At 39.8% G+C, this 288,358-nt stretch overlaps 1 protein-coding gene across 1 annotated transcript; it reads left to right on the top strand.

The window, feature by feature from the left end:
* The first annotated feature begins 58,515 nt into the window (after positions 1–58,515).
* On the top strand, positions 58,516–206,154 carry CDH8 (cadherin 8). The gene is made up of 13 exons (XM_079316086.1): positions 58,516–58,936; positions 73,267–73,357; positions 73,451–73,713; positions 112,863–113,157; positions 129,819–129,938; positions 142,326–142,493; positions 146,499–146,686; positions 149,314–149,567; positions 155,679–155,815; positions 173,117–173,238; positions 179,610–179,727; positions 202,245–202,496; positions 204,139–206,154. The coding sequence occupies exons 2-13, from the start codon at positions 73,276–73,278 to the stop codon at positions 204,630–204,632; spliced, it is 2,493 nt and encodes an 830-aa protein (XP_079172212.1). The 5' UTR covers positions 58,516–58,936; positions 73,267–73,275; the 3' UTR covers positions 204,633–206,154.
* Positions 206,155–288,358: the final 82,204 nt, after the last annotated feature.

Genomic DNA, 288,358 nt, shown 5'->3' with positions numbered 1-288,358 from the left:
CAGGAGCACTGCTCCAGCTGAACCACATCTGCCCCTGCAGGAGGATGCAGCCACCATTGAATGGGACTGCTGCCAGCACCCTGACTGACTGACGGGTGTCAGCTTGGATTCTGACTCTGGCAGGGTTTGGGATTGTTCTTTGTAATACTGTATTTCTATTTTATTTTTTTCATAGAAAAGAACTGTTATTCCTAATTCCCATATCTTTGCCTGAGAGTCGCTTGATTTCAAAATTACAATAATTTGGAGGGAGGGGGTTTACATTCTCCATTTCAAAGAGAAGTTTCTGCCTTTATTGGCAGACACCTGTCCTCCAACCAGGACAGATTTGTATAGTTATGTTATTGTATCCCATAATACTTTTTCCCCTTCCCCTTGTATAGCTTTGGTTTTTGGGGAGGGCTGGCTTGTTACTAGTAGGTGTGACACAATGACTCCTGACCTCCAATCAAGATATAAGAAAGTAATATTCACCAAGCAGAGAAAGACTTTGGGAGGGCCTAGAGGTATAAAAATCAGAGAATCCATTCTGTAGGTGAGCCACATGCTAGTCTAGTCCTGTGTTCCCAGTGCTGCTCCTTCTCCTTATTCAGTCTTTTGTTGTATTTTTGTTAAGATTTAATAGACCTTTGAAATTCTGAAAGTGAGGGTCGTTTCTCACATCCTGAAGAAATCACCATTTTACTTCTCTTCTCACACCATGTAACACTGCAGTGGCTGTTGCTAAAGCCAAATTCTTGCTGCTAAACTGCAACTCCTGACCCTGAAGTATCCAAATGTCTGTTCTGTAAGCTATGGGCTCCACCTGCAATCACCTGGAGTGCCCTGGCCAGCTGCTTCTGAAAACCTGGGACTGTGCAGCAGTGATAAATCCATGGAATGGGAAAGCAGTGGGAACCAGGAGTGCACTGCTGAAGGAGTTGAGGGTGCAGGGACAGGATGCCTTGCCCAGGGCACCAGGCAGGACGAGCAGTTGTGATGATTGCACTTTGTATGGACATGTGGTGCTTAGAAAAAAACAAACAAAAAACTCAACCCAATGTGTTGTTAAATGAAATTCAGCTTAAAATAACTTCTCAAAAGTTTAGGTTGCTAAGTGTAAGGTGGTTTTGTCCCATGTCCTGCTCCCAAAATAAAATACAGCTTTAACTGCAGAATAAGCAAGGTTAAGGAGATTTGTCTGATGATACAATGGCAGAGAAGTTAGGATGATATCTACTCTTGAGGATGTGAATTTAGTTTTAATTTTCCTGCTGGGTGAATGATTAACCATTTTGACAGTCCTAGCATTATTACAATTAGTATTTGTCCATGGAAGAGATTCATGGTGCTTTTAGGCAGGTGGTCTAAATCACCTGATCTAAGATCTTTAGAAGTGGCCATATCTGCCTGGATTTTCAGCTTTATGGGTTTGCAAATCAGCAGTCTGCATGTGAAGGGAGAGAGTGGTTTTCTTTTTTGAGCCTGATTTAATTCAGCTTTCCCAAGAGGATTCTGCTAATGATGATCTAATTCAAACCAGGATGCCTGGCTCTAAGGCAGGCTGTTTTTTCTGTTCAAAAACCAACAGGAGGGAATGCTCTAAGGCAGAGAGAAGTTGAAAGCAGAATAGATCAAACTAAAAGGAGAAAACTTCTAGAAGGAAACCTTTCTTCCTGAGATCACTGAAAAATTATATTTAATCACAGAGTCATTTGGGTTGAAGAGACCTCCCAGGCCATGCAGTCCCAGCTGTGCCCCATGCCCACCCTGTCCCAGCCCAGAGCTCTCAGTGCCACCTCCAGGTGCCACCTGCAGGGCTGGGCACTGCAAACCTCCCTGGGCAGCCCCTGCCCAGCCCTGAGCCCCTTTCCATGGGGAAATTTTTCTCGGAAAAAACAAAAATCTGAAACATGTAACCAACTGCCTCCTTTTTTTTTTTTTTTTTTTTTTTTCCCAAATGATGTTTATAAAGCCCAACAGCCTGACTAGTTCATGCTGCCTGGTCTGTGAGAACTCAAAATGTTGTATTGTGAGATCTGCTTCCATCTGGTTTTTATGGCTTTTGATTTCACTAGTTGAGAGGCATCACACCTTTCCAATTTCCTTGATTAGCTGCAGTTAAAAGGTTCTGAATGTGTGTCTATTTGTAATCGTCTGTGATTGACTTCAGGCAAAATGTTTATTTTTAGTGTGTGAGTAACTGAGATCAAAATTATTCTTATTGTTTGCACTTATCCAGGTGCTTTCTTTCATTTAAAATAATGAAGTGGTTAAAAAAAGAACTCCAACCCTTTGTGTGTGAACATTTTCTGTATTTCTGATTTCCTACTTTAGAAATATCCAGAAACCATCCTCACATTTAAAGGCTTTGAAACCTGTGTTGAAATTTTGCAGCTAAGATTTACCTCAGTGGTTTTGAGTATGTTCCCAGGTATTAAACTTTGCAAATTTGCTATTTCTAAAATTCACAAAGTTATTTTAAATTTTTTCTTTTTAAATTTATAAATAGTTATAAATTTATTGCTGAAGAAAAACAGTAAGTACAATGGTACATGTAAGGGGAATTGAGAAAGCAGCAGTCATGAAAGCATTTCAGACCCAGCTTCAGTTATTTCAGTAGTAGAAATTTAATAAAAGTTTGTGTAAGTTTCCTAGGCAACTTTGCAATGAAGAGTTGTAATTTAAATGCTCTGGATCTGCTTGGTATAAACTCTGTCTATGAATCAAAACTCAGAACTTTATATGCAAAGTAAGGAAATCACTGAGGGGCAATAGAAAACTTAGTACTTAATGTTACTCAGTGAAAAGTGGTATCAATTTTGAGTGATATTGGGAAGCAGATAAAAAATGTTTGGGGAGAAAATAAAATTACAAATAAAGGAAATTGTAGTGTACTTGAAAAACGGTGGAGCACCTTCTCCAGGTGGATAAATGCCTTTTGGAAGGGGTGGCTGGAGAAGAGTGGGGAGTGCAGCCCCTGAGCTCTCGTGCAGAGCCTGGTTTGCAGTGCAGGGAGCAGAATCAGCTCTGCACAATGGGATGAATGCTGACAACACCACATCCAGGGAAAAGTATGATCTTTAAATGCTTTCAATGCTTTTAATTAGAGTGCAGGAATTAATTTGTCAGTAGAGGGGCCTGTGGAATTTTGCTGTGGTCACTGTGCAAGAAATGACTGCTGGGGGAGTCTCCAATTTAGGAAAGCAGAGCAATGTTGTATCTACTCTGAAAAATGAAGTGTCTGTGTTTCCTTTTGCCCTATTTTTGTGGATATTATGTTTTGATAGAACTTGTATCTTAATAACTGATTAATAAACCATGATAACTGTTCAACAGAAAAGTGAAAAGCATCAGCTTTTAAATCTGGATGATCTGGTCTAAGACTAAGTCATTAAAATCACGGTTGGTAAAAGTCCTTTATTCTGTAATGAATTCTGTAATCAATAACAATAAGGAATTTTGTGAAGTCATTATTTTCCTGAGTAACACATGTTTAAATCCACTTTTAAAAATTATTATTTAAGATCTATTTATTGCTATTCATGTTCTTTATCCTTGCACAAAGTCCCTACTTCATGCAAGTTCACAAACATGAATCTAGCCCTCAGTTAAGTGGCAGAATTAGTAGTCAGGGAAATAAAACTTGAGGCTCCAGAATCCTTTCCTGTAGTAATTTACTCATAATTCTGAACAATTTATTAAAACCAAAACAACAACAAAAAAACCCCAAATCATGGTACCATTTTTATTGTAATTCATTTGCCTGTTAAGAAGCAAAACTGTATGAATTGTATTTTCAAGATGAAATGATTACTTACTCAAATAATTAGGCATATTACTCTCTATTTAAAATAAGTATGTACTCTAAGCCTGAAATGCAACAGGCTCTGGTTCCAGAGAATATGGAACAGAGCCAGGAATTTCCTGAAGACTGTGCTGAAACATAATTGGGTAATGATGATCAGTATTGATCAAAAGCCCAAAACACCTTTATATATTTTTTTCAATGTCATGAAGATGATTTGGATACTGATGAGAAGGAAGAATTGAAGCTGTCCAGGTGATATGGTGTTTTCTCAGTAAATTAGCAGATAGCTCTGAGTTTTCTATTAGCAGAGTTGTAGATGTGAAGATAAAAATTCAGCAAAGTCTGTTTGTGTGTTTGTGCCACAAGGGCTTTGGCTTCATGTGAAATGAGAGCTGCAGGTTGTGCACAAAGCTGCAGGTCATGGACAGAGCTGCATGCTCACCTAAGATACTTATCCTGCTATGCTTGATATTTGTCTGCCAGCATCAAGTGCAAAAAATATTTGGTGTAGACTTCAAACTAAACTGAGCTGATTTTGTGTTTGCTTGGTATAGGTCAGGGGCAGAGACAGCTGGGGTGGTGAGAAGCAGCTCATCCAAGTTCCTGGAGCACTTTTCATGGCAGTGTTATCTGGCACTTCTTGAATTGCATGTTCCACAGGTCTTGGCATTTTCAAGTCATTGCTTTGATGGCCTAACAAAAAGAAATAGAGAAAAATGGGTTGGTTTTTTTGGGTTTTTTGTGGTAAACTTCTGATAGCAGCTTGTGTGCTGCAATGGTGAAAGAGGTGATGAGAAATAGAGAACCAAAAAGAAACCATTGCTGACCCATTCATTTTGTGTAGAGTTCACAGACTCACAGAATGGTTTGAGTTTGGGGGACCTTTAAACCCACCCAGTGCCACCCCAGCCATGCAGGGACCCCTCCCAGTGTCCCAGGCTGCTCCAGCCCCAGTGTCCAGCCTGGCCTTGGGCACTGCCAGGGATCCAGGGGCAGCCACAGCTGCTCTGGGCACCCTGTGCCAGCCCTGCCCACCCTGCCAGGGAACAATTCCTAATTCCCAATATCCCATCCAGCCCTGCCCTCTGCCACTGGAGCCATTCCCTGGCTCCTGTCCCTCCAGCCCTTGTCCCCAGTCCCTCTCCAGCTCTCCTGGAGTCCCTTCAGGCACTGGAAGCAACTCTAAGGTCTCCAGGAGCCTTCTCTTGTCCAGACTGTCTTCTCCAGTTGTAAATTTGGAGTAATGAATGAAATTCTCATAAACTTTCTTAGTTGACAAGCAGGAATTTATTTCTTATCTCTCATTTATTTAACCACTTTCCAAGATACCCCCTTTTACTATGTGTGTTTTTTCAGTGCAATAATTCCTAAATCCTGATATTTTCTTGCACAGTGACCAAGTCACAGGATCTACTGGGAATTCAACTTCTCTCAGGTTAGTACTACAAAGCAGAGTCTGTCTTATGCTTTAAAGCAACAGAACCTGGAAATTGATTCTTTGTGTTGTTTCAAATTTTCTTTGCTCCGTTAAAGAAAAGAAATGTTTGTCACAATACTGTAATGTCTTGGTAGCCTTCATATTTTCTCTTGTCTCTTGAAATCTCACATGCTCAGCTCTTCCTAGGAAAATGTAATAATACTGCAATGTTCCCCAGCTGTCAAACCCAGACATTTTTTTATGATTCAGATTGTGTGCTTGTGTGGATATTGAAAATATGATCTATTCATTCAGCACTCTTTTTTTATGCTGGTCTTGTCTTGAAACATATGTTAAGTCTTGTTGTTTTAATCCTGAATTCCCCTTTCCCAATGGATTTAGATAAAACATGAAAGACAAAATGGTCATGAGGAGAAGTGACAAAAAGCCTGAATTTCTACTGATTTCTATATTTGTGATATTTTCTGTGGCAAATTTCAGGTTAAGGCATGTTGTCCCAGCGTTTCATCCCTCTGAGTGTTAAAAGGAAGATCACCATTATGTGCTGTCATAAAACCTTTTCTTAAAGGCAAATCTTTCAACATATTTGAGAGAGGGGAAGAGGATACAACAGTACAAAAAACTCTCCAAGTTGTAAATGAACCTACCTGCCAAAACAAAGCTGATGACAAAATTGAAGCATTTGAAAAGGCAAGGAACACTGAAAACAACATATAGTTCTTCAGAAGCTGGAGATATTTTTAGTTTGTGGTGGTGGGGTAGAGCCTTTGGTTTCTGATATGATTGATCTGAAAAGTTTCCAATCAGTGGAAAATATTCTACTGAGTTTTGTGCATATTAAACAGCTGCTTACAGAAAGTGGACAACACGAGCATGTGCTTTTCTTTTCTGCTTGTGGATATTTTCAAGCTTTGTTGGGATTTTTGGGTTTTATGATCACTTGGGAATGATTGAGTTCATGGTTTGATTTCCACCCTCTGCCAGCAGACTAGTTTGTACAGGTTTTGAATCTCCAAACAACTTTCTGTAGCTACTCCATGGGGCTCAGAGTAATTTACCTCATGGCTCAGTCTTGACATGAAAATGCTCATGTGATTTGCTGACCTTTCTGTTATGCCTCAATGCCAGACCCTTTTTTTCCCCTTATCTTGCTTCATGTCTCTGTGGAGTGAATATTTTTTGGCAAGGTGTATAAGACTCTGCAGTGCTAAAACACACCAAGATTGCAGTGTGATGTATTTTTCCAATAATGATTTCTCTTTGTATCTATTTGTATTTTCATATGAAAAAGGCATATAGAGAAAGTATCTTTTGTTTCTTGCATTAAAGGATGAGCAAAGTAAACAAGTGGAAAAGAAACTGAGATATAGCCAAGTATTATGTTACTCCTTCCTCTTGTTAACTGAATTGATGTTTGCTCTGAGAGATGTTTCCCTGCAGAGTCCAGTGCCTTTCTCCAAGTTTGAATTGTTTGAGGAAAACGAGTGGGTTTTTTGCTTTTGCTTCTTACACAAAGACAATAACCAATTCAGTTAATCAATGTGTGCTGTCTTTTGAGAAGGGCTTGGAGATGAAATTCTTAGATGCATTTTTGATGTAAAGACTTGCACAATTCTTTGGGTTTTAAAATTTTAATAGTAAAATAAGTGTAGGTGAGGTTAAGCAGACTTCAGGAGTGCATGGTGAGGCCAGAGGTGTTCCATGTAGAGGTCAGGTTTTGGAGATACTCTGTTCAAAATCAGCATTTACATACTTGAAACCTTTAATCATGAGCATTTAGTAGTGATCCCATTACTTTAGAATGATGTTCACAAGGTGTTTATATATAAACTCCAGTTTGAAGGGTTACCTGGCAATGTGATATAAACATAGAATATCTCAGTTTTGTGCTCTGAAACACAGAAGATATTTTAAGTGATTTTTGCATAATGATAGCTGTTGACTTACAGGAACAATAGAACTACAGTCAGCTGTAGAATTAAATATAAATTCCTGCATCTTTGTAATGCTGTAACTTGTACACTAAGGAGTTATTGCCTCTGTAGTTTTTAGCTGCTCATTTGTTTGAATGGTCTCTCGCTGGTCTGTAACCAATTTCTTCATCTCTTAATGCAGAATGGAAGCAGTAACAGTAATGTTCATGTGATACTTGGGGATAAATTGAAAGAGTAGTGCCAGCAGGAGCTACTCTCTAATCCACTGGTACTCTTTCAGACCCAGACAATTTCTTTGTCCTAGATTGCATTTCCAGCAGGAGAGAATGAATACTCCAACTCTGGCAGTTTCCTCTCTCTGAAGAATGCATGTCCTACCCTGTTTGTGTCTGGGAGGGGATGTGATTTATGCAACCAGCAGCTGGTTTCAGCACCACAGAACAACTCTTTTAGGGTGAGTTAGATTATTTACGTGTTGTGGTAGCATTGCTTATATCTCTGCCTGGTGACTTCTGCTTCAATTTATGTCACTGCAGAAAGCATCTGGTTGTTCTTTCTGTTCCCTGACAGTTCAGGTTTGGGTTTCACACTCTGCTTGCACTGCTTTCACATTTCTGCCTTCTCTGGCTGACTGTTGTTATAAATCAACGTTTGCTCAATTTGTCTCCCACTCTGTCTCAAGGCTCCCCTAGATGCATGTTGACAACCCAAAATAGTTTCTTCAGGCTGACCCAAATGGTTGCTGCCTGCATGTAAAACAAATTAACTTCTGCCTCCCCAGGATGAGAAAGGATTCAATGGACAAATTAAACCGAGGCTATATTTATCAAATAAGTGCTACAGGAATTTCCTGCATTCTCTGCAGTGCTTTAGTACCTCCCTGCACTTCACTGAACCCCAAAGTCCCTGGTGGTTGTCACAGAGGAGAGTGTCACCACAATTTTCATTTAGAAGTTTTGGGTCAGGAAACAGAGTCAGCACACTGCAGAACGAATAAGGTACAAATGTCAGAAAGACCATTTCTTAGAGAATAACAGGTTGTGCAACTCCAGCACTACATGGGGATTTGAGACTCCCCTGTGGAGCCAGGCTGGGAGAGCTGGGGCTGCTCAGCTGGAGAGGAGAAGGTTGTGTGGAGACCCCACAGCTTCTTCCAGGGGCTGCAGAATACCCAGAGAGGGACAATTCATCATCAGCTGGAGTCCCAAGAGTCAGGGGATGGTTCCCAGTGGCAGAGGGCAGGGCTGGATGGGATATTGGGAATTAGGAATTGTTCCCTGGCAGGGTGGGCAGGGCTGGCACAGGGTGCCCAGAGCAGCTGTGGCTGCCCCTGGATGCCTGGCAGTGCCCAAGGCCAGGCTGGACACTGGGGCTGGAGCAGCCTGGGACACTGGGAGGGGTCCCTGCCAGGGCAGGGGTGACGGTGGATGATCTCTCAGGTCCATTCCAACCCAAACCATTCCATGATTCTATGACACACCTGGATGCAGTGCAGATTTCTAATAATGGTTTGTGGGTGACATTGTTCTTCAAAGAAGAAAGGTGCAGATACACCTTTGAGCCCTACAACCTCTCATGAAGTGAACAAAGCCTGTGAATGCAGTTTGCACACGGGTGAATTCCCTGCTTTGCCAAAAGATGAGCTCTAAGCAAAGCACTGTGTATTTACTCTCAAGTAAAACCAATGTTTTCATCTGGAATGTTGAGCCTCTTTTAGTTGCTCTGGCTGTACAAACTCTGTAAGCTGTTTTTAAGTCTGCATAGGGAAAAGGTAGGAAGAATTCACCACAGTTTTGATGAAATCAAATTAAAAATCTGTGGAAGTAAAGCACTCTTCTGCCTGATCCAGTAAGAGACAAGTTTGGGAAATAAAAAACATTAGGAGATGCAGAAGCCTCTGGTGCGTTATTTTATTTAATTTTAAATGTAACTTGTCTATTTTGTGATGATATTATCACTTGCCTCTTGAATACAGTAATTCTCAGAGGAATAATCTTCCCTCCTACACTGCTGATGTAGGAATGTGCTGTATTTGATGATCAACAAGAGTATATTCCATAAAGGGCTTTAAGCCAGTAGTGCTTGGAGGAAAGAGAGCTTGTATCAGTAGTGAATCAATACTTTCTTTTTATATTTGTGGAACATACACATTTGTGCTAGATAAATACATCACTGCCTAGCTCTGTTTAGTTTGCTTACCTGCACAAATTCCAGAGACCACATCTGCATTTTTGTCCTCATCATCTCACAAGTCTATTCACAACAGACAGCTGCAATACTAAGGTAGAGATTCTTAACATTCACTTTTGTATGTTGGAAGAAGGCATGGCCTGGAAAAGAATTGAGAACTAATTGTAAACCTTTGTTAAATTAGCTGTTGCAGTTAGAATTAGCAAGGAGAGTTACATATCCCTCACAGGAAGAATTTAGCTTTTTCAGTGGGATGCCTCATGGATGTCTGCTTTAAGCCAGAACAAGGCAGCAGCACTATGAGACTAATTTGCAGCACAGGAACTCAATTAAAATGAGAAAAAATACAACAGTATGAAAATGGAATGGTATGATGAACAAGTGCAAATTGTATCTCCAGTTTCATGCATTTTGATAATTACAGTTTCTTGACAAAGTCTCTGTACTTCCAGCAGTGCATCAGGCAATTTACAGCAGGAGAGAAGGTCAAGTTCACTGAAAGTCCAAGCGTGGTCTCACATCATTCCAGCAGAAGTAAATCAAGTTCCCAAGAAGTTTGAGGCTGCCCAAACACATACTGAAGTTTGCAAATGAGAATACACATTAGATGGGAATATTTTGGGAACTGGGCACCTTGGTATGAGATTTGCAAACAGCAGATGCCCTGAGCAGGGAGCTGGAGGGGCAGGAATGTGAGCAGGAGTGCTGGGCTGGGAGGTCAGCAGAGCATGGCTCAATCCCAGCTCCTGGGCTGCAGGGAGAGAGCAGAGGCTTTGGTCACACAGCACAGGGGCTCTGGTCTGGTCTGTCCATCTTAGCAGGGCCAACATGTTCATAAAGCACACCTAGGATCTGGGACTCCTCTCTTGGAGTGCCTGTCTAAGCAACAGCAGACTTCCACACTTGATTAAAATAGTAACCAAAAAGCCATCAGTGGGGAGAGGGGATGCATTACTGCTGCCACTGCAGAAGGGCACAGAAGGAGGGTGCTGTGGCCTTCTGTGAGTGCAGATTTTTTCAGTTGCCTGAGTTCTATGTCCCACTTTAAATATTAATGATCTCCAGGCAAACGCTTGATGTGGCTGTAATTCCTGGGATGTAAATGGTAGCCTAAAGGAGTAGATTTTATAAAGTACTGGGAAATTGCTCTGCATTATGTTCAGAGGAGCATTATGTAATGGAAGCAGTATTTAAAAATTGTGCTTTTCTCTCAAGATGGAGAAAAGTTGGGCAACCGTTGTCTAAAGTGTTTAGTGCCTGAGAATTCCACAGAAGATCCATTCTGGATCTTGTAATAAATATTGTCCTAGTCTGCCAGAGGAATGTGGCAACTTCAGCTATAGAAAATGAAGAGCATTGTCTGAGTGCTGTAAGTGGATTGGGTTTAAAATGGTTAGATTGTGGCTTTGTCAGGGAGAGAAAAAGGACAGCTTCTCACTGAGATAGCTGTCGAACTGAATAGTCCTTTGGAGATAAGGCATCAATAACTTTCTCCTAATCTTAGTTGAGCTTAATCAAACACCTCACTTATCAGACTTAGCTGCTCTCAGGTAAAAGCCTCCTTATCTGGCATTCACAGGGTTTTATAGGAAGTTAGTTAACATCAAAAAGTGCAGATTTTGAGCATGACAAAGTCACCTCTACTCCCCAGAATACAAGCAATCACACTGCTCCCAACCAGGAAAAGCAGCTCAATCTGAAATCTTAAAAGGTTCCAGTCACAATTGGGAAATTTTTCTTTATTAATAATGATAATGGCTGGGAGTTTTGTTCTTTGGAGCTGTTGTGCTCCTGAACAGAATAGCACCAGGTTATATGAACAGAGGCAGGAGCCTCCTTGCTTGGGAAAATAAAAAATCTACAGGACAGGGGAAAAAGACATCTATTTACATTGTTGAAGGATTATTTTTATAATAATTTAGTACACCAGTGGGTGATACTAGTTAGGTTCTATATAGCAAACCAACTGTTCATTTTATTTGTTTGATGTATTTCTATCTCTGAGTTTTCACTTATTGCACATGCCAGCCCATGAAGCAGAGGAGGGCTACCTTTGTTCTGATTCTGCTAGTTTTGGTTAGAAGTGTCCTTTTTTGTGAGTAAATACCCTGAGAAGATCCAGAGACAGGATGTTGTGTGCTAAATGGCAAAAGAGATATGAGAGGAAAGATGAAATCCAGAAAGGGAATTGACTTGGCACTGATGAAAAGTAATAGGGGTGATATGAAAGTCTAAGGGAAATGTTTCATTTCAAAAGATAAAAAGCATTATGGAGATTTCAAAGACCTAGATTGCTACTGAACTGTATCTGGTGAAAGAAGAGTGTGAAATATTAAGCATTTGAAATGTTTTGTTCATATGGGAATTCATTTGAAATTGTTGTTGATTTTATTATGCAGTTCATGTTAATGGATATTTGACTGTAAGGTTGATTATTAATGAAGGACAAATGAAATCTATGCTTAATGTTATGCCACAGTATGTCACCTTGAAACTTTAATTGTAAAAATTCAGTAGGGCCAGACTTGATCAGTATTTCAATTGAGAGCCACGAGACAGATGAAGTAGTGCTGTGACAGGGCCCTGAACATTGCAATTCCTGCCACCCTTAGAGACAGGGACAGAATGGCTGCAGCCTTTCATGAGGGTGTATTATTTTTAGATGGAGAAAAAGTAACCAGACTGACCCACAAACCACTTTGGAAGGCTTTGGTGGGCCACCAATCAAAAAAATTTGTGTAACACTTTTTATAATAAACAGGTTTTTTTCAGTCTTGCTGGCCACAATATTTATTTCAAACTATTCCGAGAATGCTGAATGGTTGTTTTGTTTCATTCCATGATCTACAAATACAAATTCTTCAGAATTCTAAGGCTCCTTCAGAAAATATTTTGCAGTGGTACAGAAATGCTCATTGGAGTGGGCCAGGACTTTGTGAATGTCCATGGGGCTGTTGAGGGTGGAGCTCTTTGATAATCTGGGTTTTTTTCTGATAGAAAATATTGGTTTGTCAGATGCATTTCACTGAATATAAAATGTTATATTCACTCTAGAGTGGGGTTATTTTAAGAACTAAGGAAAAGCAGCCTTATTTATTCCCTTGCCACAATCCCAAAGCACAGCTGCTGTCAGTCACCCAGCACTGGGATTGTCCCCTTGATCCCACAGGCATTCCTGCAAAATTCCTGCTCCTCCAGGGGCTCTGGAGTGGTCCATGGCTGGAGTGATGGGCAATGAGGGAGCAGAGCTGCTCTGGAGGGGGGCCATGGCTGGAGTGATGGACAATGAGGGAGCAGAGCTGCTCTGGAGGGGGGCCATGGTTGGAGGTGATGGGCAATGAGGGAGCAGAGCTGCTCTGGAGTGGTCCATGGTTGGAGTGATGGGCAATGAGTGAGCAGAGCTGCTCTGGAGGGGGGCCATGGCTGGAGTGATGGACAATGAGGGAGCAGAGCTGCTCTGGAGGGGGGCCATGGCTGGAGTGATGGACAATGAGGGAGCAGAGCTGCTCTGGGGCTCTGTGACCCAGCACAGTGCTGCTGCAGGGCTGTGTCTGAGCCTGGCTCCAGAGAAATCAGCCCAGCTTTGCAGCTGGAATGTCACAGTGCCACGCTGTGGTGGCTTGCAAGATGGATCACAGGCAGGGAACTCCTCTGAGGACCCCCAAAAACCTCACCTAAAATCACAGGACAGTGTCTGTGCCGTGCTGATTGCTAGTGAGGCTGCTCTACACAAGTTTGATTCTTGTTTTCTTTTTTTTTTTTCTAAAGAAAAAATAAAATTCCTTATCCAGTTGCTTTAGTCAGACTTCAGATGTAACCTGTATATCTAATAAAATCTAATATTAATTAAACAATTCTTCAGGTTGATTGTTAAAAAAATGTATCTGTCATTAGGGCATCAGATGGATTCTCCTAGGTGATCCCTGTGGAGCTGTTCATCCTCACAAATCCCTTTCTGATCTCATCTGTCTCTCCACTCAGTGTGCTTATGAAATTAAAACCCTGCACAAAATCAAAGAAATGAGCAGTGAGGGAAGGACAAACCACCCCCTTAAAACTTCTGCTTTCCTTGTCTATGGCCCAGGCCAGGGAGGATCAGCCTGTGCCCTGAAACAGCACAGGGGTCACCCTGGAAACAGCAGGAAAAGTCACATTAAAACAATTATCAATCTGTTTAAACTTCTGTATCTCCAGTCTGATTTCTTCAGCAAGTGGAGAGCAGTGGAAAGCAAGTGCAGCCATTTGCATTGTTATGTTGTTTGTGCAATCCTTGGATTGCTGGGCACACAAATTTCAGATCTTTTGAATTAGGGCAGTTTGCAGAGTTCTGAAATATAGAAAGTTAAAGAAACATAGTCAGGAGTATACAGTGGCCAAAGCACAGCTAGAAAGAGAATTAGGAGTTCACTCTTCCACTTCTACACGTGAGATTTTTTTAATACGTCAAGCCTCAGTGTTTTTCTAGGAGTTGAGAAGAAAAATTTAAATTCATTGAAATTTTAGATAAGTTTTTTAATGAACAAATTGATGTTCCTTTGTGACATGGGATACTACTTCAACTTTTAGAATAGAGATATATGGCCTTACCACAGGTTAGGCAAACTGCTTATAATTAAGGTTATAGAAGCCTTCTTAATTTATAATTACAGTGCAGTGTTTCAGGTACTGTTGTCTTTTTGCTTTCCCTGCTACCAGCAGCACATGGTTGGGTTGCAACTGTGAGGTCTCATTTCTCACTCTTCTTTTATTTTTTTTTCTCCCTCCTTTGGTATATCTTTAATTCTGGAGAGTTTGTTAAATCTGAGTGCAGCAGGTATAATTTTCTCATTAAATCAAAGGACAAGGTCATTATATGTTAAAAGGAGGAAATAACTAGTTCACACATGTTATCTTCACAAAAATATGAGCTGAGCAATTCTGTACTGACCTTTCAGTATCATTCAAAATTAAATTCCATATGCACTCTGCTACTGTCTTCTGTTCTAGAATGACTAGAATGGTTTTAGAAAAAAATATAAATGGTAACTGTGTCTTTATTCCATTGGAGTCACTTGGCCCTGATTTTTATTTGTTTGTCCATATTTAACATTTTAATGCAACACACACATGGTATCACTTATTGATCATGGCAACATCAGGTAGTTTCTAGCTGCAATAAAAACCACTGTGATCTTTTTGCATGCACTACTGTCTCCAGAAATACAGGCCTTGATATGCTTAAGAGTAACAGTGGAAGGACTTGCATCATTAAATACTGCAGAAAAGACATTAATATAGATTTGTAGTCATAAAATGAATTGGTCTGTCTCGGTGGCAGGAAGCAATTTCTGCAGGGTGTAATTCCAAACACAAAAGAACATTGCTACAAAGGTGCTGTGAAGACACAGAGCAGTAACAGATAAGCCCCCAGAGTACACATTTATTAGAGGAATATTAGAGTGATTTGAGAATGAAGAAATGGAGTAGAAACACTCAGGGCTGCAGTGCTCACATCTGTGAATATACTTAATTGTTTTATTGCATTGCTTTAAATATGGTGCCTGACAAACAGGACTCTGCAAGATGCCTCCCTATCCTGAGGCCTGAGGATGGAGGTGTTTCTGTTTGCTAGCAGGGGTGTCCTGTGTGAGCCAATAATTTATGGAAAGGCTTGGAAACTGTGCTGAGGGAGGCAGGTACTTTGTGAGGAAAGCTTTGTCTGGCTCTGCTTTCAGATCCCAGCAGAGCTGGCTTGTAATAGTTCCTGTGGTCCTGGAAAACAGCAGAACATTGATAAATATTTGGGGTTTGGGTAGGGATAATGATGACTATAAACTTTCTGTGCCTAAAAAAATGAAGCCAAAGAGTGTGTTGGATAGATGGGTAATATTTTATTAAAGCCTCTTAACCAAGTTTTGCTCTGATGGTAATGAAATTAGAGATGGGTAAGAAAGTGTCTCATCTTAATGTAGGTTGGCTTTGGAAACTCCAAACAAAAGGTTTGTACAGGAAGAGAACAAACTTTGCCAAGGTTGAGGGCAAAATATTAAACAGCAACAGGAGTGCCATGTTCAGCTGGCTCTGCTCTGTTCCAGATTAATGTCCTGACCTTTGTATTTTATTAGTCTGGGATATCTCCATATCTTTCTTGGTTTGCCCAGAGACCTTTTCCAGCACAGTGCTGTAGCTGGTCTGTTCTCAGCCTTTTGTCTATTGTTGCTAAAAATAGTTGAGCTAGTCAGGAATTTGACTGCTTCAAACACAGACAGAGAGGGTGACTTGCCAAATTGGAGGGAGCACAATGAAATGGTTTCAGTTTGAAGTTGAGTTCATCCCTTTGCTTTAAGATAAGAAATTCCTAAACTGAGAAGGCAGATACAACTTCCACTTTAAGAAAGGACACAAGGGAAGGTCAAAACAATTTAGAAGAGATTTGTCTCTTCAAACAAGGCAAGTAGTTATATTGTTTTAAAAAAGGAAATGAAATCTTCATTGTGGAGGACTTATTCATGTAAAACAGATTAAAATATGCATTCATAATATGTAAATATAGAGTCAATTAATATGAAGCTCTTTTACAGTGTAAGTGATTGCAACCTGCCCGTGTCCTCTGGGACGACTTTGAAACTGAAATGCTTCTTCTCTATAGTCCTAGTTAACAAAAATCAATAAACAGTAAACATAAAGCAGTCTGTTGCCAAGTGAGCAGTGTCTGAATAGGACAGTTTAAATTTCAACAGATGAGCAGAATTCACCAGGAGCAGATAGGCTCAGGAGCCCAGTATGCATTCCAGGACTGATTCCAGTAGGCAACAGAAAGAGTAAATTTCAGAAAGAGGAATAAAATCTGTGGGTTTGTGTTGACTCCTGTCTAGTTTAGCACAGATTTCATCACTTACACCCCTGTGAAGTCAAGATGAAGAAGGCATAAAAACACTGAAGCATTTATTTCCCACTTCCAATATGATCTTCTCTTTGATCCTTGAAAGATTCTGTCAAAGCAGGACAGCTGGAATCTGTCAGGAGGCCTCTTGGTGAAGGAGGTCGTGGTGTGTCTATTTAGCAAAGCTGACATCTCTCCCCTGCAAAAGGTGGTTCTGCTCACAGCCTGGGGAAGAGGTGCCAAGGGAAGAGGCCAAACTCATTGCTGTTCTCACTGTTGGCACAATTGCCCACAAGCCTGGTGCTGTCAGGAATGCTCACTCATACTGTGCTTAGGACACTACTGGGAGCCAAGCAAGCAGCCCGTTCTCAGGCTTCACAAGGACAAGAAGTTATAGCAATGATTATGCCCCTGCAGGGTGTATGAGAGCCCTGTGAGTGTCTTGTGATATTTTACAGAAAGCATGTTTTCAAAGAGGTGTTGCCTTCTTGGACCAATGAGCCTTTTCTATTCTGTTTTTCATGAACTACCCTATACAAGTATAGTGTTTCTTTAGATAAAGCTCTCTTTTTGCTTCTCCATTACATGGGGAACTATGTTGCATTACCCTTTCCACCACTCCTACAGCCAAAATGCAACACATAATAAAGAGAAAATTATTTATACCTCAAATTATACAAGGGGATGTCAGAATATATTCCCCTTGAAGAGATGGAGTAGTTACTTGAAAATTAAATGATGTCAGGTGACACAGTGTTTTAAGTGGAGCTCTGGCAGCCTCGGGGAAGTGCCCATTCCTGGGGAGCCTGGGCAGTGCCAGCACCCTCTGGGGAAGCAGAATCTTTCCCCAAAATCCAGCATAACCCTGGCCTGGCCCAGCTCCAGCTGTTCCCTCTGGTCCTGGTTTCCAGTGACAGGACCCAGGGGAGCAGCACAAAGCTGTGTCTCCTCTATGAAGTCTCCTTTTGGGAACACAGGTGAGAAGGTATTTGGCCATTTTTACCAGTGATCTGCTTGTGTACAGTTCTGTTAATTTCTCTGGTTTTCACTTGGCACGTGATCCTGGGGGAATTCATCACTGCATCTTTAATTGCATTAATCCAAGTTGCAAACAGCTGCATGTTTCTGGTGGTGCAGCGTTTGGCTCGACTAAGTACAAAACTCTTAATTTTAAGTAGATTGTGGAGGGTTTTGCATATTTGGTATGTTTAGCTTTTGAAAGCAGTTTCTGCTGAAAGTCTGTCTACTTAAAATTCAAGTACTCTGCAACTAAGGAACTCCAAAAAGAGGTAATGAACCATAAATTATTGCTGTTAGATATTTAATACTCAATCAGTGTGTGCTCTCTCATGCATATCCCACTGGCATTGCATTTATTCTGACAGTGTGGTACTGGTTCAATTACTTTGCTCATTTACAATAAAAGATTAATGAAAAGAGGTATATTTTAGTTCACAGAGATTAATTGCATCCCTTACTTTCCCTAGTCTAGAAATATTCAGCCCATAATCCTGATAGCTTTTTCGTCAACAAGTACATGGAAAATTAATAGACTTCCTTCTGCTGGAATCCTCAGTAGGCTTGCAGATACAAACATCCAGGGAAAAGCTGACTGAAAGTTGGCTTTCTGGTATGGAGGAATTAATTTACCTCCTCTCCCTCATTCTTTCTCTTTTCTTCGCTCTTCAATCCATTCTGATGACACTTTGAATTAGCCAGAGAAAAACAGGTTTGTGCAGTAAGTGTTGAAGCTAGCATGTTTTTTGTCTTATGTCATCCAACCAAAATTTGTGGTGTCTTCCACTTCTGATGTGTAGCCAGAGACCATTGTGAGGGTGGATGGACATTTTAAGAGTTTACTAGGGTGTTAATGCCTTATAAAATTTAATAGCCTTTATATTTGCAGAGTACCTGCCAAGGCTACTAGTACAACTTATTTTTAATCTTGCTATTAATGTAGTTGGTACTTGTTTTAAAAAAAAGGTGTGCTGTTGACATATAGGAAGAGAAAAATATTTTGCTTGATTTAGAGGACTTCTGTTAACATTAAGAAGAAAGTGAATCTAAGAAAAGGCAATAACTACAATATCACAAGAAAACACACCATTGGCTATAATTTATAACAATAAAACTTTACATGCAAACTGCAGGACCTTAAGGCAGATCTTTAGCACTAAAATTATAGCATGGCAGATTTTAGAAGGGATTGCTTTGAGTTCACCTTAGATAAATATCCAGAAGTTCAGAGTTTATCACAGATTTCTAAACCTGTTTACCTCACAAAATTAAAAGGGAAATCTGATTAAAGGAATCATTCTTGCAATGTTATGGCAGTTGTGGATCTGCCCATTACTGGAAACTATTAGTGGGGGAAAAGGGATAAAATATTTAAATATTTTAAAACTTAGACATTGGTATAAAAATAGATGTACACTTTGAATATGTATCTAGCACATGCACATGTTTGTCTCTCCATGGTCATACAGAAAAGGCTCCTGGAACTAATTTTGAAAATGCTTCCTGGAAATCCTTCTCTAAAGCTTCAGCAAAATATGTAACAGCCAGCTAAAAGTCTACATCCAGCTCAACCTCAAAATGCAGTTTTATGCATTATGATCCTTTTTAATCTGTGCTATTCTCCCTCTTATTAAAGCTCAGCATTAATTCAGAGTGAGCCCTGCAGACTCAGGGAGCTGAACTGGTTTTTGGTGGGGTAGCACAAATTATGGGGCAGTTTGGGCTGAGGTGAATGAAGAATCACAACTTCAGGGAGCCCATGTCCTCTGTGGTCTGCACAGCCAGGTTTGCCTCTTCCAAGGGCTGATCATGGGTAAAATATTCAGCTTTGGATTGTTCATGTCTTGCTAATGAGGACTTCAGAGGTCTGTGGAATCCATCTGGAGCAATGCCTGTGCCTCCATCCTGTCTCACTACCACTGGTCAGGATAAGGAATTCTGAGTCCTGAGCTTGAAAAGGAGGGTTAAATCACACACCTGTGCAAGTTCTGAAGAGCTGAGCAGAGACAATACATTGTACTCTCATTTTATGATGCTGTTGCTCATTTTCTTCTTCTAGCTAGGCATGGGGATCTTTCTGAAAATGGTTTCACTGGGGAATAAATGTTCTTTGGCTGCTCTTCAGGATAGGCTGGATTTATTTCTTCGTTTGCTTTAATGAGAGCTGAATAGTTTGCTGGTAGCTACATCCGATTTAGAAAACTGCAGCAAAACACTGCTACTGCATATAATTCTTCCTGTGTGAAAACTGTGTTTTAAATCTGAATAATTTAGCTTATTTCATGTCTCTCTATGCCTACTTTTTCTTTGAATGCTGGATGATTCTATATTTAATTTCTGATCTTTCTACTAGCAGATTTTTTAATTTAATAATACAATAATATGCTTTAGAGCTGCCTGTAATTACTTGGAAGATATGACTTCTCTTTGTGTAAGTTATATGTCTGTAATTAAAAGAAGATCTGGCACATATATCTCCAGTTAATAATACTCATGATAATAGAAAACTTGTGTCAATTTTAATAGGAAACAACTTTTTAATTTGCTTTTATTGAATCCTCTGTAAATTGACACAAAACTATTTCCCTCCCATTGCACAGTATGTGTTAAGGAGAAAATTTGATTAAAAAAAGACAGTTTCAAGTTCTGCATAGTCCTACTTTAAGCACCTTTGCAGAATGTCCCAGGGAGCTGTGCCCAGCCATTAGGTTTCTTCAGGAAGGTAATGCAGCATCTGAAATCAGAAGCTGGTTTAGTGCTTTTTGCTCAAGTCAAAGCTTGTAATGCTGAAGAATCACTTGTTGCTTAACCTTGTAGACACCAGAGCTGCACACACAGCTCAAATTTTGACCTCCAACCTTTTACACAGAGGTGGAATTTTAGATGTTTGTTATCAGTGTGTCACTCTCCACAGCCTGAGGATGAGCCAGGAGCCCGAGGGTGAGGCCAGAGCTGGTGGATTTAAATCCCCTGAGGCAGAGAACAGACCTGAGATAAGGACAGAGTTCTGAGTAGTGTGTGACAGTGGAAACTGCAAGGGGCAAAGGAGCTTGTAGAGGCTTTTCTTACAGCATCACTCATTTTCCTGACAAATGTAAAATCATAGAATGGCCTGGCTTGGAAAGGACTGTATAAAGCAACTTCCACCCCAGCCATGCAGGGACCCCTCCCAGTGTCCCAGGCTGCTCCAGCCCCAGTGTCCAGCCTGGCCTTGGGCACTGCCAGGGATCCAGGGGCAGCCACAGCTGCTCTGGGCACCCTGTGCCAGCCCTGCCCACCCTGCCAGAGAACAATTCCTAATTCCCAATATCCCATCCAGCCCTGCCCTCTGCCACTGGAGCCATTCCCTGGCTCCTGTCCCTCCAGCCCTTGCCAATTGTCTCTCTCCATCTTTCCTGCAGCTCCTTCAGGCCCTGCAGGGCCCCCTGAGCTCAGCCCAAAGCTTCTCCTCTCCAGGTGAGCAATGCCAGCTGTGCCAGCCTTTCCTCCAGCAGAGCTGCTCCATCCTCTGCTCCTCCTGTGCCTCCTCTGGGCTCTCTGCAGCAGCTCCAGCTCCTGGCTGGGCTGGCCCAGGGCTGGGGCAGCTCTGCAGGTGCTCAGGGTCTCACCTGGGGGCAGAGGGGCAGAATCCCCCTGCCCTGCTGCCCACGCTGGCCCAGCCCAGGGCAGGGGGGTTTGGGGTCCCAGCTCTGCCCCACAGATCCCCAGAGCCTCTCCCAGGGCTGCTCCAGCTGCTCAGCCCCAGCAGGGAGGGATCCCAGGCCATGGAGGGATCCAGGCCATGGAGGGATCCCAGGCCATGGATGGATCCCAGGCCATGGAGGGATCCCAGGGCATGGAGGGATCCCAGGGCATGGAGGGATGGATCCCTGCTCTGGCCCAGCTTCAGCCCCAGCCTTGTTAATCCTCAGGAGGATCCCAGGGGCCACTTGTGGAGCTTGTCCAGGTCCCTCAGGAGTGTCCCTGCCCCTCAGCTCTGTCACCTGCACCCTAGAGGGTGCAACTCCATCCCCTCATGTTTTCCTTCCTTCGAGCCTGCAGGACCACATGAGGAGAATATTTTGATAAAATCCTGTTTGTGGCTTGTGCAGTAGCAGCTGGTGAGGAGTTGCCCACAGCAGTGTCTCCCAGTGAAACTCCAGTTCATGTGGCTCTAGTTGTCCTTTGCACCCTGCTGGAAAGTGCAATGACAGCACCTTGGGTAAGTCTAACACTGCACTTTTCTTCTGCTGCCTCAGTCTCTTCCCCACCTGGCTGTTAACATTCCATGTGAATATTTATATTTCTGTGCCTCTGTTTCATACCAGAGAAAGACCTGATAGTCTCTAATTTGAAAATGTAATTATTCTTCAAGCAGTGCTCTTGCAGAGACACCCCTTAAAAAAAAAAAAATCACAATTTATCAAGTCTTACAACCTTGTACAGTGGCACCTCAAGTCCTGAACCAATTAATTCAGTTGGTATTAAAAGATAAGAGCAAAGGATATATGAGGGGGCAAGACATATTTTTAACTGGATTTGGTGATCTTGTCTCACTTTTTCTCTACTCTGTTTTCTGACTTCTATCAGACACCACATCTTAAATTGTAATATTTTAAATCTCCTTGAAACTCTTCCAAAAAATCTGCTGCAAAACTGTGTATTTTTCTTCATCTGAAATCTTAACTAAGTCTTTATCTAAAATTTTGGACATATAATTTTCCACAGTCCTCATTGAATAAATCAAAGCATCTGTTTCTTTAGCATTTGATTTTCTTTCTGTTGCAGTCAGGGATGGACCATCCAAGGGAGAATAGAAGAGCATTGATCTCTTTTCTTCCAGTTGGCTGAGTAAGATCTCTGGTGATGTTTGTTTCTAGGACATAATTCAAAAGTTCAGGAAAATCAAAAGTCTTCCCATTTGCTTCAGAAAGCTTTGAATATGGCTTATAGAGGATAATTACACACTTATGTTTTGTGCATGTATATAAATATTAAAGACAGGAAAATATCTGTGTAGAACCACATTGCTTAATTAAAAATTGGCTTATGCAGATATTGATTTTTTAGCTCAGCAAAAGCAAAAACAAGGCAAAGAGTGAAATGATGACATGTCTTGGGGGGAAATATTCTAGCAGAGCACTTATATCAAACAAGTAAAAAGTAATAGGGAATAAGAAACAGGGCCTGATATGCTGAGCTTTTAATGAACTAAAATGCTGACTCAGATTCTACAGAATCTTAATTATTTTTTTAGAGGGGGAGGAAGGTCAGCTTAGTACTAAAAAGTGTAATCATATGTAGTTCTGCTCTACCTTTAAGAAAGTAAGATAAGATAAATTTTAGTCATTTTACTTAAAATTAAATCCCATTGAAACTTAGTGTATTACCTTTATTAGTGCAATATTTTGTCAGAGCAAATCTCTGAATGACTTTGTGAGGCAGAATAAGCAGAAATCAATCACTGATAATAGTTGTATATAAGAGTGGTTCTTGGTGTCTTCTCAGAACTGTTTCCTTTAACAATGTCTTTTCTCCCCTGGAGTGAATAGGGAAGGATTTGTTTGAATACATCTTCATCAAATATATTTTAACATTTTCCTAAATCTGCTGGGTCCTCATGCTGCTCCCTCCATAGCCTGGTGCTGCCCACCTCCATGGCAATAAATGAACTGGGGAAGGTTTAGAAGGGTTTTAGGATGGAGGCTGTTGGAGCCTCAGGAAACTCTGATTCTGCATGCTGGGAAGACCAGACACAGTCTGAGCTGTAAAGCTTAAAATTACTTATGCATTATAAATCATAGAGGGGTGAGGAAAAAGTCTAAAGGCTTAGGAGGTAATGTAGGTCAAGCTTAGGTATCTTGTTCCAAAATCAGGCTGCAGTGCTTCCATGAACAGCCTTTCCATGGATGAGATCCTGGAGTGCTCAAAACTGGCCTCATTTGGATTTTATTCAATTTCCTAACTTTTTACTATTGTTCTTTATCCTCCAAAAGTAATAGCTAAGGATGGTAAAATTGATTACCATTGGGGAAATTCACAGATGTTTCATGAAATGGATTCTCTTTTACACATGAACAATGCATCTGAATCTCCATATCTTCAGAGAGTTTCTTGTGTTCAGTTTCAACTGCTTGTGAGGAAAAGATGGAGTTTCATTGCCTGAATCTTCTGTATAAAAATGTTACTGGAAAAGCAGCATATGCTGATACTGGCTATTCCACTACATGTTGTGTATTGCTTTTTATAACCAAAACTGTTGGAAACCATGATTTTAAAAAGCCTACATGAGACAAAACCCCAAAAATATCCCCAAAACAAGCAAAAAAACCTGAGAACTTTTGGTAGTGTTTATTAGCTGAAGAGTAGACACTGTTAACGAAATATCAAGCAAGTTGTTATTGGTCACTGTCTTTACAAAAATATAACCAGATGAGAAAGATGATCAGGGATCAATGTCTTTTGCCTTTTATCACAAATTATTTACTATTTAATTCTATTTGATTATGTGAAAAGAAGTCTAATATCTTTTATTAGCTGAACATTCTGGAAAGAAAGTCAAACCAAACAATACTGTTTGGATAACTTGTTCTACACAGCAGCAATTCTTTGTGCATAAATTTAATTATATCTAAAGAGCTGTCATTAACTAGGTGATGATTTCAAGGAAAAGTACATAACCATCCTCACAAGGGGGAATTATATCTGCTTGTTTTTCTTGCAGCAGTAAGAAGTACCAAAATATATTAAATTAAACTCCAAAAGCAGTTCTTTGTGGTGTGCTTTACCCAGCCATTGTTCTTAAGCTCTGGCATGTCTGAGAGCCCAAACCCTGACTCAGATGCTCACTTTGGGAACATTTTCCTCATGGATGTGATCAGCAGTTCAGCTGGACTCCCTAGTTTGTTCAAATTAACAAAAGGCCACAGCAGTGTGTGTTTGAGAGGGACTTTTTATAAACAGTGTTTTGTGTGTATCCCATTGCAGCTAGGGCCAATGCTGCTGCTACAAAGCTGACTTGAATGGAGCTTAGTTTGAAAGTAATAAGGACTAAAATCAATTCAGTGTAAACCCAGGACATTTGGTAAAAGTGCTGGTTGTGTTGGGTGAACAGGAGAAAAGCAAAATCCTTGGAGCCCCTTTTTTTGTTTGGCCTTTGTCAGAATATAATTTTACTCAATATCTGTTAAATGGCCATTAAATAGGCTATTAAATAGCCATCAGGTTTTGCACTTAGCTGCTCAGGTGTTCTACCCAGTCTCTGTCCCCACTGACTCTTGATTTTCTCACATTGTGTCTTCCTCTAAAGGAGCTCTGCACTGTAATTTATAGTCATTAGGATTACACTTAAAAGGTAAAAACCCCTAAAGTTCCTGAAGTAACACTCACATTAATTTGTGGCTCTGAGGAGGACTCAAAGACTCAAGATAGTCCTGCATTGAAGGACAAGGATAAAAGCAGCCAGGAGGTGTAGAGGCTTTCTCCTAAAAAATAAAGAAAAAAGGGGCTGGGGAGTTAAGCAAGAGGGGTCTGGAGAGAGGAGAGTCAGGTCATTACAAATGGGGGATGTGCAGAGTGGTCATGGAGACCTGGAGAGAGGCAAAACAATTCTGTGAGAGCTAATGACACTATTGACAGTTTCCAAATGTATTTCAGCATAAGGCTTGATGTGAATACAGCTGAAATGACCAGCTGGTGCATTTATAATCCCTGAACCTTTTGGGTTTATCCTCTTCCAAACTCTAGTGATTTCCTTATCTGAATTGTTTTTTTCTTTGCAATCTCTCTCTCACTCTAGGGTTCTCTATTCAAAGCTAGAAATGAAAGAGTGGAAAAAATGAAACTGAACCATTTCACAAGAAATTTATTGCAGATAGCAATTTAGCAGACTCATTATCCCAGTGTGTGGAAAATACAGTAGAATCCTAAGAAAACCAACACAATAGAAATGCAGTGAATATACCCAGGGACTGAATAGACAATTTCATAATTTCTCAGTTCAGGTTAATAAAGATCGTAATTCATTTTGCTCTAACAGAATGCATTAAGTAAATGTTAAGTGCTAATTAGTATCCTGCTATTGAAAAAGCAAGAACTATATCACAAGAGATAAGTTAAAAACTGGTAGAAATTGTTAAGTTTCTGGGTAATTGGGAATGGTGTAATGAAGCTTTTGGCAGAAGCCTCAGCATCAAAAAGGTTAAAAATGCTTGCAAGAATTTTCCAAGCAAGTCTAGTTACAAAAATAAAATATATCCAGTGCTGAAAGATGGAGAAAGGATGGTTTTAAGTTTTCAATATATATTTTAACCCTGCAGCAAACCAACAAGAAAAGCAGTTTCAGCACTGCCAGTGCTATTAACACAGCTTTCTTGACTGCAGCAGTGTAATGTATGCTGTTTCCTGATGGGTCCCTCCCTATAGCCCCACTAAACACTTGTTTTGAAATGCAAGGACACTCTTGTAAGTGAGGCCAACAGAGCTGGTCAAAACCAGTGAAAAGAGAGTCATTTTGCTGGACATGTTCTGAGGCTGTGAAAATCAATACCACTTCAGACAGTGCATTTAGATATATGCTCACCTCTGTGGTGTATCTCAGCTTTTGGCTCAATGGGAGGGATTTCTGCCATGGATGTGCAGGTCATACAGGAAACTCTGGTGTACTGAAGTGAATTGTGTTTGTCAGGCAGTTTGACAGCCTAACCGGTGCTCTCCCAAATCTGTGCTCTCCTCCCACTGCAGAAGTGGTAATTGTAATTTAGCAGGTGAAGTTATCAGTAGTGCATCAATTTAATCTTAAAGGACACATTTCATAGAATCATGGAATGGTTTGGTTTGAAAGGGATTTTAAAATAAGCCTATTTCCCCACCCCAGCCATGCAGGGACCCCTCCCAGTGTCCCAGGCTGCTCCAGCCCCAGTGTCCAGCCTGGCCTTGGGCACTGCCAGGGATCCAGGGGCAGCCACAGCTGCTCTGGGCACCCTGTGCCAGCCCTGCCCACCCTGCCAGGGAACAATTCCTAATTCCCAATATCCCATCCAGCCCTGCCCTCTGCCACTGGAGCCATTCCCTGGCTCCTGTCCCTCCAGCCCTTGCCAATTTTCTCTCTCCATCTTTCCTGCAGCTCCTCCAGGCCCTGCAGGGCCCCCTGAGCTCAGCCCAAAGCTTCTCTTCTCCAGGTGAGCAATGCCAGCTGTGCCAGCCTTTCCTCCAGCAGAGCTGCTCTATCCTCTGGTCACCATTTCAGGTTGTTATCCATTCTATAACAATTATGAGCTGATGTGTGTTTTTAAATTTACCTTTTACTTTGGGAGTTTCTATTCCGCAAAGTAAAATATCTTAATTTCCAACTTCCCAGCTCCTCTGCCACTGTTCCCTGTTCATATGATCACTACCCCCTTCTTGTCACTTTTTCTCATATATAGCCCAAAATCTTGGGCATTTGCTACTTCCTGAGGGGCACCACCTGCCAATCTAGTTTCAGGCTTCTGGTGAACAAGAGACTGCTCCTGTTCGTTCAAGGATTTCACTTTACTGCTCAACAGGCCAGATCCATGCAATTGTTTACTTAAACTCTGGGTTTGACTGACCTTTTTCATCTGTGGATGGTCTGGAGAGTGTTGAAGAGATAACTTAGTGACATAGAAAGCAAACTGTAGGAATGCAGTGTGGCATCTCATAAAACTGACAAAGTAGGCAAAAAGTGGATGCTCTTCCTCAGCTCATTATAAAAAAAGAGAGAAAAAGATGACCTTAAACCTTCCTCTGTCTAGAAGAAAAATGTGTTCTTATAATTAGTTATGTTAACTACTTGCCAGAGTCACTTTGTACCATCCAAAGACCTTGTAAACCTTTCCTAAACTGAGCTGTTGAAATACACTTTGAGATGGCCTTCCTGTAATGGATTTGTATTTGTAGTGCTGATGCATTCAAGAGAAGCTATTGAGCCCTTCTGTGCCTTTTTACCCATTCATTCAAACGATGCCACAGAAAAGGTTTAACAGGGCTAATGCTGTATTTTCTGTGAATATATTTTTATAAACTCATTAAAATTACTTTTTATGTGAGTGCTCCTCTTTGGGGATGAGATTTTAAAAAGTCTTCTGCTTGAGAAGAGCAGGGAGAAAAATAAAGAGCATTTAACAGTGCACCAGATTTGGCTCTTTTCTGTACAGTAAAGCACTACAGAAATGAGGAAAACTTGTACCAAACCAGGTGCTTCAGCATGTGAGATGAAGTTCTGTATGTGACACAAATGTGGGGAAACTTACTGTTGCTGTGCTGCTGCAGAATTAAGGATCTAATTTTAATTGAGTTTCCATGTAATGATGACTTCAACAGTAATTTACTAACTTTAATTAAAATACTTTCCAGCTAATCTTTGGACATTATCCCTTTAATTATAAAAGGCATCTGTTATATTAATAGCCTTGGAGAGTGCCTTATTTGCTTTAAAATGTAGGTGCATGTACAATTAAACTTTTGCCATGTTTCACTGTGTTCTGGGCAGTATCAGTGACCATTATGCATTACAAGGTTTACAGAGCTGTGATAATGAAGCAAATTTGTGCTGAAAACCTGTACTTCAAGGGAGTATTAAAGCTCATTAATTTCATTAGCTGAATGTATCTTTTTCAACATAATTTTAAAGAAATCTTGCAATCCATGTGAGAATACTCTGGCACAGCAGAATGGACCAATTTGTTTAATAGCTGTGACTTCATGGCAAATAAACATTTTCACATGATTAGTCTAATAGTGTGCTAAGACAGGATTTTCTTTCAAAGTTTGGCATTTTCTCTTTTGCATATTTCTTAACTGCATTCAGCAGTGACATGTTATATTCCACATCATTAGGAACCAGTAGAATCTCAAGAAATGATATTGCTTGGTACAGAACAAATGAAGCTCAGAGTTGCACAGAGCAGGCTGGAGCAAAACTGTAATCTAGGATGGGAGGACAAATCAAATTGATGTCTGACTAGCCTGGAGTTGGCTGCTTTCAGCTCAGCTCCTGTGCTACTCTTGCAACTCTTTCAAGCTTCAGTTGCTGTGTTAACCATGGATAGTCTTGGTTTGAAAGACAGATGTCTGCTAAGGAAGACAAGAGGCTCCCTTGAAATGTCAGATGTAAACCTCCTCCCTCTGAATTATTATTGTAATTTTGAAATTAAGGGCTTCTCAGGCAAGATATGGGAATAGGAATAACAGTTCTTTACTAGTATGTGTAAATAGGAAAAATACCAAAACAAACAAACTACAACTTAATAGAAAAAAATTAAAATAAAATGCAGTAGTACAAAACCAAAACCCTGCCAGAGTCAGAATCCAAGCTGACACCCGTCAGTCAGTCAGGGTGCTGGCAGCAGTCCCATTCAATGGTGGCTGCATCCTCCTGCAGTGGCAGATGTGGTTCAGCTGGAGCAGTGCTCCTGGAGAAGGTGCAGTTTTCCTCTGAAGCTCCAGGGATGATGTGGAAAGGTCTGGCTCTCCTCAGGAACCCAGTGGAAAAGGCTGCTCTGGTGTTCCAAGTCTCAGTTTATATCCAGGTAGGAATGCTTGGCTGCTCCCCATTGTCCCACCTGGTTTTAACAGAGTACATAGAATAGATAAACATACATGCATACATATAGAATACATACTTTTGTTTACATTGCAAGCCAAGACAGATATGAATTGGAAAACTCCAGTCTTGTGGAGCTGCTGTTCTAGTTGAATGTCATTCTTCTGAGCTCTTGTGCTTCCTGAAGTAAGAGAAGACCACAGCTCTTCACAAGTTTGTTTTTGTTTTTTGGTTTTTTTTCTTTTTTTTTTTTTCTTTTTTTTTTTCTTTTTTTTTTTTTTTCTTTCCCAGTAGCTGAGAAGGATACACAGCATGGAGAAAGGAAAGCAGAGCTGCCTCTTTTGCAGAGAGAGTTGGTTGAAGAGAGCTTGAAGGTGCACAGTTGTAGGTCAGGGGACATTGAGGGTGTCAGGAATTTGTGATCAGGGAAGGGAATTTCAGGAGTGGACTGATCCTTGTGGTATCTCTGCCTCAGTTCAGTGTGAGGTGATGCAAACAGGACCCAGAGTCCTTGGAGGGAACAGGATCCTCCCTTGCACTGTTGGGGTGGGCAGGGTCACTCATTCCTGTTTGGGTCAGCCCTAAGAACCTTCCTGAGCATTATTTTGGGTGATCTAGGCACCCACTCAAAAGATAAATTTCCCTTTTTCTAATGAACCCGTTTCCACACTGGTTCAATGGAAATCCTAGAATGTTAGGTTAGGAGGGACTTCAAGGATCATCTGGTCCAACCTTTCCTGGCAGAAGCAAAATTTGATTTGTGTTTTTGAGGGTGCTGTCTTCTGTGCTATGGGATGCCTCTGGGGGATATCAGAGCTGACTCCTCTTGCAGGTTCTCTCCAGGTTTAGGTGGGTGTCTGTTAGGCTTTGGTTTATCAAGAGTTTTGTGTCAACAATGAAATGTGGTTCTCTAAAGGATGAGGTTGTGGCATCTGCTCTGGAAGGAGCAGCCCAGGCTCCAGCACTGGGCTCAGCATTCCACTGAAGGAGGAGTTATTGTCAGGAAGCTGATAAAAGATATCAGAATTTAACCTGAGCCAGTCTCCCATAGATTGTACAGCCTCAGCCACTTAAGCAGTTCTGTTGCTTTGCTGTTATTCTAAGAAATACGTGTTTTACTGAAATAGCATTCTATTGGTGATATTAAGTGCTGCAATTAAGGAATGAAAGTGTCTAAATATCCTTTCTTTGACAATGCACTATTACATAAATATTTCCCCCACTTTTTCTCTTTAATGTAAGATCTAAGTGTCTTTTACTCTAAATTTAAAAAATCTCCATAATCCAGCTGTGTAGCTGAAAGTACTTATTAGAAATTGTTGCCTTCATATCTTCCACATCTTAATTGCTTATTTACATTAAGAGGCAGAAACAAAGAAACCCCACCTGTTAAAGTCATGATAGATTAGTCTGAAAGAGATGAATCTTGCAGTGATAACATAGTCCAAATAAGCAGTGCATTGCTGTGAGCTGAAGAACTCTAGCCACTTAGTTACTAAAAATGTACTCCCCACAAATAAACATAACTCTTCACTTTTAGAGAAGTCCCATATTTGTTTCTGCATTTAAGGAAGTAATTTAAATAATGATTTGATCATTATAATGATCCTAATTCACCCTAAGATTGGTTTAGCTAATATTAACTCTAAGCCTCCTTCCGTATTTGTTATTTATTTGGAGTAAGACCCTTCTGTGCTGTCTGAATTCTGGTTTAGTTTTTGACAGAACATTCTCCCTGCTGGCTCTGGATTGCCAGAGATGTCCCTTTCTCTTTTTTGCATAGTCATTATTCTTTTTCAATAGGCAGAAGATACAATAAAGAATTCAGGAAAGCCTAAAAGTTTCAACTGTTTCTAAAACAAGGTAAAAGTTTGGTTTGCAATTATGAAAAAAATCCCATATTTAATCCTATTGAATTATGGCAGTACATGTTCTCATAAAAGTTATAGAACTGTTATTATTTTATCTCAAGAGGGCAGCTGAAGGAATTAAGATAGGGAAACTGCAGTCCATGTTCTTTCCCTTAGTGTTGATTATTTCCAAGCTCTCTGGATTCATTCCACACACAGCAGAGCACCAGTTCCAGAAAGGACAAACATCTTGCCACAGGGTGTAAGGAGCAGCCCAAACTGAGATGAGTGAGGAAAGCCTTCATCCAGAGCTACACTGGCAACTCCTGGTGCTCACCCAGAAGACTACTCTGAATTTTTGCTTCATTTCTTAATCAGTATCTTGTGACCCCAAGGGTTTTGTGTAAATCTTGTATCCTGGCTGAGAAGGGTTTGCATTCCAGTACCTTTTCCCTGAACTGCATTGTTTGCCAGTTTTTGTTGGAATGTAGGTGTGATTGGGTTTTTTCCCCTTCTTTTCCAGATTTGACTGCTGTAAGCTACAGCACAGCATTTCCTGATTTACACAGCCAGGAGTCTTTTCTCAACCAGAAAGCAATTGTTGTTAATTAGTATCACACTGCCTTAAAGAAGAGTTGTTGAGTCTTTTAATTTTGCATAGTTGATTTTATTTTAATGTCCCCACAGACTGCTTTCTCCATGAAGTTTAATGATATTAATGATAGCAAAGTCATTTGCAATTACTGTGATACAACTTTGGTTAAGACAAGCTAAAAGGAGAATTGAGCTAGAAACTGGTGATCCTCTCCTTATTCAGTAGTTGCTTTTATGAACTAATTTAGTTGCAGGGTATTAATGAATGACTTGGAGTAGTTAGTTTGGCTGTTTACCTAAAATTAAGCAATCACCTGAACTTTCTGACACAGACAGTATTTCATGGTGCTAAAACTGTAGGTCAGGCTCTCTGCTTCACTTAACTTGATTTGACCTCTCTGGAGTCTATTAGTTCTGCTGCTTCAAAGTGACTTCAAATCCCATTATCTTCCATGGAAATATTCATCTGCATCCTGATCTGTTTTGAATAGAAACCCACTTGGCAGAAGAGAAATCATGTGCCACCCTCTCCTCATGTTATCTTAATTTTGAAGATATTAACACTGCTTCTCTTGCAGTATTCCAAAATTTTTGTTATGAATAGTCTATATTTTGAGGGGAGGCAAAAAGGTGAAAATACAAGGCAGCATATGTTATATTTGCATTTTTTTAATGTTCAAACATTTTCTGGCAAAAAAATGAAATGACTGGATTTCAGCACACTGAGGATATTTGTAGAAGTAATGCTGTCTACACTTACTGTGATAGAGAACCAGAGAGAAACAGCTCTCTGGAGTTGTTGAAGACAAAAATAGAAGTTTTTTTTCAACTTAACTGCAAGGTCTTGCTAATGTCCCTACCCATGATTATACCATTTCTTCAACAATGCTGATATTAAACTTGGAGTTGTGTGGTACCTCGCTAACTTCTAATTGCTGTGTCTCTAATGGAGTGTTACTTATTAGGTCTTGCTCTTGATCTTTTCAAAATTATCTGTTTAAACCATCTCAAATGCAGTTCTTTTTGAGACTGAAATAGAAGAGGACAGATTTATCCTATTAATGCTTAACTCTTGCACACTACCTGCAGTAGGTGACACAGCTGATTAAACATCATGCATTATCTAGTGGGAATGACTCCTCACTCTCTCTGAATGTCTTGTTCTCTCTGTCACCACCTCCAACTTGCTGATACTCAGCATTGTGAGGCTGCTTTTTGTCTGCTTTTTTTTTTTTTTTTTTTTTTTCGCCATGGTCTAACCTGAGGTGACAGATGAAGCATTGTTATTTGTATAAAAGGGCTCTTGCCTTTAAGAATTAAGAAATTCTGACTGTTTCTGATATATGACTCTGGTCTGGGATAGTCATCTTGCCTTTAGGATTTCCAGAGCTTCTGGTTTTATAAAAAAATCAATCATGTGGTAGACATTTTTACATCAGACTTAGCTGAATAGTCATTAGTTGCTTCAAAAATCATAGAATCATGGAATCATAGAAAGATTTGGGTTGGAAGGATCAATCATCAAGTTTTGTTCCCCTACCATAGGCAGGGACACCTTCCACTATCCCAGGCTGCTCCAGCTTGGCTTTGGGCACTTCCAGGGATGGAGCCATTCCTGTGAATTTGGTGTCATCTGGCCTGGAGCAAGGGGCTCATAAAAAGGCCTGTTCATTCAACAGCTGTCTGAACAAAGTATGGAATTTATATTTACTTTTTTTTAGCCTGCATATATCTTCATTTGAAAATCTTTCTGGTTTTTGCAGCCTTGGCAAGGTTAAAGGCACTGCTTTATGTCTCTTTAAAAAACAAAAATGGGACATTTGCTTTTGATTTCCAGTGTTACAGAGTTTTGAATATTTTGCATTGATCTCTTCCTAATTTAGAAATATTTTATACCACATATTTTTTAATTACTCTGGGTTTTGATTAACAATCCTGCAGTGGCTTTTAATTAAAAAAAAAAAAAATAACAGAGCTGTTCTTTTGTCACTGGGGCCACTTTGATAATCCACATCCATCAGATGGGGTCAGCTGGACAGCACAGCATTATGTGCTGTGTTCTGCTGCAGGTATTTGTGGGATGGAGGCCTAAAGCACAAAAAACAAATGCTGGATACTCAAGGAACAGGTCATGGGAAGTGAGAAGGGGGCACTGGACACTTAAATTAGAAAAAATAAACCCAGAAGCTGAAGACCCTTGATTTAAAACAAGCAGTGTGAAGAGATTTCAAGATTATCCCAAGACAAATATCTCTTGAATATCCTGTGACAATCCTATATTATGCTTTTCCTTTGAATTAGCTACCAGATCCAATCACTTTTTTCTTCCAAATGTCCAGCAAGGCATCTAAAATCATTTGCACTCAACTATTCTGAGTTATATAAATATTTGATGGCATGAACTCCTGTGGGCACTGCAATAATTATACAAATTGTAATGCTAATCCGTGGTATCAATAATGCCTTTGGAGAAAATAGCATTATATACTTCAGTCCCAGAGAATAATAACAATATTAACGCAGCACTGACACTTGGCAGAACTGCCTCCCCAGCCTGTGTTCACTTGGCAATTGGAATTGCAAAGAAGCAGGGAAAGCAGACATTTCTGGCTGCAGTTCTGCTTCCAGAGTGGCAGAAAGAATTTGGCATTTAATGATATGCAAAGTGTTGTTCCTGTTTTATTGTAGTATACTATACATGCCTTGGAGCATGACTTGGAGTAATTTAACAACTGGAATAATAGGCTTTTGGGAAGGAACTAATTTCATAGGAAGGCAGATCACAGACACAAGGCTTGTTCATAAAAATGTTGCCTTGTCATGCTTTGTGAGGTTGCACCTCAAGCTAGCAAGAGGATGTGGGGGCAGCATCCCTCAGTTCAGACTGGATGATCCACTTGAGAAAACACCATCATTAGTAAATGTAAACATGGTCCCTAAACTTTACAGAGCCACACCAAAGATCAAAAGGTTTCATTTTTTCTTAGTTTTTCTCTGGCTGTCAGTTTGGACTCTTGCACAGGTTTCCCTGTGGCTGCCCCATCCCTGGAGTGTCTGAGCCAGGCTGGATGGGCTCTGGGTAACCTGGGGTAGTGGGAGCTGCCCCTGCACATGGGAGGGGTGGAATGGGGTGGCTTTAAGGAGGTTCCTTCCAACCCAAACCCATCTGTGAGATTCCGGGGTGGGTGAGGCTGGAGGGGCCCAGGGGCTGCTGTGGTGGCAGCTCCCTGCTCCAGCAGGGCCATCCCAGAGCACAGGGCACAGCACAGTGTCCATGTGGCTCCGGAATATCCCCAGGAGGAGACTGCACAGCCTCTCTGCACACTCTGCTCAGGGCTGGGCACTGCCCAGGGCACAAGCTGTGCCCCTCCCTGCAGGATGGATGCTGTCAGGTGAATCCCACCACACTTGTGGGTGTCTAACTAGCAGAGCAGGTCATTAACCATTGCCTCCTGCAACAGGACCGTTTTTAGGGTCCCTTCCAGCCCAGGGTGGTCTGTGATTCTATGGGGGCTTCACTCAGCCATCAGCTTCCAGCTCTGGGATCTGGGTATTCTGAGCTTTGGATTACAGAGTGAGGCAAAACAGGCATGAAGTAGCTCAGCCTTTCCTTCCTCCCATGACACTGGGTCAAAGGATGGAGGCTCTCCTTAGCCTTCCTTTTGTTGCCAATGCCTTTATACAAACCTTTGCTCATTGTCTTTACCTTCAGTGAACAAATGAAGTTCCAGTTTGGCTTTGGCCCTTTCAGTTTTCTCCCTCCATAACCTCTCAACATTATTTTAATCCCTCCAATGTACTTGCCTCTCCTCCAAAGATGACAGACCCTCTTGTTTTTCCTCTGAGTTCCAGCCTGAGTTCTTTATCTAAGGAATTTCCAGGCCTACAATTACAGGCAGTCTTTTTACTTGGAAAAAACTATATTATGGAGCTCTAAATGACTATATAAAATGCCTTTCTGTGAGATACTTATGTATCTTAATGAATAGGATAACCATATAAAAATAGGTGGAAAAGAATTTGAAAAAATCAATATAACCAGCCTTCAATCATTTGACTTTATAATGTCTTGATATGTATATCTTGCTTTAAAAATCCCCCCCTATTTCCTACATCAAGTAAGAAATCAAGACTGAAAGTGGCATATTCTTGCCATTTCTGTGTTACTATGAAGACTTTAGGGTTTCTGACGGTGTAATAGAAAAGATGCAGTAGGAGATGGGTGTTATCTTCTATCCTGAATTTTGCTACAGTTGCCATTTTTGGTGAATATTAATTCAGTTTTATGTGACACCTCTCCTGAAACATTAGAATTCAATGATATAATGAAATTCAGAGTAGAACATGCCAATGCTCATTTGAGTCCTATTTATCATATTCCTGTCAGCTGAATAAAAAAGATCTCTCAGGAAATGTTTTAGGTGAAATCATAGATTAGTTTTCTATGTGTTCATTTCTGTCACTGCTTCCCACAGGGTTCCTGCTTTCCCCTGCTATGAGTCCCACCCTGTATATCCAACCATCCAATGTCCTGTGAGCTCCAAGGGACCAAGCTTGGATCCTGTGTGCTACTTGCCTGCAGCTGGTGTTTGCACACCTGGATTATGGACAAATAATCTGGCCAAAGCAGTTATGAGGATGGTGCTCACCTTCCCCCTCCTCTTTCTCATTATTCAGTCCTCTGTTTTCCTGGGGGTTTGAGCTGCCATCACCAATGGTCCCAGGAGGAACTGACTGAGCTGCTGAAATCATGGCAGGGCACGTCTCTCTCCCAAAATCTCCTCTCAAAATCTCTCTCCAGAGCCATGGCAGTGAGGTGTAAATCCTGGGCTCTTCCCCATTTGTGAGAAACGACCCTCACTTTTAGAATTTCAAAGGTTTGTTAAACCTTAACACAAATACAACAAAAGACTGAATAAGGACAGAGAGCAGCACTGGGAGCACAGGACTAAACTGGCATGTGCTCACCTACAGAATGGATGCTCTGACTTTTATACCCATGTTGATTAACCCCTTCTCTGCCATCCACTGCTGGAGACTGCTTCCTTACACCTTGGCTGGGGGTCAGGTGCAGCACCAAGCCAGCCCTCCCCAAATGCCTGACTACCCCAGCAGAGGAGGAGGATAAATTACAATAACATATACACCCACAAAACTTAACACACACACATTGTTCACCCTTTAATTGTGAAGCCAGCCATCACAGTACTCACCTATAACAAAGGGGAAGGCTCTGGGATCCTCAGGAGTGGTGGTGTCCTATCAATGAGGAAATTAAGTGTTTGTCAGGACAAAGCCTGGCTAAATCATAGATTCATGGAACCTCAGAATGGTTTGGTTGGAAGGGAGATTAAAGACCATCCAGTGCCACCCCAGCCATGCAGGGACCCCTCCCAGTGTCCCAGGCTGCTCCAGCCCCAGTGTCCAGCCTGGCCTTGGGCACTGCCAGGGATCCAGGGGCAGCCACAGCTGCTCTGGGCACCCTGTGCCACCCCTGCCCACCCTGCCAGGGAACAATTCCTAATTCCCAATATCCCATCCAGCCCTGCTTTTTGGCAGTGGGAAGCCATTCCCCATTGTCCTGCCACTCCATCCCTTGCAAACAGCCTTTCTCCATCTTTCCTGTCACTTCTTCAGGTAAATCCTAGGGTCAGTTGTTTGTTGTGTATGTGCTGCCTTCACTGTTAGAATCTCCAACAGATTTCCAGAGTTTTCAGTCAGCTCTGCTTTCTCAGGTTTTTCAATGAAAATCCCCTAAAATCCTGTGTTTGCTGCCAAACTTGTTGTATTGTGATTATTTCTCGTGTGTTTTGCCATGACACTGCATCTCTGACAACACACTTGATCAACAAGTTACCTTGCATGGAAAAGATTGTCTATTTCACAGGCCAGGTGAGATCTCAAGGTTTGAAGAACCCTCTGATCTCCTCTCCTTTTTGACAAAGTTCAGGTGTGGTCCCTGCACTGATTCCTTTGACTTTTCTGCTCTTTTTAACTCTTTCCTTGCTTGCTTCCCACTGGAAACAATCTAGCATGTCCTCTGTTCCTGTTATTAGCCACTGCTGGTCCTTTCAGATTGTCATAAATAACACATTATCCTGAGTTGGAAGGCACTCACAAGGATTATTGAGTACAACTCCTGGCCCTGCACAGGACATCTCATTATTGTTTCTTTCTCACTTAATCTACAGTATTCCCCCATTTTTCCCCCTTCCCCCCCCTCCCCCCTCCTGCTAGAGATTATTCCTAGTGTTGTGGTTATTGGGATTTTAATTTACTCTATATTTTCCAATTTTAACTTTTGGATGCTTTTTTCCCCCTCTCCCTGCTCTCCTGCCATAGTGACAAAAGCATAGGGAAGAGTGAGCTGCACCCCTGGGGGTTTGCACAGCTTTGGTGTTTCCTGTGTGCAGCTGGTGGGACAGCTGTGTTGTCTCCACTTTTAGTAATATTCCATTCAGATTCAAACCAAATTATGACAGGCCATCACTTCACATTCATGGAAGAATAAAGAATAAAGGAGATAGTAACCATGTCTGGGTAGAGGATCTGCTGCCAAACCTTTCTGAGAAGGTTTTGTGGCCACCTGCCATCAGCTCCTGTGAAGCACAGGGGTCCCACACTGTGTTTCTGAACACAAGAATGTGGGGTGGCCCAGGTGTACCAGGTCCAGATTTCTAGGAGGTCTATGGTTCCCCATAATTATCCAAGGTCATGGCATGGAATGCTGCATAAAGTAACTACATGGCTTTTCCCTTCCTGTTGCTACTGTCCTGGGAAGTGATGCTCAACTCCTCATTGATCTGTGTGGGAGCTCAGCTGGACTAGCTCCAAAATGCTTTTGAAAGTCCTACTGGTTCTCCCCACACTTTGATTTATCCAGCCGATTCTGGCAGTTTCTAAAGGGCAATTTCAATCCCTAATGGAAGCCATCGGTATTTTCAAATGAGGCACCTTTTAAAATGTGGAAATAGCTTGGAGAATAATTCTGGTAAAGCAAATGTTGAGTGTTAGCTTTTTGTTGTTGCTGTGCAGAAAAATACAGTTTTGCTTGGGGTCGATAAGAGATTGAAAAGTGTGGGTAATAATAAAAGCTGAAGTGGGAGTTACTTTAATAATGGGATGTCATGTGTAAGTCTATAAAATAAACAGTAATTATCACATTTGAGAAACGACTCTGTTAGAATTCACATTGCTCTTGACAGCTTCATCTGTACATCAAGCCTTTCTGAAATATGCACTTTCTTGTTCCTAATGAGCAAACAAATGAAACAGGAATTCTTACCCTGATAGAAGGTGTTGATTTCAACAAAACCTAAACAAAAAAACTAGATAAAAGAGAGCCAGAGCAGCAGGCTGCAGGATTAGTTCTTGCTAACACATTTTGCATTTACAGAGCAAGATAAAAAACCAGAGCTGTAGTTTTATTATTTATGGTTTTCCTCCATCTTTTATATGGCACATGTTGAAGGAAGTGGGCTTTATGTATTGCAGCAGAAAATGAGAAGTTTAAGGAGCAGTCGTGGATTCAGAATAAACTTTGTAGGTTTTGCAAAGACACGGTAACAACTCATGATTGTGAATCATAAACTTGGGTGTGATAGACAGGTAAAAGAATTATAAAATAAAATTATAAAATATGAAATCAGGCCTCTCTCTGCTGAATTGCCAAAGCTGGTCTTCTTCTAAGTGCAGGTACAAGTTCCCATGTGAGGCTGTGTTGAGAGTGAGAGTTCATTAACACAACAATCTACTCTGAGGGTGAAAATTAAATGCACCTGCAATAACAAGGGATTTGTCCCACCAGAACCAGTAGAAAAAAAATATGTAAACTAATTTAAAATGCAGAAGTTTGATAGATATGCAAAATACTGTGTACACACCAATAAACTAGGTGGAAATGCATTGCCAGCCAATCAAATATGGCTCATGCCTCCTGATAACCCCATAAAATATCACCTATACTATAAAGATTTGGCTTTCTGTATGTAGGAAATGGAGTCTTGGCTGATTTTTTTCCAATACTTGGGTATATCAGATTTGGAGGAAATAGTGGGCATTTTGTTATGTTATCATTCTTTTATTCTCTATATCCTCACACACTCAACATTTAATGTAAATGCCATCAATACTTGTCCTCTGGGGAATATCTTTGTGGGGTTTTTTTTTTTTTGTTTCTTTGTTTAGGTTGGTTTTTTTTTGTTGTTGCTGTTGGTTTTTTTTTTTTGTAATTTAAATAATGTTAAATTACAGATTTTTCCCCAAATGTAAATATATCCCAGAAAATATTATACAGCTGTTTGCTATATCTGTTTTATAACTTTTATTTAACAGGTTTTACTTTTTGTTCACTATTTCCAGTGGAATTTAGGTGGGTTTTGCATTATTGAGAGAGATTGAAAGTGTAACACTAATTCCAGTAATGCAGAAATCCCTTTGTCTTATCAAAATGAGCTTCATCAATGCCTAATTTATAATGGTAGTATATTTAATTTGGCAGTCAATAACATATACTTGGTTCTAAGAAAATTAACTTCAATAGATACTAAAAGATGTTTCAAAGTATGTAATATATAATAAGACATTATTTCTGAATTTAGACATCTGAGGCTTAGAGAGTTGGAGTCTGAATTTTGTCAAGAAATAGGAAGAGTTAAATCAAGGGAAGTATGGAGCACCAAATAAGTAGCTGGAATCTCATTGGAGTCCCTTGGAAAGAGTTTAGCCATGTTATTAATTTTCTTCCTTTATGTGGGGCAAGTCTATGGACTTGAGGTGCTGTGTGAGAAGAGCAGGTAGGGCACACACCACATGGCGGGATTCACTACACCAGGTGGTTTTTCTTAATTTTTTTTGTTTGTTGAGGAAAGATATCTTCAGTAAAAGTGAATTCAGTGCAATGACTTCACTCACAGGGATGTTAATGGCAAAGCCATAGGTCTGGACATCAGCAGGGCTACAGGCTCCTCTCCAGTCTGTCTGAATTCAGCCAGTGCCCGTGGGCATGCCCTGGTGCCAAGGGAAATGAGATGTGCTGTCCCACAGCACAAGAAGGGGCTCAGTGTTCACAGAGCACACCAGGGAGGAGCAGCAAGGGGCAGGGGCAGCCCTGGCTGAGCCCTGGGCAGGGCAGTCCCTGGGCACACCCCAGTGCCACCCATGGCTGGGCTGATTCCATGTCCTGCCTGCCCACAGTGCCTGGGGAAGTGGCAGCAGCACACCTGGATTCCCAAACCTGCTTGTCACCCTGCTCAGCACAAACAGATGTTACATGAGTCTCAGTGACAGCCTGGCAGTGGCAGGCTGGGCTGTCACTGATGTCACCCCAGGGCAGGGGTCTCAGAGTCTCCAGCCAGCCCCAGGGAACGGCACTATTGCAAAGACTACACAATTCCCTGGCAATCACACTACAGAGCAAAGCCCTGCTGCAGCAGAGATCCTTTTTGGATAAGGATAATGTTTGAGCTGAAAGTCTCATGTGGAGCTGCAGCACGAGAGGTGTTGCACTAGAGCAGCAGGGCACAGGTGACAGCAGCAGGGCACAGGTGACAGCAGGGCACAGGTACCAGCAGCAGGGCACAGGTACCAGCAGCAGGGCACAGGTGCCAGCAGGGCACAGGTACCAGCAGCAGGGCACAGGTGACAGCAGCAGGGCACAGGTGACAGCAGGACACAGGCACCAGCAGCAGGACACAGGCACAAGCAGCAGGGCACAGGTGACATCAGCAGGGCACAGGTGACAGCAGCAAGACACAGGCACCAGCAGCAGGGCACAGGTGACAGCAGCAGGGCACAGGTGCCAGCAGGACAGAGGTGCCATCAGGTCTAGGGAGGGAAGGGCCATATCAGAAATCTGAGGAATCTGGGGAGTTTGTCTTCATCTGTGCTGGGCTACTCAGCGAGCAGTCAGGGAATGTGCAGCTGGAGCACTGCAGCAGGTTTGGGTTTCCTGCTGGTCCTGACACAGCTCCCAGGCACTGGAACATGGTCTGCAACTCCCTGGCTGTATTTCCCCCAGTGAACTGTTTTAACCTATTTGGTGGTGCCTTCACACACCATTATTTTTGTGATGGAGGTTTCTTTTGCATTCTTTGTGATGATGATGCAAGAGAAAACCACCTTAAAGCCAGGGCAGGTTGCACACAGGGAATACTTGGCTGTAGGAGATTGATGTGCTGTGGAAGCCTGGAAGGAACAATCACACAGGACTAAAGCACTCTCCTGAATATACTGAGCTCATGGACTGATATATTTTTTGTGGTTTGTGTCAATCCTCATCCCTACTCCAAGCTTTTTAATGTTCCAGAGAGCCAAATACAAAGGCAGAAAGGAGAAGAAAATCAAGGGGACAAATTAGCTGAAAGGATGACATGAGGAAACAGAATGAATGCTAGCCCACTATTCCTAGTATGATATACCAGGAATCTTGTGTCCAATTCTTGTGTTCAATTTCAACTCTCTTAGCCTAAAAAAATATCATAAATTCAGAAATCTCACCTGAATGTTGGCTGGGAGGAGCCTGTAATTTGTGTTCAGTTTGTGCTGGTTCATTGTTGCACATAGCTATTTGCACTTTAGCCATGGATTGAAATCTCTTCAAAAGTAATTGTGATTAATCAGTGGCAGAAGACAGGACAGCACTAAACCCTAAGGATTGAGAATATCTTGGCTGTTCCACACTGAGTCAGGCAGTCAAGCCTGGGCTCTGGTTGTGCATTCTTTTCATGGGTTGGCTTCCTGTGAAAGATCTAGATCCAGTCTAGAGCCAACTGGATCACAAAATTGGGAAATTCTGGTGTTTTCTATAGCAAATATCAAGGGCACATCTACAGTTGGGGTGGAGGAGTGATTGAGAGCAGCCTGGGGGAGAAGAGAAAGGGCTGGATGGGATATTGGGAATTAGGAATTGTTCCCTGGCAGGGTGGGCAGGGCTGGCACAGGGTGCCCAGAGCAGCTGTGGCTGCCCCTGGATCCCTGGCAGTGCCCAAGGCCAGGCTGGACACTGGGGCTGGAGCAGCCTGGGACACTGGGAGGGGTCCCTGCATGGCTGGGGTGGGATGGGATGAGCTTTGAGGTCTCTTCCAAACCATTCTGAGATTCTGTGATTCGAATTCCAGTGGAATACATTTATTTTCCAAATGTCTTCTTTTCAGCTGCCCACAGACAATGAAAGGAACTGTCTCTGGTGTTTGCATTTCTTTTCAGTCAATGTAATACCTATTCTTTGCTTCCCCCTTTTTAAAAGCAAGGATCATCCCATATGTAGAGATACTACAGCTCTGCAGTAAATCTTACCTGAATTCACAAACCCATAGTTTGCATTTGAAGGCGAGGTGCTAGTTTTTCCTGTTAAAAATTAACATTCAGAGATGTAAGTCTTATTTACCAATGTCCTGCTGTGTTGAGAATAACATTAATATATGACATAGCTTCAACTAAGCTAAGATTTCTATCTGGTAATTATTTTTTTTTACCTGAATTTTTCTGTCCTTCACAGAGAAAATGCTTTGTATTATACAATGGAGTTTAAAAAGCCACAAACTGATCTGGATTTGTGGTGCATAATTTCTAGTCATTTTTATGTATATTAATGTTAAATCATGTTCTTGATTTCCATAAATGACCCACATAACATGCCAAATTTCTTCCACGCTTTAAACAGCCCTGGGTTTTGATGAACAAAAATTGATAGGTATGAGATGAACAAAAGAATACTGATGACACATAATATAAGCCTTGATCTAAAGTTGTGAACTTGTCAGATGATCTGCCAAAAATGGATTATTTTCTAAAAGTTTGAAATATGGCTGAGAAGCCTGCTGACCATTATTCAAAGCCTTTAATTTATTACATTGATGCTGTTAGACAAGTGATAATCATAGGCTTTAATTTCCTGCAGAATTGGGTATAGGTGTAGAATGTTTTATATAACTTAATATGCAAAAAGCCCCTCAGATCAGAGAATGGAATTTCTATCTGTTTCACTACAGGTTGTCTAATCTGACACATATTGGTATTAATACACTGCATGAAACTGGAATTTTCCTAGACCTCTGGTATTTCTCTGTATTCTCAATGTTCACACTTTCGAAAAATGTCTCTGTGCAAGTTCATGCCCATCTTCAGTATTTTACAAACTGTAGCATTTTGCTTTATTGAATTTACTCTGCATTCAAAATGTTCTTTATTTGAGCTGGATTGTTGAGATCTGTGGTGGGTTGCACCAGTCATAAACTTGTTGATTCTCTTGTCTTTTTCTACAGTTAATAGTAACCCACAGCCCTGTTCCCAACGTGACCGTCATCCAGCACAGATAATTGTTTTTTGTTATGGGTTTTTAGATTCTATTTGTGTAGTTTTGTCTTCTTTTGCAAGAGATAAAAAGACACTTGTTCCCCAGGGCGTGGCTCCCCTGGCCCTGAGCAGCTGAATGGAACTGATAATCTTTGGCATTTACCAATAGGTTCATTTTACTCAGCTACATATGGAGTCCCAAGAACAATAGGTTTCCAAAGATTTTAATTTTTATTGAAGGCTTTTGTGAAAAATATTTTGTGCAAAATGTTTTAAGCTTAGTATCTTACTTCAAAGCAGATTTTCCCTCTGCAGATTTACAGAAAACATTCAATTTCCTTCCTGTGTGGTTTTCTTTGTTAATTTTTTTTTCATTGAATGTTCTTCACAACATGGAGAGCATGCTAAAAATATTTAAGGAAAGGTTTCAATGTCAGGTTGGATATTGGGAAGGAATTCCTCCCTGTGAGGGAGGGGAGGGGTTTCATGATTGCAATAATTTCATGGTCTTTAATTTAAATTACTCTAGAATCCAACACAGTATCCTAGCAAGTGAAGCAATTTTTTATTTAATGTGTTTTTCGGTGGACTAAGAGTATAAAAGGATCTGACTTCACACTGTAGAATAGAACAGGCTATGTCTGTTTGTAAGTAAAAGCTAATGTTTTACATTTTAACAGGGAAGGAAATGAACAGTGGCACTAAAACCACATCTGCCAGAGCAGAGCCTAGTGGCAAAAGTTACCTCTTGTTACAGGGATGACAGTATCCAGATGTCACACAGTTAGGGGCATTTGCTAAAATCTTTTTGAAGTAGGAACACCTGTGGCCGTCAAAAGTGATAAATATTAGATAATAAAATGCATTCCTGGTAGGGGCACAGTGTAACCAGCACAGTCAGGCATAGAACAATCACATTCCCTCCACCTCCCTTCAAAACACTTGCCTCTGTTCCTGTTTATACAGTGCTGGATCTTTGAGGGCCTCCTACTTTGCTTTCTTGCAGCTATTTTCTATTACATGGTTTAATAGCTATTACTATTATTATTATATGGTTTCCCATGTGCTTTCCTGGGGTGTTTTGGGGGGAGTTTTGCACGTGGGGTTTCTTCTCATTGTCTGGTTGCTGTTTTTAACTGATGTTCTGCAGGAACAAAGTTCAAATGTCTGCAGTTTCAGATCTGGGTAACCACTGGGAGCTGAGGATATGTTTTTCTGTGCAGCTGCACATTTGTTTGGGGCCTGATGGGTGTTGCCCCATTAAAAGTAATGAAATTGGATGCACCCATTGTCATGAGCTACATTTAAGCACACACATTAAAAATGCCATTCTGTGGGCTTTGCTCTCCTCACTTGCAGTGAATCTGAAGCAGAATTTTAGGCTATTGTGGAAACAGAGCCTACAGCATGCCTGAGTTCTTTATTAATTTCAAGATGACCTCATCTGAAGCAAAAAAATCCCAAAACAACTCCACAAATCTCTTTGTTTTGCCATGGACCATAAAAGTTTGCCCACTTGCAATCCCTCCTTCTTAACTGGAGCCATTCCTAGCTCAGATATGCTTTGCTCCCTCCTTACAGCTCTGAAGCTGCTGCTAAGTTCCTGTGTTCTCCAAAACAACAAAGAGGGCAGTAAAACACCATCCTCTTACCCAGGAGGAGAATGTTGTCCTCTGTAACTGCACTGCTTTCAAATATGTATGTTCAATTCCAAGAGAATATTTAAGGTATCCTCTGAGTATTTGTTTTTAAATGGAAATGGATGCAATTCTGCATTTCGGGGGAAAAAAAATGTGATTACACTTTTAGTTTTTGAATAAAAATGGAATTACTGAAGTCCTTGCAGCATCAAAACCGGCTGTTTCTGTTTGACACATCAATAGTGACCTCTGGGGTTGCTGTTCTGCTTCTCAAGGGGATTTTGTCTCTGCTCTTTTGGCTGGCCTCCAGGTTTGCACGACTATTTCAAGGTTGCAGTTTGTTTATTTTTTTATCCAGAGACAGGGAGATCAATCCTAATCTATAGAGACAGAATCTCAAATGCCAGAGTGCCAGAGGCTCGACCCCAGGAGTGCTGAGCGCTGGGCTCTGCTGTGGCACTCAGGGGTCACACCTGCCCTGCCACCCTCTGCTGGGCCCTGGCAACTGGATCATCTCTCACTTTGCTTTCAGAGCAGAGGGATTTCTTCCAGTGGGCTCAGTTGAGTTCTGTCTTTCCAGGTAAAGTGGATAGTAGCATTCACGAGTTTCTCTTCATTTTAGAGGTAATGTTTGAGACTTACCCGTTGTTTTCCTTTTATTCTTGGACTGCTTTCCACTAGTCTGTTCTGCTTTTTCATGCTGTGAGCCTTTGTTTTCTATGTTAGCTCTGAAATACAGGAAAACCAGGCTACTGGTTCAGGCAGCAGCTCCTTTTTTAGGAACTAACCTTTGGTCTTTGGTGGACTTGAGGCAGTGTTGAAGAACAGAGGGCACCACTGTTCTGGGTGTTGTCAGCACCAGTAAAGAGAAACACAGGCAAACTGATTTATTTCTTTCTAGTTCAGATTCATCCTGAAAACATTTTCCTGTGGTCACCAAGTGGAGATCTCCCTCCACCTCCCTGGTGCTCCGTGACCTTTAGCAGTCCCAAAAGGAGGCTGGGTGCTGGTGACAGCTGGGAGATGTCAGCAGAACCTGAGTGAAAATATCCCAGCACAGCACTTCTCCAGGATGACTGAAATCCTATTTTGGGAGACGGTAACATCGTAACCTTTTAATTTCCCTTTCTATTTTTTCCTGGGTGGCAGATTGACAAGCCTAGAGGATGTCTGTTCCTAGAGCAGGCTGGGCGTGGGCAGCAGCCCCATTGCTCCCCACGCTGCCCTGCTGGTGTCAGCCCTGACCTCAGGGGCTGCTCCTGAGCCCAGCCCTGCAGCCAGCACACAGAGCCCTTCTGCTGAGCTGCCCAGGTGACTGATGCTCAGTGCCAGAGCAGGAGTGGCTCTGCAGAGCAAACAGCAGCTCCCAGACATTGCATTGATCACTCACCAGCAGAGCTGCTCCGAGCTTGCACTTCCAAACAACCATCTGATTTCCTGCCCCAGCCAATCTTTTCCATTCTGTCTCCAGTCTTTCATGCTCTTAACCAGTGCTCACTTCAGATGGTGTAATTAAAAGTCTAGGAACAGAATGTGGGTCTTCTCTCATGCAGAATTATTTTAAGTATAACTAGTATAGTCAAAGAAATAAGAAAATGTCATTAAGTTGCTCTTTATTTAATGTTTCTTTAATATAGACAGCAGGTTATAGCATAGGTTAAGAAAAAGATGTGCCATAAATTAATCTTTGCAGTTTATTTTTCTCTTTGATGAGTAGCTCCTCTTCTCTAGTCCTTATTTTCAGTGCTGATGTTAGCACCATCTCCATTTGTTGTATGTGAAAGACAACGCTTCCTGATAATGAAGATATTAGTCAGACAATTACCAGAATTGCTGCTTCTGAGTGTTTTATTACAGAAGTGGTGGGGGGGAGGCCTTGCAGCAAGGGGCTGTGCACAAGGAGAGTGATTCTGCTCTCCCTGCTTCTGGGGATTCTCATCCACTGCCTCTGAGAATGAACAGCAATAAAGAATATCCAGAACCAAGATAGGATAATATCTAATAATTTCCTGAATGGACAAAGAAAGTTTTAGGGTGAATTTAGAAGGGTATTACTATCTCAGCTTTAATGATACGATACTTTATATTAATTTAAAATTCCTCAACTTCAAAATATTCTTGTGGCCTCCACTCTCAGCCCACACAGAGCTGCTAAGACAAGATATCCTTCCAGGCTAGAAAGAGCCATCAGTCAGCAGCACACAATGGATATCAAAGACATCCCACTTCTAAAGATATCATTAATACCAGTGCAGAACAAAGTGCACTGCAGCTTTTCATACCTCATCTGAAAGAAAACCACAGTGAATCCCACCTTGCCTAGCTGAAGAGGAAGGCATGCATGCACTCTAAGGTTTCTCAAGCATGAGCACAAATTATGTCTGTTTAGGCAGTGTTACTTGGCTTTCTATTTGCTTATGGATCACTCCAGCTATTCCTTTAGGAGATAAAGCATTATGCTGTCAGTCTTCAAAAATGTGTGTTGTTAACATTAGCTTTACTTTACATTAACCATTTAAATTATATATGAGACAGCTCAGGGTAGGGGTGTGCAGTGAGCTGTGTGTGGAGACTGCAAGTCTGTGTGAAGGCCCCACACCTGGCCAAGCATGTCTGGGCTCAGCTAAAGGAAAGGATAAAGCTTGTCCTAGTCCCAGTGACAGCAGCCACCGACTTTCCAGAAGGAAGGTTTGCAAACCTCACGCTGAGCCCTCTGTGCACGTGGGTATGGCTTGGGAGGACAGAGCCTGGGAATGGTGCTGGGAGTCACCAGTCCCCCTGAAGTGAAAAGGAAAGGCAGAATTGCCCTGGGAAAGCTTCCTCAGCTGGGTGGTTCCAGCCCTCCTGTCTCTGCTGGCAGCAGATTCACATTTTCCCTGTCAGTCCAAACACACAGAGGATGAGGCAGGACCCCTCCAGAACGTGTTCAAGTAGATCTCTGAAGTACACCCAGGTGAAATCTTGGTGGGAGCACAGCTGGAAGTGGTTACCACAGAATTTTCCACACTCCCTTCCCCTTGCTGGGCTGTTCTGTGCCCAAACAAACTGCTTCACTCCACATTTCAGTGTGAGCCAGTTAGACCCGGGGTATGTATTTCATTCCTCATTTGCTCTGCAGATTAAGCTTTTTATTTGTGAGCACAGTGTCACTTTTCACTATTCTGTACCTTGCCAGGCAGAAACAGGTGCCTTATTTGTGGAAACTTTAAAGCACAGTAGAACATAACACTAGTGGAAGCTCTCATGTTATTTCTACAGCCTCTTGAGCCTTAGTTAAGTGAAGTGATAGGATATGACACTGCTTTTTGTTGTTTCTGGTAACTTTTCCAAATAAGCAATCTCCTGGAAATAAGGTATGACATTATTAGGCAGGTACTGAAGTGAAAGCTCAGTGCTTGTTTGCTTTGTAGCATTGTTTTACTTGTGCAGTGAAAAGAAAAGAATATTGTGGCAATGTGAGTGGCAGCTACACATAATGGAATATGTGTTTATCCCTGTTTATGTTTGCAGCATCAGGAATGTTAATTAGAAGACTCTATCTCCTGTGCAGCCCTAGCTGCCATATGTAAATAAATGTTACCTAGTTTGAGCTGAGTTATCCCAGGTGTAAACAAGCAAACCAGACTTAGTTCAAACTTTTTGATAATTCACAAGATTATTCTTTCACTAAGATTTATTGATTTATATGATTCTTTAATATTCTGCACAGAATTTGGGCTGCATAATGTCAGTGCTCCTGCCAGCAACCCTATGCATCTGTCTATCAAAAAATAACATTTCTGTAATTACAGGATGGGTGATGATGGATACAAGGGAGGGAAATGCTGAGGGACAGCAGGAAGACAATCATAGCAACAAAACACACAATCTACAGAAGTCAGAAGAATATTACAAAGATAAACAGAAACTTGTGGGAATTAGATCAGAGTAAGTATTTCTGTGGTAAACAGAAAGAATGCTTTAGCTGCAAAAAGCACAGGAACTGAACAGAGAGGGCCTCTGAATTTTGTGTGCTTGCAAATGAAGAGAATTTCCACTAAAGCATCATTAAACTGTAGCCTCTGCTAAATCTGAAATGCTGATGAGTTAGATTTGATTTGTCACTGTTTGCCATTTGATTTTAATCAGTGTTTCTGCGAGTGCATGCAGAACCTGGTTTTTCAGGGGAAAGCTGAGACAGGCAGAGACTCCCTGGCTGTGGGGTTTGTGTGCACAGCCAAGGCAGAAAGGGTGACTGGAGCACACTGAACAAACAGAAATGCTGCTTTGGAGTGACATAACTAGAGGGGAACATTAAAAGTTTTGGAGGTTTCCTATTTTTTTTACGGAAAAATAAACTTCTTTCTAGTAGGAGTACATCTGGTAGGAGGCCGAATTTGGCTTGATTCAAAAGCTTTAACTCTTCTGCTGTTTGTAGAATAATTAGAAAAATCCAGAGAGATGAGGTGGGCTGAATTAATCTTGAGAAAAGAATCTGTGCCATCTCCAGAGGGATGATGGGGGGATTGTACCCCTTGCAAAGCTTGTACCCCCTAATCCTCTGCTATCAAATTGACCCTTTCTGTTTGCAGAGTGTGGATTTCCTGAGGGTTCCCTGGGAGTTCCCAAGTGCTGCTTTCACCCCTGTGTCCTGTCAGGGGTGGGTTGGATGCTCAAAGGAACATGGACAAAGTTTATTTGTGCTGGATTAACTCAAGTTCATCAGCACAGAGAGAGTCAAGCTAGACCTAAAAAAGAAGAGAGTAATTGAAGAAAAATGCTTAGCTAAGACACAGCTCCTCACCAGCCCATCCTAGCAGGGAGCTGAGGCTTGGGGAAGCACAGACTGTTCTCTCCTGAGAGCTGACCTTGAGTTGAAGAGGTAACATGGCTCCTTTCTCACTTTCTCTGTATTTGCATGGCTATTAAAAAATAAAAAAAAGTCCTTTTTTTCCCCTTCTATCTTAAAGGCATTTTACTAATGTAATAGATAAAAAAGAAATATGTTAAATAAAAACATTTATTAGAGGACATAATTTTAAATATTTAATGATATAATTAAGTCTTATTAATGTAATGGTCTTTATTCTTCAGTTTAAAAATTCACAAGGTTAATTTCCCTTTCATCTTTATTATGCAATGTTTGCCACAATTATTTGTTATATATTCTTATAAATATTTGATGAATGTTAGAGATTTTAATTTAAATAAAAATATAGGTCATGTTTTACCATAGTGTTACTCTGGTGTTAAGCTGGAATTAGTGAAATTAGCAGAGCAGTGAGTCAGGCCCTGCTATTGCTCCAGTTATTCCAGAATCGGATTCTTTGACTTGAGTGATCCATGGAAAACACACCTTTTACTACTCTCCCTTCTCTTTTAAGGGCTTGCAAAGAAGCTGAGGGTCACCAAGCTGTGGATCAGTCACATCATTTCCATATTATCTCCTCTGGGGGACATAATTTCCATCATCTCAGTCTCAGATACTTATTCACTTGATTTTACTGCATTTGACAACAAAAATCACCTATCAGCATTGGCAAATTAATTTAAAATATATTTCAGGAGGTATTTACTTGATTCATTAAATTACTGGCATTAAAACCAGTTGTTCTGAGTAACATGATCTTTTCTCTATGTGCTCTGCCTGGTCAGCTCCTTATGAAGAAGGAAAGTCCTTCACATGGAATCTTGTGCATTTAAATCAGTATTTCTTACATATGTACCAGAAACATTTTAAGAGGAAATGGATGCTTTATTTTACCACTGCATTATGATTTTTTTTTAAGATCAGTCTGCCAAACTACAATGTCAGCAGCTACTGAAAAAAATAGGTTGACTTACCTTCTTAATTAAATAAAGAAATAAAGCAGAACTCTCTGGAGAAAAGTACTCTGAAATAAGCATATACTCCTAATCTGTCACTGCAGAATGGAAAAACAAATACCATTTGAGCTAGCAGCTAAATTTCAGCTTGTGCTGCTATTAGATTTGGGTTATGAGGTGTGCAGAAGTACCTTTGGTGAATTTCTTCAGGTGGCCCATGCTGGAACCTGGGCTTGTGCTTCTTTCCCTTCTGTTGGTACCCACAGCTCCCTCTGGATTGCTTGCCTGCTGTAACCTCACACAGCCCTAAGGTCTGCTACTTCTCCCCCAGACAAGGAAGGCACTTCATGAAGAGCTGGGCTAAACTTAAGGGGTTTATTATCTGCAGGACAGAGGTGGCAGAATGCCATTTTTGAGGTGTCCACTTCACAGCAAGGAGCTGCCCTTGCTCCTGACTGGCTCTTCCCTTCCCTGCTGCTCTCCTGATGCCCAGAGCAGGTGCATTTGCTGCTGGGAGAGCTGCTCACTCTATCCCTGCAGTGATGAGGGCTGAACACACCTGGGGAAGTTCACTCAAATCTGGTGGAAATGAAGGCACTTTATTTGCCCAGATCACTGCCAAGACCTAACCTTTGTTGCATTTTAGCTCTAAATTATGAGAGCATCTATTCCAGCAGTGTTTCTGGAATAACCCTTGTTGTGTTACTGGCAGCATGGTGCCTGGGTGGTGTGGCTGTTAAAATAGAGCATTATGTGTTAGAAAACCATGTCTTGGCAAAGGGTGGTGCTTTGCTCTGTCCTGTTTGCCTCCCATGGATGCTGAACTGCACCAGAACTGTGTGTTCTCTGCAGAGTGCACGCAGAACAGTCAAGGTACAAGCATTAAACCTTCAGCCAAGCCAAGCTGGCAAACGGGAAACAATCCTGTGGGCTTCTCTCAGCACCTCACTTGGAAACCACAGCTCTGCCACCACAGCCCAGCTCAGAGGCAGGGATGATGACTCTTTCCACTTATAGGCAGTCCTACTGATTTCACAACTCATAAAAGATTCAATTCTCTCACCTTGTGCAGCATATCCCTATTATAGGCAACCATTTCATCCCTCCTGGGATCCACCCATCCCTCTTACCTCAGCTTTCACAAGTCCATTAAAAACCTGTTTGGAGTATGCTTAGGCTTGCTATTATCTTGGAATCTTATGGTAAATCCTGCCTGAAAGTGAATACTTGGCTTTGAGGTCAGGCCACAGTGAAATGAGGAGTGGAGAAAAACTTCAATGGTTCCCCCCAAAATGAACTCATTTGTGCAGTGGAGAAAGTTATGTGGGGAACTCAAGTGTTTTAAATGCAAGGGAGTCCTTAGAAATAAGATTAAATAAATTAAACTTCTTTAAAGTTATTTTTTTTAACCCATAAATAAGTTAAACCCTCTCTTGCAGATGCACCTCCTCATGGTTTTTCATTCTTTGTTCTTGGGGCTGCAGCTGGTCATTTTACCTCCCCACACTTATACCTCCCAAGATCTTCTCACACTTCTCTTCCTCTTGCTGTTCTCTGCTGCACAGAGCCTGCTCTCACTGACAGACACCAGTGGATTTGTCCAGCCAAGTGATGTCAGAATTCTGAGGGAGAACATTGGCATTACAGGACAGATGAGAACACACAGAACTCACTACATGTGTGCCCCAGTCATTATTTTATTTACATTCATTTTCCATACTGTCTATTTTTTAAACTGTAGACAAAGAGTACTTTTAAAAGACCCTAGAAGCTGGTTGTTAATCTTGCTCTAGAGTCATGTTTTGTTGATGAATATGGTCATTTCCTTCTGCAGAGAGAAAAACTGTTGTTTTGGTTCTGATAACACCAAAACTGTTTGTACTTTGACATTTGCACAATGCCCTAAAGAATTATTGGGCTTTATTTAACTTATACCTCTGAGAATAAAAATCTGACAGCAGCAGGGGTGATTTGATTTTGCATGGAGGAGATAATTCATTTACAGCCACACAATTAATGCAGTGAACATTGAATTCCTCTTTCCTCTCGAAGAAAAGCAGTGTTACATATTACTTTGGGATTTGGGAGAGTAGCTGTTAGGAAAAAAAAAAGGAGAAAAAAATTATTTTAACCTGCTTAATTACTGCACACTAGAGGGCACTTGAGGTAGAGCAAACAATATTTGCACAGCTCCTGTGACTGATCCAGCTCCTGACGCTCACAAGGCAGAGTGAAAACCCATAGAGAAAAATTACCTTCCCAAATTGCATCCTGTACAACTTGTATCCTCCTGTACATTAATGTCCCCAAAAACCCCCAAAAAACCACTTTGAATGCCTTGCTGGATGTAATTTTCTTTTGTCTTTCTCCTAGTGTTTGATGTACAAAAGGAATAATTATTTTTCTAACAGCCAACCTGACAGCAACTAGTCAAAATTGCAAACAGTGCCTGAGGAATAATAAAACCTGGTAATGCATTGTTGTTTTTATGCACTCCCTAATATCACTGGTGCAAAAAGTACACAAATTAGTAGTTGGGGGTTTATATTTTATAATCTCTGGAGAGTGGAAGTGGCTCAGTGCTGGTTGTGTTTTATAGTGTTAAATGAAGTGTTTGGGGATGGCAAAGGATGTGCTAAAGGGCCCACAAGCCCAGGGCTGCTGCTGGGTTAAACTTTTGGTTGTGTCTGACAGAACAGACTTGTCCTTGGGCTGGAGGAGGAATTTGAATGGTTACAGGTACGTTTGTCCAGTCAAAGCAAAAGTAACTTCAAAGTCAATGCACCTGTTTCTCCTCATATCTCGAGTAACAAGGGGATGGAGTTGCATTAGATGCTGCTCTCAGAAGGCCCAGACTCAAAAGCAAGGATTTTTGGGTGGTTGAGAATCACTTCTGTCACTTATGGCTGCTGCTGCTCTTTCTTCAGTGGGGCTTTCCAAGCTTTCTGTTCCACTGTTGGATATTGAATTTTAACCATGTGTGATCTCTGAAGGAATCTGGCATTCCTTTGCAAATCCCTCACTTAAGTCTCTCAGGGTTTCTAGCCTTGCTTGTTAAAATGTAAACATGAATTTCTTTCAGAGGGGAAAAAAAAAATTGAAAGTAAACCTACCCCAACCCTGTACCTTTATCTCACAGGCTGCTTGTATCATTGCCCTTGTTTTAATCTATAGGATCACTTGTAAGCATTATATAATGGATTTTTTTTTCAAGTTACAGATGTCTTCAGTGACTTCCCAAACACAGGAGATCATTATTTTTCCTGATAACCAACTTGTGATAACTGTATGCAAGCAGGTTTTAAAGGTTGCAAGACAGTGATAAGAACCTATGTTCTAAAGGTAATTATGTCTGTGTGCTGCCACAGGGAGCTGATAAAAGAGCATATTTTATTCAGAAATGTCCTGGACTTAAGATAAACCTTCTTGTTTCTTCTCATTTTATGGAATGTCAATTCTAGCATACAAGACAAATTAAGTTAAATTAAGGAGCAATCCCTCAAATAATTTGAGCAAAATATGCCAATGATGTAGATGCCAATGATGGGTAAGATGCCTAAGAAAACAGCATTTAATATGTTTAAAGCTTTAATGCAACAATGGCAGGTGATGCCACTAGTCCATAAACTTGCTTTAATAACTTTCAAATCAGTTATTAATTTCTTATTACTTTGAAGTGGCATTTTAGTGGCAATCCCTGTAAGCAAAAGTAGCTTGCAGTAAAGTCATTTATCTTGATCAAGCAATTCACTCTGGACTCATTAATTGCATGCAATTTTGGATCATGCCCCCATTTAGGTATTAAAACCAGAAATCTGATGCTTTGAGGGAAATACCTCACTGGTAGGTGATCTGATGGAATGAAATGTGAATATGAAGACAGTAGTTTCTTTTCCCCTCTCAAGCCCTGGCTTTGGCATTGTTATTTAAATGAGCCCAAACATTGACTCCAGCAGCAACCCTGGCAAGGCTGTGCTGAGACTGAGCTGCCCCTGAAGAGCTCATTTCAAGCCACTTCTACTGAATATTTTTAAGCAATAAGGTCTAAACTCTCTGTCTTCAGGAAACAATTGATTGCATTGCTGAGGAACAAAGAATTAAATTATAATCAACAATTGTTTTCACAAAAACATGGAAGTGGGAAAAGGTGGTGGAATTCCATTATATTTTAGGTGACAGATACTTCCTGTCTGTATATGCATGGGAAGTCACATTGGGGTTTTAATCCTTCTTACTCATAAAAGCAAAGCAATAAAAAAGAAAATCTCATGGTTCTCTTCCAAGCTGAGGTTAATTTTTCCCCACTTTTCTACCACAATCAGTCAAAAAAACCAAACAAAAACAACTCCAAAAACCCAAAACCCACCTAAAAGAAAAAACAAACACACAACCCCCCCCCACCAAAACCTCAACCAAGAAAAAAAAAAAAGTAACCAAAAAGTAACATACACAAAAAAGTGAAAAATTACCCCAAAATAACAATACCACCATTCCATAAGCCAATGCATTTTGTAATTATTCTGCTTTTTTTTCCCTGATCCCAAGATTTAATATGAAAAATTGCATTCCAGTTTGATCCAGGATGGGATTCAATCCTATGCATTTTACAGATGACTTCTTTCTTCAGTACTGTCATTAAATTAAAAATTTTCATCCCATTGCAACTGAAGTAAGAGCTGCTTTTTGCTTAAAAAATGAAATGGCCATTTAGAAGATAGAGGAATAATCTTCCTTATAATATTTATTTAAGAGGAAACAATTTTTAGCCAGCATATTCATCAGTGTTATGCAGTAGTGTGTATATATATATAGCTCAGTATGATAAATACCATTAAATCATTTCATCTGGATAGGATGCAGAAAGTTGCAAATGTTCCTTTGCTATTCCAAGCTTATTTTGACATTAATTTTAATCTATACACTTCTTCCTGTCAAGATTTACTCCATCATCTGAAAGGCTTTCCAGCAGGGGAGTCCATGGATGGCATAATCCATTTTAACAAGACACTTACCATCCTCTCCTACAACCTGAAGATGAAAGAGCACAGCTTTTGCCCTGGTAATTTCCAATTGCAAGAAAGGTCACGTAGAACAAATGGCACAAGTCAAAGGTTGGAATCAAAACAAAAAACTAAACTTTTAAGCTGCACTTGGAGGTACAACCTCTACCATTAGCTTTCTTCCCACACAGGACTGTGCTGCCTATTTAAAGCAAGGACACGAGAGTTCTTATTAGGAAGAACTTTTATTCTTGGTTGCTTCCATCAGGTGTTTTTAATAGAAATTAAAGCCAGGTGTGCAGCCCCTCTTACTGAAACCTTAAAAGAGTTTGAAAGCTGGCATTAATTCCTAAGAGTAAAGTCAGGCTGAGCATCCTCATGCTTGCCTTCTCACAAGATCTGTATTTTCACTGTGTGGTTCAGTTGGTGGAAGGATGGGGGAGAAAAAAACTCGTTGCCTCAGCAGACCCCCAGGTAAAAGAAAACCACATTTCTGATCTTATCTATTGCACTGCCAAGTGTTTTGTATTTCCCTCAAGGCTCTGCCTGCTTCAAGTATTGTGTGTTTTTATATCCATGCTCCTCCAAGGAATCCTCCCAGGCTCACAGCACAGAATGTAAGCTCTTGGGCTGGGAGAAACAAAGCCATAGTTAGCTGTTTCTTCATTGACCTTGAAAAATGGCACATTTTGGGTGCATTTTGCTACATTCCCATGAGCCTGAGACTTTTCAGGAGGATCTGTGCAAGCAGAAATGCACCTGTTATCTGCAATAGCTTGCATGTAGTTAAGATAAAGTTGAGCAGAGCTACACGTGGAGGGTCTCATGCACTCTCTTACACATGTGCCCTCATGGGATCAGCATGGAAAATAAGATTAACAATCATGGAACTAAATTATATGGTATTCTTACTATATAGAAGAATATTGGGGTCCACTCCCTAGGTAGATCTTCAACAGAGTAGTCATCTTTTGCTTAAGGTGGAGAGGTTTTCAGGCACTCTAAAGGAGGTTCAGATGACCAGCCCTTTAAAAAAAAAGTTGAGCAAGGAACCTGCTTCATTCATGTAGAACCACACAGCACGTTCATTTCAACAATATCCTCCTGGTCCGGGAGAGTTGGAGAAGGATGGAATTGAGTGAATTAAACTTCCCCAACAGCACTAGCTCAGTGTGGAACCAGCTCTCCATTTTAGAGTACCTGACCACGTCTACATCTGTACTCTTACCCCTTCCCTTTCAGCAAAGCAGCAAACTTGGGGAGGATTCACAGATGATTAAAATAATACATTTAATCTGCTAACAGATTAACGTGCCCCATGAAAACGGGAAAAGCCCGGTGGATGAGGGAGGTGGGCAGGGGATGGATAGCAGTGGCCTGTCCCTGCCGTGCTGTTTGTCTGCCTCGGATGGGACGAGCTCCCTCCAGCTCTGGGAAGCCAAGGGCAGGTGACGATGGCCCGCGCTGCGCTCCCGGAGCCCGCATCCAGCGCTCCGGCAGCGGGGGGTGTGCGGGACCCTGGGGGTGTGCGGGACCCTGGGGGTGTGCGGGACCCTGGGGGTGTGCGGGATCGCGGGGTTGTGCGGGACCCTGGGGGTGTGCGGGATCGCGGGGTTGTGCGGGACCCTGGGGGTGTGAGGGATCGCGGGGTTGTGCGGGACCCTGGGGGTGTGCGGGATCGCGGGGTTGTGCGGGACCCTGGGGGTGTGAGGGATCGCGGGGTTGTGCGGGACCCTGGGGGTGTGCGGGATCGCGGGGTTGTGCGGGATCCAGGGGCCGTGCGGGATCCCTGCGCTGTGCGGGATCCCGGGGATGTGAGGGATCCCCGGGCCGTGCGGGATCCCTGCGCTGTGCGGGATCCCGGGGTTGTGCGGGATTCAGGGGCCGTACGGGATCCCTGCGCTGTGCGGAATGCCTGCGCTGTGCGGGATCCCCGGGCCGTGCGGGATCCGGGGGCTGTGCGGGATCCAGGGGCCGTGCAGGATCTCGTCTGTGTCGGTCACAGAGAGGATTTGGGGCCGGGGCGAGGTCAGACTTACTGCGCGGCGCTGGCTCCATCCCCTGCCGCTGCTGCCCTGGGGCCGCTCCGCGCAGCGCCCGCGGCCGCCGAGAGCCGAGAGCCGCCTGCCGCTCCCGGGCGCGTTGGCAAAAGCCTTTCTAAAGGATGCCCTCCCTGTCCCCGGGCGCTGTCGCTGGGAGACCAGCGGCTGCCCGCGGCCCCTGGGGGTGCTGCCGCATCCCCCCGCATCCCTCTCCCGGCGGGCATCACCCCAAAGGACGGGGATGGGGACAGAGGGGGGCTCCTCCTCGCCGACGCTCCGGGCACGTCCCAGCCCCGGCGGGCTCGGCCCCCCCGCCCTCCATCCCTCCTTCCATCCCTCCCTCCCTCCATCCCTCCCTCCGAGGCTCCCGGGCGGCCGCAGGAGATGCCCCGGCCCGGGCTCCCGGCAGCACCGCGGGGAGCGAGCGGCGCCGCCGCCCCTGGAAAAGTTGTGTGCCTGCCGGGGGGAAGGCGGGCAGGGGAGGGAGGGGGAAAACCACCACCCCAAAGTGCTTACACGAATTTCCCAGCGCTAGACCTGCCTCCGAGATCAGCCCAATAAGAGCTGTCAGGGGAGGCTCCCGGCTCACTTTTCCACATCGCTTCACAGTTCCGTTTGGCAGGCAGGCAGGCACGGTGGCGCGCTCAGCCCCGGAATTAGCGGATTTATTTGGAATATCCCTGCTTTCCTGGAGACGTGCGGCTGCCGCTGGCTTGTGCGAAGGGAGAATTGAATAACTGCGCTCCAGCATGCAGGCACAGAGAGCCGGGAAGCCCAGCAAGCAGCGGCTCCGCCAGCATCCGCAGCCTCGGGAAGCATGAGGAGAAAATCTGGAGCGCCCTGCCTGTTCCCAGGGACCGGCTGATGTTTTTTTACCTCACCCTTTCAATCCGTGCGTGAAGTGGTTGTGGGCAAGCGACTCCTTGCTCCTTGAAAGAGTGAGTATTCATTTTATACAGACAATTTGTGCTGGCTGGCAGAGGGCTCTCGCTCTGTGGGTTTCTGGCTGACTTGGGCTCCGTGTGCGTGCGAGGTGCGCTGGGCGAGCGCCTTCCTCGTCCGTAGGTGCGGTATTAGACTGAACTGGGGTGCCTCATTAAGTCGGATGTTTTCAAATTGCCTACAGTGAAAATGTCATTGGATGCTTGCTAGTTTTTATTAATATTATTATTATCATTATTATTCTCTCGGGAGAAGAAGTGGTGGTAATTGTATTTGTCTTCCCGCTTGTTGGTGGGGTTTTTGGGGAGGTTTATTTTTCCTTCGTTTCTACAACCCTCCTTTAAAGAATCAGGAGGACTTTGGATCACAGATGGTTGCTTCTAAGGCTGGTAAACCCATTTCTTCTCTTTATTTTCTTATTTAGTACAATAAGTCTCTGGGCTATTTCACTGTGTTGAATAGATGCAGGGCTGCATTCATGCATTGAAATAGATTGCAGTTTTCGTGCTGAGAATAAAAATCACCCACCAGCCAGATATGTAAATGAGGGAGGAGGAGGCTGGAAGAACCTGGGGGGGGGGGCAAACCCCCCCGATTTATTATCATCTTCCCTCCCCCCAAAGCTTTGCACCCCCTGAGTAAATAAATAGGAATGGCTACACAGCTTCCTTTCCTACTTTGAGAGAGGACAGAAATGCTGCTCTTGAAAGCTGCGATGGGAATGAATCTGTAGCCATAACTAGCCAGGAGTCATCCCTGTCCCACAAGTTGTTTTCCTTCCCATCCTTTGGCTGACTAAACAGAGGATGCACCCAGCTGAAACTTGGGAGAGGCAGAAAAGCCCCTTAGCCCCAGCCGCTCATTCGCTGCCAAGGCTCCCAGAGCACAAACGCAGGAGCCTGTGGCCCCCTGAAGCTGCTGTGCCACGGAACGCTTCATCTTCTCTTTGAGGAAGGCAGGGAGGAACACATCCTTCTCTTGTGCTGGGCAGCAGCATCCCAGCCGGAGCCCCGAGCCGCCAGCCAGCATCCCCGCTCGGCAGGGCTCGGCTGGCAGCGCCGCAAGGCTCCAGCCCGCAGCCTGTGGCAGCTTCTGGCTGGCTAATAGAAACGAGATTAATTCAAATCCTTCTTTAGGCTGCCTACCGCCATGAAGGTGACACTACTTAACACAGGCAGGAATTCCTCTGCGCTCCGTTGCCGTTGAGTGGTGTCTCGAATTTGTCTCCATTCGCACGGTTTGCCTTGGGTAGCAGGCTCCACAGGGTGGAAGCGATCCAAGCTGGCATTTACCGGCGCTCCACAAACCCGCTCGCCTTGCCAACAGGTATCAAACCGTACCCTCGCTCTCCTCCCCTGCGCACAGGCACAAACGCACTCTCTGTTTCATGCAAACGAGCCTGTCTCTCTCCTCTGAAAGGAGGAGAGACACTCATCCAACTTTTATAAAGGTTGACACCTCTGAACAGCCAACTTGAGCACAAGGGCTCGCCCGCCGTGGCGCTGGCTGTCGCGGACAGGTGTTTTTTGGGAGGTGCTGAATGGCAAGAACTCAAATAGCGACAACTGTTTATTGTCTCAAATATAACGTGTTAGCGCTTAATGGGAGGGAAGTTAACAGCTGCTCACTTCAGTTTCAATTAAAGAATAGAGCTGATAACTACCAAAGCTATAGATAAAGAATCCTCTTAACTTCACTCATCCTCTTTTGGAAATTCTTCGAGAGTTTCTCTGTAATAAGGATAAGGAGAAATATGCAGTTCTCTTGTATGAGTGATATTTCCCCCTCTATGTTCAATACTAGACTGCTGCGAACAAGTAGAGACTTCACAATAGGCTTCTCACTATATATAAGTCAATAATAAATAAATTCAGAAGAGTGGGAAATTACTCTCATGTACATTTTACCTGTCTTAAGCAAGATGATGAATCTTCTGGAAGAAGTTAGTATTTGGCATACCCGGTAAATTAGCAAATTTCACACCCATAAAATCTGATAACATCAGAACCCAAAAGCTCTCTGTGGTGTTACCTCCCAGCCTAATACTGTGGTTGGTTGTGACAGAAGAACCCTGGGAAGGGAAGTGATTATTATATTATATTTTCATCCTTTAAGCCTTATAATTCCACCTCCTGCTTTCAAAACGATCACAGCTTTCTGGTAGCTTCCTCCTAAGCTATTTATTAACTCCCTTCTTCTTCCAAACTTGCATCCTGGCTGTGGAGGACTTTGATTTCCATGCTTAGTTGTAAACTGAGGGCCTTCAGTGTCCTTGGAGATTCAAGCATTTCATGTAAGTTGGCTCTTAAATTATCCAGGTGAACAATTTGTTAACTGGGCAGGCTGCAAGCCAAGAAACTAACTTTGGACATTTTCTTCAATATTAAAAAATCAATAACTCTCCATGCGCCTGCTTAACAAATGCACCTGGTTTTAGTAAGAAGTACGGCTGTAAATGACAGCTACTCCTTTTATACCTTTCCTTAAAAATAAAACAGGACTTTTACTCTCTGTGAAGTGAGGTAGAATCCTCCTTAGATGAAGTCTCTCAGTGGTTTTTAAAACGTTATTTAGTCATTCCCATCAGCTTCTCTTACTGAGGTCCAAAAGATTTGTAAAGGGGGAAGTAGTCCCACAATCAGATTTAAATTCACTTCTTTTGTGAAATATGTCTTTTAAATTTTTATCATTTGTGATCTTCAGGATTTTTCCAGCAATACTGCACCTTTACTAGATCAATTTAATCGATCCCTGAGCACTTTATTTCCACCACTGTTAACATATGATTCATTGTCTTCTCTTAAAAAAATATCCTTCTCCCTTCTTCAGCATGTAGAACCATTTCAAGTGAGAACTCACAGTCAGCCATGAACATAAATTTAGCTTTGTTAGCCCTGAAGCTCTTCTTGAATTTTGTTTCTATTTCCTCTCATATAGTTGCAGATTTCATCTTTTTAAATCTTTGCTTAGGAAGACCATTCCCACAGATTTTAGCTGGGAATTTTTCAGACCTGGAACCCACCCACTTGACTCTTGATATGTACAGATCATTTGATTTCCAAAACCTGAGGGATATTAAAGGGAGAGAAATACTGATCTCTGAGATTATGGACAAGAAGGGATGTGAACATGTCCTAAAATTTCTTGGAGCTGTGTATTTCTAAGTGATGATTGTGCATGTTTTATTACAGAAAGTGACTGCTCATGCAGGTATTTTTATAAATGCCCCATACCTATCAGATACCCCATATCTCATCAATATTCCTTTTCCATTTTAATATTTTTAAAGCCTGACCTACTATTAATACAATTGTATGCTTGTAGTATACACTAAAGTGGTATCATAAGAGTCTTTCATCTATGAGTATAAAATAATAAAACCTAGATTCTTTCAGTGGAAGGCAAATGCTATGGCAATTTGAGCTTGGAACATTTTAAGCATCATTGCTACCATAAGATCACATCAATAGAATTAAATTAGATCATGGAAACTCAACATTTTTCTTAGTGTTGTTGCCATAGAAAAGGTGGCTCACTTCAGAGCTTTTTGAACATAACTATTTGAGCAGTAGACAGACAGAGAACAAAATAAAGTCCAATTTGAGATTACAAATGTGTGTCTATATATATATACACACATTTATTTTCCTCTCCTTTGTTCTAAAATCTGTTCAGCATGTTTCTCATTTTATCAACCACGTAAATAACATCAACTCAGTGGCATTTCAACTGCATTAATAAAATTCTGTTCCCAAAATACATTGGGTACTGATGGCACCTGGAGTAGTAAGTGCAAGCTGAAAAGAAAAAATATTATCTGAGAACCAGTTGAGTTACCAACAGATAGTCTTTTACTGGGAGTCAGATGCTATAAAATCTCATTTCCACCTGCCTTAGCCATGAGAGCAGCCTTTATCCATGGGTTGGTTGCAGTGATAGCACTCACAGAATTGATTTGCCAAGCTGTTGATCATGATGTGTCTTGTGGAAATCATTTGAAATTGAGAATGATGAGCACCCTGGCTCAGATTGGAGATTAGCAATGTCTCCCAGTCCCAGATCTGAGAAGGGAAAGCTCTCCTGGGAAGTGTCTCCTCTACCCTGTGATGCCCAAGCCTTAGGCAAGCTCACAGAGGGGTTTTCAGTGTGTCTTGGTCAGGTCTCTGCAACAGATATGGAAGTTCAAAACATTAGGAAAACAGTCTTGGCAGTCCCTTGGTCACAGTTTCAGCTTTTCACCCAAAGTGGCTTTTCCCAGGGAAGCAATGTTCAGCCTCATTTGAGAGCTCTCATTTACACCCATTTCCTTTGCAGTCACTGATGGTCAGAATCATATGCACCTGTTTTTTTCTTTGTATTTATGTTTTATAAAAAAATAAAACTTACATATTTTTTTTACATATATATTATTTCAAAGCCCTAAGCACTACAGCAAGTGGAGTGCATGCACTCAAGAGGGAGTTCAGTTCTCTAATTGAATATCACAACACTTCAGATGTGAACCTCTCTTATGGATTAAATGTATCAGCCATGATTGCCCTTTAAGTAACAGAGCATCAAAACTTAATGTCACTGAAGTTTAGATTGAGTCCTGTGTTCTGGTCTCTGACCTTTATTTTTTGTGTGCTTCCAAAAGTTAGATGAAAACAAATGAATAGGGGGGAAAAATCCTGTGGAATCTCAGCTGTGGAATCTGGCATCTCCAGAAGAAATAAGTTTACATTGGAGAGTCCTAATTCTTTCCAAACAACTCCTCTAAATTGGTGGAAAAACTGCCATAAAATTCAATGTGGAAAATTAGAAACCTTCATTTCTAATTTCACATATCTCAGCAGAGGATTGAGGTTTCCTGCAGTCCTGCTGTATACAGTTAGAAAAGTCCAGGTATGTTCAGAATTTTCCTCTTTAAATATTTTTTATTGCAGACACACGCTCATGCATATGGCTGGAGGGTTTATGTAGCTTTCACTAAGTCATGATGTCCAGTCATAATTTTATAATCTTAGTTTAATCAGAATACATATCAGGAAAACATGGGTTTTTCTTAAAGCATTGTATTTTGTTTAATTCTGTAGAGAATACCCAATATTCATTAAACAAGAATATGAAAGTTCTGTTGTACATATTTATATATTTTATAAAGAAGGCTGATAAAGAATCCCAGAAAGCAAGATATTTATGCCCTCCATTAATATTTAAAGGATTTTTTTTCCAGGAAGTACAGGATAAGCACATCCCAGCTGCTGCAAGTCTCCTGACAAACAATGCCCCAGGCAGAGCATGGCCAACGCCTCATTCTCAGTCGCAGGTCAATCTGTTTGTCTTTTTCTGAGCTCATTCTTGTCGAGCATAAGTTGCCTTTTCTCCCTTCTCAGGTTGAGTGCTGCACCTTCTGGGGAGGGAGCAAGGCTGTGCCAGCTGAGGTGTGCAGCCTGTGCAATGCAGCTCTGCTCCAGCCAGAGGAAAATCGCTTTAATCAGTGGACTGGAGAGAATCAAAATTACCTCAGATCATTTCTTCCTCTTGCTATAGGATGAAAACAGTGCTGATGCAACTTTTCCCCTTCTGTTTAAGTTTTTGGACCACTCTGGAAGTCTTGCCTGTCTCTCCTCTCTGTTTTGAACTGGCATCATGAGATGATGTTCTGACACACATCAGTGGAGTGTCTGACTCCCAGAAACCCAAACCTTTGTTTTGCCTAAGTAAAAGAAATTGAAAGGGAAGGTTGCAATTTCCTTTTGTTCCTCTGTAGAGCTGAAATAGCTGTATTGTCATTTTAATACCTATGGCTTTAGTATCAGCTGTCATGGGAAAAAAAAAAATCCACGCTAAAAAAATCCCCAATCCAATGAAAAAAAACCATCACCCAACCAACCAAAACCAAAATAACCTTAAAGTATTTTCAATACTGATTTCATTAGGGAGGAAATTTCACCTCCAGCTGCAAACTTTGTAGCACATGCTGTCTCTTTGTCCTGTACCTGAGCATGTGTAGCAACTGCAAGTCCAAGGAATAATAAAGAATAAAAATAGTTTGAAGGGTCTGACGACACCCTTGGTTTCTTTAAAAGCATTCTGGTTCCATAAAGTAGTGGCTGCTTCTGGAAAGACTGACAGCTTTATATACAAAAAGTCTGAGCCTTGACAGCTTTAAAGTTGTCCCATATTGGTTTTACTATCAAAGAGTAACAAAAATAAGAAATTCTATTGATATTGTAGAATAAGCATGATATCACTGGGTCAAGATACTCTTCTGTGGTTTGGTTCTTTTTAAGAAAGGATTGCCTGATAGTAAATATTTGTCAAAAATTATATAAAAATATTTATCTAGTCACATAAAACAGATTTTGTAGATACAATAAAGTATCATGTAAAACAGTCACACAATAACAGTTTATTATAATAATAATGGAGATATATTTTAGTGTGATGGATGTTGTCATTTTCTCTCTACCCCAAAGCCTCAGTGAAGTTGTGACAGACCTATATCCTAAAACAGCCTCATCTCCACTCCAGAACAGCAGGTTCTCTGATGTTTCTCTGTTAAAGCACCAAAGCAAGGGAAAGAAGGAAAAGGAATTTATCTTAGAAAGGCTTTTCTAAACCTTCCTTTCATCTGTCTCTGAAACAGACCCCAAAAACTGAAGTAACCTGCTCTTGGTAATAAAAATAGACAGATTAATAAATCCTTCAGTAATTATTAGAGCTCTAGATGTTGAAGAAACTGTTGCATTTCGGTAGCTGTGTGTATCCCTACATGTTTTTCCAGTGCATGGATTCCCTCAGCTACATCTGATGCAGAGGCTAACAGCGTGCCTAAACCAGTCCTTTAGCATTTGACACAAGCTCAGGAGCTCACTTAATAACCTAAAGAACTGTGCAGAAGTCTTTAAAGAGTAGCAGAGCATGACTAAGCTTAAAAAGATAAAGTGACATATCTTTGCTCTCTGAATTACTCTGTGTGTGGGTAGGGCAGAACACCTAAGACAAAAGCAGGAGGAAGGTGCTGCCTGTTGCCATTGCTGCTGAAATAAATAATGCTGCAGGAATGTGTTTTGATTTCCCAGGCAGCCATAAGCAAATTGCCACAAGTAGCACATCAGAATAAACTCGGGCAATTGATTTGCACTGGGGCTGGCAGGGAGCTCTGCCAGCACAAAGGATTGCTCGCCCTGCAGAGCTCGTGTGACATTTCCCATCTCATTTCCCAGCCCGTGCAGTCTCAGGTGCATGGCTGAGGGAAAGGATGTGTGGCTAATGCTTTAATGCTTTTCTGTGTTACAGCTAACTCCAGGTGATGTAGCAGTCCCTTAAAATCACTGTTAGTGAAATGCACTGCAGCTCCACGGGGCAATGAAGGTTTGCAGTGGTGGCTGGCCCCAGTGTGGCTGCTGGTCAGGGGTGTGCTGGGACACAGGAATTCCCTCCTGATGGAGCCTGGTCTCAGAGCAGCACACCTGGGGGAGAGGATTCTGTCCCTAAAACCTGCCAGCATCAAAACACGGCAGGGTTACCATGGCTGGACAATATGAGCCCATCAGACATTTATTTAAACAGTTTGCTGTCTCTAATTGCTTGTTTCTTCTCTTTTCCAGAAGTTTTTCTCCACTCAGTTTTGTTGATTCAACTATTTCTCTGCTGTCTGAAGTGTATAGTGAAACTTCATACGCTTTTTGTCAGCACAGTCGTTCCCAAAACTTCCTGTTGTTGTTTTATAGTTGATGGGTTCTTTACTTCTGCAATGATCTGGGTTAGAATCTTGAAGAAAAGACTTTTTGGAATGGGATTTTGTTGCAAATTGTGTTTGTTAACCCACATTTCACTGGCCTGTCTTACAATGCTGACTGCAAATAGCACAACTGCAGGGACAGTAAACTGCAGTGGAGAAGGAATAGGAATGGAGACCAATTATTTGGAATGTGTAGCTTGCATGTTGTGGGGACTGAGGGGGGGTAAGGGCCTCTTAAATGAAAATTGCTCTTGGTGGAATTACAGCATGAGCAATGGCCTAACCCAGCTCTGTCAAAATGATTTGGTTTTAAAAACACCTTACTATTAAAGGCGTTTAAGTTAACAAGATCATTTTGACAGAACTGGGTTAGGGAGTGACTGCACACAGTTCTGCTGGCAGAGGAGAGGCAGAGAGCCTGGGCAGGACATGCAAGTGGCACTGTGCAGTGGGCACTGGGAGCCACTGCCATGGCAGCGTGGCTGATGACAGCCTCACCCCCTCTTCATCTCGTCTTAGTGCCTCTTAATTGGGCTATTTTGTGAGTAACTGAGTAATCTTTACACAAAAGAATAATCCACTGAGGAATAAATGTTATTATTTTTGGCAAGAAGTATTCATTACTTTGCAGAGGAAAACATGAGCATGCTGCCTTATCCAAGGTGATTTAAATCAAGTTCAGGTACAATTTAATAGATAAGTACTGGAAACAGGAGTTGTATGGAGCTGAGTTATGCAGGTGAGGATGATGTGTTTATTTGTTGGCTATGGTGTCTTGATAGTTCTTTTCTGGTGGAATTTAGGTTTGTTCTGCTTTAATGGCAAATTAAAAACTTTTTTTTAGGAGGGGACTGGAGGAGCTTTGAGGTCCTTCCACTGTGGGATTCTATAAAGAAGAGTAAGAATTCCTACAAGTGGGACTGGAGCATTTTTATTTCTCTCACTGAAAATGTGAGGCTCTGTTGTGCTGCCAAACAGGGATGAGTGAAGCAGAGATAATCACTCTTCTCACTGTGGGAAGGCTTTTTGCATAATTTTGCTGCTTTTGGTGGGAAAGGACTTTCTCTGAATCCTTGAGATAGGGGATGAGGAAGCAAAAGTTGTAGTGGAACCAATACCTAGAGAGGTAAGAACAATCCTAAAAAGTTTAAGAAACAAGAAGAATGTGAAGAAGAAAAATTATAAAATCAACAGATATATCCACACCTGTGGGGACAAAAAAAAACCCCAACCAACAAACAACATAGTAAGAAATGGCACTGGCTGGCACTGTCTAGGTGGTCATTAAATTAAGGCCTCTCATCAATTATTTGAGCTTGCTTGTATTGTAATGAGGATTTGCTTTTATTAAATTAGAATCTAAGGTAGAAATTATGTGTTTCATGTACAAAATGTAGTGGAACCTGAAAATTCTACAAAAAAAAACCAAAACCTTTTGGGTAAAAATCATCAGGTTTTTTTATTTATTTTTTTTTTTTTTTGTCTCTCTGGTGTAACTCATTTGAAGAAAGCAGTACCCAAGGGTTTTTTTTTACCTTAATAACAGTTGTTTAGTAACTCATAAAATCTATCACAATGAAATAGAGAGGTCAGAGGGCTGAGATGCTGCATATCATCATTGCAAATGAAATAAAGAAAAAGCTTTTGCTGCAGTTCTTAAGACAGCCCTCCCTGTCTCTTGTCTGGAGAAACACTAGAGTGGTTCTAAAATCTTTTAAACTGAGGTCATGGTGTAAATCAAAGTACTGGCATTGTAATAAAGTGGTTTATTTGACCAGATGAATACTCTGTGCTTTGAACATAAAAAAAAAAAAAAAAAAAAAAAAAAAAAAAGAGAGATTCTTGTTAAAGCTTTTTATGATCTTACTTTGCATCTTTTTTCAATGGGAAGTTTATACTTTCAACTACTTTTATTAATTTATTAATATTTTTTAACAAATTACTGGATTCCAGTGGTCACCTTTTAAAGCTACAAGATGATTTTAAAATGGCTATAGTGAAATGAACTCTATCAGAAGTGCTTTCCTCCACCCATACACAACATGATCTTTATATCTCTGTAGATGTCCACTGCCATGCCTGGCTCTAACTCTGTGAACTCCCAGCTGAAACCTGCACAGATTTGAGTTCCAGAGGAGGTCCCAGTGTGTATGACATTGTTTTCTGAAGCTGTGTGCTGGGTGTGTCCTCCTGCTAGGCTATAAACCTCATGGGAATCACTTTGTGTTGCACTTGTACAAGACTTGCACACTCCATGGCTGAGTTTTATGGGCAGTGTTCCAAGATGCAAGTTCCTGTGAACAGAATCATATTTTTTTTTAACTCTATCAGCACACAAAGTGGAAAACAAACCACTCAGTTTTATCTGTACATCTCTATAGGCTGTGCATACTGAACAAAATTTATGAAAGCAGTCTTAAGTTTTTGAAAATATAAAGCTGTTGTTTGAATCTCTGCTCCATGACATAGTGGAGCATTTCCTTTCATCTATTTGTTACATTAAAGACATTATTTATATTTTAAATATCACTTTCCCCTCTCAGGCATGAATGGAGAACTAAAACAGTTTTGTAAACAGCTTAGGTGGATTGGAGTTGATCTGGAGTTATATATCAGTGTACAGGGAAACCACTCAGAAGATCACTGAAGTTTTGTTTAAGACAGCCCAAGGCCAAGGAACATGTGGAGATTAAAAGCAAAAATTATACTTTTAACAACACCAGCAAAATCTTGATGAAGGTGGAGCATTGCCTCCAGCCCTGGGCCAGCCCAGCCAGGAGCTGGAGCTGCTGCAGAGAGCCCAGAGGAGGCACAGGATGAGCAGAGGATGGAGCAGCTCTGCTGGAGGAAAGGCTGGCACAGCTGGCATTGCTCACCTGGAGAGGAGAAGCTTTGGGCTGAGCTCAGGGGGCCCTGCAGGGCCTGGAGGAGCTGCAGGAAAGATGGAGAGAGACAATTGGCAAGGGCTGGAGGGACAGGAGCCAGGGAATGGCTCCAGTGGCAGAGGGCAGGGCTGGATGGGATATTGGGAATTGGGAATTGTTCCCTGGCAGGGTGGGCAGGGCTGGCACAGGGTGCCCAGAGCAGCTGTGGCTGCCCCTGGATCCCTGGCAGTGCCCAAGGCCAGGCTGGACACTGGGGCTGGAGCAGCCTGGGACACTGGGAGGGGTCCCTGCATGGCTGGGGTGGGGTGGGATGAGCTTTAGGATCCCTCCCAATCCAAACCATGCTGTGAAATACACTCTTGAAGGGCCATATGCTTCTTTTTTTGTTGCTTAGGAAAATGTTGTTCTGGCTTCACTGGAATAATTTTGTTGCCATTCCATACTCTCCACTGCTTTAGACCATGGTGTAACACAGGAAGTGAAAGTGCTACTGTGCCTCACCTTCTGGTCTTCCCTTGATTTTCAAGTCTGCCTTTACATATGGCCTTTAATATGTAACCATAACCTGGTTCAGTAGCCCTATCATCCACTCCTACCCATCTAATCCAGAGAATTACAATTTAACAGCTAGGCACTTCTCAATTTTCCTATTAGCCAATATGTAAATTGCTGAGCCACATATTTAAAATGCCTTCCATCAGCTCCCAGCCACGTACATGGTGCTCTGCTTGCAGGAATGGGGCAGAAAAGTAATTTCCAAATTTGGTGAGGAAATCTGGGGGCAATCCCACCTCCCTGCATTGCATAAAGTGTATGCCCTGATTCACTGATAGAGCCTGAATGAGAGTCTGTTTCCCAAATTACTCTTAGAAGATTGAGCTGTAGAGAACTTTATCCAGCTCAAGAGCTCCACACTGATCACATTCCTCTGCAGAGCAGGGATGTGCCAAAGTCCCATTGAGTTTTTTCCTTTGCCCTGCACTGCCCAGCTTTGCTGTCAGGGCTCAGAATGTGCCAGCCCTGTGTGCCCTGAGCTTGTGTAACTGTGCTCCTCAACTGAGGGGGGGTTCATGGCATGGGGTGTGCACTGCTGATATTTCTGATGTGGTTTGGACTTGTTTGCCTTAAGGTATTGCTGAACACACAGCTACTGTGAGCACAGCCCAGTCACAGTGAATCTTCTCTATTAGTACATGTGGATAGGACCTAAATTTGATTGGAGTAAGTGAAGAGTAACAAGCATAAAGTCTGGGGGAGGAACTGAGGAGGGATGCACTGAAATGAACTTAATGCTTTCTAAGGATTGAGGGTGGCAGTGTGAAATCCAAATATCCTGTTCTTTCTCCAACCAAAAATGTTTCTGGGACCGTTGTATTGTTTTATCTCATTTGTTTCATTTCTTTTAGAAGGTAGGCTGTGGAGATTAATTAGGAATTGTTTTCAAAAAGCTTCTTGAATGTGAAAGGAAGTGCTTTATTATTATTTGGTCCTGTACCAACTCGTGCTGAAAGTGTAAGTAATTCATGTTCACTTGAGTCCTTTTCTCTGAGGAGTTTTTAGGGTATATATACAAAGTGATTTTTCACCCAGAAACAGAGTCACACTAGAAAGAGAAGAGTTTGTTACATCTAGCTCTATTCAAACCCTGAAAAGGACCTTTAAATTGTGTTTTCAATTTCTGGCCCCCATTTTAAATATAATCCTGGATGTTGTTGAAGATGCTGTCTCTTGCTCTATTTTACAGTGGTTCTATTTCTCCTCTGTTTTGATTCTTGCTCCATTGAAGAAATCAGAAAAATCTATGTCCTGGCAGGCACAGGCACTCACTCATCCAGTCAGATATAAAAAGGATTCCCATCTGAGCAAAACCAATCACTTTGACTGAAACTTTGACTGTTTCTCTCTTTTCATACCTTCTACCACCAAACATGTCCCTGGAAATCTGTTTAACACGTGCCAGAAAGCAGCAGCAGTAAACTCCATTTAATTCCCTGATCTGAAGAGGCTTTCCAGAGGGTGACTGATGCATCCCATTACCAGACTGCTCCTCTTCCTTTTCTGGGATTGAGAGAATGTCAAGACATTTAAATCCTCTGCTGCTTCTCTCACATTTTCCCCAAAACTTCCTCACGAGAGCTTGCTGTATTCTCTGATTCCTTTATTTCCAGCCCAGTTGGCAATGAGGCCTGTAAAGCTGCAGGTTTTTCTGTAATGGATATTCCCCTCATTCTGGATGCATTGTCAAAGCACTGCACTATTAGCTCACCATTCTTCCATGCTGCTTGAGAGATTGAGTTTCACTTTGGTAACAGCTCCCCTTCCCTTCTAACAAGACAAGTTTCTCACAGTTTCAGGTTTTCATGCAACAGATTTCACAGTTGCTTTGGCAATTACTGAAGTTTTAAAAAAATACTTTCTTTTGTTTGCTTTTAAAAGAACAGCTGGCTTTTACTGGTCATGTAAAAAGTGTTCTGCATGCTTATTCCAAGTGTGTGCAAGCCACCCCTGCCTCCCAAAAAAACCCCAACTAAGCTCTCAGGATTTTCATAAATGTGCAACACTAGGAATTAATCTTAAAGTAGAAGAAAACCAGCCTAAAACACGGTGTAAGCTTAAAAATAGGCATTCCTACTCTCTTGTATATAGTGGTTTCTCCTGAGATTGTTTGGATATGAATCAAAAAAAATGTAACCAGGCTCTTTCACACAACTCCATGGCTCTGTAATGCAGCCCTTCTCTCTGACCACATCCCATCCAGTTTTCCATGTGATCCATGGCTGCATTTCTGGGCTTACCCATCCCTCTGGCATCAGCCCTGCTATGTTAACTTGCCTTTCCATTTCAAGGAATATTTACCCTGAGATGAAACATGCTGTGACCTTTTAGTACATCAAAGGGTAGGCAAGGAAAGAAAGACAAAATGCTCCCAAGTGTCCATCTAGGAAAATGTCTTTGAAATGAAACATGGCTGTGTGTTTTCTCTGAAAGTGAAGGAGTGATAGTGAGACCTGCAGTGCAGATGTGCATAAATAAGTTTCCTTAGGTCCTGCTAGTGGTCTGGTTTGGGAATCCAGGGTTTCACAGAGGATTTGGCAGTGCTGTTCCTCTGCTGGGCTGTGAAGGGTTTGCTGTCAGTAGTGCTGCTGCAGAGCTGATGGCTGAACAGACAATGGGCTGCTGGACCCTTGTACACTCAGGAGAAGTTTGGTTTTTCTTCTTGTGGAGGAAAGGAGCATGAGAAAGCAAGAACACTATTTTGATTTGCTTGTATGACAGAATATGTGTTTGTTCATGTAATTGATCATATGAACAGTGCAGGGTAGTGAGAAGGTTGGGAGCTTCTTCAGACCATAAGATGAACTGCAAAATCCCAGAATGGGATTGGGATGGGTCTGGGTTGGGAGGGACCTTCAGGGTCCTCCATTCCCACCTCTCTGCCACAGGTAGGGACACCTTCCACTAGATCAGGTTGCTGCAAGCCCCTAAATATTTTACTAAGTGTGTGTAATCATTCATCTGAGCCTTCTCTTAGTGTTTCAGGCAATGAAAGAATACACAGAATCAATTTAACTATGCAATAGTATTATAAAGTACAAATTTAAAACCTAACATGGCTTACTTATTATGTAAAAGTAAATAAGATGTTTCAGAAGGCTTTTCTAAGCTCTTTAGTCACTGATTTGAACTTTCTTTTTTTTCTTTCCCCCACCAGGAATCTTTAATGACTGGAAAACTCAATGGATCATGTTTTTATCATCTAAGCTATTTTTACATTGACTGTGCTGTAAACACATGGAGGAGCTGTAAGTAAATGTTCTGTACTGCGTGATGAATTGGATTGCTACAGTCTGGAGGAAAGCAAAATAATAATTTCATTTCTGTGGTGATTTGCGTAGCCTGTGGTACAATGCCAGAAAGACTAACGGAAATGCTCATGGATACATGGACTCCATTAATAATATTATGGATTACTGTCCTTCCTTCCATTTATATGGCTCCAATGAATCAATCTCAAGTACTACCAAGTGGATCCAGTACAGGACTAAAAAGGCTGAATGAAGAACAAAGAGTTTTGCACCGTTCCAAGAGAGGCTGGGTTTGGAATCAAATGTTTGTATTGGAAGAATTTTCTGGACCTGAACCAATCCTGGTTGGCCGGGTAAGGCAAGATTTGGGTTTCTTTCTCTGAATGCATAAATGCAGGGCATGAGAAGGTCCTCAGTCATTAGCACTCTTCTAAGGAACTTCAGATTGAGGTGCTCTGTGATTCCAAAATAGCTCTCTAATATCCATAGATTTGTGCTTTCAGTGTTCCTGACTGTAAGGACATGGTTTCCTAGTTAGCTAACCTGCTATTTCCAACAAAAATATGCACATTCCATTTGTCAAAAAACCCCATAAGCATGTTCTCATCCTTTCTTTTGTATCATTAGTCACCGCTCCTCACCTCTGTCAGCTGAAGATTTTTACCAAAGCAGCTCTTTGCAATATGTTCCTGTTCATTCCTAAAGGTTGTTACACCTACAGGTCATGTTCTATCTCCAGTCTGATGAATCAAGTTGTTTATGCTCTGAGCATTTTTAAAAAACAAGAACCAAAAAGGAAAGTGTGGACCCTACAGCAGATTATGAGGTCTTAGTTTATATGAAAGTCTATGCACACATATGGAATAACATTATTGTCACAGATTTAGTAATTTATTTCAAAGTTAGTAAGATAACACAGAGCAAATTATAATATTTTTCAGTGTCCCAGCTTTTCTGCTGCCCTAAAGCTTTGCTTGTTGCCATGCATTAGTTTATTCTGTAGCTCAGTGTGTTACCTCCAGTCAGTGAATCAGCCTTGCACTTCTATGAGCCATCTGTATCCATCAGGGATGAATTATCCTTAGAATTATTCTTAGAAAAGAATGATCTGTTCATAAATGCAAGTTTGGCAGTGAGGAGGTACAAATACCTTAATTGTTTATCACTAAAGTTCAGTTCCCTTTGAACAACCATGTGCATTATGGTCTCATTACTACTGAGGTTAAGCTACTGAGGTTGAGCAAAAAAAAAAAAAAAAAAAAAAAAATTATAGATAACAGTTAATTTCATGGTGATCTTGGAATTTCTATGGAAAAAGGAATAGCATACAGTATAATATAGGCACTGTCAGTAGCTATCTATTATTGAAGAGAACACAGATCAAGTGCATTCCCAAATCTTCCCTAGTGCCACTTTCCAGGCAAGACTCAGGGTCAGAAGGTGTAATGAGCTTTCTATCCAGTGACTTTTGGTGCTGTGTCAATTTACATTTATATCAGGTATTTGCTATCTGTTCTCATTTGTTTCTCTGGGGTTAGTAACATATCTCAGTTTCACAGAGAAGGCAATGTGCATATTTCACATCTTAAAATGTTTTATTCAACCCATTCTTTCTGGAGTATTTTAGTCGAGCCTTTAAAATTATTTTGAGAAGCTGGGGAGAATCCTGGGTTCATACTTTGTGGTATTTTGATTCTCAGGGTATATCCAGGTCTAAATATTTCTACTATTCTAAGGGGTTTTTTTTGGTGATTATTATATCCTGGATTGTTTGAGTCATTGGTGAATAGAAGTGGGTAGGTTAAACTAAGCCAAAGCAAGGAAGACATTATCCACTCTTCTGCTGGCATTTTAAATAGAATTAGCTAAAATGCTGTGACAGTCTATTTGTTGAGACTGCTGCATAATTAAAACACTGCACGTTATAGACGGAAATGAGCAAGAAGCAAAGTTTGTTCCCATAGGGAGGAATTTTTGGTTTATTCATTAAAATGACTTAGAATATTTTTGGAATTCTTCTCTCTATTTTTTCTCCCTCTCCAGAAACATCATCCATATTTCTGACTTATTTTTCTTTCCTAAGGCTCGTGAGTACTGGGTGCTTTCAGGCTGGTGTGCAGTCAGTGGGAGCAGAGATATTCCACAGCTTTCAGAGCTGCTCTTCATCCTTCCTGCCTGGAAAGCAGAGATTCCCTCAATTACACTTCTTGGCAATCCTCCCCAAAACTTTAGGGTGTGCAGAATGTCACAAGCACAATGCTTTCCTTCTCTGTGAAGTTGGGCTGTGGTTTGTCCCCTGTCACCTTGTTGGTTTCTGATCCACTGCAATTTAAAAATAATCTCCTTTTCAGAACTCGTAGTAGATTTGCACTTACCTGGTTCCTCCTCCTGAACACTCTTGCTCCAGCCTTTTGAGTTTTTCCCCTGCTAAAGGATTTGCACACCTGGGGTATCTCTTTTGTTCTGGAACTTTATTGATTATTTTTTCTGCACTATGACTTACCTCGAGTTTCTTATTTCTTTTTCTGCCAGACTTTGAATGAGGGACAGTCAGTAAAACAGGATATAGTGAATTAGTGCAGAGAGTTTAACACCGTGGAGAGAGTGATATAAAATGTCTGCCCCATTTTTTGCTGCATCTTCTGGATGTAAATGTTCTTTTGTCCTGTTACAAAATCAGTCTTGCTTGCCATGTGCATTTTACATGTTCAAAATTCTAGTATAATCTTCAAACAAATATTTTATTTGGTAGTTAATTGCTTCAAAGAAAACATTCTAGAAGCAAATCTAATTATGTAGATCTTTGTTACAATTTTGGTCCCTACACTGTTGTAGAGTGTACCCGGCACTTTTCATAGTCATGCATGTTTTGTGCAAACATTCAATTAAGTGCTTTGGAGAATAAATACAAAAATAAATCTTGCACAAACAGAAACAATATACACACAAGCAGAATTTGTTGCATATTCTCAAATGTACCTTTGAAACCCACTGAAAATTCAGCTCTTAAGAACTGCTCAGAACAGGACTGATACTTAAATAATGGGTTTCATGTTAGTGGGTGGAAAGGCACTGAGTAAAAGCATTTGATCCCAATAGAATTGATGGAATATATCAGCAAAATAGAACTGAAAACTGAGATTAATTTTATAGGATACAAACAGAACACAAATCACTTTGCAAATAAAAGCCTGAATGCAGAGTCTGTGAGTTCCCCACTGGTTAAAATGGTCTCATACCAAAGTTTGTGAAGTGCAGAGAAATTTAGCAAGACAGGATTAGAGAGGTCTGTAGTATCTTATATTAAACTGCTCAGTTTTTCCAGGGGAAACATCTTCCAGACACGAAGGATCTTCTCCAGAGTTTTAAGTTTTGCAGTGCAACTGCACACACTTCAAAGGTGCTTGTTCATTGCTGCTCTGCATGGATATAGAGAAATAAATGCATTCCTAGTGTATTTGGTCTAATAAATGAAGTAATCTGGGGTGAGACTAATAGGAGGAATTAATGTGAACACCTTTTAAAGTGTGCTGTCTTTCTTCAATGACTTGAGAAAAGGACCGGAGCAAATCTTTTGCTTTCATTCTTGAACCTCTTAGAATGAATTTGAGGAATATGCTCTTTTAATGCCAAATTTTGTCATTATGTTTGGTAAGATCAAGCTCAAAATGAGCAAGTCTACTTGAGTTCACATGTCTGTAAAGAAGCACTTTCTGAATTTACACGATTTCTCTATAAAATGCCACAAATATTCTAGTTTCCTTTTACTTTTTTGGGCTATGTTCATATTGCATTTATTTTGCCATGTGATATTTTTCATAGAATCATGGAATAGAATATCCTGTGTTGGAAGGGATCCCCAAAGATTATCCAGTCCAGCCCCTGTCCCTGCAGACCCCCCAGCAATCCCCCTGTGCATCCCTGGAGTGCTGTCCAAGCTCTCCTGGAGCTCTCAGGGCTGGGATCATTCCTGGGGAGCCTGGGCAGTGCCAGCACCTCTGGGGGAGCAGAACCTTTCCCTAAAATCCAACATAATCCTGCCCTGGCCCAGCTTCATGCTCGTGTCCCTCCTTTGGACATTCCCTAGTAGCTTCATATAATTCTTATTTTAGTAAGTTCCATATTATTTTGATCTGTACATGTTAGAACATGCATTTTGAGAATCCTGCAAAATAACCTTTTTTTTTTTTGTGTTCGTTCAGCACACATCAAATGAGTTTGGGTTTATTCCTAGCAGCAGAATACTGAGCCACAGATTTGCAAACACCCTTCTGTACTTCATTTCATTCCCCCCCCCTTCACCCACAGAAGCAGGTACTCACTTCACAAAGCTTCTGCGCCTCCTTTAGAAGCCTCCCCATCCTGCACAGTGCTGTCAGCAGTTTGCAGCCTCCCCGTGGCTGACAACCTCATTCAAGTGTAGAGTGATATGTCTGGTGACACTGCATGCTGTCCCTGTGGACTTGATTAGTTGGGTACAACTTCTACTCGCTCTACACTGCTGCATTTCCTCTGTCTCCTCTGCATGCACTTACAGCACCATGGCAGATGTGCTGTGAAATCTGGGCTGTAGGAAATGCCACTGTTCTTTCACAGGAGACAGCCCCTGAATTCACAATGGCATAGGTAATAAAGTGAAAAGGCATTAGCAAGCTGCATCTGGGGTCTTGCAGCTCCTGTTTTATGGAACATGAGGTGTTTGGGATGCTTTGGACCTGGTTTAATAGATTTTTAAAGCAAAAATCTGGGCTAGTTAATGTAATAACAGTTGTTTGTAATTGGAAGCATAGAATGTCCTCAGGTGGAAGGGATCCATGAGGATCATCCATCCAAGTGCATCTTCTGCCCCTGGGCTGGGACCATTCCTGGGGAGCCTGAGCCCCTTCCTGTGTCTCTCCCCAGCTTCTCATTCCAGCCTGTCCATACAACCAGGGTGCTCCATCCACGTGCAGAATCCAGCCCTTGTCTGTATTTGTTAAACCTCAGAAAGCATGGAGAGAATGAAAAAGGGAATGAAGGACACAAAAGTTGTTTGTTTGTGTTCTCTGACTTGCCCATAAATGAATCCAAATTTAGGTCCAGACACAAAAATCCACCAGAAGTCACTCAGGTTGCTGCTGGCAATACTTCCCAGGCTGTCCCAGAACCCCAAGACTTTTTAGATTTCCCTGTTTCCAGTCCCAAAATAACACATTGCCTGTTTTGTCAGTGAGGAGGGATTTGGGAAGCGAGTGTGGCAGGGAAGAGCAGCCCCTGTGGCACATCTGGTCCAGGGCTCTGGAGAAAAAATCCTGGCAGGGAGGAAACCAGTGAGGCTCAGAAGCAGCATGGCCAGGTCAGCTCCTTTTGTGGTGAGCTCAGGGAGTTTTTCCTCCTGTGACACCTGAATTACATGGTTTGTGACTCTTCACTCTGTTAAGTGCAGATTTTCTTCTATGAGAAAATTTATGGAATGTATGAGAAATATTATGGAATGGAGAAGCTGGACAACTTTTGCTATTTGGATTAACGGAGATTTTTCCCTTGGTGTTTGAGGCTTGGGCTCAGGTCTGTAGAGGAGGAACAGTTTTCCTGCAGGAGGAGCAGTGGAGAGGCATCCTGTTTGCAAAGTGCTTCAGGCTGAGCTACTGTAAAACCCGAACCTGGAAATGCAGAGAGCACTTATAAATAGCTGTGAGCTGGATGTTCTGCATTATCCATGCTCTGTGCAATCCTTGATTTCTTCACCAACATGCATTTTCTATTTTCCCCAGGAAATGGGAAAATGTTACCTGTTTAAAATCATGACTAGTTCTGTTGAAGTGCAAGTGATGCAAACAGGCAAAAGAAATAATTGTTTTAGTTAAACAATTCCTTCCTCATGTTTTGCTTTTCATTCCTGCCCTGAGCTTGTGATTATGATGGCTGCCTGAAAATAATGTTGTACTCAAGTGATGCAAACCAGAAATGTATATAAATAAGGCTAGCAGTGTTTTGAGGGATGAATTACAGCTTCCCTCAGTGAAAAAAATCTTTGTGACATATAGGAGTAGCAAAGTTCTAGCATAAATTTCATAGAATACAGCATAGTCCTACATTAATGATTTGTTAAAGTTTTCACAGAACAGCAATCACAACACCATATTAAATAGATTCTAACCTTTTTTCCCTAATACACACTTGTATTGTTTTCTATGATTTAAATGCATGCCATAAAATATTCAATATCTGAAATGCTGCAAAGCCAACATTGCCTTCTGAGCCTTAGATTTTTGTTGCTGTTTTGCAACCATAATTATATACTAATTTTCCTGCTTAAGTTTAATAAATTCCCAGAAGCTGAAATGTATCAATTATTTTGCTACTGTATTCTTTATGAAAAATACTAATTCCTACCTTTTGTGTGCTGGAAAGGGAAGAGGTGATTGTACTGCAGAGAATGCTCCAGTTTCCATACTCTCAATCAGTTTAGTAAGCAGGAGTATAACTAGCTAAAAAACCCTCTCTGTAATTAAATGCTACTGCAAAGACAGTAACTATAGCAGACAACATTTTACAGAAGTCAGATAAAAGTACTGGATTTAAAAAAAATATATTCCTGAGCCTGCACAACTTTCATTTGTTTCTTTTTTAACTGAGAGCAAGTTCTGAGAAGAATTGTAAATATAAAACATAAATTTAAGCAAGAACAATTTGACTGACCCGAAAGTGTCCACATTTTCTACTACAATGTAAAACATATTTTACTGATTTTTCTAAGATTTAAGAAACAAGGCATATCTCCAGACACTGAAAATCTCATTTCTGTATATTTCTGGGACTATTACTGAATAAAGCTGAACACTTTCATGCTCCTTCATCTCCAGCCTGGGGCATGGTATAACCACAATTTAAGCAGAGACACAACTTAAACCCCTTGAACATCAGCTATAGAACAGGACTGGTAATAACTTCAAAGAGGCATTTTATCAGTAACTTATGAATCCAGCATCTTAAAGGGTCAAACTGCAAAACACCAGGCACCTCCTCAGCTACTTGTATTTTCTTTCATGGAATAGGAAAATGTTTGTGATGTGAAGAATAACTTAAAAGCTGGGCAGGGCTTTTGCAGATTTTCTTTTTTTTTTTTTTTTTTGTCTTGTTTGGTTGTTGTTTTGTTTGGGATTGGTGCCTTTTTTATTTCCTTTTAAAAAAATTAATGGTTTAAGTTACTTTAGCCTTATTCACTTAAATTTCTTTGTCATGTTTTTCTAGAGTCGCAAACATTTCTGACATTCTGAAAAAAGAGCAGCTAGTAATGAGCATTTTGTTTGTAAAGAATTAGAAGCTTGTGTGCTTTTCAATATATTGATCTGAAAACTTTATCTTTCTCTCAGTGAAAAGCTGTCCAAGTATGCATGCAAAATGCTGAAGTGACACTATGAAGATTGAGTTGAGCCTTCCCCATGATATTCTGAGATGCCCTATGATTGTTTAGTCTTTCCAACATTGCTCCAGTAAATGGTTTTCAATTTCTACCTGGAGGGCCCACCCCTCGTGCTGTCAGGATGCTTCAGTTCCAGTTGTCAATTTAACTCCCAATTAGTGCCAATTGTGAGGGGAGTTTTTTGCTAAAAGTTTGTCCTTGCTGAACTTGACAAGCATATTTCCCATTCATCCATCAGCTCTCAGGTAGATGTGATTTCCCAGAAGTGCCAGGATGTGTTTTTCAACCAGTAAAGAGAAAGGGAAGTTTTATTGGTCCAGATAGGATATTCCTCAATTTGCCATGGATTTGTGCAACAAAAACCTTAATTTTGTATTGAAATGAGAAATGCTTTGGAACCAATTCCTTTGTGGAGCTGAAATGGGTGATACCTCATGAACTGGGTCACACCTGAGAAAGGCTTTAGAGCTGCTGGGCAGGACTGTATTTTTAGGATGTAATAAATATACAATCACAGGAATCACAAGAAAAATAAGTTTTCAAGTGAAAATAATGATAATGAGTTTGCATAAATTCTGTTTCTTGAAAGTTCTGTTATAAAAGTTGGGTTTTCTTCCTATTCTGGTAAAGTCGAAGAAGGAAAAGAGAGCTATATACAGACCAAGGAATGCTCAGCTGAGGGTTTTTTGTTTGGTGATTGGCTTTTGGTTTGGGGTTTTTTGACAAAGCCAGGGATGTTGATGTTCGGCAATTTACGGTGTCAGTTCCATTACAGAAATTGCTGCAATAAATATTTTAGGTGGTGTTTAAAGGTAGCTATTATTTGCATGCAATGTTAAGTTATAACATAATGATATAATGCTAATGTGTGAGGCATGTGGAATTGTAAAATAAATGCAGATAATTTCCCTAAAGATATTTAGGCAAATATTAATATGTTTGAATAGCCTCTCGGTGATCCCCGAGGAGCACCTGCAGTGACACAGAGCACTTTATAACTTTCCTTTTTCCTGAGGACTCCCTCTTAGTGTAAAAATTCCCCTGCAAGGATTTCTTTTAAAGCCTTTATTTTACAACAGTCATGCCAGCAGCTAAGCAAAAGTAAGTGTAGCTCTCCCAGGAGACTGTCAGTGGCATTCCTGAATTAACCACAGGAATCATTAGGAGCCACAGAAGACATCCCTTTCCTTGCTGCGGGCTCTGAGCTCAGGAACTGCTTCCCACCCAGCCCCTGGTGAGCAGAGGCAAAGCTGAGCTTGGTTGCAGCCTGGGAATGTGCTGGAATCAAAGGCTGGCTGGCAGAGCAGCACTGGGGGCGAGCAGCAGCGCTGCGAGCGCAGCCAGCAGAAGGGATTTCAGAGCAGGTCAGAGGGCCCCAGTCTGCTGCTGGTTTCAATCCAGGAGCCACATTAGCTAATCCTGCTTTTCCTGGCCGAGGGAACTGTGGGTGTGCAATAGGGGTGCTGCTGCCAGGGAGGAAAGGAGCATTTCCAAAGGGCAGGACTGGTGCTGCATCCAGCTGTGCAGCACGGGGAGCACAGAGCAGCTGAACCAAAGCACTGCTCTCCCATCCTCTGGTTTCCTGGGGTCATCATGGCACGAGCACCATCAGGATCTATGACATCTGTACACCCAACCGGAGCAGTCAGGATTTTAAAGCAAATGGACAAAACCACTGTGCTTTTCAATTAGTTGGGGATAATTGGCAGCAGGACTGGTGCAGCATGAACCTGTGTATTATAGCATGATGCAAAAGGCTCAGAATCTCATAGTGCTCACCTCTGAGAGCTTATTAAAAATCTGCTGTATTTTTACAGAATAAGGTTCCTAAATGGAATTACTGATATACTTGCTATCTTGCTATTCCCTTTTCACTCTTATTTACTTTTTTTTTTTTTTAGATTTTAAATTGCCTCTTTTTTAGGCTGCCTCTTCTTTAATTATTGTTCAGTCTAAAGCATTTCACGTAGACCACTTTGCAATTCCTGGTGTTGTCCTGCCATACTGACAAGAAAATACAATGTCCAGAGGCAAAGGGAAAATGCTTGTGCTTCTTTCTTCACATAGAATCATCCGAAACAAGAATTAATGCCAACACAATATTTCCAACTTGTTCATTTATTTCTGCTAATTAATGGGTCTTGATTATGCTGTTGGCTATCTCACATGAATTGAGAGCAGGTGCTCTAAATGTACAAGGGCTTTTTATTGAGTTTTTGTATGAACAAATGGAAGTTATTGTAATCATTTAAATAATATATCAGGATTTTACTTGGTCTGTAAGACCAAACTGATATTTAAACTGTGGTTTTTTTAAAGAAATTTCAATGTAAAATTGTTTATTGGAAAAATTTTTAAAATTTTGTACATACCCTCAGCTACAGTAAATGAGGATTGGTGCAGCAAGTAGCAATAAATGTGAAAGCTGTTGATGTTGCCATTTATATCAAGAAGCCTTGGCTAAAGTTTTGATCCATTTTGTTTGGTAGGAGACAATTCCTGCCTCGAAGCTGTTGCTGTCTAATTGAGATATGCAATTAATTAATAGGTGAAATGAGATATAGTAGGAAATAAGTGTATGCTTCAATATATTGAACGCCCAGTGGAGTTATCATAGCTCAAAAATAAAGAAAGAAAATGGACAACACTGAATTGTCAGGCAATGTTAGGCTTCTCTTTCTGTATAGAAGGCAACATCACTGATCATTCCATTACATAATAATTTTGTAATTGATGTAAATTCTGCCCTTCCAAAAGACCACCTGCTCATTCCTGCCTATCACTGATAAGCCAAGGACTGCATGGAGCTGAGCAGTCTGAATGCAAAACCAAATATTTGGATTTTTAAGGGAACTTTTCAGTAAATGTTCTATCTAAATCAAATGCATCTGCACAAATCCTGAAGCAGACAATTCTCTATGAGGGACAGACTGATGGATAATAAAGCAAAACTTTGGTCTGTCAGGCTGGAGGTTGTCTCTGAGACAGTAGGTTCATTCTAGTGCTTTGAATAGGGATGAAATGCATTTGTTTTATACTCATAGAGTGAGAAAAACCATAGCATGGCTGAGGCAGTATTTACTCAACAGAAAACATCTATTCAGAATCTGGAATACATCTGTAAGTTTTTGTTGAATAACTGGATAAGACAGGAGATACTTTTCCAACTCTAAACCAGGCAGATGTGGCTCTGTTTTCCAGTTTCTCTAGGCATCCAGTCCATCCTAATGTATTTAATGTAAGGTGTAAAATACAGTTTATGCAGGGTCTGGTGGAGCCAGGGAGGGGAAATCAAGAGCACTGACTACACTGAGATGAAAACTGGTGTGTGTGTGTCATGTGTGATCAGGTTGGTAGGAGTGTAAGGGAATAGTAATGGGATTTCTGTTCAGGGGAACGACAATAACCACAGGGTAGGGGTTTTTTTTTGGGAAATGGTTGCTCTTTCTGGCATGAAGTTAAGTGTAGGAGCACAAGTAAACCACAGAACTTGGGTGGTTTCCTTAGAATGTTATAATGGCCCCCCTGAGCTCAGCCCAAAGCTTCTCCTCTCCAGGTGAGCAATGCCAGCTGTGCCAGCCTTTCCTCCAGCAGAGCTGCTCCATCCTCTGCTCATCCTGTGTCTCCTCTAGGCTCTCTGCAGCAGCTCCAGCTCCTGGCTGGGCTGGCCCAGGGCTGGGGCAGCTCTGCAGGTGCTCAGGGTCTCACCTGGGGGCAGAGGGGCAGAATCCCCCTGCCCTGCTGCCCACGCTGGGAGATCAGTCCAGGGTGAAATTTCACAGAATAGTTGGAAAGAAACCTTGAATCCCACCCAGTGCCACCCCCTGCCATGCAGGGACCCCTCCCAGTGTCCCAGGCTGCTCCAGCCCCAGTGTACAGCCTGGCCTTGGGCACTGCCAGGGATCCAGGGGCAGCCACAGCTGCTCTGGGCACCCTGTGCCAGCCCTGCCCACTCTGCCAGGGAATAAATTTTTTCCTAATATGCAATCTAAACCTACATCCATCAGTTTGAAGCCATTCCCCCTTGTCCTGTCTCTCCAGGCTCCTGTAAATAGTTTCTCCATCTTTCTTGTGGGCTTCCTTCAGGCTCTGCAAGTCCATGTAGACTGACCCCTGTAATGTTCTTGACCTTTCCCATTCTTTTATAAATGCTGTTGAACTTTTCTCTAGTGTCTGTGCCTTCATCCTCAATGCAGCAGGATTGGGAGCTGAAAGGGAAAGACAAAAATAAAAGAGAATGCACTGAAGGTAATTTTGCACGTGGTACCATGTTCTGCTTTGCAATAAGAGAAGATTTTCAGCTACTCAGAAATCCTTTATTTTATAATCTCTCCTATTGATCACACCTGTATTGAAATCCTGTACGTGGGAGCTCAAACATTCTTTGCTGGGCACCTCAGAAATAATTGGGTTATCATTTATTTCATCAGAGTATCAAAAAGGGGTAATGAGACATCCTTTAATCTTTAAAAGTGTTTTGTCATTCTGTGCCTTACACATGGAACACTGGTCTGGATTCTTTTGGAAATGCAGATTGCTCATTAGGAATGCATGCAATGAAATAATTTAAAAGAAGGAACGTTCATCCTGTGTATTTCTAAATCTCCACTATTTTCAATTGACTCTTCATATGAAACATTTCTTGTTAAGGCTATTTGGAGAGTGTTTTGTGTGCTAAATCAAAGCTGCTATGGTTTCACTTACAGGAATTAATGATGGCCCACGTAAGTAGAAATGATATTGTTGTGTATAACCTGTCACAGCCAAACTGGGGAAAGGTTTGTCCTTGGTACTTTTCTGGCCTTTTATTGCAAAGAGCAGGAAGAACAGTCAATGACCACTTATTAATGATTTTCTCTGTCCTTTATTGTAGCTTTAGGTACATTAGGCTCTCAGTAATTATCTCATTCATAATCCTCCATAGCAAGTAATACTTTCTGCATCTTGTGAAGCATAATTGGAAAATATTTTCTTTGGATGTACACTATTTCTATTCTCTCTTTAATATAACTTTCCCCAAGAGTATCTTGCCAAGGAAAAATGAGCAAGCATAATTTTATACAGGTAATCAAATATCTCAAATGTTGGCACATTTTCCTTTATCTCCATGGGACCAAAAGCTAACCTTCAAATAGACCTAGGCATTAAAGGGGAGAATTTCAGCACAAAATTAGAACTCAAATAACCTTGTATAAGGCAGCTTGAAAACAGAAGTGCTATTTTGAGTTATTTGTACTGTATTTGTACTACAGAATATTCCATTTAATTAATGCAGAACTGCAAGGGAACATACATACACACACACTATATATTAGTCTAAGTGCATGTGTTGTGTCTTTGTGTATATATAGATATGTCTAATACATTATTTAAACCCTGGCTTATAGCAGGAGTTTACAGCCTTTCTAAATAGTTCTATTTTTGCCCACTTAGAACTCCAAACCACATCTTGATGCAAGTTTTATTTTACTGTGTTGAGCAAAATAAATGTGAGGGGGAGGGAAATAAAGAAAGAAATCAGCAAGTCTTTAGATTCCTCCCGGTTGCAATACCCAGCAGAACAGTTAATTTATTCCAAACTTTCTGACATAAATCATGCTGAAGGGGAGACAAGGGAGCCCTAAGGGACTGCAGATACAAAGCTGAGGACTGGTTTCAGGCTGAGCAGACACTTTAATCTGTGCTGGACCTACAATGAAACCTTTCAGCCTCCTTTTTTTTTTGTTATGGAATTGAACATTCTCATTTCTATTCTCACTCATTTCAGTATCAAGGGCTCTGGTGAGTGCAGAACCCAGGGAAAGATGATACTGAGAGAGCATGTGAGTCCCCAGCTGTAAATAATTCACCAGGACTCTGTAGTGTAGTGTACAACCCAGCAAGAGAGCTGCCATGTTCACTGTGCTTAAGCTAAAGGAGGCTCTACATGGCTCAGGGAAGATTTTTTTTTTTCCTATTCTCGCTTAAAAGTTTGGCTTGACTTTAGTTGCATATTTAAATGCAGCAGTTGGTAATTCAGAATTTTATGGTGTGAATATGCTCATTCTTCAAGACCAGCTTTTGGATGATTTTAAATTCCATTTTCAGTTAGCTAATTTATTTCATGGCTGTCCTATGTAAAGTCTGATAATTGAGGTCAGAATTTGGTTTTTTATGTGCTTAGGTCAAGGTTTTTCTATTTTGCATTACCATGAAAATATCCACTGCGTTCTTCCAGCTATAACACTTGAGTTCTAAGATAATATGCTTAGTGAGTTTTTTTGTTAATTATTGCCTTAATTCACTGTGAAAACATTGGTAGAAACGGGATATTCAGTAATTGGCTTTTTAAATCTGGTGCAAGTATAATTAAAAAAAAACAACCCAAAAACCCAAGAAAGAATAAAAACAATACAGAAGTTATATTTTTTGTCTGCTGGTGGATTTTGAAGTCTGTGTGGCTCTCAGAAGCCACCAGCCAATGTCCAGGTTAGTGCTGGAGAGCTGACCTCTCCTGGACCTGCCAGCTAAATGACGTGGGCGTTCCTAAGGAAATCAGATTTTGTCATCCTCTGATGGCACTTCTTCTTTGGAGGTGAGGTGACCTCTAACACCCCTTATTTCCTCTCAATGTTATTTGAACTATACCTCAGACTACTTTATATGTAGCTGGGTTTAATATAGTCAGTGTTTCTTGTGAAGCTTGCACATGCTTGGAGCCTGTCTGTAAATCAGGCCTTACCCATAAAAGAAATGTGTATTTGCACATTTTGTCAAGTCTTAGGGCTGGATAACGTGTTCAGTTTTTAAAATACAAATTTAAAGTAATGAAAAGCCCCTGTTAGAGTGCAGACAATGCAAAGGCCACAGCAGGGAAGTCAGAGGGGTGGCACATTCCCTGGCAGAACACACATGGTGACATCTCTCTAAAGAGCTGCTGGGGAGCCTGCACAAGTTCTGCATTATTTGCTGAACTAGAAATGGTACCATGCACCTTTTCCAGCTGCATTGTGCCTCCCTGCTACTGAAATGAGCTTCCACAAACTTCACTTCAGTGTGTTTGACATTTTTATTGTGATTTGTATCCTTTTGTCCTGTAAAACAGTGTCCTTTGCACATTCAATTCCTTGCTCACAGGGTCAGCTTCAAAAGGTTCAAGAACTTAGTGGAGCACTTCTGTTGTAAGATGATGAAACCTTTGCTCCCCATACTTATTTTTCTCCTTCTCTGCATTGCTTTATGCTGATAAGAAAATTGAAGTTTGAGAGAGATAATTTTTTTAAAACCCTTTGCCATTTACTTTCAATTTGTCCAAGTACAGCATATCTGTGCTGACTCCATGTTCAGTATTATCATTAGGGCAACTTTGGGAATGGGAACAAAGGATTGTGGGAATAGCAGAAAGAAAGATTTCAAAGGAATTAATCTTTATTTTTACTTTTTTTTTAATTTTATTTTTTATATATTGTCCAGCTGTTCATTGTCATTTAAGATACTGGTCAGCTTCACAAATGGATGAGACTTTCTCAGTTGGAAATGGGAATTTCAGAAAATTAGTTTCTTTCTAAATGTAGGAGATTAATATTTGAGCTGAATAGAGACTCTGTGCTGTTGTAGCTGTTTGTTTGAGACATCTTTTGTTCTTGGAATTCTCTTGGAGCTCAGTGAACATTTGCATCACAACAAACACCTTTTATTCCCAAGACTTTGACACAGCCAGGCAGGTCTGGAGCAGGAGCTTGCTGCTTCTGTGTTCCTCTTAGTATTCATCTTAATTCATCACACTGGGTTCATGTGGCATAAAAACGGGATGCACTTCACTGAAAATATGTGAATATATCCTCAGAAATATGCAGTTGTGTGTACCCTGCGATGAGAGAGTCACTTTTAGTATCTATATTGGCTTTTGAAGCAGCAATAAAGGAAACTCTGCAATAATAACTGAGCACTTGTGACTGGCAAACACACTCCTGCAGTTCAGAACTGGAATATGAATGGGCACCACAGGAGGTTTGCCCATTTCTGATGGAAACAGTTTTAACAGCATGAATTTATGAATCTACTCAGTGCAAATGAGACTTTATTATGCTGAGAGTCCAAAAATGATGCTTCATTTATTAAATTAATACAAAAATTGTATTCAGATGGTGTTGCAGAGTTTTGCAGACCTTCCTGAATATCAGAGCTGAGGCTGAAATCATTGACTTGGGTTATGGGAGGTAATGGTGAAAACAGGACAAGCTGCCAAAAACTTCCTATTCTTTGCTTGATTGAAATGAATGTGTATTTGGAACAGCACCTGTCACAGTTTCCCAATCTGTGCACTAGAGAAAATGGTGCTTGAAAATTCTGGGTTTGTTTAATGAAAGCTTTTTGTAATTTTTTCTCTCTATAAAAAAGCTTTTGCTCTTTTCAGATTATTCCTCCAGCACAAGGGTCAGCTGCAGTTATTGCTGCAAGATTGGAAGCATTGACATCTACCCTAGTACAGCCTGAAGTAGCTTCAAATTTCCATGGATATGGCAGAATTCATGCCATAAAATTCAGGCAAATTTGATACCTAGTGCCACATAACTGTGAGTCTTATTGCCAGATTTGGGTATCTAGCCTGCCAGCTGCACTGTGCACTGCCCAGCTCATTCCAACCATATGCCTTGAGCAAACAATCAGCAAAGTGTGTTAAAAGCTCAGAGAAGAACCACATTAGCCACACGTCAGCCAGCTGCATGTCCTGCCCTATTAATTTCCATAAGAGCTTTCCCCTTCAAAACTGATTTTTTGACTTCTTTGTTCTAAAAGTACAGCTTAAATAAATGCTGTGCATCTGCAGTTAGGTTACAGCAACTAAATCATTCTATCTGCAAAATCATATTGAAATTTTGGTTCGGTTTTAAAAGTTTCCCTAGAGACAGAAGAATCCATTACAAGCTTTTCTGTAGCTGGAAAGGAAACAGTCACTCATGAGCACCCTAAAGCCATTTGTAGCACATATTCTTCATACTCTGGAGGGACTCTTGCCCAGAGTAGAGTGCTCAGTCTGGTGCCATGAGAAAAATGAAAAATGTATGTATGTTTTTCTTCCTTTTGTTGGATTTAGCCAATGCTCACCCCGCTGGAGTCGCTACCCTGAGGCTGTTTGCAAGAGTGAGTCAAGAATACACTGGCAGTAATAAACATGTAAACTGTGCATTTGTATGGCTCCCTACATCTGTGAGGCACTGCTTTGTCTCTACACTTCTGTATATTTGTTTTATGTGTCCTGGTTAAAATGGATTCTCTGGTGTTTATGTTTATATAGCCATGGATTGTTATTATCTGCATATCAGAAGAAGGGGTGGATATGAAAAAAAAGAGATAGCAGTGCCATTGTGACAGGTACAAAATGCTTTCTCAGGGTCCAGGGTAGTATTATTTTAGATTCCATTTTGTGGGGTTTAAAAACCACAAGAACATTAATGCATATTAATACAAATGTTACAGCATCTCTGAGCAGGAATGGAATATTTTGTTCCAAGCTGTTTTAGCTTAATAAAAAAGAGTAGCAAGTATATTGTCAATGAAACATTTTCATTGCTAATTCTTACCTACATAGTGTTCTTCTTTGATCCTCTGAAATATTTTATCAAGAGAAACCAGTATTGCAAGTACTAAGGCAGAACAGCAGAGCAGCCTACTGGGGTTAGTTGTCTGTTCTCCACAGTGTTCACAGTTAAGCCAAAGTGAGGCATAATTAGGCAGGTAAATTCAATCTACTTTCTATCAGTCAAACTGATTAATATCACCCTGAAACGCTAGGGGAAAAAAAAAAATCTTTAAATATTAGGGGTAGTACAGAATCTGACAGACTTTTATTGTTTATTTTGACTGGAGCATCTCGGTGTCCAGGGAAGGCTGAGGGAGCTGGGGCTGCTCAGCAGGGAGAGGAGACACTGAGAGAGGGGCTCAGCCCTGTCTGTCTCTGTCTGTCTGTCCCTGTCTGTCTGTCCCTGGGTGCCCCTGGGTGTCTCTGAGTGTCCCTGGGTGCCCCTGGGTGTCTCTGAGTGTCCCTGGGTGGCCCTGGGTGAAGGTTGTGAGTTTGATCCTCACACTGGGCACCACACATAATGGGGTAACTGCACCACTTCATTAGTGGCTTGTCTTCATTTTCTTCTGTCTTCACTCAGATTCAGGATTAAAAACATGAAGGAAATTAATTTCTCATGTTTGGATTTGGTTGTTTATTAAATCTTATCTAAAGTACAGAGTTCTGCAACACTTCTAGCTACCAGCTAAATGTGAGCAAAATGGAGCTGAACCTAGATAGCTATAAGGTCTTTAAAAGTTAAACAGTCCAATAGAGAACTAACACCTGTATTATTTATACTTTTTATACCAATAGCCAAACACCTGTGACCCTCAGTGCAGCACCTATCCAACGAAAAACTACTGCCTGAAATCATGAAGAAGAAGGAAGAAAACAGAAAGAGACAACTCCCAAGAACCTTGTCCCATACCCATTACTATATTCTAAAACCCCCAATTTAAAACCCTTCACCATGTGGAATCACACATTTCTATTTAACTACACACCTGTGATTTTAATTCCATCACCCAAATTTGGAAGCTTCTCCAGGGTCTCAGGTCAGAAGCAGTGTTCTCCAGGGGTCAGTGCCAGAAAGCACAAAAATCCCAGGGTTTTGGGTACCAACACCCATGTGTCCCTGTCTGTCTGTCTGTCCCTGTGTGCAGGGGGCAGAGCAGTCCCAGGCTCTGCTCCAGGCCCAGCAATGGCACCAGAGCCAGGGCAGGGGCTGAGCCCAGGAACTGCCCCTGCACAGGAGGCACAACTTGTGCCCTGGGCCGTGCCCAGCCCTGAGCAGAGTGTGCAGAGAGGCTGTGCAGTCTCCTCCTGGGGATATTCCAGAGCCACATGGACACTGTGCTGTGCCCTGTGCTCTGGGATGGCCCTGCTGGAGCAGAGAGCTGCCACCACAGCAGCCCCTGGGACCCTCCAGCCTCACCCATCTGGGATTGTGTTTTATTTCTCTGTTGATCTGTGAAAGTTCTCACAGTAAATACCAATGACAAGGACACAGTTCCACTCTACAGGCCTTGGACTGTGCAATAGATGTAACACACCATTGTTCATCCTTTGTTGCTGCTCATCTTGTCACAGACCTTTAATGACTTTATTGGGTAGTTTATTGACTCAGCTTCCATTTCCCTTTTCCTTCCATTCAAGGTCACTGCAGACAGAATACATCTTAAATTGGCACAAGAGATCTCACTGTTCTACGTAGGTTAAAATTACCAAAGCTCCTCCTTTGTGCAGTAGCTCTGGATAGCTGCTCTCCTCCCAGTTCTGGTCCCCAGTATAAACAGTGTCAAACATAGTTCAAGACAATGGCAAATTCCTGGAGCTTTACTCTACTTGTGGTGGAAGTGGCTGAAAATCCAACAGCCTTTTACCAGGTCTTGATTGTGGCTATGAAGGCTTAAGACAGGTCTGCAGAGAAATAATAGCTGATAAAAATACATGCTTATAAAGGTTGCTTCAAGGTTGGGGATGTGGCTCCCTGCAGAAGAATTCCTCCAGTGTTAAACTGATACTACACTGGATGAGAGCCAACAAGCTCTACACTTGCTCTTAAAAACCTGGAGCTGGAGATCTTTTCAGAGAATACATCTGTATTGCTAATTTGCACCTTGAAGGAGGAAATTGGCTGGAGAGTTGGTGAGAATGGATAAATTGATTCACAGTGGGTTGACAACTCCCTGTGTCTGACTTTCTGTGAAACATCTGTGGGTGATGCCACCACAAAATTTGACTGCTGGCTTGCAAGCTGGTCTACTATCAATATGTGATTAAAAACCTGTTGGTCAGATGTATGAACTGGCTTAGTGGCACTGTTTTCCAGATTAGTTTTTCTAGCTTTGAATGGGTCATAAAGGGGCTGGAGCAGAGAAAGGAAAAAACCTGCTTTTTCAAAAAATGTAATCTCTGCTTTCACATATGTGCAAGTGGAATAATGCAGCAGAAAATCAAGCCCAGATCTGAAAGTCATGATTTATCCAGAAAATATTTTTCTGTATAAAAAGTTTTCTTTTTACAGTTTTAGAGAGAAAAATAATGAAGATGAGTAACTTTTAGCAAGTATTATAAGGTGACATTTCTAGCAGCTAAATCATTAAATGCACTCATTTGTAAACATCAGTGATGGAGATGACAAGTTGTATAGATCACAGTTCTTCTCTTCTTGTCATGAGGAGTAGTGATTTATTATTTGAGTAATCATGCAGCACAACACAGGATTTAGATTCCCCAAGAAAAAGATTTGCAATGTTTATGAATGTATGGATGTATTAGTATTTCATCATTAGAAAATTATGAACTAGAAAAAATAACCCACTAGTTTCTAAACTGTGATTCTTTTATACTGAATCAAGCTGTAATGTAAACCAGACAGGCAGACCTGTGAATCAAATGTTCATATATTTAAGATTTTCCTGATTTCCTGTTGTAGACAAAGAATTCTCATGTTTGTGCCACTTTAATCTGTGATGAAGGTGCAGCATGTCCTTGTGTTGAGCACACTTAATAAGTATAATTGCACTATTTGTTGTTTTTTTTTTCTTTTTTTTCATCCTAAGAATTGTCCAGTTTCATATAAAGATTAAATGAAACAAGAGGCTCAGATGTCCTGGCAGTCCACACTCGGTGCTGAAGAATGGATGGATTAAATATATGAAATTCTTGTTAGTATCCTTCTGCAGAGGAAAACATAACATGATGCAATTACACAATATGGGCATTTAAATTTATTCAGCCCTTGTAGAATCGGCCTGTGGCTCCTTTTCCCCCCCAAACAGACATTACTGTAGCTTTATTCTGAGAAGCAATTTGCCATATCACAGCTGGTCATCAGTGAGGCATTGTAGGGCTGATTCTGTGGCTGGCCCTCAGTGAGGCTGAGATTCCCTCGTGCTGCTCTGTGCCAGGACACACACTCAGCTCTTAATGCGGTGAGGAGCACTGCATGAGGATTTGCTGGGAGCAAAAGCTGCAAGTTTGTTTTTTCAGGCTAAAGGGAAGGACTATTAACCACAAACTCTGGAGCCTTTGATTTTATAATTGGAAATCAATTGGGCAAAGCCTAGTTTTGCATATGCGACCTCTTCCTGTGACTGTATCCCAGAATGGTTTTATCCTGAAATGATTTGCTTAACAGTTTTGCATTAACAGCTAATCTATTTGCAAAATCAGTTTGAAATACTAAATTACCTGTGTGCTTTTGGCGACCACATAGAAAAAAAGTTTAACCAACACAGAATTATCTGAATGGTGTTTTTTTTTTGTAATTTACATTTTAATCTCATTGTTCATTTGCTTTAATTAAAAGCCATCACAAAAGTTATTGGCACAGTGGAGTTGCAGTGACTTTGGTAAGGGCACAGTGGGGCTGATTACATCTGGAGTTCATATTGTTCTCTTGTGTCCAAGGAGGGTAAAGTACAGCACCAGTGTGTTGGGCCAGATGTTGCTAAAAGAGTTTTGCTCAGTTGATTTGGCCACCATGGGCCTGTGTGGTGGTGTGGACTCATTTCTGTCCTGATTACCCTATGTTTGGGAATGCTCAGGTGGCAGGCATATAGCATTTCCTGTTATTCTATTTCCTATTATTCTATTTCCTATTATTCTATTTCCTATTATTGTTTCTCTGGCGTTGTGCACAGAGAGCTGTTTAGCTCTCTGAAAAGAAGGTGCATGGCCAATGTATTTAATACCAATGACCTCCAGATTCAGGGCTGGGGGAGCAGGACCCAAAATCTGGTTTGTTTCCTGGAAATTGAACTCCACAAACTGCTATAAGGGACAAGATCCTCAGGGGCCAGAGTGGGGGCAGTGTTATTTACTGTCTGCATTCAGCACTAGATGAATGGATGGAATGGTGGATTGGATCAGGGATTAGGAAGCAGTGAGGGTGGGCAGGCTGTGTCTGCCCCTGTGGCAGTGCCCAAGGCCAGTTTGGGTGGGGCTTGGAGCAGTGGGACAGTGGAAGGTGTCCCTGCCACTGTTGCTTTTTCTTGTATTTACAGTGCTTGATCTTATACAAACATATCAACATGGCAATGTGTAAAATATGGTGCTGTTCTGGTTAATTTTATGTTGGAAATGGAAAGTTCTTACAATGTTAAAGGGGCAATTCCTAATTATTAACTCAGTAAAAATTTTTTGGGTAATTTTAATCTGCAATAATTAATTTATTGTGGTGGGAGCAATTTATATGCTGGGAAGCAGGAATGAAGAAATAATCTATTGGGTTTTCTCCTTTTGCCTGGGCTCTCATTATCTGTGCAAGCTTATTATTTACTACCCCAGAGTAGGGCTGTTGTAAAATGTGCAAGAATATCTGAGATTTGTAGTATGATAGGGCTGAATTGAATTGAATTGGATCTAAGTAACTGCAGATGTGGCTGGTTTCATCTTTATCAGCTTATCTAAGCTTTTGCACTTAAAGGCTTCTGTCAGTTCAAAGCACAGGCACTGCTTGGCTGAACAGAGCTAAACTATGGTAGCACTTCTTAGCCTTTCAAAAATAATTCTAATTTTAATTCAAACATATGTACTACAGAACTTGGAGGAGTTTAGATATGCATCAATTAAAAATTCCTTTCCTCTTTTATAATATAAGGAGGCACAAAAAAAGAAATTATATCAAAGCTCTTGAAGTTTAATTTTAGTTTTCTCAAAAAAAAAAAAGTGTCTTCTTTCCATGTGAACAAATATAATTGAGTTCTTTTCCCATTCCCTTGCTTAAAATAAAAAAATAAAAAAAATCACTAAAATATAAATCAAGATTTAGCATCAAAGAGCAATTTTGTCAATACAGGCATTTGGGGAGATTCTTAGAATGTTGGAATAATTATAACATTGAATTTCTGTTCAGCACAGGGATAGACGAAAATTCAAAACAAAAATGCATTTCTGCTTTTGGAATGATGGCAGAGCCTGTAAGTGCAGCAGGGTTAAATTTGTTTGTTTGTTTGTTTGTTTGTTTGTTTCTGGTTTTTTGGGTTTTTTTGTTTTGTTTTGTTTTTTTCTTGTTTCTTTTTGTTTGTGTTTTTCTCAAAGGGCAAAAATATGGGCTGGATGTGGATCACAAATAGGTCACTTCAAAAGGAACATCAAATTTATGGCTGGAGATTTCCACAGTGAGAGCAAATTCAGCCTAATTCATTTGCTAGTGAAATGTATTCAAAGCAATCCCAGAAGGGGCTGTGCACAAGAATGTCTGGGTTGGTGCATCAAAACTTGTAATCCAAAATCCTTTGGCCAAAGTAGGGTCTGTAAAAGATAAGCAGGAAGAAATTATTGGGTAGAGATTGTTAAAGAACTAAGGACATCTCAGGTCTGATAATTTCTTTTGCCTTCCCAAAACTCAGTCCATCAGCTTTCACACTCCTGTGAAATTTGGCATTTATGAAAACTTGACTCTTAATGATAGGAAGAGATCCTCCATCCTCAGAGCCCTGTCCCCTCGACACAAATCTCAGCTGGGTCTCAGAGAAAGCAGCAAATGTCCAGATGATGGGGTGAAAAAGGCACAGTGGGGAAAAAAAAAAACAAAAGGGAGGAAACAAAACTCGAGAGATTGGTTTGAACTTGTGGAGTCAATTGTGCCCATCCTTCCCTGAGCCTCCTGCACTGTGCTCTGTGTTCCTGGGACCTGACAACGTGTTCATTGATTTCCAGATACATTTTCTGGGGGAAAATTATTGCCTTCACAGGTGAGATTTCTCTGTGCTCATCGTGGATTGCTGAGGAACTCCTGTCACTGGCAATGATGTAATGTAATTTAGGTGGAGATTATATGGGGACATTTGTCATCCTGTAATACAGCTGAAAGATTTTCCTTACAAACTACAAGAAAAAAAAAAATTAAGAAAAGGGTCTTTATAAATCTTACACAAGAAGAGGTCCCTGTTAGTTATTCTAAATGTGGAATTTACTTCAGTTTTAGCTCTTCCTGCTGGGACTATTTATTCAAATTGTGCAGTCAGATGCAGAGTCATCTTTGTGACGTCCTTTATCACGGACACACAGGACACAGTTTTGTTTGTTAAGATATACTAATAGGAGATATTTTGATCTGTAGAACCCAAGAGCATAATCTAAGATGTTATTTTAGAGATAAATTAGTATGCACTAGATAAATAGTTAGGATGTGGTTGCTTATCTTCTGTTAATGGGAAGCCAGGAGCCAACAGGCTCGATGTGAGTGACCAGTGGGTGCTGCAGCAAAGAAACCAACAGGCTCTGGGTCACAGCAGCAAGGGACAGAGTCATTGTCCCCCTCTATCAGTGCTGTTCCAGGCCACACCTGGAGTGTTGGGCTCAGTTTTGGTTCCTGCTTTTCAAAACAGAGGTGGACAGGCTGGGGAGGGCAAGAGAAGGGACACACAGGTGATCCAAGGGCTGGGAATCTGCCATGCAGGAAAAGGCTGGGAGGACTGAGTTCAGCCGTCAGGGAGGAAGGGTTAGGGGAAAACTTATCACCATGTTCCAGGATTTAAATGGCAGCTGCAAAGATGTTAGAACCATGGATTGGCCTGAGTTGAAAGGGACCACAAGGATTATCCATTCCAGGGACCCCCCTCAGTGTCCCAGGCTGCTCCAGCCCCAGTGTCCAGCCTGGCCTTGGGCACTGCCAGGGATCCAGGGGCAGCCACAGCTGCTCTGGGCACCCTGTGCCAGCCCTGGCCAGGAACAATTCCTAATCTCTAATCCAAACCTGTCAGTTTGAAGCCATTCTCCTTTTTCTCCAGGAGTCCATGGAAAAGATGAGGGGTAATGGGTAGAAGTTCCCTGTGGGGAGATTTCAGTTGAAGATGAGAGGGATAATTTTCACAATGTGAACAAGCAGCCATTGGAATAATCTCCCCAGGGAAGTGGTGGATTCCCCAGTGTTGGATATTTGTCAGATTCAGCTGCACAGGATGCTGGGCCATCTTGTCTAGACCATGCTCTTACCATGCTCTGGCCAATAAAGGTTGAACCAGATGATCTTTGATGTCCCTTCCATCCTGGTGTTCTATGATTCCATGAAGTCTTTAAAACAATCTGTAAAATGAGTATTTGCTGTCCAGCCCCGAGTCGAATGCCAATTCTTGTTTATAACATTATAAAGTTAAAAAGAAAGTCCAATAATTGTCTCCAGCAGACTCATTTGCATTATTTCCTCCTAGTAATTACATGAACAATAGGGATTCTCTACCTAAGAGCAAAATACATGTTGATCTGTATGTGCTGAAATATAATCACAGCAAATGTGTTTTAATTATGTACAGAAGTAAAGGCACGGCAGAAAGCTGCTCTAATGTCTACAGAATGAGTCATCACCTAAAAGGAATAAAACATTAAAATAAAGCTGGTTCTAATAAGGAAAATAATTAAATTATGATAAACAAATGAAATGAAATGGCTTTATTTTTGTTGGAAGGAAAGGTTTAATTGGAGGATTTGTGTAGGCAGTAGGCATGGCTTTGCTTTTAAAGGAAATAAGAATTCAGTTCTCCTAGAAGTTGAGTGCTGTTTCTGAGATGAATGACAGATTTTCATTTCATGTGCAGTTGAAAAGTTGAGGAGAAAAGATACTTTTGTGTCACTCAAAATACAAACTCCTGAAATACCAAAAAATGTTTTGTGGTGAGCATAGTGTTTTAATTAGACGAAAATGAAACCTCTTATATGATAACAAATATAATTCATTTAAAAAGAAACATTTTGTTTACATTTTAAACATACAAAAAAAGATAAATACTTAAGGAGAATAAAATTAATGCATGTACAGGTATTAAAAGCTTTTGAATGAAAAATAACATTGAAGTAAACAACATGTTCAGAGAAAATACGGCCTTGGTCCTTCTCTAAACTCCTTTTTTCCTAAATCAACTTTTTATAATATGAACAGTTGGTGTCACCGAATCATTATTCTTGTCCAGAAAAAATAAATACAGGTGAAAAAAAATCTGTGCATCTCGAAGGGTAAGGCTGGTATTTTGGGGGTGTCTTCTTGGTGTCTGAGCAGGCATCCTCAGAATCTTTATCTACTCTGTTTGTTCTGAGTGTTGGTCCTCTGTTTCTGAGAGTGTTTTCCCAGCACAGCAATGGGCAGATGATGTGATTTTTGCTTAGCAGTGGTGAGGAGATGCTCTCTTGGTTACTGTGGTGACACATTTGGCAAGTGGAGTGATGTCCCTGAGGTCCCTGTATTCAGATGTGGATGCTGATAAGGTCCCCTTGATTGCAGGAAGGCAAAAAGAAGGGTTGTTGTGGTCTGTGGGAAGCTGGGAGTGAATTGCTGTGCTCAGGATGTGTGATCACTCTGCCCTGCACCCCAGGGCTGGATGACATGGCCACTTTGATGATGACTCTCTCTGCTTGGGCTATCAATATAAAGTGTCACTTCTAGAAAAGAATCAAGCCAGAAGAGAGCTTTAGCCACAGGGAGGGAGAAGAGACTAGCTTGGCAGTAGGATTCAAGGCAGAATAAATAAACTCTGAGAGTATTCTTAGCAAAAAAAATAACAGTCACTATTGAATAGAATGTTATCCAAGTCAGGTATTATTTCTGGGGGAAAAAAACCCAACAACTCAAAGGCTCCATACCCATCTCTTCTGCAGTGAAAGAAGCTATTGTTATCTCAAAGAAGCATGTTATCTCTGCAAACTTGTGGCCTGCCTTACAGAATGTAATTCTTTGTGTTCTCCTTGGTTTTAACCAGTTGCTCTCCTGATTTCCTCTCATGCAGATTTCCTGGAAAAACTTCTTGCCCTCAAGCAGCTCCTCCATCCCTCTGATGGTGAGGAGTTGCTTCTCCAGGGCTTCCCCACAGGCCCAAAAACTGCCAAAGACTGCCAATCTCTTGTAGACAAGAGTAGAAAATGGAAATAAATAAATGTGCTTATCAAATATAAAACTCTCTAGGTAACCCTTAGAGTGAATATTTTCACAAGTATTCCTGGATTATTGGGGCGTTTTTCTTCTTTGCTGAAGACTGTGCCTTGTTTGTTTTTTATTTAAAAAAAAAGGAAAAAGAAAAAAGAAAAGCTCCAACCATCTTGTAATCAATAAACTGGCATCTGGAAGTTAAATATTCTCAGCTTCATTTTCTGTGGCAAGATTTAAATTGCCTAACATTCCTGTAACTTTTTTCTCCATGTGTTTTAGGAGCCATATGCTTGGTATTTATTTTCTTTTGTTTCCTCCTGCTTTCCCATGTATTTACTCTAGATATTTCTATTTCTTAGTTGTTTTCAGCATCCACACTGGCTGATATTTGGCCTTTGAGTTTCACTACCAATGTCCCTTTGGAACTATATTTCAGCAGACAGAAGAAAGCTGAGATATGAGGATTATTTTTTTCTTGTGACAACATAGCATAATTTAGCTGGAGGCTTTTTACATTTTTCTCTATTATCCATCACCTAATCTGCATAGCCTCATTCCTTTTTATTAGTAGGGGACAGATGTCAGACTTGTAACTATTTAACTCTTATATAAAAGTTATTTTTTTGAGGGATGAAGAGTAAGTACACTGCATGGAATACAATTTCACTACAATTTTTCATTTTGCCTTAAAAATATGGGTTTGTTTTTTTTTTTTTTAGATCTAGAGAATGGTTAGAATTAATGTGATGTTCTTCTAAACTGTTAGAACTGGACTGAATTGAGACCAGAGTGGAAAACAGCAAGCAAGGTTTAAAGTTCCAGGTCAGCTGTAAGAAATCCCAGGTGTTCATGGATCTGGTGGCACTGGATGGTTAAATGGGGATTTCCATCCATCCTTATGGAAAGTGCAGTCTCCACAAATGGGATCCATCTGTCAGGGGCTGCTCCTGTAACAACTGAAACCTAAGAATTTTCCAGTCTTTCTGGATTCTTTCACAGACCTGGACCTGTTTGTTAAGCCTGAATATCAATAATACATGAAGCCAAAGCAGAACATATAACTGGCCCAGGAACTCTGCTTTTCTTATGGATTTCTCCCCTATTATTGGGAATGTCAGTGCAGTCCCACAGAACTGCTGTGTGTTTTCTCTTGGGTTTTGTGCTGCTTAGAAGTGCAGGGTTTCATTCAACCCAATTATTTTGTCTTGGAAATACTGCTCGAGCTTGTTGTAGCAGTGTATTCACACTTCCTCATCACAGAGCCAGGAAAGAAAAGGAGCCTGGAGAACCCAGGGGCTTTCCCTGCTCAGCCCCTTGCCAGCCCTGCTGCTGTATAATCAGCTGCAGTTATGCACCAGACTGGAGAAAATGATGGCTCCAAGCATTCCTGTCCTTCTGCCTTTCCTGAGAGCAGCTACCAGTTAGTGGAGCTGGCACAGCTGAGACAGGGAACTCTGGGCCAGCTGATAAACACACACCAGCCCACTGACCACTGGGGAGGTATTTAAATAGCCTGGCATTTTTAGTGTGGGTGGAAAAAGAATTTGGTTCAATGCTGGTGTGAGTGTGACTTCTGGCTGGTCGTGGTTCCAGCATGTCTCAAAAGAAAGTTAACCCTTGATGAGCCAAGACATGTTTGTTAACTCAGTTTTTGTGTGAGAATAGTCCTAAAAAGACTGACCAACAGTGTATTGACACTGCTGATATTTTGTTGAAGAATTTCATGCAGCACATTAACTTTGCCATCAATGTCCATTTACATACCCAATAATCCCATCTCCATAGGCAAACAAAACATCCCATCTCCTATATACTGAGTAAATGTGAAAAGGCAGCTTCACTGACTTGATAAATAATCTCAAACATTTTACTTTACTTCAGGGTCTTGCTATTTTCAACAGTTTATTATCTCTCAGTCAGATAATTGTTAATCTCATTATTTATCTCATTTGTATGGAAGTCAGTTATACCTCCATTAGTTATCAGAAAAAGTATAAAAAACCCTTGTAGGCCAGTGGTAAACTCTGACTTTAATTGGGCCATAAATTGTGGAGTCATAATATGAATTAATCACTACATGTTAGTTGTGAAGGGTTTTTTTTTTGAGAGGGTGTCTTTGCTTCTGTATCATTCTTAGTGCTTCTCAAAGAGTTTTGTCCCTTCAAATTTGAGACAGAGGCTCCTACTGACGTGTTCATATCAGGCCCTAAAACATTCCAATTGAAAAAAAATCACCTCAGGACTAGAAATTTGTGAAGGCATTCAGCTTTATTTTTCCAATGAGTTTGAGTCATACTGAATCCATACGTGGCAGAAATTAGACAATGTTTTAGAATTTTTTTAAAATTTTTTTTTAAATATGTATTTTTAGGTTTCATTCTTCTTTGACTCTGGTTTAGAAAAAGGTAGGGGAGAAAACACCATTTGCTATTTCCCATCAACAGAGTGAGGTAAACTGGGGAAGGCTGTAGCACACAATGTAAGAGTCCTTGTGACAGCAAGGACCTCTATGTGTTATTGCAGTACAAGTAATTAATAACCATTATTTACAGCTCAGCACTGATTGCAATGTTCCCTGCCCGGCTGCCATTTGGTGCTCTCAGTAGATTTCCCTCAGGAACTCTAGCAGGAATAGCAAGAACCTTCATAAGATATTTGGCTTTTGTTTCATTCTTGTATTCAAGGTATGATTTGGATCATTTAGGAACTCAATACTGTAGCTCTTCCTCATCTTTTTAAAGGTGGCTTTTTTGTGGGTTTTTTATCTTGGGCACACATTTTATGAGAGAAACCTCAGCAGAGTCCTTGGAGATCTTTGAAATTCTCCCTCATGCTGTTGTTTCCCTCTTTTGTTGTTCATTTTCTGGAGTTTAACTTCTCCAGTGGGCAGCCTGATGATCAGTTGAAGGAGGTCGAAACATGTTCTGTGTATTTGGAAGGTCCTCAGAAATCATTATTTAGCCTTATAACCTCAAGTGCTGCCCCAGCCCTGGGCCAGCCCAGCCAGGAGCTGGAGCTGCTGCAGAGAGCCCAGAGGAGGCACAGGATGAGCAGAGGATGGAGCAGCTCTGCTGGAGGAAAGGCTGGCACAGCTGGCATTGCTCACCTGGAGAGGAGAAGCTTTGGGCTGAGCTCAGGGGGCCCTGCAGGGCCTGGAGGAGCTGCAGGAAAGATGGAGAGAGACAATTGGCAAGGGCTGGAGGGACAGGAGCCAGGGAATGGCTCCAGTGGCAGAGGGCAGGGCTGGATGGGATATTGGGAATTAGGAATTGTTCCCTGGCAGGGTGGGCAGGGCTGGCACAGGGTGCCCAGAGCAGCTGTGGCTGCCCCTGGATCCCTGGCAGTGCCCAAGGCCAGGCTGGACACTGGGGCTGGAGCAGCCTGGGACACTGGGAGGGGTCCCTGCATGGCTGGGGTGGGATGGGATGAGCTTTAGGATCCCTCCCAACTCAAACCATGCTGTGAGTCTGTGATTCTTTGCCTCCTGTGTTCACCATAGTGAGTGTCCTCTCCTGCACCCCAGCAGAGGGGAATGCAGGACAGCTGCTCACCCTTCCTCCTGAGAGGAGTGGCAGGGAGCAGCTGAATGGGGCTGGGGCCATTTGGGGTTTTGGCTGCTCCGTGCTCACAGTGCTACGAGCTCTCCCAGCTCGTGTGGGCAGAGCAAACCGACAGTGATTCAGCCATCATTAAATTAGTGCAGATGTCTCTGCAGCCTCCCACAGGAGCCTTTCCATGAGCTCAGACAATTTGGATAAAGGTCTAGACTAAATCATTGCTAAGTCTATATGGATTCTGGCTGGTTTGAGATTGACATATGTTACACACTTCCAGCTCCTGGGATGCTGATTTGTATACAAGTTGGCTGTATCCATGATGAGCCAGAGCTTCTTTTTTTATGGGATGCTGACCCCAAATTTTGAATGTTTGGAATCACAGGTAGCTCGGGTGCTTATAGCAAATGACATAAATACTCTGAACAGTGCTCACACTTATAATCATAGCACTGTTAATTTTGCTTCCTTTGAAATAAATTAGGTTATCTGATGTGCCAAGAAAAGGTGATAATTGTCCCTGAGACATGAGTCCCCAGATGTCCTGGGCAGGGGACTGCAGGGCTCCATACAGGTTGCTAGAGAATCAGAGATAATACATCACTAGGAATTAAACCCTGCTGGAGCTGGCACAGTAGTTTATTTCTGCATATTTAATACTGCTGATGTGTAATGGTTTATGCATCCTTTCCCCGTTCAACTCTTCCAGAAAAGCATGAACAAAGGCAGAAGCTATGATCTTTCTCTAGTGGTTTAAGGAATATTTCAAATTTAATGGTGTTGCAAATTGATCGCATTATGAGAGACATAACCTTTGTGAGTGAGTTTGTAAGAAATTCACAGGAATGCATGACTTAGTAGAAAAGCATGGGAAGTTACACTAGGAAGCTTTGAAATCCACAGAAGTGATGAGGCAAATAACTCCTTGTGAAACTGCATGAAATGATAATAACTGGTTTCAACCAGGTTCCTCCAAATAACTTGCAATTCTGCATGAGTTATCCCTAATAAACATCTAACTGCAAGAAAGGAGGGAGAAATAATCAAATTATCCTCATGTTATGTCTATTTATTCTGATGTATGACACTCTGATGTTGCTATGTAATTGCAAACAGAGCAGCTCTGAAGAACTGGTTCTGGTTTGTTTGACATCTCATAAGGAGTTTGTTTTGTAGCATTTCCTAGTTGTGTTTATTTTTCCATTCTAAGTAATTTGAAAGATATTTCAAGTAAGAAAACACTGCTACTGCACCCCTGTGAACATTTCACAGGTTAGTGTAAGTGCACTAGAAATCAGTCATCTTGTCACCTGTAAGCAGATAGTTTATAAGAGAAGCAATATGTAAGTACCCACAATTTAATTTTTCAGCTCTCTTTCTCTCACTGTTACCTTCTCAACAGCTTTCAATTTTAGCTTGAGCTGGCTGCAGAGCTGATGTTTATATTTCTGCACTGTAGCTGTGTTTGACAGCCAATTGCTAGAGAAGAGCTTTCTATTTGCACTGCCAGCTTTACACATTATGTGGTTTTAGACAGTACTTACTTCCTTGTTCAGACACTGAAGGATGTTAAGCAGTAATCTTAAATTTGAAAAATTACCTTCCAAAGAAAAAGATACTTTACTGCTTTCAGGCTGGTTTTATTAAATACTAATAGCAGAAGGCATCCTACATGGATTTGAAATTCTTCTATTAAAAAAGGAAGACAGATTAAATATATTATCTCTGGAACCCTCCCAATCACTTTGAGCAAAACATGAGGAGCAGCCAGGCTGGTGAAAGCAGCTGAAAGCAGGGCCTTGAAGGATTTTAAAATCATGACAACTAAATATGCTCAAATAAATAGAAATATCTTCTCCCCTTTGACCGTTCTGGCCTGTTGTACTTTTCTGTGCCTTGTCTGATCTAGGCTCTAGCTTGTTAGTTTGGCAGGTTTTGTAAGCAGCCTTCAAATTACTGCTGTGCCTACGTAGTGATTAACTTTTTTATTCCTCTTATGCAATGCAAAGACTATGTATTCTGAGATATGGCTTTGACATTCACTTGAGGAAGTCATTTCAACAACACAAAGAGGTCTTGGTGCTCAGCTGCAGTGAACTCTGGGGCTGAGAATGAAGCCTGGCAAGTTCTAATAAGCTTTTAAGGAGGAAAGGAAAAATACAGCTCAAACAACATGGCAGAAAAGCTCAGAACACAGTGAAGATGATGACGATTAAATGAACAACAGAGTAGGATTTGGGATATGGGCTCTGCTGAGCTTCTGCCTAGCCTGTGCAATGGGAATTCCTATAGCTTATGGCTTTGTACAGCCAGCTCCATATTTTGTCAGTATTGAGGATGGATCACCAAGTTAGCCTCTGCTGGCAATAAAATTGACAGCCCAAAGGGAAGAGTGCTCTGAAGTCATTCCTGGAGGCTTCACAAGCCTTACATGTAGCAAGAACTGCAGCATGGTTTGTGTCCAAGCCTGACAGGCTGGAGGAGGGAATAAACGGCTCTGCTGCTCTTTCACTGAGTTGGGAAGAGTGACAAGTGCAGGAGGAGGCTCTGTTAATTATGATGCCTGAAGCACTGGAATTGTTAATGTAAGAGCTTGACCCCAAACAGTGGGAGATGACAGATACTTTTTTCCCCCCACAAAGACACAAAAGAGGGAATATGTTTTACAAGACTAAAGCTGCATGCAATTTTTGAGGCTCTCTATGCCCAGCTCTCAGATCTCCTGTGGTGAGCCATGTTCGCTGCAGATGAAATAATAGGGAAGTAAATGAGATGGGAAAGGATTCCTCTTTGGCAGCATGGCACAACTTCATCACATGCTTCCAAGTGTCAGGAACAGCTGGGTTCAAAAAATCCAGAGCTGCTTACAGGAGTGGTGTGTGCTGCAGCAGGGGAAAGGAGCAGCAGTCTGGGTTCAGAAATAGTTGCATGAACTCCCAGCTGGGCAGAGAGCCAGCTACAAAAAGGTGCCAGCCATCTGAGGCCACTTGACAAGGGACACTTGGGTGTTAAAGAGCTGTGGAAAGCAGGGCTGGAGGCGCCAGGCCAAGGCGGACGCGGGGCAGGTGCGGTGGCGGCATGCTCAGGACAGAAGGGAGGACAGATGGCATTCCCAAATGGAAAGGGCCAAGGCCAGAGCTAGGAAAACAGAAAGCTTTAGCTGTCATCTGGCTTAGCATAAGGACTCAGAAACAGCAAGGTGTGTAAGCCATGCAGGAACAATCAGCCTGAGAGCGGGGTTGGGGTGGGAGCAGAGCACCTTGTTACCAGCACAGCCCTTGGGAGCTGGGCAGGCTCTGCATCTGGGGATCTGGGTCCCTCCTTCCAGGACATTCCCCTGGCAGGGGAACACAACAGTAAACAGAAATACGTAAAAATTCTGATTACAAATTCATATCGAGACTAACTGGAGATAAATGTGTGAAGCTGCCTAAGTGGTCCCATGGTTTGAATGTTTTTTTCCTAATGTCAGTCTTTGTCAGACTGAATGTGGGTTTCTCTCTTCCTCTGTTCCTCTCACCTGTAAAAACAAGTAGAGCTATTTTTTTTTCTCGAAGCATTATTTTTATACCGTTTTTCCCCCCAAAACATTAGACAAAATTAGATATTAAAGATTGTTAATTCAGCCTGGTGAGGAAGGCAATACATAATACAGAAAGGACCAATGCACTGTGACCAGGAAGGACTTTGACCAAAATTCAGGCAGGTTTCTGAGCTCTTTCCTTACATCAGCTGGTCATGATGAGTGGATCAAAATAACCTGGCTGTTAGAATCCAAGCTTGTCTGCAGTTTTCAAGCAGCAGCTCATGCCAGTGTACTCTGGGATGATACCAAAAGGTAAGCAATGAAAAGTCATTTGTGCACAGTTGCTGCATGAATATAAACAGAGACAAAATTAGCAAATCAAATAGAATAAAAAAGCAGTAGCAAAGAATAAACAGAAACATAAAAGAAGCCATCTGGAATCAAAGATACTCAAATGCCATGGTAGGAAACTGAGGCAGACAAAAGCAGAGATTACACTCTTAAATGAAATTGTTAGGGATATTATTGCTTTAATTCCCTGTGAATCTGGTTATGAAACTGCAGCTGAGAAGTGTGAGCAGTAATGTTTTATGACAGTTACTCCAGAGGCTTCAACTTACATGATTCTTGGATCTTAAATGGAACCTTTGTCATCCATGGACATGTCTGTTTCCCTTCTGAAAGTGTTCCAAGGACTGACACTGTGTCAAGAGCATCAACTCTGTGCCCCAATTTGTCATTACCCTGAATAATATTCAGAATATTTGATTCTCCTCTTCCCCGTTATGCACTTATAATTCCCTTACTAAAGACAGGATCAGCCTATCCATGGAGAAAAATGAAAGATTCTATTAAATTGAAATTAAATTATCTTTATTATTTCTGTGTTGTGTGCAAGCAAATCAAATTTGTTTATAACAGTTTAATTAGGAATGACTCTTTAAACCGTGGGTCAATAATAAACATGTTCATTGTCCATGATGTGTCAAGGCACATCAACAGTACACTAAAAAGCTTTCTGTAGCTCCTAAAGAGTTTTTTTAGGAAACACTCCTGCAAAGCCACATTACAGAAACACACTAAGAGTAAGGTGCATTACAGTTCTTAAAAGCATTTCAAACCCAGCATACAGTTTTTGATATATATATAAAATGGTTGTAAAAGTCACTAAAGCTCTACCATACTTTCACAGAATGAGTGAGAGCTTCTTAGAACCCAGCAGTTTCAGAAAAGAGTCATAAAAAGCTGAAAATTCCATCTCAAAGTCCATTAAATGGGGTCTGCCTCATAAATGAGAAATTTTATTGCAAGGCAAAGGTAAAAAATAGAAGAAAACCTGAAGCATTAGGACAGTGCTGGTGTGTTGTGCTTGTGTCTGCGAAACATCAGGTGAAAATCAATGAGGCATCCTTAAAAGAAAAGATTCCAGAGCTAGGACAGGGAAGGATGATGCAAATTTTAAAATGAAGTTTTAAGGGCAGATGATTCCTTTTCCCTTGAAACAAGTACAGGGTAATTCCCTTGTAATTACATGAGGATGAATTAATTACTTTCTAACAAACTCAAATAAAAACTTGACTACATAATACCGCATTCTCTCGCCTTAATTAAAAATGTCCAGGAGCATTTTCACAATGTGTAGATTTCCCCCCACATGAATTATCTCTATATTTATGGGTTTTTTTTACTGATACAAGGAAATTTGGATTCCTTCCACTGATGAGGGATCTATTATGGGATGTTGTGTATCAAGTTGTGTATCAGCACCATGCCAGAAAGGGCTGGAAGTGCCCAATCCTCCTGATGAGGAAAATCAGCAGCTTTCTGCTCATCTGGCTATGGCCCAGCCCCAAAGTGCATTATGCACTTTCCTGATGGTGAGCACATGGAATTCTTTGTGCTGAGCAACCTGTTGTTTTGACTGCCATGGGTTTGCCAGGTAGCTGAGTGAGAGCAGGTGAGACAGTTCCCATCTGCAGAGGAGACTCATAAATCTGCTCAGAATTGCAAAGGAGCTTCACCAACCCCGCTCCCAGCCTTTGTCCATGCATTAAATCCCTGGCTGCAAATGCAGTTTGGAGCCAAGTACTTGCTAAGAAAACCTTGTTTAAAATTTGCTGAACAAAGAGTTATGGAATAAGAAAATTGAATAACAGTCCCACGCTCCTGGAGTTGTGTTTTACTGCAGAATAGCACTTTTGCATCTGCAGAATGTAGAGGCTCTTAGAATAAGTTTCATCTCTGCAGTTTCTCTGGCATGGATTTTAATTATACATGTTTTCAATACATATACATGAAAGACTGTAAATGTATTTTATACCCTTGGATAGTGTGTTGGCAATACTTTTAGAGGTGCGTTGGTCATTAGTGAAAATAATGTTAATTTTGTGGCAGCACCCTGTGTATGCTGTTCCTGTCAGTCCTGGCTTCATTGATTACCATCTGTATCATCAGATAGAACAGCAAAGTAATTAATAAAGACTAGAAATTGCTCTACTCTGAGTCTTTATTTGGAATGAAGTTAATTTTTTAGGATAAAAAAAAGATCTGTGCTGAGGCTGCAGGGGAGCTATTAGTAAGGTATTAATACAAGGCATCTGCATCACCATTAAAACTCAGAGACGGTCCAAAGTCACTCCTGTCTGCACAAATCCAGGCATGAATTGGGTGATGGACTTACATCTGCTGCTTTAAGAGAGACAGGTGTTTGGATTTATAGTCCCACGGGCAGGGCAGTGATGGAGGAAGAAGATTTCACTTCCTTTGAAGTCTAATGAAATGAATCTCACATAATGGAAGTGATTTTGCCTCTCTCTGAACATGATGAAGTTCTCCAGGAAATGTGTTTGTTTGTTTTGGGGTTCTCTCTAGCAGTGGGACATTGGGGCAGATACAGACATTTTCTGTTTCAAACAGAAATTCTTGTTGCAACTAGACATTGCTCTGAAAAAGGTCAGTTTTCAAGCACAGGTGTAGGAAATAAAGCTGCAGATGGGGAAAGCAGTTTCATATTTACATTTGTGAGGCTTTCTGAGCAGAAAGCACTATTCATTTCTCATGTTCATTATGCCCTTCTATCATTCACCTAGATCCTATATAATTATGTGTTTAATGATCTTCACCCTTCACACAAACACAGCTCGCTGCAGCTTTACTCTTGCAGTAAATTATCATTCAAGTCTGGTAGAACAGAGGAAATATTACTTGGGAAAAGTGCTGTGCTATCTGACTCAAGACTTCAGTCTGTGCTATAATTTTGTAGTAGGTGATGATGACTTAATCTTAAATCTAAACAATGAAATGGTTTTGAAGAAATGGCTCTTCCATAGGTCATTTGTTATAGTATTTTGATGTTAGAGTGTAAGGATTTCAAAACCTACAAAAATTATTTTAATTATTTAAGTCAGTTTGGGTGCTCCCCATAAATTGTAGTAAATGCCACATTTATGTCTTGTTTTTCTATTAAAGAACTAAAAAGGAAAAAAAATTGCCACTATAAATCTTTGTGTAAAAAACTGATCTTCCACTCAACAGACTTAGTTTCATCTTTAATACTATAAAATGTTATAAATTATAAAACATATTGTTATTTTTATAAAATTATAAAAAGTACAAATATCTTCTACTTTCTTTAGTGTTTAACCCTTCATTTTGCAGTGTTTCAAATATCAATGAACAGCAAATTGCAATTCTTGTTTTTGATTCAATTGAATTTAACTTCTTGGAGGAAATTATTAATGGTAATCATAGACATTTTGATCATTTTAACTGTTGATATCTCACTAGAATTGCACAGGTTTTATAGCTCTGCATTAATATCTACCAGAACTGATTTATGAACCATTAGTGCTGTTGGATATTATGGGTAAAACCTGAGATTACACTGACAGCCTCTCTTATTTATTAACAAATAGCAAATTTGAGAATATTTGAGCCTTCTCTAATGTCTGTGTGGGATATCTGGTTTATTCTTAAACCATTCTTATACCTTTCTGTCGTGTGGCTGGGTGGGCTGAGATGTTCCCAGCTCCTCTGCTGAGCTGTGGGTGTCCAGACAATGCTGTGATATTACATCACTAACTGCAATGCTGATGTTCATGCAATGTTAATGCCATGTTAATGCCATATAAGTTTTATTCAGGGAACAAACAGGTGTTAAATTATAAACACAGATTCTGGGTTGATCTTTACAGGCTCTGGGGCACTGAAAATAAGGGTCAAAAGGACAATAATCTTAAAGGCAAAAGGAGTTGTGTTAAGTTTCTGAGCAGACCAAACTGTGACACCAGGCAGGAGGAGAGGGCAGTGGCTCAGTACAGGAGGCTGATTGTTCTTGAGCAGGAGATGATGGCAGGTGCAAAAAGAAAACCAGATTGAACTTTTGGAGAAGGGACTCAGCTGTCACTTGACATCTCTGTGTGCATTCCTGTGGGCTGGGTGGGAAGAGTGAACTGAGTCCCACACATTCACAGCTAAAGTGCTTTGGAGAAGTTGTTAAAACAATGGTGGTGTAATAAAATGCTGCCCAGCGAAACAGAGAGGAGGGGTTCACACCTCGTGTGGCTCGTGGGAGTTGTGCATAGTTGCAGGGCAGGGAATGCACTGGTGGCCAGGATTTTGTATGTGTGACAAACCAGATCAGCTGGGAAATCAGCCCTGGCTGCTGTGCTCATTGCAACAGACAGAGCTTTGAGCTTTCTGAGCTCTTGAACAGCTGAATTCCTGAACAGATGAGTCGTAAATACAACTGTTTGTGACCATTCTGGACACAGGACCTGCAGAGCCACTTGTGACATGAGAATCCCCTGTGGTTTGGCCATAGCTGGTGGCACAAGGCTTTTTTCCACACCTGTTTTAATATCCTAATGCAAGCTCTTATATTAAACAATGCTGCTGCCTGGCTCTGGCAAGCCCTGCTATCAATTGAGAGTAAAATGCATAAGCAGCAACAACTTCTGTTGAGCTGTCTGCACAAAATGAGCAAACAGGAAAAAGTCTTTAGTACTGGCTGTAACTCATGTTGCAACCTAAGCAAGTGGTATATATTTCCTTCAGACTGGCTTTTGTGAGGCAGAGATAAATAATAATAGATGCAAGTTACATTTTTAATGACGTTATTCACTTCTTATTGATCATGTTGAGTGTGTAGGACCTAACAGTAAACAGAATTTAAACCCCTATAACTGTGCATTCAAGTTATTAGCCTATATTTTTGAATATGTTGACAGTGATACATATGATCCAACAAATTCACACTCTCCATCTCACAACTTAAAAATTATTGATGATAACCTGATATTCAGTATTTGGCTCTGAGCCTACCAAAAAATCATTAGAACTCCTTTGGCCCCAGGTTTTTAATTAATATGAAAATTAAAATAAAAAAAAGAATATATTTCTCATACTGCTTTGGTTTATTATAATCCTCTCTTGTTTTTTGAAAAGCCAAATACAAATTTAATACAATTTTTTGCCTGATGGGGCTTTGAAGAGAATGGGAAGATATATGCAAGGGTTCTTTTACCAGGGCACATACTTTTAGAATAAAGATCTTAGAACCTTTTAAACTCTGCAAAGATCTGAGTTGTGATAGGGTTCTTAATTTCTGTGACTGCTGTCTGTGACAAGATTCTATAGATGCCAGTGCTCAGCTATTTCCAATCACCTGGAAATAAGATGAAAGTAATAACTAAAAATAAGAAGTGAGATTAAAACATATGTTATGGTTAACCCTTCCCTGACCCTTTGATCTAGGAGCTAAGGACATTTTGTACTTGTTCATTGGGGCTGATAATGGTTCTGAAGGCATTTACATTTTAGAATGGGGATTTAAAATATATATAACAGCTGCTTTTTAAATAGAAAGTCTAATTATGCCTATGATTGCATTCATTTTTGATTAGTATGCATACAAATCCTGCTCTCCATGTGTATTCAAGCTGAGCTGTGGATCACTGGTGCTGGGATTGAAGCACAAAGGAGCAGCTGACAAAATGTATAGTTAGACCAAAACAAAAAAAACCCCCAAAATTCTGTGTGTACTTTGTTTTTTGTCTCTAAAATACCTTTTAATGTTTTTTTTTTTTTTATTTTTTTCCCCTTTTAGCTGCACACAGACCTGGACCCTGGCAGCAGCAAAATCAAGTATATTCTGTCAGGAGATGGAGCTGGGACCATCTTTGTCATCAACGACAAGACTGGAGACATCCACGCCATGAAGAGGCTGGACAGGGAGGAGAAGGCTGAGTACACTCTGACAGCCCAGGCAGTGGACAGGGACACAAACCAGCCCCTGGAGCCCCCCTCAGAATTCATCATCAAGGTTCAGGACATCAATGACAACGCCCCTGAGTTTGTAGAGGGCCCCTACCACGCCACGGTGCCAGAAATGTCTCTTGTGGGTACGTATGTGTGAGCAGCCCTGGCTCTCCTTGCTCACTGCTTTGCCCCTGCCAGGAGGCTGTTGAGTTGCTGATGAATAATAAGGTATTTATTATGTTGTTAGCATTCATTTGCATATTTTCAAATCTTTTCTTGGCCGAAGCTTTAATCTGCAGCACAATAGCCGTGTCCCTCAGTAGTAAGGCAATGACTAACAGCTGTATTAATGTGTCTTTGTCCAACAACACTTTAATGGGCTAAATTTATATTTCCCTTCTGACACTGCAGTTAGAGTATTGTTATTGAGAAGGATTTATCAAGATTTGCTCCAGCATGACGCTCTCATCCTATTGATATTTTGTTGATGTTTAATTATCTGTTTGTTGTTTTCCTACTCTTGCAGGGCATTGATACATACTTATTTGTTTTCCTCTAAGTGCAACTGTAATCAGGGAAAAACACTGAAATGAAAGATGCTGTGTCTGGGAATTGATGGTTAGGCTGCAGAGTGGACTTAACCAATTAGCCACAGGATTTGCATGGATGATGGAAGGGAGAAGCAGAGAAAGCTGTGGAAAAAGATGGTGAAAAGGGAAATTAACTGTGTGAAAGCAGAAAAGAGAAAGGAGAAGAACATAATCTTCTTAATATATTTTACTTGTATTTATTCATTTTGTCAGATTAGTGTGAATCTATTTCCTCATGGATTAATATATTAGAATCTTTTCTGCAAAGTTTGTCCTGTGTTTGCAGTGAATGCCCTTACAGAGGCAGATATTGACACTCCCCATGACACACATTGTGTGCAGCTCATCTTCAGCTGTCACTGAAGCCAAAGGGAAGCAAACCCCCAAACCAAGAGAATCCATTGCAGGGCAATATAAGAATTCAGCATAAGCAATGGCATCAAAATCTGGCCATGAAAGCAGAGGAAATCCTAATGCATTTTAGTGTTAGGTTGAGGATAATCTGCTTTTCAGTGGTTTGTCTACATCTGTCAAAGCAAGGTAATTGAAGGAGTGCCAAGGCTCTTTGTGAAATAAAGCATCATCCTATCACAAAGTTTCAAAAGCACCACTCACTCTCTGGTTTAGCTGAAAAGAGAAGGAATGTGAGGAGCCAGAGCCATCCTCTCACTCACAGCACAGGTACAGCGAGTCATTGTCAAACACACCTGTCATGTGCTGGCTGCATGGTCACACCTCAGGCTTCATCTTCTAAATCAGCTCCTCTCCAGCAGAATGCTGTATCTTCATTGTGTTGAGCTGCTTCTGCCAAAATTTTCAGTTTCCTGCATTTCAGTTCTTTTACTAAACCGTAGCTTTTATACCTTGAGTTACTTTTAATTACACAGCAGCACAAACGTAATATGGCCCTGCTTTCAATAGATATTTCAGCCAAGCTCTAGGTGAGCAAATGACTTAATTAAATAAAATGAGAATTAAAAAAACAAACCAAAACAGTGTGGGAGGAGGAGGAAGGAAAATTGAATGCTGTCATTCCTTATGTAAATGGGATTTATGTAGTATTCTAGGAGAAAAAAAGAGAAAGATATATGCAAGAAAAGAAAAGATGGTTTCTGATCACAAAGTCTACTTTAAAAATCATTTATATCTGCATATATTTATAATCTGTGATAAAGACATGGCCCTCATCCAGGCAGTATTCAGTGTAAAGAAGAGGACAAAAAAGCCAAAAAACCATCAAAACTGAAAACTTTGAGAGGAAACTAATCAGGAGATGAATAAAAATCTAGTAAATTGTTAATGTGAGGTTTAAAAGATGGTAAATGCAATGAGAGGAAGAGAAAAAAGAGAAAAAAAGAGAATAAAAGATGAAATATTAGAGAAAGATAGGTAAAAATGGAGAAAGAGTGAAAGAAGAGGGAAAACTGTGAAGAAAGGTAATGAGAGATGAATTATAAGTTAAAACTTTGTTAGGAAAACTGTTATAGAGGATTGTGGCAGAAATGACCAATGTCTGGGTGTAGTTTAGCAGACAGCAAACGGGGCTGGATCTGTGGGAAAATGTTTCATCTATTCCCCAGTCATGTTGGGGAAAGGAGAGACACCAAACTGCCTCTGAAATGATAAAGTTTCTCCTGGTTTGTTAGGCTGCGTGGAAAAGTTTTGTTTAAAAGCAAGTGTGTTCTAACAACAAAAATGGTTGTTACCATTATTGAAACAACCTCTATGGTAGAGATTTGCAATATGTTGTCTGACAGGTCTGAGGTTTATTACTGTAACTCAGAGTTCTGCACATTTATCCCTGAGGATCCCTGGCCCTCCATGTGTTTTACAGGACATTCCTGGGGATGCAGGTTTCCAAGCTGCTGCTCTACAGAAGCACCAACATGCACTCCTGCTCTTTTGTCAAAAAACAAAATGTATTTATCTGCTGTTGCTTCAAAACTCAGAGAATGTGTCTGGTTACATTACATGAGACCTGAATGAGTGTAAAATCTCTGAAGCAGAGGCAGTGGAGTCTGTCTTAATCTCTGATGGAACCAAATGTCAAGGCTGGAAAGTGGAAGAAGAGAGTGTTACCCTTCATAAATGTTGTTGTTACTATTTCCTTCTGCTTTCTGCTCTTGACCCACAGGTAGCAACATCAAGAGATGCAGGAAGTGATTCTCTGTAAACTATTTCAAGTTTTTTGAAGATTTTTTTTAGTCCTCTTAAAATTACATTAACTCTTCTGTAATGTTTATAAGAAAATTGTCTCCTTTCAGAGTTCAAGGAACTTTTATTATTTTCCCCCCACTAAGAGTATTTCACTTCCATTATCCACTTACTTAATTCCTTTGAAGAGATCTCCACCCACTGCCAATTTCAGCCTTGACTTTTGTACAACACAAGCATCACTAGGCAGTGTTCTTACTCAGGATAAAACAAAGTTCTACTGAACCTTTTCTTTCCTCAAAACGCTTATATCAATTTTCTGCTCTGAAACAGAAGAGGAACTCATATGCTTTCTATATATAGTACTTATGTAATGAGGATGCAGTACAAGGCATTTTATTTTTGGGCCTCAGGGGAAGGCAATGCATGAAATATAGATGAAGGCTTTAACCTTTGATTGTTCTAAGGTTCTAACATGATGCAGTTTTTCTAGTAGGTACCCTAGACCTGGCCTTATGTTCCTGGCTAGAAGTATTACAGGAAAGTCTGTTGTTATTTTGACTATCTAGAACCTGAATGAAACACTATGGGGATGTGAAAACTGGCTTCAGACTGACAGAGAGCAGGTTTAGATCAGAGATGAGGAAGGAATTGTTCCCTGGCAGGGTGGGCAGGGCTGGCACAGGGTGCCCAGAGCAGCTGTGGCTGCCCCTGGATCCCTGGCAGTGCCCAAGGCCAGGCTGGACACTGGGGCTGGAGCAGCCTGGGACACTGGGAGGGGTCCCTGCCAGGGCAGGGGTGGCACTGGGTGGGCTCTGGGGTCCCTTCCAGCCGAGTTCTGTGATTCTGTCCCCAGCTGCAGTGTGTGCCAGCCCCCGGGAGCCACAGCGTGCCCTGCTTGCTTCTCATCCTGTGTTTTGGTGCTCTCTGGAAAATCCTGCATCCCTGCTGGAACAAAGGCGTTTGCAGGCTCTCCTCTGCTGCCTGGAGCAGGGGGGATCAGTGTAGCCAGAGCTCTCTCTGGGAGCAGTGCTGCTCACTCCTCAGCTCACCGCCGGCTGTGTCACTGCATCATTCCCAAATCTCTTCCTCCTCTCTTTGAGCAAAGAGCCCAGCACATCCCAGGGAAAAGAGAAAAGTTTTGAGAGCTACACTGAATTCTTTTTTTACTGTAATTCCTACATAATCTACCATAATAACCCCTGCTCCCCACCTCCAAAAATGATGAATTTGCTTGTGAAAGCTAATCGTGTATATGGAGAATATGTTCTTTGCTTAAACTCTGCACTTTAATCTTTTAATTATGATATTAATTTTCTTAAAGAATTAAAGATCAAAAAGTGAAATCTGTGTAATTACTTCACTACAGCAAGTATTACAAATAGGAAATAATTTAATTTTTCTGTAAATCTTGTTTAATTACTTTTAAACATAAAAGGGCACACTGATGTAGAAACTCAGTTAAAACCTTAAAAAAAAAAAAATGGATTTGTCTGTGCTTCTGGGAGCAAGAACCAAGAACCCCAAGACTCTATTTTTTTCTCTCCCCATTTGTCTATGAGCTCTGCATCTAAGCCCACAGTGAAGATAGAATATTACGTAAATGAATGAGCAAGCTTAGAAGATCTATAAGGGTAATTGGAACCAGTTCTGTAGCTTATTTAAAGAAAAAAAGAAAAGAGGAAAAAAACCCCCACACCCTCCCTTGAGTAGGTTCTGTTTCTGTGTTTGCTTCTCAGCTACACACATATTCACAAATTCCCCAAAACACATGCAGAGGTGGTAATGGGAGCCAAAGTGGATATTTGTCTCTTGACAGCAGAGTTTTAGGATCCCTTTTTTCAGGAGAGGAATGAGGATTGAAATCTCTTGATTTTGCTCTCAGCAGAGCCAGGAGTGTTTAGACAGTGAGTGTCATGTTGAAAGACAGAAGATGACTGAAGCACAGTGAAGAAGGTGTTGGTGAAATAAAAAGGGACACAGATGGAAAAGAACAAAAGCCATAAGGGAAGAGAATTCTCTCGTAGTTCGCCTGAATTAAGGTAAACAGACAAACTTTAATAGTCTCCAAATATTAAGGCTTCTCCTGGCAGTGATAAAAATAATAAAGTACACACAGTGGAATTCAGTCTGACATTGCTCTAGAACTGCTTTTGCCTTTGCCACTTGAAAATAGTAACCATATGAAAAAGCTTAGAATAACAATATATTTTTTGTCCTTAAATGCTTCCATGAAAGGTCTTTACTGGAAAGGGTTTAGGTTTTCAGTTGAGTCAGAATATCAATTTTCAGTTTTGGCACAAGCACATCTACTTAGGAATGTCTTCCCTTGAATCAAGGTTTTCCCTTGAATCAAGGTTTGCCCTTGATTACACCACTGAAGATAAGAAATTCTGTTGTTTTTTTTTTTTAAGCAGATTTCTCTAGTCCAGTCAGATTTAGGACCACACTGCACATAGTGCAGCTCTGCTTTCCCATTCTCCCAAAGATATTTATTCTCTTCCACTTACAAATGGTTTGCAAAAGGACAAAATTTCATATGGATGAAATCAACACAGAACATCTGACATGAATAGTGATAAAATAACTTGACAAATCAGAAAGTTGTGATGAAAACCTGACCTGAAATGTTATCAAGATCAACCACACTGTCTTGCTGGGGTTTTTATCATTGATTTTTAAGGCACTGAGCGTGACTGTTAAATCAATGATAGTTTGTTACAAAATTGTGGAGTAAAGGGACTGCACACTGGGGTCAAGTACAAATTAGCCCAGAGGGTAAATGGATGCAGAGGCAGTGCAAAAACTAAGGGAAAAAACACCAGATATTGCAACAGCATAACATCTGTTAAAAAAGAAAAAAAAAACCCAAAAAACAACAGTGTATTTTTCTGTTGTCTTGTTCCTCCACTTGCTCGTCCTGTGCATAATCACACACAGTAGCTGTGGTGTTTTGTGAGATTTGGTGAGTGTGTGTGTTTGAAATGGTCACACACAACCTTGAGGAAGGGCTCAGGACACCCAGGGCTGTCTGTCTGTTCCTTCCCCTGACTGGCTGTTGAGCCTTGAGAAAACAGTTCTGAGCACTTGCTGCTATTTCTGTGCTTTTCATTTCTCATGAGGTCTGATCAAAAATGTCATTATCTGTCTGTACTGTTCTTATGTGGTCATTATGAGCTTGAGGACCATGATGACATTAATATTCTTTAGGGGTTTATAGGCTGATCTTTTGTTTATCCCCCTCTATATTGTCCTATTGAATAAACCAGTTAATTGACAATACAGAATTACCAAAATCAGTGGCATTGCTCCATGTATTTGTGCCAATGGCTGGAAGTACTTGAGTGCTGAGGTTCTGAAGGTCTGGTCCTTAGGAGCAAGTCCTGATTACCTGTGCAAGATGTGGAGCTATTGATGTGTGCTGGTTTCTTAGACAAGCACAAATTGTCCATTTTTTGCACATGTTCATTCCCTTGGCACAAAGGGAAGTTGTGCAGATGACACACAGTGAAGGTGAACTCTGCAGGAAAATTCTGCTGGGATTAGAACTGAAGATGTAGCTCCTTATGGAGTTCTTCCAAATGGATAAATTCCTCTTTCCTTGGTGTTTTGGGATGAGGACAGACAGACAGAGCTGTCACATGTTGATCATGTGATGGCAGAGCAGAGGAAATTTTGGCAGCCTTAGGTGAATGTCCTGTGTACCTACAAGAACCTGTCCTACTGTGGCTTTTCCTCTAGCCTCCAATCACAAACATCTTGCCCTTGCTGCAGATATTCTGCTTCTGCAATCCTTTGTGATCGCTTCCATTTGTACATATCCAATGTGTCATCGTGTTTGTGTTCTGTGACTGTGTGAAAATAAGTCTCTGACTCAGGTTTCTGATGCATTCTCTTCTGGTTGCAAGTTTAAATCTATTCTCAGCATGGATTTCTCACAATTTCCCCAAATGTAAAAATTTGAAGGGAAAAAAAAGGTGTTTCAAAGAGTGGTATGGTTTGGTTTTGCAGGCTTTGAAGTTGTGTTATCTCATTTTTCTAAGCAGCTTGGCTGGTGACATAAGCCTGTTTGCTGGCCAGGGGATGATGCCTAAATGGAAAACAGAGGGGTGAGAGGAAGCAGAGCAGCACAGGTTCCTGCTAGGCTGAGGCTCTGTGAAATGACACAGAGCTGGTCTGGAGCATAATCTCACCTTTTTCCATCACAGGAAATGTAGGCAAGGTCTTGCCACAAGGTAGAAAGTTCTAGGTCAGAAAATTAAGTTCAGTGTGGTAACATTTTCACAGAAACTTTGATTACTGTAGCTTCTATTTCTCTAGCTAGCATGAAGATTTGGTCTTAGAACATCAGGGACCAATACTCCTCAAATAATTCATTAAGTGCCCTGTTAGACATCTCTCTGATGGACACACTTGATATTTGGCAAAATGAGATGCATTTCAGAATCCATATTTTTTCCTCTGGCAGTGGTCATTCCCCACCCTGCCCTGAGCTGGCACCTCTGCCTGGTTAAGTGCTGAATCTGCAGCTCTTGTTTTTCCATGCAAACAGCTCAGAGCTGCCTGTGGACCTGCTGTCAGCACAGCTTCCTTGGGATCAGCCCTGGGAGCTGCTGGAGCACTGTCCCTTCCCTGGGCCCAGGAGGGCTCTGCTGCCTTTTCCTGGCCCTGCAGTGGCCTGGGGGGACAATATTTCAGACCCTGCTTTTGCAGCCTGTGTCACAGTGCTGGCACTCCAGGCTTCACTCTCCCAAACAAAGCCAGCAGAGCATCAAAGCTGCCAGATGATATCAGCCACTTTCTGTTCTCACCACACAAAGCCACAAATGAAAGAATTTCTGCAGTAAACAGCCTAGGCTGCTTTATTATTTATTTCTATTTTTTTACAATACACCTGAGCATAACCTGAAACTTCCTTTGGAATCAACAAGACTTACAGTACCTTTTTTTCTGCTTGGTAATACAGTGTACAGTGATCATCCAATTTTACTGCCTTTGCCTGGGGACCTTGCAGAATGAATGCTGATGAAATAGTCAATTGATTAGAGACAAGCAGTCTTTCAAAAAAGTCCTGAACAGAAGAGGAGCTTTTTCCCACTTCTCTCACAAATATCAATTAATATTCTATAGTGAGGGTGATATCTAAAGGGAGGATAAAAAAAATAGCATGAAAGGAAAACATAATTCTTTAAGCCAAACATAAAATATGTTTTACCCTTCTGCTGTTGCCTGTGATGTTTCAAGCCATGTACTAATCCTAACAAACAGCCACCCGGGGGAATTTGCAAAGAAATACCTGCAGGCTCTCTAATGGCACCATCTCATAAGTTGTAGCAAGAAACAACTGCCAGCCTTAAAGCTGAAAAGGCAGCAGGTCCCTTCTTGTTAGATCCACACAGGTAAACCCAGGTAGCATCAGCCAGGATAATTGCCAGGAAGGAATCCATATCCCTAAATCTGAATATGTATTTCTGTTGTACACTATTTCTGATTCCAAAATGTTACGTTAAAGAGGCTGCATCAGAGTTCCAAAACAATTAGTTTATGCAGACAAGAAATGGTGAAATATGCAGTTGATTAGATTTCCCAGCCACGCTCCCAGCCCTCATTATACAGCTGGAGGTGTGGGGCTGCCAGCTTGCTCCTTCCTGCATGCTCACACTGCCTTTTCTCCAGGCACAGCCAGCTCCTCTCATACTTCTGCAGTCACACATTTGCATACAATATGTTTTTCCCATTTCCCTCCCATGATAAAATGTCCTTAAAGCAGCACATGAGCAATCTGCACAGACTTTGCTGTGCTACATGTGGTAGGTCATGTGTTTGTGCAGAGATTTTGGCTCAGACGTGCTGCATGACATTAACATTCTTTAAAGGTTTCATTAACCTCCTGAGGTATCCACTCCAGAAACTGCATTGAGAAATAGGTGACATTTGGGAGAAACAGTCTGGATACCTCTTCTGCTTATGGAGCTAAACAACACTCAGTGTATCAAAGGTATGATAGGATTCTTTTCCTGTTGGAACCAAGAAACAGCTTCTTGCATTTTCCTGCATGGTACTACATAATTTATTATAGACCAAACTGTTAGATTCTTGCAGATTCTTTCATTGAGGCAGATTTTTCGGTGCTAAAACCTTTGGTTTAGATTACCACTTCTTTAGGGTAGCATCTGCCATTTCCTATATGTCTGTAAAGTGCTGAAAATTCTCTTTTTGGTGCATTTCAGTGAGATTACATTAAACTACTTATATAAAACAAAGTGACAAAACAAGCAAGTTATGTTTTGTAACTCATGTTTAATATTAAAAACAAAATATGAACTGTATCAGTTGCAATTTATTTCAGAAAATGTTTACAGTTGTCTATATGAGTGTTTAAGTGCACACAGGTGTTTAGACAGGGATATATAAGAGGAAATGGCCTTAAAATGCTGCAGGGGAGGCTCAGGGTGGCAGCAGCAGCAATTTCCCCATGGAAAGGGGCTCAGGGCTGGGCAGGGGCTGCCCAGGGAGGTTTGCAGTGCCCAGCCCTGCAGGTGGCACCTGGAGGTGGCACTGAGAGCTCTGGGCTGGGACAGGGTGGGCATGGGGCACAGCTGGGACTGCATGGCCTGGGAGGGATTCTCCAGCCCTGATGATTCTGGGATTCTATAATAGAATTTAATGCAAACAAACCCAAAGTTCTTGAAAGTTTCTCCTTGTCCTGTTTGGTGGGGTGCCACATTGCACACTTGCAGGGCTGGAATTAGAGACTGGCTGGCCTGTTTTGGGTTCATCCACGAGAGAGGAGTCACAGGATTGAAAATAAGGCATCCACATTAGGTGCTCAGTTTAATTTCTGTTCCTCTCTGGTCAGCCATAAAAGGAGGATTCCAGGAGAAGATGATTCTGTCTTCTTCCCTCAGGTAGAGCAGGCAGCTGCTGCAGCCAGGTACCTGATTTAGCCAGTGGAGCCTTAAAGTGAGTTGAATGAATAACCCCCTTTTCCTTCTTCCTTACTTTAATCATCATAAACAAGATCATGACAGCATCACACTATTTCACTACTTAGAGTCAAATTACAGCTGGGAAAGACAAATTACCCTATTAGTTAATCTTCCTGTCTTTCTAGGGTTTTCCCTTAGAATACATTATTCCAGCATCCTGTGCAAGAGAGTGAACTCTTCACTGAGGAGGATTCTGTTATTTCCCTTGGGAAGCTATTCCTCCTTGTACAATTTCTCATTGCAATGAAGCTTTTGTTGTTGTTTTTCTCTCTGCAGAAGATAAAGAGAAGTCTTGTATCTGTGTATTTATGTGGTTCTCATCACCAATATACCAGTATTACATCTGTAACATACACAAATTTCCTTTCTCATTTCTGCCTCTAGGAATGATTGCATATTGGATTCTGCCATAGAAACAGCAGAATGCATGCTGGCCTTTCTGTTTCTCCAGCATGGCAAGCACAAGTTGCCCATTTTTCCCTGAGTGGGCTGTTCTGGCCCATATCTCCATCCTTTACCTCTGCTTAGGGTATCAGCTATTCAATGCCTCATTAATTTTTCATTCATTAAGGGTTCACTGGACACTTAAAAAGCAGATTTTTTTTAATTTTAATTTTTAATTAATGCTTTCCTCGAAGTGTGGGAAGATCTGGAAAGCTCACCCAAGCCCTCTGTCATCTGTTCCCAAAGCAGTCCTTGGCATTTTCCATGGTTCTGAGGTCCTGTGGGCTCTGTAGGTCAGGGAGCAGCACTGCTGTAAATCCCAGGGGGATTTACATCCTCTCCTCACAGAATCATGAAATTGTGGAATTCCTGGGCTGGAAAGGAGCCTCAAGGGTCATTGAGTCCAACAACCTCTTTGTCTCCCTCCTGTCTGTGTTTGTTTTTCCTGGTGCTTGGCTCTTGGGGTCTCTGGGGACAGAACCTTCCTGCACTGTGAGATCTGATCCACACACTGGACTCCTGGAGCTTTGGCAATGAATTAGCTCTTAATAATAATAAAATTACATTCTAATACAGGTGCAGAAGGTAGGGCTGAAATAATAACATATGATCTGCAAAAGAGCCCTTAAACACTCGTGCAACATTCCCACAATTTATGTGTGCATGTATTTATATATCTGCATGAACACCAAGATATGCAGTGATATTTTATGTGGGTAATTTGCATATGTTAACAAGTTCTGTAGTGCTTTAAACAGAATCCTATTTCATAAACATTTTCTTTATTTGGTTAGTGAAACCTCTAATTCATTGATTTTGTGTCTAGAAATCGTCTCGTGCAATAATGCAGGATGATAAGGCTTAAAACTATGTTTTTTCATTTAAAAAAAAAAAACGACCAACAATGAAAAACAAATAAGAGTAAGTTCCTTCAGCTTTGAGGCAGTAATAATTTACATGTCAAGAAGTTATGCAGGTTTTTATGAGATTATTGCAGTTTTATTCAATAAAATATTGTTACCATGACAACAACTGTCATGCTACCTGTGAGATTATAGCAAAGAGGGACAGTGAAGAAAAGGCTTCATTTTGGAAAGAATGCTTATCTGACCTGCTGGCTACAAACAATGCTTTTTGTGACCACTCTTGGCTGCAGGGCTTCCATCAGCCCAACTCCAAAGCCAGCTGAAGGTTGTGAAGCACAGGATCCTCTTTGGACAACAAAAGAGTTGTAAATAATGTGAGACTTTGTCATGCAAATGTTCTCCTAATGCCTCATCAGATTGGTAATGATATCTTCAGAATGAAATGGAGATTCCCTGTCAAGATTTGGGAAGATTAGGAGGGAAAAGAATGAGTGAGACCAAAAAGGGCATCAGAAAAGAGAAAAAAAAGAAAGAAAAAAAAAATCCCCAGAAGTCCCTGGGAAGATGACAAAACATGGTCCCACCAGGTTTCATCATTATGGCCACGTTATTTATTTTTACCAGCCATTACAATCTTTCAACAAAATGGTTCTTCACTGAATATGGATTCATGTAAATTCTTGGCACCAACTATGCATTACCTCCTCTAGAACATTCAAATTTGATTTTTTGGATTTTTTTTTTCCCCAGCACTCACATTTCACTGCCACACCAAAAGAATTTGCTTTCCTACTCTCTGTGGCAGCATATGCATTTTTCTTCCTGACTAATGTGCAGAATCTGCACCCTGACTTGCACATAAAAACACAGCCAAAACAACAGAAAAGCACTAGCTGAGCACACACATCTTATTTTTTATGGTGGTTTTTAATCTTAGTTTGCCAGCAAATGCAGGCTGTCTCACCTAGCCATATAAAAATAGCCCTGTTGTTAATTGTGTTGCTGATTGCTGGCCTGTTGTAAAGACAGAGTAAAACAATCTGACACTGACAGAGTAAAACAATCAGCAATGGCTAATGGTTAAAGCACATGAGAAGTGTTCATTAATTAAAATCTGTTGAATCTCTGTGCAGTCTATATTTATAGTGGTTAAATCCATGTTTAAGGGTCATTAGCATTGCAAAAGTGTACCTGAAGAAAAAACAAAGTTTTTTAACAGAGAAACTTAAAATTTGACTCATCCCTCAGTAAAAAATGGGTTTGGCTTACATAAGGACACTTTAGGTACATAAAGAAAAAAGAAATAGTGATTATGTTGTTGGGCCAGATTACATATAATGGCAATATTATTGTAATTAGGACAACAGTGACTTGGACTACAATAGTGGCTTTCTTATAAAAATGGCACAATTTCAAATTCATAGTCTCTGGCTAAATGAGTTTGTTGTAGCATTGACAAAGAAACAAAAACAAGCCAAATGCAGTCAAAATTAAACAGCAACCCTAGCAGTTTATTTGCTGAGCAGAACCCAAAATGTTGTTTTTCCAAGAGCATTTACTTAATAGATGCCCTTCCCTGCATTCTTACAGCTTTTTCAAAGTGAAATTTTTATCTTTTAAACTTCAAGAGCTTTATGTATGGAAAAAAATTTATGTACATGTAGTTTATAACTGTAGTGTCAGTAATGGAGTAAAATTCCCCTTAAATATTGATAATCCAAAGCTTGGAGATCTGGTATGCAGGTTGGCTAAAAACAGCCATGGTAACTGAGAGTTCCTTTTTTTCTGCATTGTTTCCCACCATCAGGAATCTCTGAGTTCTCCAGATCTTTTGGTGCCCAGGTTCCATCACCCGTGGGAGTGGCAGTGGTTGCTCCATGTGAACTCTCAGCACATTGCAGGGCAACCAGAGCAGCCCTGACTTAGCAGCAGCATCACCTGCAGCTGCAGAGGGGACAGGGTTTGCTCCTAAATATACTGATTATTGCCAGTCTGAACAACATAATGTAGCATGTTTCACACCTGCAGAAAATTTGACTCAAGGCTTAAAGAAAAAAAAAAAAATTCAAATTAAAGGTTATAAAATTTAAACTATGCCAAAGCTTAACTAATTTCAATAGTGGAAGCAATTTCTTTAATTTCTGTTTCATGATCGCTCACATCTTCCCTAAACAATTTTCATCAGTAAGATTGTTGGGAGCAAATTACTGGATTTGACAGGCCTCAGAAGTGATGGTTGGAAATGAAGTGCTGCATGGCAGAATCTGGCTGGGGAAGACATTGATTTCTAGGAGGCAGGAGAGTATTTCAGTTGTCCACTCCCTTCATTAATTTTATTAGGTGAGATTATAATCACATTTCAGGTGACCTGTAAGGGAAAGAAAAAGAAGCTTATGCCTTTCCCCCTGCCTCATGGCAATAGTGACACATATATCACCCATGTATTTTTAATACATTTATAAACTTCAGTTGAACATGGGGTCTCAATAAGTGATTGAATTATTTTATACTACAAGAACAAAACTTTGTAGCTGAGCATCAAGATTGGATGCATTGTTAGACACTGATTAACTCTTTTTATTAGTGTGTATTCAGCTTTAGTATCTAATGAACACTTAGCATAAAGAATGTGCTTATCAAAGATTCAGCATATCCATTCAAGAATGGGAATCTTGAAATAAATATCTATAGAAAGTCTTCAGGAATTCTCAAGTGAAGTAAGATAAGAATAGAAATTATATATCAAATCTTTCTAAACAAGCAGTGTAATTATTTCTGAAGGCCTTTGAAATGAGAGTCAGCTTGGAAAATCAAACACAATCTCCAAGCAGTCAACAGTTCTATTTCTTTATTTTCCTTTGTATATGAAGTACATAATGGAAACAAAATGAAACAGTCTCGATAAAATTTTCACTTTATGATGAGCCTTATCTTCTTCCAGCCCTGTCCCATTGTATGATGTCCTGCACAAACATCTTCTGTTCTAGGAGATTACAAACCACAAGTTTCTGGTAGCAGCCCCAGGAAGGAGCACAGAGCTGCTGGGTCAGCAGCTGGGGGAAGCTCTGAGCCTGCACTCGTGGCTGGGTCACCCTGGGACAGCAGCCTGGGCTGCAGGGAGCCTGGGGTGTGCTGGGATGGACTGGGATGGACTGGGATGGACTGGGGTGGGCTGGGGTGGGCTGGGATTGTTGGGATGGGCTGGGATTACTGGGATGGACTGGAGTGTGCTGGGATGGGCTGGGATTGCTGGGATGGACTGGGGTGGGCTGGGATTGCTGGGATGGGCTGGGATTACTGGGATGGACTGGGGTGTGCTGGGATGGGCTGGGATTGCTGGGATGGGCTGGGATGTGCTGGGATTGTTGGGGTGTGCTGGGATGGGATGGGATTTCTGGGATGGGCTGGGATGGGTTGGGATTGTTGGGATGGGCTGGGATTGCTGGGGTGTGCTGGGATGGGCTGGGATTGCTGGGGTGTGCTGGGATGGGATGGGCTGGGATGTGCTGGGATGTGCTGGGATGTGCTGAGATTGCTGGGATGTGCTGGGATGTGTTTGGATGTGCTGGGATGTGCTGGGATGTGCTGGGTTGTGCTGGGGTGTGCTGGGATCTGCTGGGACATATTTGGGTGTGCTGGGATGGTGGGGTTTAGTTCCAGAGAAGGGAGGTACAGCTTGGCTGAGGGACGATTGTGGGAACAGCAGAACAGAGCCCTGGTAATGGGTGTGAGCACAAAAGGTGAGCAGCAGAACTCCAGCATGTGAGACAATCCTGTCATCCTCAGCTTCTGAAGCCTTGGAACTCTGTGGGCAAGCACCAAGGGTCCTTTAGTGCCTCTCTTCCTGCAGCATCCACACTCAAACTTCCTGAAAACTCCCTGGTTGTTGTTCCCTGTTTTCTGCAGCCTCTGCCATGCCCCAGGGCTGCTTCCCTCTTTATATTAAAGGAGGGCACTGGGGATGAGGCTGCTGAACTTGCCACCACATGTGTCACCTGTCCCCTGTATCACTTCCACTAGAGCTGTCAGGAGTTGTCTGTTGCTGTCTGGTCATAGTCACCAGGCAAACAATAAATTTCTGATGTTAAATCCTTACAAACTAACCACCAAGTTGAGGATAAACTCCATTTCTCAGGCCCCATGACAGGTTACAAACTATTCTGTTAAAGGTTAGGTATAAGATCACCTTTCATCAAATACAGTTAAGCTTCAAAACATGAGCAGTCTGCATATTTATAAAACAGGTTCAGAAAGCAGCTGTCAAAAAGAGATGTGACATAATATTCCTTTTGTATGGGATGTGCTCCAGCTGCAGGACTCCTCTGGCCCCTGATGAGCCCAGAAGAGATGCTGGGGGAGCATTTATCCTCTTTGCTGATATTCTCCCCTGTAAGGATGGGTAAATTGACACAAAAATATATTATCAATACTGGCCAAAGCCATTTTTTTTTTCTCCAGTGAGATGTATTTCTGTAACCCACATTCCCTTCACTGGGAATTGTCTCATTAGTAGCAAACCTGCCACAGCTTCAGTCCCTGCAGAACTTGTGCTCCCTGAGAGATTTTCTCCATCCTCCCAAGCCCCACATCTTCCCCTGGTGTTTGAATGACCAGGTGGGAAAGAGAGAGATGGCAGCTATTGATTCATATGCAAATTATATATAGACATGCCAACATTTCTCTAAATAATTTACATGTGCTGTAACCCACAAAAGCAGAGACAGAGTGGGGGAGCCCAGGGCTGTGCCAAAGGGATCTCCTTCCCCTGCTCTGCTGTCCTGAAGGGCCATGGGATCAGGATTCACAGCACAGCAGGCTGAGAAGGAACAGCAGGCTATTCTTATAGGCATATCCAGAAAGAGGGATTTTTGGTGGGTGCTGTAATTATTTTCCCTTCTGAACATAATTCAGCCCTTAACCTTTCTCCTTCTCTTGCTTTCTCTCCCTCTGTAGATATTGTCTTTATTGTCAGCCTAATTAATGCCATCATACTTTTATATCAGCCAAATAAACCTCTCTGCAGCAACCTTAATGCAACCAACTGAATTTCATTGCATTTTGCTTCTCACAGAAATGGCAAGTGCTATGTTGTCTAAGAAATAAAAAGGGTAATTTCCTTATTTTTTTTACTACTTTTTTTCCCCCCAGAGTATGGAATTTATAACTCTGGCTGAACAATGGCCTCCTGAGTGGCAGAGACTCATTTCAGAGACAATGTTGTCCCAACTCTGTCACTGTGGCCACATCAAATCATTGTCATGGTTGCAAGACAAGGGAAAAGAAAAAAAATAAAAAAAAGAACCTTTTTTGTTATTGTTTTTTCTATCTGGTTTCTGTCACTTGGCAAAGTTCTTTCAAATGTGAATTTTCAAGTCTTAAATTCAAGGTATTATACTGTATTATTAACCTTGTGTTTTGTATCCCTTTGATATGATTCCTTTGCAAGTGCTTGAAGTCTACACAGGTCTATTGGGTAGCTTTAAATGCATTCTACAAAAAAAAAAACTTTAAATAATAGAGACACTGAAAGGGCTTTTATTTTACCCAGAAATTCAGACTGCTGGCACATATCAGCTTGAAGGAAAATGTTTTGTTTCTGTTCCACAAGTAATATTTTAACTTGTTACTGATATTTTTCCTTCTTTTATTATTGTTATACAGCTCACAAGGAAATGAATTTTTGTTTCAAATTAGTTTTCGAATGAGATATGCAAATTTCTAGCGAGTGTAAACATTAATTGTGTGTATTCTTTCTGTTTAGGCACCTTTGTTACTAAAGTAACAGCTACAGATGCAGATGATCCAGTGTATGGAAATAGTGCCAAGCTGGTTTATAGCATTCTGGAAGGACAGCCTTACTTTTCTATTGAGCCCCATACAGGTAGGTGACTCTGAACAGCATCCCCTGGCTTAGGAAATCACCTCAGGTTGCTCCAGGGGAGGGTTGGGTTGGGGTTTGGGACAAATTTCTTCATGGGAAAGAAGAAAGATCAAGGTGGGGAGTCCCCATCCATTTTATTAATTTAAAGCTCTGTGGATGTGGCCATGGACAAGGTGGGCTTGGCAGTGCTGGGGATGCTGGGGCTCTGTGTCCAAGAGGCTTTTTCCAGCCTGGGGGAATTCTCTGATTGTGTTTGCAGAGGTGACCATCCCGTCCTTCTGTACCTCATCACCCAGATGTAACTGGGGTCTCACTCATGTTCCTGAGTCTGATCCTGGGGACAAGCACAGGAAAAATGGGGATTAATGCAATTAAATGGGGGTGGTGCAAAGTTACAGAAGTTCCTGAGCAGCTGAAGGCATTGGAGGAGCTGTGTGACAAAAGTGATGAGGGAATGCAGGGCTTGGCCTGAGGGCTCTGATGAGCATCATGTAATGTTCAGTGTGAGTCTGTAGAATTCCCAGCTAAATACAGCTTAGCCTGGGAATTTCAGTGAATATATTTTATGTTTTCATTGAAAATTATTTTTCTTTCTTGATTGGTTATATCAATTTGAGGAGAGAAAGATCATCAACTGTGAGTGTTGGTGTGAATTTTGATTAGCATGCAGTTGGGGTGACTTTATTTCTCTGTGGTTTTATACTCTTGAAAGTCATCTGAAAGAAGTGCCAATAAATTAATTCCCTCTTGTTTTCTGTACATAGGTTGCCCATACAGCAAATTCATTTAGTTATGTCTAAAAAGAAAGTTTAAGGTGATTTGATAACATTTCTAATATTCTGTCACCTGTTGCTAGAAATCCTTTTTAATCACTGGGAGTGAGGCAGCTGTGATCTCCTAAGGAGAAGAAAACTAAAACTCTTTTTACAACATACAAATATCTACTTGAATTTATGCATCTGTAAAACAGGATTAAAAATTCTTGTCCTTGTGCACAGTAACAAAACTGTAAAATAAATACTCAGAGAGATTATTAAAGGATGATTTTGATAAATTAAATAAGCTAAGTTTTCTCACAAAGATTAAACACAGCACTCTTGCAGTCTTTAAAAACTGGAATTCCTTGAAATCTTTCTGATGAAATTGCTTGTAAAAATTATTTCCCATTCCTAGAAATGCCTTAGCTTTAAGGCACTTTATATAAATAGTATGGAGCAATAAATATTAATGGATTAGTCCAAAGTGGGGTTTTCTGGTTGAAGGACAGCTATCCTAAATGTGAAAAGGATCTCTGGAATGTGATTCAGCCTTTTATTTTTACACTGAATGTAAAATAGAGTTTTACAGAGAAAAAAATTAACACAGTACAATGGAAAAAGAGCATCTTGTTCCAAAAATAAGTATGTTAAGAGAGTGTTTATTAGTGAAGGCCCTTAGTTCCTGAGGCTCATTTGTCACAATCAAGTGGAAATATAACTCTGAACAGACCTCTGACCACCAAGTATCTAAATATACTGTTTGGTTTGTTTAATAATACAAATTATTGCATGCAGTAATGACTGGTGTGAGTTGTCTTCATTAAAGGGGAATTGACTGTAGGGTTTTTCTCAGTTTCTACTGGGCAAAGTTAGTACCCTTGCATGGGAACATCAGCTTTCCTAAAGGAGTTGAGAAGTGCATTCTCCACCTACACAGATTTTCTTTCACAGAAAAATGGCCTGAAAGAAATATTCCAAATGCTAAAAAATACTTGATTTTATTTAATTTTCTTATTTGTATTGCATTAAACTCTAATGCCCAATCCAAAGGAGTAACTATTCCTCATCTAGGAATGTGATTCCTGTTATCATAAAAGCCACAGAGCTCCAAAGCTTTTTGGTGAACCTGAAAATCAAGGTTTTTCTCCTGTTCCACTGGCACTAATTCCCCTCTCCTCCCTTCATTTCCACCTGCAAATATTCCTTTGCAGGGCAGTTCAGTTGCCATGAAAATGACATGTTAGTGTCTAAAAGGGGAATTTATTAGCAAAGATTTCAACTGTGGCCACAGTCCCTAAATGGCTTCATCTTATGGAGCTGCTTCTGAGCAAATAAATGGTTTCAGATCCCCCATTTTTTTAGGTCTTTGGAGGACATAAATGATGGTCTTCTCTTAATCACTGCAACTGGCTGAGCTCCTGTACTGAGGCTGTTCCTGTGTCTTTGCCATCTCTACATAGAGCCCTTCATCTGCAGTGGAATCACATCCTGCTCTCACCAAGCAGCATTTTGTTTAGGGTATACAAAATATAAATATACATAAAATATAAAAATATGAATATACATAATATACATTTAATCATTGATCAAACCAGATGCTGGTAGTTATGTAGAAACTGCAGTCACACAGACAGGGTGAAGATTGTTCTAAACCAAAATGTCCAAAGCAAAGATGAAGTGTGCAGATGTTTGTTTCTTTATATTGGCCCAATCTTTTTGCAATGTGAACCATCACAGCTCCCAGTGACTAAACCAAGAAAACACATTATCTTGTAGTCCTCAGGACCCTCAGGGGAGCTTTTCACATGGGAAGGTGTTTGGACACTGTTGTGACACTGTCCAAATTAAAGCAGAGCAGGTACAGTAGTGTTCCACCCCAAACAAATCAAACCTGGAGGTGATCCTCCAAGCATAGTAGATATTTTAGGGTTTGAGAGTTGTTTGGGATTTTTGGGAGATGTGAGAGGGATGTGTGTACAGCTGCATTTTCTCTGTGATTACACTTCATTAGTGCGCTGGTAAGTTAAAAGCCTTTTCAATTAATTTGAAACAGAATTCTTTCTGAACACAGACATTGTGTCTCCCCCTAAATGGAATCAGCATTTTAAGAAATGGGATGTGTGAGAGTGATCCACTTCAGAATGTAAATATTTTCTGCCATTCATAGGAGTGTACCAAGTGTTATCAGAAGTATAGCTGAGAGCTGATCTATGTACAATTTTTCTAGATGACTTTTATTATCTTTGTAGAAACCAAGAGTAAATGTAGATCTGTGCAGCTACCTGCACCAGGACAGTACTGTGTGCAAATTTTTAATTTCCTGGCTCAGAGTAAGGATTGTCTGACCTTTCTGCTTGGTCTTAATGGCATGTGGAGAGTGAACCATGAGGAATGATCCTGATTCCTCTGTGTCTGTAATCCTCAAACAGAAAGAGAGAGCAAGGAGGAGGATGTGGCTTTGTGCCTGTGCTGAGGAAGGGCTGTCACACCTGAGGGTGAGGGAGGGAAGCATTTCTCTCTCTCCTGCATTTTGGTTCCTCCTGACTTGGCAGGAGCTGGATGTGGCCCTTATCTGAATCTCTCTCAGCTGGAGCTCACATTACTAAACCTCCTCACTGAAACAGCTCTCTAATGCTGGGCACAAAGAAACAAGTGCTGGTGAGTGACCCATAAAACAATAATTTTCCATTACCTGAGATGAAAAATGCATGTATTGCTGCAGTTCTAGTTTGCAAGTTCTTCTGTAAGAGTTATAGGCACATGGAAGGAGGTAATTTGGAAGTTATTTTACACTCAGTGCTCTGAATGTGGCTTAGAGCAAATGCTTTTTTGATGGCTTGCTCTGAATGTTTTTCACTTTTTGTAGGTGAATTTTATTATGACCACTGTTTTGCTGGATAGAGGGTGGATATAATTAATACATGACAAAGACACAGATTTAGATTTTTTTTTTTCTGTGAGAGACAAAACTTTCAATGTGATGGCATCAGATTAGTAACAAAACTCATGGTGGGCTGAAATATATTCCTTATATCATTATGGTTCCTTCTCAGTGGATGATGCCAGGCTCCCTGCCTAGTGTGTTTTATTTATAGAGGTACACGAGTTGTATGGATTCTCTCATAATCCAAATGGAGACAATTCCAAATGCTGGGAAAGGGGGTTCCTTAAGGCTGCTAAAAGTAGCTGGAGTACACTTCTCACTTTTAAGCTTTTTCAAGGATATTAAATCATGACTGTCAGCTTTAAAATAAGATTATCATAATGAAAAGTAATATGAAGTGACACTGTGTTCTACAATATAGGGATGGCAGAGGAAATACATTTTCAGCTGTGTCTGACTTATTTACATTTCACATGAACTTAAATAATGTCACTCCTACACATACCTGAAATATAGCTATGGGAAGAAGGCAAATTACAGCAAAGCCCTACTGCACTGGAAAGCACATGGAATTAGTGGAGCACAAGACCTTAGTCTGGCTGAAAAAAACCCAGCTTTTAAACACTGTTGTCTAGGATGTGGGCATTTGGTACAAAGCCAAGGCTCAAGGAGGTACAGCTGAGATGGATGGAAGAGTCAGCAGACCTAGAAAGCTGAAGATTCTCCTAATAGAATGTGGATATTTATTTGGAGAGGGAATAATTGTGGGGTTTTTCCCTACACATGTTTTCACTTTCAGTTGGAAGAGCACATGCTTTAAACAACAGAGTTTTTAATTTAGTGTGTGGCCCTCTGGTCCTGAAATCAGAACATAAATGAATAGGCCTAGGAGGAATGAAAACTTCACTCAACAGAAACCAGGTTTGAATCTTTTATTTTAATTTGCAGTCTTGCCTCCATTTAGACCTTATAATAGAGTCCAGCAGAATGAAAACAAGTAAGGGAGCAAGAGGGTATATACCAGCACCTTTCCAGTTACAGATATGTTTGTGGTGCTCAGGCTATTTCTTCTATCTGGTTGTTAATATCCAATTCATTCCCAATGGTACAAGGTGCTCTCAGAATATTATGTGTAGGGCTGATAAGAGCTGTCATAATAAAAAAAACAACACTGCTGAGATACTGAGTAAGTTCAAAGCAGGGTAGCTAAGGTCAGGAGAATATTACTTATAATGAAAGATTGATTGAACTAAATTTGTATAAACTGGATCAGAGGTGATTAAAGAAGGATATGAAATCACTGCACAAATATTTGAGAGGTATTAATAAAAGAGAGATATGGGGACTGTTTTTGTAATTACTCATGATACAATGACAGGGAAACACTTCAAGCTGGAGAGAAATGGGGAAACACTTTTGGTATAGGAAGGAATCTACTACTGTAAGGGGAAAGTAATGAGCTGCTAGGAACAGAACTCACTCGTGTTCAACAGAGCCTTCCTAAATAGTTCAGCTCCTAAATACTTTAGATCTAAACCCTCATGGGATTAGTGTAGAGAAAGTACTTGTTCAACATGGATTGAGCTGCTGCTTTCCAGCTCATTTTATTGACTGCTGCTGCTGCCATGGCTGTGCCAGTTCTGCAGGTTTGAAGTTAAGTAAACTCCTGGAATAATAAAAGGAGGCATGAACTGGGATGGGTGGGCATTGTTCTGCTTTAGCAAGGGGGGTGTAGAAACTCCTTTTCACAGGGTTGTAGTATCACAGAGTCAGGGTGCTTTGGGCTGGAAGGGACCTTAAAGCTCGTGTCATTGCACCCCTGCCATGGCAGGGACACCTTCCCTAGAAGAGGGCAGGTGTGTGCAGGAGCATCCAGGTCCATGGAGCCCAGAGAGCAGAGCAGCATTCCCAGGGCAGCACTGTGGATCCAGCAGCATTCCCAAGGCAGCACTGTTCCATCCCCAGGGCAGCACTGTGCTTCCAGCAGCATTCCCAGGGTAGCACTGTGGCATTCCCAGGGCAGCACTGTCCATCCCCAGGGCAGCACTGCTCCATCCCCAGGGCAGCACTGTCCATCCCCAGGGCAGCACTGTGGCATTCCCAAGGCAGCACTGTGGCATTCCCAGGGCAGCACTGTCCATCCCCAGGGCAGCACTGTGGCATTCCCAAGGCAGCACTGTGCATCCAGCAGCACACCCAAGGGTTCCTGGAGTGCATCCTGCTCACTGCTGTTAGCACAGTGCTGGAGCAGTCTGTACTCACACTGCTGGGACTCTTTCATGTCTTTGTGTACTAAACAGCCTGTGCAACCCGAGGAGATGTGTCAAGGTGTTTGTGCCGAGGTGTTTGATGGCCCTGAGAGTTGTCTTGGTGACAGCCCATTAGGAGAGGGCTGGGCTGACACAGAGCCAGAGCAGAGCTGAGCCAGTCCCACAGCTCTCCCTCATTAGCTACAAGGACAGAGTGCAGCTATTATGGATCAGGTGTTTAGGATGGGGCCCTTCAGTAGCACCAGGAGCAGTCCTTGCTCATTAATAAAATAAGTAAAAAATCATTGCAGAGATGTTTAAAAACAGTTCTGCTGGTCTGCAGCTGGTAGAGATGAGTGGCTTAAGATCAAGGCAGATTGGCATTTGGAAAAAAAGCTATGTCTGCTTCTTGAGTTTATCAAATAATAGCAGTAACAAAAAGCTGATACCACACGTATTTCTTGCATTTTGGAGCAATAGCTCTATCATTTTAGAAAGCTTGTGAGGTAGTTTGAACTTGACTGTTCCTCATGCTGAGTAGGAAAACGGGCAGCATATCTAAATAATGTGCTTTAAGGGACTGAATTAGAGAGAGGAATTTGAACTACACAGCTGGAGCTGGAAAGCACCTGAAAAAGAATCCAAGGCTACTTTCTGTAAAGTGTCTGGTGTAATCACAGCTATTAGATTGCTACAAATAAAATCCTAAGGAAACAAGGTCACAAATGCGGTGCCAAATGTTTATTTACTGAATTTTTTCTCAGCTGGTGGGAGAGTGATCCTTTCACCATGCCAGTGAAAGGGTCCCAGGGAAAAGGGAATGGCTGGTAAGGAGAGCTTAAAGCTTTGAACCCATTCTCTAAAACCCTGAGACAAGTCCACCTGAATTAAAAAGGCAACATTATAATAGGTGTTGTCCATTCCTGTCCTATAGGATAGACTTGTAGCAGAATGCACACAGAGAAAGGCACACAGTAAGAGACTTTCAGGGTCTATTTCAGGATGAAAACAGGAGCAGAAACTGCAAAAAATGTAGTAATATGGGCTGGAAGAGAAAATGCAATAAATCCTAGGTTAAAAAACCCAAATTAATAAAACCATATTCAACCTGGAACTCTCTGTGCAACAAAAAAGTGCCATCTTCCCCATACATTTTCTAAATATAAGTATTAGAATACACTGTTAGATTCTCTATTGAAAATACAAAAATGTCACAGAAATATAAAATGTAATATAGCATTTGATTCTTCAGCTAGTCATTGTTTTTCGTGTGTTTTATATCTTTAATTTGAAATATATCTAGATCTGAATGTAGTTCATACAACTCCTGTAATTAATAACTTTTATAGAAAGTTAGGAAGCCTTCTAGAGATTGAAGATATGTTTCCTGTCTTGATAGAAATGAAACCAGAAATTGGAATATTTGATGATAATTCTCATTAAGGAGATTTTGATAAAGGTAAATAAAATTAAAAACACTGCATCAGTATTCCTGTATCACATCATCAAAGTACTGCATTTTTTATAACTTTGAGTAAATGTACTTGTAATTTACTCATTTTTTTAAGAATTATGGCACAGGTTTTCCACAGATCTCCAAGTAAACCTTTTTTATGGACTGCTAAAACATCACTGAAATTGCTGTCCTTCAAGGGAATATAAAGAATGCCACTCATGGCTCTGAAGAAATTGGAAGATTGATTTTTCAGGAGTTTGGGTCCTAAATGACTGTTATGTTTAATAAGAATCTCCACCAAGATTCTAGCACGGAAGAAAGATCAAAGCAATTACTTAGATCTTGCAAAATGAAGTAGGGAAAGTTCCAAAGTATCAAAGTATGCAAGCTGAAATAGCAGGAAGTCTTCAATAAAGCGTGTGAGATGAATGGGATGCTTGAGAAAGGCTTCTCAGGGCCAGGTTCCAATTTTGCATAGCTCTTGCTTGGTTTTGTTCCATGTGCTCAATTATTATTATGTGTAGTTTTATAGCATTATCACAAAGAGATCCTTGAAAAAATGGAGACAAAAGTGAAAGCCAGGTCCTTATTTCTGTTGCTTTTTTTTGCTTCTTTCTTTTCATGAGCTGCAGCCTCTGCCACTTTGCTTCCTTCCCCCTGGACTTTTTCAGAGTGAGACAGTGAATATTCTTCCAAATAGGTTTTTGAATGTAGTCCCCAGGGGTGCATTTTAACTGATTCAAGTTGTAAGGCAGATTGTGCAAATTGCTCAGTGTGTGCAGTCAGGACCACTGCAAAAGTAAATCCCCTTCTGCAGCTGCTTTATTTGCTCTTGAGCAGTGGGACACCAATGGCTGCTCAGAAAAAGCAACTCAGCCAAAAAAAAAAACCAAAAAAAAAGAAAGTACTCCAATATTTGGAGGTTTCATCCTTAGAGGGAATAGTTTGCTTCTTGACTTCTGTACCTTCCAAGCTGTTTCCTGATCCTTGCAGCTTGAGGGAGAGGATCTGTAGGGAGATTCTGGGGGATGCATGTTCAGTGGTTGTACCACATGTCTGTGAATATTTTAATAGCAGCAAGCTTTGGGAATTATTTCAGGCTACAAGGAGACAAAGCCTTGACTTAGACATTATGGAGGGAAGGAACCTCGAGTGAGAATGCATTGAGGGCCATTGGCCCCAAAAAGGATCAGATTTTCCCTTCCCATTCTTGGCAGATGGTTGACTGATAAATTCTTAAAAACTTGCAGGAATGGGAACACTGAAATCCTACAGGCAGCCTTCTGTCAGTAGTCCCCTAATGTTTGACTGAAATGTCTCTTGGTGCAGCTGAAACCCATTTGGGGGTTATATTTTAGGCTTGTTATTTCTTCTCTTATCCCCAGTGGAAAAGGAGAGTAGTTCTCAGTAATTTTTACTTCTTTGCCTGTAAAGGTTTTCCTTATGCTTCCCTGACTGTATAAATCAGTATTTTTCAAAGCTGGACACATTCTTCCAGCTGCAGCCTTACCTGTGTGAGTGCACTGGAAAGATTATTCCACAGTTCTTCCACAACACACACTAACTAATATACCAGGAAATGCTGGAGTACTTTTATCAGCACGTTGTTGTCTCACATTCAGCTCATTTTGACTCCACATTCTTTTCTGTCTTGTGAGTCATCTGCTCTATTGTAATTGGGAAGTTAATTGTTTCCCTCACACAAAATGCTTTTTACTTGCCAAATTGAGTTGCATCCTGCTATTTTAGACTCTCCAAATTGTGAAAATTGTTTTGAACTCTAATCCTGTTCTTCCTGTACTTGCAATGGCTCCCAATTTTATGTCATCTGAAAGGCTTGATAAGTTTTCCCTGCCTTCTGGCTTTCAGGAAATTTTGAATTATTCTAGAAGCAGAACAATCTCCATGAACCATGTCATCCATCTCTCCATCTGACAGTAAGCCATTGATAACTGTTCTGAATACAATCTTCCAACAAGCATCTACCTGCCTTACATTAGTTTATGGTAATTCTCTTACTTTTGAACTACTCCTGTTTGGCACATCTCCTTCTCATCCATCACTGCATGCTGAAAGTGATTATGATTTTATTCTCCATTTGTTTCTGGGTTGAACTGAAGCAGAGCAGGTTGAATGCTCAGTGAGTTAATGTTCTGTGTGCTGGGTGTGTGTTGGTATTTGGTGAGCCCAGGCTGTGTTCTAAAAATAAACAGATGGTTTCCTGCAAGCCCAGCCTGAGGACTGGTGAATAAAGCAAAAGAACAAGTAAATATCCTTAGAATTCTCTATGCAGAACCCTCTTAGCTTGTATTTGTCTTGATTATGATAGATGAGGATGGAGCATTTTGGTGTTCATAAATTTGGCTCCTAGGAAATTTCAACCCTTCCCTGTTGCTGACCTCAATTCTGTAGATTCTGAATGTGGTGGTACCAATCAGCCTCTGCAATTTGGATAGATTTGGTTCTTAAAAACCTTCACTTCCTCTTATAGTAATTTAAACAGTAAACTGCTTTTTAGCCTTTTATTGTGTTTGAAATTGAAACTTTGACTCAGCTTCTGGCAAGTGGCTTATGGTCTGTGACAGTGGATATGTATAAAACTACTGAAATAACAGCTCGTGTACCTTTATACAGAAAAAGAAACCCCCACATTTTTATGTCTTAAAAAACAAAATTTTAATTTTTATTTTGGCACTTCTAAAGGTATTTAATCTGCCTGATCTATTTCAAATCATAGGCAAGGGCTAAACTGTTCAATACATCAAGAGACGAATTAAAATACCTGTCTAGGAAAAAAACATCAATTTAGTGAAATAATTGACTTTTCTCAGTGGAAACTGCAGAATACAAAATATGGCACCTCATACAACTCATCTGTAGACTAGAGTTAACTACGTAAATTAGGTTAAAAAACCCAAACAAACATAGAAACTCTGCCTTAAAAAAAAAAAAAAAAAAAAAAAAAAAGGAGATAAAGTAGCATGCTTAATGCAAGACCTATTGAAATAAGGGTTCATTGATATTTGGATCTGCTATATTAGTGAAAAAAATGAATGTGGACCAAATTCTGATAGCCTAGATTTGCATTAGAATGCTCTTTATGAGTCATTTCACTTATAACAAAAGACTTATTTGCAGAATACATCATTATTATTCATCAATAGTAACCTAGTCAGTCCAAGCCAGCCACAACTGTCAGATGCTTCCAGAATTAAGCATCATTTACTTTCCTTACCCAGGCTGCCATAGAGGAAATGACCCTACTCTTTCACTGACTGTATTTTGTACCTATCAAATCTGATAAATGGGGTTTATTGTTCTCCTGCTTTCACTCAGAAAAACTAACACAAGCATTTTCTTTGGTGTGTGGCAGGATAATGTGGGTTCCCTCCTGAGCCACTTTCACCTGCTGTGCCATTGGCCTTGAGGCTCCAAACCCCACTTACTGTGGGATTTTTATTCCCTGTGCTGGAATAAAAACTCATTAATTGAGTTTCCCTGTCCCTCTGGATATGTTATTGTGTCACCTGCTGCAGGTGACCCATCCTTGGCAGAGGGTTTTCCTGCAGAATTATTAAATATGTGAGGCAACAACCAAAAAATATTTTGTGCAGAAGAATTACAAGAGTGTGGGTTACAAGCCTGCTCTCATGTTATATTTGATGGTTCAAGGAGGAAGTGTATTGCTTTATTATAAATACTTTACACCCCCTTGCTCTTAGTGAGGTCCTCAGTCATAAAAAGGTCTGATCAGGTTCTTAGTATTATATTGTTAAATTTTAATGGATATTTAATAAATATTAGCATTTTATTTATAATTTTTAAATTTTAGAATTTCATAAAAGGCATCCCTATTAATGCAAAAAGAGTGTTTCTTTATTCTACTTGAATAGGTAATCTCAGCATTTCAGCCAGAGTGTAATTTCTAAAAAGCTTGATTAGTAGAACCTGTGCCAGACAAAAGAATAAGAGATGGATTAAATGGAATATCCACAGCTATTCCAATCCCAACAAAGAAAGCAAAACTAAAACAAAGATTTGTCGAGTTACTGTCAATGTCTGCAAGGAAACATTATTGTTTTTTAATGGAATTAAAAAAATTAATTATAACAACAACAACAACAACAAAGCCATATTTCAATTGAATATTTTGAGTTGTTTTCCCTAGGTTTAGTGGGGCTTCTTTAGTCCCTTATGGTCTTATAAATATGGTGGACTTTACTGAACTGCAGTGAGCACCATATAAATTTAGTATTGCACTTCCAATGAATATTGTGAATATAATAGCACATTACAGGTGGAAAAATTTTGGAAAGAATAAATGATTTGATTATTTCTTCTACTACATGTCCATGAAATCTACAGTGGATCTGGCCCCAGAATTAACTGAACTGTCCATTGTTGATATTTATATATATATCACTGACATTTATATTTTGGTATACAGCAGACCATTGAACTTCTGCAAGTTTAAAAGCTTCTAAGCTGATAAAATAGGTGATGGCAGTTTTCTGAGGTCATTGTCTTTCTCCTGTTCAAGTTTAGACACTCAGTTTAAGACTTAAGAGAAAAACTGTAGCCTGCAATATACCAAAGAACAGATCACATAATCAAATAGATCAAATAATGTGTTGAAATTATTTTAATCTGAACAGATGTGATTAACAGCTAACAGAATCAGCTTTCAATGTGGTTGTCTTCTCTTTGGGAATTCTGTGGGGAAAAAGTGGATTTCTGTGGGAGGTAGGGCAGAAACCAATAGGTTTGTCAGGGATAAAATGTAAAATATGTATCACAGCTATGATTAATTCTTGGGTTTTGAACCACATTTTCAGTGCACTTCTAATTAAATCAAGGTAGGCGACCTCTAATATAATTTTTTCAAAATTTCAAATTCTTCTTCATCCTTTGTATTAAGAGGCAACCCAACTGGACCTTTGACATTTTTTGTATGCCAATATTTGCATATATCCATAAAAACAGCTGCAAACTGAATTTGTGTCTGTACCTGACTGTTTTCCCCCCCCCACATTATTGTAGCTATAATTAAAACAGCTCTTCCCAACATGGACAGAGAAGCCAAAGAAGAATATTTTGTGGTCATCCAAGCAAAGGACATGGGAGGACATATGGGTGGACTCTCTGGAACCACAACAGTGACAATTACACTCAGTGATGTGAATGACAATCCTCCAAAGTTTGCACAGAGTAAGTGCCATTATATGTGTGTGTGCTCCAATATCAGAAACTGTTATTGTGTTGTTGATTTTTGTTTTTAAATTAAGTGGGGGGGTTTTTTTTGTTTGGTTTTTTGGTTTTTTTAAATTTTTTATTATATATTATATATATATATATATATTTTTTTTTAATCTTCATGTTGCCTGGATTTTTAATGTAATTTGAAACATGTAGTTTCTGCCTGATTAAGAGCTTAGGAAAGAGGGAATTATGTCCACAACAGTGTATGCAGATCTCTGCCTTCCTTGTTACCCCTCTTACACCCACCCAAAAGGGCCGGGAGACTTCTGAAAACAAATTTATTTCCTCCCAGTGCAGTTGCTTCTGTGCTTTGCTGCTTCCATCTCATGCAGACAAGTGACACCACCAAAAAAGACAAATACAAACAGATAAAAGGAATGAAGTCTTGACTAATTAGGCAATACTGAGCAAAACAAAGAAGATAAGTCTGAATCTAGATTATTGTTGATCTTTAATTCAAAATCCATATTTTCTACTGTGGTTCCAATGGATATCTTGCTGAGCTAGGTTAAAATGATTTGGCATCCTGCTGAGATTCTCTGCAAGCTCTATAGTCTATTTCCAAGATGAAGACAAAAAGAAAAAAGGAGGAAGAAGAGCATAATGACTGGATTGATTTTATTTGGAGCAGGTGCAACCCAATACACTATTAGAAACTTAGCATTTTATCCTGCTTGTTCTGGAAAATTAAAGTTAAAAGTTTTTTGAAACTGTATCTAGACTTTGCATCATTTTTGTTTTCTTAGAACTACATTTTTCTGACAAGGTGCCCAGGGACCCAGCATGAAGTTAATGTTTTTTCCCATGTATGGATGAGTTGAACTCTACTTTTGCCCTCTTCAGAGGACACAGAGTAAAATGGGTTTGTTCTAGTGCTCAGCGTATGATAAAAAAATCATATTAGAGGCCTGTAGAAAATGTATATAGAGATGGAGAGAGAGAGAGAAATCTCATCCAAATAAGCAGAGGTAAAGCTTATTTTCAAAATACATATTTTATTACCTCATCCTAGTGGTTTTTAACAGATAAGTGCTCTGCTTAATAAAAGGTTTTCTCTCATAAAGCAGGAAATGCATAAATTTTTTACTTTGTGTTCCGTTGCATTGCCTTTCCCTGTGTTAGTGTTTTCCTACAATTTCCCTAACAATGCAATTCCACAGCTGAACTCTATCACCAGCATGCAGAGGGATGTCTCTTTTATACCTGCACTGTCCTGTGGCTCCAGCTCAGGGAGCTCAGAGCTGCCTCTGCCAGCTTACCTGGCATTTCTGCTGTACAGCACTGGCATTATTGCACTTACCTGACATTTCTGCTGCACCAGCACTGGCATTATTGCACTTACCTGCCATTTCTGCTGTACAGCACTGGCATTATTGCACTTACCTGGCATTTCTACTGTGCCAGCACTGGCATTATTACACTTACCTGGCATTTCTACTGCGCCAGCACTGGCATTATTGCACTTACCTGCCATTTCTGCTGCACAGCACTGGCATTATTGCACTTACCTGGCATTTCTGCTGTACCAGCACTGCCTCAGAAAGCCTCTGGCTGCCAAAATGGCAGAAATCTGACCTGAACAGCAGCAGCACAACTGGTCCAAACTCGGGGCAGGTGGAGCTGCCCTTTCCCAGTGCCTTTGGGCACAGGGACACCCTGACTGGGGGCATCAGCAAGACTGCATTGCTATCCCTGGAATGCCTTTGCTCCTGGATGAGTTTTCCTGCAGCAAGGAGGAAGGTGCTGTATCTGAACCCTGCAGGGTTCAAGCTTTCCTCTAGAAATAAGCACTGACCATTTTGGTAATTCTTTAGGAAAAAAACCTGGTACATGTAGTACCCTCACTGGGGTATTTATTATGTATTTCTTGCTTTAATGATGAGCCATAGTAACATTAGAGCTGGGTGCTATTACAAATGCTGCCTTTTCAAAATGCTGCATTCTGAGCTGACTGCCCAGCACCACAGATTAGCCATGACTCTGCCCTTGGACAAGAGCTGAGCGAGGTCTGAATTTATTTATTTTTAATTTTTTTTGCACTGTTGAAGCACAGTTTGCATTTGCCTGGAAAGGAAAATAAGAAAGGATCAAACTTACAATAAGCCTAGCCAGAATGAAATCGAAATTCATAAGATGTAATACATGCTGCTTGCACAATAAATGGTAATGAGCTCAGGAAACAGGGTGTTTTATCAGGTTATTGTTTCCAGGCAGGACAGAAATGTATATTTATGGTTTGATTTCAGAGTGTTAGCCTCCTGGGTTTTAGAAATGAAAAAGATGAACTTTCACTACTTCTGTGATCTCTCTGAAATAATTTTAGAGGCGTTTTATAAGTCACCAAAGTTTTTAACCCGGCAGTTTACCACAGAATTGTAATGAGAAGAGCTGTGCACTCCTGTGGAAACCCAGGGCTTGCAAAGGTGCCCAGTGTGAATATTTTGGTCAGCTCAGCACTACGACACAAATCATAATTCTGGAGAGGAATGTGTGTGCATCATAATTTTTAATTTTTTTCTTAATGCTTTGTAAACTATTTTAATAAATCTGAGGGCGAAGTTTCAACTTAACAATGCAATCAGCTGTGCCTGGAGATTCAAACCACAAAGTGTGGACAGCAGTGTAAATGATGAAGGCATAATTTAGCCTCCCAAGGCACTTCATTGCTTTGGCTGCTCATTGTTTTTGAGCCATTATGGATATTCTGAGGAACCTTGATGATCTCCAAATTATCTCTAATAATTTAGCCTAGGAACATCAAAACCAAGTCACTTTGGGACTTCATTGTGTAGCTAATACAAGTATTTGTGAATTCCTCACAGTTTCCTTCCTATTTTCAGCTGTTGCTACTGCCATCAGCTACAACAGGTAAAGCAACAGCTCTGAACATTGTTTTTGGAAAACTATTTGCACTTAGATAGTTTTAAACGCAGGATTCTGGCCTTGTTGTTCCCTGTCCTCCCTGTTCTTCTGAGACAGTTTTAATGGTGTCTTCTATTATTTTTGAATTCTTTTTGTCTATTTTAACTCCTGAGCAGCATTTCATTTGATTAGATCATGTATTATCTTTAACTTCAATGAGTGTCAATTAAAAGCAGTAGAAATATAGGGACTCTAGAAAGAATTTTGAGTATAAAAGATGTGTCTTCTGGTTTTTAGACTACTGCTAGGAACAGGGAGGTACAAAAGAAAATGGATATTTTAGGTTTTGCCTTAATAAAATTTCTACCTGAAATAATATGTCTAAATAGATTTTTTGATGCTTTTTAGCCTAAAAGGTTTGAAGCAGGTATAACAAAAAATGTTGACAATTTGAATAGCAATTTCTAATGGATTTTAATCTAACTGTACAACAAATAGCAAACACAGTAATGATTGCTGTGAAAAGTTGTTATTTCCAGTAAAAAAAATATAAAAATATTTAGGAGTTTTGTTGAATGTTTCCTGATTATTTTCTTACCACAAAAGAGAGGTGGATGGGTTTAAACCAACAAAAATCAAATTACATTTTAAAAAGTAGTAAATATTTGAAGTTATGTAGTAAATATTTGAAGCTATGTAACTGTTTACACAATAGGTTTTTTAAATATTGGACCAATTTTTTTGTGGAATAAGAGCCAAAATTTCTTGGTTGAATTGTAACTCCTTGTCAATAAAATATCTGTATAAAAAGGTGAGTTCTGCAGTGTTGAAAGGAGTTCAATATTTGTGTTTGCCAACACAAAACATCCCTGCAAGGAAGAAGCAGGAAACTGCTGGAATGGAAGGGACACTCACCTCCAGTAAAGTGAATATTCTTGTGTGCTCTGCTGCTTTCAGTCAATAACTTGTGTAAATGGGGTTGGATCAGTTGCACATCTCAGGAGTTGGCACTGGGGACATGGGAACATTGAAGAGCACACAGGGGGCACTGGGACCAGCTGTAATGTTTAGTCTTTTCCTCTTGTTTGTAAGGTCTGTATCACTTCTCAGTAATGGAAGATGTTGCTCTTGGTGAACCAATAGGAAGGGTGAAAGCAAACGACCTGGATATTGGAGAAAATGCTAAATCATCCTATGATATTATTGAAGGAGATGGAATGGATATATTTGAGATTACCACAGATGCCCAAACTCAGGACGGCATTATTAGAGTGAGAAAGGTAAATCATATCTCTGTTAAAAACATAAAAGTTCATTGTGCATACAGCTGGCAGCCAGACTTTGCTCTGTGAGATGCTGGATTTCCAAGGACTCTTTCATCCATGGATGAGGTGTCAAGCCCCTGCAGTGATTAAAAGGGGTGTATTGGCCATGTTCCTGAATTTTCATTGAGGTGACATCCATGGGTGCTGGAAATGTGTTAATCTTATCCAGGCTCCCATGCTGGTCACATCATGCAGGTTTTGTTTCCTTGGTTCCAAAGGAGAAGAATAGATTAGATTCCACTTTGGTGGTGGTTTAAACTTCTGTAAAATCTTGGCTGAGTATTCATCAAATAACTTCTCTCAATTATTTGATTTCCTGTTCAGAGAAAAATAAATCACAGTGCATTAATTAAATCACCTGATATGTGAGAGCTTAGTCCTCTGCCTTTTCTCACGTTGAACTGTCTTCACTCAATGAACAAGGATTTCAGTGAATTTTATTAAAGAGATCAGTGGTTTCACATGAAAAGTGCCAGATCTGGACCCTAAAGAAAACTGTTTTACCTTTTCTATGCTTGTACAGTCTTGATATGTGCTAGGTGAGGTATTTCCATGTACACCACAAAAACACCACCCAGTTATGTACAGAAATATGGGGACAGGCAGCATAGAACAAAACTCCTCTAGCAGAGCCAGGGAAACATTAATTGCAGATTTAGTCATCATTATTTTCCAGGGAAGGAGAAAAGCTGTTCCTCATGTTGTGTTCTGAAAAAGGATGTGAATATAATTTATAGCAGTGGAAATGGGTTATAACTGCATAGCACAGATCACCCTAAATGAATCTTTCTTTGTAGAAAACAAAAGTAAACAAAACCCAGATCATGATATTCCAGTGAGAAAAGGTGAATACAATGAGCACAGGTAATTAATATTCCACTTGTACCGGTCATTCAAGAGGTCAAGCAGATTGCCTGTCAAAACTTTGTATTTTCTCTTTCTCAGTGTCAGCACTGTAGCTTTATAATAAACTGATGTATATTTATCTAAATTTACATTTGTCTTTCTAAAGAGAAAATTATGATATACATCCCAGCCCTTCCTTGCTGTTATTTATTGTAGGCAGTGGCCTCTCCTGTAAGCTGAGGCAATTAGCCTTTTGCCCCAGTTCCCTTGGCTTTATTTCATAACTGAATCTGAACCATAATGTTGTTTCATATTTTCATTTTGACAGCAATAATAATTTTGGTTCTACTCCACTAGATGATGTATGGAGGGTACTGCTCACCAACAGATTTTCTTCAGCATAAAATCATGGGCTTTAGACAATGCTGAGTAAATTTTCAATATGATATTCTGATTAGGCATGACTAAGTGTATTGGGGTGCTGTCATTTCTGTAAAGCATATGAAAAGCAATTGAAAAAGTGCTACAGGAACCATGATTGGCAAATTGTGAATGTGCTGATTTATAAACCCCCATTCATAATTTCAAAAGCTTACTAATTCAAGAGCTGCAAAAGAAGCAAGATTTTCTTGTGTTTACTAGAATTTGTGAGAAAGAGCAAATCCCATTAGAGCTTGATTCATACCTGAAAAAAATCAACAGAATTTGAAAATATACATTCTGAAGGCTTTGACAGACTTCCTGAAGATTCCTGTTTGTGCTCTTGCTGGTATTTGCATTGCAGATTCATAGTGTCTATGTCCTCTTCTTTTCATCCCTGAGACATTATAATGCAAATCTTAATATCTTTCCAATGCTTGGCAATTTGCATCTTTGAAATTTGAATCGTTGTGAGACACAAGAGAATTATATAGTGAATATACTGATGTGCTTCAAGACACAAACTTGAATCTCCCATAATGAAAAAGTCTAACACTCAAAAGTGTCACAGATTTGGGGTTTATTTGGTATTTCAGTCTCTTAAATCCACTGAGTTTTCATCTTTTATGAGTTAATATGGGACTGTAAAACAGTAAAAACAGTGATGACATGGCAGGTATATCGATAGAATAAAGTAATTTGTTTTGTGATTCTGTCTGTGGGAAAAAAAAGAAAAAAGGAGAAAAGGTACAGAAGTAGAAATTGCTACAATTTTAAGAAATTCCTGAGAGATGTCTACCTAATTTACTCCTATAAACTGAAATGCAGAACTACTTATAGTGCAAGAATATTGAAGTGTTTTCTTATATTATTAGCTCCACCTTTTACCTCTCCTGTCCAACAAATAATAATTTCTAGTTCCTTGCATTTCTCACATTGTTGTGGAAGTAATAAAATATTTATTCTTTGTAGAGGCAGTTTAATTTTTTTTCTGATCTCCAGCCAGTAAAGCACTGATGAGGTGCATTATTGGTATGCAACTCATATCATCTCCAACAAATTTGCAGTATTTGTCTGATATGTAATTGTAATGGTATAATACATGAGAGAGAATATTTCAGTAAATTTCTTGTGAAAAACAAGGAAGCAGTGCTGTTTTCTCTGAAGCTGGGAAATAGATTTCAGTATGTGCCTAGAAAATCTGGATATTAGGTTTCTGGGAGAGAAAACTCATTCCGTGTGCTTAAAAATGCACATGACTGCCATCCATCAGCATTAGGATCACCTAAAACATTCATCTTTGTCCCTCTCTACAGCCACTGGACTTTGAGAGCAAGAAGTCCTACACTCTGAAGGTGGAGGCAGCCAACATCCACATCGACCCTCGCTTCCTCGGCGGGGGCCCCTTCAAGGACACGGCCACCGTGAAGATCCTGGTGGAGGATGCTGACGAGCCCCCCGTCTTCTCCTCCCCCACTTACCTCCTGGAAGTGCATGAAAATGCTGCTCTCAACTCTGTGCTGGGCCAGGTGACAGCCCATGACCCCGATGTCTCTTCCAGCCCTATCAGGTAGGGCTGCTTTGAGGTGTTCTTTGGGAATAGTGCCGCAGATCCCGAGTGCATTGCCCTGCTCACTGGGTGGCTGTTTCCGTGCTGCTCTGTTTCTGTGGAAATGCCTGGGTAGGATTTCGTTTATGATGTTAGATTTATCAGTTCAGATAATTTTCAAAGTCCCCAAAATGCTCCTTGCCATAGGAGCAGTCTTATGAAACAGAGGAATGCAGTGAAAATAAGAAATGTGAGTGGTTCTTATGAGAAATGAGGCTGGATGGGGTTGAATCATCAGAATGTATCTCTGCAATGAATTTAAATAATCCAGTAATGTCTGCACTAACAATACTGAGCTTGTGCCATGCAGTTGTAAGATTGTCAAAACATATTTTGTATTCCTTTGTCTAAACCCATCCCTGGTTTACAGATACAAAGTCAGAGATGATTATGCTCATACGACTTTTGCATCTTCGGTTTATAGTATTTTCCCTGTTGGATCTAATTTGAGCAAAATCTTTTCTTTCAGTTTGATCAGATCAGTGGGTTTTATCTAATTTGATGAGCACACATGTTCCCCTCCCCCTTGGTGAGTGTTCCAAAGCACATTCTACTCTGTCTAGTACTGCCTGCTAAAAGCATTAGGAAAACCAACACCAAAATGTGAAATTCATAGCAAAAGTATATGTGGAGAGAGTCTATTTAATAGTAATCATCACTGTGCATTGCTGCCTCAGGGAATTTAAGCCAGGCAAGTAGTCTGCAACATCAGGAGGATGATGTTAGCTGTTATAATCCATCATTTTCTATCACTATCATTTTCTAATCATTGTCACTTCCATCAGGTTTGTTGCAGAGCTGGACTTTAAACCTTTAAGTAAAGGTCCAACACGATGCATAAAAAAGTAAAATATTTACCTAATTTCCACTTTTTCATCATTTTGTAAATCAAGAGACCTTCAAACTTTTAAAAACAAAAAAAAATTGTGTTTGTAAACTGAATTAGAATGTTATTGCTCATCAGGTCATATAAAACCACTTATAATACATGAGACAGAATGGCCAAAATTCATTACATTTAAACAAAAAGGTAATCTATTAGTATGATTTATATATTTTCTTTAAATAATAGATACAGGACTTTATAAGACTTACTATTTTGTGAAATATTGGCTTAATAGCTAATCAAGGAATATACAGAGCTCAATTTTCTATGCAGCTTTTTTACTCTTGTTTGCTTACCTGAATAGGTTGTATTTATCTGGGAGAGCTCTAGAAAGCTCAAATTCCTATTTTTGGCCTTTTTTTTCCATAAAAAATATTTTAACGACAGAAAAAAATTCACGTTAGTAATTCTACTATTAAAAGAGGAAAAATACCAGTTGGAGACAAGTAAGGAGTGGAAATGCAATTCCTTTCTTTACAGTTTGGAACAAAATAGGAACCTGACAGGTTCTAACAGAAATATATTCAAACCCTGGTTTTATTGATTGGAATGTACTTTTCAGCTATTTCTTCTGTTATTGTATCATGCATATGATGCAGATTTTATGCATAGTTTCCATGATACCATTTGAAAAATATTAAACTTTAGTTAAAAATCAGAAAAATTACAACAAACTGTTCTAAAACTGATGGACAGTTTTAATGTCAGTGTTGCCTGGCCTTTTTTAAATGCTGGGTTTTTTTCCCTTCAAAACAGAATTTTAGCAGGCAATAATGAATTGTATTTCAAGGAAATTACATTTTTTCAATAGATATCTGTTCTATCAATATTTTGCTTAGGCAGAGCTTCTGTGTACATTTGTTATAAAACCCCAGGCAGCACAAACAAAATATGAATCACCTTCCATGCTCCCAATATCACGTCTGCTTTGCATTAGTCTGATACACAAAGGCTCCACACATTCAGAGCATTGCAGTGCCACAAATGAAATAAAACTTGGATATCTCTGAGCAAGGGAAGAGTCTGATAATTGAATCAAAGGATAAGATGTTAAAGGATTTAGAAAAAAATATTATAAAATACAGCCTGGAAAGAAGCTTGTGGTCTTAGTGGAAGGTGTCCCTGCCCAAGGCAGGGGTTGGAATGAGATCTTGAGGGTCCTTTCCAATCCAGGCTATTCTGTGATTTTCTTTTGCTCTTTTTTTTTTTTTTTTTTTTTAAGGAAAAAAAAGTTTATCCTCATTTCTAATCAGTTCACCAGTAGTTAGTTTTTAATGCTTACTTAGAAAAGATGAAGCATTGTCTGAACTTTTTTCTCACTTGCTCTAAAGGCACAAAGCCTCCTTTAGGTTTACAGGCAGGTGCACAGATGGATTTTGGGGGCTGTCCTGTGCAGAGCCAGGAGTTGAAATTCCATGATCTCTGTGGGTCAGGATATTCTGTGATTCTATGATATTTTTTTTCTAATCTATCAGCTGTAAAATAAGAAGCACAAGCTCTTTTTGATCCTTAGCTGCCATTGTGAAGGTGTGCTGCTTAAGAGCCGCCTGTTTTTAAGGTTGAGGGTGAAAAGGCTTTACAGAGTTGGGTAGAAGTGGTCTGTGGTTTGTTGTGTTCCAGCCCAGTATTTCCAGGATAGTGTGTCAGGGTCACATCTGGATGCTTGCCTGTGCTTTGGGAAGGGCACCCAGTGAGCCCAGCTCAGCTGTGAGGCTTTGCCATGGCTGGCTGGGCAGGGTGGCACCTCCAGCCTGGGAAATCATCCCCTGCTGGCACAGCACAGCTGAGCAGGGCTCACTGCATGCTCCTGGTGCTACTTTGTAACCATGCTCTCTTTATCTGCAGTGAATTATCTGGGATAAAGCATGATCCAGGCATATAGCAAAAAGCACGAGTAATAATGTTTTTTCCTATACTGCAACTGCCCTCCTATAAATCACTGCCCTTCAGTGGCTTTCTCTGTGGAGAGCTAAGATTCACTGGAGTACGTTTTCCCCACTCCTTTCAGCAGAGATTTCATCTTTGGCAGCAGTTGATCATTTTCTTAATTCACAACAGGCCTTAAAACCCCAGATCCAATATTTTGTGCCTCCCCAATGGTGCAGTTGCTTATCTGTCACTAAGTACCCTGTCCAATCTGCCTGGCATTAGTAAAAATGGAGATTTACCACTCCTGGGTGTTAGTGCTGGGACTCAAATTTTAGCAGGAACAGCAAAAAAAGGGTCTCTGCTCCTATTTACATTGATGCAAATAAAGAGCAGATCAAATAAAGTCATAACAGCAACAGTGCAAGAGCAGGATTGAGAATCATTTCCACACTTCTGTTAAACCACTGTGGGGTTGTTCCTATAATTGCCATAGCAGACTCATAAACTAACCCAAACTTCCCAATAACCTCTGCTGGCTTTATGGCAATTTCAAAAGATATTATTTCCCAAGATATTATTTTCTCATTTTTAGAGAAATATATGTTTTATGTATGTTTTATCGATCTGACAATGCATTCCCATTAAAAAGAGTTACACCACCATTATCATGAAAAGGAAACTGCAATTGTACTGTTAGTTTTCCCAGGTTTATGACACTGCAGATTTTATTTTTTTTGGTTTTGTAACAAATATTTATCACATTAAAATCAGGGGAGAGTTTTACCTCTTTGTTGTCTTGAAAAGACACGCAACGTTAAAAATGTTTCCTCTTGAATTGCTGGTTTTGTGTTGTGAGTAAATACTGCTGGAATGAGATGAAATGTGATATAATAAACTCACAAATGTGTCACTCCCTCTTTTGTAACTTCAAAACCTGCATGGCAGGAAGGACGTGACTGGAAGTTTAAGGAAGGATTGATCCTCAGAGAAAAACTGTGTCTTCCCCCGTGGAATTTATGTCAAGCCCAGGTCAACTAAACACTGAATAGTATATGAACATTTCACGTTTTATTTTGTTTGTGGACTGTGAAAACTTCATATATGTTTGATATCAGGAGAGTTCTTTCAGCTCCATAAAACTCAAGAGTGAAAAAACAGTTTTAAGTGATGACTTCTTAAAAAGAGCTGATTGCTGTCTTTTTCTTGGATAAAATCTTAAACCTGTGAAAGGCTGTAAGGTATTTTTTACTAACTTCACTAGTACCAGAATTTTTACTTCTAATACTTTAATTGGAGCTAGGGAGACATCAAAATACGGTTAAGATCCATTTTCAAAAATGATTGCCTGGAGTTAAGTACCTACAGCTTTATTCTTCCACACAAGTGACCTGATTTTCAGAAATGCTGAGTGTAGTGCAGTTCCCATTAAACCACTGAGAACTGAGTATGTGGAGCCCACGAGAAAATCAGTTTACTTAAATGTCCAAATATAGATGCATGTGCCCAATTTTGGCACAGATATTTTGAATTTGACTTCATTTTTTTCTGGTACTCTTCTTACCAAACTAGTAATTTTTCAATGAGTAAAATTAGTTTTTCCCAGAGTTTCAAACAAAACAAGTAAATATCTGATAAATCCTAATTTGTGGATTTCCCCCTTAAATCCATTAGTTGTTAAATACCTTACCAGTGTGATCAGGTTAGCATTGATCTCTGGCAATGCAGAATTTAAATGCTCAGACTTTGAGATCTTAATAAGTTTTCAGCATTTAAAGCTCTTTTTGAAAGTGAACTGTATCTTACAGAATGCATTGCACAAATAATCTAATTGCAATGTAACTTTCATTCTAAATATGAAAATATCTGATACTGAAATAATAAAATAATAAAAAATAGATGAACACAATAATCCTAAGCTTTGAAATCAGATGCTAATGCTGTGTCTATTAAAATTGATTGTATTAGACTGGAATGAGCTTGAGTTCATTGGAGAATATATTTATTGTAGTGTATAAAGGGACCTCCAAATCAGAATATATTTTGGAAATTGCTTCTGATAAAGCACAAACCAGGATGGAATAGCTGATTTTCAGATAAATATGTCATTCTCACTGAAGTAAAATATGCTCTTTTACTTTTATTGGGGAATTTTAACAACGTGCTTGCAAAAGGTAGAAAAGTGTTGAGGAAGTGACAATCTGGAGTCACTTTTCTGGCCACTCCATAAGGTAATTGAGTCTGATACCATATCCTAACTCACCCTATTGTGCCTTGCTGTAATGCAGAATAGATGTAAAAACTGTCAGTGCGTGCTGGTAGCTTCTGTAATACACAGACACAAAGGCTTAAAAGGCTTTTATACAAATCCACAATTAGGATTCAGTCAAACCCCTTGAAGTCAATTTCTGTTAAACCATATCAATAGTTTATCACTCAACTCCCTCTTTCCCTGCCTTTCCTGTCAAGAAACTGAAGGCTCAGTTTTGCGGTTTAGTTTCTTTTGGCGAATAATTCATTAATAAAATAACTCTTGTGCAAATGGACAAACAGAAAAGCTTTCTGGAGATCTGGACCTGAGCTTTAAATCATCCTCCTGCTTAATGCACCGTTGGAGCAATCCACTGCAGCTCTGGCTCCTTGTCAGGCTGGCCCTGCTTGGGCTGCAAAATCTACCTGGACATTCACATTTGCAAACTCTGACTGCCTGTCAGATGGAACTTGTTTGTTTAAAAATCAGTGATGTCAACCCAAAGAAGAATTGATCATCCAGCATCTGCAGTGTTTTACAGGAAAAATTGGTGATTCACTGTGCTCTGCCCATGGAGCTGCTCGAACCATAAGCAAATAATGTGCTTGGTGAATCGTTCATGCTTCGTTAATCTGAAATTTATTGGTAAAATAATATTATTCAGCCCTTTTTAAAAATAACCACAAAGCCCACCTCTTCTGTGGCTTAATACATTACTGTTGAAATTATCATCAGTTACTGTGAAATACCATAGAAACTGTCCAATAAATGTGATGGATTATGTAATTAACTCTTGATCAGCATGGTTTTTCAGAGATGCTACCCAGTGAACCTGAGGGCACTTTACGACCTTCACTCTGGGTATACAGCTAATTACTCCTTGGGCAATAATTATTAAGTTTTTTTAGCCTCAGTTTGTCATTTTGTCTTCTAAATTATTATGCTATTGAGCTTCTCAATCCATTTGGCTATAAAACTGCAGCTCTCAGAGGGCTCCCTAAATTGTCACTGTGACTGTATGGATTACACCAACTTCATTAAGTAGATTACAGGGATGTCTGTTTTGCAGGTTTTCCATTGATCGCCACACTGACCTTGAGAGACAGTTCAACATCAATGCAGAGGATGGGAAAATAACCCTGGCAACACCCCTGGACAGAGAAACCAGCACATGGCACAACATCACTATTGTAGCCACTGAAACCAGTGAGTGTTTGTGTACTCTGACTGTTCTGTTGGGTTTATAGCTGATTTTAACAGGCTGTGCAGTGGAAACTTTACATAATTCAGCAAAATTTAAATAGTATGTATTAAACATATTGGGTGTTCAAGCTAGAGAATTTTGGAAAGAAAGCTTAATTTTTGTGCAAACTCAATTTCTTTTAGTTTTCACAACTACATATTTTTTCCCAGTGGATGTAGTGATAGAGATTCTGAAGAGATTGACGAGTACACATGTACAGAATATGCAGGGTAAACATTAAGAAAAGGTTTAAAAAGCCCAAAGCCTTATAATTAGCTCCATGAAGACAGAAAAATTAAAGCTTTGCTATTGTAGAAGTAAATTGAAGGCTCAACCCAGACGTTCTTAATTCTGAGTGCTATTATGTTTCAGAGCCATAAATGATTAAGCACAGGGGTAATGTTGCATGAAAGTAGTGCTGTTGGATACATATGGATGAGTTTACTCACACCCAGCTCTCAACAAGGACCTGCATTGTTCAGGTCCACAGAGCCCTGGTGGCTGCTCTGCACACCTGAGTCAGGAGAGGTGCCCTGCCTGGAAATACAGGTCAGAGATTTTAATCAAGGAGAATTCTTAATTAATTTGGAGCTGCTGACGGGCTCACACACGACAGTGTAATTTATTATTCATATTAGCAGTGTGTTTTAGACAATGCATCTGACACAAGCATTTGAGGCAAAGGAGCAGTGGGGAGGGTGGAGCTGTCACCCCATACAGTGTCCTGAGCTGGAGCACAAAGCCTGGAACCCTCTCTGCTGGTCCTTGGTTCTGCACTCAATGCACAGCAGAACCCATTTGTGCACTGCCCTGCAGGAATGTCTGTCTCCAGAGCCTGGTGATCAGTGCTGCTCACTCCTGCACAGAGACTGAGTGATAATATGTTTGCTTTTCCCCCATATCTCTGCTTTGAAGGATACAGCATTATGGCACAGACCCTTTGAAGCTCAGTTAAATAGTACTGTAGTACATAATAATTGGGGGATAAAATATGTTTGTTTGGCCCATTTTTGTTGTCTAATATATTTCCTGTGATACTTGTTTTCAAAACCAAGTATATTAGGAATCTACAGCTCACATAAGTGGGGAAAGATGGGTGGGTGTGAACTGAGCTCCCAATTTACAATCCTTGTATCTTGTGTTCCTCTGACCCACTTCTAATCCCCACTAATTTGGGGATTTCATTGTCAACAGTGTCCTGTTGCTGTGCCATCTTGTAGCCAAACAATAATAAATTAGCAGAAATACTTTCCGCTTGCAAGGAGGCCAAACAACAGGGAAGCACGTGAGCAAAGAAAGGAAGGTGTAGTTTCATCAGGCATATTTTTTCAGCTTAATAATCTTAATGTTTTGAAAGGAAAAAAAAAATGAAATGTCCATATTAATTTTCCCAGATCATGAGATTTACTAATAAAATGGAAAGTAGAATTATTGGTTTATGATCCAACACTCTCAGATGTTGGAACAGTAAGATGTAAAGTGAAGTAATTTTACATTTTGTTTCCTCCAAAAAGTCAAAAAGAAACAAGATAAAAGGAATACTTTTGCAAGACACTCCTCCAGTTCATTTTTATATCTCGTTTACACGTGTGTGTCAGAGCAAAGTTGCCAGAGATGCACTTTACTAAGTGCACAAGCACAAAGTCTGCCGGTTGCATTTTCAATTTTTTGAAACATAATTATGCTCAAGAATTTTGTAAGGAATCAGCCTTGCCATTAGACTTCATGGGAGCCTTAGCATCTATTGCTTTTGTAAAATTGCCTCTTATCAGACTGGCTATGAAAATAATAATGCCAATCTTGTTCTAAGTGTTTCTGCTCCTGCTGATGGCTTATTTTTGCATTCCTAATACAATTATTTGACATTTACATAAAACAAGGGCTTCATTTCATAGACTACTGTCTTTGCTTATTTAAGTGAAATTATTTTTAAGCTCCTCAAGCAGAAATTAAATTTGCTTATAGAACTGTCAAACAGGGGAAAATGGGCATTTTTAGCTTTTTTCCCAAGACAGTAATAGACAAAATCTCTGTTGTAAAATAAGAGAAATCTATTGAAGGCAGACACAAGCAGCAAATGAAAATACAAAGTGTGTCTTAACGATGCCTTCACCAACAGTCTTATTAATGGACTGCTGATCTCTCGCAGGGAAATAAATATGTCAGAACTGTTTGTGCAAGAACATTTCCTCTTCCTGGGCTGGCTGCTTCCCAGGGCTTGTGCAAGGCTCTCCTCTCCATCTGCAGGGCAATGACCAGACCATTTAATTGCCATTAAATTTGCTTACTACTCATAAGCCATCATACTGGATTTTTATTTCTTGATTCCCCGCAGGGAGATCCTAAATCTGCCCTGATTTATCAACACTTTCATAGATAAACACCAACGTTTGACAAACCATAATTCACTATTTCAGAGCTTTGTGCTGGTAAGGTATCTGCATCTAAATCTGTGCTCTAAGCTGAGGTAATTTCTGGCAGTTTCCTGCTTGTCATCATGACAAAGTTATTTGTGTCATCCCTCAGCCACTGTCTCAGGTAGTAATCTTCCAAGGCAGGATTGGTGTGGCTGAATGGAGCATTACTGCTTCTGCATTTTCACTTGAAATGGGCATGAAGTTCCTCAGGCTCAGACTGGCTGATCTTTTAAAAAGTGATCAGATTTAAAATGTGTGTGGATAATATTAAGCATTTTTAATCTTAATGCTCCAAAATATGATTTTCTCTCTGTCATGTCTAGCAACACAAGGAGGAGAAAAGTGTGAGCCAGTGGGCAATGTGTTTCTTCTACTTGTACTTGATGGGCAAAAGACCAGTTTGAGGGGGTTTTTTTGTGGGGTTTTTAATTTGGTTGGGTTTTTATTTAGAAGAAAGACATTTTCTGTTCTCATTCATAGGCAAGTGTCTGGCCAGAGCTTGTTCAGAACAAATTCATGCTGTTGGTGATGAATAGCATTACCAACATATTCTGAGACCTGTGCCAAGTGAGACATTTTGGATGGTGCTGTTCCCTCCTTTACTTTCCCATTGCTGACAGTCTCTTTTGAAGAAGTTTCTAATTTTCTGCAGGCTTTGTTTTCAGGGTGTTAAAATGGCCAGCCAGACTAAAGAACCGCTGCCTTGAGTGGTTCTCCCTCACACCTTTCCCAGACTTTTGGATTGTCTTTGCGTTCTGGCTCCCGAAATGCGTGCCCAGTGCTCGGGGCTCTTGCCTCCTGTTTCAATCCCAGTGACCACAGTGCATTCTGCTTGTGCTGAGGGACACACCTGGTGCAGGTAGCTTGCTTTGCAAGCTGCAGGCTGTACTCAGGTGGAAGCCCAGAGAGACAGGAGGATGTGACCTGTGAGCCTTTGCAGGACAAGGGATCCAAGCTGTGGCACAGCTGGGTGAGGGACACCCAGAGTCAGGGCAGGAGCCCAGGGCTCAGGAAGAAGAGCCAAAGCTTCCCTGTGCTCAGGCTGTGAAGGGATAAAAGGCCAGGGATACAAGCCTTTGTGGAGTCCCTTCTCAGAGGCACAGGCTTGGGCTGCCTTACTGTGCTGGGACTGCTGGCTTTATGGAATGAGAGATCTGAGACTCTGTTGAGGGAAACCTGGGCTGGAACCAGTGAGGACACTGCTCTGGTGTGAGTGGGGTGTGGGGAGCCCAGAGGGGAGCTGGAGCTGCTGCTGGGTCCCAGCAGTGACAGTGTGGGATGGGAGTGTCCCTGACAGAATCCCATAACTGGTCACACTGCGAGGTTTCCTTAATAGCTGCATGCCCACAACAGGGAATTCTTTAATTTTTTTGTGGTTGCTAGATATTAATCAACACAATGAGCCATCTGAGGAAAAGAATGGACTGAATGAGATTAACATAGCAGATACAGTGATATTTAGATGCTGGTTTCAGTGTTTCAGATTTAGTTATACGTTTTCCATTAAAATCCTTCTGCAGCTTTGGTCCTCTCGACTGCTACCCTTAAATCTGTCCACTCCTAAATATCTTATGCACGTTTTTCCTATTGTGTGATTTCTTACATCTCTTCTTTATGGGATCAAATTAATTTTTGCTTCTTTGTTGCTTAACTTTTTTCCTTGCTCTTCTCCTCTGTGCTGATGAATTCTGCCATTCTAAGAAAAAGATAATATTAGAAAGAATCTTGACATCTTTGAAAGATGCCTCTGAAATGCAGGCTTAGGGTGTTCAGAAGAAATACACTCATGGCAAGGGCGAGACTCAAAGCTATTGAACCTGTGAATTGATTCTTACATTTTCTTTCTACATTGCCATTCACCAAGTTTATGCTGCTGAATGGAAAGGAGGAGGAATATCCAGGTGATGACAGGCTGGAGGAAGCAGGTCCTCTGGCAAAATTATTCCTTGAGAATGAACCTTTGTGCTCTGTGGATATAAAGGGTGAACGTTGTCACTGACTCTGGACTTTAAACACTGACCTAATGAGATTTCTCATTAGTTTGTGGTGTTGCTGAGACTTACATGAGCTTAAAGTTGTAGCCAAGGTTGTGAGGTGTACTCTAAATTTAAATGCTTGAGAGAGGGGTGAATGTAGTCAGGGTTGATAGTGCTGCTCATGTGTTTGAGCTCTCTGGAGTTATATCCTGAACAGGAAAGGAATCTAGGGGCATGTGCAAGGAGTTTTTGACAGCCTGAATTGCAGTGCAGTAAGAATGAATGATTAAATTACAGACGTCTCTTTTGGTGCATCTTTTTTGTGTGTACAAAGGCTCATCACATCTTTGGTTCTTTGCTACTTGCTTGAAATGAATTTTCTACCATTCAGTAAAATCTAGTGAAGTCAGGATCCTAATAGTCAGATGTGATCCCATTCTCCTGAACCCACAAATACATTTTAGTTGTGTAGATTACAATTACAGCTGTAACTCCTGCTCCCATTGACATGCTTGCATTGCTGGCATTAACTGGCTGCCAATTTTGTTGGGCAGTGAAGCAGAGCAGGGTTCAGGCTGGGCTTAACCTCCTCAGTGTTCTCCCAGTTTTTTGCACAGGTTTTGCAGCACTTACCATGTTATGTGTGGTCAATGCTAGCCAGAGGAAAAGAAAATCAAATATCCATGACTTATTTATTAGACCATTTTTTCCTCCAGATTCTGAATGGAGCTCAGAATCACTGATCATTCAGGCGATCAGATTGCCAGACATGGATAAGGTGTGTAATAATTAAACTCTGTCCTCTTTCTGCCTCCAGCTCCATGGATTTCCATTTTCTAATGGCTGGAACAGCCACCTTGCAGATACTTTCCTAGCACACTCACAATGTAGGCCACTAATACTAAGGAAATGCCCATCATTTCTGGCTAATTGATATAACTACAGCAGTCATAAATGGAGAACTGGTGTAGTTTGAAATCAAAGCAAAGATTTATCTCAGAGAAGCTGGTTTAACTTAGCATAGAAAGAAATTTATTAGCAACACGATTTGACTGCACAAACATTCCTCTGATTTAAATATGAATATCCTGATATTTGCATACTCATCCCTCTGAAACTGAAGCTGAGATCTGCTTGAGATACAGGATTCTAGTGAATTCTTTGGAAGCCAAATATACTGCAATGCTTTCATTATTAGCAATGCTTATCTGAAATTCTCTTTTTAAAAAGTGAGGTAATCTTTTTCCCCAGAATATATGTATTCCTTCCTTGAATGATACCATAGATTTCAACTAGTAAAGACTTCTAAATATATTCCACTCGGCCAGCTCAGATTTGTGACAAACACATCAATAAATACAGAAAGCCTGGCTCATTATCTCTAAAGACAGCTAAATGATGATCCCTTTAAAGTCCCCAAGCTTGCTTTCACCCAATGTAGCACTGAGTGGACTACATAAGGTTTCTATTTTCCTCTGAGCCATGTTATGATCATTTGCAGAACAGGATTCTATTCCTTCTCACGTTGGATATTAGAAAGAAATTCCTCCCTGGCAGGGTGGGCAGGGCTGGCACAGGGTGCCCAGAGCAGCTGTGGCTGCCCCTGCATCCCTGGCAGTGCCCAAGGCCAGGCTGGACACTGGGGCTGGAGCAGCCTGGGACACTGGGAGGGGTCCCTGTCCAAGGCAGGGGGTGGAAGATGAATTTTTTTTTAGATCCTTCCAACCCAAATCACCCTGGCATCCTGTGATCCTCACACTGTGCTATGGAATTCCAAAGCCAGTGCCTGGGAGAGGATATTGTGGCCTGGAGCCATGCTTTCAGCCAAGGTTTAAATTTCTGAATGAAGGGTTTTAATGGCATTTCTGTTGCCCTTATTCTGCAGGCACTGCAGTCACAGAGATGTTATTTTCATTGGGATTGACTGCTTGATCAAAGGGTTCTTGGCACTCAGCCCCACGTGCCAAGCAAGCAGCATTCCCATGGCAGCCTCTGCCCCCTACCCAAGGGCTGGGCAAAGCACCTCAACTGCCACAACAAGTAGAAATTCCCCTGAATAACTATTCAAAGCAAGAGGTGAGAATCTAGACAAGATCTTGAAATGTAATTGGTGATTTGAGCACAATAAATATTTTCCAGGCCCAGAGCAGAGGCATCTCAAGGACAAAGCTGTGGGCTCTGACACAGGTAATTACCCACACCAACAGCATTCTTTGGAAATGAAGAAGTATGAGGCAATTTTGTCACCTAATGGGAAAGGGCATAAAGCCAGAAAGGCTCTATATGGTTTACTGAGAATATAAATAGTGTAATTGAATCATCACCCAGCACATGCACTGTTAAAGTTATCTATAATGTGTATTCCTTTAAAAAATGCAAGGACACTAATTAAAAAGGAAGAGAGACATAATTCTTCAGAACAAGCCTTCAGCTACAATGTACTTTTTAATGCCATGAATACCTCTGCTTTCATTATGCTTTCATTTATTTAATTTTATTTAGCCTTTTATGGTAAAAATAACTATAGGCATTATTAGCAATAATTCTAACATTTTAGGGAGTTACTTTGGTACATCATATAATTAACTTAGGGCCGAGTAAATTTTGGTAAGTTTGAGAAAGAGAAGGAAAGAAGCCTTTATGGAGGTTTAAACAAGAGAAGCCCAGGAATATTAACCTTTTCTGCTTGACCTTTTTTGCTCTGGTTTAGTGGAACTCAAACTATATAATCCATCATTTTTACACTAAAACACAGAATTTGCTAAGGTGATTTTTTATCCTTTTGCACGTAACTGGAGGGTTACACAGAGCTCCTCAGATCCTAATGGGTCACTGAAGGTTTGACCTTGGGCAGTGGAGGGCTGGTGCATCTTGTCAAGCCAGTTTGCAGTTCTCAGATGTGAAGCTGTATTCAAACACAGCACAGATTTTCCCACTATTCACACAAGAATAGCAGGAGAGGTGATGCATATGGATAATAGCAAGGAGGTGGCCATCATATGAGGACATACAAATGGGAAAGGAGTGGGCTTGTGGAACAATCTCACTTGTGTGAAGTGGCCTCAGTAGCTCAGGAGCAAGCACCAAAATTCAGGTATGAGTTGCTGAGTAGAAGTTGGAGACCTCTGACTCCAGAGGGAGGCATGGAAGGCAGCTGTGAATAAAGCATCTGAGTAATTCAGTAAAAAAAAACAACCCAAAAACGGTAAAAGAAAGAGAAAATAGTAAACACCATTGTGACAAGGAAAATGAGAGAGATTTGCAGTGACAGTCTAAATTTTACTTCTCGTCTCTGGGCATTTTAAATTCAGGCTACACATCTGAGTTCTAGATTGGCAAATATTAATTTGGTAAAGTTATACTGGAGTGGGAACACTGTTCAAAGCTTAAAACACAAAAGTTTGGGCCATTAGGTGGTGTTTTAGAAGGAAATAAGATTTCCTGGGGCATAAAGCTGGGAAGGATTCAAGTAAGGAACAGAAGCAGAAATGTACGTGACTAATTAGCACACAGAATATTTATTAGTTACTTTGAGGAAATTTAGAGGCTGGTTAAGCAGACCACATATAGATATATAGATGATATACAGATGTATGTTATATTAAAAAAGTTAATCTTTACCTTGACCAGCTACCAACTGGCCATCTGCACTTTGAACATTTGAAATAGAAGTACTAAAGAAAATTAGATTATTTTAGAAATAGTGTGTGGAATTCACCTCATTTGAGAACCTGAGTTCATCAGTTCTGGGCAGATTGGGACTATCTGAAATCTCCACTGGTTTTTCTGCATGACAGCAGGTCAGAGTAGGGGTTTGTAACTCAGCATAATTTTGGTCAATCTTCTTGAGGCACATTTCTGTCTAGAATAAAGACTCTGAGCAGCATGCTCTGAGCTTCTGGCAAAGGTGCAGGGCAGGAAAGAATGGAACTATTTTCTCTCTGAAAACAAAGGAGATGGTATTTTTAAAGGTGAATCCTGATGTACTGGAGAGATCTTTCTTGCTTATTGCTGAAGGTACACAACTAAGAAGGTTTGATGCTGGACTCCTAGAACCTGATTCATATCCAGAACATCCAGCAATGTTTTATCTGTGAAGAAAATGTGAGAATAGGTAAATTGCACTGTTAAGAAAGTATTTCAGAAAGGAATATGAGCCCTGAAAGGAATGACATTTAAATGCTTCTTTAATAAATGCTGATTGAATAAAAATCTTTAATAAAGCATTTTGATGTTTTGTCTATGAGTAAGGGGGGGATTTCATTTAAGCTATAAATTATTTTACTTCAATCATGAAATCATTTCAAATAAAAACCCCCAAATATTCCAGACAACTTGTCCTCAATCAGTCTGCTTATTGTTATTATTATTGCTGCTAGTCATTAGAAAATTTCATAGCTAATTATAATTGACAATAAGACCCTGCATATCTAAGTCAATATTTTTATAAGATTTTAATATGCATGAGGTATTAGCCTATTAATAATATAATTGCTCTAAAGTGTGGGACAGATTCCTGGCTGTTTCATGGAAGCACAACTCCCTTGGTTAAGCTGGAATTGAGAAACAGAGCAGCAAATCATGTCCTGGTACATTTGTTGTGTCTTAAATTTTTTTCATCAGTCAATTTATTTTCTTCCCTGTTCACTGCTTTATTTTTAAGTCAAATTATTTTCTGTCATTCAAGGATGCCATACTGTTTTCTGAATTTTTTTCTCATTGAAAAATGAGATTTAAATTCTATTTATAATTAAAACCTGTTACTTCCTCACAATGATTTAAGGCATTACACTGCCTCAGAAAATCTGGAATCCCAATTAGGCTTGTGAGGCTTTGATCCATAAAAACACAGATCCAGTGGCATTTCATGACACTGTTATTATTCTAGAGTGTATAATGAAAGTATCAGAAAGATGATTCTGAGGTGCTTTGTTTTCCTAACTTTTTTCCTTCCTAGTGGTGCTAGGAAATGGAAAACCTTTGCTCAAAATCTTTAAGTAGCCTCTGACTTTTGCTGAAGTGATGGGTCTGTAGAGCAATGCTCCCTTCCTGGAAATGCTTCCAGAGATTCCAAATGTTGTTCTTCTATTGCTCAGTCTTGAAGTTAGGTATCATTCTTCCATTTTTTAGAGTTTCTTTGATTGATTTTCATTGGCCTTTAGAAAAAAACAAAACAAAACAAAACAAAACAAAAACAAAACAAAACAAAACAAAAAAACTTCAAATATTTGTAGGTTGCCATTTCTTATAGTAGTTAAGTGCACTGCTAGTCAGTACTAAAACTTTAGCTGTATTTTTAATTTTTGCAGATGTAATGATTCCCTACTCCAGTACATAACACAGCTAATTTACTGAGTGTGACCTAACTGCAAACTTCCTCCTGACTTGTGTCCTCATTAGAGATAAATAAGGCTCAATTACACAGTGCTTTATCAGAAATACAGGTTGTTTTTTGCCAGAAGCTGTTTCAGTTTGGTCTCTGGATAGATGTGTGGGTGAAAGGATATTGGCAGTGTTGGGGTTTTTTTATCACTTTCCCTTAAGGATTTACTTAGGATCAGTGAATGAAATGGAATTGTTTCATTGTTGTAAACCTGATATGATACAAACCTCTCAAGCAGCTCTAGTAATACTTTATTTTGAATTATGTATTTGTTTACTCACACTGTTGTGTCACATATATCTTCATTATGTGTCACTGTGAATATAAACCTCACTGTGGTCAAAATTAGATATGCAGGGCAGCCTCTAAGACATTCTGTCTGCATCCAGGACTTCTGTCAGGAGACAAGGACCTGTAATTCTTACTCAGATATTACAAAGGCATTACAATTTCTGATTAGGGTGCCCATTTCAACTCTTCCCAAGTTTTATCCCATCTATTTGTTCCCATTGCTTTCATATCCCATTTTCCTCTCCTCGTGCATATTCCATGCATTCACTGAGGCTGGAGAATCCCTCCCAGGCCATGCAGTCCCAGCTGTGCCCCATGCCCACCCTGTCCCAGCCCAGAGCTCTCAGTGCCACCTCCAGGTGCCACCTGCAGGGCTGGGCACTGCAAACCTCCCTGGGCAGCCCCTGCCCAGCCCTGAGCCCCTTTCCATGGGGAAATTGCTGCTGCTGCCACTGAGCCCTGGGGACATCCCTGGTGCTTGGCACCAGCTGGGTGTGCCATCATTCCCCATTTTTGGGTTGGGCCATCAGCCTTTTCTCATCCAGAAAAGTTGCACTGTCCCATCCTGGGGCTGCAGCATCTCAGGAGAATGCCATGGCAGATGTCACAGCCTTTGCTCTGAAGTCCAGGTGAATGCATCCACAGCCTCCAAACCACTCTCTGATGCAGTGGGTGACCCATGTAGTGAGCACTCGTGTTGCCCAGTACATGGAACATCCATCTGTCCCTTCTAGCATTTGCTCTTTGGAGGTGAATAGAAAATAGGAAGTGTTGACACCAAAGTGGAGTTTTCAAAACATGCATGTTGTGATTAAAGACAAAGCACCATTCAGAGTGATTGGGAATAGTCAGAAAGCCTTGAGTTTCAGGGCTGTTGAGTTTTTGGAAGGGTGGAACAATGGATGGGGTTGTCTCTGCTTCCCAATCCCCTCCAGCCCCAAGGTGGATATGAATTTCTTTCAGCATCCTCTGCTCCCTCCAGGACAAACAGAGCTTGCTCAGTGTGGCCCATATTCTCACTGCAGTAGAGGATAACTTCTCTCTTATCATGCACAGCTAAATCTAAATAGAACAAGGTATTTTGATTTTCCCATATAACCAGGGCTGTGGTAGAAAAAGCTCTTTTCACACTTGTGAACTCCATTTGAGGGGGTGTTTTGCTTTTCTGATCTAGTTTCTCCTTTCCAAGCCCTTTTGATCTGTCTGTACACTCAGACAACGCAATATCATACAAATACACCAAGCAAAATAAGATACTTCTGCAGAAAATTACAAACCTTTCCCGGTTTTGCAAATGGATCTTGCAATTCACAGAGTATCAGAGGTAATTACAGAGTAACTATTTGTGAAGCTGCTGAATAACTCCATGGCTTCATAGCATGAAAAATAGCAGAGGGGTTGCATTTGAATGTCAAATTACAGCCTGACCTTGGATAAGGAAAATGAGGGCTAACTGATTCTATCAGTGTGCATTGTACCTGTAAGAAAGGAATAGACTCCCTTTTGAAATTTGAGTTTATTATCAAGTTTTATAAATCAGTGTTGATCCTTTGAAGTTAACAAAGTAGCCAGTCAAAATCCCTGGTTTAATTTAAAGTATATTTATATTTGAAATCATAAATTATTTCAAATGTAGGAAATAATTGCTACTTAGAATGGCAAGCAAAGAACTAAGTGCGGGGCTAGGTGAAATATCACTTATTAAAAAAAAAAAAAAAGATTTGGTCTTCTTGCTGGCATGTCTCAGTTTTCTGCAAATTTTAGGTAATTGACTCAGAATCTGATTGGTTCTGGATTATATGAAATAGTTTTTAAGTCTTATGAGCACTTATGTACAAAAAAAAAAAAAAAAAAAATCCCACAGGAAAAGAAACTTGAGTGAAAACAGGACCTGAAGGATTTGGTGTATTTAATTAACATTTTCCTGGCAAGGTGTGTGCATGTATCAAATAAATTTTAATCTTTATTTTTTGTTTTGGTATTGTCAGCAACCTGAAAGTAAAATTAGTCCTTTAGTCCCAAGTGATCTCATATATTGAATAAAGGTAGGTGAGTGTGGCCTTCCTCAGTCACCACTTTCCAGATGGAATTGCTGAACTTTGGCAACTTCTTAACTCCAATTTCAGCTTGGAAAATGTGGATGATATTAAGCAACTTTTTGGTTAAACTCGTGATGCTCTTGCCTCATTCATCCTTCTGGATCCCACAGCAAAATAGACCCAGAGAGCTACTGAAAGGAGATGAAACTTTTCGAGTCCATTATTATTTTTCTCCCAAAGGATGACTGAAGGAACAAACCTGGGAAATATGTTCCACATCCTTTCCTTTCGGCGCCCCTCCCACACATGTACACACAGACACTCGCCACAATCTGTGCTCCTCCAGCATCCTCCACGTGCTAAAAAAACACCAATTGAATAATAATGAGGAGGCCCTGCTTGTTTCTTGTCTTAGCAGCTCCTACAGGAACCTTGCTGCTAAGTACTGATATCTTTATATTGCTATTTCCATAATCCACCACTTCTCATCCTTTAAAAATGCAATTGTTTCAACGGGGAATCGAAATCTTCCTGGTGAACAGCTCTGCCTGAGTTTTTAGTTTGGTTGGTTGTATTTTGTCCTAGCTCAGAAATGGCTTGTGTATTTAGCTGGTATTTTTAAGAGAAATGCTGGCAATTACTGCTGTCTTCCTGACAATTTTGGAGTGGGTTTCAGGCACTCAGCCTCTCTTGAATCAGATCATTACCCAACGCTGCAGACAAATGAGCCCAGTATTTGCTGCACTATGTGATTTCTAGAGTTAAGCTTCAACATAAATAAAACCTCCATTTCACAATAGCATCTGTGTATCTAAGGATTCTTTAAGTCAGATTTGTCAGTTTTATATGACAGAAAGATTGCTGTAAGCTGTGGCATTCTAGAAATAAAGGATTGCCTAAAGAAAACAACAACATAAACAGGAGAAATAAACTTGTCCTGCAGATTATCTTAATAAAATCATCAGATAAAACTTTATAAAGGCATGGGGACTGGATCTGTTAAAATACAACTTAATAAGTTTGAAATACAAGGGATGTAAAAAAGCAGTGTTGTTTTTATTAAGTCAGTGATTCAGATTTTGTTTTGATTTCTTTGTTAGAACTAGGACTTCCTCTACTTCTAATTTAAAATATTATTATCAGAGAAATTTCACTGAATCAGAGAAGCATGAATTAACCATTTCAAAACCATGTGGTGGTGTGGTGATAGTGATTATGATGATGATGATAATAAAAATAATGGTTATTTTATAGGTATCTACTATCTATTCAGGTAAATTTTAGGTAAAACAGAAGATAGCTAATGATTTTTTAAAGAGAATGTTGAAGTGATTTTGGATGACTTAATTACCTAAAGGAAAACAATTAAACTGGATTTCTTTGGGTTAAATTAATTATAAACTTCATTTTGGGCCACAATAATTCTCTTTATCCCCAAAACCATTTATCAGGCAAGGGAAGACAGGGGGAAGTGTTTTAAGCAAGTTTATGAAGTCTTTAAGTGTTTATGGGAGTTGAAAATCTGCATTATAATTTCTTAGTCGTGGCACAAGACCAAAAATTATATTTATAAGATCTAGTTACTCCTAGAAAGTCTTGGTGTGTGCAGTAACAAAGCTGACAACACAGTGCTTTGCAATACAAATTTCCTACAATACAGACACATCTCAGTTATGTAGGATTTTTTTCCAGGAAGGATGGAAAACATTAATCCCAATAACAAATGGTAAAACATGGGCTGTAACCTCCAAAAGTTCAGGTTTGGAGACACTGAGCTGCTTGATAATGTTTGTTTGTTCATTTTAATTTGACTTAGGTTATTTGATCTGCCTCATCATTTTGGTCTCAAGCTCTACAGCATTATTAAATCCGGAGTAGGTTTCAGTGGTTACTCACAGGAGTACTAGCAAGTTGGGTATTTCAAGCATTTAATGTTCCAGTAGAGCTTTGTGAACTGGGGAGAAAACAGAAGAATTTTTTAGGTGCTTATAACCCTTGTAAACCTTTCAATATGCATTTCTAAACCCAGGTGGGTTTTCCATAATTTTTTGACATTTATTTATCCACCCAAATTAAGTTCCACTAGTTATTTTTGCACTGAGTCTTCTTTTCCTTGATCTGTGTAGATGTTCCTTTCTGTGTGTGTTCTGTGCTCATCTGGATCTCACTGCTGGAAATGGTCAGAAATGTTCTCATTCAGAAATGTTCTGTGCTCATCTAGACACAGAGTGGTGTCCTCAGATGACCAACTAAGTCCTTCTGTGCAGCCCTAGCTTGAAAACACTTTTATTTAACTAGACTAGTGGAAATTTTCTCAATATTTTTCAATCTTGCATCTCAGAGTGTTAAATTGTCAAACAAAGTTGATGTTTCTCAAGTGACAGCCCTAATGATACTTTAATATTGCAAAATTCAAGGTTGGTCTTTTTAAACTGTGCATTATAATAAATACAAGTGATAAAGCTTTTAAAAATATAGTTAGTTCCTCAGAGAATCTTTAACTTTACTTTTCTTTTTTTTTAAAGATTTTGCATAAAGCCATTTAAAATAACAGATTGGAAGTTAAGCAGTCAGTCTTGCTGTCTACCTGGTGCACTCAAGAAGATTCAGTCTGCCTTAAATCTACTGACTGAGGGGGTTCATTGGGCAAAAAACCAAACGAAACAAAAACCCACGCAGCAATTAAACTCAGTTTTGTTCCTGGTTTAAAAGAAGTGACTGTCCATTCATACAAATGAGGAGAAGTTCTGAACATTGAATACTGACGAGCGGGACACCCAAGGGCCTGGAGGGCAGTGACCATGCGGTTGTGGCAGCTTGTGACCAGCCTGGATCCATTTCAGTCCCTTCCTACTCCCAGCTCAAGCAGTGGGGCAGTGCCAGCAGCTCTGGGTGTGAGCCTGGCATCTCTGCAGGTGATTTACCAGGGAGCCTGCAGACATGCAAGCAGCTGGGAGCCTGGCAGCGTGTGCAGCCTGGGTCTGTGAGGCAGGACCCCTTAGGGGGCCTCAATAGGTGTGCTCAGGGTGGGGGAACACTGAGCACAGAGTGGGGCTTCCCTGGGAGGTTGGGGATGACAAAAGGACGCAGTGTGTTCAGGGTGCTGGGCAGTGCAAGCTGTACTGCCCTTCCCTCTCCATCTCTATCTCAACAACAGATTCCACCACAGTCACAGGAGCCCTAAAAGGCAGTGGATACCCCCTTGTTTGGAGATTTCCGAACCAGCTGAGTCTCTCTTGTGTTTAGTAAATTAATTTTTTAAATGAATTCTCATCAAGTTTCTAATTATAATATCTTTAAATTTAATGTTTGTATTTCTGATGAAAGACAAACACTTTGGGGGCAGTCACAAGGGACATGAATAATTTCTTTAGAAGCTTATCTAATTAATTACTTTTCTCTGTAATGTCTTTAAAATTTGAACTGCCATCATTTCATTAATTTAGATAAAAGTAAATCTTTAGTGTTTAAATATGACACTAGTGCTGAGAATTCTGATAAGCTTGAGATTCATTGTCTGTATTTTTATTAAGTGAAGATAAAAAATTGTTTAAAATGTTTGGAATTAATGATTTGCATATTAGGTTTTATTTGGTTTCAAATACATTATTATTTTATGACATAAGTGTTCCCCTCACCTGTTAGTAAGATAATAAGATGCAAAATGACATAAATATTGCTCATACAGTATTTTGATGGGGCTTCTTTTTCTTCTGTAATGCTTCTTTCCATATTAAAACTGCTGGCTCCTTAAGATGGAAAGCATTTAAATTCTGATGTGTGGGGATGTTCCATGTCCTATCCAGGAGGGAATTTTGATATTTCAGATGATCTCAGAAATATAAAGCCTTTTATAGCACTGGTATATTTGTGTTTGCATTTTTAAAATTGTTATGTTTATACCAATGTCAGTAGAGCAATTGAAATTTGCACATTTTGCATGGGTGGAGTCTCCCATACTGTGGATGTCTTTAGCATACAAGGAGGAAACAGGGATGTAAAATACCAGGTTTGATTAGATCACAACAGAATTAGCCCTGATGGAAACCACAAAACCCACAGTGTATATGGTCATTCTTCCTTTACTCATCTCTGTCACTTGTAGGGCTGCCACCAGTTCCCTGAGCACTGGTGGGGCCTCATCTTCTTCTACTTTGTGGTCATTTTTGCTGGGAAGTGCCCTGAATATTGAGATTTGTCATTGCTGATGATACAAACAAGGTAAATACCATGATTGGAAAATAATATTCACTGAGAGATGGACTTTGAAATTAGGATTGAGTTACCTACGTGCTGTGGAATGGTTTATCAAACTCTCCAAATCTGCTGGTGACCTCAGTTTAAACTGAATTAATGGGTTTGCTCCTTGGGGAAAACTAATTTAAAATATTTATAAGTAGTCTCTAAGCAAACTAACAATGCTGGATTGAAAGAAAGACCCATACAGCTGCCTCTGAAAGTTATTCAAAGTAGATGCAAACTGTTGGTTTAGCTTTTCTTGCCTTACAGCTCATTCTACTCTTCACAGTGATAAGCAATTTTATGCAAAATAGCTCCATATTATAAATAATGAGTCATTACTTTAGTGAAGAATGAAGTTCACAGGTCACAGTTTTGGTCAGTAGTAGATGATCAAAGTGCTTTAATAGTCCAAATTACTGTCTAGTTTCAGCCCCTCAGTCTCCCATCCATCTTTCTCCCAATGTGGGTCAGCAATTGAACCGTGTTTGCAATGAAGAAATAATAGATGTGCAGCCAGAACAATTAATGGAGTAAAATGTGCTGTTCTCTGCCAAAGATAAACAAAGAAATAAATCTCTGCTGTTTGTAACCTTCCCTTTTCCATATATAATGGACTTTATCAATAAAACAATACAAACTTCATCAAAGAAAAATCTTACCAGTTTAGACCAAGATAGGTCTTCATTGAGCCAATCTCCAACAAATGCTGTTTGCAGCAGGGATTTATTTATCCTTTTCAACCACAAAGCCCTGGCCATCCCTCTTAACTCACACTCCAACTCCACAGTCTGCTACAGAACAGGCAGCCCAGCTGAGCAAGGGCAGGAGACAGGGAGAGCACAGCCACAGAGCAGGCAGTGCTGCATTTAATTCCCAGTGAAACCTGCTTACCTTGGGTACTCCATTCTCTCCTCAGGGAACCACAGCCAGGTGTCCCGGGTGCCTGTTGCTATCAAAGTTCTCGATGTCAACGACAATGCCCCCGAGTTTGCATCAGAGCACGAGGCCTTTCTCTGTGAGAATGGGAAGCCTGGACAAGTGAGTATCCCAGGTTTTATGTGGAGTGAGACTGGGCTGCAGTTCCTCCCTGACACCTGATGTCATCTTTGTTCCCCAAATGAGTGCCCATGTGTTCATGCTAACAGCCCTTCGTGTTATGATAGACCCACAATCACTTTCTGTGGGATGTCTCTCTATAATTAAACATTTTTTTTCCCCTTGAAGTATAGTTTTAGATTAAAGGTGAGTATTTTGGGACAATATCCTGGAAAATCCTGAATGTTTTTAAGCTCCCAATGTCACACTCTGTGTGATGGATGACAGAACTTCCTCAGTTCATGTGTGTTAGTAGGTGAAAGGATAATCCAACCTGAATTCCAGTTCAGTTATCGACCTTCATTGCAGCCACTCCCAGGTATAATTTAGAATAAACAGTTCAAAAAATAAACCCATTTCCCCTTGACCTTATCTCAGTTATAATCTCTATTCACTTCTTACTTTTCTGTGACAGTTGGGGAAAAAAATAAGACAGCAAACCAGAACTTGATGGAAAGCGAAGTAAATTGTAATTGTGTTTGAAGACAGTGTTGGAGTAGGGAAGTTCAAGTTTTCATTATATAAAAAAAAAAAATCTTAAAAATGTTAGTTCCTTCTTCATTTAATGAAGAAGGCTTGGTGAAGAAACTCATACAACACTTGCCAAGGTGAGGTAAATAGCAACGTGTCAGAAGCAGGATTTAAACTGCTTAGTCTTTTTCAAAGAAAATGAAGCAGATTTGATCAAAAGTGTTCACTTTGAAGGACAAATGTACAGAAATAGAGAAGAATATCTCATATGCCACCTAAATGACAAGGTGAAGATTCAAGAATATGCACAGACATTTAGAAAGTAATGCAGTGTGAATGAGATGTAACTTTTGTCCAGCAAGAGAAACACTGGGTGTTACAGCAATTCAATGTTTTTAAACTTTGGAATTTATTTCTAGATTGTGACATTTTATTTAAATAAACAGCAGCTGACAGCATGACATGGCTTTTTAATCCAACTATTCCTGTGTCTCATGTAGGTGTTAGACATTAAATTCACTGTTCTCCGAAGAAGGTTACCTGACAATAGAGTTAGAATTTATTTTCTTTTTAGTAGTATTAAATGACAACCAACATAGCAGTGTATGACAACCCACCTCTGGCAGGATTGGATTGTTACAGAGGATGATTTGACTTCTAGCACCCCTTTTTGTTTAGTAAAATGGTGTCAAAAATGTGTCATTTAAGGAATGAGAATTCTCTCTATCCACTGAAGAGATGTGCCCTTGTGGGCAGGCAGTCATGTTACTGTTGGCATTTCAGTTCTTCTAGCTCAGAGTGGATTTCTTTTCCACTCAGGGTGGATTTCTGATGCTGGGTTTTTTTCCAAGATAGATTAAATCCTAATGACTATGCCTTTATCCAGGACTCATTGAGCTTCCCTAAAATCAGAAGGTTCTGTTGTACAGTGTTTTCTGTATTTATCTAGGTATTCCTATTGAATTTCAGGTGGTTTAAGAGATGGCGAAAAATGTTCATATTTCATTTTGGAATAAATAAATGAGATGATTAAGAGTCAGCAGGTAAAAGAGGCTTTTGTTTAAGCACTTACAGAAAACTTCCATTAAAACATGATATTCTTTACATACCATTACCTCTTACACTCTTGATCTGATGGCAGATGTCACTCTTGAGCATGAATCCTCATGTGAACTTTACAGATGGTTATTAAATATTTGGCTGCCAGCATGGATGAGGTGGCAGTGATCCTGCAATTTATTCTGTGTTTAAACAAATAACACTACTGGAACAGTAACCAGTCCAGAATAATCACCAAGGTTAGGTTCTGAATTGAAGCTGTCATTCAAAAATTATCAGCTCCTGTAAAGATTTTAGTAACTCCACTGCCTTATTGAATTTTTTCATGCTTGTTTTTATATTCAAGTTTTGGAAGAAATCATATTAATAAGTCAGGATGTCAAATTCAAGAAATTACATATATCTCAGTTATGAAATAGCTGATATGAGAAATATACTACTCCTAATACAGTAGCAAAAGCCTAATTTGGATGACTGTCCATAGCTTAGACTCAAATGTTACATGTGCAGAATAGGTGTAATTGTCTTAAGGTACTCCTGTCTGTTGACATTTGCAGTTCCATTTAAATTTAAGTTTAAATCAAATTAGATTTACCATAAAGGAAATTAAATTTGAACTATTGGTAAAACCTTATGTGCAGCCACTAAATATATTGCTCCATCTATTCCAGTTCACTTTCTAAGTGTTCCATTCTGTGTTCTGATACAATTGCTGTATTTGCTACTGCAAATGGGAGGGAGAGGGACATTTATTTGTCTATGCATGTATTTATGTGCTCCTTGCACATTTTTACACACAACAGAAACTTGCCAGAAATGTTTTTTGTCAGTTTTAGAAGAACAACAAACCCCAAAAATTTGAATGTACTGTTACAGTACCTCTAAGTTAGCCACAAATCAGCTCCTGCCTTTTCCTATTATCCCTTTTATTTTGCATAATTCCAATTACTAAAACCAGAACATTCATGGTTTGCTGACTATAGCTGAGCTGTTGATTGTTCTCCAGCACAGTAAAATTATTTTCCTGTACTCCTAGAACAGAACTTATTTAATGTTGAGTAAGAAAATGCTCACTCACTATTCCCCAGCCCATACTCACACTTTTCCAGGGAAGTGCTGTTTGCTGGAAACAAAGCTACACAATTTTCACTGGAGTAGTGCAGACAGCAATATATGAGAGCTGAAGCCAGCTTTAAACTGGAGCAATATAAAACTGAGTACAGTGCTGCTCCAGTCTCCTGCAATTTGTCTCTATTTTATTCACTTCTCCTACTAGAATTGTTTTTCTTTCTAATGGGCAGAATCTTCAGGTAGATCTTTGCCTTTTCAGCTAGAGCCATCCCTTTACTGCCAGAACCTGCATTTGACTCTTCAGACAGACAGAGTTAAAATTGCTCTGTGGTGAGTCTTATGGTGTTTTGAGCCTGCAAAATAACACAGAAATAACCATGAACAGCAATGGGACTGCAGAAACTTTTCCAGAGTTGGAAGAGCAGTCTTATTAAAATTAGAAATATGTTTACTAGTGATAAGGAACCATTCTTAGTGAGGTTAACAGGTTGCATCACAGAAAAAGTCTTTTAAACAGTACCATGTACTAAGATTGCACATAGATTGTTATGATGTGTTGAAAATAACTTTGTTTTACTATTTATCTTTGTATATATTATTTCAGGCACATGTGGCTGTGTACAATACAAATTACAAATTAGAAAGTCAAGTTGTCCTAAGGGACCATTTAACTATTCATTACAATCCAGTGCTGTCTGCTAAACAAAATATGCTGATTTGCTAAGTTTCTGCTAAATGTATGTACAGAATCAAATGCATGCATGAAGTATTAATACAACATCAAAGTTGGAATTTTGCATGTAAGAATTTCAGAAATTTCAATACTGAACAGCCAAAGGGTTATTAACTTTTACTGGATATGTAGGGGAAAAGAATCAATTCTTGTTTTCTTTATGACAAGTATTGACCAATTTCTCTCTAATGGAACACCTTTGGGGTGTATGTTGCTAGCAGGAAAGAAAAGACATCTGTAGTGGGCAAGAGGCCAATGGCATCTGGTCTGTGCCAGCCATGGAGTGGCCACAGGACATGGGCTGGGAGGGCTTTTCCAACCTCCAGGATTCTTAGACTCTGTGATTTTTTGATTCTCAACCATGTTGTGAACCACAAATTAAGAGTTGGAGAATTGCTTCAGTAGTATTCCATTGCATGAGCACACAACACAGAGTAGTAAAATCTGCCTATCAGCACACTAGTGAAATCTTGGAAATGAGAATTACTGGACTTTTCTCACCCCTATGGAATAAAAGATACCACAGTTTCATATCACTGCATATATATTATGTTTTCTGTTGTGCTTTCTTTTTTTTTTTTTTTTTTTTTAATTTTTTTTTAAGAGCTTATCTTAATGCAAATGCACAAAGAAATAAGGTTGCTATGGGAACTCTAACTCTTAATTCTGTGATGTGTGTGTGTAACACAACAAATGTAGTATTGCACTAAGCTTGTCTTTTGCATATAATTTTAAATGCTTTTTCAGAGAAAGAAGGATTTTGTAAACAATGAAGGGAATTGATGCAATACCAGTACATACAAAATATTGTAACAGCCTTTTAAGCTGCACCTGTCACGTGCACTTGCCCTTCCAGACTTTACTGTGCCATTAACCTTTTCCCCTCTTGCTTTCCCATTCTATCAGTGTTTGAAAAATTGAACAGCCATAAAGTATATCTGTCTAAAGAGATCTGTCTTGTTCAGGATGCCAGCCCAAGCTGCACTTTCCTGTGATGATGAATTGCTGGTAGCTGCTCCAGCCCTGGGCACATCACAGGGGGTGCCTTAGTGCCTGGCACCCCTGCAAAGAGAAAGCTGAAAATATTTCCCATCTGCAAAGGGCTCCATCTCTGCACTGGGACACTCTGAGAAACTCAGATATTTATATTCTTCCAACCTTAGAATCTGTTATTCAGCTATTAAATTGGAGACCTACTTCTTAAAGTAAAAAAGCAAAAGCTGAGTTAGGCCTTTTGTCCATCTCTTCTAATACATTTGTTTGAAATCCTATCAAGGTTTCCATCTTGACGGATGCAGTTATCAAAGAAACCCCAAACAAAAAACAAAACCCTATTTATGCATTATTTAAGCAATCTTATTTTTTTCCAGTAAATTTTTGATAATAATGATGATAAATCTGACCTATCTAGAATATGATTAGACTCAGAATTAATTGTCTTACATTCCTTCCTAAGTTGGGCTGTCCTACAAATATCAGATCAAATATCAAATTCAGCTACTTGCTGAAACATTGTTTTAGATACATAATTTCAAATATTTATGTTTTGGTGTTGATCCCTGTGGTTATCTAGTAAGATCTTGTTCTTTGATTCTTGAAGAACATAAATAGGATTTTGACTTTTGTCATATATACAACACTTACAGATTGATAGTCCTTGTGGTTAAACCAGATGTTAGTTATTGGTATTTTCTTAGGGAAAAGTGGAAATTTTACAATAAAATTCTGTGAATTTGGACAGCATCAAACCCTGCTTCCACTTTTTACTCTATACTTTAAAACTAAAATTTTTAATGATTCCTAATTTGAATTTAATTGTGCAAGAAATTATTGATGCATTGCTTTAGGCATTGCAAATAAATACCTAAGACAGTTGTTATTGGATTCGATGGACATGGAAAAAGTCAATAATTCTAATTAAATTTCTTACAAACCTCATCTAGCATGAGCTAACTAGCCCTGATAGCCAGATCTGAGGGTGGGATCTGGATCCTTGCTTGGTTTTGTTTCTGTTTCTCTGGAAAACCTTTGAAATCAAAGCAAGTGCATCAAATATTTCAAAATCCAAATAAAGCAGAACAAAAAAATCACAAAGAAACCCAAAAAAGTCAAACAAAAAGACCCAAACCTCCTAGTTATTTTAGAATAGTGTTTCTTTCTTTAATAGTCTTGTGCAACTTTCTATGATTTGAAATTGATCAGCTGCAGTACCTGAGTAATGTAGAAGGTAAAAATTGTAAATGCAAATCCACTTCAGACACTGCAATTGACCATGTAAATCATATGAGGTTGTGATTACAAAAAACAAAGTTATCCAAACTATCCAAAACACTCTTCTCACCTAATAGGAATCATTAGCTAATAATGATGTTATTAAAAAATAAACAAGAATATTTTCCTAGTAGAGGAATAACTGAGGTTTCAGAATTAAAAGGAAAAATACAGCCCTTGGTATTTTCTTTTCTTTCTTTTCAGTTTTGGTTTTTTTTCTCATCTAAAATTTCCCATTGAAATTTATTTTAAAAAATAATAATTATTCAATGAAGTGAAATGAGGGGTGGGGGAAGGAGAAAGGATTAAAGGTGTATTACATATCCAGGTCCAGTGAGAAGTGTGATCATATAAATGAAAGATTGCCATAGACAATATGAGTGTTTCTGAAACCAAATTTTCCTTTTTTTTGTTGAATAATAATTTATTACTTGTCTAAATCAGCAGCAGTTCTGCTGGCCTCTCTTACCTGTCTCTCCTCATTTGGTGGCTCTTTGTTCTGGAAACATTTTAAAAGGGGCAGATTCAGTTCCTCTTCCCAAGGTTTTCACTCTAAGTTCTATAAAAGCCTTGCAAAGTTATAAATGATCTTTTTTAATCTGGTATGGAGAGAAATGAAATGTGTCCAATAAATAGATTTTTTTTTTTTTTTTCAGCACTGTCTGTTTATCAGGAGTGTGAAAACTTAATGAGCCCATTTGTGTTGCAGGTAATTCAGATTGTCAGTGCTGTTGACAAGGATGATCCTAAAAGTGGGCATTATTTCCTGTACAGCCTTCTTCCTGAAATGGTCAACAACCCAAATTTCACCATCAAGAAAAATGAAGGTAAATAGAACGAATATAAAATGTGTATCTCAGCAATTTACTTTCAAATTGTTTTTTTGATTTCCAATTACTTTACCAGTGTGACCTTTGGGCAATTAAAACATAAATAATCTGCTGAATGGTAGCTTTGTTATATCTCTTAAGCTGCTTCCAATAACTTTAAAGTAGAAAAGAAGAAAGTAAAATTAATATGGAATTTAGATCCAGAAGACAGCTCACTGGCTGTAATAAAATGAAAGGATGGATTTACTACCTGTATCATTCCTATTAATTTGAATTCCAGAGATATGGTATAAGATGAAAATCTGAAACTATGGTGATAAATAAATGTTGGTTCCTACATTGACTGTTTATGGATGGGAACATAAAATTAAGTATCTACTAAATCTCCCAAATAAAGCACCTTCTCAGCCTGATTGTTGTGTGTATAAAGGCTCCAAAGTATTGTGGTGAGGAACCTTTGCTAGACAGAGAAATCCCTTAGGTCAGCAAAGCCCAGAAGGGCACTTTGAGTCTCTGTGCTTTGGAGCACTTCTGGAAGGGCAAAATGTCATTTTGCAGAGCTGTAGAAGGGACCATTCACGTGTGATGGGGGGAAAAAAGACCCATTTAATATTGTTGGGCAGTAAATTTATACTGATCCTTCTCTTTGGCACTCAGATCTGTTTGAAGGTCAGGTGGGAGAGGGAGCTAGGGCTGATCCCAAGAACACTATAAAGAGTGCTCGAGGTGTTTGTGCTTATTTGAATATTCAGCAAAGTTATTCTATCTTAGCTCTTTTTAATAAAGCACACCCTGCCAGGAATCCTAGTCAAAATCAGTCTCTTATTTGAAACTGTAAGAAAGCAAAGCCCTGTTTAGTCCATTACTAATAGGAAGATGTATGTGTGAGCTGTATGTGCAGGAGTGTAAAAGAAATACATGAAATGTCAGTTAAAGAGGAAATGCATTTTTTTATTCTATCTGTTCCAGCCTAGAAGTATGATGACACTGTTTTGCTAAATGACACTGTGCCTGAATTCTTAAATATATTCTGTATTTTCCTTTTCTTTAGATGTGTTTGTCTCTTCTAGCATTCACAAAGTGTGCCTCTACTTATATCTCTATTTTCTTGTAGTAAATGAGTCTCCATGTGTTTTCTGGAGAAGATAAAACAAACCTCTTCAAAATGCATTTCATAATCATCAGCAGTGTAACACAAATTGAATTAAGCATCCTAAATGTGAGGTGGTTTGCTTGGCACAGCATGACAAAGTAAAAAAGATCTTAGCATTTCTCTTCATGTTTAAATACTGAGCTCACGTTGCTAATTACCCTTGTCCTTCCAATCTGTTACCTGTTTAAGACCCACTCCTGCTCCTACTCACAGACAATGGCAAAATGAGTCCTGAGCTTGGTGGGAATGAGGAAATTTTCTTTGTAACAAGGTTTGGAAAAATAAGTCCAATTTTGTTAAGGTGTTGCCACTAAGTTTTATGCAGCTTTTAACGTGTTTGAATTAGTTACATGTGAAAATCCTCTTAAAACAACCACCTGAAATCTCCTGAAATTAAAAATCTGCTTGAAGAGACTTCTGATTTAATCCTTCAGTATCCAATAATATGATTCCAACTATGCATACCAGCCTTGTCTGTCAAGATTGCTCAGCCAGGGGTGCAGTGCATGGTGGATGTTAGAACATGATCTCCCACAGGAAGCAAATACTCCTGTCAGAGCCAAAATCAGGCTGTAATTTGGCTGAGGTGAGGTTTTATGTCCTTCAGACATAATGGATCTTCAGTAAGTCTTTATTTAGTTATGCCACTTAAACAATGAACTTGACCATGACTTTGTCTTGAATATATCTGCCAGATAAGCATGAGTGATGATTCATGTGGAAAACCACCAATATCCCTGAAAAACCATTGTATTCACAAGTCAAATTTCTCTTTTTTTCTTGTATTACTGAGTCTCTGCGCTGTCCATAACCAAGTTGGTGTGGTTTGGATCTGTAAGGAAATGCCTGTAACAAACTCTCCTCTCCTTTCTGGAGATCAGATCAATGCTCAGTAAAGCTTGGAACAGAAAAACATTCCCCCACACTGGTGGCTAAAATCCTTGACATCTTCTTGACTGTGTCCTCAGCCTCAATTTCTGCCTAGAGTCTTGGCCCTGCCAAGGCAGCAGAAACTTGATGGCTGCAGAAAAAATGCTGTCCTCTTGCAAATACCATACAGGGACTGCATTTTCTCAGGAAAGAAGAAACCCAATTTTTACTTGCTAGAATTAGCACATTTCTTTATTTAAATCATTTTTAACACCTCGCATTTCTTCAGAATTCTCTTGAGGGATGAGATAAACATAAGAAATGATAATTTCTCTCCTCAAGAAATGATATGGCCCTTTTGGGTTCTCTTGTGCTTTAGGTAGCTGTGTGGCATTTGGCCACTATGTAATGATGGTGGTACCTGCCTGCAGAAAAAGCTGCAGTGTCCTCCTTCTGTCCCTCATGCCAAAGAATGCATAGGATGCCTGTGGTTTGGAATGTTCCTTTCTTGTGTAGAACATAAGCACAACCATTAATCAATTTAATTTGTTGCACACAGGCTGATGCTGTTGTTCAAACCTTCCTGATCACCCTAAGGCAAGTTCCCATGACAGTCAGTAATTAACTGTGCTGCTGACACACACTGCAAATATTGTGATTGGCCACGTTGCTATTGAGAAATGTGCTTAACTAAGTGACACAAAAGGTATCTTCATCAGGAACCACACAAAAACAACCCCAAAACACTTCTCAGAAGATTTTATTACATATATAGAAGTTATGCTGTGCTCACAGCAGAATCTGTGCCTTGGAATGGTGCACTGGTGTTCTTCATTTGCTTGGTTTGTTGGATTTCCCTATTTACAATCCCTTCTGTAGACAAGATACCAAAACTGTAGAGGCTGTGGTGCCTTTCTGATGTAAACAATGTAAAAAAATTTAAATTTAAATGCCATCATGCATCTCACTGAATGTCTCTTCGCCCTCTTTATTTTCCATGTCTGCTGATGCTTTTCTTCTGTTCTTTTCTGAGCTCAGATGTCCATTACTGGGTGGGGTTTGTAGGTTTAGTGCCTTGGGCTCCTGGGCAGTGAGTGATAATCCAAATCATGTCCTCTCAAGCTGTAATCAAGGCACACTGAGCACTTGTATTGCCAGGTGCAAAAACCTTTATCCCCTCTCAAGAGAAATAATAGAGTTATATATACATATATATATATATATAAAAGAAGTTAATGCTACATGAAAATCGTGTCATGTTTTCTGTGTTAGACCCGTGACTAAAGCTGTGACTCTGTGATATAACAAGTCCCTGGCTGCCCAAACTCCTGACTGAATATCTGGGCACTTTTCACGTGCCTTTGTGCTGGGTTTTCTGCATAGGAGCAGAAGTGGGGAAAAAAACCCTGTTTTGTGTGCTGTGTCTGAGAAACTTCGAACCAGAAAAAGCTCAAATTTCAGATGAAAATATCTGATGTTTAGACAAGTGTTGATACACTCTAGCAATGTGTTGTAGACTGACTAGAATTAACCCTTCCAAAAAAACTGTAGGCACACAATAAAATGACATAAAACTGACAGGAATTTAGACAACTGAGGAGGATTTTGTACTGTCATGGCATCAGAAAACTGAAATGAGACTCTGGAAATGGAATTAGAATTCATTGGCAGCCTTTTTTTTTTCAGGTGAATGGTCTTTACAGACCATTACCTTAAATCCAATGCCAGTACAAGGATCTTCTGTTGCATCCCAAACAAAACCCTCATAGCAGTACCTGTTTTCAGCATTGAATTCTTGAGGTTCCCTTAGATTGCTCAAGTGAGAAGAGAATTCTGTGATAGGAGCATTTTCACACATGCAAACATTTTGATGCACTGCCAGTGCAATTCTTACTGTCAAAAACTACCAAACACATCTTTGCCATAAAGACACCTAAAGATTTTCCTACAAGAAGTTGCCATAGCTATTCCATTTTTGTGATGCCAGAATCTATTTCCTAATTGAATAAATTCCAAACCGAGTGTTCCACAGTGCCTTTGGACGCAGTAATTCTTCTGACAGGAGAAATGGTGCATCTCTCTGGATAAATTCCACACTTCTTATAGGGCTTACGTAGCAGAGCAGTCCTGGGGTTGCCTGGGCCATGGGCAGGGCTTGCCTTTGGGTTAAGAACCTTACTGGCATGAGCTCATATTCCTGCAAAAATCCAACAGCCTGATTTCGCTTGTAATAGGCTGATTATCAGTAATCAGCCTCCTCCTTCCCTTAAATATTCAATGTCCATCTGGGAAGTTGAGGTCTGAATTTGGTCCTTATTCTAGTGAGTGCATAGTAAAGTGTTTTGTTGTTTTTTTTTTTAATTGAAGCATTATATATTTCCTTAAGTGATGAACTGTTCTGTTGGTTCTCTCTTACAAATTTAATATTTATTCTCAGCCACACTTGGTCTGTTACATCTATGATACATAGAACAGCTCCAAGAGTGATCACCTTTAAATGTCCAATTCTTTTGTAGTTTCCCTCAAGTTAAATCTTACTTATGTCTTCCTCATGCTGCCTTGAAAGTGCAGGCACTGTGTCAGGTGTTTCAAAGGAAATGGCCTGGTATAATCATTTCAATCACTGCCTCGCATGCCTTTTGTATACTATGGATTATTTTATATTTTATCACCTCTTTACCATTAAAAAACAAATATTTCTAAACTTTCACAATAGCTGAGGAAAGCAATTACATGCAAGCACTCTTAGATATCCCCAATAATATGACAAATTATTATCACTTTTTTTTTTTTTTTTTTTTTTTAAGTGTTTCTCTGTCACTGTGGTTTTAATACAATAAACCTTGGATTTTTCTCCATCTCTTTTCATGAAAGTATTTTTAGCAGCATCTGTCAAATACATACCTGGAGGGTGAGTCTTTTGTTCCCACCAGAGTAACTCTCATGTGTTAAAATAAGTCTTCCCCTGAAACAGTTTCTTTTGGCATTTCTGGATAAGTCTCTCTGCCATTGTCTCAGCTGCCAGCTGAAGCTTCTTCTGTGTTTTTGATTGACTTTTTTCTCCAAATATATCCCTCAGAGAGCTCTGAGGTGCCTCCTCTGTTTCACTGCTCTCCTTCCACTCTGCCCAATTTCAAAGTTAACTCCCTGACCCCAGTTACAAATTGCCAGAGCAAGGACATCATTAATCCCATCATTTCTGGGTGATGTGCAGTGAGCACCCAGGATAAAGCACCCAAACACTCCCTTGGATGTGAGCAGCACATCCTCACACATTGCTGCCGTTTCAGGCAATTTTGGGAAACTTTGTGGCCCAGCTGCCAAGTGCCAGAGGCTGCTCCACAATGGCACTGCTCGAGGGAAAGCACATGCTTATGTATTTCTAATGTGTTTAATTATCATCCTCATTTCTTTTATACGTCAGTAATTAGACTTTCAAACTCCAAAACAGACCAAATCACATCCTTGTTAGTGGTTTTTTTTTTCAAATTAAGTCATGTGCTCAGTCTTGCATTTTGTAAGTTATTATTTTTCTGCCATCTGTCAATATTAGTGGTATGGAATAACATCCAGAAGATGTAAAGGAATATAAGGCATAATCCAAGAAAAAGCATTGATCAACATCTCTTTTAATAGATGTGGCTTTGCCACCAGAAATCACAAGGAATGTTTGCATAACAAGGTGCAAGCAATGTGAAAGGAGCAGTTAAAAATAAAGCATTGCAATGTAATAAAGAATAACAAACAAAAAGTACTCTATTATCTGGCACTTGTGTGTCAGGATCTGCCATCCACAGGCCCGCATCATGTTTCTCCAGGAGTGTTCATAGTGTGAAAAATGTATTATAAATATCATGCTATCAATCTTTTTCTCAGCATGGCATTTAAACTGGAGTTGTTTAAATAGCAAAGTTCAACATTTTTATAACCTGTGCATACCAGAAGAACCTCAGTTTAATGATTTTTTAAATGAATAATAGAGTTAATAATGAAATTGCTAATACAAAATTATTGAAATATTTCCTTTGTAGTGTGGTTGAAAGATTTGTTCAGTAAGTTCTTTTTCTGCCTCTGTTAGAAATTGTAAGTTAAAGAAATTAAAACAAAGCATAAAGATATTATTTTGTTCAGCAGGAAGGTCTAAATATTATCAAAACAAATAATGTAATAGTTAAGGTAACTAAGCCCTATGAAATATTGTCATTATGTGAATTTAGAATAATCTGGCATAATTTTTTTTTCTGGAAAATACTTAATTCTATTTTGGATGCATACTTGTCTTTCTCAGCTAAAAACAAAATGTGATTTACAGGCCTGAAGTGACACATCCTACTGATGGTCTGAAAGTTATCCTAAAGTGCTGAGCCCCTTTTTGCCCCTGTGACAGCAGGCAGGGACACCATGGAAAGGAAAGAACTGATTCAAGCTTCCACTCCATTAATATGCAAAAAGTGATGCTCAGCCAGTGCAAACAGCTTTGCTGGAGCCAGTGGTTGTGCCTTGGGTGGCAAGTGGCAAGTCCCTGAAATAATTAATGCAGTTCTCTATTTGTTGTACTCACGTTCCTTTAGCCTTGGTCCTTAGGCAATTCACCTGCCTGAAACTGCTTTGGATCAGAAAACATGCTAGATCATTCTTTGTGAGAAAAGTAATCAACTTTCTTATTTGCATATCTGACAATTCTAAGATGTAATGTCATCCTGGGAAGTAACAGACTGTGCCTAAGAACTGAAAGAGAGGAGCCTTTTTTCAGTGACAAAGTGATGAGCTATGTGAGGAGGAAATCAGTGTAATACATCTTTAGATTATTCTCAAATTCTGGAGGGCTTGGTAGAATTCCAAGTGAATGATAATATTTTCAGGAGACCCCAATACATTCCACTAGTGCTCAGGGGCTCTGTCTTGCCGGGCAGTGGATGGATTTCCATTTTCACTGTATGATTTCACATTGCAGTTGAATGATATATCTGACTCCTCTCTATATTCCTAGCAAGGCTCCACTTTTCCATGGTACTGCAGTGTTAGTCCCACCAGCTGAGAATGCTGGTGACAATATTCTCAGTATGTATCTTTCTGCTGATAACTTTCTGCTTCCTTTCCCCCTTCTTTCTTTACTGTCATCACTGTCAGCTGTGTTCTGCTATTCCTGAAGTTCTGTTTTTCCTTAATGCTGACTATCAGTTGAGTGAGATTTGAAGCAACTTCCCTGGCAGGGATGGCTGGGGTGTTGTTTTCTGAAGTGATTGCATTAATGTAGATGGGAAGCCAGCATTTTTTCCACTCCAATCCTTTGTCCTTCACTGACACCTGCGTCTGTCTTTCCCAGATTTCTTCTTGCATGCAGATCACTGCTCTTTCCAGACTCCTTTCTGATTAGAACCACAAACCAGGTGAAGCTTCTGCAAGCACTTTTTAGCCCTGTCTGGGTGATTTAAGCTTCTTACAATGGTTATATGCTTTTCACCACTTCAATAGGCTAAAGAGGTGACTCCTTGATGCACTCAGCTGAAACAGAGAACTAGGATCAACTCTTGAGAGGCTAACTCAGCTGCCAGCTCCTCCACCCTGCGACCCTTCTGTCTGTTCTGTGCATCTGAATCCTTCTTCACTCCTCTCCTGTATTCAGGGTGCAGGACTGCAGGCAGATTCCCTCTCTCCTCTGCCCTAAGCCAGAGGTGATCCATCAAGTCTTCACTGGACTGGACAGGCCAAGCTGATGGATGAACCAGCAAGGAGAGGGCCATCTGGTAAGCTGATTGTCCTCTTCCAGGCATCTCCAGCTCCTCTCCAGCTCTGCTGTGCTCCCCAGCACGTCTGTCCTTTTTACAGTTTTGCACTGACAAAGTGTTTTCTGGGAGCTTCTGTTCCAAATGCTGTTTAATCTCTCTGTCCTTTTCAGTTTAGCTCTGTGGTGACAGCTTCTTCCCAAGCCAACCAACTGCAAACTTTCAGACAGCTACAGAGGAGTTGTATACCCACATTGGGAAATCAGACTAATTCCCACGGCATTCCGTCCTTTCAGAGACTGCCTTTTTTTTGGTCATTTGAATCAGCTACAATTACACAGTTATTGCAGAGCATTAATGCAAACATGACCCAGCCCCAAACAGAATCTAATGGGAGTGATGACACCCAAGCTAATCCCAAATACATGCAGCCTGCCATTATGCATACATGACTAAAGAGACTTTTACTTCACTCGTTCTTAATTTATTATTTGTGCTGCAAGCAACAGAATGTTGCCAAGACGTCAATTATGTTTCATTTTATAAATCAAACTAATTGAGAACCAGATGCAATCTGAGTGAAAAAAGATCTGAGGTCGGTGTTGTGCACCATATGCACGACAGTGCTTACCCATCGTGAGGGAATGGATTGGACAGCTGTGAAAATTCCTGCTGCAGGAGTTTCATCAAGCTCAGTAGTGTAATATCCCTAGCTCTCTTTTCTCAGTTTATTGCATTAATTTCATAATAAATCTAAAGGAGAGTGAATAAGGGATAAAAGGTTGTGAAAACAAAACAGGAGAGCAAAAGAATTTGGTCAGTAAGTTAGCTGCAAATCTGTCTGCTTTAGTAGTACTGTGAAACATGGATGAAAGAAATACCAGAGAACAAATTGAATCTTCAGAGTGACTTAATTTCAGAAACATAATGGGAAAATAGACATTAAATCAAGGTCTTAAGACTGAATGGCCTAGCAGACAGAAAGGTGAAGTGCAAATCTTCCCCACTGACTGCAGGAAGATCTGCAGTACCAGCTCCTTGGAATTCATCAACAGGCAGGGGCTGAGCCCAGGAACTGCCCCTGCACAGGAGGCACAACTTGTGCCCTGGGCAGTGCCCAGCCCTGAGCAGAGTGTGCAGAGAGGCTGTGCAGTCTCCTCCTGGGGATATTCCAGAGCCACATGGACACTGTGCTGTGCCCTGTGCTCTGGGATGGCCCTGCTGGAGCAGGGAGCTGCCACCACAGCAGCCCCTGTGCTCCCTTTCATCCTGGGACTCTGTGAAACTTTGCTCCACCAGCCTTGAATCAAAGGTTCCCTAGGTGCTCTAAAAATATAACTCCTTAAAAACTCACAGCACCCATGATTATGATATTCTAGGACTTTAGAAGTATTTCATAGTAGTATGTATAGCTAAGTGAACATGTAATATTTGGAGATAAATTTCCAAATTTTTAATCAGCTAACTTCTGAAAGAGTTAAGAGATTTCTAAGTACCACCTCTGGCTTGATGGATGCACCTGATTCCTCCAGGTTTTCTGCAAAAAGAAATTTCTGTGGAGGAAATGTTCATGGACAATGCACTGACTATGTTTGATTTCCTGGAAGTGGGTTTAATTCTGAGCAGGACGAATGATGTCCTGAGGCCAAAGGTTCTGGTAGAACCTCTGCCCCATCACCACCTCAATATATTACCCAGCAGAGTCATATTGCATCTAAGAAGTTCTTCTGTGTTCACCTCATGATTAGCTTCTATTTTGTTTTGAATATTTGAATTTTATCCCTAACTACCTGATTGATAAATATAAGAATGTTCTTTTCTTTTCTCTTTTCCTTTCTTTTCTTTTTCCCTTCCCCTTCCCCCTCCCCTTCCCTTTCCTTCCTTTTCCTTTTCCTTTTCCTTTTCCTTTTCCTTTTCCTTTTCCTTTTCCTTTTCCTTTTCCTTTTCCTTTTCCTTTTCCTTTTTCTTTTCTTTTCCCTTTTTTTTCTCCTTATTCATTTTGAGGAGGTGGCTGTTTAAGAACAGGCTGTATTTCTCTGTCACATCAAGCACAGCAGTAAGACACTGAAGGAAACAAAATTTTTAAATGGTTTTATACTACCCCTTCTGACATCAACCTTTAGAGAATAAGGGAGACAAAACTTTTTTTTAATCAGCTGAATGGTCTTGTACCACTTAGGTTATTTTCCCATCAACTCTCGATTTTGTAATTTTTATGGATGATCTTGTAAAATACGTCACTTTGTTGGTCTACATTTAATTCTGTCTAATTAGGGTGTACTCTATTTGGCAAGCAGCCAGTAATTAGCGACATATTTATGTAATTATTAGCATGTAATATTTATGTAATAAATCTGCCTAGAAGGCAATCCATTCAGAGGGCAGAGAAGAGGTACAATACATGATTTGACTGAATGCAGAGATCTTACACACCGAGCCAAACACAGCAAAGAAATGAAATGCATCAGTTGACCTGTCTAGTCTGGGGAGAGAGTTTGCATATCCTAAAATGATAGGATGTGCACACTTGGTAATCAGCACTGATTAGAGAGGGAGGGAAGATGGGCCCCTGTTTGAAGTGAGATAATAAGGCAGCTTGTTAGGGAGAGATAAATAGAACTTGAAGAAAAGGACCAGATGTCTGCTTGATGGCACTGAAGAGCTGGTGGGGTCCTCCAGAGGTACCTGATGGATGTGGGGCCGATTGCAGGGATCAGGGAAGCAGAGGGAGCTGTCTGCCCATGTCCAGAGAGCAAAGGCTGAGCCCCAGCCAGGCCTGACTAACCCTGGGCTCAGACTAGCACACTGAGCTGCTGTAGGCTAAGGACTGTGTGCATGCCTAAACTCTAACTCTGTGGGTTTGGGATTTTCCCTACATCTGATGCTAAGAGCTAAGTCAGGAGTGAAGTCCTCTGGGTGGAGGTTGGAGTAGAGTTTGGTGTTGAAGTCACAAACTTTAAAAGGATCACCAGCAGTAATCTTTGAGTGCTGATGAAAGTTCTCTGCTCTGTTCTAAGAATGTTGGGCTGTCTTGAACATGAACACTGAATTTTTTCTTCTTTTTAATGTCAGCAATTTCACATGGCTTTTGTAAACACAGGTAAAACTTTCTGGCTTTCTTTGTGCTGTGTTATGAAACTCTCATTCAATCTAACCTAAAAATAAAATTTAGGTTATAGTAAATAATAAAAACAAAAACTAGTTCATGTAGCCTTTTTTGTTGCTCCCTAACCTTGCTTAGCTGGGTCCTGTCACTTCCTAGAACATTTTCATCCATTATATGTGACCCTCCTGTAAACTATTCAGTGTTCCCCCAGCAAAGATTAAGACCTTGTGATCTCAAAGCACAGTACAGCAGTGATGGATTTTTGATTGAGGAATTGTTCTGGACTTTGCAACACTTCTGTTTAGCTTGGCTATGGGTTTGCTGTATGAATTTGGATAAAACATTTAATCACTGTGCTGTGCTGTGCAAACACTGCAGAGCCGTGAGCAGGTAAAGGCTGTGAGTTTCAGGGGTGGTCTGAGGGAGGGGTAATTTGGATTCTTCTGAAAGTGCCAGACAGGAAAAGTGAGGAATTTGCTTGTCAGTGGAGGAGATGGTGGAGCCCAGTGTGATGGCAGCTGAGGCACTGTGGTATCTTTGACATGAGCTGCAGTTCTGAATACAGAGGGGGGTAGTTTAGACTCAGTTCTACACCTGACATCTCCTTCTGTATCATCTTTATCTAATCCACATTGTTATAGCTTCTTTGTACTAATATTTTCTATTTTTAAACGAGAAAAAAACCCATAACAAATCAACTTCTTGTTTTGTGCCTTTTTTTTGTGCTAACAGGCAAGATCAAAAGATGTAGTTGCTAAAAACTTATAGAGTTCTAATACAGTCTGTCTGGCAGAACCACTTACTTCAAAAAATCATATATAGACCATTGCTTTTTCTAAGCTAAAATTGTTTTTCTTTTTATTTATTATTTTTTTTTCCAGTAAGGAAGCATAACTTTCTCAAAGTACCTACCAGTTTCTTTCTGCTCACCTTTTTGACTTTATATGTTTTTTCTTCATGATCACAGAGGTCTTTTTGGTGAATTGAGATTTATTTTACTCTGCCAGTTGAATCCCCATCTCTTCTAATATTTTTATGTGATCATGCTTTGTATTTGTATTTTTATTGCAGCTTCTGCTTAATTCACTTGTACTTTATCAGGCTCTTCATCACAAATTAGAAGACAACAAGGAACCATTTGCAAGGTGTTCTCATGGCTTACAGATTCTTTATATATTTATACCTCATAACTTCTCTTCATGGGATGAAGAGAAACACTGAATAAGATGCAATTTGTTTTGTCACATTATATTTCAATTGTGAATACAAATTGTTTACTATTTTTAGAACTCCCATCCTTGGAGATATTCAGAAGCCACCCCTGGGCTCTGGGTAGTTGTGGTGAGCAGGGATTGGAGCAGGTGACCTCTGGAGGTTCCTCCCAGCCTCACTCATCCTGTGATTCCATGAGAACTCTACACAGCTTCTGAACTGGTGCTGTGGTTTTCATATATTCACCCATATTAGCATTGACTTTGTAATATTTCAGCAGTCAGGCAGAATTCAGGTGCTGACACCTTTCCCTGGCTCCTTCTTTCCAAGTTCTGTGTTGTGTCACACCATGCACAGAGCAAAGGCAGGGTTTGCAGAGTGTCCTGGGCTGGGAACCTGAATTCAGATGGGTGTGTTCCTGCTTTGACTCTCCACAATCCAGCTGTGTATCCCAGTCTGGAACTCGTGGCTGTTCCAGTTTTTTTTCCATGTAATGTTTGCATGCTGTCAGAAACATTCCAAAGAGTAGAAGGATGTTTCATTTGAAAACCTTTCAAACTATTCCACTCCATAGATCGGTAATTGTTTTTTTGGGGTTTTTTTCACTCTCTGGAATTCCTTCTCTGGATGCCTTTTTCTCTTCCCTTTATTTCAAAAGGCCATGAGTTTTCCCCATGGGATCCACATCCTCAGTGAGAGGTGTGCATGTAATAAGGCATGGAGTGAATCCTTTGGGTGTGAGACAGAGGTCTAAATTACTGCCATTAATGGTCTGATGATAACAAATTGTTATTGTTATATGTAATCTGCATATCAGAATGTCTTCCCAAAGTCATTACCATGCTGCCTCTGTGCCCAGGGGCAATGTTACACCATAACATTTCAGTCTTTCAAATTACAAAAAGCTAATATAACTCTTGATGACATTTACAAAAATGTATAATGGCACTCTTTTCAGGGCTCTCACAGAAATTATTCTCAGGGAACTTCAAGGGAGTTCTGCGTGTATAAGAACTGCAGGATCTGGCACTTTTTGCAATCAAAGCCACATTTTTTTCTTCAGTGGCACCAGCTCAAGAAAATGTTAAGTCAGAATTGTTTCTAATTTATTTTCTGACTTAAAATGCCCCAGCCAACATAAGCTGTATTTAACTTTTAATGCTCTTTGGCAGAGAGTCCACATTCTAAATTTCTTTTCATAGGAAGTTATGTCAGAGTTATAAACCTCTGAAAATTGGCATTTTGTAATGGAAGTGCTGACAAGACCTTTATTACACCAGTACAAATAGGTAGCATTCCAATAAATGCTGGTTGCAGTTTTTAGAGTCTGCTGGTTGCTTTCTGCTGCTCTATTTCAAAATGGATATTATGTAAAAAGTAAGTGGCATAATAGAAACACACTGTTAGGGCTTCACTGGAAGGAATTTGGCTTTTACTATTGCAATAAAACTTCAATATGGTTGATAGGTCTGATTACAGGCTTAGTTTTTAAGGGCTGGTGTATAATTTGCTGGTAAATTGTTTTAAAACCTTACCAAGCCCCTGTGTAAATTCAGCACAGAATTGGAATGGAAAAGGTGATTATCATGGCATGCAGAAGAAGTGGATGTTAAATTACTTAAATGGCAAGAACACATCACATCTAAGACCTAAAAGGTTCCTACTTAAGTTTTATGTACATTTACATTGTAGAAAGGAAGATTCACTTCAAATATCTGTGATTGTCTTCATAGTCATGAGGTCTGTAAACTTTTCCAGACCTAGAAGTCTGGAAGGATATGTGTGAAGAGAGGAAGAACATGGGCAGGACTTCCTGGAAATTTTCCATTAGATACCAAAAGAACTCTGAATTTCACTGAACCTGATGGAGACTTAGCTCTCTTTTACACAGAAGACAACACCAGTCAGTGTAATGTCTAAAGCTGTGCCTGTCACTGTGGCCTGAGGGACTCAGATCCTTGTCTGCCATCACCTTCTCCCACACTGCATTTAAGTAGGTATTCATAGAAATATTGAGAATCCATTATCCTTCCAAAGAAAAGCAGATGGCACAGCCTTGGGATATCTTGGCTTTTTTTATTTATCCTTGCAGCATTTTTGTTGGAATCTGGTAATACAGTACTGGAAAGTTCTTGGTTGAAATGCAAAATATAGGCATTATTCTATCAAAGCACTGCAAAACACCGTATCACTTTCTGAAACTTTTTGGTTAAAATAACAAGAGAATAGAATTAACTAGAATATGTAGATTTCAAAAAATGATCCATCAGCCTATGCAAATTGCTGTGTTAATAATGTATTTTTAATGCTGAGCACATTTGACAGCCATTTCATCTCTCTTTCTAAAGCAGAGCTTGGCAAGCTGCATTAATTCTTACACTTTACAGATGTACCATTCAGTGCACGTGCCATGTAGTGATGTGATCCGAATAAAGCAAAGCATGTCACAGCAGTGCCATTATTAGTAAATAACTTTGGGACTGGCTGCTGAATGCAGCAGAGAAAAAGGGGAGGCAAAAGCCAGTGCTGCTTTAGCACATCTCACAACCTCACTGGCCTGGGTTTGCCTCCCACTGTGGGAGTGCCAATCCTAAGAGGCACCAGGGCTTGGGAAGAGATGAATGGACAAACCAGAGTCAGTGAGATTCACTCAGATGTGTTGGGTGCAGTTCAGACAAGGTGGAGCTTAAACAGACCCAGAACCCAAAATTTCCTGCTTTGACTTGCTCTATGTTTCTGTAAATTAAAAAGAGAGAGAGAGGTACCATGTCATAATTATTTCTCTACCCCATTAACAATAAAACTGGTATTATTTCAGGCTCAATGTGTGCTTCTACATCATTATTTCTTCAGCAGGGATTTTCTGTCCTTTCTTCAACGAGTTAAAAAACCAAGGTACAAAATACAAGAGTTGCTGCTAGACTGCAAGGGACCATATAGTTATGTTTGATTATAGCTCTGCTGGCCTAAAGGTCAAAAGAAAGTTTTAGAATACTTAAGAGACAATTATCTAAAGTTCAGACTTTTCCAAAGGAATAGAACTAGAAATTATACAGACTATTATCTAAAGTTCACATTTTCAAAGAAAAAAGGTAGGAGGAAATTGTTATTCATCATCACTTTGCTGTTAATTTGTCTGGCTTTTTTTTTTCCCTTCTGTCAAGAATTTATTTACTACAAGTTCTGTATTACACAGTAGTACTAACATAATTATTCCCCTTTCCAAGAAATTCTAACATATGAGAATGATGTATACATGATTAAATATTACTTTGCTCATGATTCAAAATTCCCAGCAGTACTTTGTATTTCTGCAAAGGACTGTATGGAAATGTGTTTAGGTATTTTTATTCATTAGTTGATTCAGCTGCACAGTTCTGGCATAAACTATTATTATTTAAGCCAACTGGTAAAGAGGAGAAAATAATCAAAGATATAAAATATGTGACATTTTCCAATTATTCTTCTACCAATACATTTTCTCCCATGAAATACTTTTTTTTTTTTTTTCCCTGTGTTCTTATTGGTGTTTTAAGGGATTGCAGAAACTCCAGGTCTATTCAAAAAGCAAAATCATTCAAGTGTTTGCTAATTTGTCATAGGAATGCTTTGTGAATTCCCATTAAATATTCCAGTATGGAATCCAACTTGCTGTGGGGCAGGAGAGAGAATTTGATCAATCAGCTGGATTTTTTATGACAAAAAGTTTTTTTTTCTTCTGAAACTGATGTCTGCTATCAAATTTGATAGCAGTCATCAATTTGCTTTTTTGAAGACATCATAAATTTTTTACACTTATGAAAAGCAAGTCAGTTTGGAATATCTGAGGATGCTTCAGTGCCCATATGGTTTGGCCATCATTAATCAGGAAAAATGTACTGTAAAAATGGCCTCTTTTTATTTTCAGATGATTTTGTAAGGCTTGTGTTTGAATAGAACATTTATGCCTTTACCATATAGATTAGGCTAAGGGTCCATTTTCTTGTAAACTGCTGCTCAAGAGGATTTTCTTTGAGACAGTCATCAAGGAAGGCCTGGGACAGCTGTAAAAATATACATGGCACAGTTGTATATATAAATATATTAATATACATATATATAAATATATACACATATTTTAATATACATATATATTATCATAAAAATATATTTTTTATAAATACAGACATGTTGAAAATACTAAATTAATCATGAAGCAAATTTTTAAAGCAGTTCTAATGAACAAATAGGTTATTTTTTTAAGCTACTAACTATTGCCAAATTTATAACATACTAACTTGAAATTGTACCCTTTTAATCAAATATTCCTTTAAAATGTGTTTCAGCCTAAGGCAGAAAAATAATAAAAAAAAGCAACTGTCTATCATGGATGTTTCTCATAAAGCATTTTGATTTCATTCTTTTGGAAGCAGGAAACTGATGCTTCCAACTTGCACTAAAATGGAGCCTGAAAAATAAATCAGATTTTCAGCTCAGGGTCCATTTGTGAGCAGAGGCTTTTTACAAGGTGAATATGGATGAGAGTGTTCTTGGAGATGTCACTTCTGGTTCTCGTGGTGGATCAGAAAGGAGATCAGAACTGTTCTTTCCCAGGGATGTTGTAATTGCAGAAAGAAACAAGAGGAATTTCCAGACAAGAGAGCACGTGTGGGACTGGGGCAGTGACTTTGGGGCTGCATTCACTGGGTTTCTTTCTGCACTCCAATCCTATCAATCTAAAGAGGTGTTTGTAAATCTTTTTGTACAAAGAAAGTATGGCTGAGAAAATATCCAGAAAGGGTAATGATCAAGGTGACTTATACAATGACTTTTTGAGACACCTCTGTGTGTCGTGGCAGTTTTATTCTCAGGCTCTAAAAAGGGGATTGGAATCTTCCTACCATCCACCATTTCTCTGTCATTAGGTGTGAATTCTGAAAAAAACAAAAATGCCAGTGTTAGAAATGTTTTTTTTTTTTTTAAATCTGTGTTTGACACTGTAAGGTCTCCACCAGTTAACAGTGAATATTAACTGTTACAAGAGGCATATGCATATTAATTATGGTTATTAATGGTTATACAAAGCTGAAATGGCATCAGCATTCTCTTCAGCTGGCTGCTAAGTGTTCTAGAGCTCACATTCCTTCAAATGTCATGTGCTCTGTTTCTCTGCCTGTATTTTGCTAGTTTCCATTGAAACCTTGATGATAATAATTCAGTTGCTCGGTTATTTCAAGTTTGGGGTTTTTATTTAAGAATAGATGCTGCTTTTGAACAGAGATTGGAGATGAATAAGCTGTCTCTGTCTTTTCCTTATCAAAAAAAAAAAAAAGCAGGGAGTGTCACAGTAAGGATATTCCTGCTGCTCTTCTACTTGTGTCAAAGAACTCTATTTTACAGAGAATCTGAGATTTTAAAATGTGTATAAAAAGATAGCTCTAATAAACAGGAAGAAACATATATTTCTGTCATTCTGTAGAGTTTCCAATTAAAATTCTTTCTTCACATAAGTAATATATCCAGCATAGATGACAACTTTTACCACAGTCCTTAATACCATTAATTATTTGATCTTTCTGAGGACATTATAAAAGGGATAAAAAAGGAAAAGCAGAGTTCTTTAGGTGTAAGGTGGCACAGCAGGGAACTCCACTGATCTCAACATATTAGAGACTGCAAGGGAATTAAAAAATTGCAATAATGTGCACAGAAAAAATGACACTTGGATGCAAACTCACTGCTTCTGATTTTTGCTTTTGTTCTGTTATTTTATTGCCTGGCTTAAAATTACAAGATGCATTCTTGCATAAAGTAGGAGGTGAAGGAGTTGACTCCTGCCTGCTAATTTCACATCCTGATTGCTGTCAATGCCATTAAAGTCACTCGTGTCCAGAAAATCCAGAAGTAACTTTGCAATAAAATGATTGCATTTACATTTTCTCAAAATCTTTCATCTGAGAGCCACAAAAGAGATCTGGGAGATTTGAGAACAGCTGGGGAATGTGCAGAAAGCACTTGGTCCTGTGGTAAGGGTTGTGGTTATGCAAACTCCCTTTGTCTAGAAACCACACTGGACATCTTTTTAAAGACCTTCTGCAGTGTCATTCTTTGTTTCAGCTGGGAAGGACAGATCCCAAAACAGTCTCTTTCATGGTTATTTCAAGAATCTGATTGTAAATTTCAGAGACTGAGAGTCAGCCAGGGAGCTGAGCCACCACATTTTTTTCTAATTGCAAAAAAGGCAGAAGTGAGCTCCAGCTCTGAGCTGCAGTTGTGCATGCCCAGAACTGTGTTTCTGAGATTTGACACTGATGCTGAGACAGTTCTTAAGCTCTTACACCATTCCTGAAGCCTGCAGGACAGGATGCACTCCTGGTCCACCCTGGGTGGCTGCCTCACCAGGAAGAGGACATTTCATAGGGCTCAGGCATTTCCATGAACTTCTCCAGCCCCTTCCCCATGGAGAAGGGCACAGAAATCCAGCAGGCTCATTCTGATGGAGAATGCCAAAGCCCCTCCTGGCTGTGCCCCACTGCCTGGAGGAGCACACTCAGTTCTCTTTGCCCATGGCAGACAGCTCAGAGCTCTGTGAACAGACTTTGGGGGGTTCTGCACGTCCTTTTGCTTGTTTTGCTAAAAGCACCATGAATAAATAAACAACCCTATAATGAGGGATCAGTGGGTTAATTGGGAAGATGAGGGAAGGTGATTGTCCCCTCTCCTGCTGAGCACCTGCTGCCAGGTTAATTCATGCAGCAGGGCTGGAGGGTGTTCCTGCAGGGCATTCCTGCTGTTGTCAGCTTTGGGAGAGGGGAATGTCCACAGAAAGGAGAAAGTGAATCAGATAAATTGAGTTTATTGCTGATCAGCTGGTAGGATTTATCTTCAAGTTCTAGGAACCAACTAAAATGTCAACTAGGGAGTCGTTCTTCACTCAAGAGCCACATCTCCAGCAACACCAAGGTGTATTTATTTTAAGACATAGCAATGAAGGGGAAAAAAATTACAGCTAAACAAAATTCCTAAGTCAAATGGAGGACTTGCCACCCGTCGGCAGAACAATTTGGTCATTTCGTTTTGCTTTTTCTATTTTCTGCTTGTCAGTTGCTTTTCTTTCCAGGCATAACATGTTCACTTATAGTCAAACGTGGGTTCTAACAAAAAAACAGGCAAACAGACAAACAAACCCCCCAACTAACAACAAAATATCCAACCACACAAACCATCTGTAACAAAAGAAAGTTATTCTCGTCTCCTCATTTGACATCTCTTGTGAATAGCTCTGACTCTCCAGCCATTGCAACCTCTTTTGCACTTAACTAACAGTTAATAACCCAAATATCTTGCATCACTTTTTCTTTCTCTCATTACTTCTGAACTTGAGAAGTTCATTACATTCAAGTTCAATACCTCTGAACTTGAATTGATAACTAGTACTGGTACCAGGTGGTTTCTCACACTCAGCAAAGCTTCACTGATGGGTGCTTTATTTTCTCCATCTCTCCTCCCTCTTACTTTTTCTGCCCCCTTCTATTTGTCTCTTTAGAGTACATCCTTCCTTTTCTTACTCAGTTATACTCTGGTTTTGGCTTATTAGAATTTTCTGCAGCAAACAGGGTGGCAGTCAGTGTCTCAGGAGGATAGAAGGGATCTGAAGCTCTTCCCAACAAGTGCAGCTTCTTTTTTTGTTCCTTCCTAAAGCAGGTGCCTTCCCTCTTTTGCATATCTGTCCAGTGCAGGGCTGTTGGGCTCAGCACATCAATCCTGTGCTCCAGCTTGGGCAGAGAAGGACTGCAGCAGGTTCACAGGAAGGAACAGGCTGTATCAGTACAGATTTCAGGGCACTGTGTAATAGAACTGTAAAAGTCTCTGGAGTATGGAATAAACTACTACAGATGTGACACCTCTGAGTGGGATTTGTCTCAAAGAGAGAGCTGGAAATAGAGCACCACACAGTTTTCTCCTTTGAAAGGTTAAAGTAAAAGGATTAAGGATGCAGTTTATGCTGGGGTATTTTTAATTTTGCAGAAGAATGGCAATGGACAGATGAATTCATTTTCCAGTATTTGGAAATAGAGAGAGATATTGAGGGGGAAAAGAAAGCTATCAGATAAAAAGGGAACTTTTGCACATCACGTAGTCACTCTTGCTTTGGTAAAGCTACACACACCCATATTTAGGAAAACTGAGCTATAGGATTATTTTCCCAAGATAACTTTTCCCTTTTTTTCCCTGCAGAGAACAAAGATGGCTCTGGAAATGGTTTAACTTGCACACGTGTGTTAACACCACTGGCACACCCATCCAAGGAGGAGTGCAGGGTTTGTTCACTTCCAAATGTGTGTTAATTATTGACTTCAAGCACACGTGACTTTTCCACTGCAGCACACTGGCACATGTAACACTGGGTGTCATCAAGGACTTTGGTCCTATTTGAGTTGTCAGAACTCTTAAGAGCTTATACCTGAAATTTGTCTTCAGTAAACACATATGCTTCCTTTCATTTTAAAAAGGGCACAAGGAAGAACTAGACTATTTATTTAGCTCCAGGGTGCCATCAGTTTTGATGTGACTGTTTCCAACTGGAATAGATAAAACCTCAGGATTCCTGTGGAAAAAAAATAAATTAGAAATACCTTTTGTTCTGCAAAGTGACCATATTTATTCTTCTTTATGAAGGAGTTAATTTTTAGATTGACCTTCATGTGTTGCATAATCTAAATATATGAAAAATGCTGAAATGGTTATATCATCTGCAATATAATTTATAGTAAGAACCTCTGTAGGCCAAGTAAATGTGATTGATGGTGATTCTACTGTGGAAGGCACAGAAAATTATAGAATCACAGAATGTTTGGGTGGGAAGGGACCTGATTTTCAGGAGAAGCTTATTGTCATATGAGCACTCCCAGTCTTTTCTTTCCTGGGATGGGATGACATTTAGCATTGCACGTGTCCATTTTAGAGCATTAAATATCAGGAGGCATTCCTCTGTTCATGATGCATCACGAAAATGAACCACAACTTCTTCTTCCAAACAAGACGTGCAGCTTTATTTTTAAGTTGTCATTGGATCCCACAGCAATACTCACACACATTCCTCTTCTCTCTGCCTCTGAATCTTTTTATTAAACAAAATACAAACAGCAAACTAGTGCAAGCAAACATGCACTCCGTTAGTATAATTACTAATATTAGATTAGTATTTTATTCCACAGAATAAAGCAATCACAAGTTAGAGAATATTTAAGTATATAAAGAAATCCCAATTTTCTGCATATTTGACATGCCATTAATCATGGTTTATACCTGAGCACTATGACACATACAAGATTATTGATATCTGGTATGTATGTGTTTATAACTGTCTAGAATCTGTCATTTTTATAACTACACAAATTAAAATTTACATGATTACCCAAAGAAAAGTCAGCTTGTATTCATTTGGTGGTGAACTGAGTGACTCTGAGTGACTCTGAGAGATTTCACTATGGCTGTGTAGGATGCCATGCAGTCAAATGCCTCTTAATATTTCTAAAATTAACTTTCTGCATATGTGTGCAGAAGTAAGATGTCCTAGACTCATTTCTTGTCTGCCTCCATGGGAGATACAGCCTGGTTTGCTCTTTTTTCTTCATGCAGGTCAAATAAATGTTTTGAACACTTAAAATTAGACCTACAACTTTTAATGCATTTAGCTTTTCTTTTGTCTTTATACAAGAAGGAAGAATCTTTTATAGCAGTGGAAAATGTGCAGTTTGTGGTTGGAAGGCAAGGAAGATTTGTGTTCATTGGTGAATATCCTTGAAGTCTGGGTTACTTTAACATCTTGTTTCCCTCTTGTTTTACTGGCTGGATTTTTATGACTGTGGTGAATCATGATGAGAAGATATCTGTAACAGTGCTGTATGCAGAGCAGAAATAAGGGATGTTGTGAGACAAGCAAATGCATATATACAAAAATAAGTAGAGTATAAATTAAAATGTTAGAAGGTAGAAAAAGTGGATTTCTAAGAATGTTTACATTAGGGGTTCAGGGCTAACATGGAGGATTTTGGGTGTGGTACTTTTTTTCCTCCTTCTTCTTTATGTCATCCATGTTGAGTGCCACCCTGGCATTCTTTGATTGGTTTGAGACAGAGTTGGACAATGTAATAAAATTGTCATGTGTTGGAAAATAATTGTAAATATTAGGTACGTAATTTAGAGTATATAAAATAAGCCCTGCCCAGGGCTGAGGCATTCTGCCCCGGGTCGACAGACTTCTGCCAGCTAGAGAAAAATTTCTTAGATAAGAAACAATAAACAACCACGGAAAATGCTGAAAAACGGCCTTCAGCATCTTCTTTGGCGCTGGTGCTGAGAAGAGCACGGACGTTAAAAACCACAGTGTCCTGTTGTGGGGATCTCAGGATCAGAAGCCGCCCCAGACAGTGACAATGACAGTGCTGTGATTTTTGCCTTGCAGACAACACCCTGAGCATCCTGGCCAAGCACAGCGCGTTCAGCCGGCAGAAGCAGGAGGTGTACCTGCTGCCCATCGTGGTCAGCGACAGCGGCACGCCGCCCATGAGCAGCACGGGCACGCTGACCATCCGCGTGTGCGGCTGCAGCAGCGACGGCACCGTGCAGTCCTGCAACGCCGAGGCCTACGTGCTGCCCATCGGCCTCAGCATGGGCGCCCTCATCGCCATCCTGGCCTGCATCGTGCTGCTGCTCGGTGCGTGCTGCGCCCTCCCGCCCGGGTGGAGGGGCTCGGGGACGGTGCGGGAGGGACAGCCCGGCCCCACGGTGCAGAGTGATGGCGGTGCAGGGGGGACAGCCCGGCCCTCACGGTGCAGAGCAGGGCGGTGCGGGAGGGACAGCCCGGCCCTCACGGTGCGGAGTGATGGCGGTGCAGGGGGGACAGCCCGGCCCTCACGGTGCAGAGTGATGGCGGTGCGGGAGGGGGACAGCCCGGCCCTCACGGTGCAGAGCAGGGCGGTGCGGGCAGGGCCCATCCTCCTGCTGCAGCGTCCTGCTCTGAGGCACGCACACACACACGTTACAGAATAAACAGTGAGGAATGGGAAATTGGAAATCACACCAGGTGAACACAGTGTGGTCTACAGCTGGTGGAAAATGGATCTGTTATATGTTCTAAGGCTTGTATGAATCATGGAATCACAGAATGTCCCGAGTTGGAAGGGAGCCCCAAGGATCATTGACCCAGCCCCTGTGGCTGCAGCCCCCCAGCAATCCCCCTGTGCATCCCTGGAGTGCTGCCCAAGCTCTCCTGGAGCTCTCAGGGCCAGGACCATTCCTGGGGAGCCTGGGGGAGCAGAACCTTTCCCTGACACCCAAGCCAGCCCTGCTCTGGCCCAGCTCCAGCTGTTCACCAGGTGCTGTCCCTGTCACACGGAGCAGAGATCAGAGCTGTCCCTGCAGCCCTGGGCAGCTCTGCTCTCATCTCTGCTGCAGCTGAACCAGCCCAGAGCCCTCAGCCACTCCTTGGGACCCCTGCGGTCCCTTACCCAAACCTGCTCTCTCCTTTGGAGGCTTTCTTGTAGCTTTAGCTGTTCCCATTATATATATTTATATTTGTATATTTCTATTATGAGCTTATTCTGGATTGTAATGGCACAAGAGACACTAAAGCTTTACAAGCCAAGCACTGTGGTATATTTTAATAAAACATACATTTGTAAACAACATCAAGAAAGTGAGGGAGAGAAGAGTGAAAGGAGAGTCCTATTTTTGCACTTTGGAGCTTCACTTTGTGACTGAGATTTACATCAGTACCTGAGGTTTCAGCTTTAAGCTGCAAAAACAAGCATTACCTATCTAGAGTTTTTTATGCATCTGTCCATGATTCTGATATCAAGCTGAGCTCTTTCTTACTCACTTATTTTATCACTCTCTTTTTAGTCATATGATAGGAGTCTCTCACAACAGGTAGAACAAACACTGATTTTCTTCTCTCATTAGGGGTATATTTTCAGAAAAACATCCTCTAATTTTTAAAAATTAACTACCATCCCTAGTGTAATTCATTATAGACTATGTGAATAATGATAGCCCGACTTCACCTGCAAAGGGAAAAGTTGAAGCTCAAAATAAGAAGTAAGGGAAATCTTATTGCTTCTATAAAATTGAACTTCAGATGTAAATACAAGCTGATATTTAAAGACTAGATAATTAATCAGTTTCTGATGAAATTTCCTTCACGTGAAGGGGGTTGAAGTGATAGGTCTTTCAGCTTTCCACCCTTGTTACTCCCAATTCCACCAAAAGCAACCTCTCACCTTGCCCAGCTGCACTCACCGTGTGGTGTTTGGATTGGAAATGTTTTGCCTAATCAGCTTGTGGTGCTCTCTTTGCAGTCATCGTGGTGCTGTTTGTGACACTGAGAAGACATAAGAATGAGCCTCTGATCATCAAAGACGATGAAGATGTGAGGGAAAACATCATTCGCTATGACGACGAAGGAGGCGGAGAGGAAGATACAGAAGCGTTTGACATTGCAACTTTGCAAAACCCAGATGGAATTAATGGATTTTTGCCTCGTAAGGATATTAAGCCTGATCTGCAGTTTATGCCCAGGCAGGGTCTTGCACCTGTTCCTAATGGTGTTGATGTTGATGAATTTATTAATGTAAGGCTTCATGAAGCTGACAATGATCCCACAGCTCCGCCATATGACTCGATCCAGATTTATGGCTATGAAGGAAAGGGGTCAGCGGCTGGTTCCCTTAGCTCCTTGGAGTCCTCCACATCAGACTCAGACCAGAATTTTGACTACCTCAGTGAATGGGGTCCTCGCTTTAAAAGACTCGGAGAACTTTACTCAGTCGGAGAAAGTGATAAAGAAACTTGACAGTGGATTACAAACTTTTTCCCTGTTGACTTAATGATCATGTAATATTCTAGGGCCACTGCTGTTAGTTAAAACTAATGTGGCTTTTTGTTTTAGAGGCAAGTTTAGCGCCAGTCATCTATAAAATCAACTACATTGTAATGTTGAACCAAAAAAAAAAAAAAGTATATGTTAGGAGGTTAAGTCTTGTGGAGTGTGAAGTAAAGTATGTGGAGTGTCTAGAAGTCTTTGGATATTTGATATTCACTTGACCACTCTGAAGATGGAGATTTGGATCTTTGATTATCTTCAGTGAATTGAAAAGAACAAAAAAGAAATTGGTGCTCTCTTAGGAAATGGACTTGCAGGGATTTGCTGTTGAACAGTAGCTCCCGCCCAGTATGTGTAAAGCTAAAGGTTTGTTTCTGCATTGCCAACAAAGATCCTGCCACAGAAAAGTTCAAAGCAATATCTTGGTCTTCTTAGCAATGCTGAGCAGAAATAGCATTGCCAATTCCTACTGGCTCCTACTGTGCAGTGACCATCCATTGTACATACAGTAATTGTTGGCCACGCCACCACAGACTGAATATCATCTTTAAATATTGTGTCAAGCCTTAAAATATTCACATGTTCTTAATCCATTCCAGTGATGGGTAATACATACTACTAATGTGTAGAGATTCAGAGGCAGGGATGCAAAACCTTGCCTCACAAAAGGATCTTTTTTTCTAGAAGAAGGATCAACCCTGTGCTTCGTCTTCTGAAAGAAAAAGCTGTGAAATGGGATGGACTTACATAAATGAAAGAATTGCTGATTTTATTGCTAAAGATCGAATTTATTTGTTTAATCTTTGAAATAAATATTTTATTGATGTCCATTACTGCTTTTATTTATTAAGACTGATAATCTATAGAGTAAGATTATGAAGACAACTAAATTATATCAGTTAGATTTTTTTTTTCTATATGTAATGAATGTTTCATACATGTACATTTTGAGAAGAAACTAATTGTTGCAGGTTAAAGCAGTTCCCTGTCCATTTGCAGTAGCTGAATTTTAAGAGAATGCTGGCAGGAATTAAACATTGCCAGAGAAAACTTTTGACAGTTTTATATCTTCTTCATAAATCTAGTACCTGGTGTTTTTAATACAAGCACAAACAGCTGGAAGTAAACTGGTTCATGTGAATATTTAAACTATAGACTTTTAGAAATCCACACATAACACAGTACAGTAAAAAAAAAACATGCTTATAGTTCTCCACTGTATTAGAGCAGGAACCAGTGTGTACATAATTTTACTGCTTCTGTTATTAGCATTTTTTCTATAATATTCATAGTGATGCACCAGGGCTCTTGCACACAGAGAAAGAACACTAGAAGCTGCAAGCATACTCAATTTGTAATGCAAACTTGCCATTTAGAAGTAGCAATTGTATAAGAAAACTACGTATTACATGCAAATCATTTTAATTTTCTACTTTGTTTTGAGGCTATATTATTGTTTGTTTATTTACTCCATGTATTGTATTCAGAGAAACTCCTGTATTGTTTCCTACTTTGTGAAATATATTTTTATAAATACTTTTCTTGTTATTGCTTTTCTTTCAGGTTTACCTGGGCACTGCAGAAATGAATCTGCTGGAATAACTTCATAGTTTTTTGAGGAATGTAGTTTCTTCAAAATCATTTATTTATTAGTTGAATACAGACAAAATAAAAAAAAAAAAGAAAAAAGGAAAATATTTGAAACTATTTTTGACAGTGATTGCAGAATTTTGACAGTGATGGGAGCACAGGAGTTATGAGTGTCTGATTCACTGCACCATGCTGAAAAATAACCCCACATGATTTTTGTTAAAGCATTGCTGGTTAAAACAACCCACCAACCTAAAGTTCCTCAAAAACAAAGAATTCCTAACACTTCACCCCCAATTTACCTGTATTTCAGATGATAGCATTGACTTTGCTTTAGCTGCAGCATGACTTGGCTTAATGACTGTAGCCTGTGGGCAACTAATACATTAATAGCACTTTGATATATATTGTAAAGATTTTATTGAAATTCATGAAGTACACAATACATTTAAGTTACACATTAGAAATGCTTTTGAACAAGTGAATCTAAAACTTTTGGCCAAACACTGAACTAAACAGGGAAGTCTTCTAAAGGTAGGAAAGAAGCCATCCTGGAGATTTCACTGAATTCAAACATATTTCTGTAACTCACTAGAAGACAAACCCAAGACACTGGTACTCATCATGTGCTCTGGGTGCCAGGGTGCAGACAGGAAAGGGATTGGGAAATGAGCCAGTTTCTGGTGAACATCCAGTGCTGGGAGCCAGGGAAGGTTCTGTGAGCTGGATCCTGGCATTGTACATACACGTGCATGTGGGGCCACATCAGCCTTCAAGGCCAGGCACTCTGTGAGTCAGAGGCTACACTGGAGAGTTTAGCAAAGCTCCTTTGTAGGAAAACTCACAAATGGAAAACCTTCTGATTGCCTTTCTGATTGAAAGTTCCATCTGAGACCACGACAGTACATTCAGTAATAAGATTTCCAGGGAAAAAATCCCATCACTGGCCCTGTAGGAGAGGCAAAGCATGACAGAAATCTCATCATTGTCAGTCAAAAAGAGATGGGAGTCACTACTGCTGGGCAGAGCTCTAAATTGGGCATTGCTGCAGCTTTTAAACAGGAATAGCTACAATGCAAAGGGGAGAAAAAGAATTAATGAATTTCTGACCTGTCTATAGAGATGTGCTGTTTCTTGTGTCATTGCCTCTCCACCGAAGGGAAATGATTAATTCTGCAAACTTAAGTCCATGTAATTTGAATATAAAATTTATACCAATACATGTTAGAGGGTTAAATGTCAATCATTCAGTTTTTCAGTGCTTCTCCTTTTTTGACACTAAACTCAGCATAGAATGATTTTGGATAACAGCAGTATTTAGGGGGATTAGAACATACTGCTTTACATTTCACATCTAGATTTAGATATATTAGCAACACTCTTTTTAAGCATGTAAAGGTGTAATTCATCTTTTTCAACAACATTTAATTAGCAATTGACTCATTGCAGGTGACAAGGAAAATGCATTAAATTAGAATTATTAATGCTGATAAATTTGAGAAGTAAATACTCAAAATCTTTTACAAGTGCCAGGTGCCTTAGAGTCTCATTGATCCTGGCCTGCCTTCACCTGGCTGTGCCTCACATCATTTGTCACAACTACTGAAGTAAATCATCCCACCCACGAGAGCTGGAATTCTGTGCAAGGGCACAGAATTCAGCTCAGGCATTTCAATAGGAAAGCACTGTGAAGGGAATGTGTGTACATGTTTATTAAATATAGCTGGGATGGCTGAAGGTCCTCTGTGTGCCCTGTCCTTTACAGCAGCTGAAAGCAGAGCCTGTTTGTGTGCTGTGACCTTGAAATCAGATCACACAAACTCATTTAAATAGATTTTTTACCTGGTATCATTACACCTTTTTGTCTATGATGACTTTGAAATGACTGTGAAATACAGAGGAGAGAAAATGGCTCAAGACTTTCATTTAAATCAGCAGTAGCTGATCACAGGAGAAACATTTAACACTATGGCAACTCCAAATCCCATCAGCTCTGTGGCAGCACAGCAGTGACAATTCTCAGTCTGGAGAACAGACAGGATGTCTGCAAAATAGTCTGCTTGGAATAACTCTATTTGTACAGCTCTGCTAGAGATGGAGCTGCTGATTTTAATAGAAAGAGAAAAATAAATCAGCTCCACTACATCCATGCAGTTGCTCCTACCTACAAATGTGCGTGGCAATTTTTCTTAACAGCATGCATGGTCATGGAATTCTAGAACTGGATAAATGGGTTTAGAAAGCTTCTGCAAGGTCTGTCTAGGCAGGGGAATTTTGACATGTTGCCTTTTTCTGTATCTGATTTTCTTGGGATATAATTTCAGTCAGAGGGAGCTGTTTGGCTATTCCTCCTCCTTTGCCTGCTCCTCTCTTCGCCATGTCATCTATCCTGAGCTGGAATATTGGGAGTATGATGTTAGGAAGTTCATTAAGACCATGTAGCTCTTTTTCAGATGCTCAGTGCTCAGGGACTAAAAAATGCAGCTCATCCAGGAGAGTGAGGTTCACCAAACTCCCTCCCTCCTCTAGGGAAGATGAACAGTCTGAGTTACTCATATGAAACTTCTATTCCAGTATTTAAATTATGCTGAAAAATCTGAAGCTAATGATGGTGCTTTTTAATTAACAGGAAAATATAAATAATAGAAATAAAAAGTTCATTAGCAGCTGACATTCACAAATCTTTCTGATCAAGAGAAGTGAAAAGTTCATCAAAAGTTCATCAGAACTGCAGTGCCAGGAGGCAGGGAGTGGCTCCAGTGGCAGAGGGCAGGGCTGGATGGGATATTGGGAATTAGGAATTGTTCCCTGGCAGTGTGGGCAGGGCTGGCACAGGGTGCCCAGAGCAGCTGTGGCTGCCCCTGGATCCCTGGCAGTGCCCAAGGCCAGGCTGGACACTGGGGCTGGAGCAGCCTGGGACACTGGGAGGGGTCCCTGCATGGCTGGGGTGGGGCTGGATGGGCTCTAAGCCCCTTCCAAACTGGGCCATTCTGTGATTCTGTGTGGAAACATTGCTCAAAAAATTATTTTTCCAATTTGGGAAGTTTTTAGCAGTGGCAGGACGTTCTAGTAAATTGAAGCTTAGCAAAAATAAAAATCTAGAAAGTAAAAAGTGTGAACATTCACTGTTGTTAGAGTTTGCTTTCAGACCACAGTACGTGTCGTTAGCAGAAAATAGAAAGTACTGATGGAGTGAGCAATGAAAGCTTTCTGTACTCTATCATTCAGATAAGTTGGACTTGTATTATTTCTACATTTGTATACTATTTGTGCAAGATAATATTCTGGCTTTGCAGAAGGTGAAAACCAATTTAACTTGCTGTATAATTCACAGTGATGGGTTTTGTAATCACACTGCAAAATGAGTCTAGCTGCTGTATTATACAATACTGATACTGGCTTATGTGCTGCAGAACCAGACCCTCTCCAACTAATGTCACAGTATTCTAAATGAGAAAATATAAAAGTCCTGACAATGCTTTTTGTGCAACTGCAACTAAGACATCTTCCAAAATGGCTAATAAAAGCGAGTTGAAGCTCAGCATTGCTGGCAGAGCCTTGTAAATGTGCTCATTAGCATTGCAACACAACTATCTCTTCTTTTTTTGTTCTTCCTACCCCCCCACACTGCAAACATTAAACCAGAGAAATAAACAACAGGAAAATCTCAGCCTTCTCTTCAGAGGGGATGTGGAATAACTTGCAAATTTCCCTTTCTTCTCCTTCCAGTGTTTCTGGTGCCTGTTTGAAGGATGTCTGTGAGACCACAGGCAGAGTGAGGGGATGAGCAGAGGTTGCCTGTTTTATTCCATGATTGGAGAAAGCATTTCTAGCATGGGGGCACTAGGACCCTCCCCTGATATTTTTCTGGGCACTCACAAAATACAAATTAAATCTAATAGTGACAGCTCAAATTCCTGTTCATCAGGAGCTCCCAGGCCAACCATCTTGTGTAGACCCATGGAATGGGTGGGATTGGAAAGGACCTGAAAAATCATCATTTTCCACCCCCTGCCATGGGTAGGACACCTTCCACTATCCCAGGGTGCTCCAAGCCCCAGTGTCCAACCTTGGGCACTGTCAGGGATGTCCATCCAGTCTAAATACAGACTTGTTCCATGGGGCTGAGGAGCACAGAGATTTCTTCCTTTGCTCCAGTGGAAATGCTCAGATTTGTGAAGTCTGGCAGAAACAGCCAGAAAGGCAGCAGGCAGGCAGCACTGATAACTGGTGGTGGCAAAATGATGGGTGAATCTGGAGTGGATTCTCATTTTTTATCTTGGGTCTTTGGGTTGGCCAAGCCTAGCCTTGTTTTGTTGTTTTTTTTTTTTTAACCTTCAGAATATTTAACAGCAAAAAAAAAAAAAAAAAGTAATTTCCCTGCCTTTCATAACAGCTTGTTTTTGAATTATAAAACAGGTCTTGTGGTTGGGGGGCCTTTTTGTCATTTCTTTCTTTGTTAGTGGAATGTTCCCTGATGGCAACACTGACACAGTTCATTCTGCCAAATTTCACAAGCTGGCAGCTTTACCAGTGAATATGAAAACAAAAGATGTGCATTTTTAAACTGAAATATTATTTATATGATTGGGAACAACAAAGCCAATTGAATCACCTTTAAAATAAACTCCACTTCCACATTTCCTGCCACAGTTGGGATTGCTTTTGGACTCATTTTCAGATACTGAGACATCAGTGCTGGGAGATTTTTATACAAGTCAATACCTCTTGAGACATTGCTAAGGAGTGAGTTTCCCATATTTTATAAAAGAATATAATGAATTTAACCCAGGAACACAGAAATAGGATGTTTCACTTAAAATCACGTGAAGAAGTAGAATTGAGAGCTGAATTCCAAGGTGGATTTTGCAGCTTCCTGCCGGCTCCTGCAGTGCCAGGTGTGAGCTGGCTGCAGTTGTGGCCACCCAGAATCACCTGTTACACCAAATAAAGGCAGGTTAGGGAAAATGTCATTGCAACACAGAGCAGGAGATACAATTAAATCCTTGCAAATAAAAAGGTCAAGTATGAATCATCAAATGCTGCAGGGTTTTAATGGATATTTCCCAACCCTCTTATATTCCATGAAACAGCAGCCATTCATTTTATTTTATATAATGCTTCTTCCATAAATAAAAGTAATACTGGATGACAAAGGGGTTTTATTGAGACTGTCATAACTGTCTGCTGCTTCTGTTTTCATAATTTACAAAAAACCCCAAAAGTCAGGAATTTTTCAGCCCATGATTATATAGACCCAGTCCAATATTTGACTAAAACAGAAGTCTCCATGGTTCTCTTCTTTGTGTCTCATCCCCATGAATTCTCTGGCTTAATTAATTAATAAAATTTAGTATTGTGTCTGCTCTTGATCATGTGGCAATTTGTTTGAGAGCTTTTTAATTCAGAATCTAGTAAGAACCTGTCCTTTCAGGCAGCCTGCTAATATCAGAGAGGGAGGAAAAGTGTTATCTTACAAACCTGTGATTGCCTTAATAACTATTTTTCAAGTTTTCCCACAGCTTCTGTTTCTGAAAATATTTTATCACTTAAAAATGTATGAAAGGATTAGGTGAATGCCTTTTTTTTGCAATCCTAATGTGACACAAACAGAATCTAGTAATTTTGAGAATTGATTTCCCCTTAAGGGGAATTCTTCATGATGGGCAAACGAGCACATATTGATGTGAAGACTGATTGCCAAAACCAACTTACAGTTGCAAAGAGACAGAAAAAACATTTAAAACAAAACCAGAAAGATGTATTTTCCTAAATTTTCAGAATGATTCTATCTAGTTTTAATTTTCATTTTCAATCATATTTTCAATGTGTTTTGTGGATTTTTTTTTCCTAGTTACAAATGCCAGTCAAATACTGTCAATCATAGGAAAATAATTTGATGAAGAGAATACCTTATTGCTGCAAGTGATCCTTTCATCATGGAATTTGATGGTCTGATAGCAATTTCGTTTCTGGCAAGGAATTTTGGGAATTGTAGTCCTCAGGGGTAATTTCTCTATTTCTGTTTTATGTTTCTGTTTGCTTTTAGGTGGTAGGTGAAGCACAGAGAACTCATTAAGGCACAAAGTCAGATATAATTCAGTGCATCCTGATCTATCCTGATTCCTGCTCAGGTAAGTGTGTACTAACAATTTTTATATTTACTAAAAGAATTTCCCTTAAAAGCTGGAATTCAAATTTTGGAAGCACTGATAAAATATTGTTTTCACAGCACTGGGTGTTACACATAAAACATCCAAACAAGTTTCTAGAAGTGATGAGGAACTAATGAGGAAAGAGCGGTACAGTGAAAAAACAACAAAAAAAAAATAAATTATTGCTGTGAGTAGCTCACCTGCCTCAAAGGGCAGAAGCTTCCCCTGTGCAGGGAATCAGAGTGAGATCTATTCAGCACTTAATTAACACTTAAACCCACAAAATATGGCCCTGTGCTCTGCAGTGATTTTCTCTGAGGACACCAGCACGGAGAATAAGTTCCAAACTTGCAGCTCTTGCTGTTCCTCTGGCAGTCTCATACATCACTGGAACTTTCCTGCCTGCACCCAGTGGCTCCACAACTCTGCTGTGCAGAGAGCTGAAAATGCTCAGAGCTGGACCAGACAGCTGATGGCAATTCAAATAATGTGCAGGAGCTGAAAGGGAGTGAGCAGCTAAAACACAAGGTGCCACTTGTAATCCAATCTCCCTGCTGCAATCTGGGGCTGAGTTTAATTGTTTTTAACTTCTATGCAGTAAACCTCAAATCAGATTGGGGATGTACTTACTTGTGAATGAGTAGCAGAGCAGAAAGCAGCATAAACAAGAAGAAAACCTCAGATTTTTTTTTTTTTTTGTTAAAAATACACATGACATGAGACATACTCATAAATATGAGTATGTGAGTGTAGGATGAGAGAGAATGACAAAGAAATTACCAAAATTTTGAAAAAGATTCTCCAAATATTGACATTGAAATCCCAGACATTCAGCCTTTATAAAGAGGACTGATAGGTCAGTTTATACAGTGCTGAAGCATTTCTAGTGTTGTGGGATAACTCTTAGAAAATACACCTACTCAAGTTATTTTCTTCACTGCTCCTATCTGCAACACAAGCAGCTTTATTTTTTTCCTTGATGTAAAGGAATCATCATCACAGTCACATGTTCTGAACCATAATATATGGCTGACAATCTGACCATGCCTTAAACAGAATTTTGTGTTTCAGATTGCCTTTCACCCGGGATAAAAGACAATGAAACATCTCAGGAGCTCTTACTGATGTTGCAGTGTTTTATCCCTCTGATTTGATGATATTTATACAAATCTTTTGTCTATTGTAAACTGGAGGAATGATATGTGAGGTGGACTTTTTTTAAAAGAAGGAATCGCTCTGACAGGTTCAATTTAGAAGTGAAGAAATCGTTTTCATCCAGTTTGGTAGAATTTCACAACAATCAAAGAACATAATTATATTTTTTTTCTTATTGACTATTTTATAGAACAAATGGATTTCTGCATCACCACTGATTTGCACATGTATTAGGGACAGAACCACAATGATCCTGATTATCTTATTATTGATGCTAAAAGAGAGCTGGATAATTCCAAATTTTCCCTGAATTCAGAAGTTTAAGCCTGAATTTGGTTGCAGATGAATCCTTCACTGGCTGAGCTGGGAATTGCATCCCCTGCACACTGTCTGCGGGCACTGAGCACCCCCAGGTCCTGATGCCACAGAACACTCATATTTTCCTTAGAATCAGAGGAAAAATGCATTTTGAGGGAAGCTCCTGAGTCCTGCTTCCCTGCTGGTACAGGCTTTTAGCAAACCCACACTTTGCAGTGGTTTCCTTCCCTCCATGAGGCTGGGATGTCTTTCCAGGAAAAGCAGTGTCAAGGTCTGTGGATGGACACAGGATGCATTCCTGGAACCCTCTAGTTAGATGTTGCCTAAATGAGTTCAGCTAGATCAGAAAAGGTTGTTCTGTATCCTCAGGGGACCGGAGCAGGACAGTTGTGCTGTCTCACAGTAACACAAAGCACATTCCTGAGTGTAAATGAAGAAGGGCATTAGAACCCAAGCCAAGCAGGTGAAGATTAGAAGTAAAATTTCTTGTCTCTTGCAAAATTAATCTCTCCTGACAGTTAAGAAAAAAGGACTTTCAGAAGTTGTTTTGTAAAAAATATGCATTAAGCTTAAAGTAGATCTATGGGACTATAAATAACTTGAATTTTTGAGTAGGAATTGTCATTGTAATACATGGATCAATAAAGAGGATTTATATAGTCCCCAAGCAGATACTTCAGAACAATGGTCAATTCCTCATTACCCTTTACTCTGAGCCTGTCTCATTTTATGTGCTATCCTCTCAAAAAATATTCCTGACTGATGCCTGTGTGCTTTGCTGATGATGTTCCTGTGAATGTGTTGCATGCCAAACCTTTATGAGGCCAGAAGCAAAAAAAATCACCCTCCTGCCAATTCTCCTTTCCTATCTCTACTCTAGTTTCTGACAAGAAGGCAGATGTACTTTCCTGAGTTAAATACCATTTAGTCAGTTATCCTTTTACTTATCACCCCCTTGGTATGGTAGAGATGAGCTGTATGTTCATCATGTGTTTTGTGTTATGTTTGAGTCCTGGGTGATAAATGATTTTTACACATACACCAATCATTTAAATGAAAATGTTATGTGCCAAAAGTGTCCCTTTCAGGACCTGGGACTGTGTGAACAGATATCTGTGCATGGTTTATCTTGGTTTAAATGATAAAGTCTCTGGGAAAAAAAAAAATTAAAATGTGACATTCAAGCTGGAAAAATTCTGAAGTCCATCTCAACAGTAAAGAAAGAATAAGGACAATTTGCTCTTGTATTGCCTGAGATTAGTGAATGGTAGCAAGGAAGGGATAAAGGAGCAAATGATACTGGATTGGTGAGACAAAATGATGGAGGATAAAAAGCTGCTGCTATTCACAAGAGGTTCCTCAAGCATTAACCTGGTTATTTACCTCCCTACTGGAGCAGAGAAACAACACATTAATAGTTTAATTAATAGTCAGATTTTAGAGGCTCCAGCATTGCAAGGCCCTGTACCAATTTTTTCTTGGGAGATTGGTTCCATCAATAGTCAAAGTGAATTGAAGGGGAGCAATGCACTTTTCTCTAATGTACATTATTAGAAGTTTCCATTGTGTATAGGTGAATGCCTCATTTTTCCAGCTGCCTGCGCAACACCTCAAAGCTGTAACAAAATGTTGTTTGACACCTTGCACAAAAAACACCTGAAACTGAGATACTGAAGGAGCTGGGCAGGGCTACACAAAAAATGTAATAAAGCAGGAACCTTAACCAAAAACCTGTGCACATCCTGCATGACCAAGAGAGATTTCATCCCTGTTTGTGTTAAAGCAGGCAAGAGCTGGAACAACCTAACAGAACACACTCTAGCTGGAGAAAGTGTAACAGAAAATAGCAGATTTTGTGTTTCTGTTGTTTGATAGCTATTTTTTATGTTAACAGAGTTGGGATGTTGTTCAACTGAAGTGAACAAGAACCTTCCACTGAGTCTCACCAGTGTGACCTACCAATAATTAATGATTTCTCAATATTCAGATAAGTGAGCTGCCTCATTCCTTGGGAATATTTTAAATGAACCAATCTGTAATTTCTCAGTTCAAAATCTGGATATATTTTGGTCTGCAAATTAGCTCACATGTCCCTGCAGTCCTGAGAGGAGTGCAAAGGAAGTGCTGTGTGGGAAAGGTATTTCTGAGTAGCCCAAATGGGGATGGCAGTCTTGAGAGATGAAAAAATTACTCTGGTTTGCTTTTTGTACCAAAGGGATGTTCTGGATAATCAGTTAAAAAGCCTTTGAAATGAACCTTCAAAAATTTTAGAATCATCCCTCCTTCATAAAAGGCCTTTTTTTTTCCATCACATCAGTGAGATGAAATGAAGATAAAGGTTGCTCTGTTTAAAATTATTTCCTTCTGACATGAGTTTGAATTTGCCTTTTTTTTTTCACTCTCCAGCAATCTCAGTGGAGATCATGTGGCACAGGCTGCTCTTCTCTGCTCAGAAATTTTACATTTCAATGATATGTTTGTATTCCTAGATCTGAGTGATTGGAGCATGCCCTGAATCTGGAATGTGCTGCTGTGGAATTAGGGAATAAATGCACCCACCATGGGCGTGCTGCTGGTTCCAGAGGGGGCTGTGGCTCTGAGTGTCAGTGACGCTGGGCTGAGCCCTGCCTGTGCTCAGGGAAGGGCAGGGCATCCCTGGCTGGGTGGGACCTGCTGCAGCCCCCGGCACCCACAGCAGGGTCCTGCTCCTCTGCAGGGGCTGCTCTGGCTTGGGGGCTCTTGGGCAAATGGCCAGGATTGTCCTCAGCTGGAATGGGAGCAGAAAGCACAGGGAGAGCCTTTGGAGAAGTGCAGGGAGCGTCCTGTGGGAGGAAATAACACATCCTGGGTGATATTGGGAGAAAGCTTGCAGGTTTCCCACTCACATTCTTGATACCCACTATGTGTCACAAGCCTGTTACTCTTCCTTTTCATTCCAATTTGTGACAGTGCTCAGAATCACCAGGTGTGTCCTCCCTACCTCTCCCTTCACCACACCCCCTCTCCCTGGGGATTGGCTCTGAATTGTCCTAAGAACAGACCACCATGTGGGAATTGCAAGAGGAACTCTGTGGGTGCTCAAATAATGAATTTATGCCAGAGATGGGGAGCTGTGCTAATTGACTGTGGTGCACAGCAGCCTGGAAAGGGTATAAAATGTGAGTGGAGATTGGGCCAAGGCTGCAGGCAGGTTCTGGGTGGATCCCTGCAGGGTGTGTCCAGGTCCAGCCTGGCCACAGGGAACTGTTCCTTTGGGATGGGTGAGTAAAAGCCCTCAGATCTCACCCAGGGGGATGAACCCAGAGCAGCTCCACAGGGCTCTGTGCCTGTGCATTCTGCAAGGCCAAAGCTGCCAGCCTGTGCATTCCCACACAAACCCACTCCTGCCACAACCCTCTTCCTCTTTTAGACCTGCTGCTTTTACAGCCTGCACTGGCAATATTTCTTCAGTTTCAACAATAAGTCTGATCATAATCTGCCACAGAAGCAGATTTTCTCGTGCCTGAGTGAGAGCCTTCTCTCCACTGCTCTGCTCTGTGGGCCAGCTCTGACACAAAATAAGCAGGGGAGCTTTATGGACAAAGGGCTTTTTTTGCAACATCCAGAAGGCTTTAGGTAACAATATTCCATAAACTATCCATCCCAATTCTCAAACATTTTCTCCACCAGTGAGATTCTACAGTATTTTCACCCAGAGCCAGTGAAAGGAGCTGCCACTGGCTTTGCCTAAATTCCTGCTCCTCAATTTCTCCTGCAGGAATCAGGCCCACCTATGGACACCAGCCCTGGTAATGTCTGTGTAACCACCCCCATTAGCAATTCTGCTTTCATCTTGTTTGCTGTTTCATTTGTCCTGAATGATAAAAGGTCCAGGTATTTTTTCCTTCAGTTTTGGGGAAAAGCAGTAGGCCTGAAGAGAATGCAAATGACTCCTGCCTAGCTTTTTGTGTTGATTATGGATAAAAGGATGAGATAATAGTAGTTCCATAAAAGATCAACATTCTTTAAAGGTATGACAAATTATGCATTCTTTGTTATCTAAATATTTCTTTCTCCCCATTCTCTGTGTTTTGAAAATAACAAAAAGTTATCAATCACCTGGAATTGTGCTGATGTTTCCATGGCAGTTTAACAATTAGGTCTGTTCACCAGGGGCCCAGATTAGTCCAATAAAATCCTTTGTACAATTCTTTCAGACCGAATATTACCCTGTGTTTCCAGCCTAGGAATAAAATAAAATTATTCTGACCACAGGCACTTATTTCCTCATTGATGGACAACACTGGTGCCTTAAATGCCTTTGTTGTGTTCTTTTAGACTTCTTCCATGACCAGGGGATGAGCCCTGTGAAATTTGCTGCATTTTGCCCATCAACATCTAAAATTGCTCCTTCTCCTGGGCTCTTGTAAGCCAAATCTAGGAGTGGAGTGATTGAATAATCTGTTTATTAGATGGGTTCTTTTACCCACTGTCAATGTGCTCACAAATCTGCCATGTGCCCCCATGCTCACCTTGGCTCACACGAGGAAATGTCATCCCCATTATAAGTGAAAATTTTGTCACACTTCTCTTTATGTGCTCCTGTCTATCCAGGTGACATTGCTGAGCTGTGACATTCCCTAGGAAGGGGCTGGTACAATTGTCATGGGAAAAATTTCAGATTCACATTGGACAGCATAATAAGTATAGTAAGAAAAATGTTGCAAGTAATATAATTTTTTGTGGGGCTGGGTGTTTGACTCTTTACAATTAACTTCTTCTCTGGGGATATTTACAATCAAAAAAACTGATGCTTGCTTTGATTTCTTTGAAAAATTCTCCATTCCATTAAACTGAAAAATAATGTTGTCTACAGTGTATTAATTACATTTGCCTCATTATTTCTTAACATCCTCCTCACAGTGGAAATTTGTGTGGTTTAGTTCTGTGTTAAGAAGGCACAAGTCTGTAAAAGAAGATGAACATTATGAAAGGGTACATCCAGGTGATGCTATAGTATAAATTCCCTGATATGCACTGAAAACTATACCTTGGAATATTAGGTTAATGTTTGCAGAGTGGCAGAGCTGGCTTTTATTGAAAAACAGAAAAAAAAGAGGTAGAGGTGCTTAAGAGTGGGACATTAAGCAAATGACTCATTCTTGTTGATGCTTTTTGTCTGTCAGTGCAGGATTCCAAGGTAAAAAGAAACTTAGAGATATTTGAATATTTCATGGTTATTTTAGTCAAGGGTATATAACACAGAAGATTAGAGCACAGAACTCAATATCCAACATAAGCAGAACAGACAATTGGGGATGCAAGCATCATAAAGTCACCCTAGGAGTCTGAAAACTCTTGTCATCCTTACTTTCCTTTCTGCTCAAGCAGGCAGGTTTTGGGTTTTCTTCCTGTCAATTACAATGACCTCTCCACTTCTCTAAAACACAGGGAAACCTGATGGAGTGTGAAGTTGTCATAAACAATTAGGCTGTGACTATACAAAAGATAATCAATGCCAAGTAGATTCAAAATATGGTCATCCCTTCTTATTCAGAGGGAACAGATGCTCAACCCACATCATTGCCAGGGAATTCCTGAATTCCCTGTTGCTGAACACTTAGAGATGGAAATGGGACATGCAGAGCACATAGCTCTTATTAAAGTTTGCATATGCATAAATATAAAGATGAGCTATCACCTATCTACATGCAGCCTATAATTTCCTTCAGATTGATTTGTGTCAGTGCTAATTTTAGTCTTTATTTGAGTGTATGTTTTGTTTTCTATGAGCTAAACTACAAAGGTTGCACTTTGAAAGTACCTTGAATTTTCAAACATGTTCCCAGGAGCTGGAGCAATGCCCAAAGTTATCTGGTGTAAAATCATTAGATTTTTCCAAGTGGACCATTATTTGGAACTTTATAGGTAACCAATATTTTGACAGGAATAATATATAACTACAAATGTTATGCCTTGTGGAGATACTTTCCTTATAGATATCAGGAGTTTACAAAGGCACTGAGGTATCTGTCAATATATTTGATGTATCTGAAATATTCTTACAGATCTGTCCATGGATGTCTTGATTAGATAGCTGGTTATGTAATCACCACGATTATCCCAAATTAATGTGCTGAAAATGATAATGTATTGCACACTTCATTTACATTATTTAGTCTTACTGGATTAACTCAGATCAGTAATGCTTGTTCTCTCTAGTATTGGTTAAATATTTCTGTTCTGGGTATACTGTTCAACATCAGCCAAGTACTGCATGGGTCAGGATGGACACTGCCACAAAAGCCCCAAATAATTCCTACACAGGGAAAGAATGCTGGACTAATCTGGAGGCTTTTTGTGTGGCTGCAGAAGAAAGAAAGAAATATGAGGACAAGTGCTGTGGTAGCAGCAGAAGGTGGCAGAAAGTCTAATGTGACACAGCAGCCTTGTACTTAATTTTCAGACTTCTAGGCACATGGATTTTTAAAATTAAATATTTTTACTGTGCTAACCATTTTTAAGTTAGCACTGTTGTCCATACAATTTTTTCCTCTCAGTGCCTGAGATTCTTCTAGCCACTCAATATTAAAAATGCAGGCAGCAGCAAAAAAAAAAAAAAAAGAAAAAGAAAAAAAAAATCTAATATAACACAACCAAAACCTCTGTAAAACCTCCTTACCCCACTCACCTCACCTTGAGATGAGTTTTGGAATTGAACTTTATTTTAATGAAATGAAAAATTGAATGTTCACGTTCAGACCATGCTCATCTTTGATACTGTACTTGCTCACCAGATATTTTTCAGTGTATTCATCTCTCCCCACAGTCCATTGGAGAGTCCCATATCCATCAGCTGGCTGCCTTGCCTAACAATGTTTATCTCAAACATAAAACAATGGCAGAATTCTTCCAGTAATGCAGTATTTTATTTGTTTAATGTCTTGTCATGTTATGCTCAGATGTCAGTTTTCAGTTAGATGAAATGAAAATTATATCCTTAAGCAAACAATGGGGGATTCTGCCAGTGACCTTTAGGGTCAATCATCTCATTAGCAGTCAGCTTTTACAACTGCATGTTATTTATATGAGAGGATTTACAAGCTGTTTCTAAATAACAAATCAAATTGTCCATGAGCCATCATCATCTGATAGAGAAATTCCCCATGGGTAATAGGCTGCTGCTTTCTCAATGGGAAGTTTTGGAAAAATTTAATACCATTTATTTTTTGCCAGCATAACCTTTATAGGGAACAGTCCCTTTTTTTATGATGATGGAAAACTATGCCACCAGTGCAAACAGCTCCAGATGCACAGTGAAATTCAACAGCCACAAACCACAAGCCTCATTTTAATGAATGCTCACAGGCATCTCTCTCATCTGCTAATTGTTTTCAATCAAATTTAAAATACCACAAATAGAGAGCAGCTCAGTAGTGCATTTACAGTCTCCATTAACTAACTTTTTTTATATTAAATATATTTAAAAAGCAATAATCTGAGAAGATGGCTCTAGCAAAGGCTTGCATCTCTGCATTTTGAAAGTAGTAGTATTGTTTAAAATAAGCTGTCATTCAGAGCATGGTGTGATATAATCAAGAAATATGTGCTGACATCATACATCCAATGTTCTTGAAGATCAGGAAGGGCCAGTTTGTGGTGTGTCTAATGGTGGTGCTTTACACTGACATTTCTCTGTACAAGGACTTTAGCAACTCTTGCAGGGATCCTTCTTTTTGCATGTTTTGCTGTTTCTGCCTTAATCTTTCGGGTCTGCCAGTCTTAAATATTAGTCTTCTCATATAAAGTGTTCTGTTTGCAATCAAATTGCTCATTATTTCAGAAGTCTTCAATCATTGTGCTCTTGTGTGTTTGAGCTTACCTCACTTTTGTGCATTCTTTTTTAATGCTGTCCTTAAAAAATAACAAAAAACAAACAACAACAAAAAATCTCACCACCCTCCCCCAACAAAAACAAAAAAAAAAAAAAAAAAAAAACAAAAAAAAAAAACCCCAAACCATGGTCTGATTCTAATTTACCACTTTCCCTTGTTTCCAGACTTCATTTTTGACTGAAGAACACTGGTATCAAGATAAGTCCAAAGAGAAGCTTCTTCTGTAAGGCAACTGGTTCTGGAAAAGAAACAGAAAGAAACAGAATACAGTCAGGTACTTACTGAAAAACAAAATAAACCCCTCCCCCCCGCCCCCAACTTTCCTACACTTTATTATTTAGTGTATTAGATTTTGGCAGGTGGAGCAGGGGACACTCATCCCTGATGCTGTAAATTCAAGCAAAACAATGCTCACTTTGCATAAGAGCTAAATGCAATTTGTGAGATCTGCCTTAATCTGTGCCACAATCAAGTCAGCCAGTCCTTGATAATTTACTTCATCTATGACCTGAATCAATGCCAGACTAACTTCCCTAATATAATCAAAGCCAATGATTTTTTGGGAAATCTGGTGACTCTGTAACAGATAACACCACCCACAGCAGGCATGCCTGCTGACCTTATGCTTAAATTAATGGTAAACATAAAAAAAATGCCCTGCAGGACATGCAACATGACCTAAAACTATTCTAATTCTTCACATAGCAGGAATGTAAACCCAGTTATTTGCAGAGAGAGCTTTTGTCAGGGTAGTGGCTCTACAGAGGTTATGACTTTTCCAGGTTTCCATGAAGAGATGAATCTGAGTTTAGATTGGTGAGAAGCCTAAGAGAATATGGAATTTTCACCTCAAGAAGAGCATGGGCTATGTCTACCTTCTGATATATTTGTCATGGACTAGAAAATTGAACAAATTACCATGTTCCAAGCTTTGGGTGCCCCTGGATTCCTGGAAATGTCCAAAGTCAGCCCCTTGGCTTGCCCCTTTGCCATTGTTTCTGCTTTTTGGGTAACAAGTGTCCTTGATTCTCTATCTGGGAAGGGATTATTTTGTTTAACTACCCTGTGAAGAGACCTTACTAACACCTAACATGAAGTTTCAGAGTTATGTACGAAGCAGCAGAGAGTCTGAAAAATTATAAAAGCTGCAACCCAAGGCATCAGCTGTACAGGGCTTGGAGCAGCCTGGGACAGTGGGAAGTGTCCCTGCCCATGGCACTGGATGAGCTTTAAGGTTCTTTCCAAGCTGGGCCATTCTGTGATTCAATGGTTCTGTGATCAGTTCTGGATAGCTTTCAAAAAGATTCAATTAAACAAACTGTTACTCAGCCAAAACTCACAATTAGATTTACACTGGGGTTTTTTCCCCTCCCATGTCAGAAGAACATTGTCTAAACCCCACAGAAGGAGTTCATGTTAAAGAAGGATCTATATTTAAGGACAGCTGAGAGCTTCTGGAAAACAACACAGCAGAAAAGAGCAAAATAATAATCATCACTTTAAACATGTGCAAATGTCTCAGGAGTTAGGCATTCCACATTCTCCAGTGATAGTATTGTGTACCCCATGCTCAGAATCTGTATCTCAGTGAAAGACTTCTGCCACATCCTGGGTACCAGCTAGTGACATCATCACTCTGCCCCACATGCTTAATTCCAGTCCCTCCCAAAGTGGCTTCTGGGCTTTATTTCTGCTCTCCCTGCCCACCAATGGCACAGCAAGCTGGGCTGTTTGGTTACATGCGTCAGCAGCAGGATTGCAGCTGGGTCTCACTTGAGAACTTTTATTAGAAAGATGATGCATGAAGCAGAAGGAACACAGCTTGACTTTCAGAGCCCAGACTGAGGCTGGTGCTGGAGCAGTTGGTGGAGGTTTTGACATGCAAATTTTGCAGTGATGGATGTTAAAAACTCTATCCCAGCATACACGCTATGCAGTGTGCAGAGTGTTGTGTGCACCCAGGGCAAGGAGCCCAACAGGGACTGTGACAGGGACATCAGTGTCTACAAACAGCTGAGCTGCAGGAATCCCTGTTGTGGCATTGGCAGTGGCTGAAAGGGGCATAATAAGGAGCAATAGTGTGAAATGACCACATAAAAGGAAACACTTAAATCAAACATTAGGGAAAAAGAATCCTTAACAACTAGAAAATCACACAACGCAAGTAGCTATTTTTAGAGATAACTGAAACATCACTCTGCGCTGCTCCAAAGTGTGATTTCACTTGACAAGGAGTTATAAAAGTTGCAGTTGCTTTACCCATTGTGTCTGTTTAGTCACATTTGCTGATTTTTAGTGACAACAACTTGATTTTATACTATGCAGTTTTTGTCATGGGCACTGACAAGTAACAGAGAAGGAGAATAAGGTGAAGTTTACTGGGCTTTGGTTAAAATCAGGGAAATTGGTGTTCTTTAGGGTAAGCTGACAATGTCTTTTGGATTCCAGAAATAACATTCATATTTTAGGCCTAATTTTGTAGTAATAGCAGTAAACATGTCACATGAAGTAAAGTGCAAAATTCAGCCATATGGCTGCTCTAAGCAGGGTAAGACTTTAAAACTGTGCAGTAGAGAGTTACTGAGACTTGGTGTGGAGAGTACCAAAAATCAAAGGGTCTTTCATTTTTGAGAAAAAAAATCTTTAATTAAACTGCTGGGGTTTTTTTGTTTTGTTTTTTTTCTTATTATGAGCAGTCAACACTTGAAACTGATGAACTACAAGAAAACAGTTTTTTATATATCCATTTATATACATATATGGTATGGTATAGCATTCAAAGTTGTAATAAATTGTACTCAGTTTATTTTAGGATAGATCAATATCACCTGCTGAATTTGAATTTCTTAGTTTCCAAGGCACTTACTAGCATTGTGGCTAAGAAAATTTTTGCCTAATTACTATATATGTTCTTTTTTATCACTTAAGATAATTCCAGCTAAAGCAGCTTATGCACACTTTAAGAAATAGAATGTTAAAAGCATTTAAAGAAGATTTGAGGACAAATTACTGAAATTCTGAAATCATGCTTAAAGGCCAAATTATCTACTACATATTAAACTTTTTTGGGTTTTTTAACTTTCTTCTTAGGTGATCATTTCACATTTGTTCACTAGTCCCAGGGATGAGCTCCCATGTCTTGTCATTTGTAAATCACAAATCCATGGATGGATCCATGGCTGTTTCACCTTGCAGGGTCTATCCTGAATGGATTTTTTCCTCAAGAAGGGGGATCTGGCTGCCAGTCTGCAGAACCTGCATTCAGAAGGTCTGGCTGGTGTTGGTTTGGGTGTTTTTTCTCATTTCAAGCATTATTCCTGATAATAATGAGTCTGCTGAGTTCATCTGCCCTTGTGCACTCTGCAGCTCTCTATAAGTGTTTGGAACACACCAAAATATTTCCATCATGTCTTGCTGTTGGGCTAGGAGAGCAGGTAGAAGGATGTGGCAAGAATTCTTCCTTCAAGCAGAAGAGAAGTAAAAAGTCCTTTGTTAAAGAAAGAAATCACACTTATATAGAGTAGATCATGGCAGCAAGGACAGAAATTATTTCATTGGTGCAAGGAGGGTGACACCCCTGGTAAACATGATTTCACCAAAACATCACATCTCTCACACACCCTGCAGGTGCTTAATCATTGTTATAATTCTTTTTCTCATGTTTTCCTTTAGCAGCCTGAGAAAATCCAAGCCTGCTTTTTCCCTGGTGTTCACCAGAATCCCTCAATCTTGCTGGCAGCAGCAGCCCTCAGTTAACTCCAGACCATTTTGGCTCTGGAGGAGCAATAGGAATAAACTTTAGTCACTAATTAGACAGGAGTGGGGACATGTCTAGACCAGAGCTGTTGAGGAGGAAGGTGCCATTGCAGCTGTCACTTTGCAGAGAGGGCAGTGCAGTAAATAGGAGCTGACAGAGCACTGCTCTCTCTGGTGTCTGGTATTGATGCATTGCTGTGGAACAGCACCATTTGTTTGCAGGGCTGCAGCCAGCTCCCAGGCCAGCTGGCTCCTTTCCAAGGCATTTTGAATTACTTTTGGAAGATTGTGTAAGACATTCTATCCAATGGTTTATTACCACAGAGATCTTGAGCCAGATAGTTCTTTTCACAAACTTCATTTTTCCCTGTATTTTTCTATATTTCAGTACAGGGGACCAGCCCTGAAGCCAATTTGCAAAACCTTCAGAGGAGCTCTTCTAAAGGAAGAGGAAATCCTCCTGTGGCAGTCAGGGACTATAGGATCCCCATCTCTTCTTGTGTTTGTTGTCTTCTCCCTTTCTTACACCTTCTAGAAATACTTCTTTACTCATTTGTCTTATGTTTTGTTTTATGATACTGTCAAAATGAATGAAATTATTGAGAGCACTGAAATGCATTGTGGTGAACTTGATTTTTTTTTAAACCTGCCCACCCTCTAGATGGCCCTGAGAGCTGTGTGTACTTTGGGGTTCAGATCTCAACTCCATTCCTTTGCCTGAACTCTTTGCCAAGACTTTTCTCCTCTTTCCCCAAAATATGAATGACAAAACTGACCTTTGTTAATCACTTTATCACTCTGTTAAAAAGCATAAGTTGAAATGACTTTTAGATTTTCTTGGTAGGCTTTAAAAAGGAAAAAAAAAAAAAAAAAAAAAAAAAAGAAATTAGTGCTGAAGCATGAGGGGAGGATTCTTGCCATGCAAGGTGCACTAAACAAGATTGTCCTTTTGTGGTTAGTCTGATCACTGGGGTTCCTTAATATTAATTACAAGAAAGGAGCATTTTTTCTCTCCCAGCAATGTCTCACCTTTCCTTTTTCCTGCTAAAGTAGCAGAACAGAACCTGGATCTGTTTGGTATTGAGCAAGTTCTGGTGTTGGGGGGTTTTTTTCAGTGCCTTGGTGGGTCATTGTTCACAAAGATGCCAATGTTTTCTTGCATTGCTGAGAAAAAGAAATAAGAGACTGGATGATTTTTAGCTTTCTGTTTCTTTCCAAAAATGTAATGTCATAACTCTTCCATTTGCATGTTTTCTACTTCCTGTTATGTCTAAAAGAATGAGTCAGAGAAATGGAAACAGAGCTGCTGTGAATAATTTAAAAGTGGTCTGAGAATAGCTAACCATTACTTCTGGTGATGCTGCTTGTGAGGGTTACACAATGATAAGATTATCAAAAGGGCTGTGGGAGACAGAAAAATGGAAGGGATGCATTAAGTCATGTAGTCATTTTTGCTACTGTGGAATTATGCCTTACATTAGTTTTACTAATGGCTTGTCTGGCTACCTTTAAAAAGTTTGAGAAAATAGATTTCCAGTATTTCTTTAACATTATTCTTGTACCTTTTGCTTACATGAAAAGATTTTTTCTTATTATTGTTTCATCCTGTTATTTATCCTAGAGCTGGTTTGTTCTGTGAAAGACTCTCCAGGTTAAAACAGTGATCTCTCCCTTTTCCCTTCATGCAAGTGATGAAAAAAAACCACACTCCAGATTTGTTGTGTAACAAAACAAAAAAAAAAAAATCACAACACATTTTCATGAAAATGACAGCATTTCATAAAATTGAGTGAATTTACTGAATAAATGTCTTTACTTCTTTTCTTTCTCACCTCTTTTACCTTGGCTTCATCCTTCCCACCACTGAGGGTAAAATGGGATCCATAGCCCAGAGATTGGAACTGTTGTTCAGCCAAACAATTCCTGTTTTTCTATGAAAATAGAATGTCACCGTGTTTGTCCCAGACACTGTCTAAATAGCAAAAAGATGAGATAAATTAAATATTTTTTTGTTGTTGTCAGTAATCCTCAACAGTTTATGTAACCTCACTTCGGTAAAAGTTTGATACTGAGCCTGAGGTTTGGACAGAATTTACACCTTCGTACTTGTTTTAGAAGGCTAACATCATAAAAAGCAATTAAAAATTAATTTATTCTGATTTGGTAACTGATTTCACACTTTCTTTTCAAACTTTGTCTTTGCCATAAACCACCAAATGCTCAGGAACCATAAAGATCAAGTTTTATCAGGATGGGAGGATAAGGCTTTCCTGACTGAAATTTCAGAAAATAACTACCACCTCAAAAGTAAGCTTTCCTGTTTGCTTTTCTCCTGTTAACACTGTTTTCATAAGAGATTTTAATCCTTAACTCTGACAGAGAAAAGGTCTGGAATTAGAGATATAAATGGCTTAGGGATACAGATAAGCATTGGGAAATTTTTTCTTCTGCTTTGCCTGCCAAAAGAGAGCGCAGGATATTTCCCATTTGGCTTGCCTTTAATTAGTTGATTTCATTGTAACTACACAATTACCTATCTATTAGTATTGCTTAAGCCCTGCTAATTTTCAGGAAGAGTCTACCTGTGAAACTGAGTCCCTTCTTCTGGCTCTGCAGTGGCCCTTTTCTCTGGCTCTGAGCTGCTCCACTGCAGAGAAGGAGCTGGAGGTGACTTTCCAGGGTGTCCCCAGAGCTGTGTGAGTGCCCAGTGACACAAACTGTGATGGGAATGGGGTGTCCTGGCTGCCTGGAGGCTGACCCAGCTCAGAGCAGCTCCTCAGAGCCCTAAGGAGCAGCCAGGACATTTCCTCACCCTGATCAACACCAGGAACATCTCCTGCACTGGGCAGCAGTCATTCCTTTCACTTGAACTTTGAAATTCGTGTGGTTTCATCAGTTCCATGGTTCTGTTAGTGTGGAAACCCATAATCACAGGATGATTATATGCAGGTGCTTTAATTGAAGAGCTGTGGGAATCAGGGTTACAAACCCCAATCTGACTCTGACATGGATTTGAGATGGACATGTTTTTATACCCTTTCTGTTACATAACTGCATATTAATTATTAAACCCATATTATTCTATTATATACATTGATCTTATCCAAACTTGTATTCTTGCAGTTTTCATCAGGTCCCCCAAACATCCTTTCTCATGATTCTTGTTATGATTACATTGTTTCTCATGCTTCTTATTACAATTAAACAATAATTCTATTTAATTGCCAAACAATCATTATATTTAAAAATTGTATTATTTATCATATGATGATTTCCAGGTGCAGACAAAGCTCAATATTCATTCCCAGGGTCTGGTTCCCCTTCCCAGGCCTACCAGACCCAACCTTTCTCTCCATCCCCTGAATCTATTTATACAATTCCCATGTTTTAGAAACATTTTAACCCCACACTATCATTTCCACCCAACTGATCTTTTATCACCACTCTCAGCCTCCCTTTCTGCACAGCCTCTTGAGTCTGTGTCTAATGGGCAAATCTGAAACTGGGACTGATTTCTTGGAAATCCCTCCAAGTTTCACTTAGAGGTGGGGTAGTTACAATCCCCTAAAGGTCTGTAATTTAACCCAACAGCTGCTGATTTTCAGCTGACTTCTCCTTTATCCTCCTCTGGACTGTTTTTCCTCATGGATTCAAGTAAAATATTTAAATCTTGTATAGAATTGGCCATTTGTTGTTGCACCTGGATCTTTCAGCAGGATGAAATCTACCTCAGGGAAAGACACAGTCACCTCTCACTAAAGTTTTCTGACATTGTCCTCTACAAGCAACTACTTCTATTTGGGTTTGACTTTCGCAGGTTTCAATTATAGAAGTTAAAATGTTTCCAGATTGGATGTTTCTCTGCTTTTGGGGTTGAGAGTGGCAGACAAGACAGGACAAAAGGTTTATAAATCAGCTACCAAGGTGGGCTCTTGGTTTTGCCTGTGTTAAGGGAAAAAAGACAATTTTTCCTTTGGAAGTACTATGTTTCTTATGTGTGAACTGGATATTTTCTCATATCTTGGTTAGAAGATACCACTGGAATTTTAATATTTGTGTGACTTTTCTCTAAATTAAAAATTCTGATAAATACCTTAGAGTCTAAACAGGCTTTTACACATTGAGATGTTCTGCCTAGACAATAATTTTGTAATTAAAATGCTGCCCATACCAAAATTTCCATATTTGATTCCACCAAGCACATAGCTTTTCATCCTCATTTGAGATTCGAGGGGTCAAAGTTTTACACCTTCCAATGCCTCATTTTCAGTGCTGTGCTGTCAGCTTAATTTAAAGCAAAGTAAACTGATGAAACCATAGATTGAGGGGTCACAGCACAAAAAGAGAAATCAATATCTTCAATATTCAAGTAAGTTTTCATAACTCCCTCCAGCCTCTGCTCTCTACTCCTTTCTGCTTCCAAAGGATAACAGATTGTTTCTTATTTTAGGTAGTGTTACAGATGGCAATTTAAGGAATGCAGAATTTGGCCAAAACTGACCCCCCTGGAGTTCAAGTTTTGTCCAGCAGTAGAGGAAAAAGGTCCTTGACTATACCTACAAGCAGCCCCTCAGCTTTTTGGGGATGTTTAAGTAATCACCAAGTGGTGGAACCAAGATATTTGGACTTTTGCCTCTTGTTAGTAAACACTTACAGAGCAATTGAATTGTTAATGCACATTGAGACTGGGTTTTTATTTTGAAACACAAATGTAATCTGAAATACTTGTGTTTTAGCTGGAGGGGGTAGGGAGGAATATATAGTTTTTTTCCATATCCATGGCAACTCCTTTTATTACTCATTAAAAAGAAAATTTGCAATTCTTTAACCTCTTGTAAAAATGATTGAAACAAAGACTCTTTATTTTGAATCAAAAATATATTCTGCTTATTTAAACATTGAAGTAGTTCTTTTTTTTTAATAGAGTAAAAAGAAAAAATATTATGGAATATGAAATGCTTAAAAGCAGTATCTTTCTCGTTTTAATTCAACAGCATTAAATATTTCAATGCTGTGTGACTCCCAGTATATTTATTTTGTATGCTGGGGAAGTGAGGCCTATCCCTTTCTAGAGAATCAGTTGTGAACTTTGGTTTGCTTTCAACTGCTGATAAAATCCTGCCTTCTCTTATTTTTTAATTTTTTTTTCCCCTCTGAGATACATGTTCCAGATATTAACTGCTCTGTATATACCTTTTTCACATTTAAGGGATGAAACTAATACAGTGCTTCAGCCCTAGCATATATGCTATGGAAGGAAAGGAATGTTTCATGTTTTGGGGGTTTTTTTCTTTTGTTTGGTCAGGTTTTGGTTTAGTTTGGGTTTTTTTTGTTTTTTTGTTTTTGTTGTTTTTGGGGGGGGGCAGGGGGTTGAAAAGAGAGGAATTATTATATATTAGAAAACTACATCAAACTCTGTTGTAGTCAAGCACCAAAATAAGGTTCTTTTTCATGTAGGCTCAAGTACACAAAGTGGAACTAATCATAGCAATGCTCTTTGAGTAAGATTGGATTTTCATCAAACTTAGAAAGAGCAGGAGATGGAAGGGACAATGTTAGTTGTAGACTGTTATTCCCAGGAGTCTCTTGCAGGGGTTTGCATGAATTGGGAATAACCTGGGTTTATGGTGTGCAGCAGTGTCCTCAGGATGACAAAGCTGCTCCAAGCTGCCTTTCCTGGTGAGCAGGCTGGGCTGAGAGGTTTAATTTCCATCAGCCTTGCCACATGTTCCATGAAGAGTGATTCCAAACCATTGCTCAGGCACTGCTCCTGTGGGAAATGTGACTGATCTGCCCCTGGGAGGAATGATGCCCTGAAAAGTGCCATTTGCTGTGCTACACACTGTGCTTCTCATCTGAAGGTGATAGGTGACCTGATAAGTGTGGAGCCAAACAGATGAGGCAGAATGGCTTTGAGAAAAGAAAATACAAATCTCTTCTGTTTAATGGATTCCTGTCTTCTATCAGACAGGGAGTGGCTGGGCTCAGCCTGTACAGGTTAAAGGGTTTGCTCTTACATGGGATTCTTTTGTAAGGTGTTGTAAGCAAAAGTACAAATCTGCCTTTTCTTTTATCAAGAAAACTTTTTTTTTTTTTTTGTGAACAATTTTGACAAAAACATTCGAGTTTTGCCTAATTTTCCTTTTGCTCTATTGGTTTGGAGTGACTGCTGATGGAAACCTCCTGGAGGAAAGGAGAAGCAGCTGCTCAGGGAGGCAGCCTGAGCTAAGGGAAAGTTCAAGGGGCTGCAGGTGTGCTGGGAATGGTGCCACTGGAGCTGGCCATGGGAGAGGGAAACCCAGCCAGGCTGGCTGGGACAGCCCATGGACAGCAGGGAGGGTCAGGAACAAGCTGAGGGAGTCTAAAAAAGAGCAGCTCCAAGCCAGCAAGTGGGGCTGAGCCTGGGGGGATGCAGGAGGTAAGGAAATATTCATATCAATTTAATAGTGACAAAAGAGTGCAGTCACAGTTGCTTTAATATTGGGTGAAACTGGTTTTGAAGCTTTGCTGTCCTTTCTATTGTGTCAGGGGTTTTGCATCATCCAAGTTGCTGTTTTTAGGCTCATCATAGGAAGGTATCTGAGAGGTATCACTGTGAGGTGTGCATTTTGATAAAAGTCCATCCACTGGTGCAATTTTTGACAGCCAAGAGCTGCAGACTAGAATTTGCACATAGTTTGGAATAAAAGTTATAGCAGGTTCTGTTTACATGTTGCACAAGGAGAGGTTTTGTGATCTGTACTTTCTATCTGTAATCAGTTGTGTGATGCATTAGAATCCTTGGGGCTCCAAGATCCAATTGTGGCTGTTCTTCCCAAATACCTGTATTTGGTGCAGGGGGAGGACAACTCTTTATTTCAGAACCTCTGAAGTTCTTCAAGTGTAGGATATTTTCTTTGGGTCAATTGATTATTGACATCAGAAACTCCTGTTTCTCAGATGGGGAAAGGGAACAAGGCCTGCTTGGTGAGAACAAAGGCTGTTCTATTACAGTGGATTATTACACTTGCAAACCTAATTATCCCCTCTGGGACTCAGCACAGGCCTAATGCAGCTTGGATTATGGAGGCAGGTTCTTACTTTCAACTCTGTTCAATAGATTTCTGACAAGTTGGGTCTTACAGATGATTAAATTTCACTACAATGATTAGAGAGTTTTCTGCAAAGGAATCACTGGAATTTTTGGAGGTTGGAAAACTACTTTTCTCTTTCACTCTGAGGTTTGCTTGGGCTTTTCTCCCCCTTTTCTTTTTTTATTCAGAGGAAGAAAATAGGATTTTCTTTTCAAGCAGAGCTATCCTTCAGGTCTGGCATGAGAGAAGTGATTGATGTCCTGGGTAACTACAAACTGAATAAGGCTTATGTTTGAGGAATTAAATTGTCATAAATAAGTGGTAACTGAGCAATATTATTGCCATATCCAGAATAAGCTTGGTGAGCAGCTGAATGTCCTTGAGTGTCCCCAGGGCTGTCAGTGAGGTGTGACAGGGTGTGGATGGGCTCTGGAGCTCCAGTGATAAAGTCACTTCATGCAGCTTTGGGTGTTTGCATGAGCTGATTGTTACTAAAGCTTCTAAAGGATCAAAGTACCTAATTTCCCAGAAGAGGACAATAATTTAGAAAGAAAAACTGAAATCTAATCCTAAACCTCAAACACTTACTTCTTAAGTATTAACAGTCTAAACATCTGTCCTTTTCCCAGGCTCTACTTGCCACTAAATGCATAATTTTATAACCCTAAGTCCAGCTACATATCAAAATTATCATGATTTTTAATAGACTTTGCACATGTAACCTCATTCCTGTAATGAAGGTAGGAACACTTGCAATTAAGCCTGAAAACACCAATACTAAAAAATTTGTGAGGGTTTCTCTTGCAGAATTGTAAGATACTTAATCATAAGCACCCTTGTACAGAAGCCTTTCTTGTGGGCTTTCTTAGGTAGATTTCCTTCTATCCTTTTGTTCCTTTTAATAATTTGTCAGCCTATCCTATTTTCTCTGAAATGTAAATTACTGTCATTTATTTGAAGCAGACCTCAAAAAAAAAAAAAAAAAAAAAAAGGAAAATAATAAAAAAAGAAAGTGGCCTGTAGATTAAGGAGTGATTGGGAGGAAGAGGTAAATGAGATGACTGAGGTTTTTTGAAGCCTTATTTCTGTATGAAACTAGGCTAAAATATCTTTCCTTACACTTGTGGTGCTGTCCATAAGCTGCATGTTTTCTACAATGAAAGATGAAAAAAGCTCCACGGTCTTACAAACAACTATTCGACAGTCACAAAAAAATTTTGTTGCTCGTAAATAAAACATTCAGGTAATAATTTACTGAATTATACAGTTATGTACACATTATACATAAAACTGATTAAAAAATTAAATTGAAATATATGTTAATAAGATAATTTTTACTGTAGTTTGGTGCTGCTAAGGATCTGATGAACAGTATACTGTAAATATTATAAAAATGTAGTGTGGGCACAAATATTGGCTCTCCTTGTGCTCTCTGTGGGGCTGTTTATTGAAAAATCACTCCTGGTAGGGAAAGAAACACCCAGGAAAATAGCTGAGAGTTCTGACTGCACTGCTCCTGATATCTTATCAGTGGCTATGGATTATTGGCAGAACTGAATGATTTATGCACAACATGAAAAGGGAATTTGGATCCTTAGGAACTTTCTGAAAAAAACAAAACCATTCCAATCTAAGGACAATGCAAACAAACTCCAACCAAGCTGACTTTTCTTTTTGCATGAAAAGTTCTGTGTGGTCTTTTATGTGTTTCCTCTATCCCTGTTCACCCACATCAGAATTCCTTAGAATCTCCCTATTTGTGTTCTAGATAAAGAAAACTACCAAATATTTTACTTTCTGCTTACTGGTGGCAATCTGATGAGTGAAACTCAAAACTGATTCTTTCAGAGAAACATTTCCAAATATTTTTGAAAGCTTGTTAGGGTGGAAGGTTGATCTTGGCATGGAGATGTAAGGAAGTAGAGGAGACCAAGGTTTGCAATAACTTTTATTGGCCCAGCTGTGAGAGCTGGTAAAGGTAGATGAATTTTAGAGCACATAAGCCCTTCTGAGTGTCTGAAATAGAAACAGGGGGTTTCAAAGCTAAATGCAAGTGAAGAGAGATTGCTGAGTTTGCCTGAGCTTCACAGAAAATATTCCATAGGTAGGATCCCTGCTGGATGGCAGCCTCGATGCTCAGGTGCACAGCAAGAGGTTGGACTCCAGAGCTGGTATCTCTTACCTTTGTTCCTCAAAAGAATCCAAAAAAGGTTTAATTTCTGTTTTGATGTGGAGCAAGAAAATATGTGCAAGGATGTTTTTCAGACTCTTGCAGTTAAGTCATGTTACTGTATTTTTCCTCGTGAGAGTTTGTGCAGACTAAAATAATTTGCACTGAATCTGTTCCTGTAAAACTGCTTAGTGTTTGGACTTCATATTTTGTTTTTGTGACTGTTTTTTGTGTTTAACATCAGAATGAATGCATTCATACTGCAGAAAGACTTTTTGGAAAATATAAATGTACATGTTGAAGTATGTCTCAAACCAGTTCTTAATTATTATTTCATGGTTTTTAATCTATTAATTTATTGCTTCTTAAGTAATGATGGTGCTTAAAATAAATTACTTTGTTTACTTATAAATTAAAATTCTCACTTGTTCAGTCATAGGCTACTTCCTCCGAAATGCAATGGTAATGGTAATTTGCTATAAAATTTAAAGGACCAAAGGGAAAATAAATAATAAAAAAAAAAAAAAAAGACAAAAAAACCCCACCAACTAAAGCAAAACCCAGGGATTTTGTAGCTAAGTACTGAACAAACAGGAAGGTCTGGCCCTTCTGTGTATCATGTTCTCCCTGTGTTGAACATAATGGGAGATCAGCCCAAAACCTGGCAGTGTTTAAATCATACTTTAAGGGAACATTGGAATTCTGCCTTGAGTAGTGCATCCAAGCAAGGGCTGGATTGCAGTATTTACCTTTTCTGTGCTGTGTATAAAGCCACGGTGATGCCAGTGCACCATGTGTGCTAAGGCAGGCAGAGTTGGGACTGGATTTAGAGCAGGTATCTGGCTCTGGCCTAAGCCCTGTCTCCTGCTACTGCTCTCTGATATTTGCCTTTGGAAGCATCAGTGCTGTTGGAGCAGCAACACTGAGTGTGTCTGATGAAAATCTGCTTTCCTCTCAAAAAGGTGAAGAAGTGAAACTTTGGGTGAGATGTTCAGCAGGTTCCTTTTGATGGATCTGTTTTTTCCATCACCTGAGGTTTTCTGTATTGTCTCCAGGGAAGAGAAATTGATGGAATTCTTAAAAATCACCAGTGTGGCAGCTGAAGGTTTGATTCATGGATTTTACTGACTTAGGTTGATATCCATTTCTGTATAGGAAATTATTTTGTTCAGTTTAGTATATTTTTCATGTAGGTACCTGTCTGAGTCTTGCCAGTTTTTAACCTCTGTGCTTCTTTGGTCATTTTGCCTGAGGTGTTCAACAGCTCAGAATGTTGGAGATACATTACCCCCAGTTAAAGATTTTTTGTGTTTTTGAAAGCTGTTTGGCTCTCTTCTTCCCTCTTCAGCTGCATGTAAAACATTCCACAGATGATGTAGAGCCTCATCTCAGTGTTTATGAGCCAGACTGGAACTCACCTGTTTAAAAGGTGGCCCCCTCTTAGGATGTTAGCAATATTTTCTAAATAATTGTAGTAGTTAAAGTGCAAGTACAATGTAATTAAGTAGAAATGTCACTTTACAGCAGAGAATTTAACACAGAGGCAAAGCCTGCTCTCTGAAAAGAGCAGAGAGCATGAAATGCAGAGCTATTTAATTCAGTGGGAAAGGTTTACAACCCTCCCACTTTGAAATACAGAACAAAACTGTATTATTGGAATGGTAATACACAATACTTCTTCAAGCCAGAGGTGTCTAACCTTCTTTAAATATTCTTCAGAAGCAATCAGATGGCAAACACACATTTTCACAAAAGCAGTTTCTTCCACAAAGCAAGCAAGCTTTATAAAGCTGCTAAGCCTTATAAAATCTGTTATTACTTGTGTCCTTTATACTCTAGGTGTTTTAGCTTTTAAAGTGATATTATCAGTTTAATTAAAAACTTATCAAAGCCTACCTCTCACACAGAAGCGATTCAGAAATTCCAAACACAAACATCTTGCCGTGTAAATTAGATGCTAGAATCATATCAAACTTCAGGTATGTTAATTATTGAAGAAAAAATAAATCTCCCAGGCATTTAATGAACTAGATAACCAGAGTACCTTGTTTTTAAAGCTGGAAATGTCTTTGACCTCAGAAGGGATGGAAGCAGGTAATCCCTTTGGTGCAAGTGAGTTTTGATTTTTGTACTTAGCTGTGTCTAGTAGCCTAAATCTTTTTCATAGAGGGTGATATTAATTATGGGCTGACATGACGAAAAAGCCATTCAGACCTTCAGAAACATTCATCAGCATTTAGAAGACTTTGGATCAGGTTTTCTGCTAAGGCCTGAGCTTCTGTAACTCCATTTGTGAAAGAACATGCTTTTTTCATTGTGGTTAGATTGAGCACCAGAAATAGCACACATTTTTCCCTATGAATATAGTGAATGAAAAGTAACATCAGCTCGTATCTGTACTACTTATATTCCTTTAATGAGGAATTTGGTTATGACTGAATTTTAAAAAGCAGTCCTCATGGGGTTTTTTGTTTGTTTTGATTTTTTAAAAATTTTCTTTGAAGAAATTTTGTATTGCTTGGGTGGTGCTGCAGTATGGGCTGATGCATTTGACTGGGCCATCTTTCCCAGGGTGTGCCTGCAGCAGAGCAGAGTCAGGCATTTTACTGACAGGTGATCAGTAACAAATAACAATAACAAATAATCAATAACAAATAAACAATAAAATCAGCTTTCAAATTTTGCCCCTTTTAAGTAGATTGTTAACAATGGGTTGATGGACATGTTTATTTACATGTTTATATTGGTGAGTCTATTTTCAAGGGTCTAAAGTCATCTCAAGCCTTGCTTTAGATTCCTCTATACAGGAATCCTGATCATTTTTATTTATTGTGGCAAATTACCCAGACAATGTCACCAAGTACTTATTTAAACCTTTCTCTCTTCCTTACATGGCTTCATAGCTCAGAGATTTTAATAACTAAAATTTACACCTTAGGCTGTATTTTTTTTAGACTCAATTGGATTACTTATAAAAAACAGTGTAAATAATGTGCATATTTTAGTGTTTAGAGTCTAGTCAACAACCTGTATGTAGATACAGGAGGAATGCAGTTTTTCAGAGAAAAATCTTATATTGCTGTAAATTCCCATAGGTTCAGTGACTCATGGAACAACAGGTGTCCCCTGGCTGAAGACATCTCTGTAGTTTTGTTTATGGTTTTTTTGTTCTTTTTTGTTTTGTTTTTTTGGGGTTTGTAGGTTTTCTTGAGAAGCTGGTAGATGAAACTGAAGGCTTGCCTGGTTTAACATAAGAATGGAATGTCTAGAAATCTTAACAAAGGATGGATGGAATCACTGAGTTATTTTAAATTTTGAGTTATTTTGGAAAATTAAGGGTATTGTAGGTTTCTGGACATTTGAAGATTAATGATTTCTCAGCACCCAATTGTAAACAATTATATGAGCAGATGGAATCAATGTAGGAGGTTCCTGTAGTATCAAGTATATGTTACATATTTCTGCTTTCAAAATATTTCAGTTTTTCGTGGCTTAGAGTATATCTAATCCCAGAGAAGATTGAAAGTTTACTGCTTTGTTTTTTGAGGTGTGTTAGGTATTTTTTGTAGGTTTTTTTAATGCCTTTGATATGTAACAAATTACTAATTCACTTTCAAAATAACCTCCTATTTGCAAATCCTATCTAACTTTCTGATTAAATATTTCTGTTAATACCAACTTTAGATAATGGGATTGGATTTAGCGTGTCCACAATCCTCTGGGGCCCGTGGCTGCTGCTAGAGATGTGGTGTGAACCTAAAAAGAAGTTGTTTCACAGCTGAATTATCTGGGTTTCAGCTGTACACCCAGGCAAGCTGAGTGGAGTGAATTTCTTGGGGGATTGGAAGCCTTTAGGTAATTGCATGCACAGCTCAGACCTCACAGTGAGCTGGGAGGGTGGCAGGAGACTCTTCTCTTAGAATGGGCTGTCAGGGCACACAATTCCATGGTATAAAAAACTATATATGACTGACTATGTGATTGTTAGGATGGAATAATTTTGCCTGGGTCTAAGGCAGAACTGTTTTTCTTCTGCCATTCTCAGGAAATCCTAAGAGTCAGAGGAAAACCATTGATACCAGAGCTGCTGCAATGCCTCAAGTTTTTTTGACGTGCATTCTCAGTGTTTTTTCACCAGCTCAGTCCCCTTGCCAACCTAACTGTACACCTTCACAGGGTGCATTATTGTGGGCAATTTAGATATTGCACTTTCAGGTTTGTGCCAAGGGCAGCTGCTGGCTATGCTCACCCTCACTCCCATTGCTGTTCTAAAGGCGTGCTGTCCCTCACTGTGTGTTGTTTTAAAATGAGCATGTGGTGTCCTCCTGACTTGAATGGATGGTGCAGGAAGAAGAAAGGATTTTCCTAATGGTTCAACAAGAGCACTTGGTAAATAATTTATCATCATCAAGTGCCAGCTTTATCTGAGAGCTGACAGGTCTTTCTTTTATGATTCAGTGGTGTCTGTGCTGACCTGCTGTACACGCTGCCCGTCAGTGTTTTAAATCTGTTCTGGTGTTATCCCAGCCCCTGTTACACTGATCCACTCCTTTTTATGCTTTATAAAGCATCTGCTGATATTTATGAAGTCTGTGTTAGCAAATGTAAGAGTAAGTATTTTAAGGCTCATTAATATTTTAAGTACAGAAATACAACTTCTGTATTCGCGTGTGTGGCAGACGTCTTTTTTTATGAGAACTGTAAGAAAGTGATTTTGCTTATTGATTGACATTATCAGGCAGTCAGGCAGACACTCCAGCAGGTGGAATCACCTTTTTGTGTTGATGTCTGCCAGAAGTTAACAGCAAATGTGATGCCCTTTCTGCCAGTGAGAGCTAATGTGCACAGAGGTAATGGGTTCTAAAAACGCTGCAAACCTTAATGGTGTGAGATCAATATTCCTGCTGCTATGGGTAAAATGCTACTGCATATATTATTAAGACCGTCTTCAAAATTGAATTACTTGAAGCACTTTTGGACTGTTGGAGGATTCAGTATTTATCTTCACAATAAAATACTAATGGAGCCATGTTTGGGGAGATAATGTTAATATTTTTCCCCTTGCTTAGAAATATGAAAACTTACTTTGTGAATGTAGAGATGAACACAGTGATGCCCACAAATCTATCATTTCTTTGCTACTGGGTAATGTTTGAGATTGAGGAAAAGTTAAATTTGCTGGTAGAGGAGCTAGACAATTTTCCAAGGATTACATATCTGCCTGCATGTATTTTTGCCTCCTGGAAGAGGGAATGAGCAGGAGATCCCTGGTTTGTTGTCCCAGCAGAATGTTCATAACCTCAGCAGCAAGGGGACAGGTCCCCAGTGAGGCCTCAGCAGTGCTGCAGGATGTTGGAGACCTCGGATATTTCCCAAGCCCCAGTGTTTGAATATTAATGTGTGTGTGTGTGACTCTGAGGTTACATGTGTTAAGTGCAAAGCATACAACAGATCCTTGCAGGGAAGCTTTTTTAAAAATTTCTTATCTCAAGAATGCTCTTGTGTGTTCTGCAAATTATCATGTCAAGATTTAACCTGGCTTGTAGTACCTGCTCTCATTTAACTATTTGTTTGGAACTGGTGCTCAGACATCTTCTGGGAGAAGAGTTTTGCCTTCCTGATGGTTTCTTGAGGCAGCCAGGGAAAGTTCAAGTTAAAAAGCCAATTTTTAACTTTAACAGGAAGCCAGTTAAAGTAAAAAATGAGATTTTCGACTAGTTAGACAATCATTGGTTAAACAGGCTGGGTCAAAAAAAAAGGGGGGGGAAAAAGGAGAGAGTGGCTTAAATATTTCAGCAAGAAATAAACAGAACTGGCTTTGACTCTGGTTGAACTGAGTTACCACTGAAACATATTGCAAATCTGTAAATACGAATTTCAATGAAAAAGCCACTTCAGTGTTTGGTTGGTTTTGGTTTCCAGAGCAGTAAAGCAGTTGCATTTGCATGGAAACATTCCATGCTGCCCTGATGTGTTTTCCCACTTGCAGGAGGCAGTGTGCTGAACACCCTGGCAGAAATTGCTGCCAGGAGCTGTGCCACGATTGCAGCTTTATTGCCTGGCTCCTGTGCTGGGGCTGTGCCCTCCTCCCAGCACTGTGGGGCTTTTCCCTCTGCCTGGAGAGAGAGGCAGCTCCAGCATGCTCAGCCTAGCACATGGAAAATGAAATACTGTGGCATAAGCACAGAGTCTACTTTCTACTCCTGGACAGATGGGCAAAATCATCCTTCCCCAGAGCCTGAGCTGTGTGGCTGTGTGTTAGATCACTTGTCACAGTGAATGTATTCAGCGTTCCATAACATTGGCATAGGCTAACAGGAACAAGTAGAAATGCACTCACTAATCCTCCCCAAACCTTCCAAACACTGTCTTTACTGTAGGGGCTTGTTCAAACACTGGGAGCAAACGTGACTTTAGTGTGGACTGGTGGGAACAAAATAAAGCTTGTGAAGAATGAGGTATAAATATTGTCATAAGGTGAGAAGCACATGGAGTTCATCCTGCTCAAAGCCATGTTTGGCATAGATCTGCCAGATCTTCTGCCAGCTATTTTTCTTTTTATGCTTCCCCTCCGGTGCCAGTTGGAAAAATATGAAAACTCTACTCATTTTCTCAAGAGAAGAAAAAATAAATTTTCCTGTTTGTGTATATGCATGCACCCACATACATATGTGTGTGTGTATATACATATATATAAAAACCTGTATGTGTGTCTGTATATGTTAAAATCCCTTTTTTCCATGTAATAGGAAAAAGTTTTAGAAAAATAGGAGACAGGAAAAAAATACAGACTTGGAGCAACTGAGGCATATAATGCAAAATATGACCATTTTATTATTTTTTACTCATGTTTTTTTCTATCTGCATAAGGTGTCTTGTAAATTATTTGCTAATTTAAAGTATGGTGTTTATAAGAGATAATTCATGGATAAGGTAATTCCTGCAGTGTTCAGGTAGGAGAAGAGAGGAGCCATATTGGAAAATCATGAATTTAGTCCAGTATCCCTGTTTATCTTCTCTTCAAATATATGTGCTTGTAAATGCATAAAAATGCAGTTAATACTGAACTATAATATGCACCTATGTTTTATTGCTAATAAGTTGAAATCATTGCAATGCAGTAAGAACTCATTCTTGTTCAGTATTTCAATTGGACATTTTTATAGTGATTTTTATTTACGTTAATTAAAAAAAAAAATTACTTTTTCTGCCATGCAGCAGTAACAGTGCCAGAACCCCAAACACTGTCAGCAGTTCTTTAGATGAAGGAACCTCTGTTCTCTGCTGAAGAATCAGATGTTGTGCAGAACATTCCTGTCTTGCATGAGCCTCTTGCAGAGTCCCTGTCCCTTTTAAGAGGTGAGGAACTGCAAATAGGGATGGGTTTTCAGAAAGCTCCACTCATCTGATGGGCATGTGAATATATTTGTAATTACAATGAGTCTAAATCTATGACTTAAGCCTGAGAGGCAAATGACAGAGTTTCTGATAAAGAGGACTTAACAGTGACTGCAGGATATGTGATGCTGTGATGTGAATGGGAGTGTTACAGAATGCTGCATTTTCTGAACTAAGGAATATTTTGGGGTGTCATTGACAGGAATATCCAACTGGGTTCCTCTGGAGTTGCATCCAAGCAGGTTTAGCAGCTGTGTCTGTGTTGATAACAAGCAAGCCTGGATTGCAGTGTAGAAAAATGTTGAAACTGTATCTTCAGTCAACATTTTGTAGGATGGTTTCTTTTCATATTTTGAGTGTAAAATACTTCAAGGTGGTAATTCACTGTCCTCTCTGTACTTTAGATCAGGTCCTTGTAGCTGAGTAAGCACAGTAAATCTACTCACCTAAGGACCAGTTTCACTGTCCTTCAAGCTGCATTTACCTCAAGCTGTTGGCAATCTGAAAAGCTCTGTAGGGAAATTGGGCTAAAAGTCCTGGACAGAGCAATGGACTCCTCAGTGTGGCTGTGCTGGCACCAACTCTTGCTATATGTGCACACACACAAACCCTGAACAGCCCTGAATTGCTTTTTATGGTCACATAAGAAAAGTCTTATGGTTAGTAAATATTTGTGCTCTCTGGTGTCAGTCTCATGGATAGGGACAGACCATTCCAGCCCTGGGCCAGCCCAGCCAGGAGCTGGAGCTGCTGCAGAGAGCCCAGAGGAGGCACAGGATGAGCAGAGGATGGAGCAGCTCTGCTGGAGGAAAGGCTGGCACAGCTGATATTGGGAATTAGGAATTGTTCCCTGGTAGGGTGGGCAGGGACCCCTCCCAGTGTCCCAGGCTGCTCCAGCCCCAGTGTCCAGCCTGGCCTTGGGCACTGCCAGGGATCCAGGGGCAGCCACAGCTGCTCTGGGCACCCTGTGCCAGCCCTGCCCACCCTGCTCTTCAATGGTTTTGCAGATTTTTTTGGGGTATTTTTGGGGTTTGTTTGTTTGTTTTTTCTTTTTTTCTGAAGTTGAGTCAGTACTTAACAAGTATTTGACCACTTGTCTGTTTTGTTGGAAGTTAGATATTTTTCCCCCTTTTTTTTTCCCCCGCACTTTAAACACGTTTTGATACGGATGTGTGAATAATAGAAAATGTGATTTCTCCTATCTAGTGGCACTTTAGCTGCAGAAAACTATTTAGTTTTCCTTGAATTTCTAACCCTGCAACAAAGGCAAATAGTGTCTGTCTTTGTTACAAGTCTGTTTAAGCTGTAAATTCCCAAATTCTGTAAAATGCTACCATTGCCTTGTTTTTGTGTAGATACAGCTTTCCTTCTTAAAGTGCCTTTCAGTGGGTGAGCTGTAAAGGCATATTTGTGCTGAGGTCACTGGCTGATGATAGACTTGCACTCAGTTTTTCCATACACTTACAGATACTTTGTGTATAGGTAAAACTTTCAGAAGGTGGGGTTTATTTCTGGCAAATGGGACCAACATCTTTTCCCACAAAGGATGTGATTGCTTTCAGTTCACCCCTCTGTGCTGATTCCAATGCAGCTCTGCAGAGCAGGCTCCTGTCTCCTGGTGTTGTTTTGGAGGAGAATTTGCATTGAGTGACTCAATTCTACATAATAGCTACTCTGAGTGTTTACAAAGCTATAACTACTATGTTACTGGAGTTTCAGCACCAGAATATTTGAGAGAAAGGAAGATTTGTGTCAACAACCTGAAGGTTTTTTTGTCCTCCTGAGCGCTGTCTTTCCTTGTTCTAGGCAGAAGTAGCTGGGAAAAATCTCCTTTATAATTTCAAGGTGATGGTTGTAAATCGTGCTATTCCTTACATTTAGGTTCAGTTGCCCTACAGGACAGAGAGCAGCCATGGATTCAAAAATGGATGGAACTGTGTGTAAACAGGAGGTGCAGAACAGGTGATTTCACCTTCACAGAAAAAGTTATAAATTTTGTAGCACATAACACAGAGCAATTCTGCTGTAACTTATTACTCTTGAGACACCTCAGAAAGTTGCTCAGGATCTGATTACTCAAAAAATCAGTTGTTGCCAGAATAATACATTGGATTTAGTCTTTGAATTTTATGTGCAGTAGCCAATAAAGTGCAACAGATTTTGAAAATATACTGTATATTTGCCTCAGAAGTTGCATTAGACTGATCTTGATTTCTATCACATATACTGGACATGTATTTTATGTGTGTAATAGCATTATTTGGACTTTCTTAGGAGTGTCAGGGTTTGTTACACTGGGGGATCTAGAAATACTCAAGAAATTGCAGGTAAATACAAAGCACTAATACAATTGGGGTAAGTACAAAGCACTTATGAAGGTGTACTGCTGAACTCATACAGTGAATTGTTTTAGTGAAATTTCTTGTGATATGTGCAAAAATAATTTTTTTTCTGCAACAGGAGTTTGGAAACTTACCTTCAAAATATATTATTTGCTATTGAAAACTCTTATGCAGATTTCATCCAGAATTTAATGGATATAATTCACAGCAATATGTTGTTCAGATTTTAATGAACTGAAGAGCCTGATATTTAGAGGCTTTGTACACAGATTTCCCTTAAAGACTTCACCCTTGCAAGGAAATTTCAAGAGGCTGGTGGAACTTGGTGTATGAACTGGTAGTGAAGTGTGCAGTAATGGGCAGAGGAGCACTGCTGAGTGTGACTACTCAACTGAGTTCACTGGAACTTGAATATCAGGTGCTACTCCAGATACAGAGTGGAGGCCCTGATGACAGTTTTCATTTATATCTGTACCTGAAGAGTTATGTCTAAGAAATATTGAACTGGCTGAATATCCAGGCTGCTTCATCCCAATCTCATAATTTCCTCCTGTTACAAAAGGTCAGCTGGCATAACAAGGCATATTAAAACGATCTTTTACTTTATTTTAAGCAACAGTTATTGATATTAAGCAGCCAGGTAGGAGAATGGAGTGTTTCTGGAAATTAAGCTGTTTGTATGCACAAAATCTCTGCATTGAATATTTCAAATGTGAGGGGTGAGAAAAAAGGAAAATAAAAAATATAGGCAGAGAAGCATGTAAGGGTATGATGGCAATGAATGAGTCAGCAAATGTGCTCCTGGTTACTTTAATTATGTAATGATAATGGCTGTCTAGAAATACAAGAACTTAATTGTTAGCAACAATTGCTTTGTTTTGGGTTTTAGCAGCAGCTGGATGGAGGCTGATATTGGTTTCTGTGCTATTAATAGTAATAACCAGCTTTGTGTCCCTTGGCTTTCATATGGACCCCATAGACGTAAAGGTGCTGTGGTTATCCCCATTACACAAAGACTGGTAAGAAACATGAGTGGAGTGACCAATCAATGTCATTGAGGTGTTACCTAGAGCCTGAAATGGAGCTTTGGACTCCAAAATCCTGGGTCTTTGCCTGTTAGGTTGTTCTGATGTCAGTGGTGTTTTCATTTCAAACATTTCAGAGTAGAAATGTTTTGTTTCCATTGTAGCTATCAGTAGTTTGTGTATGAATTAATTATTGTCATAACTACAGTGTGTTATAGTAGCTTCCAAAATATGAAAAGCTCCCAAAATATAAAGCAATACAAGCTATGGAATGTTGGAAACATTTTTGTTATATCTGGTATTATTCCTAATTCACTTAAGGATCACAGAAACCTCAGTGAGCTCAATCATCAGAGCAGGGGATTGTAGTTTGATGGACACAGTGTCAGATGTATTACAAGGGAAAAGGATAACACAGGAAGACAAAAGTAGATCAAAATACTTGAAGATTAAGAAGACTGAACATGAAGATCAAGAATGTCTAGAGTGAAAACAACATTTGTGTGCCTGAGACATCGGGATCAAACTAAGCACTGTTATTGCATCCCTGAGAGTAAGCCAGAGCTTACTGGAAGAAATCTTCCTACACAGTTCTTTTGTCATTCTTGTCCCTTTAGCTGCAGTTTGTTATTTCCTTTGTTGGGTTTTTTAAGCAGTTTCTCAATGCAGGATTATGTGTTTGGGAGACACCATGGTGGTGAGGTGTTAGAGAATGAAGACAGCCCTGGCAGCTCTCACTGCTGAGCTCCTCAGACAAATTATGGCTTTGGCAGGTCTGGTTAGCTGCATGGTGAGGCTGGGTATTGAGTTAAGTGTTTTATTGGGCACAGCTCATGAAGGTTTGCTGGTTTGTTTGGTTTTAGTTTTGTAAGACTTATTACATTTCCACAGAGTGTGCATATTTTCCAGTGGGCTGCCAGGATTAGGGAAAAATGATACAGTATAAAATTGATTAAAAACAGTGGGGCTGATGCAAGGATCCTTATACATATATCTGATTGCAGGCTAAATCTGAAACAGGGGTTCTGTCCAGGCTTGTTCTTTTATCATATTTCTTATTCACTCACTAAACTTCGGGATTTTTTTTCAAATACATAAGCAAGAAAAAATATTCAGCAATTTACAAAAAAGTTGTAGATTGGGTTCTCTTTTGTTTTTGAGGTTTTTTTAAAAGAAATTGTATTATTAAGGAAAACAGACATGAGAATTTATGCATATGTAATTTAAATAGTTAATATAATTAAGGTGATATAATTGAATAACACTTGCTCTGTATTCAATGAACAAACTCTTTGTTCAAAGAAGCATGATTGAAAACCCCAGAGCATACATTTTGCTTTGCTGATTGAAAAGGTGGTGCTCTGATTTGGGAGTTACAAACCTTCTGATATCAATTTTTAAATTTTATTTTTAATGTCACTTGCAATGACAATGCAACCACTGTCATTTCTTGCTCTGTAAATTTCCCAGGACACACTGGTGAGCAGTGGCTGATAGACCTGCCCAGGAATTCCATCCCTAGATAGAGAGAGAATGTGCTGCAGCTGCTGCAAGCTACGTGTTGCTCTCCCCACAGCTGGGAACAACTGCATTTCTCAGCAAGCAGTGATTAGCATTTTGATCTTGACAAGCACTTTCCTGTCTGAATACCAATGTTTGAGTGATGGTTTCTGCCAAGCAAGGCATAAACAGCCATTGCATCTATAGCTTATAGTTAGCTCCTGCTTGCTAGAAGCATTTGATCAAATACTCACACACTTCATTATGCCTAATACAGTCTTTAAAAAATCTCCTCTGATTTATAGTTGCAGGAAAAAAAAAAGTAAGTTTTTGTGTCTAAATATGCTAAATCAACTAATTCCAGGATGAAATGCTTGATGTCTGAAAGAGCATACAGTGTCAGGTGCTGTGATCTAATATGTTGGTGGTTCATGCCAGTGCTCCCAGCTACATGCAAATTAACAGTATTCAAGTGTAACCACACAGCATTTATAGTCTACAGATTAGCATAGCCTGAGAAAAATCCAATTATCCTTTCCTTGCTTGTTTGCCTTCATTATATTTTTATTTCAGGCTACCTCTTTTATTAAAATTTCAGAATTATTTAGAGAATTAAAATCAGATTTATAAATAGCAAATGATAATTCAGATCACCAGGCTGAACTATGAGAGTGTTTTGTCTTTCTTTTCAGGAAAGGAAAGAACCCACAAAGGAAGCCCAGGGAACAGGGGAACAGAAGTTAAGCTCTGCAATGTGTTCATGCTTTGCTGTAAAACAGGCTTAAATAAAAACCAACTTATGCTCCTGGTTCCATTCTAACTGTTGGAGAAAAGCCTCGTTCAGTCAGGGACAGAACAGCTGTAGAACATTGTCTTGTGGAGAGCTGAAAATAACAGAGGGAGGTTTCATATAATTATAGAGTAGGTTTGGGGTGGAAGGGACCTCCAGGACCATGTGGATCTGGTCTGCCAGAGTGGCTCCTGCAAGGCTGAGTAAGGAAAACACCACTGAGTCATGCCTGGTTAGGGTGTCCTGTGTATCCAGGTGGCCATGGCAGCCTCAAATGGACAGATTTGATAGAAAGCTGGAGGGAGTTGGAATTGCAGCTCACATCCAGTTTGCTGCAAAAAATAAGAGCTTGGGCTAGTACAGCTTTAGCTTCTGGGCAGGACTTGCAAGTTGCCATATGCTGATGGGCCAAGCTGCCTCTCAAGCCAATTTCCAACTGGCCTGAAGGATTTGGGATTGTCCAAATACAGTGGAAATTATTTGTTTAAGCAGAGAAAAATGATACCACTTCATAGAAGTGTCTGTAAATTGCTGTAAGCCAAATGAGCCTTCTGTCCAGGAACTTTGTTGCTTGTGGTTTTTGTCTGTATCTGAGTCAATAGGAAGGAAAAATGTTTGGGAATTGCTTGACAGGGAATGATGTTAATAGCAGTCAAATGAAATGGATTAGTTTGCCAGTTCAAGATAAGCCCCTGATCAGTGACTTGCAGCTTTAATAGATAAATAATGGGAGACTTAACTGGATAAAGCTCCCCAGCTGTGAGACTGGGGGTGAGAAGGAGTCATGTCACAATAAAGAAACTGCTGAAGATGCTCAGTTATAGATACCTGTGAAGGATTTAAATTATTGATAAGAATATCCATCAGCAAAGAGATCTTAGCCTGTACAGGTCACAGAGCGTGCTGATAGCTGGTGGCAGAACATTGAGAGAGATGCTAGTGGGAGCCACAGGGGGACTGTGAGAATATCTTGAAGTGTAAAAAAGAAAAGGTGGCTTGAAAATTGCATGAAGAACAAAAATATGTATTTGTATGGTTTACTAGAGAAATGGAAGAAGTACAACTGAAGGGTGTTTTTGGGAACCATGAAGAGCAGGGGTATTCATCTTTATATTTGTACATGTCTTAGGTTGCAATGCAAGATGTAACCAGCAGTATGCATTCTATCACCATCTGTTAAAAGCAGGTGGGGCAGTGTTCTTTCTCTCTCCCATGGTCTATCCCTCATAACTCCAGGGAGATATCTTCTGTTAATGGGCCAGCTGTTAAAACCAAGTGGGGCATTGTTCTTTGTCTTTTACATGACCCATCCTTCCTCCAGGAGATCTCTTCTGTTAATGTACCATTGAGTCCCAGTGCATAACTGAAAAAATTACATCATCCCACTGGGAGATGCTCCAGACAGGGGGAGTAGCCAAGCCTTTCCTACCCAGATAAAAACTGAGATTTGGAACAGCAGAGCAGCCTTTTCCACTGGATTCCCAAGGTAAGACCAGACCCTTCTACATCACTGATGATTCTTGATCTTTCAGAAGGAAGCTACACCCTTCTACAGGATCACAGCTTCAACAGAACCACATCTGTCACTCCAGGAAGTTGCAGACACCATTTAATGAAAGTGCTACCAACACCCTGATCAACAGGGTGTCAGGTTGTATTCTGACTCTGTCGGCGTTTTTGTACTGCTACATTTTATTTTAATTTTCCTGACTTGAGATCTCCCACTGGCTTGCCTTCAAATCAGCACAACGTGTTTGAGCCTTTTCCTGAAGTGGGAAGGCCTTCACACAGTCTCAGACAGCATTAATGGTACCTTGGTGGTACTTGGTAGAAATGTAGTGAAGCATGAATGCTCCTGCTCCTTGTGAAATGGAGCATTCTCATGGCATTAGGATTGGGTATTGTGAAGAAATCTTTCATCAAAGTCAGGCTAAAGTAAATGAGGGAGAAGTACTTAGCAAGAAAATTCAGAATTAACAGGCTGTTAAATTGCTGCCCAAGATCCTTGTGGCACAAGTGACCAGGGAATGCATAATGTCCTTGCAGGGAAAAAAAAGTTCAGAAGGTACAAAATGGATGCTGCCAGAGCTTGTTTGCTGCTGCTTGGACTGTATAACAGCACTATAATTTGTGTACAAGCTATATATATAAGTTTGTGTGGTCTTCCATATTCTCCCTCTTTGAAAATATTACATATCCACAATTTCATTTTAGAATGGAATTTTACAAAGAATTGTAGAATGGTTGGGTTGAAAGGGACCTTAAAGATCATCCTATTCCAACCCCCTGCCATAGGCAGGGACACCTTCCCCTGGACAAGGTTGCTCAGACCACTCCAGCCATGCTCCCCTATAGATTATTGCACCCCCTTTAAAAAAACAAACACAACAACTACAACTAAATACCCCACATTCCTATGTTTTAAAAGCAACCTAAAAAAAAACCCCAGAAAAAACCCCTACCCCTTTTTTATTGCACATCATGCTCTCCCCAAGTGATGAGCGAAAGTTTCCTCAGGTAACAATTTGCTGTTTCACTGGACCACCAGTAAATTGCTGCTCTGTAGTGAACAAGGGTCAGATGCATAAAACAGAATCTAAGCTGGTAATTTTATGCAGAAATCTAAGGGCTTTTAGTACATTGACCTCTTGTTTAATTTCTGTGCATTACTAGGTAAGCAAGGTACCTTACTAATGTAAATGATGTTAGTAAAGCTCCCCTCTTTGAGAGGAGTATAAAATACTGGGGTGGTAATTGATGATGAGATTGTATCCTTGGGGGACAGGCAAAGGAGAGTTGGAGGTATATGACAGAATAAATGAGCTGAGAATCCAGAATAGTTGCCAGGAACGTGATTATAGAATGTTTGAGGTGGTTGTGTAGTGAGTCTTAGTGGTGAAATAAGTAGGGAGCTATTTTCTAGACAACTGAGCTGTTTGTGAAGAACTAGAATGTGATGAAATCTGGGAGGCAGTGGGAACCCTTGGGAATAACAAAGCACCAGGTGCTGTTAATGCTGCAGTAGGAACTCCAAGAATTACCAGTTCAATTTTGTTAGCTCGGGACAAAAAATTCCGAGGAATTTGGCTTTATGGCCGTAATAAATAGAAGATAAGATTTTGATTGCATAGAGAAGAGCTATTTATTTGCTAATACAGAAAGCAAGTGGCTGGAACTAACGCAGGCTGAGTCTTGTCTCACCTCCTTGATGGAGTGACCGCTGAGTCACCGCTGGGCAGGGAGTCACCACTCAGATGGAAAGGTGACAGCCTGTGCTGCTTGCTGGAGTGTGAGGATTCTTGATCTTTCTGAACTGCCACTTTCCAACTCATTTTCTGTCTCTTCGCATCCGTGTTTTTTTCTTAACTACTACCAGCTCGAAAGTTTTTGTTATTTGTTCCTAACTGCTGTAGAAATCTCCCAACTCTTTATTTTATGTGTTTTCTTTGGGCTGATTCAGCACCAGTCTTAGGTTTTGAAGCTGAGCAAGGGTCACAGAGCTCTGCTTTGCAGAATTTGGCCATAAATTTGGGATAGTTAATCCTTATTAAATTGGGTTATAGCCCATCTGCAAAACAAACTCAATAATGCCTTTATTATCTTGCCCCTTCCTCCCTGCCAAGGATTTTCAGAATAAGAGAAGAGCTTTGAGAAGTTTTGATGAAACAAGATGATTGAATTAAGAAGTACAACAGTAGGATAAATATAAGTAATATTAATTTCTCAAATATATGAGAAATTTTGTATGGTTCATCTAAGTAGCAAAGGATTAATAATTCATATAAATCATAAAGGTTCAGTAAATCATGCATCAAGTTAAGATCCTACTTGCTGTTACATTTTCAGGCATTATGAGTCAGCAGCTTTGTAACTGTAACCATCAGAATTTCAAATGTTAAATGTATTTTTAACATGGCTTAAGACTGCATAAGAAATTATAGAAGGTCACCCTTTTGAAAAATTTACCTGTGCATGTGTAATTTGATATATGTAACATAATCTATTATGCACATCAGGTTTATATTGTGCAATTTTATTACATTAAGTGCATCACAAGCTGCATTTTATTTCACCTTCTGCCAACAAAGTCACTGACTGAGAGTTGCATTTCCAAGTCAAAGATCTGCCTTCTGAGAAATTTCAAATGCAGAAATACCATTTTTCATAGGTGTGTACAAAGCCAGGCCTCATTGGAGGCACAGCATTTCTCAGAACTCTGCATCATCTTTAACTGAGAATTAAGCAATGTAATGATGAGTCTGGCATCTCAGCCAAAAGGCCAGGTATTAGAGGGAAGAAGTCAGCCTATAAAAACTGATTATTTTTAATCAGAATATATCTGTACATGTTAACATTAAGCTGTTTGTATTCCCATACAGAGTAATATGTCTATAAAGACTTTTGAATTCTCTTCAAGGAAAAGGAAATTTGAACCAATAATCCTGTCTTAATAGAGCGGTCCAGTTTAATTGTTCACTAAATATGTCAAACCAAGGGCAATGCTGTCTTTACATTTGATTATTTCAATCTTAAATAATAACTTTAAATTTCCTTCACGCAAATTTTGATCTTTCTAATGCTTGTGCATGATAGATTTGGAGTTAAAATCTATTTGGAATCATCACAGAATCATAGACTCATAGAATCATTGAGGTTGGAAAAGCCCTCCCAGCCCATGGAGTCCCAGCTGAGAAAACTAATTGGATGACAGGAAGTAACTTGGATTAAGATACTTAAACAATTAAATACTGGGTTTTAAAAAGAGGATAATAAAACCTCAAAATTCTCAGAATTTGAAGCTGCTCTTGCAGTGGCTTTGTCATGAAGTCTTCCTCTGATGGATCTGTAAGTAAAACTGCACAGGGACTGAGAGCTGTGCATGGAACTTTCACTCACATTGTGTGAAAAGTTGCATAAGTGCTTCAGAGCTGGGTACTGGCTCAGAGCTGGGAGAGTTACCAAAATGAATAGTGTGTGGAAGTGCATGCTAGGAGGCCCATTTCTTCAGAGAGGAATTATTTGGGCATATTTATAGTGACCAAGTGAGCAGGTGAGAGTACAGCCATTAAAATGTATTTAGATATTGCACTTTTGAACATGTGGTTTGACACAGGGTGGCACAATCAATTTTCCCAGAAGCAAGGCAGAGGGAAGATGTCACATTTACTGTTGAAGAGCATCACTGTGCACTAAAATACTTGTATGGCACTAAAAGCACTGCTCACATCGAGCCAGGTAAATGCTTCTGCTGGTGATGAAGAACAGTCAGTTATGCTACCTATAATAAAATATACTTAGTCTCCATAGGCAGAAATTGGCTTTATAAATCCATAGGAAGCAGCTCAGTGTTTCTCACGTTGTCAGGCAGTGTAAGGCTGGAAAAGGCAAACAGCAAAGCTCTCTGAATGAGGGAGGCTTTGTGGCCAGCAATAAATGGCAACACTGGGACACAGGCAGCTGTGGAAAAGGCAAAAAGTGCTCTCAAACACTGAACTGCATTATTCATGTTGACACTAACTCCCAGCCACTGCTACTCACACTGGAGGTGCCAAGGCACAGCCACTGCTGAGGTCCTCTTCAGAGGAATTCAAGGGACAACAAAAGAGTGATGCCCTGTAGGAAATAATTAGGGGACCTAAATAGTCTTGCTACAGAAAAGAGACACAACTTGAGTTTGGTTTTTGTTTTTTTTTGGTTTTTTTTTTTTTTTTTTGTTTGTTTGTTTGTTTGTTTTTTCAGAGTGCTGAGGTGATTTGGGGAGTACAAAAAGTGAGGAGTTCAGGCAAAAATTAAGACTTAAAGATTTTGCTAGGAATTGTTAGCAAAAGGGGGAAAATGACCTTATGAGAAAGGAGCTGGGGAAATTTGGAGTGATAGGGTGGGAATGAGGTTATAAGGATATTTATGGAATTAAGCACAGCACAGAGCCATGAAGTGATGCTTAGGTTAATAAATACCTGTATACTTTACAATTGTCACCAGGAGGTTCTGTAGTATGAATTAGACAATAGGGAGAATCCACATACATTTTTATTTTAGTCACAAACTGAGCATTAATGAGTGTCATGAGAGGGAGAGGAATCCCCCTCCTAGTTATGGTTTAGTGTTTGATTTCTGAGAAGATTCTCAACATTTTCAGTAACTCAGGTATATCCCAAGTGCCTGGGAGGAACAAATATTCACTTTAAGCAAATATTCACTAAAGAATGTGTTGACCTGTGGCATTTGCCAGTCATTTTTCAGTCTGCTTGAAGCTTAGGGATTGATTTATGATTAAATTTTTAATCAACACAAATATTATACATAAAATCAAAGAATGGGTGGCTTCCTTTAGCTCCTGTTCATGATTCCTGTGATGATTCCTTTCACAAGGTGCACACATGAACCTTTTTGTTGGAACACTGTGATATTACAAACTGGCTGGTGCTCAGTGCTAGGAGCTGGGGGTGGATTGCTTGGGAACAGAGCTAAGGGCCTCTCCATAAGCAGGCAAAAGTGATGTGGAGTTTGTTTAACATGGGTAATTTTTCATATTTTAGTTTTAATGTTGCTGGGTTTAGATATGTGGTTGTTTTTCTTTTTTTTTGTTTTTCTTTTTTTTTTTTTTTTAGTTAAATTACTGAGCTCAGGGGATAGTGATGCTTTTAATAAGTAAAAACAGCAATACTTAGGTAGGAGGTTTATTTTCTAAAAATCATTGACACTTTCAGTGCTGAATTGCTCTATAAAATGTGTTATTGTATCAGAACAGGTAAGAAGAGCTATTCTCTGCTGATTTTACTTTCTTGTCTGAAAACAAGAAAGGTGAAAACAGTGTTCAAACTGGAACTCTAATGAGTAATTGACCATAGTCAGTAATTAATAAAAATAATTTATGTGATGTGAATTATTTTGTGTGCAGAGATTCCGGTTGTTTCCACTTAAACTGGCAGATTGTGCATTTTGATCTTATTTTCTTCCATTCTTAATCCTTAAAACTTTATACTGCGGTGGTTTAAGTTGTTTATCAAAACAAACATCTCTGGAGCAGAAGTTGTGTAAGGATAAAGTGTCTTGGTCCTCCAAATTTTACTTTAACTATTCCACTTGATGAGTGGGAAGCATGTGAAAAAGTAGGAAGGGGCCACTGTAGACCAGAGGTGTCATTCTGCTTTTAAAAATAAATTAGAATTATTCAGTTAAAGAAGTTGTTTACTGACAAATATAGTAGTGTGAGTACTTCCCAGTAGTGAGTTCCAGCTTCTTGGAGGCTTTTAGTGGGAATTCCCTCAAACAGGTCCCAGAAAATATTTGCAAAATTGTTCCTGTGAACTACAGCAACAGTTTTCTCCAGCATTCTGGAGCTGGTTCTAAACTAAGAGACCAAGCAACAGTTTCCAGGTAATCTTTGTTCATGCTCACATGAAGTAACTCACTTGTGATGATGAGTAGTGTGCACATGAAAAATTGTTTTGTTTATAAATTCATCACCTCCATCAAAATTTACAGATTCTACAAATCCAACAAATTCTTCCACTCTGGAAAATTTCCAGTAGTCAATGGTAACAAAACCATGATAATGGTAACATGGTAAATAGTAAAAATGGTAATACAGTGAGGTATTGATAAAGCTCCCTGCTCAGAGAGTATGGAATCAAAGGGTAGGACAGCAAAGGAAATGGAAATATTTACTTGGTGCCTGCCTGCTGTCATTGCAAGGTGCTGAAGTTCTCTCCTCCTCTTATTGATATCAAGCAATTTTACAAAGAAATAAGATATTAAGATTGGGGAACTTTCTTCTCAGGTAAAAAAAAGGAGAAAAAAGAGCAAAGCCTTCCACTGGGCTTGTAAATGGTATTTTCTGGACGAAGCAGAAGCTGGTATTGACTTTCTTCATCTAGATGGTATTTGAATGAAATTTCTGCTGTCCTCAGGTCTGATTTTTGGGATGACCTGGTTTGTTATTTTTTGACTGAAGGAGCTCCTCTCATTCTCTTTGCCTGTCTTCCATCAATCTCCATGATGAAACCAGAGGCAAAGTTAACCTGGATCACAGCACTGAGAGGGTCTGATGTCACAGACATCTTCAATATATCACTGAATAGATGATAAGGGCACACCATGAAAGATTTTAAGTTTATATATGGCCACAGGTGACCAAAGTAATTCAAAACTATCTGATATATGTGGCACTCCTTAAGCATCTGGTAGTTTCTGCATGTGCTACCAATTAATCTCTCATTTCTTTTGCTCTGTTTGATGATTGCAGAAGTTTTCAAAAGGAAATTGTACTAGATTTTTCACTTAGACTCTTACAACACTAGAAAATATAGCTTGGAGTTTTATAAAGTCTTGGAAAGTATTGGTGAAGGCTGAAATCCAAAACTGGCAGCCAGGAGGCTGATTCTGTCTCTTACTTCTACAGTGGCTGCCTGAGAGGTGCCCAGGAAGCCAAGGATTTTTCTGTTCTCTTAGAATTCCTTCTTTCACCAGTTTACTTAAACAAGCTTTAGCTATAGATTGATTTACAAACTTAGAGCTGGAAGAATTCTGTAAATTTTAGCACTGATTTAGTCATTGGTATTCAGCTGTATGTAAAAGTAGGCTGGGCATGACAATAATTAAATAATTAGATGTTATAGAGGCTTCCATGCATTTTATTTACTTTTACAGGAAAATGACGTGTTGGTTGCCTTTATATTTAAAAAACTGTCAATTGGTTGCAAGAGAAACCCTCTTAAAATATTGGAACTGGATAATCTTTAGCCTGAGCCATTCCATGATAGATGGATGAACATTGGTTAGTGAGGGCACATTTAAGCAGATTATATGAGCACTCAAACCCTACACTGAATGGATTGTTATTGAACTGTTAAAACATATATTACATACAAGTGGAACAGATTATGTAGAATTCCATTGTTGCTAAAACAATGATGGATTAATCACATAGGAACTCAATTATCTCTTGTATTTCATAGATTTCTGCCTTGTATCATCAGTTCATGAATATTTGATATGCCAAGCATGCTTCATTGAAATAACTAATTGCAAATGCTGTGATTTACTGAACAGACTTTACTGGCGTTTTAATAGAAATATCCATTCCAAAGTAATTTGAACACAGATTGTGTGTTTGCTTCTTAGAAATTCCATCCAGTATAATAAATTTGCTGCTTTAATTGCATATTAACCTTTGAGAAATCATACCTCTGGGAAAGCCTCCTACTGGAATATACACTTTCTGAATTTGGTCATGACACACTTGCAGGCAACTGCTGTGGCACAAAAGCTTAATTTGCTGTTCTGATCATTCTGGATCCAGACCCTTTAATCTGCAGGCATTTGCATAAGGCCTCAATTTCTAACAAAGCTGCTTCTAGACTGAGTTATGTGATAACATTTATCATCTGTTTATTAGCAGGGGGAAGAAGGCCTTAGCCTGCACCAGAGACCTAAAGAATCTCACAGATTTTCTTTGCTGGGAGCTTTTTTTGTTTTTGGTTTCTTTCAGATTTTCAGATAAAACCTCTCTTTCAAATGGGGGAAAAAAATAATGTTGCATTTGAAATTAAAAGCACATGAAAATTCCTGAGCTTTGCACGTAGAAAACAAAGAAATTCTGGAGTCTTGACCAACATGTAGGACTCTGCTGTCTGGCACCTGGTTTTTGTAAAGCTAAAAGAGAAGCCCCACTAGCAGGAATTGGAAGAGGCTTTTTGTTTAAATGCCAGGGGACTAGAACTGACTCTGAGCTTTGGGGAGAGCTCCTCTATCAAAGGCAGTGTCAGTGGAAATTTGATGCTGTGTTTATGCCCTTGAAGGTCTGAAAGGTCTCTGACCCCTGTAGCCCTGTGGAACTCAGGATTTAGGTTGCTGCAAGATCCTTTCATTAGGTTTGGACATGGTGTTTGAGCAAAGTCCTCTTTTTTCTAGCTGGATAGAGAGATGCTCAAAAGCCTTTTTTATGAAATTTAGTGGTGAAACTGCCATTAATTGCAGTAACACACAGACTATGCTTATTATAAAATTTTCCATCACTGAGCAGACAGTATTTTAAGTATTAAATATATGGAGTATTTTAATTCTTCCTCCACCTAATTGAATTGAGATAGTGCTGTGGTGTACAGCACTCTGATTTGGGGTGGCAAATGGTGACTCTCCCAGGAGCAGACTTTGTTACAGTAAAAAGAAGAGAGAAAATATGTTAAATTTATAAGGTGTTTGTTGGGGTTTTCCCCAAGATTTTTACTGCAGTTCTTTACAATGTACAGTGATTTTTTGAGGGAGTCATCCAGACAGCCTGGAATACTTTTTCTTCCTGGTTGTAGATGTTAAAGGTGTGCAGTGGTTAATTTAAGATTTAAAATGGTTTTTTAACTTGCTGCTGAAAGCTCGTGGTTCTATTCTGCTATTTTCATCTTCCTTTTTTTTTTATTTTAGTTTTATTTTTATTTAAACTATAAGGGCAAAACTGACAATGAGTTTACTGAACTAACTACCAAAGGGGATGTGGAGAAGGGATGTTGTCACTAATGTATTTTACCCCTTCATTCTTCCTTTCTGATGGGTGAAAAGGCACTTGGTGGGGCCTGGAGACAAGACCTGAAAGATGCAAGTAAAAACATTGATATTAGAAGAACATATGAGTGTGAATGGTTGATTCTTTACACTTCCTGTAAGTAAAATTTAAAATAGTAATAATTTAAAAAAGGAATGAAAGACCAATCAAAGCCACATGAAAACCATTCTAAAATATCATAAAAAATGGGACAAAAATTCAAAATATCAACCATATATCTTTATTGATGCTGGTTTTCCTGTGAGTATACAAGTTTGGTGACAGGCAAAATGGAGGTGAGCCATTGCCATGTGTCCTACCCATGATGGGTGTATTTTGAGAAGTCAGAGGGTTGGAGGGGGGTCAGCTGAAAAGGGGGTTCTTAAAAGAGAGGGAGTCACTGAAAGCTCCAGTCTCAGGTTCTCACAGTGGATTTTCTGAAGTATTATGTTCTGGTATATAAATTAAATATTTTTTGTGCTAATCCCAGCCCATTCTCAGTGTAAAGAACTGGGTTAATGTGTCAGAAACAAAAGTAACACTGACTAAAGAATCTGCAAGCCTGTTGTTCCACCGTTATTAAATGTATTTAATTAAGAATAATTATAAAGAAACTTCATTTGATTGTTGGTTGAATGTGTGCCTATTGTGGTAGAATACATAAAGATAAATCTATTTGGCATGCAATTAATTCAAACTAGAAATCCAGTAGATACGACTAAAGTTCTATTGTTAGATTAGATTTCTGAGGATAATTAATTTAACCATTTAATTAGCATTTTACCACATATCTAAAAACTATGAGCTACTAAACTTGCTAATTAATTTGTTGCAAATATTTGTTAAATAATGATTAAATATCTAAAGAATTTTGATCAGTTTTCAAGTTCAAGTGTTGAGCAAGTTTAGCGCTGCATAATAATGTCATATAACTCTAGGTTACTCTAATGCAATAAAGAATATTGTTAGCTGTTAAAATTTAGATCAGATGTCTGAAAATTATTTTTTTGTGTTTTCAGAGTTTTCTGAAATATGATGGCCTGAGGTGAAACTGTTGTGGGCTAAAGGAGATGGCAAGAGGAGGGAGGACAAAGTTGAACCATTGTTTTTACAGTAAAAGAGATCTCTTGTAAGATTGTTTTATTGTTCCTAGGACAGACATTCAGCAAGTTCACAAATACTGGCATCTCAAAGCCCAAGATTTGGATTGTTTCTGTCAGAAGCAGCTGATCTGTGTGCACCCTGTCCCCTTTGTCTTGGGTTACACTACAGGATGTGTCCAGCAATGTGTATTCTGTCCCCATCTGCTGGAGCCAGCTGGGGCAGTGACCCTGATCTCCTGGCAACTATTATCTGCTAATGGGCCATCTTTAAACCAGCCGGGGCAATCATCTTTATCTTTTCCACAACCCATCCTCCCTCCAGGAAGATATCATCTGCTGCTGGCCCATTGAGTCCCAGTGCATGACTGATAAAATTACATCATCTCACTGGGAGATGCTCCAGCCAGGGGAGGAGCCAAGCCTTTCCCACCCAGATAAAACTAAGATTTTGGTCAGCAAGGTACCTTCTTTCCACTGGATTCCAGAGGAAAACTCAACCTTTCCACATCATCCCTGGAGCTTCAGAGGAAAACTGCACCTTCTCCAGGAGCACTGCTCCAGCTGAACCACATCTGCCCCTGCAGGAGGATGCAGCCACCATTGAATGGGACTGCTGCCAGCACCCTGACTGACTGACGGGTGTCAGCTTGGATTCTGACTCTGGCAGGGTTTGGGATTGTTCTTTGTAATGCTGCATTTCTATTTTAATTTTCCCAGTAAAGAACTGTTATTCCTAATTCCCATATCTTTGCCTGAGAGCACCTTAATTTCAAAATTATAATAATAATTTGGAGGAAGGGGGTTTACATTCTCCATTTCAAAGAGAAGCCTTTATTGACACACCTATCCTTCAAAGTAACACTCCCTGGGAAAGGCAATTTCTGATGGTGTGAGATTCTTTGTGCCCTCTCTGGAATGTTTTCCTGGCAGGAGCAGATGATGAGGTTTGTGCTGGAGCTGCATTCTCTGTGCTGGTCCTCTGGGGAGGAGGAGAGATCCTTCACATGTCTGATAACCCAACTCCGGGCTCACCTGAGGCAAGTGGCTCATGGCCTTTGTTTTCTTGATTATTCCATCCATGTTATTCAAAGTGGAATTGCTTCAGCCACAGAGATCAGTTAGGCTCAGATTTGAAATAGCATGACACACCTGGCAAGGCTTGGAAGGTTTAGTTGAGAACTAGGCAGAGAGAAGGCTTAAACTTGAAATGTTTTAGTTCAAAGATGAACAAAACCCACTCATCCTTCTTTGTAACTTGTTGCAAACATTATATTCCATGATTCATTATATCCTCTCCAGCAAGAAATCCAGTATATAGATCCTATATTGACTTCTGCAGCAGTCAAGAAGCTCAGTTATTTAGCTAATTGAAACATCTCTGTTTTGCCATCCTGTGATAGTGTCAGATCAGTAAAGTTCATTAAAGCAACAAAGCAAGCCTTTTGAAAAAGGAACATAAAAATAAATTGCATGCATTATTTGGCCTAAAGACCAGATTCTTTGGATAATAATTTTTTATTTAAGTACTAGATTGCGTTTTCTTTCTTTGCCCTTTCCCACTTTTTTACTTGATGATTGGCAATAGCACCTTCCTTACACGCTTTTGCAGCTTCATGGGTATTAACTTCCTAGTCTGAAAACCTCCAAATCTTTTTGTCTGCACTTATCTCAAAAGTTGGGGGTGTGGTTCCAGCCTGAGGTGCCTCTGTGAAGGTTTTTGCTGTCAGATGCTTGAAGAAACGCTGGGCAAGTTTGAAGGGAAAACAGTAACATGGTAAATGAAGCAAAATTAATTTTTCAGTAGAAGAATGGTATTAAATGTATTGTAGAAAATGACCAGCTGAGCAGGAGAGCAGATGATGAGTATCTGTCTGTACTCTGCATTAAATCTGTTGCTTAAAGGTTTTTTTTAGAGGTCACTGGAGATCCTGGTCAGGAGAACTCCATCACTGTCTTCCAGAGCAGGACTCTATTCCAGAAATTCTCTCAGTGCCAGGAGATTATCCAGTTGCAACTCAATGTTGAGAGAGAGATTCAAGCATAATGTCCCAAGAAATTTTTTTTTTTTCTAACATGTGTAGCAGCTTTGTGCTTTGGCTTTAGTTGTTGGAGACTTTTTTTAGGTGAGCCTGGTAATGAAACACTTGTAAAACTTGAGAGATTTCTTTGCCTAGAGAAGGATATTGGTGTATGAAATGCCTTTATTTTTATTTACTGCCTCAGGCAGTAAAGTAGAATTGCAGCTCAGTTTTTTCCCTGATGATTTGCATGCCACATCCTGGAAAGTCTCTCTGAAGAGGGAGAAGTGGGAAGAGAGATTTGGCATCCTAGAACAGCTTCGTTCCTCTTGCTGGTATTTAAGGAAACTTCAGGTGCCATAGTGATATGTGCTGGGCCCCAGAGTCACAGCAAAATTTCAGCTGTAATGTGACATTTTTATTCTGTGTTTTGATGGGGGTTTTCTTACCCTGTAGATGTGGTTGTTGGCTTGTCCTTGGGTGCACCTGAGAACTGGACCCTCCTCTCCTGGAGATCCACTTTTTTGCAGCAAGATGTGGTGCAAGGTGTGCATTGCCAGTGGCTCCTTGTACTGCAGGTAAGTGTAATTTTATTTCTGGTGGTAGAAGAAATCAACATCAACAGCATCAACAGCTTTTTGTGTGTGTGCATACAGTAATTTTTCTTTTGTTTTCCTAATTTTAGAGAAATGCAGAATCATGGGGTGGTCTGGGTTGGGAGAGACTTTAAAGCTCATTCAGCCATGGGCAGGGACACCTTCCACTAGAGCAGGTTGCTCCAAGCCCCATGCAACCTGGAAATGAAAATCTACTTTACTTTAATGGAAAGACTGAGACTGTGTTATAATTATCAGTGCTCCAGCCTTTCAATTGTGGGATTGCAAGTTGTTATAAAATTTCTGCTAAAGACTGATTGTTACTTGAAGTAATATTGTATTTCTTCCTTTCTGATCTTATTTAAAATAAAATGAAGTTATGCTTAAATATTTCCAGTGAAAGGGAATATGAACTTTTTTTTTTTTTTTTGTAAATTTGGAATACTGAGGGTTTCTGTTTTTATGTGGAAACTAAATTCTCAGTAGCCAAAATCACTACTGTGTTCTATAGACTTCAGTAGAGCACTAATTTGTTCTCATCCTTACATTTCTTTAATCACTGAGAATACAGATTTTCCTTAATATATTTTTAGTCTTGCTTCTTTTCTTTTCTCAAGGGTTGAATTTTTTTTTACCCTCCCCAATTTTTTGTCTTGCATTCATCCCCTCCTTTATACCCCTCCTCTCTTTGGTTAGCTGTATTCCATGCTGTCCACCTCCTGAACTGCTGTGATGCTCCTGTGTTCTTCCTGCTGTATGAACTCTCAATTCACTTGAACACATTAATAAAATTCAATGTTTTCCAAATAAGAGCTGATGAAATTGCACCAGTGAATGCTGGAAAACCAGAGAACAGTTGATGTTTGGTGTGATGTCACTGCTGATGATAAAATTAGTGCAGGTGTCAAGGGTTATTTTCAATCAGGAAATACTTAAGCAGTTGTGTTGTGGCTTTTCCTGGCTTCAGTGGGTTGCATTGTACACAGATCTTGTGAAATCTGCAAATCAGGGAGGGGTGGTGCTCTCTGTAAACACCAGACAAACACTTGATGCTGGATTTGGTGAAAGTCAGAGAACACTTCTCATGTGTACATATATTTTCATAATTCTCACACAGAAGGCTGCAACCTAATCTGGCATTCCAAAAATAGTGAGCTTTTGTAAAAGTGCTTTCTATTTAGTTCTGCACACTGGGCTGTGATTTTATTTTTGGAAAATTAGCCAGGTCTGAAAGTAATGTGGCAATCTTCTGGGAATTCTACCTCTAGAACATGCAGGAATCACAATCCTTGGGTCAGTCCAATGCCATGTACATCACATATGTATTCCTGCCTTGGTATCTGATCCTAACATCATCTCCAGAGCTTCCTGAGCATGGCCCATTCCTTTTCCTTAATCCAGTTCCTAGTTACCATATTTACAAATTTGTTGCTTGTGGTTTTTTGTTTTTTTGTTTTGGTTTTTTTTTTTTTTTTTTTTTTTTTTTTTAGTGAGCCTGAAAAATGCAGGAGTTAACATTGTCTAAAAATCTCTTTCTAGATGGAACCAATAAGGATTCTGACTAACAGGTTTTTGTTCTTAATTCAGTGCCATGTAAATTCAAGGTAACCAGGGAAACCAAGAGCTTGCTATCCTTATATACTTTGCAGAGTGCTTTCTGGAAATAGTGTTCTCCAATCTGTCATGATCAGTATTCTCTGAGAACACAATAAATGAAAATAACACAGGTAAGAAGCCAGAAGACAGAGTCATCTTATTGTGCAAGTAATCATGCAGTGCTCAAAACTTATCATTTTTTTACAGATTTACTGGGAGCACTGGAAAATAACTAGATGGAAAAAAAACCCAAAAAAAACCAAAAACCCAAACCTGCTGAATGCATGGTAAAAATAGGGTGTGTCAAAAATTCAGCCTTTTGAGCAGTAGCACAGGTGCCTGGAGAGATGCTTCATCAGGAATCAGCTTTATCCCTGAATTTAGGTGCAGTAGCAAACATGCACTCTGTTTCTGTGGCTTTCCTCACATTTCCTCCTGCTTTGCTCATGGGATGCTTCACTTTTGTCCTGGTACATGGACTTGTAGAGCAGATCTTCCTTTCTTTCCCTCCTGAATTTAGTGGGGCACAAATTAGGGTCAAGAATGGCCATGTGGGGTCTTGGTAAGGAGGGCATGATGGATAACAAACACCCAAAGCAGGGACCCCTTACAGAGTGCTGCTGACTTTACATCTCTGTGGTGCTTTGTGGCCCCTGGGTGAGCAGAAGTGTGTTCTCAATGCAGGCAGATTATGCACATAATAAAGAGTAAGCATTTGCTGTATCAGAAGCAAAGTGCAATCATGCTTAGATATTGGTCTAAATTCAGATTCTACCTAATCAGTAATGCCAAACCATTAATAACTTTGTTTTTTTTTTTTTTTTTTTGAGGGTTTAGCATATGGTTAACAAATAAAATAATAAATCTTTACCTGCTTTTAGAAACAAGCTTTTTGTTTAATATATTTTTCCTGAACAGCCAGTGGGGTTTTTTTCATGGTGGACTTCAGGAATGGCCTTCACCATGTGGGTAGTGTTGCTTCCAGAGCAGTGGCAAAATCACTTCTGGTATCTGACATTTAGATTTCCATCTCTCTGCCATTAACAGATATGTGCTTTACTGTCTCTAAAATTAATTGTGAATCCTAGGAAGATATGTAGGAAATGTTTCAAAACAAATTAAAAATTAACAACAAACCAAGTAAGATTTTTTGTTTGTGGCTTGTATTCTTTCACCTCCAGAAAACTAGAATCAATCAAAGCAAGCAAGCTTAGATTCTAATTTGGAGTGACTTATTGAAGGAAAATAATCACTAAAAACCTCTAATGATATTTTTTGACAGCTCCCTAATTCTTACTCGTTGCTAGTAAAAGCTGAATCAAACTTGCTGAGAGCCCTGGCTCTCACCTAAGCCAAAGAAATGCATGGCCTGTGGTCATTTAGAAGAAATGATACCTTTAAAAACACAGCTGGAGATAGGTTTTGGTTGTTTTCCTGGGTTTTTTTTTGTTCTTGCAGCATGTGGTAGAATCACAGCTGCTAGTTCTGCCATTCATATTCTGTTGCATCCATTGCCCAACAGCAATAAAGAATAAGTAGGCAGAAATAATGAGTCTTACTCATATTGTATTTGAAAAGAAAATCCAATGCAACACAGTCATTCAGTTCATTATTTGTGTCTGTATGTGTCAATCAATGTCTTAGGTATACCAAAATGAAGGGTTTATTTTTTCACTTTAAATTGTCTTCACCTGTTAAAAAATAAGGGGTTAAAAAGGGTCTGTGAAGTTAATTTCCCATGTGGAATTGCTGTAAATTATGACAGCAGTAAGTAGGAAACATGTTTTTTCATTAATCTAATATTAATGAAAGGCCAAGTTCTCTTAGTCTTGCTACCTTTGTTCATGTTTAATAGATGTATTTGCACTATTTGAAGTCTTCATTTGCATCTGAAGATGCAGAGGGGGAGTACCCTTCAGTAGTGTGCAGTGATCTTTTCTTCTGACCAACAAAACAGGGGCCAAAGAAAGAATTTGAGAACTGAAATCACACCTGCCTTGCCAGAAAGATACAAGTTGCTTAATTAACTGCTGAAAAGAGTGGGTGGGCATGGGGCACAGCTGGGACTCAGGGACCTTGGAGAGCTTTTCCAACATTATTGGTTCTCTGACATTTTACATATGGAACAGAAAAAGCCACAATTTTATCTAGATAAATGGGTGGAATAGTCAGTTTATTAGCACTGTTCCATAGGAGCACTGATTGCTTCTTTGCCCCATATATATCTGAAACAATAACAAAGCAGCTTGGAAATCTACTTGGGTGTTTTTAAAGCACAGAAAATGAAAAAACAGCTTCTTGAAATCATTTCCCACCCAGTTTCTGTGATTCTGTTGTTGTGGCTGACCTCCACGCACTACTCTGCTGCTCTTAGGGTAATTAGAGCATTTAAGTTTATTAGTGCATTACCTGAAGGCCAATTAACATCTTGCAGCATATGAAGGGTAGTTTAGATGCCAGTAGTTTCTTCTTGATGCAATTTTTAATAATTTTCTTGTGCTGTGTCTCTGCAGGTGCTCTGAATGACCTGCTGGTAAGAAGTGGGTGCATTAATGAACTGTGGGTTTAGACTTGTCATGTGGGATTGGAACCAGGGGCACAGAAATGTGGCATTCTCTCTGTCCTGCTGGAGGCTGCAGTTGGAGCAGGAGGCTGATATTCCTTTTAGGAAGGCATTCCATATTTATTTCTGCAGGCAGAAATTACCTATTTTCTTTACAGACTTACTCATCCCATCATAAGTGGTATCTTCATCTTTAAAGTGTTGACAAAAGATAAAATCTTGACCTTTTAAACGAGACTTCTTAGTCAGCTTAGTGAATTTATTTTCACAGTTTGGTGTATGAGAAATAAGTGATGGCAATATTCTTCGCAATAACAAACAAAATGAGAGCTTTGCAACAGTTTCCCGTGTTTTTCCAAGGTATATTGACTTGACACAAACAGCCTCCACACATACTTGTCACACAGGAAAATGCCACATCATTACTGCCTTTTACTCCCCAAGCTGTACTTCCCATTTTATTATGTGTAATGTTCTGGCATTTCAATTTATGTTTTAAATAAAAAGAAGTAATTTAAACACACATGTCAAATATTAAATCTTTCTTATGTAAATTTCTGTTAAAGTATTAATTTTTTGGGTAGGTTTGAGTAGGTTTCTTGCATGTGTTTGCCATTGGATTTTGAGAATAATGCTAATTTTGAGGTAAGACATGATGTGCTATGGTAAGAATCCTTGTCTAAATGATAACACTCTAAAAGAAATAGAATGCTAAATACAAGCCTACAATTTGTTTAATAAATCACATTTATAGCAATTTTACAAATCATCATTCCTGTAGAGTAGAAATCAGCTATGCCCTTTTCAGATGGCATGTTAAAATATGTCTCTTTTTTAGCCAAAGCACCACATTTTTTGCTGTCCACCCTTTCAGATTCTGATTCCTGGGACAAGTTGGAGTACAAAGAACACAATTTTACAGGTTTGAGGGAGAAAAAGGGCTGTAGTGCCTTAAAGGAAAGTTCCCTGACAGATACTCTAGCTTTTCCTTTATGGAGAGGGTTGTTTTGGGCTGTCCTGGGATGTGCTTGGGAATGCTGATCCAAGGAAACACCTGCACATTTCAGGGTAACATTGGTGGCACTAAAGCTTTGGGGTCAGCAGAGATCTCAGTAAGGGTGTTTGTAGGAATATTGTTTGTGTTCACCTTCCTACAGGTAAAGCAGAGGGAACTTAAGAAATATATTGTGCAAAACAAAAGCAGAGGTTATTAAAATAATGCTGGCAAGATGAACTTGGGTTGTGTATCAGAAAACCCAGAGCAAGAACAACTACCATGTAAAGGAACTTTTATCTGTTTCCTGTGTAATATTTTACACTCAGCCTGCATTGCCAGGTCTCTGCAGTTCAGTAAAAGCCCCTCCTTGTGCATCACAGATCTGACTCTTTAACTGGATTTATTTTGCAAGATAAAATTTTACATTGCTCACCTCATCATAAATAGGAGGGTTGAGGCACAGAGATACACAACAAATCCTGTAAGTGGAGTCACATGTCTTACCATTCTAGATATCCTTGTGATATGAGTAAAAAAAAAGAAAAAAAGTTTATAAAGCATGTAAAGGAAAAATAAAAACAACTTGAAAACTGTGATTGCAGAGGTGGGTTGTGTTTCTGTGTATTGAGAATTAAGGGCAGCATAGAGGAAGTGAGAGAGGAGGTGCTGCATTGTCCTCTGGGACTGAAGGAGACCCTGGGAGCTGTAATGAGGCTCCAGAGCCCTGATAGCAGGTGATAAACTGTAAAGTGGAATATTAACTTCCTGGGATTTGAATAGAATCAGGCTGAGTGAATAATGAGGCATTTCAGTAACAAGCGAGTGGTTGGCGTTTGAGCCCTGTGAGTTTCAATAAAACATCCAGTTAAATTTGATCTCTCTACTTAAAACATGGGGACTAGAGGGGGGAAGGAAGAAGAAAACACTACAGAAAGTGTCACAGCAAAGCTGGTTTGCAGCTGGGCAGTTAATTCTGCCATAAATAAAAAACTCAGTTGGGCTAGCCTGGTTCAATAAAGGGGTCCCTGGGTGGACAAGGGTGGGATATATTCAAACCCAAACAGGGACTTCACCCAATCATGTTCCATCCTAAACTGCAGCTGGGTGGTCTGAGATCCCAACTAATCAGCCTGAGAAATTCAAACCCCCTCTGTAAGGAAGGTCCAAACAATAATCCAGGTTCTTATCAGTGTTGGAGAGCTCGTGTCATTTCTGTCTCCAGCCCACAACCCCATGAGACAAGAAACCACCAGACAAGCAAAACAGCCACGTTCTTACTGCAGGCAAAGGAGAACAACCATTTTCATAGATTCTACACCTGTACCATCCTGTCTTGGAGAACCATGAAGCTGTAGCTGGATCTTATCCTCTTTATGCAGCAGCTAAACATACTCATATTCACTTGAAAAATGAACCAGCAACTTTCTGTAGCTGTTAGTTGTGCAGTGCATGGAGATAGCCTCAGCTTTGCCCTCTGTAGCTGGGTAATTTGCACTGGGTTAAGCTCTCCTGTGGATTCCCCTGCTCTGTGGTTTGTCACAGCAGACCACTGTGCTTCCTTTGGAGCCATTTCACCATCCTAATTCGATTTGTGGTTAGGCTTGTTTGGCTGCTATTTGCTTCATAGAATCAAATGTTTAAGAGTTTGGTGTCTGCTCATGAGTGCACTAAAAGTAGCTGCTTTAATTAAACAAAAAAATGAAGTTTGTTCTGTGGTTTGGAGTGCAAACATTATTACCAACTTCACCAGTCACTACTTATTTTAATTGAGATGTTTAATTGCTGCAGTAAATGCTTAACTCTAAATTGCACATTCTTAAAAAGGAGACCTGTTCAGTGGGAGTTCTTTGTGTTTCAGGGTAAAGGTTGAAAAGTTCTTAAAAGATGTAGTCTGAAGTAAAACTTATAATTTTTTTGATTGAAGTTGATTTTTGCTTTGAGTGGAAATGTCTCAACTCTTCTCTTAAAAACTCTCTGAAAATTGTCTCAGTTATGATTTGGGGTGGTATTTAATTTCAGAAAAATAAGGAGGTTTTTTGTTATACTAATACTATTTTAATACCAATTTAAAATTTTCAGAAGAAACATTTAAAAAATCCTTGTTGTCTCAAAACACTTATAAACTGATTATTTGAGAGACATTTTCCAGATCTGGCTCGAGGCTCAGCTGTTTGCATTCAGGTGATTGTCTGCCCTGTGAGCAACTTGGAATAATTTTTTTTAAATGGAAACAAATAAATCCATATTCTTAAGGAGTAGAGAAATCATTCTAATGTTCATTTGGTTTAAGGGATAGAAATGTGCAATTACTGAAAAGAACTCTTTATTCATAAAGTTATGATCCTAGGAGCTCACTGAAGCCCATATAGTATTTATCCATCTCTAGTGTGGGATTTATCTATTTCTTGAAAATTGACTTTTAAGTGATCATGTTGTCTTTATGGTAATATTGTGTTTGTGGTAATATTGTGCTGAGAACTGGAATTTGGGTTAATGGTGGTAAATATGGAAAGCTGGAAGAATGGCTCCAAGGATGGCAAAGAAAAAAACTCTTGAGACTGAGTAAAATGATTGCTGCATTCCAGACAAGTTGCTTAGTTTGGCATCTAACACTTTCTCAAAAAGACAAATAAGTTCTGTAATAGCCACTTCAAGAGATGGAGCACAGCATGCAGATTAAGACATGTTTAAACACTGAATTTAAATATGCAAATCACAGGCTGAACATAAGCTGCTGTTTCTACTTTTGTGTGGGCTTGTTTAGCTTAAAAACACACAATAGGCTGTGATGAATTAGTGCCCAAAGGTGGAGTAATGCACTGTGCTCCTGAGAGATGGGGTTCCTGGAAGAATATTAGGATAAGGAACTCTGACTCAGGGTCCTACTTGTTTCCCTTTTTTTAAGGATTTTAGCAAGCTGTGAGAGGTCAGAATCCCTGCTCCACTGCCCCAGCCCTAGCTTTTGGCCTATAGCTTGTTTTTTGCTCTTTGTGTTAGGATTTTATCAGAAATTTCATGTTCAATAGAGATATTTTAGCAATAGAAATAAATCAATAACTGTTTTCATTTCAAGAAATTAATATTTTCTGATGAATAATTTTATCCTATTGATTTTCTATTGAAATTACTGGTACCCTAAATACAAAGACCTCTGCATCAATTGAATCTCCTTCAAGATTTCCTTGAAGAGGAGATTTGGTCTTCCCAAGGCACTGTTTTCATTACAAGGGGACTCAAAAAGGGATTTTACAAAGAAGTCCCTTTCACTTTGCAGTGCAGTCCCTTTCTGCATAAGCAACAAGAGTAAAAATCTAGGATTGAAGCAGCACTGCAGGTATTGGCTAAATATTTTTAGCCAATAAGAATAAAATAGAGAAATAAAACCAAATACTTTTATGTAAACTTAGTACTGTTTATAAATCCAGAGTTTTCCATGTGTTACCAGGTGTTTAATTTACCATGTCAGCTCTTGACATTTTTCTGATAAGTATGAAAGATAAATCTATCACATTTTCTCTTTTTAACTGCAATTGCATTTTCAGCAGAGAATGCACTGAAATAATAGATTGCTTAGCAAAGTAAACATATGAAAATGGTGTTTAGAATTTCTGTGTAAGCAGTAATTAGGGAACTGCTTGTCAATTTTACAGCATTGTGAAATATTATGGCATATTGTGACTTTATTTTTACAGAATCTGTTACATACCTGTCACGTTAATTCAACTAGAAAGCATTCTTTATGACAATTCATATAATATCATAAAGGCAGCCAGTCATGTTTGTAACTGAATCATTGCATGTCTCAATGTTGAAATTAAATTGGAGAGGAAAAAGAGAGAGTGCAAGGAGATTAAGCTCAGTATAAAACATATTTTAAAGGATGCAGATTTTAGTTTGCCATTCCTCTTGCAATCAAAATATTCTTAATATGTGAACTTGCTTAATTAGGCATATCTACACAAATTAATATTTTGTCTAGTGTTGACAGAATGATCACATGAACGACAACAAAATACCCAGCACTGATGAAAAAATGTAAAACTTTTATTATTGTTCAGTTCTTACAGGGCAAGATGGATTTTTAACATTTATTCAGTGACTCTGGCTTTGTTAATTCTTTGTTGGTCCACATTTACTGCTGGCCAAAGTGGACTCGTGGCTGCTCTCTCATAACAAGATGTAAGGTTTTTATAAATTTGGTTTAATTTTGTTATAAGCAATTGGATGGACCCCTGCAAGTTGTGTGCTATTGGAAATTATCTGAGGTTTGAAACATGAACTTGCTCTCCTGGTGAAGTGCAGGCCACACAAATGAGAAGGAATGATCATTTATTTCTTAGTTTGGTCATTTAGGGTTTGGTTATTTGAGTTTTTTTTAAGCTTTCTCAGGCACTGCTGGGAAGGAATCCAGTTTGTGTGATTGGTGTCTCAAGCCTATCTCCTTATAATAAATATTATTAGGTCTTATCTGAGCATATAATTTGTTTTGTCTCCATCATTTACAGTTGTTTTTAGTCTGCCCATTGCTCAAACAGCACCAGGTGTCAGCTTGACCATTTTTACTTGGGCATATCTGTGTCATCTTATCTGCTAGGGCAGGGACAATAAAAGGGTTTACAGCATTTCTCTGGAGTGGATGTTTTGGAAAAGTGGGCTTGCAATCTCTGAGGCTACTTTAAATAAGTTATTTGACTTTGTTGTGTCCTCCCAACGTGCTGGACTTGAATTACCTGGAGTTGTACACAGCTGGTGCTGCTGGGCAACCTTATCACAGTTTCTAGATGGTTATTTCCCTCTGTATAGCAGTTATAATTAATATTGTGTAGTGAAGCATCCCTCTACTGATTTGTTTTTATTAACATGGCCTAGAACAGTGATAGTCAATATCATTAAATATTTTTATCCTTCTTGGATAAAAGTAACAGAGTGGATATTAATTGAACAAATAAAAAGGCTTTATGAAACATTGTTATATAGATATCTATATACTTTATTCCTCTCTGAAATGGTGCAGATTTTTTTCCAATAATGTTTACCACAAGCTGAAGTGTTTTTTACACCAGTTCAAAACAGAAGTTGTTAATAACAGTGATAGTATCTACTAAAAGGAACTATTGCTCACTTAAAGGTAGTTTAATATTCAAGATTACTTTTTTCTTTGCTTCTTGGTTTTATTTCCAACTTTCAGATTCAATTTTTAGAAGTCTTGCCAATGTTTTCAATTATATCAGGATTTGGACTCCTATTCATTGTTTGTGTCCATTCCCATCATGTTCCAAGGGACACAAACTGATTTAAATGTTGCATTAATGAACAAGAGAAGCACTTGGGAAGTGGGGACTGTGGTATTATTTTCTAAATTAAACCAGTAGATGTACTTCTATTTATATTTTATTTGTCTGTGCTTGCTATGTACTGGGATTTTCAGCATATGCACCCAGCTTCAGTTGGACAGAATACAATCTTAATTAAATGATTCTGTAAAAGCTGGTAGCTATACTTTTGGGTTCCAATATTCTTATTTTTTCTGTCTGATTTATATATTTGAGACAGTTTTTTGTTGGCCAAGTGGGAAACCTTAGGAGATTATTACTGCTGACTTTGAAGATCCTAATCCTGTAACAGTTGATTTGATGGCTCCTCAATACTAATTACTGCTTAAGCATTTGCTCTCTTTTATGAATCATTAAATAATAAGAAACCATGAATAAAAATAGTGTGGGTTTTAGTTTCAGCTGAATGTACTCTCTCATAAATGCAGATAAGTTTTTTCCCTTTTGTTATGAAGTCTTTGCCACTAAATGATGCAAATATATTCTACATCATAGAATCACTTAGGATGGAGAAGATCTTCAGCCCAGATGTTAACATGCACTGCTAAGAATATACATGTGTGGATGTATTTATACATCTATATTCACACATGCATATTATAAACATATATATTTTTGTATATGTATGAGTTACTTATGAGAGGGACTGTGCTTCTGGTGAATTTTGGTTAATCCCTCATTTTAAATTGCAACTCTAGGACTGAAGAATCAGTTATTCTAATTTAGGATATTTTAATTTTTTTATTCCATTAAAAAGAATGCTGGAGATTTTTTCTGTGTGAATGGGGAAACCCCACCAACAAAGAAGCACACAACACACACACATTCCCCTCTGGCAAGATTAATGTCAAATGAAAACTGAGAAACTAAGTCACCCTGCAGATGTTTTGAGACATGGCTGTCCAGGGATATTTGCTGTAGATGAAGGGGATGATTGGAGACTGAAAGTCTGGTTGTAATTACAGCCCACATCAGGTGCTCTTTACAAAATTTCTGTGTAATCTTTTGATGGTTGTTGAAGAAAAGATGTTCTGATGAGGCAAAACCTTCTGACAATGTAGGCATTGTCACAGAAATCTCTTTTCCATTGTTTTTTTTGAGGAGGATGCTTTGGGTGTGTTCAGATGTAGCTCTTGGCACTCCAGTAGGGGAAAAGAAATACTGAGAATTATTTGTTTCCTGGTTTCTCTTGATGAGGAAGGGGCAAAAAAGTGGATGACACAAATTTTGCTTGGTCTTTGCTCACATGCTACTGCTCCCCTGAATTGTTTATGTTAAAATGCTTCAATCCCTTTCTGTTCTGGAAAGCCAAAGGAGCTGTACCAAGTCCACAAGGATGGAGGCCTCCAAGCAGAGTGAGCTACAAAGATTTAGCATTCATTTTTTAAAGTTTGGGGGTCCCTTTCTGAAGTGACAGTGCAGATAAAGCATTCCTAGAGAAGAAATGCCCCCTCTGTGCTGGGGTAGGAAAAAAAAAAAGTGTTTTGTGTGTTTGTCAATGGGTGGAGAGGGATTCAGGTATGGATGTGACTTGGCACCATGTGACCAGAGGGATGGCATGGGAGTCATTCCTGGGAAGGAAAAATAAATAACTCAGCATTAGAGGTGGTACTTCTTCCCCAGCTCTGAAAGAAAGGATTTAAGGTTGATGGGAAAAAATTGCATGGCAATACTCACAATTTTCAGTACTTGACAGTTCTCATTGTTACCAGGAGTCCCATTTCATGTGTTTTATAAATATTTCAAATCAAGGTCCCTTAGATGAAGATATTAAGATGCCATCATTTCACAGCAGAATGTCACTGGTGACAGGTAATTTTGAAATGTTCCAAACAGGCTTTCTTCTTCTTTATAATTTTTCTTGTTTTTCAGTATTCCTAAATCCTCCCCGATTCCTTTCACACTTCTGTCTTCCCAGTCACATTTCATAAAGAGGGTGGCAATGGAAATGCATATTAAAATGCTCTTGAAAAATTTAAGTATTAAATGAAATAGTGCTTGAGTATTTTACTGTGATTTTTTCATGTAATCCATTACTTTTCTGGAGTTTATGATTTTTTTTCTCACTTGAAGATAAATTCTAGATCTATAAGGTGAAGAGAGAAACTAAATTCCCTGGCCTAGGAAGGTTAAGGCAACATATCTTAATTTAGTGTAAGGTCTCACTAGATGGATATCTTGTAGTGAAAAGTAAATTGGTTCAAACTAATTTATCTTTTGATTTTCTAGGAGTTTTGAATTGTGACAAATAGAATGCTCTCATTTTTCATAAGTTAAGTATGTAATTAGAACAATTTCACACATCCTTATTTTTGTTTTCAAGAAGCTCTGATTTTGTTGTGTAACTAATGGCAGAGTGTAGAAGGATTACAGTGGATTAATTTGCAGCAGCTGTTGTAACAACATCCTAATAGTTCCTAAGTATAAAGGTAGGACCTGTTTATCTCTTTTTAATTGTGTAAAGTACATATCAGCTGCTAATAAATCTGTGATGTCTATCTAGGCACGCAAGATGCTTCAGATATAAATTGTAGTTTATAATTAACTAGCTCTGTGGTGCAGATTATTTTGACCCACCTTCTGCAGAAAATACGATTATATGTTTGCTACTCTGTTCTTCTTTCACGTTAGAGTACAAATTTCAGTGAAAGTTTTGACATGATAATTTTCTAGTGTCCCTCCTGAATGTTGTTGAGGGAATGAAGAACATGTTGAAATTTAGTATGGAGGGAACTGGATTTGAAAGGTGGGATTATCAGATTTGAAGCAATCACTGAATCACAGCATGGTTTGGGTTGGGAGGGATCCTAAAGCTCATCCCAATCCACCCCAGCCATGCAGGGACCCCTCCCAGTGTCCCAGGCTGCTCCAGCCCCAGTGTCCAGCCTGGCCTTGGGCACTGCCAGGGATCCAGGGGCAGCCACAGCTGCTCTGGGCACCCTGTGCCAGCCCTGCCCACCCTGCCAGGGAACAATTCCTAATTCCCAATATCCCATCCAGCCCTGCCCTCTGCCCCTGGAGCCATTCCCTGGCTCCTGTCCCTCCAGCCCTTGCCAATTGTCTCTCTCCATCTTTCCTGCAGCTCCTCCAGGTCCTGCAGGGCCCCCTGAGCTCAGCCCAAAGCTTCTCCTCTCCAGCTGAGCAATGCCAATTCTCTCAGCTTCCATCTGAAATGATCATTAAGTCTGGTGCCACCAGACACATATGGCAATGAAATATTCCTTTCTTAAGTTTATGAAGATGCATATAAAACAGTTACTTTGTCCCTACAGTTTCTCATCTGAAACTGTTTTAAAAGGTGATTCAGATGCTGATAGCTCTGATTGTGGAAAACCGGTAATTTCCAACTTGAGCCCTAATTTGCCTTGCTCTTTAAGGAAAGCAGTTTTTCAGTCCTTTAGTTTGCTGCATTCCTTTCTTCATCTCTGCTATATCTTGTCAGGGCTGTGCTGGTGACAGCCAGAGTTCCAGAGCATGCTGTGCAGCTGCCCCACGGAGCCCTGGGCACCAGCAGCCCTGCCTGGTGCTGTGGTCAGGAGGGCTCTGTGTGCTGGGGCTGCCCTGGGGACAGGCACAAACAGGAGATGGAGCCTCTGCCAGCTCCAGGAGGCTGAGCTCTGCCTCTCACCTCTTTTATTGGCTGTCCTGGCAACAACAACAACAGGAGAAGTAGCCAAAGACCAAATGCCTATAAAACATCCTCTCTGTGTGGCAGAGCAGTGACACCATGTGCACACACCTGTTACCTGCCCATCTAGCACCTCTGCTGAGGCAGGCACAAAACAAGGTCATATTCTGTTTGCCCTGTTCTGTCTGAAATGATGTTTTGGCTGTCACTTTCCCACAGGATTGATTCCAATGCCCCTAGTGAATAGATGTTGCTTTTAGCATGATGGCTTTGTGTCTGAGTTGTGCAAACATGGTTTGCAGCAGTTAAGGGTGTTTGCAGGGATGGCTTCTAATGCATCCATCTCCCTTTTCTCCACAGCCATTTCTGATTGATGAGATCTTTGCTGCAGCTTAGGATTTTTCTTAGTTAGCTGAATCCTCTTGACTTTTATACTTATGGCTTTCATTCCCACTCTGTATCTCCAGTCATGGAGATAATCCAGTTCATTTGCCACAATATCTCATTTCTGCTCCTTATTGACACTGCTCCTAACTTTGTTTTAGCAGTGCTCATCTGTTCCTTGTGCCAGGGTAATACAAAGAAAGTAGTAAAAAGATGGGTTTAAAGAATAAAGTTGATTCTTTCATTTCAGAGCATGGGTAGGATATAATTTGACATTTTTCATCCTAAATAATGTTAAAATCTCTTTTTTTTTTTTTTTCCCCTCATGGTGTCTGAGTGGTTTTAGCTGAATGTAAAACAATGCAATGTGTAAGACATGCAACTTTCAAGCCATAATTCAGTCCGAATAACAGAAACCTTGTTTTCCTATGTTGCTACCACACAATATATGAATATAGACATCACATTTAGAGAAAATTCACTTCCTTTCTGGTTAAATTGTTATCTTCGAAAATATTAATGCTCCAATTTGCAGAAAAACTCAGCTACTTAAACAGCATAATGCCCTGTAAGCACTAAAATAACATTCAAAGAACTTTGCAGTTCTTTCATGCAGGTTTGGTGCATCCTGAATATGTGTTTTTCTTTGTCTCCATGGTCAACACATTATTCACTATAATTTAAACAGTGTCAGAATTACCTATTGAGATACAGGTGATGAAAAGAAAAAAACAAGTAAAAATTAAAAATGGGAAAAAAAATATTGGTGGCTACCAGGTGTTTTTCATGAGAGATTGGTCTTCTCTCTGTAGGGCAGGGTAGACTTTTGATTCTGAAGGTGGTCAATGCAGTATTTTCTGAATGCCTAAAACCCTCAGGGTGGTAACTATGAACTCACTTTGGGCATGAAGCAAAGAGTTCCTGTGTTTCTGATGTGTGTTTGGGTCTTTTGGGGAATATTTGCTATGTAATGTGGTGATGGTTGTGTGCTTTGGGGAGTGGTTGAGTATCATTTTTGCACTTTTGGTTTCTTTTTCTTTCTTTTTTTTTTTCTTTTTTTTTTTTTTTTTTTTTTTTTTTGTTTTTTTTTTTTTTTTTGTTTTGTTTTCTAGGAAAATGCTCTTAATGCAGCACATGGGTAAGAGGTTCTAAAGCAGTTTTCCTTCAGTTGTGTTGAACTTGTAAATCAGCAAACCCTCTATAAAATTGATCACTTATCAATCAATTTATTAATTCCATTCTAAAACCATTTAAATTGCTTTACAGCTCAAGTGGTTTATGATGTAAATATCATTAGCTTTTTCCTAAACAAGCAAAGCTGGCACTGACCTTTGATACAGAATTGTAATTTCAGACAATGTTTTCAAGTTCATGGCAACCTCTGTTCATCACCATTGCAACCCAGAGCTAAATGATTTCCCCTCTAGTCATATTATTAATGTGCTTTTCTACTTAAATATCCCAGTGTAACCTTCTGCTAATTAACACATCCATGGAAAAGTTTATTCTGCATTTTCAATACTTGGGCCTCTGGCTGTCTTTTAGATGTCTGCATGAAAATCTCTTAAAACCCAGAGAGGATGTTTGTGCTGTGGGTGTGGCTGGGGATTGGTTTGTTTTAATTCCTTTTTTGACAACACCTAAAGTTCATTACACACTTCCAGTTTTGCAATACAGATTAGGATATAAGTATGAATCTGTGTTTAGAAATAGAAGTGCTCAATGCTGATGCTCTCCATGAAAATTTACAGTTATTTCACAACCTAAGAATGCAATTTGCTGACTGTAATCCAGTTAATTTTGTCAATATTGAAGTGGCTAATGCAATTGCATATTTTCTGTGTGTGCTTTCACAAGATGTAAAAAGAAGTCTATAATTAAGCACTAAAATAAATAAGATGTAATAATGAATTACCTCATTTAAAATGAAGTAGTAATATGGCATCTCTGCCATGAGTGTTGTGAGAGTATTTTGACTGGGCAATGACTGATTTTGCTGCCTTTCTTGGGAGTGTCTTTATCATTTTAAAAGAGTTCTGATGAGCACTGTAGATAATATGTTGATAGTTGTGCCTGTCTACTCTTGAGGAACCTGTCATGGGCTTTGGAGAAATTTACATAATAGGTGAAAGAAGGGAAATCATTCTAATTGTTAATCATTAAATTGTCTAATTTAATTCTAATTAAATGAAGATCCATCTTGTTAAAAAATCCTTTTTTCTTGTCTTGAGCCTGGATTCCCAGGCTTTAGTTCAGTCACAAGGTCCAGGAGTTTCTGTGACTTTCATTGACTTCACACAGTGATGCAGATGTTAAAATGTGTGAATCTGGGAGATTTATGCATGCAATAAATTCATAAGATGTGGTAGATAGAAGAAAAGGGGGAAAAAAGGAAGAAAAGTGAGCACAATCACAGAATAAAAATTCACTCCTGGGTAGAAATCTTTTTGAAAGGTTTTGAAATGAGGGGAGTGACTCGGGTGCATTTGGTATTGCTGGTTATGGGAGAGACTGCCAGGTTGTTCCACATTTCACTGTGGAAATGTGCTATTTCTTGATTTGAGGAAATGATGCAGAATCACATCAGCTGTAAAAGTTGTTGTGTTCAAGCCGTTTATGAAAAATTTATCAGACTTAGGTTTCCAAAGGAGAGATTTGAAACTCCTGCCTCTGATAGGGGAGAGTTTCTTTGTTTAGATGGATTTGTCCATCAGCAGAGACAGATGCACTAAACACAACCTGCTCCTCACCTTGTTCTAAAGCTGTATAGTTTCTTTCAACAAAATCAACTTCAACTTTTTTTTTTTTTCCTACTTCAATTAATATAATAAGGTCTTGCAGTTTAATTTACAGCAGCCAGCTAAACTCCCTGGGAGGTGCTCTAGTGATAATCAGTCATCTGAGAAAATGTAGCAAAGTCCAAATAACTGGCAGATTCATAAACACATCATACACATGCACATCACACTTACTGTGCTGTTATAATTTTGGTTTGTTTTTTTTTTCTTACAGAAAAATGTACATTGTGCAGTGATGCACATGGACACATACCTAATGTTGTGGGGAAAGAGTTTATCTCACAGGTTTCCTCATGATGGAAGATGGATGTTTTCCTTTTGAGGGAAAGTGCTGGAAGTGATGTCATCGCACATTTGTAAAGACTTATCTGAAACTTTGGCCAGAGAAACTGAATTTTGCTTTTTCCCTCTTTTTAAGAGAGTGAATGTGGAGCTCAGGCTGACCCTGAGTCAGGCACAGCTCTGGATGCTCCATCCAGGAATGTCCAGCCTTGCAGTGAGGAAGAAGGGATGTTTAATGAAAAAGTGGTGACATAGGGAAAGAGTGGGCAAAATAACCTCTTTTCCAAAATTGAACAAATTGTTGCAGGTTTATATTTAGGGAAGCTTGGACTTTGGGTCATACTTTTGGTCTTTGGCAGTCAACCCTTTCACCATGCAAATGCTTGTGTTTAAGCCCAGGTTTCCTGCCCATTGTGCTTTATTGAAATATACTATAACTGTACATTACTCTTATTATATAAAGTCATATTAAACTCAATGGTGCATGGATTTTTCACTTCAATGTGACTTTGTGTAGTAAAAATGTATATAGTGAAAGGAATTCTTAATGAAGTAGCTGCCAAGACTTCTGAAAGAACAACTAAGGGAGTGAGAATAAAAATTTATTATCACATATTAGCACATAATTTACCTTAGAGGCATAGCTATTTCTTTTTCTGAAGCATCCATAGTTGTACAAAATACCTCTTATCCTTTTTTTCCCTAATAAACTGTCATTGTTTTAATAGTTTAGATTTGGTCTTGATATTGGTGCTAACTCTCTACAAAGAAGAGAATTGGGAGAGGAACAGATGCTTTTCTTGAGGAATGAAATTAAGCAAGAGAGGAATTTGTAGGTAAATGAGTCCAAAAGGGAAACAAGAAAACACACTTTCAGTGCATAATACCTAATAAAATTATCTTTATAAAAAACCAAACAGATACCTTGAATTAAATTCAGTGTTCTAAATCATCACTGCAATATTATATTGGCTACGTATGAATTTTCTGGCAAAGTTTAAGATGTTCTCTGAGATTTCAAAGTTATAAAAGTAAAAGAAAACAGGATAAAGGAAAAGGGAATCTTTCATTTTTTGGTGAAGAGCTGACACTGAAGTGTCTCAGCAGTAGGTGCTGCTACCTCTGTCCCTACAAAGTGTTTCCAAGTTTCATTCACACTGGTTTGAAAAGCCTAAATTGTAAATTTGAAGGAAGAGATCAGCTGTTTAAAGTTACTCTAGTTGGGGTTTATTTATAGGTTGAAATAATTAACTTTTGAATCTTCTATGAGTTCCAAATAGGTAGACTAATGCCATGACATTAAGATCTTGTTTTGGCTTTCAGAATCACATTCTGCACAAACCACAACATGGGTTATAGCTCCTGTGTCTCACTTGAATGTGAAACTTGAGACCTGACCCTGCAAATGTGCTTTTAGGAAGGCAGCTGCTGAGTTACATTCAGTTTTTCAGCCCCTTTTTCTCTGGAATCTTTTTTTATCCAAAGAACCTGCATAGTAAATGAAATTCAATGGACTCATTTTCAAACTTAAGCTAATGTGAGACTGCTGTGGAAAAACCAATGGAACTACTTGTGTCTGTTCTGCAGTGATAGATCTAGGAAGGAGATTAGTGTGGCTTTTGTTATGAGATTATTTGTGATATTGTGATAAATTATTAGATTTTTAGTGCTCTAAGTTGAGGATTCATATAATTTAATAGACAACTGTTTGTAGTTGGTTGGCTGGGACACAGTTCTGACATTTTAATGTCAGAATGAACATTGCAATTAATGAGGTATCAATTCTGTTCAATAGCAAAGGAAACATCCTGAACATCTTTCAGTTTTTTTATGAAAAAATATTTATTTTTTTCAAGCAAAAGTTGCATCTACACACTGCTTCTCCCTTTTTGACTGGTGTGCTTTAAAGGAAATTAAAAATATTAGAAATGTTTTAAAAACATGAAATTAAATGTAATTAATTTTTTGGTATATGAGTTTGGTGCTGGGTTAAAAAGATTCTTAAGCAGTGCTGAAGCACCTTTAAGGTTTCTCTCCCTCTCCCCCATGGTGTGGTAAATGTGCCAAAACCTGCAGCATTATTCAGTGTCAGTTTTAAGTTCTGTGCATGCACAAAAAAACATTGAGAGTTGTGGAAATGCTGGGTTAAAGGAGTGACCATGGCATTGCTGAGCAAACAACAAAAAATCAGTAAGAAATGGATCTGTACCATGATTGAGTGCATCCTCTTATTTTCCACCATGATTTATTTTTAACCATTATTTTCCTATACACAATTCAGCTCAGTCTTTCTGCTGGAAACCTGAAATAATATAATTATTGTTAATGGTGCTATTCACTTATGACTAGAGGAGAATTTGGTTTAGGATTTTGAAGAGCAAACCTTAATGTTCCCCATGTAGTATATGAACAGCTAATAAAAGCAGGTCTTGCTAAAAGGCCTTTATTAGGAAAATTTCCTTCCAGCACCTTCTCAGTATTAAATAGTAATGAAATTGCTATCAATTTGGTGTACTAAATGGAATTGATTACAACACTTTATGTTAGCACACACAGAACATAATGTGGATCAGATTTTGAAAGCTAAATGAATGCAACATTAAAAATGAGAATTTTCCTTTCCAGTGAAATCAGAACATTTATGGTTCAGAATAAAAACCTTAATTTTGGGCATTCTAGTTCAAAGCATTTAATAGAAGAGAACTGTATTTTGTGAAAAGAGTAGTCCAAAGCTATTTCATACTTAATTGAATTGTTCTGTCTCTTGCAAATTCCACGTGTGCAGTTTCCTCAGGCATTCTTTATTCTGCATGCATTTGGGCAAGGTTAAAAGAAATAAATATGTAATCAAGTACCACTGTTCAGTTGTCATCTTCCTGTGCAATTTCCCAGCATGCAGACCCTTTAGAAGCCAGGTCAGCAGCACTGACATCCAGCAGGGAGCCAGCTGGGATTGGTGCCCTGCTTCTCCAGGGTCTGATAACCCTTGTGAAAGTGGGAGAACCTTTGGAATGCAGGAAAAGAAAAATCACTCTTGTCCTAACTACAGAAGGAATTATATTAGTCCTTTCTGCCCATGCTTGACCATCCATCCTTCAGGAAGTCTCACCAGTTTGCAAGGAAGAAGTTTCAGAACTCCAAGAAGTGATAGAAGTTTCCTTTTGGGCAGCAGCATCGTGTTTGCTTTTCTGAATTCAGGGCAAGTTGAGCTGTCAGTGTCCTTGGTAGCTTGAGTGCTCTCTGGATGCTTTCATTGCCCCTCCCAGATCCTGCCCGAGTTGTTTTTTTTGTTTTTTGCCATTTAATTTATTTATATATGTACACACATAGTTATTGTGGTGCACGCAGTTCAACACCACCCATCTCTTGGCAGTTTCCTCCCATGCATTTGCCCTGTCCAGAGCTTTGTTTCCAGGTTTCAGATCCCTCTGTTTTTGGCTGGATGCTCCCTGGGCAGGTGCCTCCCCACTGCTGGGGCCATATCCCAGTGCTCCCAGTACCACACATGACTTTATCCTCTCTTTTCCCTACATCTCTAATTTGTGGTATTTCCCATCTGCTCATGGAATTCTTGCAGACCACACTCTCAGTTTCAATCTGCTTGGCTTCCAGGGATCTTTCAGAACTATTTTAACACCTGCTGGCTTGGGGAACTGTCTGGCTGTTAAACTTTCTGCTCTGTTTAGAAGTCTTGATTATGTTCACAGTATGATGAGCTGCTAGCTCTGCCCTCCTCTTCACCTTTATTTCTAGTCTCTTCAGATGATAAACAGAGCAGGAATATTTCTTAATTTTTAATGCCGTTATAATTATATGTAAGACAAAATTGAGGCAGAAAATAATGATCATAATTTTTTAAAACAACCTATGCTACACAGGAATTAAACATGACATTGCCATGGTGCTGTTTGACCTCAGTGAGCTGAACTCACCCTTTTCATGTAGGAATCAGTGCTCTGTGTTCTGACATAGGAAGCTAATTGCAAAATCTACAGGACAATCTTAATAGGAAACTCTAAATAACTGACAAAGTTCAAATGGCAGGAGAGATGAGACAGGTAGGATGTGATTATCTAACTGGTATTTTGCCAGGGCACTATTTCTAATATTGGAGAGTTGAAAAACTTAGGTATGAACTTAGAATTGCAGAATCATGGAATTGTTTGGGCTAGAAAGAACCTTTAAGATGGAGTTCAACTATTGCCCCAGTGTTCCCAAGCCCACCACAAACCCTGTCCCCCAAGTGCCATATCTGCACATCTTTTGTGTTGCCTCCAGGGATGGTGACTCCACCACTGCCCTGGCCAGTTGTGCCAATGCTTGACCACCCTTCTGGTGAAGAATTTTCTTCCTAATATCCATGAAACTAGTGTGTTGCTTAACCCTTGGTGATCTGTCAATTATTGAATATTTTAATATTCTAAAAGTGTGTAATCACACACATATTTTGGTAATCTCTATTTACATGGAACTGTCATTTCCTGAATGACAAACTCTTGCTTATGTACCTACTGTTGTCAAAATTCTCAAGTATTTGCGTAAGCTACATTAAGAAAATTGCTATCTGAAATATCTCTGTGGAACACCTGGCATGAGAGAGCAAATTATTTAATGGGACTTAACATCTGATTTAAATAGTCTCCTCTCCAGCAATCTGCACATCACAAACTTAATCCACATAGAAAGTGCAAAACTGACAAGATAATGCACTTGCCATAAGTTTAGCTAAACTGTTTTGGGGAATCTGGGTAAAACACTCCCAGATGTTGGCAGGGCTATGGCTCAGAAGGGCAGAACCTGATCAAATCTCACTGACCTCACACAGCACCACTCCCTGCAGCATCTGGGGGTGCTGATGGGTGAGAGCTGGTCATGCACAGACACCCCAAACCCCCCTGCCCTGGGCTGGGCCAGCGTGGGCAGCAGGGCAGGGGGATTCTGCCCCTCTGCCCCCAGGTGAGACCCTGAGCACCTGCAGAGCTGCCCCAGCCCTGGGCCAGCCCAGCCAGGAGCTGGAGCTGCTGCAGAGAGCCCAGAGGAGGCACAGGATGAGCAGAGGATGGAGCAGCTCTGCTGGAGGAAAGGCTGGCACAGCTGGCATTGCTCACCTGGAGAGGAGAAGCTTTGGGCTGAGCTCAGGGGGCCCTGCAGGGCCTGAAGGAGCTGCAGGAAAGATGGAGAGAGACAATTGGCAAGGGCTGGAGGGACAGGAGCCAGGGAATGGCTCCAGTGGCAGAGGGCAGGGCTGGATGGGATATTGGGAATTAGGGATTGTTCCCTGGCAGGGTGGGCAGGGCTGGCACAGGGTGCCCAGAGCAGCTGTGGCTGCCCCTGGATCCCTGGCAGTGCCCAAGGCCAGGCTGGACACTGGGGCTGGAGCAGCCTGGGACACTGGGAGGGGTCCCTGCATGGCTTGGTTGGCACTGGGTGGGTTTTAACATTCCTTCCAACCCAAACCATTCTATGATCTTGTTATTTCTGTGATGACAAGGGTATTGTGCAATTTTTGGCCATCGGTGGGTTTTGCAGAAACTGCTACTGAAATTTTACTAATATCAGTAATATCAGATGTATTAACTACTCTGTTAAGTAGTGTTGTCTTTGAGGAAATGGAATCAAATTATTCCTGTAAATAATGTATGATATTTAGAATATCATCTATATTCAGTGTAATTATTATTATTATTATTATTATTATTATTAAGGATTTAACTCTGTAATATTTATTAAAATGTAGTAAAATATGTCATTTTCATATAGGAATAAATATAAGTTAATGAATGTTTATTTTCGTGTCATTTGGAATATGAGCATGAACAGAAGATTTAACACAGGGATTTAAACTTTTAAAAAAACATCTTCAGATAGGGAACATGTGTAGTCATCATTCTGCTTTAATTGCAAACTCAGCCAATATAAATGTTCAGCTTTTGACTTAAGAAAGTTTGGTTTTGGTACAATCAGCAGCTGTAACACACCACTGCTCCCAACCCCAAGACAGTGCTGTCATTTCTAGAGAAATTAGAAGTCTTCTCATTTTCAGAATGGCAGAATATTACATGAATTAGTATAACTGCAAGCAATATATGCAAATTATATTTAAAATTAAATTACACCTCATATATATAATCATAACACACGTATTTATATCTGATATATATATATGTGTATATATAAAGTGAAGTGTTCCATCTATTTTGTTTAGATGATATCAGATTCATGGCAGAGTTAGGCACTTGGTGATTGCTTGGAAACAAAATGTGTGCCCAGTTTATTACCTTCTGCCACCTAAAATTCATTACAGGGATAAACACTTGGGGGTGGCTCTGGTAAGATCAGAAGCAGGAGATTTGTTCCTTTTGCATGCTCAGTGCCCAGCAAGGCCCTTCTGGTTGGCTGCTAAGTCAACACAAATCAGAGCTGATCACACCAGTTTGTCCTTTATGTCTCACTGCACATGCTTCACCCTATTACCAGAGTCCTTCTTCTGCTGCTGGGAGCTGTTTCTCCTGGCACCTGAGGTATTTTTTTGGTTCTGTACTTGATATTAAAGTCCAAACGAATCACAATGATGCACAGATTTAAGGTCATTCTAGCTTTTAAATGCTAATTGTTCTGCCAGCAGTTCTCATTTACAAGGGTTTTTAAAGGCCACACACTCATTCTATAGGATTCAATAGTTGAGTATTTTCTGAAACCAATTAAGAAGTGTAACTGGTCTTAAAAAAGAAACCATATGCATTTTGTCCTGGGCTGCTGCTCTCACTGTAAGATTTATTTAAAAACCATTTTAATTAAATTGTAAAAGTTTGGAGTCCATTTAAGTTTATACTTTTTTTTTTCCCTTAAATGAATATTTTATGAATAGAAGAAACCAGAGAAATTGGGATTTTTTTCTTTTTTCTTCCATTCCTCATCTTATCCTCTTGCTGAAGGAGATAGAAATAAATCACTTGACAAATGTCATATTTTGGGGTGGGGTTTTTGGTTTGTTTTTATTTTACCTTTTATTAGATATCCAACATTTGAGTTTATAAAATACATTTTCAAACCCCAAAACAAATAAGTAGATTTCAACTTACCTTCAAGCTTTCAGAAACAGAGTATGAGGGTTTTTCTGACTGTGAACATGCAGGATATGAGGAGATGTTCTTGGAGATAACACATAGTGTCTGTTTGACTGATGTTCAGTCAAGACTCCACAGAGATCTGTGGAAATCCACAAATGTTTGCCAAGGCCACAGTTTTCAACTGAGATTTTCTATGTGTGCTTGCTTTTCTTTTTTTTTTTTTTTTTTTTTTTTTTTGGTGTTCTGAAGAGCATAAAAAGAATTTTAAAGTAGCATGCAAGGCAATGCTCATAGAAATACTAAACTCCCCATAAAAACTGGGAGTAGAAAAGGACCACCCTAGTGAGTCCATTCCTGCAGCAAAAAGCAATTGGATTATCAGTAAATTATGTATAAATACATTTTCACATATTGAATGTCAACAGTGTACTCTTTGTTAATGCTAAGCAAAACTGTACTTACAGTGGTGGTATTTTCATAGGGAAATTATTAATGCAATGAGCAAATCTGGTGTGAAAAATGAAAGGACAGAGGACTCAGTTTGTGAGCTGCCAGCAAGATAGTTTAGATAGGATTTAGCTGAGTCCATTTGAGCTGGATGCCAAGATTATGTTATTCTCCACCTGTTAACAGCTCTCCCCAGGGAACTTTAGCCACAAACCCTGTGTCACACACAGATGTGTCTTACAAGGTCAAGGAAGACACCAGAAACCAGCTGTGCCTGGGCTGCATAGTGATGGTGGGGTTTGCAAACAGAGAAAGATGTTCCTGGTCTTGTAATGAAATTGTCCTGGGAGATGTTGAGGTTGTAGAAAGCCTTGTTTCAGTTCCTGGAATGGAGAGAGCAGAAACAAACAGCAGTGGTGAGAGAGAGCCATGGAATCATGGAATGGTTTGGGTTGGGAGGGAGACAGGGACACCTTCCACTGATCAGGTGGCTCCAAACAGCTTAAATGCCCTTTTCTGAAATGGGTTTAACAAATGCACAGAACTACTCTTTAAAGTTTTAGGATGTTTATTGCAGATGTTTGTTTTTCCTCTGCATTATTCTCCTGTTTAGGTGATTACAGGACATCCATGAGTGTGGTCTGACATTCAGCAGTGATATTTCCTTCCCTTCTGTTGCCATGCTGAGTATGATTCCATGCTGCCCTGTGCTCTTGCTGCACAGACACTCTTTTTCTGTGATCAGCACTTTGTGTCTCTCCTTTCAGTGCAGTACAGTCTGCACCTCAAACTGTTTACATAGAACTGGTGAGAAAATGAGGTTCTTCACTTCACCAAAGTGTTAAAGTTGAGGTATGTGGTAGAGCAGTCATCCTTCAAAATCTGTGATTTAACAGCAAATGACAGTGTGAAGACTGAATGGATTTGGATACTAAAACACTTTACTCAGAGATAAGCTCAGTTTTACTGAAGAGACAACTTCTGTTTCCCACAGGAGAGAAAGCCTAGTCTGCCTGGAAGTTGCACATATACTTTATTTTCTTGAGCAGACCAGAACTGTTCTGTAGTTTGGAGGAGTAGATGGATCATATTTCATCCACTTCTGAAGCAGAAGCTCATATAAAGTTCACTGGCTTGTGCTAACATTCATACAGAAACCTCAGAACTCCAGATCTGAACAACGTTGCAGGGTCTC

This window comes from Erithacus rubecula (assembly GCF_903797595.1).
Source record: "Erithacus rubecula genome assembly, chromosome: 12".
NCBI classification, from domain to species: domain Eukaryota; kingdom Metazoa; phylum Chordata; class Aves; order Passeriformes; family Muscicapidae; genus Erithacus; species Erithacus rubecula.
This window is presented reverse-complemented; position numbering and strand designations above follow the sequence as displayed.

Coding starts and splice junctions, on each gene's coding strand:
- CDH8 (XM_079316086.1), top strand. CDS start 73,276: ATGACTGGAAAACTCAATGGATCATGTTTTTATCATCTAAGCTATTTT. Junction 142,494..146,498: donor TCCTCCAAAGTTTGCACAGA/GTAAGTGCCATT, acceptor CTTGTTTGTAAG/GTCTGTATCACTTCTCAGTA. Junction 179,728..202,244: donor CACCATCAAGAAAAATGAAG/GTAAATAGAACG, acceptor TTTGCCTTGCAG/ACAACACCCTGAGCATCCTG.